The sequence below is a fragment of the Carassius auratus genome, chromosome 11 (genome assembly GCF_003368295.1).
Source record: "Carassius auratus strain Wakin chromosome 11, ASM336829v1, whole genome shotgun sequence".
NCBI lineage: Eukaryota > Metazoa > Chordata > Actinopteri > Cypriniformes > Cyprinidae > Carassius > Carassius auratus.
Genome location: NC_039253.1, coordinates 3,736,324 through 4,024,681, shown reverse-complemented (window position 1 = coordinate 4,024,681; position 288,358 = coordinate 3,736,324). Strand labels below are relative to the sequence as shown.

Here is a 288,358-nt window from a genome sequence, read left to right as displayed (position 1 = left end):
ATGGTATAATGAGTGATTTCTAAGCTATTTTTTATAGGCCGGTCATTTTTGACCGGGAACACCACAAGTGTGACTTTGTGCATTATTTTTTACAAAACAAAAGTTTCAAAACAAAATTCCTGGTGAAACATTAGAGTAGACTAGTGTGATCAACAGTAGCCATTTTTTCATAATTTTTTTTCATATTTCCAAATTTACTCATAAATTATTTGTTTTTTACTCAAAAAATGAGATGCCTACTCTCAGATAAATGAGGCCCACGATTAATCAGATGCAAACAGAAATATAAAACCAGTCCTAATTGAAAGAGAACAAGTTGACAAAAAGATTGAATCCAAGATTGGGTGAAAATATGGTATAATGAGTGATTTATAAGCTTTTTTTTATGGGCCGGTCATTTTTGACCGGGAACACCACAGGTGTTATTGGGTTTTGAACACCACATGAGGGTTAAACTTTTTTGGAATGTGTAGCTCTCATGAAATCCAAACTGAGACAATATTTGGCATAACATTTCAAAATGTCTCACTTTCAAAATGTTGTATTTTATCTATATTCTATTGTGAATAAAATGTAAGTTTATGAGATTTGTTAATTATTACATTCCTTTTTTGGAATCGGGTTTGTAGAAAAAAAATATTGTGATAAAATATAATAAAATATCATTAAAATGTATTTTTAAAGTATCAGATGATTCTGATGCCAATGAGGAACATTCTGAAGAAAATGGGGTGAGTGTAAAGATCTGTGACAGAGACCTTCCAATGCATACAACTACCACCTTATTTATTTATTTATTTAATTCTCTTTTATTTTTTTCACATATTGTATATTTATCTACTTTCTTTCCTCTACAGATGAAACTGTACCACGTGTACTGCACTATTCCTGATGTCGCTGCAAACTCTCATGTGTTATACAGTCTGGCACAAATGCCAAACCGTCCTCTGCCAGTTTAAGTTTTCTATCATTATATTATAATAATTGAATTAACATTAAAAGAGAATTTGGATGTTTCGCTTTCAATCAAACTATTTGTTTTTTCTAATAATCAGAAAAAAAGCAATGCCAGAAAATATCAGATATTATTGGTCTAATGGCTTTTAACTTGATCACTGCTGTGCAATACGCACACACACAAAAACAAACGAACAAAAAAACTAAAACACTTGTTTTGTGAGATTTCCATTGGTTTCACTGTATATTTGTGGTCAGTATTTAGGACAGACTACTGCACATGCAAACCCAGCCTCTCACTTCTCCTTTAAACCAAGAGTATCTCAGTCCAGTGAGAATCTGATTCAAATCTAACATTTTAGCCCCATGGTTTTAGTCATTTTACATCCTTGTATTTGTGCACTGTTGCTTCTTGTCAAACCAAAGATCATCAAACATTATATAATTACTCAAACATTACAAAGAAGCCAAAAAAGGGCTATTAAAAAAAAACAAAAAAAAAAAAACATAGTTTTTACAAAAGCTTTAACATTTTATACCACATTATTTAAAGACCTAGAAAAAAACTAAATAACTAAGATATAGTATTACATATTCACCCTATGTATCACTCCGCTTCATATTTATATTTATATATTTATAAATATTCAGCTCTGTAAAATGGTTCAGTCTTACTGTAAGTGATCTCTGCTGTTTAATATATTTTGTGAAGTTTTACCATGAAATAAGATAGACCCCTTTTTCTGCTTACTTTCAAATTTCAATAAACTGTTAGTGTACATCTTTCTTTAACCATTATACATAAGGCCTATAATGGCATTTTTAACTTACTATACAGTAACAGCACGGTTGAGTTAACCAGTTAACTATGCAATCTGATTTATAACTCTGACTTAAAACTAATGGAAACTAACTGGACAATTAGCGCTGTTTTAAAGCAGCTGAGTTACTAACTTGTTTGCTGTGTGTAGTGTGGACTAGACACTGTTTTATTCTGCAGAGTGCAGACCCACAGCTTGTAAGAATAAAAAGTAAGAATAAAAAGCTAAATGTTGCATGAATTAAAAGCAGAATGCATGACCATTCCACAACATTCCCACTGTGATTATTATTTAGTGTATGTATAATAAAAATAACATAACTGAAATACTGGCACTGACACTGTACAAAAAGGTGACACTTGTAAGAGTAAAAAAATAAGATGAATTTACAATTAAATAAAAATAATACATTTTAAAACTCCATATATAATGGAATTGATCTAAATGTGAACCGATTATGTTGTTGCTGTATTTCCAAACTAGCAGTTGATTTAAAATTCTGATAGCTAGGCCTGGAAATGAGATCATGTATAAATAGTTTAAATTCACCTTGTGATGTTGTCGAAATCTCATTTCAGTTCCAACAGCGACCTCTACTGTTGAAGCTTTGACAACTAAAACTTAATTGAGTTCTGTCGAAAAAGGATCTTGTCAGCATATATTGCTGTTAAAGGATTTAGTGGTTAGACATTTATTTTCCTCATTTCTACTCCTGGTACAACTGCTGTTATAGGAAGCTATTGTTACAAATGATCTTAAATGAATCAGTCCATAATAGCTGAAACCACCAGCAGGGGGATTTTCACTGCAGAAATAAATTCTATAGATGGAGAATGGAGGCCAGAAACAATAGTTTTAAGTTAAAAACCTGGAGTGGTGTGTATTATTGTGATGTTTTTATCAGCTGTTTGTTATATATTTCACATGAAGAAACAAACTCATCTACATTTTGGATAGAGGGAGAGTGAATACATTTTCAGGAAATTTTCATTTTTAAATATTTCTTTAAACTTACTGTAATTTAAAGAGGATCTGATCGTTTTTTACTTGTTTATTTGTTTTTAAATAGTTTATGTATTGTATGAAAGTATTTTCCTTTAGTTTCGTTTTCATATTTTACCACTAGAGGGCGCACATGTTTAATCTTACTGATACCTACACCTTCCCTTCAAGACACTGAGCAATAGGATAGTTTAGGGCAGTGATCCTCAAATCTGGCTAGCGAGATCCACTTTCCTGCGAAGTTTAGCTCTAACCCTAATCAAACACGTGAGTTTGCTAATCAGTGTCTTCAGGATCATTAGAAAATCACAGGCAGGTGTGTTTAATTAGAGTCGGAGCTAAACTCTGCAGGAAACTGGATCTCGCGAGCCAGATTTGAGGATCACTGGTTTAGGGCCTGGTTGCATAAAACACCTTAAGTTTTTCCCTTAAGCATATCAGACGGAATCGAGACGGAAACTCGATTATACACCCAAAACTGAAAACTCAGAAAAAATAATTTACTCACCCTTGTGTCAGTTCAAATACATAATACTTGTATTCATTTCCTTAAGGGGGAACCGTGACCTTAAGGGAAAATTACATTTAAGGTGTTTTAAGCAACCGGGCCTAGGTCCTCAAACCAGGATTCAAACTCAAGACGCCCCGCAACGCACAGCACTGTATGTTGGCGAATATAAAGGTTTAAAAGGTAAGATATTTGCAGTAAAATATCCAAAAACCACTTGGCTAGTGTTATATATTTTGTCCAGCTGTTTACTAACAATATCTCTAATGTTTTTAACTACTTGTAAATCATGAGAAAATTCCCATTCTAAACCGTGATATGGGACAGTGCACTCACCTGTCAATGACGTTGGTTACCCTTTGTTACGGGCTTTACTGATGTAGAAACCACATGACAACAGTCTCGTGGACAAATGCGGAAGTAGCTTCGCGACAAACTATTAAGAGATGCCGATCTCGCTCGTGTTTTATTCGACAGGTGAGTTGTTTTGATTCGTATCTTTACAGAAAACGTAAGCTATTATAAAGATCAACAAGATTTGTAGTATGGGCATAAACGGCAAATGCGGGGCATCACATCTCTAGACCCGCGTGAAGACGCGTCTGATTCATAGCAAAGTCCTTTAAGGCAAGTCATGTCACTCGGCCGCCATCTTGGCAACGCCTAAAATATGATAAAAATCAATGTACAATTTTGATGGCTTTGCCTCGAAATAAGGTTTAAAACGCATTTTCCCCCACAGGTTATACTTTTGCTATGGATGCGCAAGGGTTACTCAACTGTGCGCATATGTCAGTGGAACCAGACGATAGTTTAAAATGTTTCCTGGCTTGTCTGTTAAAAGCAGATGATTGGCTTTCCAGCGGGAGGGGCGGGACATGTGCATACAAACCGCCATCTTTGCTGTTACAGGTTTTCCTAGTTGTATTGAGGATTGAGGAAGTGACATATCTCTTATAAATTGTCTCTGTCCATAGTCTGATCGCATCTTTGCATTGACTTTGTATGTAATTTACTCGCGCAAATCGTTGAACTCGTGTTAAATCCATGATTTATCTTTCCATCTGATTTATGGCCGTCAGTGGTTGGGTAGAAGACAACACATCCCATCATTCCACATTCCTTCTTGGAGTCATCAAACCACGTGATTGATATTGTTTTGATAGCGTGCCCTCTCGTGGCAGGTCCTACAACCTGTACCTTTAATAAGAGCATTTCTCAAGGTATTAACGAACGGGTCCGCAAACTTCGGCTATGTGTCTTGCGTCATCACCCTGGAACTTGATTACTTTCTATGATTGAACAGGCTTAAAAAAAACAATTAGTTCAGGGATCGAACATCACTATAGTGATTTATATATGTGTCAGAGCCTTTCGACCGTGGAATTGCTGTTCTGTTCTGGTGCAATGATGAGTGGTTTCTTTTTCACATATACTGATATGACATTATAATGTCAATATGCACTGTGGCCTAGGAAATTAGCCAGGTACACGTGTTAGCCAGGTAAAATTACATGTGAACCACTCATCTTGCCAGCTCAGCCAGGAACACACTACGACTGTAAGACTGATTATGAATAAAATTTGATACTTACAAGACCACCCAAACACATCAGGGCCAGCCTACATTCAGTCTGTGTTTACAGTCAGCATTTAAAATCATAAGTGTATTCAGTTCAGTCTTACAGTGTTTAGTTGTTAAGTGTGTCCTTAGCTTAAGGTTGCATATCAGTATTTATGATTTGTTAAACTTCCCAAATCAGATCATTACTACACTACATTACTAACTCTGGATCATATTTCAGTAACAATACAAGCATGTTTTGTTGAAGCATGGATTCATGATTTGTTTCATATGTTAACTAATAGTTATATTCATGTGTAGGGATGTTAGCAACTGATTGCAATGACTATTGTTCTCTGTGTTTCAGGATGTCAAGTCTTTCAAAGGGGACAAAAATATAAAGTTAAGAACAGAGTGTATCTGCTAAATTGAAATGTTTGTCAAATGTCAACACCAAACTCAAAATAAACTAAGAATCTGAATTGTAGAAATATTTTGAAGGAAATAAAAGATGAAATTCTACATGTTTGTGATATTACTGACAAATATCAGATAACTTTTAGATCACAGTTAACACCATGTGTCAGGGATTTAGATTTTTGGGCAGCTGTGTTTTTCTTTTTTGTGTGTCTGTGCTTGTCTGTTTGTGAGTTGGTGTATCCATGTATGGCGTGGCTTTGCACTCAACTCTGTGGCTGATTGCTGAATGTGAATCACCTGCTGTCAATCAACTCATCTTCCTCCAGTATTTAAACTCTGGGTCTTCAATCATTTTCTGCCAGATCTCTCAGTCTGCTGATGTGGTTTTGTGTTAAAGCCTCCCAATGTCTTTGGACCAGTTTTTGGGTGATATGTTTTGTTGGATAATTATGTTTCTCCTGTGCTTTAGCTATACCTCATTCCACCTGCATTCACCCTGCATTCTGCCTCTTGTGCCCGTTCAACAAACTCTTCTCTCTTCTCTGCCAACATATCTCTTGCCTGTTTGGTTTCCAGATCACTTCATCCAACAATCTTCAGCAGCAAAGGAGAGATTAATTGTGCTGCTTGACTCTTGGCAACAAATTAATTTTATTTGCATTATTTTTAGTCTGTGTTCTGACTTTGGGTCCAAAGCTGTGTTTGGCTATGACAGAATGAGTTCAACATAATAATTATGACAGTGGTTTCACAATGATATGGTGAGATCACATTATGAACAAATAGTTGAGTGTGCAGCAACCTCACGTTGTGACCACAGGATGAGCACACATTGAGCGTGCAGTGACCTCACCTTGTGACCACAGTGTGAGCACACATTGAGGGGGCAGTGACCTCACCTTGTGAGCACACATTGAGCGTGCAGTGACCTCACCTTGTGACCACAGTGTGAGCACACATTGAGCGTGCAGTGACCTCATGTTGTGACCACAGTATGAGCACACATTGAGCGTGCAGTGACCTCACCTTGTGACCACAGTATGAGCACACATTGAGCGTGCAGTGACCTCATGTTGTGACCACAGTATGAGCACACATTGAGCGTGCAGTGACCTCACCTTGTGACCACAGTGTGAGCACACATTGAGCGTGCAGTGACCTCACCTTGTGACCACAGTGTGAGCACACATTGAGTGTGCAGTGACCTCACGTTGTGACCACAGTATGAGAACACATTGAGGGTGCAGTGACCTCACCTTGTGACCACAGTATGAGCACACATTGAGCGTGCAGTGACCTCATGTTGTGACCACAGTATGAGCACACATTGAGCGTGCAGTGACCTCACCTTGTGACCACAGTGTGAGCACACATTGAGGGTGCAGTGACCTCACCTTGTGAGCACACATTGAGCGTGCAGTGACCACAGTGTGAGCACACATTGAGCGTGCAGTGACCTCATGTTGTGACCACAGTATGAGCACACATTGAGCGTGCAGTGACCTCACCTTGTGACCACAGTGTGAGCACACATTGAGTGTGCAGTGACCTCACGTTGTGACCACAGTATGAGAACACATTGAGGGTGCAGTGACCTCACCTTGTGACCACAGTATGAGCACACATTGAGCGTGCAGTGACCTCATGTTGTGACCACAGTATGAGCACACATTGAGCGTGCAGTGACCTCACCTTGTGACCACAGTGTGAGCACACATTGAGGGTGCAGTGACCTCACCTTGTGAGCACACATTGAGCGTGCAGTGACCACAGTGTGAGCACACATTGAGCGTGCAGTGACCTCATGTTGTGACCACAGTATGAGCACACATTGAGCGTGCAGTGACCTCACCTTGTGAACACAGTGTGAACACACATTGAGCGTGCAGTGACCTCACCTTGTGACCACAGTGTGAGCACACATTGAACGTGCAGTGACCTCACCTTGTGACCACAGTATGAGCACACATTGAGCGTGCAGTGACCTAATGTTGTGACCACAGTATGAGCACACATAGAGCGTGCAGTGACCTCACCTTGTGACCACAGTGTGAGCACACATTGAGGGTGCAGTGACCTCACCTTGTGAGCACACATTGAGCGTGCAGTGACCTCACCTTGTGACCACAGTGTGAGCACACATTGAGCGTCCAGTGACCTCACCTTGTGACCACAGTGTGAGCACACATTGAGCGTGCAGTGACCTCACCTTGTGACCACAGTATGAGCACACATTGAGCGTGCAGTGACCTCATGTTGTGACCACAGTATGAGCACACATTGAGCGTGCAGTGACCTCACCTTGTGACCACAGTGTGAGCACACATTGAGGGTGCAGTGACCTCACCTTGTGAGCACACATTGAGCGTGCAGTGACCTCACCTTGTGACCACAGTGTGAGCACACATTGAACGTGCAGTGACCTCACCTTGTGACCACAGTATGAGCACACATTGAGCGTCCAGTGACCTCACCTTGTGACCACAGCGTGAGCACACATTGAACGTGCAGTGACCTCACCTTGTGACCACAGTATGAGCACACATTGAGCGTGCAGTGACCTAATGTTGTGACCACAGTATGAGCACACATAGAGCGTGCAGTGACCTCACCTTGTGACCACAGTGTGAGCACACATTGAGGGTGCAGTGACCTCACCTTGTGAGCACACATTGAGCGTGCAGTGACCTCACCTTGTGACCACAGTGTGAGCACACATTGAGCGTCCAGTGACCTCACCTTGTGACCACAGTGTGAGCACACATTGAGCGTGCAGTGACCTCACCTTGTGACCACAGTATGAGCACACATTGAGCGTGCAGTGACCTCATGTTGTGACCACAGTATGAGCACACATTGAGCGTGCAGTGACCTCACCTTGTGACCACAGTGTGAGCACACATTGAGGGTGCAGTGACCTCACCTTGTGAGCACACATTGAGCGTGCAGTGACCTCACCTTGTGACCACAGTGTGAGCACACATTGAACGTGCAGTGACCTCACCTTGTGACCACAGTATGAGCACACATTGAGCGTCCAGTGACCTCACCTTGTGACCACAGCGTGAGCACACATTGAACGTGCAGTGACCTCACCTTGTGACCACAGTATGAGCACACATTGAGCGTGCAGTGACCTCACCTTGTGACCACAGTATGAGCACACATTGAGCGTGCAGTGACCTCACATTGCGAGGACACTGTGTGGTTACACTTTTTGCTCACTGTAACTAACACATTATGACCACACCATGATAATCATGTGAGCTCATGGTGACAGGATAAAACATCCTAGATTAATCCGTTTTGCTCCTATGGTGTGTGGTGTGCCGTGATGTGACAAAGACAGCACACCACACATAAACAAAGTCTCGACTGTGAACACAGGAAATTTAGCAAAATCTTGCGAGACTTTAGAATAAGCATGGTGGACGATATGCAGGAAGAAAATGCAATGATAGTAGATAATGTATAAACATTTGTGCTGTTGCCATAAATCAACAAGCTGATCTTCCATCTCTGCTCTCCACATCAATTTCACTTTATGCTGCGCCATGACTGCTTCAGTCTTCCTATCATCTCACTTTCTGATTGTATATTGTTTAATTTCACATGATAATCTCCAGAGCATGTGTGCGTTTGTCCTCAGGGTTCCCCCCACACATCAGGATATCTTATGATAAATATTACACATGTTGAATATTTACGATTCGCGATCAGTGGCTCCGACATTCTTCCGATCAGGTTCGGACACTCTTAACACTCACACCTCACACCAAATCTGATAAAATAATCTGTAGAACCATCAAGAAAACTGGGACCTAGCTAGGATTGTTGAAAGGCAGAAATCGGCCCCAAATCAGTCCAATTATCTTTTGGTGTGTACCCAGCATTAGAGAGAATCATGCCAAAATAGTAAGCCAGAGAAAAGAAAGATGGAGCTGTACATATCAGTTTATTTCAGGATTTTTTTGCCCCATGTGCACAACAAGTCATTTAGACATTTGCAACAGTACGTTTTTTCACACACAGAGACTGGTTTATGCAGTTGATCCGTTTTGCAGTTCTTTAAACTGTTGTTTTCGCTTGCAAATCAGTGTTCACAGGCTTGCAGTACGTTTGTCCGTATTTTAGCGAAAACAATGTAACAAAAGCGCAGAAAAATGGAAGTCAGAAGAATGCAGATCATATTTATTTTGCTTTAGCATGAAGCTGCAGTTTCACAAAACTTGAATTACACTTATGAGTAACAGTAAAATTCTGCAAATCATTCTTTTCTTATGCTTAAAACTTGATTTACTCCTTTAGAAAGCTTATCTTGAGCATGCAAGTTTAATTTATACTTGCAGTTTTATCTATGCTTTCACAACTCCTACCCTGCATATGCAAATCAATTTGGCATTAAATTACCTTCATAGCAGACCCAAATTCAAATAGGCTACACGCAATAGGCTTAAGCTTGCCTGTAACAGAGACACTGTGACATTGCCGCAAAGCACTGGCAAAAGTAATAACCATATATGTGACAGGGGGAAATAGTAATGAGATATTTTAATTATTCTCTTATAAACTAGTGTTTTCTGAGTCTGTGTCACAAAGATGAAGTTGCCGATCCTGACTCGTCAGTAGTGCATATATAGGCTACGGATTATGATTATAATGAAAGAGTTTTTTGTTTTTGACTGGTTTTATTTTGTTAAGTAGTAATTTAAAGCTTTTTTATAGATATATTTATCACATCTATGAGGCATGTAGACTATTCACTGAGCTTTGGTTCATTTTCATACTCGTGTTAAAGATGAGATGGCAGAAAGCGCATCATGTTTGTTTTCTGTATTTAATAAAACTTTTTATAGCTATAGATTGTATTTTAGGCAAGTCATGATGATTTGAGAAGGCTAAATTGACTAAACATACAGTAGGCACACTGTCTGCCACTGGCCACTTGGTCGTTACTTTAATAAAAAAAACAAACAAACAAAAAAACAAACAAAAAAAAAAAACTATATATTTATATATATTACGGTACATTCGTTTTTTTTAAAAAATTGATTAATTGTTCATTTTTCGTAAAAAAAAAAAAGTATATCCATGAGCTGTAATTGATTAGCTTCTTATCTGATATAAACATAGGGTGAATACTGGTAAAGTGGGACACTTTCTGATAATTTATATTCTGCATACTTTTTTATTATGATCCAAATGTCTTAGCCGCTCATATGATACTATTCTAAATAGCTTAGGAGCTCTACTATACTATAGACAACAAAAAAGAAAGAAATATTAAACACAGGATGGATGACTCTTCCTCAAACACACAATGACCCCAAACCACATTTTTCAAGGCGCTACTGTCAAACTGGGACGCCTTCATTGGAAAACTGGGACACTTAAAACACATTAAGTTGTTATTCAAGTGTAGGCCTTATAAATTAAATACACACTAACAATATAAACAACAACAACAATAACATAAACATCACTTTTTTTAAGAAGGGGTGTAGGTACAGCAAATTCAACCCACCCCCTCTCTCGCCTGCCAACAAAATTTTATATTGGGTTAAATTTATTTCATACAAAAAAAAAAAATAAAAAAATAAAAATAACCTTCATTAACATCTCTTCTTGTAGGAATTAACTGATTGCACACAGGCTTAATTTAATTTTTGTATGGTAGGTTAATCTACACATCAATACAGCCAGTGCAAGTGAACGCCTCCCAGTCTTCAATGAGGCCATTCTCCTCGCTACACGTCTCATGGAATCAGTCCTCGCAAACAATGCACATGATCCCGTCCTCTGTCTTCTTTGGATCATTTGCATCACCAAATTTGGCTTTAGAAATATTGCAAATGTCCTGGCCATCCGAGCTTGTACCCTCCATCTTTCTTGTTTTTTGTTTTTTTTTGGTAGGCTTTGTTTGTTTTTTAAAAAGTGTTAATTGTGTGTGTCTCATGGTGAATGTGTGCGAGCTGGCGTAGTTTAAGTCAGTCTTTGTTGAAATATCTAGCTAATGAACTAAATGTATGAGGGACATATAAAAAGGTAACTCTATTCCTCCATTAGAATGACTTGAATTGCTGTCCCAGTTTGCCAGTAATACCCTGTCCCAATTTAACAATATGCTATTGGCAAACTGGGACAATGTCAAAATCGCATAAAAAAAACCCCCAAGAAGATTAATATGAATGATTTTTCAAAATTCAGATTCACCATTACATCCTATAACAAAATATGTAACAATTACAAATGATCCATGAGTAGTTTTATTTTTATAACCGTAACATTATTTACCTCAGAATGCTATGTCATTTTACTTACCATCACAGTTCACTGCAAGGTTGATAAATATGATGTGCCACACCCCGGAAGTGATGTCATAGCTACATATTTTTTTTTATTTTTATCACATACTTGCTACTGATGAGCTCAGTGTTGATTTTTAGTAAAAGAAACATATCCATGTAAAGATATAAATTATTAAGCTTAACTGTCCCACTTTACCCATTGTCCCACTTTACCAGTATTCACCCTATATCAATCATACATACAGTACGCTATATAAATGTTGATTCTTAGAAATAAATCAAGATTGTAAATAAATAAAAACTGATGTGAACACTGATGCTGAGTTTCACTATAATATTAACATTTTTATTTTAAACCATAATTAATAAGAACTGCCTTAATAATAAGGGACTTAACTAGAACTTCATTGTTGTTTATATCATTTAGTGTTGTTCTAGAAATGCAGAGACACATTCTCTGATCACTTCTGCACCAGAAACATCTCAGCCTATATCTGCAGGTAAGAGAACACAATTCTCAGGAAATGATTTGACAGGAAACTTAAAAGCAACAGATGTCACCATGTGAGCCTAAAGTTAGAAACACAGTTCAGTGACCACCAGTGATGGGAATAACGGCGTTATAAATAACGGCGTTACTAACGGCATTACTTTTTCCAGTAACGAGTAATCTAATTGATTACTCTTCTCATCTTAATAACGCCGTTACCTTTACTGCCAAAAAATGCGGCGCGTTACTATAACTGATGATGAAGCTGTTCTTTTTTTTCATCAGACCAACTAGATCTCTGAGCGAGAGGCAAATACTTTTTTACTGTTCTTCCTTGGTTAGTGGGCAGAGCACGAGACAAGCGCATAAATGCTGACGATTGGCTGAGGTAGAGTAAAATTTCATTGTAAGCCAATCAGAGGTAGAGTTGGGCGGGTGTTCGAAAGCACGCATAGTAGTGATGGGAATTCGGCTCTTTTGACTCAGCTCACTGAAAAGAGCCGGCTCTTTGGCTCACAAACGGCTCTTTAAATGACTTTGACTATAATATTTCAATTTTTATTACATAATTATTTAATTTCTATAGGCTAAATTTGAAAAAAAAAAAAAAATAGAGTCGGCTCTACAGATATGCGAGCCAGCTCCCGAAGTTCAACTAAAAGAGGAGGCTCTTAGAGTCGGCTCATTCGCGAATCGCGAACGACTCATCAAAAGCTCATTCGCGAACGAGTCGATCCATCATCACTAACGCTCATTCGCGAACGACCCATCATCAACGCTCATGAATTACGAACAACCCATCATAACGCATAGTCGGACAGGACAGGACACACAAGGAACAACACAGGCCAGTCAGTCAACGAGAGACAGGTATGGCGACGAGCCCAAATAATCCAAAAGTAGCCTTCTCTAAATAGAAGTATATACATTACTTTTTCCTTCAAGAAATTAAAGAAACAATAAAAGGAAATATCAAAAGTTCCCAAAAATCTATCGTGTTATTTGTGTGACGGACTGAAAATATTACAGTGAAAGATAAAAGTACTGAGTAATAATAGGTAACCCAAAACTATTCTTTTTTTTCTTTTTCTTCAGTTCAAGTATTTAAAAGAGTCTAAAAAGTTATTCTAATGCTACACAGAATTAAGTGTATTCTGATTGAGGCCTGTAGGTGGCGCATTGCACTAGAGTGATGAGGAATGACGTTAGGGTCAAAAGGTCAAAGTCATTAAAAGAAAGCGCCAAAACGCTGCAGACACTAATGTGTGTTCTCTCATCATTTTATACAGGTATGTAAAATGTTTGTATGGATCAATATCGATCAATTGTGACACTTGAGACATTCATAAATGCTTTAAGACTCTGTTTGTTCAGTTTAATTGATTGTGAGTGTTCAAATGATTATTTTATTTGTAATTCCGTCGATGCAATCTCCAGATGAGTAAACAGTCTAAATTCATGAAGCTTATAGATGATGGTATGTGTAAGTAAGAGGTTTAAAACAATTATACAACAACAACTATATTTCAGGTGTAATCTTGATAGATTTTCCAGGTTGAGCTGTATAATGGGTTGTATTGTGTTTACTCACACCATTTTGTTATGTGTAAAAGTGAAATTCAAAATGATGTTTTTCTCTAAAAATATACACTAGTAAGTGTTTAAAAACATATCTACATTAGTGGAGACTGTTAATCATTATTGATTGGTTATTTCATCGGAGTTATTCTGTCTGTTTCATAGAAAGTATTCTGATTTCTCTTTGTTTAGAACTTTAATATATATATAAAATGGATAAAGTGAAACGTTAAAGTGTTGAGTGAAAACGGTGTGATGTTACAAGACAAGACACATGACAAAGTTGTATCCAGATGTTATTAAAGTTGCTCAAAAGTGTAAAATAGAAGAGAAATGGTCAAATGTATTACACTAGCTGACTTAATGGACATACATTTAAATGCTGTGAGTTAAATTGTATGCATGACCTGTTATGAATGAGTTACACTTACCTGTTACCTGAAAAGGTTTTAAAAAAAAGGGCAAAGTCATTAAAAGAAAGCGCCAAAACGCTGCAGACACTAATGTGTGTTCTCTCATCATTTTATACAGTTACTATATCTCATCCTTCTTTGTTGAGACCGGTAACATTTTGGGGGCTCGTCCAACCATTAGGATCTTGGTATCAGCTTCGAGACTGATGACGTGGGAGACCAGTGTGACCCTCTGGATTGAGCTACAAGGAATGCTGTGAGTTTGTTCACCTTGTGAGTGCAAGTCTTCGGGGTTCCAGTCAAGATGGCGTCTTCAGCTCCTCTTCGTGCGTTGCAATGGGATATCCAAAAACAGCTTCATCTGCTGAGTGAAGAACAGCTGTATAGTCTTGCTTCATCACTGGAAGATGAAAGGGGCTTGGAGGTTCCTAAAGTGACGGGTACCAATGAACCTGAACTTTTTGAATTCATCGTGGACTACATGAAAAGCGATCAGCTTAGAACGCTTGAAGATGAAGGTATGTCTCGTTTGCTGATCATCAAAGACAAGATTGATGAACTAAAATCCAGCAAGGGGAGTGAATCAGACATGGACACTGCAAACAATGGTAAAGATGTTAGTGGTGGGTCATCAATGACAGAACAGGTATCTGGGCTGGTTAGATTGACTGATGTTACTGCTTTGTTGCCCCGCAGAGATTTCAAAATGCATGGTGGTGTAATTTCAGATGCTAGTTCAGATATGAGTTACAACAGTGTATGCAAACAAATTGATGAGGGTTTGAAAGAAAAATTCTCTGAATCTGAAATCATACGCACAGTGTTAAGAATGATCAAACCAGGTAACTTTAAAGATATGTTGACCAACAAAGATGATCTCACTGTTGCAGAACTGAAACGGTTCTTAAAGTCGCATATGAGAGAACGAAGTAGCACTGAATTGTTTCAGGAGCTTAGCAATGCTAAGCAGCATGATAAAGAAACTCCACAGCAGTTTGTCTATAGACTAATGGGGTTGAAACAAAAAATTATCTCTGCATCACAACATGGATCAGAGTTTAACTATGACAAACGACTGGTGCAGGGAGTGTTCCTTCATACACTGTATCAGGGGCTAAATGAGAAAAATGGTAATATCAGATCGGACATTAAGCCTCACATCTCTGACTTGACAGTGACTGATGACTTCATCTTAGAGCTGGTTACTAAATCAGCTAATGAGGAAGCAGAGAGACAGAAGCGTCTTAGCACTGTATATAAACACAAACTTCTGACTGTTAGTTCCTCCCAGTCCCAAGAGGATAGTGAGAAAAGCTATGACACATTGCATAAGAGAATGGAAGGAGAAGCTCGAGCAAATCGCACTGCCTTAATGGAACTGACAGCTCAGGTTGCTGCTCTCACTGAAAACCTTGAAAAGATGATGAGACACCCTGCTGCAATTGAAAGCCAAACTGCCACACCATTAATGAATGTTGAAGTTTCAGACAAACCTGTAAGCAAGCGTAGATGTGACGACTGCATCCAGCGAGGAAATCAGGACTGCTGCCATTGCTTCCGCTGCGGCCAGGCAGGACACAGAGCAGTTGGTTGCCTAAAGAAGGGAACGAAGGTGGGAAACGGGAGGCGGTCACTGGTACGGGACAACCAGTGACCACATCATGCTGTCCGTCCCATGTCAAGGTAAACTATGTGCCTACACACCGTTCTGAAAATTTAAGTTGGAAAAATCGTCAGTCACCAAAAAAACAAGCAGCACAACTGATTGGCAGAAAATGTATGCTGTCGTGTTGGTTAAATGGGGTTCTTACTGAAATGCTGTTGGACACAGGGGCTCAAGTAAGCATGGTAGGAAAGACGTGGGTAGAAAAGTTCCTTCCAAATGTGCCTATCAAGCCTATAGAAGACTTATTTTCTGACCATCAGCTTCTAATTACTGCTGCCAATGGCTGTGTGATTCCATTTGTTGGATGGATTGAAGTACTCTTTGAACTCAAAAGTGATGGATCTGGAACCTTTTCCATTCAGGTACCAATGCTAGTAAGCGACTGCTGTAATGACAATCCACTTCTGGGTTTTAATGTCATTGAAGAATTGATCAGAGGAAGCAGTGACCAGCCAAATAGCACTGAAAATCTAACCATTTTGCTGAGTAAAGCTATGAATGTAAGACAGGGCATAGCTAACAATATCGTCAATGATGTTGTGCAATTAGCAGATTCAGAGGAAATGTGGGACAGTTGTGTGGTAAAAGTAGGGAAGACAGGACTCACAGTTAGAAGAGGCGAACTCTGCGAAGTCAAATGCAGAATTAGAGGTGGGCCTGAAGGGGGAGTCATGCCATTCGAACCACTTCCAGAATGGCCAGTCCAAGATGGCCTTGAACTATTTCCGGCTGTGGTTGATGTGCCCAATGGTGCATCTAAAGTAGTGAAGATACCTGTCCTGAATTCCACTCAACATGACATTTACCTCCCTGCAAGGACAGTGTTGGGTAATATCACTCCAGTATCTGAAGTCCTACCCCTCATTCCAAGTGGTGGTGCTAGAAAAGAAAACAACAAGGAGGGAAGGGAGGTTCATGTAAATCAGTTGAGCCAGGTAGATAAGGGAAGTCAGTTACCCGTCAACAAAGCAATTAAGTGGCACCCACCTGTCGATTTGGAACACCTTTCAAAACCAGAGCAGGAGATAGTTAGACGAATGCTTTACGGCGAATCTGATGTCTTTGCTCATGATGATGGAGATATAGGATGCATCCCAAATCTGAAGTTGAAGATTAATTTAAAAGATGACACCCCAGTTCAGAAATGCTACAATTCCATTCCAAAACCCCTATACAAGGAAGTTAAAGAGTATGTACAAAACCTCCTCGACCGTGGCTGGATTAAGAAATCTTCCTCGGCGTACTCCTCACCAGTAGTCTGTGTCCGGAAGAAGGACAGTAGCTTACGGCTATGTGTTGACTTTCGAGAGTTGAACCGGAAGACGATTCCAGATAGACACCCACTACCGAGGATACAAGATTTGCTGGACAGTCTAGGAGGATTCACATGGTTCTCCATTCTTGACCAGGGTAGTGCATATCATCAGGGATTTGTGGATGAGGAGTCAAGGCAGATGACGGCATTTAGCACCCCCTGGGGGCTCTATGAGTGGAAGCGGATCCCTTTTGGATTAACTAATGCTCCAGCAGCCTTCCAGAGGTGTATGGAGAGTGTTCTAGAGGGAATAAGAGATAAATGCTGTTCTCCTTACCTGGATGATGTGCTTTGCTATTCAAAAACCTTTCACGAGCATGTCGAAGACCTGAGGCAAGTGCTCTGCCGAATGCGTGAGTATGGTATCAAACTCCGACCAAAGAAATGTGAACTTTTCAAGACGCAGGTCAGATACCTTGGTCGGATGGTGTCAGGAGAAGGCATTGAGATTGACCCGAAGGATCTTGAGGCTGTATTGCAATTGAAAAAGAAAGAACCAAAAACAGTGGGGGAAGTTAGAACTTTATTAGGGTTTCTAAGTTACTACAGATCCTTCATCCAGGATTTCTCAAGAATAGCGAAGCCACTGTATGAGCTCCTGCAGAACCCCAAGGAAAAGTCGGTTGTGAAAGTAGCAAAGACCAGCCAAAGTAAACAGAAGGTGAGGAATGAGACCAAAGCACAAATGCCATCGAGAACTCCTATTCAGTGGACATCTGAACATCGGGCCATTGTGTCAAAATTCATAGAGATGCTTACCAATCCACCAATTCTGGCATACCCTGATTTTGACTTGCCTTTCGTGCTGCACACCGATGCATCAAATGAGGGTTTAGGTGCTGTACTTTACCAGCGACAAGCCGGTAAACTTCGTGTTATCGGATTTGGCTCAAGAACATTGACTCCAGCAGAGCGCAGTTACCATTTACATTCAGGTAAACTTGAGTTTTTAGCTCTCAAGTGGGCGATCTGTGACAAATTCAGGGATTACTTGTACTATGCCCCAACATTTACAGTGTACACGGACAATAATCCATTGACTTATGTCTTGAGTACCGCCAGATTAAATGCTGTGGGTCATCGCTGGGTCGGTGAATTGTCAGATTTCCATTTCGATATAAAGTACAGACCAGGTAAACAGAATGCAGACGCAGATACACTTTCGCGATATCCAGTAGACATCACAGACCACCTGAGTGATTACACGGAGACTGTGCCATCTGAGGTTGTGTCAGCCCTTTGGCAAGGGAGCAAGGCTGTCATTGAAGAGGAGGTACCGTGGGTGGCTTCACTGACTCTTTACTCAGCAATTGATGGGGAAGAGGAAATGTTGAAAGGGCAGATAGTATCCCCAATAGCCCAAGAGGATATCAGAGCTTCACAACAGGATGACATAAGTATTAGGGAAGCAATCAAGCTTAAGGAAAGCAGCTGGATCCCAAATAGCAAAGAGAAAGACGTCATGACCAAAGGAACCAGACGTTTGGTTCAGGAGTGGAACAAACTAGTAGTGGAGGAAGGAATTCTATACCGACACTCTGGTAATCGGAAACAGCTAGTCCTACCTGAAAAACTGAAGCCATTGGTCTTGAAGAACCTCCACGACAACATGGGTCACATTGGTGCTGACAAGGTAACCCATTTAGCACGGGATAGATATTACTGGCCTTTCATGCAGAAGGAAATTGATGATTATGTGATCAAAAAGTGCAACTGTATCAAACGGAAGCGTCCAAATATTCCTGAGAGAGCGCCCATGGGTTCGATTACCACCAGTTCACCCTTCGAATTGGTCTCCATTGATTATCTGCACTTGGAGCCAAGCCGAGGAGGGCATGAATACATACTCGTCCTGGTGGATCATTTCACGCGCTTTGCACAGGCATATCCAACAAAGAATAAATCAGGGAAAACGGCAGCAGAGAAGATCTTTCAGGATTTCATACCACGCTTCGGATATCCAGAGAGACTCCACCATGATCAAGGACGGGAGTTCGAAAATAATTTGTTCCAGACACTGCAACAACTGGCAGGGATTTCTCATTCAAGGACTACCCCTTACCACCCACAGGGTAACCCAGTTGAAAGGCTAAACCGTACCTTGTTGCAAATGCTTCGCACTCTGGAGGAAGAGAAAAAGGCTGATTGGAAAGAACACCTTCCACATCTGGTTCATGTGTATAATTGTACCAGACACGAAGCCACTGGATACTCGCCGTTCTTTTTACTGTATGGGAGGTCCCCCAGGTTGCCAATTGACCTGATGTTTAACCTAAAACCGGAAAAAGAGACCCAAAGCCACCTGACGTTTGCTGAGAAGTGGGCATCCAGAATGCAAGAAGCTTACAAGATTGCATCCGAAAATAGCCAAAAGTCATCGGCGAAAGGAAAGAAGTACTATGACAGGAAAGTGAAAGGAGTACCTCTACAGCCAGGTGATCGGGTTTTAGTAAGGAACCTTTCTGAGAGAGGAGGGCCAGGCAAGCTTCGTCCCTACTGGGAGGAGGAAGTGCACAAAGTATTGGAGAGGATCAAAGAGGGCCCTGTGTACAAGATCCAACCTGAAACTGGTAAAAAGACAATTCGAGTATTACACAGAAACCTTTTACTCCCAGTGAATGATTTACCTGTTGAAGATCACACTCTAAAAGTACCGGTAAAGAAGAGACAACTGAATAAGAGGAAAGTCACAGAGTCGAGTGTGGATCAGGAAGAGGAAGGCTCGGAGGACGAACAATGGTACTATCCTTACTTGCCAGTGACTGCAGGAAATCATGACCACGTTGAACTACTACAGAGGTCCCAGACTGAAAAGAGATCTCAGTTAAGACCGATTGCGAGAGAGTTTTACCCTTCGGCAACACCATTGTCAGAACCAGTGACCAGACAGGATGATCAAGCAGAAGGCGAGGAGCAAGTTCTAGAAGAAGAGGATATTGTCGAGTACGGCCCAGAAAAGCTGCTGCCGTCAAGTCGAGAATTACCTGTAAGGCAAAATGAACAATGTGAGAGTGCTGATGAAGGGGACCAAGAGACTTTACGAAGATCAAACAGACAAGCAAAGCCAAAAGGAATACTGACTTATGACATATTAGGTCAACCGACTTACAGACAAAGTCATTTAAATGCAGTACAGCCTTACATGATTCCGAGAAGTCCAATGACTTACCAGGTATTTAATGCAGTTCCTTGGTGGCAACCGATACCTATCTGGACTTGTTAGATGAATGACTGAGAGGAAATAGACTGACCTAGTTTTGATGTCAGGAGTCATATAAAAAAAATGAGGGAGAGTGTGACGGACTGAAAATATTACAGTGAAAGATAAAAGTACTGAGTAATAATAGGTAACCCAAAACTATTCTTTTTTTTCTCTTTCTTCAGTTCAAGTATTTAAAAGAGTCTAAAAAGTTATTCTAATGCTACACAGAATTAAGTGTATTCTGATTGAGGCCTGTAGGTGGCGCATTGCACTAGAGTGATGAGGAATGACGTTAGGGTCAAAAGGGCAAAGTCATTAAAAGAAAGCGCCAAAACGCTGCAGACACTAATGTGTGTTCTCTCATCATTTTATACAGGTATGTAAAATGTTTGTATGGATCAATATCGATCAATTGTGACACTTGAGACATTCATAAATGCTTTAAGACTCTGTTTGTTCAGTTTAATTGATTGTGAGTGTTCAAATGATTATTTTATTTGTAATTCCGTCGATGCAATCTCCAGATGAGTAAACAGTCTAAATTCATGAAGCTTATAGATGATGGTATGTGTAAGTAAGAGGTTTAAAACAATTATACAACAACAACTATATTTCAGGTGTAATCTTGATAGATTTTCCAGGTTGAGCTGTATAATGGGTTGTATTGTGTTTACTCACACCATTTTGTTATGTGTAAAAGTGAAATTCAAAATGATGTTTTTCTCTAAAAATATACACTAGTAAGTGTTTAAAAACATATCTACATTAGTGGAGACTGTTAATCATTATTGATTGGTTATTTCATCGGAGTTATTCTGTCTGTTTCATAGAAAGTATTCTGATTTCTCTTTGTTTAGAACTTTAATATATATATAAAATGGATAAAGTGAAACGTTAAAGTGTTGAGTGAAAACGGTGTGATGTTACAAGACAAGACACATGACAAAGTTGTATCCAGATGTTATTAAAGTTGCTCAAAAGTGTAAAATAGAAGAGAAATGGTCAAATGTATTACACTAGCTGACTTAATGGACATACATTTAAATGCTGTGAGTTAAATTGTATGCATGACCTGTTATGAATGAGTTACACTTACCTGTTACCTGAAAAGGTTTTAAAAAAAAGGGCAAAGTCATTAAAAGAAAGCGCCAAAACGCTGCAGACACTAATGTGTGTTCTCTCATCATTTTATACAGTTACTATATCTCATCCTTCTTTGTTGAGACCGGTAACATTTGCATTGATCCACTATATAAACATAATATCTACATACATGGCATTTGATTGGAGGCTAGTCTCACTTCAGATGTGTGTACAATGTTTCATGTTTCTGTTAATAATGTATTGTATTAAGTGTCCATTTCATTATACTATTCAGATTTATCATAAATAATTGAACATGCACATGTATTTTAAGTTCCTTTAAAGAGGGGTAGAGGTGGGGTCACATTTGAGCATTTAAAATTTAATTTTACTTGAAAGTAACGCAATAGTTACTTTCTTAAGTAACTAGTTACTTTTAAAATGTGTAACTGAGTAACTAATTTAGTTACTTTTTGGAAGAAGTAACTAGTAACTGTAACTAATTACTTTTTAAAAGTAACTTGCCCAACACTGGTGACCACAGCTTCTCAGAAACTGAAACTGGTCTTCAGTGGACTATAGCATTTACCACATCTCTTAAAGCAACATTTCACACTAAATTCAAAACAATTGACCATAAACATCTCATAAAAGACAACAACCAACTTAATATTCTTCTGAAGTCATATGAAGATCTTTTCCCTCCATCGTGTATTGCTGCAGTGATAACATATTTTTGTATGTCAACCCAGAAGTAAATATCACCATTGATTTGATTATAATTTAATAATTAGTATTTTAGTTGTCTTTATGATAAGCATTGAAATTATCCTCCATCTGTAGATTTTTTCACCCATTCATACTGCAGTCACCTGTGCATATTGGTCATCAACAATACTAATTCTCAGTGGTTGAGCAAATCTAAGTAATTTAGCAGTGAACATTTTGAAGAAATAAAATGCACATAATCCAAACGTAAAACATTATTATTGAGTTAATCTCTATAGAATGTTACTAGTTACCCAATCACTAATAGAATAAAAGATTCTCTCCATTTTAAGCACATGCACTTAGGGACCGCTCCACTGTAAAATGACATTAAATTGTAAAATGTTGCCAATATCTAGAGATATATGTATTAAATGAACAATAAATGAACAAATACTTATATAAAGAAAAAAACAAGTCAGAGCATATATTACATTATTTTGTTTACTTTCTATGTAAATTTGATCAATTACACAACACAAACATCACATGCACAAATATGAATTTAACCTTGCCCAATAATTCTGTGAACAAAACAGGCTTTAATGACTTTCCCAGTATGTTTTAAACCTTTATATAGTTAAGACTATATAATACAGATAAGATGGTGATTCATCCATTTTATCATCCATATTAGCATAATTTGATTGTTTAAAAATGTGCTAATTATATTTCTATTACAAACCTTTAGATTTTCAATCTGGGGGGATTGGGGTAGACCACACCTGTTTTGTATTGATTATTTTTGCCTGTGTATTTAAAGGGATGGTTCACGCAAAAATTAAAATGTTATGTTTATCTGCTTAGCCCCAGGGCATCCAAGATGTAGGTGATTTTATTTCTTCAGTAGAACACAGATTTTTGCAGTCTGTTAGTCATATAATGCATATGGATGGGAATCACAGCTAAAACATACAATAAAACTACAAAGAAAAAATATATATATACACAAACAAAACTAAATTAAACCTTGTTACTTGTGACAATAAATTGATGTGTAATGACACAAAACGATTGGTCTGTGCAAGAAACTGAACAGTAATGCAAAATACATATATTGCCTATTAGCGCCACCCAACTCTTCCACGACTGGTCCAACAACCCACGGCGGCCGGCCCGTGTGCAAGTCACTGACCTCTCAAGCCTCGCCCAACATTGGCTACTGGCCGGGGGTCCCACCGTGCACCAGGTAGAAGAGCGTGTAGCAGTGGACCACCTTCTATGGGCCCTTCCCCGCCCTCTCCAGCAGGCAGCCAGCATGCGGAACCCCACCAATGAGCTAATGGAAGCCATCGAGTTGGCGGAGACCACCCAACACCGGGAGGCTGGGGAGCAAGCGCCACCCTTTCCCTGAAGGGCTGTCCAGGAGCAACGCACGCCGGAGGGCACCTGGTGACCAGTGAGCAGGCCGGCAGTTCCCGGGTCACAGGATGAGCCTATGCCCACCAAAGCTCCCCACTCCCCTGGACAGGCTTGGCTGGCAGGCTGTGCTGTACACGTGGAAAGCTGACCGGTCCTCGCCCTCCTCGATTCTGGCAGTGTGATCACCCTCGTCCGGCCGACTGTCCTTCCTCCACGGCCTGAACCCAAAGCCAGACTGCCCATCACCTGCATCCATGGTGATACCAGGGAAGTACCAGCACAGCACGTCACTATCACCGCACCCCCTGGCGCCTGGTAGGTAGAAGTCGGGATTGTCAAGGATCTGCCAGTTCTGGTCCTTCTTGGCAGGGATTGGCCAGGATTTGACCAACTGTTTGTCTCCGCTAGCCAGCCTGTCAGCCCAGCCTGGAACCACCCACAGCGTTGGACGACCAAGAAGCTCCGAGGGTGCCCCATGCTGCTGGCCTCGTACAGCCCCAGAGAGGGTGAGTCGTCCAATCATAACTCTGACCTCTTCCAGCAGATAACTGGGGCTGGGTCCTTTGCAAGGGAGCAGCACGAGGATGACACATTGGACACTCCTCCAAATTAAACAGCTCCACACCACCGTGCATCACCCAGAAACAGATGGCCTGGTCAAGCGCTTCGCCTAAACGCTCAAGCAGATGCTGCATCGAGTGGCTGCTGAGGACAAGCGCGACTTGGACAAGATGCTGCCCTATGTCCTGCTCGGCATCCGGGAGGGATCCCAGGCATCCACCGGCTTTACCCCCTTTGAGCTCCTCTTCTGCTGACAGCCCTGCGGCCTGCTTGACGTCGCCAGAGAAACCTGGGAACAACAGCCAGCCGTCCACCACTCTACGATAGAGCATGCTCGGGAGATGCGGGAGAGGATCGAAAGGGTCATGTCCATCGTCTGGAAACACCTTGCCAAGGACCAACAAGCCAAGCAACAGCATTACAACAGGGCGGCACAGCCACAGGAGTTTCAGCAAGGAGACCACGGCATGGTCCAAGTCCCCACCGCCGCCTGCAATTTTTTGGCCAGCTGGCAAGGTCCCTAAACCGTCACGGAAAGGATTAGCACTGTCACCTACCTAGTTCGGCAGCCCGGAAGTTGGAGAGAAGACCAAATATACCATGTGAATCTCCTGAAGCGCTGGGTCGGGACTGGGCCCCAGCTGGCGGCCCTCACTCATCTATCTCCCATGGCTGTTGACATGGACCCCTACCTCTCGGCCACCCAAAAGTCGGAGCTGCAACACCTGGTCTGTCAGTTCACCGATGTGTTCTCTCCCCAGCCTGGTCGGACCCACGTACTTGAGCACGATATCCACACAGCACCCGGAGTGATCATCCGGCAGCAGCTCTAACAAGTTCCGGAGGCTCGGCGACACACCATCGAGGAAGAGGTACAGGAGATGCTGAGGTTAGGGACCATTGAGCCATCACACAGTCCCTGGTCCAGCCCCATCGTCATAGTTCCGAAGTCCGATGGCACCTTTCGCTTCTGTAATGACTTCCGCCATTTGAACGAAGTCTCGGAGTTTGACAGCTACCCGATGCCGCGGGTTGATGAGCTGTTGGACCGCTGGGAAGGGCCCAGTTCATTTCGACCCTCGACCTCACAAAAGGGCTACTGGCAGGTCCCCTTAACTGAGCAGGCCAAGCCGAAGACGGCGAGCTTGACCCCTAGTGGCCACTGCTGGTACTGTACTGGTTACCACCACCAAAACACAGGTTAAGGGCCTTTTTGGGGTTGGCGGGATTTTACCGCTGTTTTATCCTTAACTTCTCCTCCATAGCCTCTTCCCTAACAGACCTGACCAGAAAGAGGCAATCAGAGAAGGTCCCGTGGAACCCAGAGATGGAGAGTGCGTTCCAGCAGGTGAAGGCCGCCCTCTCATCCAAGCCCGTGCTCAGAACCCCCGACTTCAATCGCCCCTTCCTGTTGCAAGCGGATGCATCTGAGACCAGGTTGGGAGCCGTCCTCTCCCAGGTCCTCGACGGTAAGGAACACTCGGTAATCTATATCAGCCGAAAGCTGACCTCAGCGGAACGACGGTATGCGACTGTTGAGAAGGCACTGGCTGTCAAGTGGGCAGTCCTGGAGCTCCACTATTACCTCCTCGGCCACCAGTTCACCCTGATTACGGCCACGTCCCTCTACAGTGGATGGCCCGGGCGAAGGACACCAACACCAGGGTGACTCGGTGGTTGGGGGGTGTGACACGTGTCCTGAGCTCTCATCAGAGTCGCCCTGGAAACTGAGCAGGCACACCTGCTCGTTACGGGCTGAGCGGTCACACCTGCAGCCCACCAACGAACAGAGAGGTGAGAGATGTCTCCAAACACTCGGCTAATGTTTCTGTATTGTTCTCCTCAAGAAAGCAGCGTGTGACAGCCAGCCCTCGACAGACACGGACTACACGGACCCACACAGCACTGCGCACCGAGAGAGAGCGAGAAAGGGAGAGAAGGAAGAGCACAGAGCACCGGAAACCCCTCATGTTGGCTATTTTCCCCTCACGTTGGTCAATAAAATCCACCCTTCGGGGAACTCACCTTGATCCTTGTGTTGTGTGCTTCTTCACTCCATCACAATATATATATATATATATATATATATATATATATATATATATATATATATATATATATATAATATATGGATACTATATATCCAAATTTCATGAGCGAAGTGTCAAACAAATAACACTTGGTAACACTTGGTAACACTAATCAATGCATAAATTAAAGGCAGGGTAGGTAAGAAATTTATAAACAACTTTCTTCCAAATTTGTTTAAACTTTCTATATATATCAATGCATAATTAAAATGTAAATACTCTGATAAAAAAGAGTATAAAAATCGAGTGACTCTAGACCGTTTAATCTGTATTAAACACAGCTCATTATTTCCATTCGGGACAAAACATAGGATTGGCTTAGGCGACTGTCACTCTCTCGCAACCATGGCAACCACCCTTTTGCCACACATGACCTGCCCACTTGCGCACGCACGTTTGATTTGAGGAAATTTAAGAGGCACGGATCCTAGGAATACCAAAACAATGGCAGAGAAACAGCAAGCAAAATTCACAGTACCAGCCTATGCAGTTAGTGAAGGCAAACCAGGCAAAAAAAAAAGGAAGACAGTAACAGTACAAGAAAAGGCAATGAACAAAAAGTATTTGGATAAACAAAGAAATAAAACGCGAGTTAATATCGGCGTGGCTTTCCAGCGATGGCGAGAACTGAGGGAACTCAAGTGCTCCTTGCCCTGCACTTCGACCACCCCGTCCTCGGCGTCTACTTCCTTGGACCCTAGTTGCACGGCCTCTTGCACGACCTCCTCTGCTTCGCCCTCGACCCCGGACCTGTCCTCGAGCTGACGATGCGGTACTTGTCTCTGGAGTGTAGTCCTCATCGGAGTCGACAATGCTTTCATCATGGAAACTCTTACATGCAGAACAACGTTATGAATCTTACACGAAATTCATCTTCATCACAGTGTAAATGATGATAATGGAAAAACGTGTATCATGCAACCTGTTTTTAGCTTGGCCTTATAGACAACTAGCTCGTTAGCGAATCAAAAAATATATATTTTAAACTTTACCGATATCAATATGCTAGCTTGATAGGGAGTACTAAAATACATCTTGTTTGTTTATCTTCATAATTATAAAGTTATTTTTATTACATGTGATTCTGACACGATGTCACTACATGCACTGTGCTCCTCCGCTCGTCTCAGGTAAATAATGCGTCTTCCAGCTCAGTGGTCGGAGTCGTGCATTCATGTGTTTTGGGGCTTGGCTTTGGAAGGAGCCCAGAAGGGAGGGGGTGGAGTGAATGGAAATAATGAGCTGTCTTTAAAACAGTCGTGAGAGGTCTACAAACACTCGATTTTTATACTTTCTTTTTCAGAGTACATACATTTTAATTATGTATTGATATATAAATAAAGTTTAAACAAATATGGAAAAAAAGTTTTTTTATACATTTTTTACCTACCCTGCCTTTAATGTGTGAATTATTCATTACTTCATGCATTAATATCTCATGAATTATAAGGAAATAATCTGAGTTCATAGTCTTTTATTCATGACTTCATGGATTGACCGCACATTAATTAAGACATTAAGTAAGGTGAGTACATCATCGTGATTTATGATTTATTATACATGATCATGATTTTTTCTTTGTTAAAAAAAAAGGTCTTTACTATACATTGTGCTCTAGCTGAAGTGATGGTAGCTACCACCTGTGGTGGCAAGGTACCTAAACCTTCCGTGACCCGTCCAGAACCCACACATTTAGGTTCCACTGATCGGGACGTGGGTTCCAGAGGGTGCCCCGTCTCTGAGAAAGAAGGTATTTCCAGCGAAAGAAGGACAGCCTCACGTTTTTCAATAATTGACTCCAGGTCAGGCAATGGTGAGATAATAGTTCCTCTTCCAGACAGTTCAGGGAAAGCAAGGGAGAGATAACTCACGTCATTAACAGGGCAGCTCCAGGCTGGACAAGGCAAGGAATGCAAGAGCGTCTCACTGCAGTGCTCCTCCGGGAGAGTTGTTATTTCCAACACTGACCTCGGCATGCTAGTAGAGGGAGCTGAAAGAAGATAAGATTCCAATTCTTTGGTCTTGGGGCAAGTAGCCGCATTCCAATTTCAGGGTCACTCTCTTAGTCCATTCTGGTCTCCAAATCCCTCCATGTTCTCCAATTTCCTTTCCAAAGCCATGAGCTTCTTCGTGATGTTATCCATATTGTGGTTAATAGTCTCAGTCTCAGTGCTGACCCCTCTGCCCACTGCTTCAATCATGACGGGCAGCCTTAGTGAGGCTTTGGACAGCTGTTCCCGTTTTTTTAATTTTTCGATAACCCAGGGCAAAGCCTAGTCCAATCAGCAGAAGACCTGTTATCATGGTTCTGAATAGGTAGATATCTTCAGTGTCCTCAACGGAAAGAGCCGCCAGACACACAACCCGCCACCTCTCCCATTCGTCCATCGTGTAGCCAGCTGCTAACGTTCCGGAAGAGCAGTCAGGTTCCCCCGAACCCAAGCTATTCATTGAGAAGATGGTGTCAATTGCTTTGAGAGACCAGTCGATCAAATCTATGATTTTGGAGAGCAGTGCAGAGAGAGTCTCTCAGAGACAATAGACGAGACGAGAGAGCATACAGGGAAGGCAAGGGGAGGAGAGGGAGAGAAATGCGTCCGCCTCTGTAGAGAGCCAAAAATAAAATAAAAGATTTCCCATTTTCAGAGGTTTCTAAATATTCTAAGAAAAATTATGAACCAATTATTGAAGATTGCTTTGATGTATGGAAAAAATGTTGAGAAAATTATGGGAGGCCCAATTTTAAACACCGAGACAACACCATTATGGCATAATAATTGTTTGTGCACTAGTAATAATCTCTTTGTTTTTAGAGCTTGGTCTGATTGTATGGAATTACATTTGGTTCAATAAAAATGTCTTCAGTGATGCTGAATCAGTCTCAAACTAGCAACTGGTATAGATTTAAGAAATATTAAATCTAATTCATGTAGCTTTTAAATACTTTTTAAATCTTACATTGTAATATTTTCATGTACACAAATTTGCAGAATGTTATAAACAATTTCACAAATTTAGCATAGCGACTTACTTCTTTAAGTTGTATTATTTTCTTTGTCAATTGTCTGATCAATGAGCAACTAAACTGCTTTACTTTTTTAATGTATTCCACAGTCTTAATTTTTATACTATGATCTAGTCTTTTTCAAGTATATTAATGGTGCAGTTGTTTTTGCACATTTATGTTACTTTTACAAGACGACTTTTGCTTCTTTGCTCTTTGCTCCAGATCTGTTGTCTGTTAAAGTGAAGACAGCTGTACATGTCTCATGATCAATGTTCATCTTCAAAGAAATGACCACACAATCCATTAATAGTTTGTGGTCTGATTCTCCATTTCCTAATTCACTCTTTGTAAGAGTCTCATTCAGTCTCTTTTCACTCGCTGTAATGGAGTTGTTAATCTTCATAGTTTTTCAGCTCCTGATGGAGGTTCTGTCTTACCGTAAGTATTGTCTATTGTTTAATTTTGATTAAATACTGTATGTCCATACATTTTAGTAATACTGCACATACTTGAACATAAAACTTATTTTATTAGTTTAACTCAATCTATGTAATGAAAATTCATTACCTGACTGCATTAACCTGATTAAACAATTTGAGTTCCTAGGCATAAGAAGCATGTCTCCTTTTTCTGACACATTCATTTTATAAAACTTAAGACATTTAAGCAATGAAACATTATGTTTTACAAAGACTTTGTATCTGTAAAAGGATCAAGGCACATTTGATTTCTCATGCCATGACACCTTTAAAGTAATAATAATAATAATAAAAAAAAATATATATATATATATATATATATATATATATATATATATATATATATATATATATATATATATATATATATATATGGCTGATTGATCTGTTTTGTTGCAGGATTTCCTAGAGTAAAAGTATCTCCAGATGTCATAAGAGAGTCCAGCTCAGTGAAGATCAGCTGTGAGACAGATCCACGTGTTACAGTGAATAAATGTTAATTCTTCATAAACAGAGAAGAGAAGAAAATGAAAACCAGTTTATCATGTGAGCTGGATTTCACTGGTGCTGAAGTGCTCAGATGGGCAGCTGTAAAATCACCTGAATCACTCAACATTATCTGTTACTCCACAACGATAACTGGTCCAAGCTCATCCATACCATCATCTAATTCTGATCCTGTCATAGTGACGGTTCGAGGTGAGATATTTCACTGCTGTTCTTCTGTATTAGAAACTTTTATTCCAGTGTTTTTACTGATCATGTATTATTTATAGTTATAGAGATTCACTTCTAAAACTCATTATTAGTTAGTGATGATGATGTTACTCCTGTAGGGCACTTCTGGATAGATTGGATAATATTTGTAAAGACCCTAAAAAGTACATATTACTACCTTAAGGTTACACATTACTACTCTAAGGTACTAATATGCATATAATATACTTTAGGAGTGAAGAAGGGACAAAGGTGTCCCTTTGAGATACTGTCCCAGTGACACGCTGTTGTTCCCTTATATATATAATAGCTTTGTATATTGAATCTTCTTTATTTATTCAAGTATGTAAAAAAATATTTCAGGTTTTCATTTTAACAAATGAAATTAAACAATTTTAAAATTACTCCAGGACAGGGTTGAGTCCTTGGGGGTTTTCTGGTACATGGGCCTGAACTAATAATTGTAAAAACAACAAACAAACAAAAAAAAAAAATCTCTTACATTTTTAGTAATGTTAGTTCATCAGCATTTATCATTTAATAAGTAATTGCCTCTGATAATTATGATTTCCACACATTAATTCTACAAATTCATTATTTTTACTTCAAACTAAATATATAAATGTGGCTGTGTCATATTCATAGCTATGAATGATCAGAAGTTTATATTTTTGAGCAAATTGTACATTCTGACTACAGATATGGATGATCTGAAAATATTATCATAGCTTTTCTATGCTTACCATAAAGTGACAAATCAACCGGTTGGTTAAGCATGTTTTGAAAAATTATTAAAATCATACTAAAGGCATGGCACCAAGTAATATAATTTTGTAAAGTTAGGGCTCTTACAGTGTATTATGTAAAAAAGAAATGTTGCTTAAGCTTGCAAAATTTCACCAAGAAGGGCTCACATGGCAGGGGTGATTTCTCCATATTAGAAAAAGGATTGTGATAAGTGCTGTTGATTTACACTGACATCTAATGGATTTTTTTGGCATAACATACATCAGGGATCCTTAAATCTGGCCCAATCTAGTGTCTCAAAATGTGCTCAATCAGTTGGTCGATCAGGCATTTATTAACTCACTCTTTGTGCTCCTCAAAACATGGATGACCTGTTTACTTTCTTCTCTTTTTGCATCTGAAGAAAGAAATATGTATAGAAAGATAATACAGCATTAAGCAACTGAATATTCTGATCAGCATGCCAGACAGAATCTGTGAATTAAGATTTTGGTAGAAATGACATTTTATATTGGTGAAATGTGTTAAATGTAATTGAAAGCACCTGCAAGTCATTTGTGGAGTTCAGTGATGTTGAATTAGTCTGAGACTAGCGAATGGTAAAAAAAAGAAAAAAAAAAAAGAAGTATAATTCATGTACAAAGTAGTTTTTTAAATACTTTTAAAATCATATATTGTAATATATACATGTACCCAAAGTTGCAAAATGCTATAAACAATTTAACAAAATTGGCATAGTGCCTTCAAGTATATATATATATATATATATATATATATATATATATATATATATATATATATATATATATATATATATATATTAGTGCTGTCAAAATTAGCGCGTTAACGCATTCAATTAATTTGAAATATTTAACGCGTTAAAAAAAAATAACGCAATTAACGCGGTTGCAGCTTTTTTTTATTTCCAGTTGTGGCCTATGTGTGTTCAACGTGCAAAGAAATATGGATAAGACCAAGGAAGGACTTTTAGACGGAAAGTTTCAGTATAAAACTCTGCCGGATTACTCTTCAGTCTGCCAGAAACATTACTCTTCATTTAGTCTGCCACAAGAAACATTAAAATCATGAACTCAAATGTCATTGTTTAAAAAAAAAAACAATGACTGTAACAGTGCGTAAATCAGACCTTTCTGTAACGCTAACGTTAATAAGCTTAAACGAAAATAAAGAAATAATTGTGTAGCGGAGTATTTTTTGTACACAGTGCCGCGAACTGTCAATCACTCCTGTGCGCGTGCATCACTGTCCTCCTCGCAGCTGCAGCAACTTGCGCTCTCTCTCTTCATCAAGCTTTAAAACAAAAAGGGGACAAAAAGATCATATTGTCTTTGTGCATATGCTATAGATTAATTAGATAAATGAATATCTAAATTTGTGCCTTGCCGTCTACGGTATTTTTTTAGAACTTAGAAAAAAGATGCTGCAGCCAATGAACAGCCAGCGGGGGCTGCAGGAAGACTCAACCTCCGCAGACAGTTTTTAATGTTTATCAGACAATAAATACTCAAGATTTTGCTTTAGTATAACTCACAACGAGTTTCACACACCTTCTCCGGCCACGTTGAGTTGTTGACACTTAACAGTGGGAAAAGCGACACATGCGCTATTCACTTGTATAACTTAAGGGTGAATGGGTAATGTAGTTTCTGCTCTGGGTGGGATGAATTAGGAAGCTTGCATTGTGAAGGGCGCTCTGAAAAGCGGCAGCGCAGTCAAAAGATTAAAACCTCTATTAAAACAGATGTCCAAATGAGCATACCGGTACGCTAAAAGCACGTTCTGGGCGCACGGAGAGGTGGCGGTACGCTCAAGAGCTATATTTGGAAGTGGCTTTACTGAGTACTGGTGCGTACAGGCCCACTTAAAGCACTGGCAATGACTATACTTTGGAATTTTTTTGCAGTCCACTTAGAATTCAACATGGAAATCATTTTTGTTTTTTATTGGCATTGATTGTTTTGAAATTCAAATGGTACTTACATGCCTGTGTTTTTATTTCTGTAATAAATATGGCTTTCAAGCCAACAGTTAATTTGGAGGATATTGATGGTTTATTGCAGGTATGTTGTTTACATGAGAAAATCTGTGTTACAAGTTAAACAAAAATTCCAATAAACAATCATATTTTGAATTTAAATAGTTTCTTTGTCTTGAGTTTACATTGATTATTTACATTTTACATTTACATATCCAAAAAGTTTCAGTCTTTTAATTGCGATTAATCGCGATTAATCGCGATTAATTTTAAAAAATTGTGCGATTAATTAGTTAATTTTTTTTAATCGATTGACAGCACTAATATATATATATATATATATATATATATATATATATATAAATCTCTGTCAATTGTCTGATCAATGAGCAACTAAACTGCTTTACATTTGTTAGCATGTTATATTCAATTTTGTGCAAATATGTACACAATAAAATGACTTTAAAGTGATTAATATATTCCACAGTCTTAATTTGATACTATGATCTAGACTTTTTCAAGTGTATTATGGTACAGGTGCTTTGGCACATTTATATGTTACTTTTACAAAACTACCTTCCCTTCTTTTAGTTTTTGCTCCAGATCTGTCATCTGTTAAAGTGAATATACTGTAGCTGTACATGTCTCATGATCTGTGTTTACCTTCACCTTCAAGACTGAAGACACAATCCATTAATAGTTTGCAGTCTGATCTTCCATTTCCTTATTCATCCATTGTAAGAGTCTCATTCAGTCTTTTTTCTCACACTCGCTGTAATGGAGTTGTTCATCTTCATAGTTTTTCTGCTCCTGATGGAGGTTCTGTCTTACTGTAAGTGATGTCTATTGTTTAATTTTGATTAAATACTGTATTTCCAAATTTGTCTATTTCAGCATTTGTGTTCAGTATGTTTTAGTAATATTGCACACACTTAATCCTACAACTTATTTTCTTTTTATAAGTGTATTAGTTCTACATTAGCCATGTCATGAAAATTAGTTCCTAGAAATAAGAAGCTTATATTAATTGGACTTGGTTTTATAAACATCCTTTTAATGTCCACTGTAGTAATTATGGGTGTTACTTGAATGAGAAATTGAGAAAATAGCAGAAAATGAAAATTTAAATTTTTAGTTGTTGAGACACTGGATTTAAAAAAAAATATTTTAATGCTCCATCTAGGCTCACTTATAATGTTAATGATGTGCTGTTTTTATAGCATTAAATAACTAAATCCAAACTTCTTAGAAAAATGACTTAAACATACACAGATGTAAAAAGAGCTACCTAAATGACAGAAACCTGGAAAATGTTACTTTTAATTTGTACATGTAAGTAGATTTTCATTCACATTATTTAATGCTATGTTTTTTTTCTTCTGTTCTCATGTCAAATGTATATGTACCTGTATGTATGTACCAAAAGCACCTTGTGAATTTGCGCACACCTGGCAAATAAAGCTAATTCTGATTCTGATTCTGATTCTTTGTTGTTGTCTCAAACTAAAATGTCCCATTCGTTTACATGCATCATGATACCTGTTTATGATTCTTGAGTCTCTGTTCATGGACATTGCTCCTGCTCTTGTTCAGTTTTCTTTTGTTATTTACCTATGTTTGTTTTCTTGTTTTGCCAATAAAATACATGCATTTGGATCCACCTCACTTTGTCTGTGTCCCAGCATGACAGAATGAAACAAACAAGGGTAAATAACAAAGGAACACTGAGCAGGAGCAAGACCAGAAATCTAAGACAGGAGCATCAACAACAAAACATGAGGGGAACAAGGTCACAAACAAGACAGAGCTACAAACTAAGAGTCCATAAACAGAGAAAATAAGAAACACAATAGGAATCATGACTAGATGGTGAGGGCATGGTTTATAATCTATACTAGTAGTACTCAAGCAGATGTCTAGAGCCTCAAACACTGCACATTTTGCATGTCTTCTTTTTCTGACACACCCATTTTATAAAATGTAGGACAAGTAAGCAGTGAAAATGATGTTTTACAAAAACTTTGTATATGTAAAAGGATCAAGGCAAATTTGATTTCTCATGTAGTAGTAGTAGCCCTTTATTGTCAAAACTGACAACAACATCAGTTATAACTGACCCCAGCATGTCATTACGCCTTTAAAGGGTTAGTTCGCCCAAAAATGAAAATTATGTCATTAATAACTCACCCTTATGCTGTTCCAAACATTTAAGGCCTCCTTTTATCTTCGGAACACAGTTTAACCCTTAAGGGACTAAGCCCTTTTTGGTCCGTTTTCTCTATTTTTACATTTCGGCTTATAAACCATATGTAATGAGGATGGACCACTATCTATTTGGTATCAATGGATTCAGAAGACCCTAAGCTACCATAAGCATATTTTTCAAACTCTTTGCTTGACAGAAATGGGTTAATGTTCAATCAAATGTGTAAAGAACAATTAAATAATTAACTTTATTTACAAACAGTCCTAGGCGTTTTTTTTTATTTTTGGGACTAAGCCCTTTTTGGTCTGTTTTCTCTATTTTTATATTTGGGCTTATAAATCATATGTAAAGGAGATGGAACACCCTGTGTTTGGTATCTATGGATTCAGAAGACCCTAAGCTACCATAAGCATGCATGCAATATGTTTATATAAAGGAAGTATGAGTGAAACATTTTACAATAAACTAGAGAATTTCAAAAACGAAAATTAGATTTTTGTCATTTATTACTGAAAAACACAATATAAAACAGTTTTTGAACAAAGAAAATATATTTTTTCAAACTCTTTGCTTGACAGAAATGTGTTTTTGTTTAATCAAATGTGTAAAGAACAATTAAATAATTAACTTTTTTTAAAAACTGTCCTAGGCATGCCAGTGAGCAAAGAAAGGCCTCTCCGGTCTTTCCAGTAATTGTTCCAGAGCTTGTTCTGCCGTAAATCTTTTACTGCTTGCCATTTTGATAAAACAATTCTGTAATAATGCTGTATCTCTCTCGAATTTATCTATTTGTGCTCGCTAACACTCCAATCGCTTTCTGCTTTCTCCACGTGATGCTGATTCTCCGATCGCTCGAATTTAACTCTTTGTGCTCGCTAATACTCCGATCGCTCTCTGTAACACTCCGATCGCTTTCTGCTTTCTCCACCCTGATGCTGATTCTCTGAACGCTTATTGATTACATGTCTTTTACTATAGTCCAGACAGCTTTTACAAGGCTACAGCAGAGCTACAGAGTCCTCTGAATGGCTAGAAGAACCTTATAGATAAGATAACCTTCCTCTGATTGGGTTAGAAAAAGACTCCTCCCAGCGGCAATTTTTCCATTGGCTGTTGTGTGTTGATTCTGCCTAACACAATCGTTTTCATTGGCCTGTTTACGCAGTGGTATTGCGCAATAAGGGAAGTGTTTAATATACAAACTGGACACCGCTGTTTTCAGAAAAAAACCGCATCTCTCTAGCATTAATAGTTTTTGAGATAACTACACATTTGTAAAAGTATGCCATTTTGGGCGGTACCGCCCAATCCGTCCCCAGAGGGTTAAGATATTTTAGATTTAGTCCGAGAGCTCTCAGTCCCTCCATTGAAGCTGTGTGTACGGTATACTGTCCATGTCCAGAAAGGTAAGAAAAACATAATCAAAGTAGTCCATGTGACATCAGAGGGTCGGTTGGAATTTTTTGAAGCATCGAAAATACATTTTGGTCCAAAAATAGCAAAAACGATGACTTTATTCAGCATTGTCTTCTTTTCCGTGTCTGTGTGAGAGAGAGTTCAAATCAAAGCAGCTGGATTTCCGGTTCGCGACCGAATCATTCAGTTCACCAAATCGAACTGAATCGTTTTAAACGGTTCGCATCTCTAATACGCATTAATCCACAAATGACTTAAGCTGTTAACTTTTTTAATGTGGCTGACACTCCCTCTGAGTTCAAACAAACCAATATCCCGGAGTAATTCATGTACTCAAACAGTATATTGACTGAACAGCTGTGAAGAACACCGAGCCGAGCCAGATAATGAACAATAGACTGACTCGTTCACGAGTGAAGAACCGGTTGCATCGGTGTTCGGATCACCAGTAGTTCTTTCGGACAGTTCGATTCAATAAACCAGTTGAAGAAAACGGTTCACCAGTTCTTTTGCGCTCGACGTGATGGTGTTATTGGCGATGATTGCCCTTGATTCAAGCCTTCGGTTTACCCGCACCCATAACAATAGCACAGAATCAGTTCAGAATCAATCACCAAAAGAATCAGTTCAGTTCAGACGCTCTGTGTGTCGGTCTGCTTCACGCTGAATCACACATGCGCAGTATCATCAGCTCCTCGGTTCACGAATCAGACACGTCTGACAGAAACTGTTCTTGACTCGAGAACGAGTCAGTCTGTTGTTCGTTATCTGGCTCGGCTCGGTGTTCATCTTGAGTTCTCTCTTCACAGCAGTTCAGTCAATGTACTGTTTGAGTATGTACTGGTTTGTTTGAACTCAGAGGGAGTGTCAGTCACATTAAAAAAGTTAACAGCTTAAGTCATTTGTGGATTAATGTGCATTAGAGATGCGAACCGTTTAAAATGATTCAGTTCGATTTGGTGAACTGAATGATTCGTTCGCAAACCGGAAATCCAGCTGCTTTGATTTGAACTCTCTCTCACATAGACACTGAAGAGAAGACAATGCTTAATAAAGTCGTCGTTTTTGCTATTTTTGGACCAAAATGTATTTTCGATGCTTCAAAAAATTCCAACGGACCCTCTGATGTCACATGGACTACTTTGATGATGTTTTTCTTACCTTTCTGGACATGGACAGTATACCGTACATACAGCTTCAATGGAGGGACTGAGAGCTCTCGGACTAAATCTAAAATATCTTAAACTGTGTTCCGAAGATAAAAGGAGGCCTTACATGTTTGGAACAGCATAAGGGTGAGTTATTGATGACATAATTTACATTTTTGGGCGAACTAACCCTTTAAAGAAATTGGGATTCTTCACGAAATTGGAGTTTCGTGAAGTTTTATTCGCAATTTCAGCCAACTAGCCGCACCTCTGACCGCCTTGACCTCCCCAGAACTATGTTCAGGTGGTCAGGCACAGCCAAGGCTGTATTTGCCAAACTGAAAGGTTGCTTTGTTTCAGCCCACATTTTAATTGCCCCTGATCCATCATGTCAGTTTGTGGTGGAGTTCGACGTGTCTGAGGTGGGGGTAGGTGTAGTGATATCCCAATTGTTCCAATGTGGCTTGTCATCCAGGAGTTAATCATACTAAGTTTTTGTTCAAGCAACAATTCTGGTGGCCACTTATGGCTCGTGAAATTCACAGTTTTGTTTTGGCTTGCTCAGTTTGTGCCACTGGTAAGACTTCCAAACAACCCCCAGATGGGTTACTTCAACCGGTGCCAGTCCCTTCGAGATCCTGGTCCCATATTGCACTAGATTTTATTACCGCCCTCCTTGGTGGAACGGTTCTCGAAGGTGGCCCACTTTATTCCCTTGCTCTAATTACCTTCAGCCAAGGAGACATCATTGACCATCGTAGATGATGTCTTTAACTTACATGGCCTCCTGACAGATGTGATTTCTGACACCAGTTTGTGTCCAAATTTTGGCAAGAATTTTGTAGATTGCTGGGAGCGACTGTCAGTCTGTACTCAGGGTTTCATCCACAGAGCAATGGTCAAACCGAGAGAGCCAAAATAGATTATGAAAGGGTGTTACGATGTTTGGTCTCCAAAAATCCTTCCTCATGGAGCCAGCAACTGTCAATGTTGGAGTACGGCCACAATACACTACCAGTGTCATCGCCGGGCCTATCTCCGTTCGAGTGTAGTTTAGGGTACCAGCCATCAATTTTTCCCTGTCTGGAATCCCAAGTCATGGTCCTTCCATCCACAGCTTTGTCCAGAGGTGTCACCACACATGGACTAGACCCCGCAAGACTCTACTCCAAGTGGGGGCACGCACCAAGGCTAAAGCTAATCGCCACCAATCTAAGCGTCCCGTATATGTCATTGGTCAAAAAGTGTGGCTTTCTACCAAGAACATTCCTCTCTGCTCCGTATCTGATAAGCTTGCTCCCAAATTCATTGGCCAGTTCACTGCCACCAAGATCATTAGTCCTAGGCAGTCTGCCTCACTCTTCCTCCAGCGTACAGGATAATTCATCCCACCTTTCATTTATCAAAGATAAAGCCCATGTTTCATTCTCTTATTAATCCCCCTGCCCCAGTTTCCCCCCTGCGCGACTCATAGATGGGTAACCTACATATTTGTATTCTGGACTCAAGATGGAGGAGACGCGGATTTCAGTACTTGGTGGACTGGTAAGGTTACAGTCCGGATGAGAGAAGTTTGGTGTCTGCTAGAGACATCCTGTATCAATCCCTTATAGATGATTACAGTCGACAGGTAAGGGAATCTGGGGATGCCATGAGGCATTACTAGGAGGAGGGGTACTGTCATTGTTCATGAATGCATTGTTTCCTGCTTGTCTCATGTTTTTGTTGTCACATGTGTGTGGGTGTGTGTGTGTGAGTGGGCGTGACCGGCCATCATTATGGCCGGTCACCATTATGTTATTGGAGGAGCGGCGGTGCTGATCAAGTGCTTCAGGACGCACAGACAGGGGAAGCAAGTGGGAGCGCTCGTCAGACTCAGGAAGCGCGGATTTCTAACGCCGTTGCCTAGCATCCATCTCACAAATCTCCGCTCTCTACTCAACAAAACAGACGAACTCCTCCTGCTCTCTTGGACAAATAAGGATTTCTCTCACTCTTCTGCTCTGTGTTTCACGGAAACCTGGCTGAATGACGCCATACCGGACAGCGCGTCTCGTAATTTGTTAATTTAGCCACTGTGCTAAATAAAAACCTTGGATTGTTTTGGTTTTGGTATTTTCTATGAGTTTGTGTATATGCTCTGCCCTAGTAGTTTTTAGAGCCTGTCTATAGCTGGACATACTGTTTTTCCATGCAATTCTAAAAACTTCCAAGTTAGTTTTTCTCCATTTGCGTTCAAGACTACGAGTTTCTTTCTTGGGAGAGTGAGTATTACTGTTATACCATGGCACCAGGGCTGGATTAACCATACGGGCAACTGGGCAATTGCCCAGGGGCCCAAGACCTCTAAAGGGCCCAGGGCAGCAAGGGCACGAGCAAAATACTGTATCTTGTAATCTCCCGCTTTATATTAAACGAACTGTCAACACGGGCTTTTGCGCTGCACAGAGCACTGCCTATGACTTTGAACATGAGTTAAGAGCGGTTGAGAGTCAGTCTCATGCGGACTGACCAATGAAGAGAGGGCTTCAAGTTAAGACCCTCTACTCATTGGTCAGTCCGCATGAGGTGGGTCAAATGTTACGCCGGAGTGGGTTACGTCATGGAGAAGCCAAGTGGGAGCGCGAAGCGGAAATTAAAAAAGGAAAGGACATCAGAAACATAGAAAATTTTAAGTATATACCTAAAATAGGTAATTTCTTCACACCTGTTAATGTTGCCGACAGATCTGTTAAGTCAGCTTCCGTCAACGACGAGGACAACTCAGGTAGCCAGGACTTTTCTACACCGCCAGTTTATGTTTACAGCCCCTAGAGCGAAGAGCATTTCAAATTCAAACATGCACTTCGTCATTATTTAGGACTAAAAATTTGTGTTTTGCCAGATTATGTAGCATTTATTTCTGTCTTGTCTTCAGAGAAATTGAGAGATTTTTAAATGTTAATGTAGCAAAAATGTTTAACTGGTTAATTGTGCTGTGATAGGTTGTTGTTCTATTTTAAAACAAGTTAAAATGAGCTTAGGATAAAAATGTTTATAAGCAGATAATCGTGATACTGCATTTTATTTATTGATTTTTTCCTTGAGGTGCCAGCTTCATTAAAATGCTGTAAATTGTTGTGGAGGGATAACTGGCAGATTTCAAATTGTTTGTTGGACTAATAACTTGATTGCCTTGTTGAATTCTGGGGAAACAGGGTCACCCTGTCAGTGTGATTTCTGCTTAAAATGAGCTGAGAACCAAATTGTTTCTTGATGTGTTGTCTGTGGTCTTCTGTTATAGCTCTATCAATTCAATACATTTCTATTGGGAATAAATGTTGTTTAATAAACAATGATTCGAAAGTGGTTGCTTATTTATTCATTTTTGTGAAAATGGAGGATATTTCCCTCCCTCTCAATGTAGTGGGTCAATTTTACCGGATTATACAGATGCTGATGTGTTTTGTTTTCATAGCATCATATGTGAGTGAATGTCTTTGATAGGGGACATAGTAGTGCATTTAAATATTTGTAAATCAAAATACACCTGATGACAGTAAGAATTTGAAGTATTGAGTATATTTATTGTTTATTACAGTAATACATTCTGTATATGACCATATTATGGTGATCCTGGGGTCATGATGATGGGGCCCTTGAATATTGTTGCCCAGGGTACAACAAAGTGTTAATCTGGCCCTGCATGGCACAGTACGTTTTTCTCTAACCTTTTTCAATTTGATGGTGGCAACAGTTCCTAATGTATTAGAGAAAATAGTGCCCATGTTGTCAGTCATTTAGTCTAATTCATGTGCATTTTTGGGTACAAATAGCAGTTGAGATTGATCAGGCAGGTTATTTGCAAATCTTTCTTTGGTGGCTGGAACAATAGTTCTGCCCAGACGATAACGCTGAGAGGAAATCTGCAAATATTTTTAGGAATTCTGTATATGGCCCTGGTGGTCTATACAAAGTAGCCAGAGCAAGAGATACATTAGATTTCTTTTGCATGTCTGACAGTGTAATATTTAGCAGAAGTATTTCAAAAGAGTTAAACCTGTATCCTGTTTTCTGGGTAACATTGAGAATATCACTATATATTGTTGCAACACCTCCACCACGACCAGTCTGACGGGGCTCATGCTTATAACAGTAGTTTGGTGGAGTAGACTCATTTAGACCAAAATAATCATTTGGTTTTAGCCAGGTTTCAGTCAAGCAGAGTACATCAAAACTATTATCTGTGATCATTTCATTTACAATAACTGCTTTGGGTGTTAGTGATCTAATATTTATGAGCCCAAACTTTAAAAATTGTTTTTGTTCATTTACTTTACATTTTTCTGGTTTAATTACGATAAGATTTTTTCTAGATCCTATATTATATTTATATTTTGACCTCACTATTCGGGGGAACAGACTTTTATCATTTAAGCGGGTGGATTCATCATCATGGTTATTTGAGAATTGACTTACTAGTCACATGGAGCGAAGTGTCCTGGAGATGTTGTCAGAAAGCAGTTCCGCTCCGATTCTGCTGGGGTGTAATCCATCAGCGCGAAACAGTCTAGGACGCTCCCAGAAAAGATTCCAGTTATTAACAAATAGCAGTTTCTGTTCTTTACACCATGACAACAACCATTAATTTAAAGCAAAAAGTCTACTGAACCTTTCGTGTCCTCGTCGATACGTGGGCAGTGGTCCTGACACGATGATCATCGCCGCGGGCGTCGTGCTGCGAACCGTCTTGATCAGGCTCCTGAAGTCCCTCTTCAGCGTCTCCGTCTGCCGCAGCATGGTGTCGTTAACCCCGGCGTGAAGCACGACCACTCTGGGGCTCTCGTCGGCCTTCAGGATCGCGGGTATCTGTGCAGAAACATAGAGAAGACTAGCACCAGGCAAACAATGAGTGTGCACTTTACCTTCGGCTAACGTAGCACGGACGTGTCGGACGATGGAAATCTCCGATGATCACAGCGTCGCGTCCTGTCTCGTGGAGGGGAGCGAAGCTGTTCCGGATGAAGATCCGGAGATCATGTGAGCTGGATCTCACTGGTGCTGAAATGTTCAGATGGGCAGCTGTAAAATCACCTGAATCACTCAACGTTATCTGTTATTACACAACGATAAATGATCTATAGGCTAATTTATATCATCATGTAATTCTGATGAGGGAGCTCTGAATTGGTATGAATTGGGCCCTCTCAGGGGCCACACCCACAGTTTCCACAACTCCAGGTGAGGGTGAATTATCGTGCCCTGCACCTGAAAGAATTTATCTGTCTTGATTGCAATCTTCCATGGAGAGCCGTCGAGGAGAGAAATCAAATCTGAAAATCATACTTGGCCCGGCCAGAACAAGGCTACTGATAGAAGACAGACCCCGTCCCAGCGTACTCTCACCAGAACTCCCGGGAGCAGAGCAATAGGGGGAAAGGCGTACAGACGAAGCCTCAGCCAGGTCTGTACAATAGCGTCCAGTCCCAGAGGAGCTGGATGAGCTAGAGAGAACTAGAGGGGACCTTGCGATGTCTCTTGAGTCACAAAGAGGTTAAAAAATTCTCCATATCTGCTTCACCACCTCGGGGTGAAGCCTCCATTCCCGTACCTCTGCCCCGATCACGACAGTATGTTAGCTCCCACATTCAATCTCCCAGGAATATATGCTGCTATGAGGAAGAGGAGTTTGTCCTGAGACCACAGAAGGTTCTGGTGCGCCAGTTTGTACAAGGGGTGCGAAGGCAGACCTCCCTGGTGATTGATAAAAGAGACCACTGATGTGTTGTCGGTGCACACCAACACATGGTGACCTCTCAGGTCAGGGAGGAAATATTTCAATGCTTGATACACAGCTATCATCTCTAGACAATTGATATGCCATGTCAGATGGCGACCACTCCACAGATCGCAGGCAAGGTGGCACCCCAACCGGTGAGGGACGCGTCTGTCAGCACGTCCTGATTTTGCCAAGTCCAATGTGTTCCTAGGTCAACATATTTTGTTGACCCTGGAACAACATTTTACTCCAAAAATATATTCTTAACCATATCCCTACACCTAAACCTAACCTTAACCATGGGTAATCCCTAAAATCAGAGGAAATGATAGATGAATGACACTGATGTGCAAGCACCAAACACTGATTTTAAGCATAAACTTCACAAAATCTATAAACTCGTTCTTCAAATCTGATTGGTTAATCACAATGTTGTTCCAGGGTCAACAACGATGTTGTCCCAGGAACATCTCTCACTTGGTAAAATCAGGTTAGGCCGTCTGTCACTAGCAATACACGGCAACAAAGAGCTCCCAGCACCGGGCCCTGATTCAAGAACCAAGGTTTCTTCCACATGTCTAAGGCACGAAGGTATCACCTTTTGACTTTGATCGTTTGAAGTGGATTCTCCCTCGGGGGAAATTCCATGGTCTTGAGCCACCACTGTAATGGTCTCTAACGTTCAGCAGGACAAAAGATATCACGTTGGACACAGCTGTCCAACTGCCATCTCTGTAGTAAATCTGCAGTAGGCTCTTATTTGCACATATTCTGGAAATTTGTAGGTTTTTTGTAAGTACTGCTATTTCAGAGATTTTACACCTGGATATACCTCAAGAACCTCTGCTTTTTCTACTTTTAGATGACTCTGCTCTCAAGTTGAACTCTCATCAAAACTATATTAGCAGTGAGCACTGCTGCCCAAAACACTATTTTAGAACCATCCAACCCTGCAAACTTAATTTGGTTATCCTATTTTACATGCATTGTTTTACTGGAAAGTACAACTACAAAGCTCAATGGTGCAAATGACAAGACTATTCAGAGCTGGACGATAATTGCACAGATATTATTCAATAATCTAAAATGTTGGCAATGTAACTATGTAGACCTGATAAATTTCCCCCCTTATATAATTGCATTGTATCTGTTTGTATATATAGTTCAGCATAGTTTTGTATAGTTCAGCAAAGTTATGTTCTTGATAGTTCTTAAAATTCAAATAAAAATGTTGATAAAAAACAAAAACAAATTTACATATAATGTCATGTTAATGTTTGGGGTCATGTGGAACCAATTTACGTTAAGTCGTGACCCCCCCCAACCCTGCCCATTTTTTTATTTTTTATTACATCAAATAATTCATTTTTAATTCATTTTTTCTTTTGACAGGCTCATGGCTTTCAGTAGTGCTGGTTTTCACTGGTATTGGTTTATTTCTGTCTGGACTCATACGATTCATCTGTCTGTGCCACATTACCAGTAAGTACAATGTACATGTTTATTTGTGCATAAACTGAACTCCATGATAAAGTAACATATGATAATAAAGTCTGTATCTCTGCAGGTTCTGTTGATGTTCTCACGGAGGTGAAATACATCTCCTTACAGATGAAAACAACATCTCTTTTAACTTAATCTGTGTGCTCCTCAAAACATTAATGACCTGTTTACTTTCTTCACATGTTGCCTCTGAAGAAACAAATATGTACAGAAATATAATACAGCATAAACTGAATTCATATTCTGATCAGCAGGCCAGACAGAATCTGTGAATGTTGATTTTGGGAGAAAATACATTTTATATTGGTGAAATGTGTGGAGTTCAGTGATACTGAATCAGCGATTGGTACAGATTTAAGAAATATTAAATCTAATTCATGTAGTTTTTTTTTAGTTTTTTAAATCACATATTGTAATATATACACTGCATACCAAGAAGGTGGACCAAGAAGATGGACAAGCCAACTAGTGCTCAGGATTTCTTTGCCACAAGGAGGTACAACGACAACTCCCCAGAGCAACGGACCAAAGAGGAGGGGATTGCACAGTGGATAGGCCGCACAGGACTCCCAGCAAGAATTGTTGAAGATGAGGAGTTCATCGCCATGATGGCAAAAATGGACAAAAAGTTCAAAGTGCCAAAAAGACATACAATTTTAAACTTGATTGACAAAATGTACAAAGAGGAGAAAGAAAAGATCAAACAAAACTTGGCCACAGCACGCAGAATAACTACAAACTCCTGAACCTGAAGGAGATGGTTCACCCTCACACCGCAGTTTCGATTAGTACACTTGTGGAGGAGTCAATGGAAGAATGGGGGATCCCCAGAGAGAAGGTCCTCACAACGATTACTGACATGGCAGCAATATGGTGGCTTCGTTCCACACACATGCAGAAGTTGCCACAACTTCTGAAGAGGAATCAGAGGCAGAGCACGGCGATGACTATGAGCAACAGGAAGGGGACGATGACAGGTAACGTAAGTCTGTGTATAAAAATATGCTATTAATTCAGAATCAGAATCCGCTTTATTGGCCAGGTTTACAAGGAATTTGACTCCGGTTAGTCTTTGCTCTCAAAGTGCACAACACTTTACATATAAAGAGTAAAAACACAAGGGGACAGCAAGAAACATAAATAATACTATATACAATATAATTAATTCAACATTTATGTAACTTGTTATTTAAAAAATCAAAAAATAATTCCATAGAAAGTTAAAAGATTAAAAATTATGCTATTAATTCATTCAGCATTTATGAAACTGGTCATAATTTCATTTCATATACATAGACTAAATATGTTCATAAGAAGTTAACTACTAAAACTATTTCATTTGGTTCAATAATGTAAGGGCTAAAATGGTTAAATATGTGCATTTGTTTTTTTCATGTAGATACGACTACGGAGCCATAGAGAAGACCCCATGCGTGGTTCACACTTTACAGCTTGTAGTGAATATGGTCCAGAAGGAACCCCCAATCCAAAGGCTGTTGGATAAAGTGAGGCACTTGGTGAACAAATTTAGGAAATCATCTGTCGCCACAGAGCGGCTGCTGCAGAAGTGTGCTCTAGTTCTGGTAAAAGACTGTCCCATCAGGTGGTCAGGTTGCTTTGCTATGATCCACTCCTGGATCTCAAAAATCACCTGTCGGAGTTCTCGCTTGCACATGGGAGAACCTACAGAGATGCAGCTACTCTGGCTCAGAAGATGCTGTCCAGCATGGATAGGCGCTTGCAAAACGGTGTAGATTTAAATTCTTCAGTGCTAATCGTCCATCGAGGCCCAAGACAGCCAAGACAACAAACATTAGGCAGGAGATTTTAAAATATAAAGAAGGGCTGTCCGAGTCGCACAAGACTGCTGCTACCAGTGCTGAGGTTGAGGAATCTGGCATTGAGTATTGGTTAACTCGGTATTGTTCCACTGCATTTCCAACACTGAAACCTCTGGCCTTGGACCTCCTGGCGATGCCAGCCTCTCAGGCATTTACAGAGAGGGTTTTCAGTGTAACTTGTTACCTCTCTTGTGGTCGCAGGAACAGGGCTAGGACCATTTTGGAAAGAAGCACTTTCCTCAAAGTAAACAAGCCTAAGTAGTAGTTAATGTCTGTCCTGAACAGACATGCAAGAAGCATGCATACTGTACACATGCACACACACACGCACACACACACAGTTTCTGTTGAGACTGCTGGTTATTTGTTTCTTGTTTGTTCTTTTCTGTTCTGTTCTTTTCTATGCAGCCAGTGCTTCCTATCCATCTCTAAGGTCCAAACCATTTGTAGTGTTATAGTAGATTTTCGTAGTGCAAAATCTGACTTCAATTTACAATACAAGTAACAGACACACACATTTTTTAGTTTTTTACATTTTTTTACACATTTGCACTTTCTGGTATGTTATTGTAGCTCGAGCATTCAAGCACCTTGTTTCTCTTTATGTTAAACTTGAATGTATTCTTTTTTTCAGGCATTGTCATGTGATGCTATTTTATTTACATTTTATGTGTGTGTACTTCTAACATGTTTGTTGGTAAAATAAATATGTTGTAAATTCAAATCAGAGCATCTGGAATGGATGTATTCTTGAGTCTAAAAGGTAACAATAATATAATAAGAAAACCTTGTTTGAAATGGGTTTAGCTAAAATAAAATTTTGGTTTATATTTTGGTCTATACTACTAGGTACTTACACTATATTGACTGGGTTAAATAGAATTGCATTACCAAAAAAAGGCTAAAATACAATTTTCATTGACTAAAACTTGACTAAAGATGTCATCCGTTTTCGTCGACTAAAACTAGATGAAAATAGTCATGGATAATTCTGACTAAAATAAGACTAAAATGCTCAGACTTTTAGTCGACTAAAACTAGACTAGACTAAAAAGAGTATGAACGTGACTAAAACTAATAAAAACTAAAATGACAGCTTGACACAAAGACTAGACTAAAACTAAAATTAAAACAGGCCGCCAAAAACAACACTAATATACAGGAGCTTCTCAAAAATTAGAATGACGAGGAAAAGTTAACTTATTTCAGTAATTCACAACTCAAATTGTGAAACTTGTGTATTAAATAAATTGAATGCACACAATCTGAAGTAGTTTAAATCTTTGGTTCTTTTAATTGTGTATCATTTATACAATCTCAACAAATTAGAATACTTCATAAGACCAATAAAAAAAATAAGTGTAGAGTGGATTGTTGGCCTACTGGAAAGTATGTTAATTTACTGTATGTGTACTCAATAATTGATAAGGGCTCATTTTGCTTTAATTACTGCCTCAGTTCAGCGTGGCATGTAGATGATCAGTTTGTGGCACTACTGAGGTGGTACAGAGCCCAGGTTTCTTTGATAGTGGCCTTCAGCTCACCTGCATTGTTTGGTCTCTTGTTTCTCATTGTCCTCTTGAAAATAACCCATATAGATTCTCTCCGGGGGTTCAGGTCTGGTGAGTTTGCTGGCCTGTCAAGCACACCAACACCAGGGTTATTTAACCAACTTTTGGTGCTTTTGGCAGTGTGGGCAGAAGCCAAATCCAGCTTGAAAATGAAATATGCATCTTCAAAAAGCTGGTCAGCAGTAGGAAGCATGAAGTGCTCCAAAATTTTATGGTAAACGGGGGGGACCGCTCATGGGGGCCTGCAGGAACCGGGGGGTAGGACAGACGAGACGAGAGAAGGGAGAGAGAAAAAAAAATTGTTTCCCAGACGCACTGCTGCTCTGCCCTCCATCAGCTGGGTGATCTCCTCCGCGATGCCTGGCGGTGTTACTGGACGGCCCTCGGCGGACGGCATGACACTCCTCTGCCGCCCGGTGGACGGCGACGGCTCCTCCGGTTTTGGGCAGCCAGCAGGAGTCCCCTGTTCCCTGCTCCTCCGGATACCTTCACGGAGGCAGCAGGCTCTGGCCCCCTGGCGAACGGCGCCGACTCCTCCGCTCCCTCACGGACGGCAGCCGCCCCTCCACATCGCGGGCAGCCAGCAGCGAGCTCGCCCATCCCCGGCAACTCACTCCAGCACACTGCCTCGAGCGTCCATGGCGGCACACTCCTCGCCTGCTCGATGGCACCGCGGATTCACCACAGCGGCGAGGGATCTTCAGCAGCGTGTCCCTCCTTCTCCCGGGTTTCGGCACCACTGTAATAATAAAACCTCCATAATCATCGGGAAGAAGGAGGCGGGAACCGGCGGACAATCAAAATGAAACTAATAATTCAAAATAAACACAAAACAGCTCATCAGCCCCTCACGGACAACTGATGCGCACCAATAAAAAGCGAAACATAAAATAAAGCCCAGGCCTGGTCCTCTCTCGTCCTTCACTGTCGTCGCTCCAGTTTTATATCCTTCCATCTCCTCTGTGGGACTCGAGACCGGTAGTGGGTCGCAGGTGCAGCTCATTTCTCAATCACTCCACCGGCCTTGCTCGTTCCCACATCTCTCGGCCCGCCCCACTCGTCACAGTGAGCCGAAATCATCACAATTAAAAGAACCAAAGACTTATACTACTTCAGTCTGCGTCCATTTAATTTATTAAATACATGAGTTTCACAAGTTGTATTATTTTCTATGACAATTGTCTGATCAATGAGCAACTAAACCGTTTTAATTTTGTAAGCATTTTTTTATGCATTATTGAGCAAACCTGTACCTAATAAAGTGACTTTAAAGTGAATAATGTATTCCACATTCTTAGTCTTTTCCATCCTTATACATTGTACAGCTGTTTTGGCATATTTATGTTACTTTTACAAAACTACCTTGCCTTCTTTTAGTGTGAGTCTTTGCTCCAGATCTGTCATCTGTTAAAATGAAGACAGCTGTACATATGGTCTCATGATCAACATTCATCTTCATAGAAATGGCCACACAATGCATTAAATGGTTTGTGGCTACTATAGTTTAGTTACACCGTTTTTCAGCTTCTGATGGAGGTTCAGTTTTACAGTGATGTCAATTTGCTTAATGTAGAGATTATGAGGTGAATAATGCATTCTTTATTATTCATTTTTATATTGTGGTCTAGAGTTTTTCAGTGGTATTAATTGTACAGGTATTTTGGCACATTTATATGATACTTTTACAAAACTACCATCCTTCTTTTAGTCTTTGCTCCAGATCTATCATCTGTTATAGTGAAAACAGCTATGGTCTCACGGTCTGTGTTCATCTTCATAACTGATTGTACAATGCTTTAATAGTTTGTGGTCTGATGTTCCACTTCCTTATTCACTCTTTGTGATAGTCTCATTCAGTCTCTTTTCTTACACTTACTACATTACGCTGTAATGGAGTTGTTCATCTTCATAGTTTTTCAGCTCCTGATGGAGGTTCAGTCTTACAGTAAGTGATGTCTATTGTTTAATTTTGTTTAAATACTGTATGTGGGTGCTGTTTTTATAGCATCAAATATCTAAAACCAAACTTCTTAGAAAAATCACTTAAACATACACAAATGTGAACTGATCAAATGACAGAAACCAGGAAAAATTTACTTTTAAGTTGTACATGTAAGTAGATCATTTTATTTTGGCTCAAACTAAATGTCCCATTCATTTACATGTATCATGATCCCTGTCTATGATTCTTGTGTCTCTGTTCATGGACATGGCTCCTGTTCTTGCTCAGTGTCCCTTTGTTATTAGGGGTTCAAGCACGCAGTGCTGAAACCCTATTGTATTTGTTAGGATTTTTATTATTATTATTATTATTATTATTAGGGGTTCAAGCACGCAGTGCTGAAACCCTATTGTAATTGTTAAGATTTTTATTATTATTATTATTTTTCCGCCTTAAAACTGAACGTGCAGCCCAAACCGTAAGGCCTAGAGAGCTGAAACTTGGTCAGATGGTAGTAGTCTTGCTCGCTACTCAGATACAAAGAACCGGCCCAATCGGCCTAACGGGGGCGCTACAGCGCAAAAAACTAAAATTTTTGACATTTTTGGCCGCAGGTCGTAAACCGTTAGCCGTAGACTCAAAAACAAGGCATCGTTGCAATCCTTGGGTTAGCCTGAACAAAAGTGCACAGCTGCATTTTTTGCTCTACGACGCACCGTTTTCTCGCAAAATCGAGCTATATCCGAAACCTACTTTTGCGAACTAGTCCTAGGATTTTCAACCAATCGGAACGAAACCACTGCAGAAATATTCCCTGGACACTCAATATAAATAATTATCAAAAAAAAGTTGAAATTTCGATTCTTACGCGAAACAGTACGCCAAAAAGCGTCTATGCTAACGTTAGCCAAATGTTATTTTGACTATAACTCTTGAACGGAATGAGATATCTTGACCAAACTTGGTACACACATGTATGAGCTCAATCTTTGGTCAAATAAAAAAAATTGCGCATCTCTGCCACTTGGGGGCGCAATAAGATTTAAAAAACACATAAATGGCTATAACTAGGCAACCGTTGGCTCGATCGACTTGAAAATTGGTATGCAGTGTCTTGGTCTGAAGGGGCACAAGTACCTATGAGGACATTTGCATATCTCAAAAAACATGGCTGCCATTGGCCAAACAATTTTAAGCACCTATTTGAAAGGGTTAACGGATGTTGTTCGGAACGAAACTCGCTGGGTACGTTCGACTCATGAACCTTAAGGTCTGTAAGAATTTTGAAAGAAATCGGCCACTAGTTGGCGCTAACGAGTTTTATGGCTCTGTAATCACGTGGTGTTTCACATATCAACACAATATGCATATCATTTGATAGATCTCCTCATAATGCACAACTTTGCCTCAAGAACCATTGCTGTCAATCAAATCGTTCAATTGTTATTCACAAATATGTTAAAAAACTACTTTTGCGAACTAGTCCTAGGTTTTTTGTCCGATCGGAACCAAACCACTGCAGTAATATTCTGTGGACTGTCTAGATCAATAATTATCAAAAAAATGTTCAATTTTGTACTTTGGTTAGCGTTAAATGGGTAATTAAGAAAAGGGGTGTGGCCAAACATACCCCAAAGCCTATAAAACCTAAACGAAAACTCAAAACTTTATGAAACGTGGTGAGAACATGTAACAGGTAACTCTTAACAAGCATGCAAAGTTTCATGGAGATCGCACCATAGGTGGCGCTATAACAGTAGAAAAGGTCTCAAAACACAAGATTTATATGGTAAATGGCCTCAAATTGTTTGAAAATGCTCATATATTCACTCAAAAACACTAAATCTTCATATCATATGATAGATCTCCTCATTCTGAACAACTTTGCCTCTGGGACCAATGTTGTCAATAAAGCTGTTAATTAAATATTCAAGATTATTTCAAAAAGTTACTTTGGCAAACTAGTGATAGGGTATAAGCTGAAAATCAATAAAACCACTGAAGTACAATTCTCTAGACTCTGAAGGTCAATAATTATCAAAAACATGTTGAACAGTTGCATTTGGACAACTATAAACCAGTAATTTTATAATATGTTATTTGCATAGTGTACACTAAGGCCTATTAATACAAACAGAAAGCCCACAAATTATCAAAACTGTGTAAAATAATGCATAATTGCATTCTAAACAAGCATGCAAAATTTAAGAGAGATTGGTCAAAAAAAATAACAACACTATAACAGTTATATTTAAAAACACAGTGTTGCTTGAGTAAATGCAATTTAGAACCACTAGATGGCAGCGGGAGACCACTAATGGGCTCATTCAGCAAAGTTGAACAGTACTGTTGAAAGGATTCATTAATTCATGCCAAAACATAAAAAAATTAACTGTTATAACATTTTAAATCTCATTGAGTCAATGTTTTCCATTTTGTTCATACAGATATATCAGTTTTTACAATTTTGCCACATTGTGATTACAGTTTAACCTGAAAATGACATCTAAACTGTTAAAAACTAGTTTAATCATTTAATTTCAGTGTTTGTGTCTGTCTGCCAGCCTATTCTTCATTTTGGATGTCTTTAACTGTCATCCATGCATCCAGGTTAGCCAAGACCACCTCAGAGGCCTTAAATGCTTGAACCCCGTAAAATGCTGCTTGCAGCTTTAATTAGGGGTTCAAGCACGCAGTGCTGAAACCCTATTGTAATTGTTAGGATTTTTATTATTATTATTATTATTATTATTATTCTTCCGCCCTAGAACTGAACGTGCAGCCCAAACCGTAAGTCCTAGAGAGCTGAAATTTGGACAGATCGTAGAGCTCATTTTGGGGAGAACTTATCAAAGTCTCAGCCCAATCGGCCAAACGGGGGCGCTACAGCGCAAAAAACAAAAATTTTGGACATTTTTGGCCGTGAATCGTAAACCGTTAGCCATAAACTCAAAAACATGGCATCGTAGCACTCCTTGGGTTAGCCCGAACAAAAGTGCACGGCGCCTTTTTGGGGTCTACGACGCACCGTTTTCTCGCAAAATCGAGCTATATCCGAAACCTACTTTTGCGAACTAGTCCTAGGATTTTCAACCAATCAGAACCAAACCACTTCATAAATATTCCCTGGACACTCAATATCAATAATTATCAAAAAAAAGTTGAAATTTCAATTTTTACGCGAAACAGTACGCCAAAAACCATCTATAGTAACTTTGGCCAAATGCTATTTTAACTATAACTCTTGAACGGAATGAGATAACTTCACCAAACTTGGTACACATATGTACGAGCTCAATTTTGGGTAAAATCAAAAAAATTGCGCATCTCTGCCACTTGGGGGCGCTATAAGATAGAAAAAACACATAAATGGCTATAACTAGGCAACCGTTGGCTCGATCGACTTGAAAATTGGTATGCAGTGTCTTGGTCTGAAGGGGCACAAGTACCTAGGAGGACATTTGCATATCTCAAAAAACATGGCCGCCATTGGCCAAAAAATTTTAAGCACCTATTTGAAAGGGTTAACGGATGTTGATCAGAACAAAACTCGCTGGGTACGTTCGACTCATGAACATTAAGGTCTGTAAGAATTTTGAAAGAAATCGGCCACTAGTTGGCGCTAACGAGTTTTATGGCTCTGTAATCACGTGGTGTTTCACGTATCAACACAATATGCATATCATTTGATAGATCTCCTCATAATGCACAACTTTGCCTCAAGAACCATTGCTGTCAATCAAATCGTTCAATTGTTATTCACAAATATGTTAAAAACCTACTTTTGCGAACTAGTCCTAGATTTTTTGCCCGATCGGAACCAAACCACTGCAGTAATATTCTGTGGACTCTCTAGATCAATAATTATCAAAAAAATGTTGAATTTTGTCCTTTGGTTAGCTGTAAAGGGGTAATTTAGAAAAAGGGGTGTGGCCAAACATACCCCAAAGCCTATAAAACCTAAACGAAAACTCAAAACTTTATGAAACTTCGTGAAATCATGTGACAGGTGACTCTTAACAAGCATGCAAAGTTTTATGGAGATCAGACCATAGGTGGCGCTATAACAGTAGAAAAGGTCTCAAAACATAAGATTTATATGGTAAATGGCCACAAATTGTTTGAAAATGCTCATATATTCACTCAAAAACACTAGATCTTCAAATCATATGATAGAGCTCCTCATTCTGAACAACTTTGCCTCTGGGACCAATGTTGTCAATAAAGCTGTTAATTAAATATTCAATATTATTTGAAAAAGTTACTTTGACAAACTAGTGATAAGGTATAAGCTGAAAATCAATAAAACCACTGAAGTACAATTCTCTAGACTCTGAAGGTCAATAATTATCAAAAACATGTTGAACAATTGCATTTGGACAACTATAAACCAGTAATTTTATAATATGTTATTTGCATAGTGTACACAAAGGCCTATTAATACAAACAGAAAGCCCACAAATTATCAAAACTGTGTAAAATAATGCCTAATTTCATTCTAAACGAGCATGCCATATTTAAGAGATATTGGGCAAAAAAACACTAAGAGTTATAAAGGATTAACACATTGATGTATGAGAAATTGCCATTTATAACCACTAGATGGCAGCGGAAAACCACTAATGGGCTCATTCAGCTAACTTAAACAGTACAGTTGAAAGGATGTATGAATTAATGCTTAAACAATAAATAAAAAAAACACTCTTACAACATTTCAAATCTCATTGAGTTAAAGTTTTCCATTTTGTTCATTCAGACATATCAGTTTTTAAAATTTTGCCACATTATGATTACAGTGAAACCTGAAAATGACATCTAAAATCTTAAAAACGAGTTTAATCATTTAATTTCAGTGTGTGTGTCTGTCTGTTAGCCTATTCTCCATTTTGGATGTGTTTAACGGCCATCCATATACGTCCAGGTTGGCTCTGACCACCTAAGATGCCTTAAGTGCTTGAACCCCGTAAATGCTGCTTGCAGCTTTAATTATTATTATTATTATTATTATTCTCCACTCAAACTGATCGTGCAGCCCAAACCGTAAGGCCTAGAGAGCTGAAACTTGGTCAGATGGTAGAAGTCCGGCCTTCTTGTCAGATCCAAAGGCTCGCCCCAATCGGCCTAAAGGGGGCGCTACAGTGATCAAAAATGCGTTAGTGCTAATAACTCCTAAACCGCTTATCATAGAGCCAAAAATTTAACATTTCCGGAATCCGTGGGTCATGCGAAATTAAAAACGGTCACTCTGATTTTGGGTCTAGGAGGCCTCGTTTTTTCGCAAATTTGACGTATGTCCAAAACCTACTTTTGCGAACTAGTCCTAGGTTTTTCGCCCAATCTGAACCAAACCACTGCAGAAATGTTCTCTGGCCAGGGAATATCAATAATTATCAAAAAAAAGTTGAAATTTCGACTCGCTGTCGTAATGGGATGCCAAAACGTTTGAAAGTCGAGGAGCAATTTTACGCAACAGGCTATAACTCGTGAAAGAAATAAGATATCTTAACCAAACTTGCTACACATTTGTAAGACCTAAAACTTTGGTCAAATAAAAAAAATTGCACACCTCTGCCACTTGGGGGCGCTATAAAAAGAAAAAACACATAAATGGCTATAACTAGGCTACTGTTGGCTCGATCGACCTAAAAATTGGTATGCAGTGTCTTGGTCTGAAGGGGCACAAGTACCTATGAGGACATTTGCATATCTCAAAAAACATGGCCGCCATTGGCCAAACAATTTTAAGCACCTATTTGAAAGGGTTAACGGATGTTGATCGGAACGAAACTCGCTGGGTGCGTTCGACTCATGAACCTTAAGGTCTGTAAAAATTTTGAAAGAAATCGGCCACTAGTTGGCGCTAACGAGTTTATTGGCTCTGTAATCACGTGGTGTTTCACTTATCAACACAATATGCATATCATTTGATAGATCTCCTCATTATGCACAACTTTGCCTCAAGAACCATTGCTGTCAATCAAATCGTTCAAATGTTATTCACAAATATGTTAAAAACCTACTTTTACGAACTAGTCCTAGGTTTTTTGTCCGATCGGAACCAAACCACTGCAGTAATATTCTGTGGACTCTCTAGATCAATAATTATCAAAAAAATGTTGAATTTTGTCCTTTGGTTAGCTGTAAAGGGGTAATTTAGTAAAAGGGGTGTGGCCAAACAAACCCCAAAGCCTATAAAACCTAAACGAAAACTCAAAACTTTATGAAACTTCGTGGAATCATGTATCAGGTGACTCTTAACAAGCATGCAAAGTTTCATGGAGATCGGATCATAGGTGGCGCTATAACAGTTGAAAAAGCCTCAAAACACACACATTTTCAATAGAAAATGATCACAATTTGTAGGACATGTTCATACATTCACACAAACACTAGATATTCATATCATATGATAGATCTCCTCTTTGTGAACAACTTTGCCTCAAGGAGCGAAGATGTCAATCAAATCGTTCAATTGTTATTCACAAATATGTTAAAAACTTACTTTTGCGAACTAGTCCCAGATTTTTTACCCGATCGAAACCAAACCACTGCAGTAATTTTCTCTGGACTCTCTAGATCAATAATTATCAAAAAAATGTTGAATTTTGTCCTTTGGTTAGCTTTACCTGGCTAAATTTGAAAAGGGGCGTGACCAAAATACCCAAAAGCATATAAAACCTAAACGAAAACTCAAAACTTTATGAAACTTGGTGAAAACATGTAACAGGTGACTCTTAACAAGCATGCAAATTTTCATGGAGATCGGACCACAGGTGGCGCTATGACAGTAGAAAAGGTCTCAAAACATAAGATTGATATGGTAAATGGCCTCAAATTGTCTGAAAATGCTCATTTATTCACATAAACACTAGATCTTCATATCATATGATAGATCTCATTCTGAACAACTTTTGGGACCAATGTTGTCAATAAAGCTGTTAATTAAATATTGAAGATTATTTAAAAAAGTTACTTTGGCAAAGTAGTCCAAGGCTTTAAGCTGAAAATCAATAAAACCACTGAAGTACAATTCTCTAGACTCTGAAGGTCAATAATAATCAAAAACATGTTGAAAAATTGCATTTGGACAACTATAAACCAGTGATTGTATAATATGTTCTTTTCACAGTGTACACAAAGGCCTATTTATACAAACAGAAAGCCCACAAACTATCAAAACTGTGTAAAATAAAGCCTAATTTCATTCTAAACAAGCATGCAAAATTTAAGAGAGATTGGGCAAAAAACTTTACACTATAACAGTTATGTTTAAAAACAGTGTTGTTTGAGTAAATGCAACCACTAGATGGCAGCGGAAGACCACTAATGGGCTCATTCAGCAAATTGAAACAGTACTTTTGAGAAGATTTATGAATTCATGCCTAAACAATAAATAAAAAAAAACACTGTTACAACATTTTAAATCTCACTGAGTTAAAGTTTTCCATTTTGTTCATACAGACTTATCAGTTTTTAAAAATTTGCCACATTATGTTTACAGTGAAACCTGAAAATGACATCCAAACTCTTAAAAACTAGTTTAATCATTTAATTTCAGTGTGTGTGTCTGTCTGTCAGCCTATTCTCCGTTTTGGATGTGTTTAAATGTCATCCATACGTCCAGGTTAGCTCAGACCACCTCAGAGGCCTTAATGTGCTTGAACCCCGTAAATGCTGCTTGCAGCTTTAATTAGGGGTTCAAGCACGCAGTGCTGAAACCCTATTGTAATTGTTAGGATTTTTATTAGGGGTTCAAGCACGCAGTGCTGAAACCCTATTGTATCTGTTAGGATTTTTAGGGGTTCAAGCACGCAGTGCTGAAACCCTATTGTAATTGTTAAGATTTTTATTATTATTATTATTTTTCCGCCTTAAAACTGAACGTGCAGCCCAAACCGTAAGGCCTAGAGAGCTGAAACTTGGTCAGATGGTAGTAGTCCTGCTCGCTACTCAGATACAAAAAACCGGCCCAATCGGCCTAATGGGGGCGCTACTGCGCAAAAAACTAAAATTTTTGACATTTTTGGCCGCAGATCGTAAACCGTTAGCCGTAGACTCAAAAACATGGCATCGTTGCAATCCTTGGCTTAGTCCGAACAAAAGTGCACAGCTGCATTTTTTGCTCTACGAGGCACCGTTTTCGCGCAAAATCGAGCTATATACGAAACCTACTTTTGCGAACTAGTCCTAGGATTTTCAACCAATCAGAACCAAACCACTTCAGAAATATTCCCTGGACACTCAACATCAATAATTATCAAAAAAAAGTTGAAATTTCAATTCTTACGCGAAACAGTATGCCAAAAAGCGTCTATGTTGACGTTAGCCAAATGCTATTTTAACTATAACTCTTGAACGGAATGAGATATCTTCACCAAACTCGGTACACATATGTATGAGCTCAATCTTTGGTCAAATCAAAAAAATTGCTCATCTCTGCCACTTGGGGGCGCAATAAGATAGAAAAAACACATAAATGGCTATAACTAGGCAACCGTTGGCTCGATCGACTTGAAAATTGGTATGCAGTGTCTTGGTCTGAAGGGGCACAAGTACCTATGAGGACATTTGCATATCTCAAAAAACATGGCCGCCATTGGCCAAACAATTTTAAGCACCTATTTGAAAGGGTTAACGGATGTTGATCGGAACGAAACTCGCTGGGTACGTTCGACTCATGAACCTTAAGGTCTGTAAAAATTTTGAAAGAAATCGGCCACTAGTTGGCGCTAACGAGTTTTATGGCTCTGTAATCACGTGGTGTTTCACATATCAACACAATATGCATATCATTTGATAGATCTCCTCATAATGCACAACTTTGCCTCAAGAACCATTGCTGTCAATCAAATCGTTCAATTGTTATTCACAAATATGTTAAAAACCTACTTTTGCGAACTAGTCCTAGGTTTTTTGTCCGATCGGAACCAAACCACTGCAGTGATAATCTGTGGACTCTCTAGATCAATTATTATCAAAAAAATGTAGAATTTTGTCCTTTGGTTAGCGTTAAAGGGGTAATTAAGAAAAGGGGTGTGGCCAAACATACCCCAAAGCCTATAAAACCTAAAAGAAAACTCTAAACTTTATGAAACTTCGTGGAATCATGTATCAGGTGACTCTTAACAAGCATGCAAAGTTTCATGGAGATCGGATCATAGGTGGCGCTATAACAGTTGAAAAAGCCTCAAAAACACACATTTTCAATAGAAAATGATCACAATTTGTAGGACATGTTCATACATTCACACAAACACTAGATCTTCATATCATATTATAGATCTCCTCTTTGTGAACAACTTTGCCTCAAGGAGCGAAGATGTCAATCAAATTGTTCAATTGTTATTCACAAATATGTTAAAAACTTACTTTTGCGAACTAGTCCCAGATTTTTTACCCGATTGAAACCAAACCACTGCAGTAATTTTCTCTGGACTCTCTAGATCAATAATTATCAAAAAAATGTTGAATTTTGTCCTTTGGTTAGCTTTAACTGGCTAAATTAGAAAAGGGGCGTGACCAAAATACCCAAAAGCATATAAAACCTAAACGAAAACTCAAAACTTTATGAAACTTGGTGAAAACATGTAACAGGTGACTCTTAACAAGCATGCAAATTTTCATGGAGATCGGACCACAGGTGGCGCAATGACAGTAGAAAAGGTCTCAAAACATAAGATTGATATGGTAAATGGCCTCAAATTGTCTGAAAATGCTCATATATTCACATAAACACTAGATCTTCATATCATATGATAGATCTCCTCATTCTGAACAACTTTTGGGACCAATGTTGTCAATAAAGCTGTTAATTAAATATTGAAGATTAATTAAAAAGTTACTTTGGCAAAGTAGTCCAAGGCTTTAAGCTGAAAATCAATAAAACCACTGAAGTACAATTCTCTAGACTCTGAAGGTCAATAATAATCAAAAACATGTTGAAAAATTGCATTTGGACAACTATAAACCAGTGATTGTATAATATGTTCTTTTCACAGTGTACACAAAGGCCTATTTATAAAAACAGAAAGCCCACAAACTATCAAAACTGTGTAAAATAAAGCCTGATTTCATTCTAAACAAGCATGCAAAATTTATGAGAGATTGGGCAAAAAACATTACACTATAACAGTTATGTTTAAAAACAGTGTTGTTTGAGTAAATGCAACCATTAGATGGCAGCGGAAGACCACTAAAGGGCTCATTCAGCAAATTGAAACAGTACTTTTGAGAAGATTTATGAATTCATGCCTAAACAATAAAAAAAACACTGTTACAACATTTTAAATCTCACTGAGTTAAAGTTTTCCATTTTGTTCATACAGACTTACCAGTTTTTAAAATTTTGCCACATTATGATTACAGTGAAACCTGAAAATGACATCCAAACTCTTAAAACTAGTTTAATCATTTAATTTCAGTGCGTGTGTCTGTCTGTCAGCCTATTCTCTGTTTTGGATGTGTTTAACTGTCATCCGTACGTCCAGGTTGGCTCAGACCACCTCAGAGGCCTTAATGTGCTTGAACCCCGTAAATGCTGCTTGCAGCTTTAATTATTATTATTATTATTATTCTTCTGCCCTAGAACTGAACGTGCAGCCCAAACCGTAAGGCCTAGAGAGCTGAAATTTGGACAGATCGTAGAGCTCAATTTGGGGAGAACTTATCAAAGTCTCAGCCCAATCGGCCAAACGGGGGCGCTACAGCGCAAAAAGCAAAAATTTTGGACATTTTTGGCCGTAAATCGTATACCGTTAGCCGTAGACTCAAAAACATGGCATTGTTGCAATCCTTGGGTTAGCCCGAACAAAAGTGCACGGCGCCTTTTTGGGGTCTACGACGCACCGTTTTCTCGCAAAATCGAGCTATATCCGAAACCTACTTTTGCGAACTAGTCCAAGGATTTTCAACCAATCAGAACCAAACCACTTCATAAATATTCCCTGGACACTCAATATCAATAATTATCAAAAAAAAGTTGAAATTTCAATTCTTACGCGAAACAGTACGCCAAAAAGCGTCTATGCTAACGTTAGCCAAATGCTATTTTGACTATAACTCTTGAACGGAATGAGATATCTTCACCAAACTCGGTACACATATGTACGAGCTCAATCTTTGGTCAAATAAAAAAAATTGCGCATCTCTGCCACTTGGGGGCGCTATAAGATAGAAAAAACACATAAGTTGCTATAACTAGGCAACCGTTGGCTCGATCGACTTGAAAATCGGTATGCAGTGTCTTGGTCTGAAGGGGCACAAGTACCTATGAGGACATTAGCATATCTCAAAAAACATGGCCGCCATTGGCCAAACAAATTTAAGCACCTATTTGAAAGGGTTAACGGATGTTGATCGGAACGAAACTCGCTGGGTACGTTCGACTCATGAACCTTAAGGTCTGTAAGAATTTTGAAAGAAATCGGCCACTAGTTGGCGCTAACGAGTTTTATGGCTCTGTAATCACGTGGTGTTTCACATATCAACACAATATGCATATCATTTGATAGATCTCCTCGTAATGCACAACTTTGCCTCAAGAACCATTGCTGTCAATCAAATTGTTCAATTGTTATTCACAAATATGTTAAAAACCTACTTTTGCGAACTAGTCCTAGGTTTTTTGCCCGATCGGAACCAAACCACTGCAGTAATATTCTGTGGACTCTCTAGATCAATAATTATTAAAAAAATTTTGAATTTTGTCCTTTGGTTAGCTGTAACGGGGTAATTTAGAAAAAGGGGTGTGGCCAAACATACCCCAAAGCCTATAAAACCTAAAGGAAAACTCAAAACTTTATGAAAATCAGTGAAATCATGTAACAGGTGACTCTTAACAAGCATGCAAAGTTTCATGGAGATCAGACCATAGGTGGCGCTATAACAGTAGAAAATGTCTCAAAACACAAGATTTATATGGTAAATGGCCTCAAATTGTTTGAAAATGTTCATATATTCACTCAAAAACACTAAATCTTCATATCATATGATAAATCTCCTCATTCTGAACAACTTTGCCTCTGGGACCAATGTTGTCAATAAAGCTGTTAATTAAATATTCAAGCTTATTTAAAAAAGTTACTTTGGCATACTTGTGATACGGTTTAAGATGAAAATCAATAAAACCACTGAAGTACAATTCTCTAGACTCTGAAGGTCAATAATTATCAAAAACATGTTGAACAATTGCATTTGGGCCACTATAAACCAATAATTTTATAATATGTTATTTGCATAGTGTACAAAAGGCCTATTAATACAAACAGAAATCCCACAAATTATCAAAACTATGTAAAATAATGCATGATTTCATTCTAAACAAGCATGCAAAATTTAAGAGAGATTGGGCAAAAAAAAAAATACAACACTATAACAGTTATGTTTTAAAACACAGTGTTGTTTGAGTAAATGCAATTTATAACCACTAGATGGCAGCGGAAGACCACTAATGGGCTCATTCAGCTAGTTAAACAGTACTGTTTTCATGAATTCATGCCAAAACATTAATAAATTAACTGTTATAACATTTAAAATCTCATTGAATTGATGTTTTCCATTTTGTTCAAACAGATGTATCAGTTTTTACAATTTTGCCACATTATGATTACAGTTTAACCTGAAAATGACATCTAATCTCTGAAAAAGAGAAGACTTGCAATAAGTTTATGTCACCTATCACTTATTTCAAATACCTATATCTGCAACAAATTATTTGTACATGTATATGTGTGTCTTTGTGTGTGTGTGTGTGCATATGCTTATAGAGTATACATATATTAGTCTAATCATTTACTTTCAGTGTGTGTGTCTGTCTGTTAGCCTGTTCTCCATTTTGGATGTGTTTAACTGTCATCCGTACATCCAGGTTGGCTCAGACCACCTCAGAGGCCTTAATGTGCTTGAACCCCGGTAAATGCTGCTTGCAGCTTTAATTTACCTTTGTTTTTCCCCCCCTGTTTTGGCAATAAACTATGTGCAAACTATGTGTCCACCTCACTTTGTCTGTGTCCCAGCATGACAGAATGAAGCAAACAAGGGTAAATAACAAAGGAACAAGACCAGAGTAGCAAGACCAGAAATCTAAGACAGGAACATCAACAACGAAACATGAGGGGAACAAGATCACAAACAAGACAGAGCTACAAACTAAAAGAGTCCATGAACAGAGACATAAGAAACACAGACAGGGATCAAGACAACATGGTGAGGGCAGGGTTTATAATCTATACTAGTAGTTCTCAAGCAGATGTCTAGAGCCTCAAACATGCACATTTTATGTAACATCACTGTATGTTTTACAAAGACTTTGCATATGTAAATGGATCAAGGCAAATGTGATTTCTCATGCCATGACACCTTTACAGTAATAAATAAATAAATATGAGAATGGCTGATTGATCTGTTTTGTTGCAGAATTTCCTAGAGTAAAAGTATCTCCAGATGTCATAAGAGAGTCCAGCTCAGTGAAGATCAGCTGTGAGACAGATCCACGTGTTACAGTGATTGAATGTCACTTCTTCATAAACAGAGAAGAGAAGAAAAAGAAAAGCAGTTCATCATGTGAGCTGGATCTCACTGGTGCTGAAGTGTTCAGATGGGCAGCTGTAAAATCACCTGAATCACTCAACATTATCTGTTTCCACACAATGACAACTGGTCCAAACTCAATCATATCATCTCCTGAATCTGATCCTGTCATAGTGACGGTTCGAGGTGAGATATTTCACTGCTGTTCTTCTTTATTAGAAACTTTTCCAGTGTTTTTACTGATCATGGATTATTTAACGTCATACAGATTCACTTGATCAGTTAGTGATGATGATGTTACACCTGTAGGGCACTTCTGGATAGATTGGATAATATTTGTAAAGACCCTTTTAATAGACTGTAATTACTGCCTTAAGGTTACACATTACTACTCTAAGGTACTAATATGCATATAATATACTTTAGGGGAGAAGAAGGGACAAAGGTGTCCCTTTAAGATATTGTCCCAGTGACACGCTGTTGTTCCCTTAAAGCCACATCACTAAATTCATCAAATCAATTGTTAATAATTTTGTGTTGTTGTTTTTTCTCCAAAACGACACATTACTAAATATTTATTACAATTACTTAAGGATCTGTATCTCCAACTAGCTAGCTTTGCTTTAAAGTTTGATAATAATGTAAAATGACTCTCTATAATGCTGATAAATTGTCTCTGCAGTTTCAACATCAACAACCACTGAACAAACTACTACAACAGCCATGAAAACCTGTGAGTGATTGAGTTTATAAATCAGTTATTCTTACTCCATTCTCCATTCTGAATGTCTTTAAATTGAGAATCATTCTTTTAAGCTCATTATTTGTTGAACATTTTATATATTGTACATCATCAAACATTTCACAATGTCTTTTCATCAGCATTAACTGTAATAACCACTTCTGAAACTACAACATACAGTAAAACAGTAAAAAAGTTGCTAATAATAGCTTTTATGAAATAATTTCCTTCTAAAAACTGATTGCCCTTGCAATGTTATTTTTATATTAGCAGATCTCCAAACCAAGATAAACCTGCCAACCAGTACAGGAAAGGAAAAAAGTAGAGTTCAGCCACTTTTTCTTGATGGTAAAAGTTGTCTGTGTATGAATAATATGTTGGATTCAAAAGCTCAAATATAGCTGGTAATTATTTTCAAAGTTTATTGGTACATCATCATCTCGTAGTGGTAGATTCTGAATATAAACATGAAAAAAAAACAACAAAGAGAATTCACCAACAGTCTCATGATTATGCTGCTTAACAGTAGAATGTCAGAAAATAGTGAAGGTCAGAATGCACTACATGATTTTTGCCCAGATTTACTGGGTACATTGATGCTAGTTTGCTTTGATTTAATTGGAAATCATGTAGTGTGATGGTCACTTCATTTTTTTATTTTTTTCATGTTTCAGTCTGAGGATATCAAACATGTTTGATATTTTTAACTGATTTTAGAGCACATAAGCTGTGTCCCAATTCAGAGGCTACATCTTTCGAAGGACACAGAATTTAAAGTCATGTCTTCAAAGGCTCTGAAGGTCAGGCCGAGCATTTGTTAAATGGGACTGTCTATCCTATGAAGTTAATACAGGTGTGAGTGTCTGAAATGTTTTGATCCACTTACATATGTAGTTGATAATGTATTTGACCTGACTGCTTTCATAGTGTAAACGCTTAAATGGTCGAATGCAAACAACCACTAAAGACTGCCTCCTCTCTTCCAACTTATCATCAAAGTCTTAAAGGGGTCATATTATGGGATTTACATTTTTTCTTTCTCTTTGGAGTGTTACAAGCTCTTGGTGTATAAAGAAGATCTGTAAAGTTGCAAAGACTAAAGTCTCATATCTAGAGTCAACCATAACCCCTAAAACGGATTGTTCAAACACACCCCCACATGTCTATGTCACAACGTGGGAAGATTTGCACAACGCCGCCCAAATGATCACGCAAAGAAAGAAGGCGTAACTTTTATTCTCGCTGTTGCCGCTGGTGCCATGTTGTGGAGTCGCTGTGTGTTTCATTGTGAAAGCGAAACTACTTGTTTGGCCTTCCAAAAGAGGACATGACTATAAATCAGTGGTTAAGTCGTATTTCAACACTGTTCCAGAACAGTTCAACCCAAATACACAGATTCGTGCAGCTCATTTTATGGAGGATGAGGACTGTTTCCTGCAATGCATCTGTGGCACAACTGCTGTTTCTATAAAGTGGGGCAGTTCAAACTTTGCAAGGACAGTCTGGCGCTTATGACTCACAGTCTGTAAGTAAGTTTTTTTATATTTAAATAATTTGCCAGTGACGATTCAAACGTGTAACTTAGTGCTTGTTGTTTGCTGTTCTCAGATCACAAATGCAGACATGGTTTTATGTTTACGCAGCACAACACACAACACAATGCCTAAAAAGGCAGTAATATCATCATAAGTCATTATAATCAGTAATTATGTCCCCACTGGATGCAACATGCCCCGTTTGTAATGGGTTTTATTGTTTTTGTCTCGTCTAGTGATGTCTGGATCGTGAACAAATCATTCTATTTAACCGGATCGATGAACTGAATGGAACTGAATCGATTTAAACAGTTCGCATCTCCAGTACACACTAATCCACAAATTACTTAAATTAATTATTCGGTTAAATGTGCCAAACACTCCCTCTGACGTGAAATAAACCAATACCCCAAGTTATTCAGTGACTCCTAACAGTACACTGACTGAACTGCTAAAAGAGAACCGATGATGGAAAGTGCACGAGCAGAGCAGCTGGACTGAGTCTCGTGCTGCTGGCCAGGGAGACGGCATAGTATGTAAAGGGGCATAACATTTCCGTCACACGCTTGAGGCATTCAGCCAATCACAACGCAATGGATAGTTTGCCGATCAGAGCACATCTTGCTTTTTCAGAACAATGAACTTTGTAAAAATCTATGGGTTTCAGAAGGCGGGGCATAGAGGAGAAACAATAATGTGCATTTTTTATGGAAAATAATTAACCTTAAACACATTGCATTACACCAAATGCGCAAAATTATGTTCTTTTTAACAGCATCATATGACCCCTTTAAACATTAGAGGACGTGTTTTTGAAGCACAATACCAGATGGGATTTAAACAGACTGAATTCATAAGTCTGGTTTGAAGGTGAAAAGGGGTAAAAAGTACAATGTTCTCTTACCAGTCCTGATTCTAATACAAACAACATCCTTTGTTCACAATAAAAATAAAACAAAATCACTTCAATAATCAGGTGGACTGATGTATCTACAGTGTCCATGATAAACCATTAAACATGATAATACACATAAACATGTATTAAAGTGTTTGTTTTGTTTTGACACAGATATATTGCTGATAGTGCTGATTTCTATTGGTGTTACTGTAATTTTGTCTGGACTCATGGGACTCATCTGTCTGTGCTGGTTTGCATGTAAGTATTTTAATGTTAGTTTATATATAACACACAACAGAAATTCAACCAAGGTCATACACAGCAATATAACGGAGCTCAATGATTTCTAGGTACAAAAAGAAGAAAACAGTAAGTTTTATTTTCATGCATTCGATTCAGTAGTCTGTGATATTTTTTATTTTACTTTTAGCAAAAAATATTTTTGTTTAGCTTCCTATCTGATATATGCATGCAGGAAAATGTGTCATAAATATCAATATTTGATTCTTAGCAATAAAATGAGATCAATAAAACCAGATGCGCCCATTCAAGAAACTGGAATAGTGAGTATCCATATATTTAAAATCTTTAAAATCACGAATTAACAAATATATTTACATCAAACATATTAGATCTATTATATCACAGTGAATAATAATGGCTGAAAGGAGCTTGACCTTTGTTACTGGTTGTGTTATTTGGACCTCCAGATTTGTTCTGGACCTCCAGAGACACATTCTCTGATCACTTCTGTACCAGAAACATCTCAGCCCATATCTGCAGGTAAGAGAACACCATTCTCAGGAAATTATCTCAGATCAATTAAAAACATAGTAGCTCACCAGTAACAGATACTTATAGTTAGGAACATTGTTCAGAGACCACAGCTTCTCACAGCCATTTCTACAGCAGATCAGTATTATTAGCCACATCTTCTCTTAAAGGAACAGTGCACACAAAATCATTTACCATAGACGTCTCATAAAAGTACTGACTACTTAAGTTTTATATTTCAAGTCTTCAGTCATTCAAGTCAAATGGAAATATTTTGCCTTTATCGTGTAGATTGCTGCAGTGATGATGTATTTTTGCAGGCCAATCCAGAAGTCAGCATTTTTTATTTTATTTTTATTATTTTTTTAAAGCGTATAATCCCCAGAAGTAAAAAGCTTTAAATGTATAGGCTATAAATAAGATATACCATGTTTGGATGACTTAAAGGTCACCATTAAGCTTCTGACAGTGCTTTCAGTTTTTATGTAAAAACATTTTCCCTTTTAAAATGAGTCAATAAAATAAGGCAGTTAAAGCTAATTATTGAGTAGATGAGTTTTTTGCCACTTTTTTAGCAACCATCTTTTTCAAGACAAATGAAAGCTTTGACAAAAGGTTCACAACAGCTTATTTTATGTTGTAGACTAAAACATGGAAACATCTTGAGCTTGCGTTAACCACAGGCCTTATTTATGGATTTTAACCAAAAAACCCCTTCAAAAAACCCAACGACTTCTGGACAGTGCTAAAATGCTAACTCATTTCTGGGTTTTTGACCTACAAAAATATGTCATCACTGCAGCTCTCTATAGCTCTTGCATCTAACTTACAAATGCACTCATCCAATCATTGTGCAATTTAACATTTGTATTCTTGTTTTGTGTAGTTTCTATTGACTCTGTTTGATCCTCTTCATCATGCTGTTCTTTCAAAGGCCTCGAATACCCAGAGTCACATCAGGACAGCACAGCAGATCCCACAAAACACATTACTTCTGTAAATGTTCTTTACCAGTCCTCGGGTAAGGAAATATTTCTTTGTCATATCATGATGAGGATTTGAATCTCTCTCTTTCTTTTCACTTAAGAGTTGTTGTTTTTTTAATATATAGGACTTCTATAAAAACCACTGTGGTTGCGCAAATCGAAACTTCCTCACTAGCACAAAAGCTACAAGCCCACATTTAGGTTCTAAAAGGTTGCTCTGGAGGAAGTGGTGCAAATATTAAATTAATCACAACAATGTTGCACAGAATGAGTCTGAGAAGAGATGATTCTGCTGTGCAATGTGTCAAAGTTTAAAATATATGTGATAAAGTAAATGACAGAGACCTTGTTCATCCAGGCCAACACATATTTGTTAAATTGATATGACTGGTTTAAAGGGCTCTGCATTGCATTACAGATGTTTTGATCAACAAACAACAGAAACAGGGAAATCCAGAAGAAAATGAGGTATGTTTGAACACTTTCACACACCAAACACACATAAACACATATCTGTTCATCTTAAATAACACATTTACCTAATTTCTTTTATTCTGTCTTTCTTCCCTCATAAGAATGTTTATCACCTGTACAGCACGATCCCTGAAAACCAGTTCACTCAAATGCAGACGATCAATCCGACAGTTTGGTGAAGATGTCTTGTTTCATTATGTACTCGCAATGAAGTATCTTTACTTGCAGACAAACAGATTTTAATTGCCAGTAGTTATGTAAGCTTTAATGAGAGGATCTTCTGTGGCAAGGCCCACATAATACTGCCTTGTAAAAGTACTTAATATACAGTAAAGGCTGAACTAAAAATCTAATGATCTTTTTTTTTTTTTTGCTCAAACATAAACAAAGGTTTTTTTTTTTTTGGTGTTTTCAAAATACAAAAATACAGTAGTTTATTTTGATACATGGTGTGGCTGGTGTATTTTTTCAGTTTATTTTTACACACTTTATATTATTGTATTTGGTATTTTATATTAAAATACATTCTGAAGTATCTTTGCCCAACCCTGTGTATAGAAACAAAGCATATTCACAGTATAGAAAATGAAGAAATTGATTTTATATTAGTAAAATGTATTACATGGAGCTAAAGTGCCTTCAGATTAGCCAAAATATTAGATAAATATGCAATTTATCAAACAAATTGTCATAATGTCCAACTCATTTAATCTGTATTATTTTCTTTGTCAAACTACAGTCCACTTAATGAACAGTGACTGATCAATACTGCACAAATATATGATTTGCTGATATGATTTTTGCATGAAGCCCTTATATCTTAGAAAATGACCAGTGACTGCAGAGCTGCTAATTATTTGCATATTATTACCTTTTAAATGTAATAAAAATATTATTGAATTCAATAATATTATTTTTTCTTTATTACAATAATGTTAACTTTATTAAATTATTATCGGTACAGTTATTTTCACTATAATAAAATGAAGATTAAAAGTAGATTTGTGGCTTACTGGCATTCTACTATTACTCTTTCCATATTCTATCTTTATATGGCAGAGATAGCATGTGTAGTATGCTAATATGCCATTTCAAATTCAACCTGTGAGTACAAAAGATGTTACATCTATCTAACATATGACACAGTGCACATGGCTATAAGTAGACTTTCATCTTCATAAACTAACTGCACCATTTATTAAAAGATTTCCCGTGGTCTAATGTGTTTTCTCTTTTCTCACACTCGCTGTAATGAAGTTGTTCATCTTTATTGTTTTTCAGCTAGAGCTTCAGTCCCACAATAAGTGATAAATGCTGTTTAATATTTCTTGAAATACTGTATGTCCACGTTGTAGTGAAAAAAATATCACTGTAAAATATACATCGCTGCAGAAGTTCCTACCCAGTGTTTACAAAGTGAACATGCAAATAAGATCAAATGTCCTTTAAAAAAAAATTAAAACAGTGATGTAGGAAGATTTTAAAGTTGGAGGAGAGAATTAGATAGGAGTTTTTAGACGATCTAACTGTAATGAACTAAAAAAAAAAACACAGCTAGACAAGATGAGTATTTGAGGTTAAAAAGTATATAAATTGCAAAGATGTTTTTAGAAAATAACAATAAAATCGTTTTGCCAGATAAGACCTGTATTCCTCGGGTGGGATCATTTAGAGCCCTATGAAGCTGTATTTAAACTGCATTTTGGAAGTTCATACATTGGGGGCACCATAGAAGTCCATTATATGTAGAAAAATCCTAAAATGTTTTGCTAAAAATATATATATATATATATATATATATATATATATATATATATATATATATATATATATATATATGTATATATTTCATATTGTGTACATTATCTGTAAATGTATGTTCTGGAAGTGAACTACTCCTTTAAGTGAACATCTAGCTAAAGGCTCATGAGCTTCACAGACAATGCTCAGAGGATCTTCTTTTTGTCAGGGTCCAAAAAAAATCTTGGCCATTTAAGGCTGAACCAGTAAATTTAATTATGTTTTACTCCTTTTCTGAAGTAGATTTTAAACCATCCAACTTTTGAAAGTTGTTTACTTATGGTTTGCAGCACTCTCAGATCCAATACAGTTGTTTGCTTCATCTTTAAAAAGAAGTTTCTTTGCAGACTTCCATATTTACACTGTGTCTCATTTACAAAACCCAGTCAAATGCTCCGAAGAAGCATATAATCTCCAAAACGGTAAAAGGGCATTCCCTTAAGTCCCAGCGTGATTTCACTTGTAATTATATTTTATTTTAATAGCTTTGTTTATGTTTTATTTGCAAATCAAAACTAGTCCAAAACTAGCCTAATTGTGATTTTTTTTCCGGGAAGATCACTTTAAAGAAACCTGCTGCAAATGTGTAAAAGTAGCCGATTTAGAGGTATTTGTTGTCAAATAATGTACATTCTCTTACACACACACACCAAATACAATATTTTTCACTGGTAATTTCTGGCAACCACAGCAGCGGTGTTGTATTTTTAACCATAACTTTAACAGGATTAATTTACAGTGAAGTGCCATTTGCACTGAAAAAGCAATTGTAAGTCACTTTGGATAAAATCATCTGCTAAATGAATAAATATAAAACATTTTAACGTAAGAAGATAAATTTATTGTACAAATGTTGTCAGATTTTTTTATTCGTGACTTGTGTCTATATAGGCAAAAAATAAAGTTACATGTCAATTGATATTAGAGATCTTTGCCTTATTATAACCCAACGTTTATAAATAGCATACTCAGTGAATCGAATGTCCGAAAAATCATGGAAAATATGTTTTTATTTACATAACATGGCTTTCCTTTGATGTAAAGGGATTAGGCAATTAAATGTTATTTTCCAAATACTTTTTAAGCAGGCAAAACTTATAAAGTTTGTGAAGAATCCACATCACATCTTTTGATGACAATGTATGCTATGTATTCTCACAAACAGCTCTGTGAAATTTTCCTATTTTGTCATGCATCTTTAGACTCCAAATTAAAAGCTGAATCAGTCTGAAAGGCAGGCAAATAATAATGACAAAAGACATTTATGCTCAGCATTGTCTGCGCTTCACACAGTACAGATTAAGACTAAAGTTGAGGTTTCTGAATCTTGAAGAAAAGCTACATGGACTGTGTTTAGCTGTGACGGCTCATGGCAGCCATTGATATCCAGCACTGGTCCACATGTAAGAAGATAACACTCAGCACATTCTAACACAGTCTTTGATAGTAATAAATATCATCTCTCTTCAGTAATCCAGACATCACATCACAAAGACATCACAAAGATGATTTTGTCTCTGTGAACTCATGTTTGGCGGAAGCAAGGCTCTCTGATTTGAGTGTATATTAAGCCTAATGGGTCAAGGCAGGGGTCAGAGGTCACCTGCTGATCAGGAACGACAACACTGGGAATAAAATGGCTACAAGTGGAAAATTCAAAGCATTTGCTGAGCCGCATTCCATAGCGTTCTCCTGTTAAAAAGATATATAAATAGGGTTAGCAAGACCATAGAGAAAACTTTAAATAAAATCACTGAAAACTGCATATTCAAAAACTTCATAGTTTGAACTTTCATCTACAGAATGATGTCTGGTAAGTTTTAATAATACAACATCATGCATTATGTACCTCTGGATGGAAAGGATGACAGGACTTTGGCCGTCTGCGATCCTTTTGAAACTTCAGTCTGTCACACTTCAGAGACTCATTATGTGCTCAGAGGTCAAGGCTAAGAATTATACACATACTCATGCTATAACTTCATATCCTAGCAGATGTTTATTTGGTTTATAAAAAGGATATAAATAATCTCAATGGGCTCCATGGTAACCGGCGGGGCGGAGCTACAGTCACATTTATTCTCAACAACCACCATAAACAGGTTACTGCTGGGAATCTGCTGAATTACAAAGGTCCTGAGTGAAAAAAAAAATAAAGATGTGTGATTCTTGTTGACTAAACCTATAGAAGTGGTCGTCACTCACCACACATTTAAGTGAACTATCCCTTTAAATATCTTTATTTAATCTATACATTTTAAAATCTGCATTTAAAACAGAATCTAAAGATCTTCTTATTACTAATATATTTTAAAAATACATGTTTTGTGATATATGTAAACAAGTGTAATATAATACCAGAATACTGAGGAACAATTATTATTGTCTACATGACATTTAGCAACATAGTATTACAAATCAAGATGTAAGAGACAGAGAAGCATATATAGATCATGCTATGTTTGCTCTCTCAGATGCACGCATGCATTAAGGGCCAAATAACCACATGGGTTAAAACATCTTCCCGCAGAAGAGTGTCAGTTAAATGCGACATGGGTTTGGCTTTTTATATAGTTCTATTTGGATGATTTTCAATTAGAAGCGTGAGAATGGTTATATGTGTAAATCTAAGGCCTTTTATTTTAAATATTTTTACTTTCTGTTTTCTACTTTACATTAAGACAGTGAAAAATATGAATAATTGGCATAACAGTTAATACAAGACTGGAACTTACAAATCTATAACTACTATAGTAACTTATGTTTCAAATGTAATAAAGGAAAGTAATATAAATTTATTCTAGTATAAATTATTTAAAAATCATATATTACCAAGACACTTGAAATGCATTTTTTATGTCGGTATGGCAACACACAAGTGCATTAGAATCATTTTAAAGTAATTTGTTTTAAAATGCAAATTTACACCAATTTCTTTCTGCTGTGTATAATAAACAAGCATGCACTCATATAGACATAAACAGATGTTCTCACCGTATACAGCCACCACAGTCAATGTTCCCTGTGGTCTCTTTGATGGTGCGCTCAGAGACGAAAGCTGGGTATTCAGTGTCACACGGCACCATCATTGTCCTCTGAGCTCTCTGGGCTGCACACATGAACACTACATTCAGCTACTATATGCTAAAACTTTTTTTATAAACTAAAATAGAATATAATATATATATATATATATATAATATAATATGTATATACAGTATTGTTCAAAATAATAGCAGTACAATGTGACTAACCAGAATAATCAAGGTTTTTAGTATATTTTTTATTGCTACGTGGCAAACAAGTTACCAGTAGGTTCAGTAGATTGTCAGAAAACAAACAAGACCCAGCATTCATGATATGCACGCTCTTAAGGCTGTGCAATTGGGCAATTAGTTGAAAGGGGTGTGTTCAAAAAAATAGCAGTGTCTACCTTTGACTGTACAAACTCAAAACTATTTTGTACAAACATTTTTTTTTTCTGGGATTTAGCAATCCTGTGAATCACTAAACTAATATTCAGTTGTATGACCACAGTTTTTTAAAACTGCTTGACATCTGTGTGGCATGGAGTCAACCAACTTGTGGCACCTCTCAGCTGTTATTCCACTCCATGATTCTTTAACAACATTCCACAATTCATTCACATTTCTTGGTTTTGCTTCAGAAACAGCATTTTTGATATCACCCCACAAGTTCTCAATTGGATTAAGGTCTGGAGATTGGGCTGGCCACTCCATAACATTAATTTTGTTGGTTTGGAACCAAGACTTTGCCCGTTTACTAGTGTGTTTTGGGTCATTGTCTTGTTGAAACAACCATTTCAAGGGCATGTCCTCTTCAGCATAGGGCAACATGACCTCTTCAAGTATTTTAACATATGCAAACTGATCCATGATCCCTGGTATGCGATAAATAGGCCCAACACCATAGTAGGAGAAACATGCCCATATCATGATGCTTGCACCTCCATGCTTCACTGTCTTCACTGTGTACTGTGGCTTGAATTCAGAGTTTGGGGGTCGTCTCACAAACTGCCTGTGGCCCTTGGACCCAAAAAGAACAATTTTACTCTCATCAGTCCACAAAATGTTCCTCCATTTCTCTTTAGGCCAGTTGATGTGTTCTTTGGCAAATTGTAACCTCTTCTGCACATGCCTTTTTTTTAACAGAGGGACTTTGCGGGGGATTCTTGAAAATAGATTAGCTTCACACAGACGTCTTCTAACTGTCACAGTACTTACAGGTAACTCCAGACTGTCTTTGATCATCCTGGAGGTGATCATTGGCTGAGCCTTTGCCATTCTGGTTATTCTTCTATCCATTTTGATGGTTGTCTTCCGTTTTCTTCCACGTCTCTCTGGTTTTGCTCTCCATTTTAAGGCATTGGAGATCATTTTAGCTGAACAGCCTATCATTTTTTGCACCTCTTTATAGGTTTTCCCCTCTCTAATCAACTTTTTAATCAAAGTACGCTGTTCTTCTGAACAATGTCTTGAACGACCCATTTTCCTCAGCTTTCAAATGCATGTTCAACAAGTGTTGGCTTCATCCTTAAATAGGGGCCACCTGTTTCACACCTGTTTCTTCACAAAATTGATGACCTCAGTGATTGAATGCCACACTGCTATTTTTTTGAACACACCCCTTTCAACTAATTCAACTAATTGCCCAATTGCACAGCCTTAAGAGCGTGCATATCATGAATGCTGGGTCTCATTTGTTTTCTGAGAATCTACTGAACCTACTGGTAACTTGTTTGCCACGTAGCAATAAAAAAAATATACGAAAAACCTTGATTATTCTGGTTAGTCACATTGTACTGCTATTATTTTGAACAATACTGTATATATATATAAAATTTTTGTTTGCAATATGGTCATGATAGCCAACATGACAGTACAGTTTTTTTTTCTATGTGAGATTCATGTCATCACCTTAGAGTTGAATTGAGATTTATAGTCTTTTTAGTCCTTTATTAGATGAAAATCTAATATCTATCATATATCATATGGAAGAAATGAAACATAACAAGGGCAAGCTCACATGTAACCTCATTAACATTTTCCCAAAAGAGTTCCTGTCATATACGTAATGATACCTTTGACTGTCGAGTCACAGTTCCACCAGCTGTACAGGTTAAACTCCAGCAGAAATCTGTGAAAAAGACACATTCCCACTCAGAAACACAGACTGAAAATCCCAAGCTGACAATAATGATTATAAGGAAAAAGGCTTTTTATCTCACAAGACAAGTTCTGTCAAGAGCCATTTCACAGTGGTGAAGGGCTGAAAGGAAGAGCAGAGCGAGTCAGTGAAAAAGAATCCCGATGCACTGAAGTCAAACACTACAGCACTGATGACAGCGTACTCACATCCAGCAGAGAGCGTGCGCTGTCACTGCTACCTGCGTACTCTTTACAGAGGGCCTGATAGTCATACAAATTAATCCTAGCAGAAACAAAAGCAGAAACAGATTCACTAATAAACACAACCCGGGTTGATGTCTTATTTAACCCCAGTGAAATGCCACTTTGAACCCTGGTAAAGAAACGTTTTAAAAATTAATTTAGCACTGCTTTCGAGCCTGCTTTAGGAGTCATATTTCAGTGCAGGTTGTGCTAGAACATTTCAATATTCCAAAAAAAATAATTAATATTAATATGTTTTTTAATGCTATAATGTTATTTATGTTTTTGGTAACATCATAAATATGCAAAATAGAGCATGTACATTGGGTTTACAGATGTACATTTACATTAAGGCTGGTTCACACGGCAGGATAATTAGGCCGATTTTAGCCCCGATTCACCCCTTCCGACAATCTTAGGATGCTCCGATTATCGTAAAATAATCTGATCAAATATTCCTGCAATGTGTGGTGTGTTAAGACCGCTCTCCTCTGCTCGGAAGAACGTCGGGACCGCTCCGATCTCAAATCAGGGATATCCAACATGTTGGATTTATTTGGCCCGATTTCTTCTCGTGAGTGGTGTCCCCCGAGGACAAACAATCACGCAGCCTGTGGACTGTGGCGTGTAGCCAATCAGAAAGCGAGGTGACGAGGCAGTGATAGTACCGGGAAACAAAATCAAAACAGCCGGCGTATATAATAAAACAAATATAACAAATACAAATAAAGTCGATGGGCATAACTACATCCACAACTGCAGTCCACCAGAGTACATGGAAACGAATATATGAACGTTTATTTCAACGGTTATTAATCTGTGTAGTACGTAACAACATTTCTATGAGATAAAACAACAACTTAACTCCATATCATGATGTAGCAAGTATAGTCCATGCTCGCGTTGTCTCCACCTCTTTGACCATCGCCTTTTCTTGTTTTTCTTATGTTTTTTTTACCGTTAAAAACAAAGCACAAACTATGACCACTGCATCCTCTTCGTCCGCCATGATTGTTTACTCTGAAGTCACGTTTGATCTCGAGGGATTTTGCGAGATTTCCCGTCTGACCTGGGAATGCTCGGGAGTCAAATCGGTTCGTGTGTGATGTGTTGATATTGCCGTGTGGCTGCACACCACACACTGAACGACCAAAACTGTTAGACCCGTGATTTTTTATCGCCGTGTGTGGGGTCTCTCAGGTTTGGAAAATCGGCCGACAATTTTAAAATCGTCCCGTGTGACCCAGGCCTTAGGGGTGCTCCGATCACGATCGGCCGATCGTTAATGCGCATCTCGTCAGTAAAGCCGGTTCTCTAATCAGCGGTTAATTCCATCAGGTGCCTGATTTCACAAAGTGCAGCTGTTTCTACACAGAGCTGTTGTTAACTGAGAAGATGCGCCAAAAAACTCTGAAAATGAAGTGGATTTGCGCATCTTCTCTATTAACAACGGCTCTGTGTAGTAACAGATGCTCTATGTGAAATCAAGCACCTGATGGAAATAACCGCTGATTAGAGAACCGGCTTTACTGACGAGATGCGCATAACGATCGGATCGGAGCACCCCTAATTTACATTTATGCATTTAGCGGACACTTTTATCTGAAGCATTCTGGCTATATTTCCAAATCTATTTGTGTGCGTGTGTATTCTCTCACTTTTTAAATGAGCCCATCAGAAGCAGTTTGTTCATTACGGCTCCCTCCACTTCTCCAAAGAAGAGGTTCGTCTGTGCAAAACACATTATGTAAAGTTATAATTATAGTCATTATAGAAATGCATCCATTTCATTTCATATTGCAGCAGGATGGATTTATGCTACCTGCTCTTCTTGTACAACTCTTGTACTGTAATTCTCTATATGTCATACCTGAGAAGTGTCTTCAGAGACCAGGATGAAGCCATTGTTGTCTATGAGATAACATTTAATGTCCTAATGGGACCAGAAGCATAGAATATTAATTTAAATAAAAGATTCAACCTGCTTTGATCTGTTGTGATCTTCTTAAATCATTACAAACTTCAAGACAGTAAAATAATAATATGCATTTTCATAGCTTTTTATACCAAAGCCATTAATAAAAGACACAGAATTTAAAATGAGAAATGCTACGAGGCATATGTCATACATCATAGAAGTGCAGACTGATCTAGTAAGCCTGTCATTTCCTAGAAATATCCATTGTATAATGAGCATGTGGTGAATACAAGCTCCATCACTGAAAATATGGCCAAAGGGAGAGAAAGAGAGACACATTTACCTCATTATCACAGCTGATGGTACATTTCCCATCCAGAGCATTGCACTGTGTGAACACATGCAGAGGGAAAACATGAAACAAATGTGTACATTAATGCCATTTCTATATTGATCCTTGCTTATAAAGAGTTAGATTAGTATTAAACAATATCTATGAGAATATAGCATGGTCTCTTACACATTTTTCCTAATATTCACATCAAACAGAGCAGTTATGCAGCATAAAATACTAAACAATTCAACACATCAGTCTTAAAAGGTCTGGTTTGATAAATACATATATTTATATTTTCATGAGCAGGAATTACCTGTCGACTGGCCGTCCAAAATTTTCTCTGAAAGAATTCCAGCTTCATTTGAATTCCCACAGCTTAAAAACACATTTAATAAAATGATGTTTAGCTGTGTTTAGTGTGATTCAACAATACATGTAAAAAATATTTTTTTTTTTACATTTACAATACATTAATTTTGCTTTCAAATGAGAAGACAAGTACCTGCCACTATAGGAGACTTCCTGTCATCGAGTAGTTGGATAGCAGTGCTCGCCAAAACCACACTCTTATTTTCACCCCCTTAAATCAAATATCACAAATGAACACGAATGCCCTCTTAGAGTACTTACAACAACATCATAAATGAACCTGAGAACTGAAATATTAAAAACATGCTAAAACTGCTGGTTTACGATACAAAAATGGCTTGCAGTTGTAGATCTGTTCTAAGGGGATATACAATGCAAAATACAAATGATCAAATGTAACTAAGCATATAATTGTGCATAATTAGTAAAAAACAAAAACAAAAACAGACCATTTAGAAAGAGATGCAAAAATAGTGTGCATATCTATTATCGTTGACGTCAAAGGTTGCATGTCAAATAAAAATCTACTTAGTAGAAAAACCATTACTGTAAATGGCATTTCATAACCACCAGGGGTCGACATTTATTTACATAAATACTTATAAGCATAAACCTATTAAGAGGGACTCCTTAGTTTGCATATTCAGATCAAAAGCGGCATCAGTTGAAACAAACACTCAGTTACATGATGAAACAGAGCTCATTTATAGCGATACAGGCAGATGAGGGAGAGTGTTTGATCTGAGAGGAGTTCAGCGCTGTCTGCGTGATAAGGAGCCCAAGAGCTGTTGAGTGGGATGTAATGATCCTGATCTGTCTCATACACACACACACACACAGACATACACATTGCGTGAAAGTAAAAGTAGGGCACATTAATTACAGGCGAAGGAAAGAGAGATAAGCAGACAGTCTGCGTTAGGAAAGAAGTACAATGCAGCTAGAGTAACGAACCACACAGTAGTATGCTATAAAACTATAATTTGGAAGATCCACCTGAAATATGAATCAGATGATGATCTATAAAAAGCTTACCAACTGTGTGATAAGCTAAAGATGTGTGGTGGAGCAATAGAGGAGTATAAGTGACCTTTTTTATGTTCATTGCAGATTAGTGTTGATAATTATTAATATGAACAATCTCTAAACCTCAAGCAGTACACTTCAATGCATGGTAATTGCTAGAGACCCAAAAATAATATATACAGAATTAAAAGTTCACACATTTACATTAACAGTTTTTTCTACATGACATCATCGTTAAATATTGAAGTATTTTGCATGACATGTGTGTGTGTTTATCTGCTTGAACATCATACCTGAACTGAAAGGAATGGAGTACACAAAAGTGCCGGGCACCTGCTCTGCGGCTCTTTTATACCACAGAGGAAAGTGATCTGCATTAAAGACGCCCTCCTTGTCTTCAGCAGTGAGGAAATCTCTGCGAACACATGCAGATAATTTAATCATTTACACTTTGAGGCCTTTTATTGGCTATTGTATTGAGATGATTATCTGTCATTGGCCCGTCATTTGGACTCACTGATTGGTCAGCTGCTCGGGAACCACAAACAGGTTAGTTCTGGAAAGACCAGTGCGAGTGCCGAGAAAAGCGATCTCAACCCCTTTATCAGAGTTCCTGATGATAAAAGCAAACAAAAAACTGTTTTAGCCAAGATTCTGTATATGTGGCAAGATGGTGTATGAATGGTCTCACAGTTTTCCTACAGAGTCAACCAACAATATTTACTAAAAACTAACTTGCAAAACAGCCTGTATAAATTTAAAGGGATAGTTCACCAAAAATCTCATTAATTATTCACCTTCATGTCATTCCAAACCTGTTAGACCTTCATTCATCTTCACAACACAAATGTAGATATTTTTTATCAAATCTGAGTTTTCTGATCCTGCATAGATAGCAATGTAACTACCATGTTCAAAGTCCAGAAAGGTAGTAAGAACATCATCAAAATAGCCTATGGTAGTTGAATTGCTGTTTATGGTGGATCAGAAAAAACAGGATTTCATCAAAAATAAATATCTTAATTTGTGTTCCAAAGATGAACAAAGGTCTTACGGGTTTGGAACAACATGAGGGTGTGTAATTAATGATAGAATTTTCATTTTTGGGTGAACTATCCCTTTAAGAAACAGAAGGTGGAAAATAGTTATCTAAGACAAAGTGTATTAAATTAAGATGATTTTTAAAGCTAATTGAGTAAATGCAACCAAGTAAATGCTCACTCAGACTTATTAAGGGCCAGTCCAGTCCAGTACGCTTCTAAGGGAGCCGTTACTACAGCGTCAAACAAAACCTGCTGAATCAGCTCTCTGTCACCTACAACACACGCACGGGAGGACATTTACACACTCCATAATACTCATCCGACACAAGCTTTCATGGGGACAGTTTTTAAACAACTGAGTTAATTTTGTAAGAAAGATTTAAGATAGATGAAGGACAATGTGGCAAAACTTTGTAGGAGCGACTGCTACTGTGTTGTATTCTGCAGTATGAAATTGAGCTCATTCAACAACAACAACAACAAAAAAAATTATTGAAATGAAAAGATGAGAAGTGGAACAGCTTATTATTTGATGAAAGATTATGAAGACAAACATTTCTCCTTAGAATAATGTGCACTGATGAACTGATTATAATAAGACCAGAAACCTGTAATAAAAAGCAAACATGGTTGAATTTATTTGAAATGCAGCTCACATTTGAGATGTGGTTTACGGCTTGTCATGAACAGTTTGATGGCCTGAACTTGAGTCAGGTGACGATGCTCATGGTGCTCATCTGTGTTACAGTATGTCCTGAAACAACAACAGAAAATGGCACAATATATTACTTGAACAACACTAATAAAACATGTTATAATGCAGCCTATGTTGAGTCTAAATAAAGGTCTTTACCATTCATCAGCAAGAGCAACATCGGGTTGCTCCAGATCATGCAGACCTATAAAAAAAAAGAGTTTAGATAAGAGTTTAGAGAGAATTGCAGATGAAATGGGGGCACTGGGAATATTTCTAGACATTTATGGATAGACCTGAGAAATAGGAAGGGACAAAATGAATAAAGAGCACTGATATATGAAATATCAGCGCTGTTAAAAAGAGCACTGACATTCATCTGTCAGAATGTAATTTTTTTTATTACAAAAAAAAACTGATTTGTTGACCAACAAAGGACAGATCTTTATAATAATGATAATAATAATAATAATTTAGTTTTAACCCTCGAAGGAACGAGACGCTGCGTCGAAGATGATTGGGGAACGCCCCCAGAGTGACGTCTCTGAATCATGTGTGCAATCAGTCCAATGGATGGGCGAGACGTCATAGGCAGGTGACGTCAGAGACCAGTAAAGCATAAAAGCATGAGAGGCACAGCCGGCATCAGCCTCAAAGGATGAAGCAAGCACCGACCAGAGATGCTGGAAGTGTGGCACTGCGATGCAGCGTCTCGTTCCTTCGAGGAACCAGGGTTACATACGTAACCTTAGACGTTCTTCTTCAGGAACTCGAGCTGCGTTGAGGACGGTTGGGGAACGAGAATCCCCGTGCCGCCAGACTTACAAATCTCTGCCAGTGTGGGAAACTGCACAGCTAGGACGAGAGAACAGAGGGGCCTGGAGCGGCTCGTAAATCTAGACCGTGAAATCGTACCAAGGTCAAAGGCATGGACCACCCCACAGCCTCACAGATGTCACCCATAGAGACACCCGCTAGGAAGGCCTTGGAGGCCGCCACACTTCTAGTGGAGTGAGCCTTAACCCCCAGGGGAGAGGGGAGGTCAGAGGACTCATATGCAAGAGAAATAGCATCTACTATCCACAGGCTGAGGGTCTGTTTAGTAGCAGGAAGACCTCTCTTAGGGGGACCATAAAAGACAAACAACTGGTCCGCCCTTCTCCACAGGGCAGCTCTGTGGACTTATGTGTCCAATGCTCGCACTGGACACATACAATTAAGCTTCTTCTGGTCTGGCTCCCTGAAGGGAGGAGGAATGAAGGCCTGGAGTATGACAGGCCGTGGTGTAGAGTAGAGCTGAAGATCTTAATTTATATAATCTTACGCGGGCTCAGGTCGGACTCGGGCTTGCGCTACGGCCATGTGATGTGTTTTGGTTAGCGCGAGAAAGATACGAAAATAAAGAAAGATATGAAAATGGATGCTGAGTAGGTGTTACGGAGGCTTGCCTTGGCGATTACGTTTTGGTTGCACCAGCAACTAAAGCAAAGTCTGAGTTTTGGAAAAGTTTTGACCATATTTATAATAAGAAGTGAATAATGACGCACCATCAGTGAGCGCAGGAACGCGCTGAAGACATCTACAGTGGATTCAATCATTTTCCTCCACAAAAACATGTAGGCTTAGCCTAATCGCTGTGAGTAAAGGTTTTTCAAATAATAACTAAATTGTCATTAATTCACTGTTGATTCTTAAATGCATAATGTAGACAGAGTACATACGCTAATGTTGGCATTATTCTTTTATTAAATGTCAGCTGCTAGTGGCGAGGCAAATCCAGCGGAGCCTTTATCTCAACGTCGTTATTGCCAAATATAATACCCATCTTAATTTAAAATTTATCTTAATATAATTTCTTAAAAAAAGATTTTTTTAATTGGTGCGTTGGTGTATTTATAGGCTAAATGAGCCTATGCCTATTTAGAGTGCTGAGATGTTACAGAGGACTCATTTTAATTATTTATTCCAACTTCCAATTGGCCTAATCTATGTTAGTTATGAATAAATTATGTTAAAACATGTATAAATGACTCATTCTTGACAAAAGGCAAAATAGCTGTGTGCGTGCGCACATTTGAATAATGTCGGGCTGTAAATGGGTTCGGGCTTTTAAAAAGCTTTCAATCAAAATGTACTTGTCGGGCTCGGGTCAAAACCTAACTTTTAAGGCCCGATTACAGCTCTAGTGTCAAGGAGGGAACCTTAGGGACATACCCCGCACGAGGGTAAAGGAAAGCTTTAGCCAGACCGGGCGCAAAGTCTATATAAGAAGGGGCCAAAGAGAGGGCCTGAGAGAAGATATCACCAACAGGAAGATGGTCTTAACAGAGAGAAGGCGATCGGCGATCTCCTCAATAGGCTCGAAGGGCGGCCTACAGAGAGCTTCTAACACCACAGCCAGGTCCCATGTGGGGAAACGAGAACGTACTGGAGGCCTCAGCCTCAGTGCACCGTGGAGGAAACGTGTAACAAGGGGGTGTCTGCCCACTGACTGGCCACCGAGAGGGGCATGGTAGGCCGCAATGGCCACCATGTAGACCTTCAGGGTGGAGTGGGTCAACCCTGCGGAGAAACGGGCCTGCATGAACTCCAGCACTGTACCAATCGGGCAGTTAACTGGGTCAAGCTGGCGGTCTCCGCACCAAGAAGTGAAAAGTTTCCACCTCAGGGCACAAAGTTTCCTTGTAGAGGGAGCTCTGGATTGGAGGGCTCCAACAACCTCGGTTGAGAGACCGGAAGTTACGAGTTGTGCCCCCTCAGGGGCCAAACCCATAACTTCCACAGCTCCGGGCGGGGATGGACTATGGTGCCCTCCGCCGGTGAGAGGAGATCCCTCCTGACGGGAATCTCCCAGGGAGAGCCGTCTAGGAGGGAAATCAGGTCCGAGATCCATACTCGACCCGGCCAGAACGGGGCTACTAACAGCAGCCGGACTCCATCCCAGCACATTCTCTCCAGAACTCCCAGGAGTCCTCGGACCTGATCTGAGACATGACCTGTTTGAGTGTGAGCATCCTGAATTTCATTCGCTTGACTGAGTGGTTTACTAGACGAAGATTTAAAATGGGACGCAAACCCCATCCTTCTTTGATGGCCTCCTTCCTCAGGAGAGCGTGATCTTCCTGTTCCATAACCAGAGCCTGCTCGGGACCCACCATTGTGGGTGAAACCCTGTTAAATGAGGCGGAGGAGAACCAAACTGAATTGTGTATGAGGAGCTGGTACTCAGTGGAGGCTGCCCCCGCCCGGCAGCCAAATTTAGAGAGTGACCCGGGAGGAACCACTGGAATGCCACCGCCTGCTTGCGAGCCTCCTGGTACCTGTCGACGACAGAATTAACAGTGTCGCCGGACAGGCCCGAGGACACAAGTGGGGCATCCATGAAACAAACCCTGTCCTTTTCTTTCATGTCGGACAGGGTGAGCCACAAATTTCTCTCTGCTGCTACCATTGCTGCCATAGACCGCGCATTAGCACGAGTGGTCTCTTTGGTAGCGAGGAGAGATCAATCAGCGGTCCCCCTGAGCTCTCTGATATCCTCAGATCTCACGTGCTCTTGCTCATCTAAATCTTTCAGCAGATCGGCTTGGTACGCCTGCAGACACGCACCAGCCTGACCCACTGCCGAGTACCCCTTGCCCAACAGGGCTGATGTTGTGGGCAGCAGCTTGAAGGGCAACGCCGGAACTTTTAATGAAGATAGTTCTGTTCAGCCCGGCGCATCACCTTATAACCACGCTCATTCATCCCCACTACGTTGCCGTAGTGAGCAGAAACGGGGATGAAGATGCGGGCCGAGAAGGGTTTTTCCCATGATTTACACACCTCGGCGTGCAAATTGGGAAAAAAAGGAAAGCTTCGGCATGGAGGTGGCAGCTTAGTTCGCAGAAAACGCTCATCAAGTTTGCTTTTCTGTGGTTCAGCCTTTTTCTCGGCGGGCCATTCGATGTTTAATTGGCCACAGCACGAGTTACCACCTCCAAAAGCTCCTCATAATGGGGTGATTGAGGGGGCGAATCCTCAACGACGTTCACCACATCAACCTCCTCAGAGGAAGATAGATGAAACGCCGAGCCCACTCCCCGGGCAGAAGTAGGGCCGGATCGCGCTTCCGATCCCTGAGAGCGGGCGCTGGATCTGACAGGTGAGAAAGAAGATAGGGACTCGCCCGTCTCCATTCCCTCTGCCAAATCCAACTGCGAACCCCACGAGCGAGATCACCGCTCTTCCTCGGCGGAAGCGGGACCAGCGCTACAGGGAACGCTAGCAAAGGCTCCCTCGGTGAAGAGAGCCCTCCGGGAACGGAGAACATGCAGGGCAAGCCGCTCGCAATGTGGGCAGTCGGCCCCCTCGCAAGCCGACTCTGCATGCTCCCAGGCAAACAACTCACAAACTGTGTGTATCCCCACCTGAGATGTAGCGAGGACGACACTGAGAACAACACTGAATAAGACTCACAAACATAAAAGTTCTTTGAACAGTACAAACACACAGAGAGCGCTTGCTGAAGACAGAAGGCTGATGCCGGCTGTGCATCTCGTGCTTTTATGCTTCCTGGTCTCTGACGTCATCCGCCTATGACGTCTCGCCCATCCATTGGAATGATTCAGCCCATACACACATGATTCAGAGGCATCATGCTGGGGGCGTTCCCCAATCGTCCTCGACGCAGCTCGAGTTCCTGAAGAGGAATCCTACAGCATCATATTTATTTTTGCAAATAGGCCTCTACATTATCAATATTATCAATTATTATGCTTTCTGTTTATACTGTTTATAATTTGTAAAAGTAAAAGGCTTTTTAGCCCAAATGTAAAAATGTTCACCTTCAGCTTGTGGTACACTTTTTGCAGTGAAAAATTTTATGATTTTTATTAAATAAATATAAGAACAACTTTTATATAAACAACTGCACCAAAATGCATTTTTTTAATCTATTTTTGGCATAAATAAGGATAATTATGTTTTTTTCATCGTTGAGTAGCCTATGAGTCTGAACATTATTACTAGTTTTTTTATATATTTTTTTTCTAAAGGTCAGTAAACTGTTTATAATATTTAAAACACTTTTTGACTATTTATTTAATATGGCAGGCTTCAGAGGGATTTCTGGTTATGAATATACTACAGTAAAAAAAATCATTAGAAACTCATGATGCAGCAATATAAACAGCCCAATAAAATCTGAAATATTTGAAATGTTTATTAACTTTTTCATTTCTTGCTAATATAGTAATCCTCACCAGCTTCTAGTGAAACATTTCCCTTGAAGAAGTATTTCCCATGTCCTCGAGAGAGTGCCACACCTACACTAAAAATCACACAAAAAATATAATTTCAAACGTCAGCCACATACTTTCAATCAATGTTTGTTCAAATGAATAATATTTACACATACAAGACATCACCTACCTAAATGGAGTTCCTTTAATATCAGTAAAGTAATAATCATTGTGCATCGTCAAGACACGTTTCTGATGGGGAACAAATTTACAGATAAAAGATTATGAAGTTAAGCTGTCCAGTGTGTATTTCTGATACTTTGCTATTATTCTAATAGCTTTATGATGCTAATATCTTTTATTCTGGTTCTTGCATGCAAAGATAAAATCATTACCCCTTTGTCCACTGTTCTTTTTACTTCCATGGAGAAAGTGCCAGTTCGTCTCTTCACCATTGCTGTGCGTAACTACAAATAAACACATTTATGAAGCAGCACTTATTCACTTTAATACTATATCTCGACACTTCTAAAATACTTTATTCAAGTATGTGAACCTAATGCATATCAGTACTGGGAACCTGTAAAGCATCTGCATAGTTGCATAAAGTATGTTTCTGGTCTAAATGTACAGCAGTGAGTGCACTCATTAAAAATGTCCATACAACATCCTCTGTGTCCTCCCATTCCACCTCGGACAGGTCCACGCTGCTGTAACTGGGTTTCTTCCTCTTCTGGCCCTCCTGGTACTGCAGGAAGAGACACAAAGAGGACAAGAAGTGCTTTAGAGGACAGCAGTGCAGTTACAATCAGGAACTGGGATCATACGGGTAACACAATGGAGACAGAAACATACAGTACATGGTGATAGAAGCTGTTAGTCTAGCATTTTTCACTCCTGCTCCTTGGGTTTCCATCTAGCACTGCGCATTTATGGTGTCTAATCAGATGATGAGGGCTGTTAAAGGTGCTGTTAAACAGTGTGCTCAGTTTCACCCTTTTTGTAACTTTCTCCAAAACAATCAAAGCAATCCCAAACATAGAGTATGATTGACAGGCACATAGCAATTCTGATTGGCTGGTTTTCTGATTGGCTTAAAGGCATGGACCACTTCCCTGACTCTTACTGTTTACACAATATAGTGCTGTCACTAAGGACAGCTCTTTTTCTGGTATCTGTCAGTAGTTGGGACATTTCATGTTGTATTCCAAAAAGAGAAACATTTAATGTGTGCAGTGCTAAGGGACTCCAGGAGCAGGATCCACAAACGGTGTAAATGAGTTTTGTTTACACACTATCAGCGCAGCCAGTATTCGGCTTATGGGGATCTGTGTCAGAATAATCTGTCTAATCTTTTTTGCTCAGATTGGCTTTGGAAATTCAGTTAGTCAGTGGCTCTGTTCCAATCCCTAATGAGTTGTCTTGCCGTCTGCTATCTACACAGGCAGCATTCTAAACTAAATGGAACATCATAAACGTTAAATTCACATAAATACAAACACTTCAATTCAGAATTCAAACACTATGTAGATAGCAACTCAACATTAATATGTAATTATTTGTCACTTTCTGACTTCATCCTAAAATATAAATAAATATATATATATTTCAACTTTCTCTGTCTAGCTTACACTTTATTTGAACAATGCTTGAAACTTGGTATGATGAGCACTTCCTGTATCTATTTGCCTCTTTAAGGTGATTCGCTTGATGTATTCCCCAACTGTAAGTTGCTTTTGACAAAAGCATCTGCTAAATGAGTAAATGTAAAATGTAAACGTAACGGTTACTCACATGTGCCATGCTAATAAGTGTTCTTCATATGGAGCACACGAGAAGCCACTGAAAAACAACTTATTTTATTCCAATTACTTGGCAAGGCAACATTTCTAATTTTTTTTTTTATTCAATGGGAAAAGTGCATTGTAATGAAAAATGCAAGGGTTTGTGACCATATATATATATCTTATATATAATAATCTTATATCTTATAGGTAAATAAATATACATTTTCAGATTTCATTTTAATTTTAGGTAATAATTATTATTTGTTTGTTTATTTATGTATTTTGCATTTTTTCATTTCTTTTTAACTTTATTATTATTTTGTATCATTTTATTTAAATGACTTTTTTATTCATTTTAGTTTAGTTAAGTTTAACTAACAAAACTTTTACAAATATTATAGTTAATGATAACAATATTGCAAAGAACAAAAATATTAGTTAATATTTAATAATTAGACTGACCTATTTTCTTTATATACAGTTCAGTGAATAAAATATACTTTAAATACATTTCTGTAAAAACTTCCCTTGTTGCACTGCATTCTGGGATATCCATGCAGGATACATACCACATATGATGTCCAATACTGTTAAAATCCAGCATAATGCTCTCTACTGTTCGAAACAATTTTATATCTATATCTACTTAGAATTTGCCTATAATGCCTTGAAAATTCATCTAGATGTTCAGCTCACTAAGGTTTGGAACACAGCCTAAAAATATCTAAAAAAGTTGAATAATAATGTTACTTTGTGTCAAAATTGAATCCAGTCCAGTTCAATGCTACTTACACTAATAATACACATTTTAGCATAAAGCACATCCAACGACATTGTGCCCGTTGAGCAACACAGAGTCAGTGTGGTCTGTAAATACACACACTCAGAAGCCTTGACTGATGCACACCACCGCTACGCAAACACAAACTAAAACACAGCAGCACTGGAGCCACATTACAACGAGAACACCAACACGTTCATGACACACAGAGACGCACGCACACGCAGTCACGCATGGTGACTGAGAGCGAGGTGAGGGGTGTCCCTGTGAAGGGTGAGTTACCTCAGTGCTCTGATCAGCCCTGGCAGGCACATGAATGGGCTTTTATTCCTGCATGCAATATATCAGAGGAAAAGGGTTGGGATTACAAAAACTACATCTCCCATGATGCACTTCAGCGTCCCACCAGCGCTTTCACAAGCACACACTGCATGTGTGGGTAGATTTTACCTGAGCCAGCTTGTCGGGGTGTGGATTTAGCTGACTATATCATATTTGAGCTATTTATATTTATTCTATTTGAAATCATAATCCTAATATAAGGCTGGAAACGGGCCCAAATGGCATCAGTCCTTACCAGGGGCCTCAGGTCGGGATGTGTCAGGATATATCCGTTATTGGTAATGGCAAATGCATATCCATGTATTCCTAGCTGGAGAAAAGAAGATAAAGATTTAAAAAATGATAGCCTCAATACACTCCTGCCCGCTTTAAGATACAGAGAGCATAAAATCGAACAGATTAAAATGGATTTTGAAATCCTGGCTGTTTATTTGGTAACAGCCTACCTTGTGTTTCGGGATGGTTTTCATTAACTCCTGAATGGGGATGTCAGTGCCTACGACTCCTAGCAGGATGCCTTGGTTTTTCTGTGGAGGGACACTTGCGGTGAAATCACAGTATTTTCACACATATGCGTATTCATACATGAGTGTGCACATTCATTTTTGGATCGACACTGGTACAAATAACAGACTCACAGATTTGAAAACAGATGGGGAGATTAAAAAGTCATTTGAAGTTTTTATTTGGTGGATATTAACTATCATTGAAACTCATTTAGTATATGAAACACTATTCATATTATAGTGTACTATTAATGAGAGTGTTCAGATGAGTTTGATTAAGAAATTAAACAGAAATTAATGGAAAAAAGAGATAAAAAAAACTTTTTTATTGCAGTTATAAAACAATCATCCTTCAAAAGCCCTCTAAAAGTGTGACTTTAAATCCTGAAATCTAAAAAGCCTTTAATGACAGAAGTACAGATTTGTGAATAAAGAATTATTTTGAGTCAAACCTTTTTAATTAATCATTTCACAGAGATCTCAGTTCAACAGGTTTAAATGATTAGTCTATATATACTATATTCCATATGGAAAATATAACTATTCATGTCATATATATAAATATATATACACACACACACAAACACATTCATATTGACAGTTGTTTAATTATTAATTAATATCAGTATTAATATTGTTATTATAGTTCCATATGGAATCTTTGTAGAATATACATATAAGAAAATACATTAATATTGATAGTCATATTTACTTGATATTAATTATTAATACTATCAACGTCAAAATTAAAATGTGTATTAATACTGATATTAATCACAATTATTATTGTTATTATAGTTTTATTATAATAACACTAATATTGTTATTATAGTCGAATATACTATTACAGTAGTTCAACATGGAAACTAAAAACGCATTTTAGAATCTACATTAATATTAATAATTATTAATTAAGATGAATTATTAAAATGTAAAAATGAAACTAGTGTTAATATTGATATTAATAGTTTTATAAGGAAACCTAACTATATATATGCTTTAGAATATACTTTTTACAGTATTAATATTAATACTTTATCTATGTGCTTTTCCATTTATGTGTTTAGTTCTGACACACACACACACACACACACACACACACACACACACACACACTCCTCACCGTTTCATTCTTGGTGCTAAACACAGGCATGGCGACTGTGGTTATTGGGTTTGGGCCTTTATTCTCTCCAAGCTGCTGACAGATCAACAGAAGACTTTCAGATTTAAATTTCCATGAACATCTGAGAAAAAAACACATTCAATAAAGACTTTTGATGGACATTAATCGCCAGGGCCGGTTCATACGCTTGCATTGTGTTGTCCTACCAGCCTTCAGATCAAGGAAGTATGCGACATGAAATATTCAAACCAACGTTTTGATTAATGGCTGTGGTCGAGGTGTAGACAAGTGAAGGGTGATCTGGTGAAGATGGTTCATCTCTGTAGCTGATCTGTAAGCTCAGCTGTGGGCATGATGAGGGCTGACATGATTTAACACATGAGCTCGCTGAAACTAGGTCTGCTATTCCCTCACCTCACCCTTATGTGTGTGTGTCCATTATGCATGTTTTACAGTGGCCCTTGAGAGGATTTTTGAATGCAGCTGTTTGTGTTTGAGGAAAAGAGAAAGAAAACAAAAAGGAATGTTGTAAAAATACCATTCCAGTAAATAAATACCAAACCAGAACGACTATCTTAAAATTTTAAAGAGATAGTTCGCACAAAAAATCTAATTCTGTCATCATTTACTCACCCTCATGTCATTCCAAACCTGTGAGACTCATTTATTTATTTGTTTGTTTATAACAATATAGTCTTTTAAGACTATCAGATAGGCAGCAACAATATCCCACTGAAGAGGGGTTTAAATTCTCTCTTATTCAGTCTCAGACTTGAGAGCTCCAAAAAAAAAAAAAAAAAACCCTCACTTTGAGTTCGATCCAACATTTGTTCAGTCTGGTTGGCTTCGTGCAGAACACTAGAGGTGTATCCTGCAGGAGCCAATTTGAAATCTGTGAATTAACCTTCCTCGTTCCTCTCCTTCCCCCTCTTCACTTCTCTCTTTCTCCCAGTCTCTGCCTCTTTCACCCCCTCTGCTCCAATGTCAGTTTTATTACGGCTTTAGGAGATAAATGATCCACAAAATGATGAATGGAGTGTCTCAGTGGCCAAGATACAGCAACACACACTCCGGAGAACAATTCCCAACACCCTACGCCTATGCCTGTGTGTGTGTGTGTGTGTGTGTGTGAGAGAGAGAGAGAGAGAGAGGAGGGCGTCAAAGACATCGGGTGGGTGTAAACACTTGCATTTGTGTGTGTATGTGTGTATGAGTCACTCTTATCAGGAATAGAATGGCACAGCGGTCGGTGTTGCAGTTCTCGACATACCCAGCAGAGTGAAGCCAAACCCTATCTCTGACCACATCTCGCCCTCTCTGGCTCTAATCTATCAATCTCACTGCCTGCTTTCTGTACTTCCCTGTAGCACTTTGCACCACATCCACGTTCAAGAACTAATAAAACGTTTCAGATTCCAGAAACGGAATGCTGAAAGCAAATTACAATGAGGAAATGCTGCAAGACACCAGTGACAGAATGGACACAAACAGGCTCTGTTCCAAAACCTAATCAGCTGCCTTGCTGACTACAGTCTACATAGGCAGCATTCTAACTAGTTGAATGATTTAGAACATTCTGTTTCATATGTCATGCAAGTAGTGCTTAAAAGTTCAAGAACAAACCTCTAATAAGAATAAATATACAACAATTATTGGATAAAATAATCAAATTTTAATTACCGAACTATTTTTGTTAAATTTTTCAGTAGTGAATTAACTATATACGTACATACAGTCTTTATACACTCAGAAGAAAGGTACAAAGCTGTCACCGAGTCGGTACTCTTTCAAAGCTAATTGAACATCTTTGTAATAATATTGATTATGATTGATTATGGATGTTTAAATGTTTTGAAATAAGTCTCTTATGCTTTTATGCATGGTTAAAACAGTAATATTGTTCGAAATATTATTACAGTTTTATGTAACTGTTTTATATATATATAATTTTTGTCAGTTTTTTTATCACCTAAAGTGAACTTGTTGAATAAAAGCTTTTTTTATTTTATATATATATATTAACCGCTGATAATAATAATAATGAAAAAAATTTTCTTGAGCAGCAAATTAGCATATTAAAATGAAAATTTTGCTTTGAATCACACAAATAAATAACATTTTAAACTATATTAAAACAGTTGCTATAAATTGTAATAATACTGACAGGTTTAAGGTAATATGCACCTTCTAGGCGTAAATAAGGCAAAAAGCTGTACCTTATAAAAGAGTACTGCCCCAGTGCCAACTTTATAACTTTTTTCTTAAAGTCTATCTATAATAAGTTTTTTCCCCCTTTAAACTTGTTGCAGTGAATCCTGGGATTGCCTGGTTCACTACGTGCTGCCATCGAAATTTGGCTGTTATTAGCTATCTTAGGAGGAACAGCCTACAGGTACATGTTGTGTGCGCCCTTAAAATGCTGCCTCCATAGGCAGCTTGCTAGATTTAGGAACAGAGCCACAGAGACACCGGTTACGACTGTTACCTTGTGTGCCTGTGCGAGCTATAGGGACACAGGGAGAAAAATAATACGTGTCATTGACATGTGCTCATGTCTACACACATACAAGAGACACACTGCACGGTGTGTGACCTGATCTGCTTCTCGTGGTGCTCACTGAATGGAAGAGTGTCTTGATGAGACCTTCAGGGAGTTAACGGAGCTACTAATGAGGACTGAGTTGCATTTTATGAAGGTGAATGATTGTAGAAAACACATAGACTTAGAGAAAATACTTAGGATGTTTTAGACAAACCCCTTACAAAAATGTACCATAGTGACATTGATTTCTGCTAAAATACCATAGTTACTACAGCTGTTGGTGCTGTAAAGAAATAATAAAATAATATAACATTGTAAGAAGTTTCTTTAGTGTTATTTTGTTTATTTATTTTTGATTCATGTGGTGATTTGTTACTAAAAGTATGGTATCTTATTTAAGTAACAACCATATTTTTTGCAGAAACTATGGCTCACATTGTACGTTTCTGTAAAGGATAAGGATGCTACACACACAATACAATGTGATTATTTATACTTACTGCGCTGTCCACATAGGCTTCAGTCCACACTGTGTCATGTTCATGGTCGATAACTTTAGGTCTGCTCATCACATGCAAATACCGCATCACGTTCTCCTGAACGTCAGCCAGCGTGGAGATCTGACTAAAGTAACCTTCACAACACACAACACAGCAACACTGCAGATTGACCTTATATATATACAGTGCCCTAAAAAGGTTTTTGCCCCCTTCCCATTTTTTTAAATATATATAAATATATATATATATATATATATATATATATATATATATATATATATATATATATATATATATATATATATATATATATATATATATATATATATATTTGTGCATATTTAAATTTCACTAGACACACCCAGGCCTGATTACTGCCAGACCCGCTGAATCAAGAAATCACTTAAATAGAAACTGTATGATAAAGTGAAGTAAGCTTAAAGAGCAACACCTCATGCCGCGATCTAAAGAAATTCAAGAACAGATGAGAAACAAAATAGTTGACATGTATCAGTCTGGAAGGGGTTATAAAGCCATTTCTAAGGCTTTGGGACTCCAGCGAACCATGGTCAGAGCCATTATCCACAAATGGAGAAAACTTGTAAACACTGGTGTCCCTTCCCAGGAGTGTCCGGCCTACCAAAATTACTCCAAGAGCGACAACTCATCCAGGAGGTCATAAAAGAGCCCAAAACAACATCTAAAGAACTGCAGGCCTCACTTGCCTCAGTTAAGGTCAGTGATCATGATTCAACAATAAGAAAGAGACTGGGCAAAAACAGCATCCATGGGAGAGTTACAAGGCAAAAGCCATTGCTGACCAAAAAGAACACAAAGGTCCATCTCACAGTTGCCAAAAAAATATCCCTAAGACTTTTAGGCAAATATTCTGTGGACTGATGACACAAAATTTGAACTATATAAAGATGATATATAGCCTATATATACATATATATATATATATATATATATATATATATATATATATATATATATATATATATATATATATATATATATATATATATATAATCAACTTTAAATTATTTCAGTTATAATGATAATATACTGGCTGATTATCAGATGCAGTGTTGAAAATGTTTGTGTACTACTGCAGAGGCTCCAGGTGCACAGCTAGAAACTCTCAGCATGGTGTGTGTGTGTGCGTGTGTGTGCGTTCCTCATCCCGCAGCCAGTCATCCGTGGCCTGGGCACATGGGAGTGATCAACGCTGTGCAGCCATGGGAGCCAAGCTGACAGGAAGAGTGATTTAGGCTCAGTTGACCCTTGACCTCTGCATGTCAGCTCTGAGAGTTGAGCCAGTTTCCGTCACACTCCTATCAAGCTCTCAACACCTGCGTGATTTCCTCCAGCCTTCACATCAATAAAGCCACAGCGCTGGGTTTAACTTCCATGACCAACAAAAGCCAGTCAGGATAATTCATCAACTAATCAGCAAAAAATTGTTAATGGAATGTAAATCAAATTCAGCTTGTCATTTGGAAGATCATTGGCATCCTAAAAAAAATCACAAACCTTTATTGGCACATGCCATCCATTTTAGGTTATCAGCGAAGGCAGATTCACGGCCAATCAAGTAGGGGAATATACGAACCTGGGAAAAAGAAAAGAGTATCTTAACTCTTACAGTGTAAACTCTTTTACACATGAGAAGCTTTTATCTTGGCATGCTACAGTTTCAAATATGTTGAATTCGTACACACAAATATTAATGCAATAATGTTGGTCTGTTACTTTTCATTCCTCTGTTTGTCTTTGTTTTTCCATGTGGAAAACAGCAGCAGAGAATGCTGTTGGAAATGCAAATGGAAATTTATACAAAAGAATCTTCTTGTTTCCCACAATGCAATTTCCCAACGTCAGGGTAAATCCGGATTACTTGATTATTCATTGGAAAACAACTGCCTTGGCACATTTTCTTAATTACACAACTGGCGTAACAAACTAGCTAGGAAAATTGTTTACCATATGTTTTAAGATTCAGTTTTAAATATCTACTAGAGACCCTGCATTCAAATTCAACAACCAAAGATCTGAGTACAGAAAACAAAAACTATTCTTATTTAATAGATGTTTAATAGATCTTGTCCATAATGTACATCCTTGAATGTTTCTACATTTTATTTATTAATTGGTGCACATGAAGGTGCTCTCAAGATAAGGCTGTGAAAACACAACCATTCCTCTTGATGTTTGTTCTCTGTGCTATCATTTCATTTTTCTCCCTTCCTCTTTTCATTCTCCATACCTCCATTTCTCAGTACATTGCTCCTGTCTCCCATGTATAAATGGTTTTTTATTCAAACCAATACTGAGCTGTTACACCACAGTGGGCCAGTAACAATTCTCTCTCACACACACACACACACACACACACACACACACAAACAAACCTTCTGCAGGTGTAAAAATGCATTTATTCCCTACCGATTAGGACATGAGACTCTTACACACACAACCAATACAGGCCAGAAATGTTTGCTTGTTCACCTGAATGCCGAATGCTTTATGAACACGTCTGGTAGCGCAAACTGTGCCGTAGTCGGCAAACACTGGTTCACAGGGTCAATCGGGTGACTGATTCAGCAACGCCAAGGGCAGATATATGAACAAACCCTCCAAATCAGTTTATTCAACACTTTCTCTCATGTTTGGAGAGCGTCTCAACTAAGCTGGTGCTGTAAGCAATTTAATATACATTAACACAGTTTTTCAGACAAACACCGCAGGAGCCAAACACAATTCTTCAAAACGTCAAAACGCTCTCAAAAGGGAATTTTACACTTGAGCCGGGGTTAAAAAGCAATCAAAACTAATTCCATAACGTAAAAGAAAACATGTTGCACTTAGGTAGGAAATGAACCCATATTCTTGAAAGAAATAATGCTGTAGTTTATAATGTATCTCAAGTAAGAATTAATGATACATATATGTGGCCCTTGTAAGTGTAAATTTCTAGAAATTGAGATGTATACATCATATGAAAACTAAATAACTAATATTTCCATTGATGTATGGTTTATTAGGATATGACAATATTTGGCCAAGATACAACTATTTGAAAATCTGGAATCTGAGGGTGCAAAAAAATCTAAATACTGAGAAAATCACCTTTGAATTTGTCCATATGAATTCTTAGCTATGCATATTACTAACAAAAAACAAAACAAAACATGTTTTAATATATTTACGGTAGGAAATTTACTAAATATCTTCATGGAACCTGATCTTTACTTATTATCCTAATGATTTTTGGAATATAAGGAAAATCTATATTTTTTTGGCTATTGCTAAAAATACACCCCAGCAACTTAAGACTGGTTTTGTGGTCCAGGGTCACATTTATGATTTTGATGCTTTTAAACTGAAAATGTGTTTGTTATGTGCCGAAAACCTCCTTTTTTATCATTTTCTTAATCTTACCTTGCGCTCGGGCCAGTTATATTTGGCGAAAACATCATCATACATTTCAGTGGCTCCATCTGTTATCAGCATGATCGCCTGACTACATGAACTTCCACGGCCGGTCTGATTAATCTGCACAGTGAGATGCAGCGATAAGGAGACATGAGAGAGAGAGGCTTTTCATTATGAGAATGAGAATTCAGCTCGACAGAGTAAGCTAAAACGATCAGCCTTAGAGAGATCCACTAACACATAAAGCTAAAACTTAACAACACAACCAAACAGGAAATTGTCTTCAAAATGGTTTCTGCATCTACATTACCATATGAAAAGATATTTATATATACGATACTGTGTATATGCTGTATGATACATCCTGGATGCTGATTGGTCAATATGAAAAGTGACTAGCTACAATACTGTAGCAATGCCCGAAAATTTTATTACTGTCCTTTTTTCAGTATCAGTAGCTTAACTTTGGACACAAAACAGCACAACCTTCTAATACTTGATTGTTTAGTTATGTTATGATTAATTGCATACAGTATGTGTGTGATTTCTGTACAGGCAACAAAGCATCAACATTATTTGCAAATTACTGCATGTTTTGATGGAATCTTTGTAATTTGCAGACAACAAACAAGATAATGTACAAAAAGATAATATTTGATTATAAGTACAGTCAGGTTCAAAAGTCATCTGGTAGAAATTTGTAATAATAAGAAAAAAAAGTGTATTTGGTAATATTTTTACATATATTTTTGTTTTGTTAATATGTTCTTGAAAGGCAGCACTTATGAAAAACAATGCATAAATACTTTATATATATATATATATATATATATATATATATATATATATATATATATATATATATATATATATATATATATATATATATATATATACATACATACATACATACATACATACATACATACATATATATATATATATATATATATATTAGCTGTTTTCTATTTGAATATATTTCTTTGATGGCAAAGCTGAATTCTCAGCATCATTACTCAAGTCTTTAGTGTCACATGATGATAATCAGGCTTTGGGTTCTCTACTATTGTCTTTTCCACCAAATAACTTTACTGCGGTGCAGTGCATGATGTCATTCGAAAAGCCAAACACCGCTGCGTCTACTTCATTCTTTTTTTATAAACTTTCAACCAATCAGACACAAACACAGTATGCGGTCCTTTAAAGGGGCCGGACTCTGGTGATTACCATATTAATGGACTGGGTCTAATGAATGTGACAAATACAGATATAACCCTATCCTCCTTTCTGTCTCTGCGTTTCTCCCCTCCTCGCTCTTTTTTGCGAGACTAGTGGTCTGAGAAAAGAGAGATAAAGGGTGCAACCGTACCGACTTTGAGCACTATCTCGTCTGCAATTGCTTTCTCTTTCATCGGCGTATTAATCAGTGCTGCCAATTACCACAATTAATCACAGGGAAAGATAGAGGTGTCTCGAGGAGGGGCTGAAACAGTGAGACAACACACACACACTTTTGCGGAAGCAGAAAGGAGACCTGTCATGATACCGGACCTCTGAAATCTCACGCTTTTGGTAATCTTTGCCCACCTCATTTAAGATAGTGAAAGCCTCAGCCAGTGCATTGCCCAGGAGCCCGATTCCTTTGGCGAATAACTTGTCCAGGTGCTCTTTAAAATGCTGATGAATAAGAACAAGTGGAATGGCTTAAGAGTCCTAATTTCACTGAAAATTAGGTAATTATAGCCAGAAAGTGTGTGCTATTGTTTAATAAGAGAAATACATACATCCTTATTAGTACTGTCAGCTTGAACGAGAGTGCCGTTTAGACAGGGCTCCACATAATGGACCTCTTGGTTGTACTGGAAACACAAGAAATATTAGACAGAGTGAGGGTTATTTGAAAATTGGGTTTCAAATTAAATGAAATATTAAAAGGGTACTAACTATTTCACTTATGGATATTAAACAAATTCCATTGCATCTGAACAGCCACTGTTCTAGAGTCATTTTTACTTTATTTATTGTTAATAATTCAGGTTTGGTTTGAGGTTTAGCTGCACTGGGAATGATGTTTACATTCATGAAAACAAATGGAGAAGAAGAAGGCTAAGCTTGAGAGAGCGTTCTCTGTTGAACTCACTGCAATGATGTTGAAGAAGTCATCATCCCCGAGCGTGTCCAGTATTGAAGCGACCGTCTGTCTGGCTATAGTCAGTCTTAAACCCTTCATACTGCCACTGACATCCACTAGAATCACAACATCTTTAGGAGAAGTGGCCGCCTGGATATACCTGAGACATCAAGCAGCGGGACAGGATTGCTAATAGATGAATTCACACGTAAAGTATTAGCAAACAAACTAAAAGGTTTGGTTTTAATGGACTCTATTCTTTCAAATGAAACAAAGACTTACTGCTCATACTCACCACCAGAAAACAAAATAAAAAGCAAAAAAAAAAAAAACATTTCAATCATTCAAAGCAGGAAAGTTGTACATACCATTTTCTGTTCCTGCAGTCAAAAGCAATTACACCATGTTCATCTGGATGCCATTTCACACCTGAGAACACACATAATGTAAAGAATATACACACACACACACACACACACACACACACACACACACACACACAAATCCATATCGCAGAACTGTTCTTAATAAGTTCATTCAATTCATTGCTTTATAGTCTGCAGACTCTTTAGTTAGAAATCAAAGTGATGGCACATCTCTGCCGGTTCAGCTCTTTAACCACATCTGTTTAGCACAAATAACGAATATATGTAAATTTGGCATAATGCTATAAGATGTAGGATGTGATTTAGCCCGCCACAGGCTTTGATTAATGGAATGAATTTTCTCTCATGTCCTCTCTGATGGTCTGTAAAATTAAAACATTAGTGAAATCAGCCAGTTTGATCTTCATCAATTCTTGCGCTGACATAATGCAACATTACGCACCTGGGTATTGTCTGAAAAACCCTTTAGCGCTTCCAAAGTACTGCCAAATAAGAGTCGGGTCCCTTTTGAAGTTATCCACGAAAACTTTATTCAAGGCTTCCGACCAATAGACTCCATTAACTATGTCAGGGTCTAAAAGGATGGAGAGAGAAAGAGTGAGATAAAAGTTTAATTGAAGCATCATTTGCAATCGTAGTAAAATCGTAGTTCTAATTTGACTTTTAACCCTATTTTCATTCATCGTACAAGGCAAAAACGGAGCGGTTAAATCACCTCATCCAGTCCCACCCCTCCTTCTGCTCCGAGTCCAACTTGACTCCATAAAAAACCCTTTTCCTTTGTCCTCCAGCACACAAAGCGCAGCCATTGAAAGGCCATTACGGGCGCACACAAAGGGACGAGGCGCATCCACCATGCGTGAGCGGCCACTGCGGCATCCACAGATCACAAAGCGAACAGCTACTTTAAGAGTGATTACTCTGTTCTCACCGCACTCTTCACTGGGGCATCGAGCCCTTGGCTTTGTTCATTGCGTCGTCCCCAGGTAGTTATTGACCCGTAGTGCTGCAATGACACTGAGGAGTTCGTTCTTGGATCAGTAACTTCAGAATGACCTGAGGTGCTCGGCAATTATCACTGCTCTATGACATACTAACTTCACTCTCTCTATCTTTCATTCTGCAACGTGGGACAGTTTCTGTTAGGACACCCAGGAGCTTTTTATTGAGAAATATAATGGCACGTTTAAAGCTTTTGAACTGTTAATCATGTTACACTCTCTGTTTCTCAGTTAATCTGCATACAGGACCCTTAAATGGCCACATTAGTCCCCTTACTTGTACAGCATGGACTTTTTTGGAAACATTTTTTGCTGATTAATATTTTTATGATACAGGAACATTGATACACCTCCAAAAAGTATGGGGTAAAAAAAAAGCAAAAAAAGCAAGGACATTAAATTGATCAAAAGTGACTTTTAATGTAGATGTTTTTAATGTAACACATTTTTTGTTTTGTTTTTTAATTCACCAAAGAATCTTGAAAAAAAGCATCACAGTTTTCACAAGATATTAAGCAGAAAAAAAATGTTTTCAATACTGATGAGTAATAATAACTATTATTAAAAACTGAGCACCAGTAATAATTAATTTTGTATAAAAATATTACTTAAAATAACAATAAACACAGAGTTTAAATTATAATATTATTTCATAATATTTTTTTCTAATTTTATTTAAAAAATCTTTTGACTAATAGTGCACATTTTCTTTTCATGAAAACATATTTTTTAAATGCATGTTATTGATTTTACTGTGAACAATTCATTCATGTATGTGTTTTTATTTTATTATTTTAATTTATTAAATGTGTTGCTTAGATAATCTATTTCACTTGGATATATGTCATAATATGGAAGAAAAGATTTCTCACTACATCTTTTATCACAACTCTAAGCAGTTTGGAACGGCTCCATTTTGTTGCACAAAGCATCTTCCTCCACTTATAACCATTCTGATGGCAAAATACACTTCTTGCAGGCAACATATAAATCAAAAACATTTCATTACATTGTATCAGATGTTTTACCAATTCTCAGTTTTCAGAGGGCTCTTAAAAGCATGAAAGGACTGATGTATTTCTCATCCTGCTACTAAGGCTAGTAACCAGTTTTGGGACTGTGCGTGTTCTACCTCCATCAACCAATTAACGTGTCATGTTGGTTGAATCACACCTCATATCCTGTACGTCCAGGTAAAAACAGGATGCATTACCTTTATTGTACATGTTGGTTGGCACCTGCACCACGCTGAGGCTGAGGTTGACAGATAGGTTATTAAAATGATCGTTGGGTTCCAGGAGAAACTCTCCTCCCAGCTCCACACTGTTCCCGTCTTCATCCACCTCATTTATGAGCACTGCGTTGAAATACTCGTACTGTTGGAAAAAAATGATCAAAACAAATATATATAGAGGTGTCAGGCTGGAAAAAAGAAAATGCAAATGAAAAAAAGAAAAATGCTTGCAATATTATTTATATTCATTTTATTGTATTACAGTACACTTTTACATTTAAAAGTTTGTAGTCACTAAGATATTTTTTTAAATGCAACAAAAGTTTTCTATTTCATATACTGTATATGCTGTTCTTTTGAATTTTTAGTAATAAATCCAGAAAAAAAAATACAAAATTTCAGAGCAGCACAACTGTTTTCAGCATTAATAATAATAATGAATGTTTACTGAACAGCAAAGCAGCATATGAGAATGATTCTGAAGGATCATGTGACGCTCAAGACTGAAGTAATTATGATAAAAATTCAGCTTTGCATCGTAGAAAAAAAAAAAAATCTTTACAAGTGTAATAATATTACTGTTTTTACTATATTTTTGATGACATAAATGGTAAGTAAACAAACATCAATACATATAATCTATCAGGGACTTCACATAAATCGGTAATGAGTAAGTATCAACTTTGGCTCTGATGATTCACCAAAAATGTTCATATAGAAATTTCTGACTTTTTGAATGCAGACTTTGTAAAATATGAGCACAGATTCAAACACTTCTGTGAGATAAAAATAAATAAAAATAAACCATAAAAAATTTCAGTTTACAGATAGACACACAAACATTTCTCACTGTTGCCCCAGTCGAACTATAAAGGATAACGGGCGAAGAACATTTAGATTGTGTCCAGAGGCCCTGTGTGATTAAACTACCTCTCACTTTACTGAACCAGAGGTCATTCTGTGAAAAGAGGCTATCTGTCTGTTAGGTGAGTGTACTTGGTAACACCTTTTACCATTAAGCGGTGTGTGTATGTGTGTATGCACTTGACTATAGCTCCTGTTGGGGAGGGGGGCATCAGTACAAAGCCCAGCAATGACAGCTCATACCACGGCTGGGCGCTCCGGTGATACACCCCTGGAGGGGCGGAGTGGGAGCGGAGTCGAGAGGAGAAACGCTCCACACTCAGCATTTCTGACAGCACTGCGACAAGCTTTTGAGGGTTATCAACAAACAGCAGGAGCAGGTGCTGCACACCCGACTGAATCCTGGTCTCAGTGGGTTCTGAGTCAGAACTCCTCATTCAGAGAGTCACGGTCAGAACCGTTTCATCCAGACCTTTAGAAACTTTGTTATTACAGGTACGTATTTGCAGTTGATTTATTTCTTTTTTTAATCTTTTATTTATTCCTGTTATTATATATATATATATATATATATATATATATTTTTTTATTTTTTTAGGTCTACTGACTGAAGAGCTATTAGGACTATTAGGATATATATATATATATATATATATATATATATATATATATATATATATATATATATAGATAGATAGATAGATAGATAGATAGATAGATAGATATATAGATAGATAGATAGATAGATAGATAGATAGATAGATAGATAGATAGATAGATAGATAGATAGATAGACAGAGGCCTAGACATAATTAAAAAAAAGGAGAGAAAGTGTATTAAATTAATGAGTGTATAAATATAACTGAATGTGTTACAATTAGTACTGTCAAATGTTTTTGTTTACAAGATATATGTGTGTATACTGCGTATATTTATTATGTATATATAAATACAAACACCTGCATCTATATATTTAAGAAAAATATGTTATGTTTATATATTAAATATATTTATATATATCATCAAATATAAGAATAGAAATATATACATGTATATATTTTCAATATATATACTGTGGGTGAGTGTTTATATTTACATAATATACACACATACATATATTATGTAAAAACAAAACTTTTATTTTAAGAGTTTGAAGAGTTTGAAGCTCTAAAAGAAGCATCTTTCTGTTTAGCAAAAAGATTTCTGTTTCAAAAACCACATACTGAAATATAGAGGCTGCAATCTGACTCTTTCACTATAATTAGTTATGTGAATAAAAAAACATGTATGAATCACTGGAAATGTATTCCTACTTATAACAGAGTGAGCCCATGAATTCATTACTGAGGGGGGATACCATTATTTTAAACGTATTTTGCTTCAGTGAATTTTCCATTTGTCCCTGAGTAGCGCAGCCAATGTGGAGTCATTTATCTTAGTCGGAGTGCAGAGACGACCGGAGAGGGGAGGGCTTTCCAACACACACATACACACACGCACACACACACACACACACACACACACACACACACACACACACACACACACACACACACACATATATATATATATATAATTCCCTTCAAGAACTTATCTGGAGGTCATGTACAGGAAATCTGCATAAAGCAGGGCAACAAGATTACGGCAAGAAATGTGAGGGGCTTTACCGTTAAAACATCCCCTAAGAGTCTATTCTAAAGAACACAATACAATTTCCTATTATGCCCTATGAAACATCCGTTACAACAGGAGCATTTAAAAAAATGAATATGCATGTAATTTTAGATGGGTTTGGATATTTCTGACAAAGTGGCATCAGAGCACTAGAATGACTGGGTTTTTCTTTGTTTCTGAACAAAGAACTGTCCATGGTTCTGAAATCATCATGTATAATACTGCGAAGCATACTGTACAAGTGTACAAACTCTCCCACCTGTAGGTCAGGGTTCTCCTCGTGCTGGAGATGAGCTTCTTCTGCCGCTTCTACAAGCCTCTACAGATAACAGAGAAAACACACAATGATTCATCTTTCTGGGCTATGAGTGCTTTTAAAGATGCAGACATTTGTGATGAGCCTCTAACTACTTTCATATATTTCATCAATAAGTCATTAACAAATATAATATATATTACAATTCTTATCTGATCATAAGTTAACATGCTTTCATATTATATATGAACTCATATATTGACTTTCAATAATAATCTGACCCTGAGAAACATTCACCAGAGAATAAAAGTGACAACCCCAGTCATAGAGTTATGAATTACATTTATAAATAGTCATACTAAATTCTTTATGAAAGTAATTGTATAAGGCGACCTCTTTAAAGTTAAAACCAAACAGTTTAGTTTACCTGCTGCTTGCAGACAGGTTGTTTATCATGTGGTACCTTGTTGCCTTGCGGCAAACACAATGTTGTGAGTGTGTAAAGACAGTGTATGTGTTGTTGTCATTGAAAACTGCTGGCATGCATTTTTAGTTACATGCCGGTATAATTGCTTCCAATCCACAAAGCGCTTTAGGAAAAATTATTAATACTTGTCTCATTTCGAGGAAATTATAGCAACATAACCAAAAAATAGGCTTTGTGCCAGTTTATAAACACCCACTAGAAATATAAGCCAAGCTGCTCTGTAAAACATAATAAAGAAATGAGTTTATGCTCCTGAAAAAAAGGGTCAGCAATATGTTAAGTTCCTAATGTTTTAAATGCAAACAGAATGTGAATAGACTGTCTTTTTGTTTTGACCCCAAAACAAAGGCTGGGAATGGCTTCTTTTTACACACAAATACATTTCAAACGTGTTTTAATCGCCTCATTAACCATAAAAGCTAAATCACGAGCTCGTTAGAAGATGAAAAGATGCGCGCGCTTGAGTAACGTTAGGTCGGCATAAAAAAAAGACATCACTTGTCAGTTTATTATAGATTTAACCTATCACAAATAGGTTATATAACAAAAAAACATTAGTGGTTTGTTAAAAATATATATATAAATATATATAAATTGACAGCAGGAAATCATTCACAAATAAAACCACTCTGGATGTAAACATGAAACAAAAAAAGTTTAAATTATGTTTTCCCGTAGGGCTGTTTGTATTATTATTTTCAAATGAAATAAAATGTGTTGCAATGCACTTGGATTTCTGTGGTATAAATTGCATCAACTCCCTTAAAATCCGACAACGTGTAAATTTATTTCGCATAAATACGCGCATGCATTTTATAAAATCAGTATGCAGTTGAAAGCTACATGAGGTGTATTTCATGGGTTTTACCTTTCATGGCAAACCGTCTCCATTGCATCATAAAGTGACAGTGTGTATCTGCAGGAGCTAGATAAGGCTATCTCCTCCACACACTCCACACACACAGGCAATTAAAACCTGGCCCGCGTGTGTGCCTCTGAAGAATAACGGCATGAGCTGGTTTTAACGGTAAAATCTATATGTTCTTCCATATAGAAGAGAGAAGCTTTAATCGAGAGGCTTTTTATACGTTAGTAATAAATAAAACTGTTGCGGCTGCAGCATCCAAGACAAAAGACGAGTAATGAAAAATGCTGCCTGAAACAATAGGAATTCATGCAAAAATCGTAAAATAACTCGAAAAATAGCTTATAATAATACAAATCATTCCAAATTATATGAACAAAAACTAGCTATTAAGCGTACGCCAAGGTTAAAATTTTAAAATAAAACGGAAGTCGCAAGCAGAACATATTCAAATTTTGTTCCACTTAAGTTACTTACTCGTGTGGCCTCCGCTTTTTTCCGAAATATTTCCTCCATATTCTGCGCCACATTTTTCACCAATTTTGCGCCGTCGATCTCTTCTATTCGCACCGACTTCTCATATTCCTTGTATTTCTAAAGAGAAATAAATGGTTCAGATTACGCAATGAATTTACGCACGACAGACATTTTACTACATTTTGTGACAGAGTGTTCAAGACTGGACGACATTTTGTGGATAAAAAAAATATATATATTTGAACAGTACAAACAGCTTTAAATACTTTAAATATAACGCACCTGTCATTTAACATCAAATAAATCAATACTAAAAATACTTATTTTATTTTATACCTATTTTCCTACTTTTTAATGCAGCTTGTCTGGTAACAGTAAGAGTGTTGCATGTATCAGAACAATTAATAATAATAATTATCTCAGACAAGCATATTGAAATCATTAGACTGTAACAAAAAAAGTAGCAAATAGAAATTAAATAACTAATCTAAATGCATTCATATTTGCACTATTTAATGCAGTAGATCATTTTATTATTTACTTCTATTGATGCTATGTGTGTGTGTGTGTGTGTGTGTGTGTGTGTGTGTGTGTGTGTGTGTGTGTGTGTGTGTGTGTGGAGAGAGAGGTTTCTTCCCCATTGTGGGGGCATAAAGACTGAAGGAAAAAAAATACTAAATGATCCCTTTTTAAAATGTAAAAATGCAGAAAGGGTTCTGTAAGAGGGAGTGGATAGACAATATCATCAGGTCAGTAAAAAAAAACAATTGAAGTCTATGGCAAGTTCCCACAAAGATCTACAAGTGTGTGTGTGTGTGTGTGTGTGTGTTTCACACTGAAGCATTTTAAATAATCTCATTGGACACTTTATAAGTCTTTGCTTCATCAATCTGGAAACCCTAAAACAAATGTCTCCTTCAAAGATCTTAAAAATGTAGACATACAACTTAAACTAAACTTCTCCGAATCAAACATTTAGCACAAGTAGTGCTAACCATGATGGTGGGGGACCAATAATTATCTATTCCTTTGGTCGGATGGACAGTGGGAAACCTCCAAACATGAGTTCAACAGATCAATGTCCAGCATGACAAGTTCATTTGTCTGTAAATAATCAGTATATAATGAAACAGTGATGAACTGAGACATTTAGACGTATGCAAATCTAAAGGAGGCAGTCATATGTGGCTGTGGAAGAGGGACGAGTGAAACAGAGATAAAATAAAATGATGAGAGACAGTGATGGAGAGACAGGGGGCGGTGAGAAGAGGCATCTACAAGTCTCCATGACCTATGGTTTGCATTGTCTCTGCGTTAATACAGCTGTCGGTCTCATTCGAGTTAGTGCCACAAGTCTTCAGATAAGCGCGCTGTTGTGCGTCTCTCTCTGACAGCGGCTGCTCTGATTGGCTGATAAGACAAATCCTCTCTAGATAACGAGCTCAATCTTGTCGCCATAATTGGTGGAGCTGCTGCTGCTGCAGTGTGTATTATTGGTGGAGGCAGAGCGCTGTGGGTGGGCTGCTTTTGGGAGGGAGGGCGGGTCTTGTTGAAAGGGCCACGCATTGTTGGAGGGTAATTGAAATGGAGTCAGAATTCAGAAGAAAGATAATAAGTTGTCAAGCCTGGGCGAGTCTGGATAATGAACTCCACTTCAGACAACGCTGAGTCTGCAGTACAAGCGACACCTGAAGCAACAGCAGCACTCAACGGGCATTGTGATATTAGACTATTCAAACACACTCAGGCATTGACTCCTGCAGGCTTACACCACTCCACCCGAAAAAAGCATTTCTGATAAAATGTGGTATTTATAGTGGCCTAAAACAGATACTGTATATCCTTTATGTCTAGTTTTATCAAGACAACAGAAAATATTTCCAATTAAGATGATACAAAAAAGTTTCCAGTAAGAAAAATGAGCAAGCATTTATATCTATTAGATAACAGGACATCAATTGCTCGAAAACACACTTTCATGTCAAATACCAATGCCTGTTCTTTATGGTGTTCTTTATTTAGTTTAAATTGAAAATTGAAAAAGTTCTTTCTTATACAATTTTTTTTTTTTTTGTAATCAGTTTTTGTGCACACACTTGTCCCAGACACTATATTAAGGAAAATGGATAAAGACACATATTTCTCTCATGTCTCATTACACAACACCCACACAACCGCACACAAATAAATAAATAAATCCTAAAACGATTCACAATCCTTTCTACTGAAAAAAAAAAATGTTTTCAGACAAAACATATTATTTCCTCTATGGGCACAACATATATATCATTTTTATCTACTTTCTTCAAGACATCAGGAAACAAATTCTCTGAAAACACACAGACTTGCACATCTCAGATCGAAAAATGTGTCTCGGACAGCCCTTTTAACTTCAAAAAGGACTATTTCATAAAAATAAATGTCCAGTAAGAAAAATCAACAAGCATACATATTTCTCTCGTGTCTTTTTTTACAGACACAGGACATTAATCCCATGAAAACACATACTCTTGCACATCTCAGATCCAAAAACTTAAAAAAGAAAGAAAGAAAGAAAGAAAAAGAAACAAAACAAAACATGAATACATCTCTCTGTTTTATTGTAAAAACAACAAGATGTAAATAAAAAAATCACTGTAAGGGAAACAATCTCACCCCTGCCCCCCTTTAAAAAAAAAAAAAAGACAACATTACATTGCATGAAAACACACTCTGGCACATCTCAGATCCCACGACATGTTTCTAACAGCGACACCCCCCTCCACACACACAGATCGCAGCACCATGCAGCAAATTACCCCTTTAAGAGAGAGACCATGGAGGGTTATTGAGGCGGAACAGTTCATTTCACGCCTGTCCTGCCTCCCCACCCCTCACCCTCCGTCCCGGCACCAAAAAAGCCATAATCAAAGCCAGTAATGCTGCGTTCATCAATAGAGATGATCACCCCACTGATTCAAAACACTGTAGTGAAACAGTCCCGGGGAGTGACTGGAACAAAAGCATTAAACTAAACATTAACAAGTTTTTTTTCCATCATATTCTCAAGATGCCACAGAATTATTGACTGTAAAGATGCTTAATGGTAATGTTTTTGTACAATCTGGAATGTGGAAATTTGCGTGATTGAAGGCAACAAAGGGTGACATCTGTATGGCTTTGTGTAAAAATCAGGTAATTTCGCATAACAAGCTTAATGATCACTCTTAACGATCCTCCTTAATGAACCGGCCTGCTGCCTCATCCCTCCCTTTCTGCTTCCAGCTCTTCAGACGGACAGTTTATTGGCACTGAGCCCCACCCATCGGTCACGCCCACTGAGCAGGATGATGGGAAAAAGTGCAAACATACACAGAAATGGCAATGAAGAGAGGCCACAACTGGCTGGGACATTTTACAACATGTTAATGTGTGTGTGCGTGTTTAGGTTGATGAAGATTATTTTGGGTGGGATGGTATACCAATTGCTTTATTGAAGTTTATGTCTGAATTAAGAACAGATTTCTGTATTAAACACTCACTTTAAAGGGAAAGTTCATGCAAAATAGAAAATGTACTCATCCTTGCATCATTCTAAATCCATATGCTGTGGTTTTGGTGAGAAACTGAAGAATATATAAACAGTGTTACTGTAACTGATTACATGTAATTTGGATTACATAATCAGATTCCAGAAATTACTTGTAAGCACTTGTAATTCAATTAAAAACTTTTTTAAATACTCATAATTAGATTACTTAATTGATTAAATCTTATTCACACAATGGCAATTTGGCGATTTGTAATTTATCTTTTTTTTTTCTTTTCTTTTTTTGTAAGCATTCTAAAGCTTAAATCCATGTCACAAATGAATTAGGTCAAAATAATTCTAAAAGTCATTAATAAACAGTCTTACCTAAAATGTTTAATCTAAGACATTATTATTGACTACACTTTATGTGATGTAATTTGAAATCTGTAACAGTGTGTGTGTGTGTGTGTGTGTGTAATGGACATGATGTACTAGTTTATCAAAAAAGTTGTAAGATATTTTGAAGAATGTTGGGAACCAAACAATATTGAAGCCAACTGATTTCCATTGTAGGGCTTTTTTTTTTTTAAATGAGACCTTTCTGAAAAAAATCTTCTTTTATTTTCCACACAAGACAGTCAAAAAAAAAAAAGGGGGGGGGGGGGCATGCATATAAGTAAATGAATCTTCATTTTTGGGTACCACTTTAAATTTTTCTCATATTATATTCTCATATTACTCAGCGTTTAGCACATGGGTAATATGGACTAGTTAATATTTTCCTTTTTTGAGCTTGACAGACATGGTTACTGTGAACTGAATAGTAAAAAAATAAAAGCAAATGGATTTGGATCAACATGAGGGCGAGTAAACAAAGAGAACTTTCATTTTTGGGTGAATAATTCAGTTAACAATTATGCAAGGTAAATCAGCCACATTGGTCTCAGATCAGTGGATAAATGCAACACCGATAATGGCTCTGACTATACTATCGATTTTTTCTGTAAGTGAGGGCCCTATAGCTAAAGATAGACCCCAAATCTCAGCTTCAGTTAAACATTTAGCATACTGTAGCTAGACAAAAAGATCTCTTTCTTATTATATCCCTCACAAACACACACAGAGACAGACACCTTTACAGACGCTTATAATTCATAACATACATTTAGCTGTAATTCTCAAAGCCTAAGTTTCATTCATGTCCACTGTTTTATAAAAAGACCCGGGCTAGTTCAGTTAAAGAGTCACGTACACTGTGAAGAGGTAATTACGACGATAATATGTGCACTGATGGTGAGTGCTGTGCTCTTATCTCACACCAACACTGAGAGACTTATTAATACTTCAGAGAGAGAGAGAGAGAGAGAGAGAGGGTTATCTCAAAACATCCATCACTGTTTTTCCTTCAATAGAAACCGAGAGGAAATGAAGTGTGTTCTGTAGTATATAACGGCACCGCATAGTGCATTCAAACAGCTGTAATGCCTACAACACGGTATGGTGGAACAAAGAAACCAGGTGGAGACCTTTATCTGCAGAGATATGAACTTTAATAATAAAATATTAATATTGCAATGTGTGTCCGTGCCTTTTTTCTTCTTTTGACATTGTTATCAATATTGAATTGTGCATATGTAAATATAAACCATCTACAGTACCAAAAAGACTCCATAATATGGATGGCTATGAATTGACAAATAATAAACTTTTTTTTTTTAAGGTTGTTTTTAATGTCTGCTTCATTGTCCTTTGTCTAATTTCAGTTTTCACGTCTTGTCATTTTTGAAAGAACATTATGATTCATTTAATAATTTAAAAACAGACAAAATGTATCTCATAATGCCTTAAATATCAGAAAGGTCAGAAAGGATTTGAAGCACTCAGTTCACAATATTAGCTGCCATCATGTGGCTAAAGTGTGTAGTGCATCATCAGATGCTCTGTCATTTATAAAGAGACACACATTTATTCAATTATTCTGTTTGTCTATTCCAGCCAGTCCTACACAGGTGTTTAGATGCAAAAGACAGATCGGGGGGAAAGAAACCGAGTGTAATGGGCCTTATCCAAAAACTCTCTCTCCTGCTTTCTCTCTCACACATCTCAGATTATACACCTGGATGTTGTAAGCCAAAGCCATCTGTATTCTTATGAGGGGTGTGTGCCAGTGTAAGTGTGTGTGTGAGAGAGTGAGAGAGGGGGAAATACCTTCTGTAAGAGCTGAGATCCTGAGTATTTTGAAGCTATTGATTTTATTTCACCACCAAACGCTGAAGCCCAGAGTTTCACACTGTTGGGGGAAGAAGCCATTCAATCACTGAAATTACTACCCATTTAGTCACCATTATTAGCACTACTATAACATTAGATTTGGAATAAAACCATTAAAGTTAAGGACTGTTTGTAATCATTGTACTGGACTGTATATGACCATGTAAGAGCATGTAGGTTTGTAGGTTAAATCTACATGTTTCTCATTTACTGTATGACCAAAAAAGTTAAGCCTTAAATGCTTATACTGTATTTTCTTTCTACACTGTAAAAAAAGTGTAAACATGCATCAAATTAATTGTATACATGATCTGATTCTTAAAATGAGTAGCATTAGCATAATGTAATGTAATGAGGTTCATTATATCATATTACTGTAAATTATATTTGTGGCTCAAATCAAATCAGTTGATTTATCACATGAAGCACATCACCTGAGACCTGTGCTGTATACATATAACAGCAATTATTAGGGCCTTTTTATGTTTAAATACAATAAAATGTACATATATAATAAAAGCCTATCATATGTACACTCTAGAATATATAATAACGCAAAAATATCACAAAGCATAGCTATAACTTCTCTCTACACTAATGATTATAGATTAAATGCAGTAATTATGTACACATCAATTATAAAAAAATAATAATAATAATTTTGATATAACTTATCCATTTAAATATGACCAAAGTAATCATAAATGATAGTTGTAGCCACTCTCTACAAATGTGTATAGATTAAATAGCCAACGGTTTATAAAGGCTTCTCCATATTTTGCATCCGTTTATTGCAATTTGCTTACATTAGAAATGCATCTGTTATTTGTACTAAAATAAACTAATGGACGGTTTTATCCTATCTTTTTCTATAGGCTTACAGGTTAAGGATAATTATTGTGGCTTGTTCTCAATATTGTGCATGCATGCTCTTTTACTCACACTGATAAGGGGATCTCCGGCTGGGACCCCCGTACCTCCAGCGCCGTCCAGCACGCGCTCATCACACACAAGAGGAGGTGCATCAGAGAAATTCTCCGGTTCCGCTGCATCCTTCGCCCAAAATTTCTTGCGCTGCAACGGAGCCGGCGGCTCGGGTACCCTTTAGAACTCCCCCTCTTCGAGCTCTCCCCCTTGGTTACAAAAAACAGCAGCGAGTGCCGATTCAGCCGCACATCTGCCGCCCCAGCGCGCGTGCTGCCTCCGGAGTTTCAGTCTCTCCACCCAGCTGTCAGACACCCTACGACCTCTATGACATCGATCCTTGATTTTATTCCTGCATTAGGGGTATACAGAACAAAACCAGGTTTAAATGCTTATTTTGCGCACGCAGCCTTTTTCTCAGCGCTGATTATGAGCAAATCAACGCGCGCGCTCTCACTACTTGCTCTGCTGATATTATGATGAACGACACTTTCGGGTCAATGCATGAACTAAAGGCAGAAGTTTTAGGGAGGGGAAAAACGATTGGAAAGTCATCAGTGAGGCTCGTGTGTAAACCTAGTGCGGTTTCCCCATGAGAGCGCGCACACGAGAGAAGCTGATGCGAAACTTTCCCTCGGCCACGCGCATTCCTCCGTTTGGGGATGCTTTTGCTCTGATTTCAAGCAATGATGGGGCACATGCTTCGAGATTACGTATTTCACTTCAACATTAATAATTTATTTAGTAGTCATTTAAAAATATTATTATAGTTTCATATATTAACATTATTGTTCATCTTGATGTAAGACTCATTTTCATAACCTATCTAACAGCGGTGCATGATTTTGCATATTTGAGGTTATAACCGTTTAGGTCACACTTTGCAGTTTATTTAACAAGGTCTGGTTGTCACAAACTGTTATATATGTAAGATTTCAAGTCAGATGCACAGTTGTTTCAAATTTCAGAGTTTTTGTAAAATACAGTAAAAGTAGTTTGGAACACGTACTTCAAAACTGACAAAATTAAAAAAATATATACATGATCTATGCCCTCCAAGAGGTCTTATCCAAGTTGTCATATTGTACATGTAAAATATGATTTTGCATATTTCAGATATAATATATTTTTGTTGAAATGCACATTTTAAGGAATAGTTAACCCAAAAATTAAAATTTGTTGACTCAGGTCATCTAAAATGTACAGCAGATTAGCTTGTTTCTTTATGGGGACAGATATGGAGAAATGTAAAATTACATCACTTGTTCACCAGTGGATCCTCTGCAGTGAATGGGTGCCATCAGAATGAGAGTCTATTTATACTCCACAAGTAAAAGACATAACTGAAGGCCGTCAATTAATATACTACATGACACATAGTTGCCTCACATATTATTGTTAAGGTTTTTTTTTTTGTTGTTTTGTTTTTTTTATCATGCAGCTGTTTGGACTCTAAGTCTGACGACACCCATTCACTGCAGAGGATCCATTGGTAAGCAAGTGATGTAATGCTACATTTCTCCAAATCGGTTCTGATGAAGAAACAAACTTATTTACGTCTTAAATGGCCTTAGGGTGAGTACATTTTCAGAAAAATCTCATTTTCTCAAATTTTCATGCACACTGTTATACAGAATAAATCAGTAGCATAGCTGCTCCTCATCAACAGATGCCATTAAAGAGCAGATAGTGCTCAAAGAAAGCAAGTGAATAAGATTTATGACCAGCCACTGCTACAGCACTGACCTCTTGAGCATGATGCTTAACAATTGCATCCAGGAGTTAATTGCTATTCTCTAATTCTCTCTTTTTTTTTTGTTCCTCTAATTACCATGAGCACAGAAATTATGAGGTGCATCTGCGTGAATGTGTGGTAAGGGGTCTGATGGATCTGTCTGAACACAGCCTGTGTCTCTGTGCAGTCATGATTAGCTGGTAAATGCATCATACATCACAGACTCAGCTAGAAACAGCAGTGACTGGAGCTGAAGAACACTTGCTATACTGTACTATTGCAATGCTCTATATCTATCTATCTATCTATCTATCTATCTATCTATCTATCTATCTATCTATCTATCTATCTATCTATCTATCTATCTATCTATCTATCTACACAGACATTATCTGTGTATCTTCAATTTGTCCTATAATGTTTAACAATGTAAATTAAAATGGTTAAAATGAAGCTTGGATAGCTTTTGTCTAAAATTCTAAAAGCACATCTATTTTACCTTAACTTAACTTACAGTATATATCCAGTGGAGCTATAGATGCACCTCCAGAAATAGAAGTCTTTATTCACTGGTGACCTGGTGGTCCCTCTTAAATCAGAATGACAAAGACTACAATAAGATTAAGAAATTGTGGGTCTTTCGGGGACAGATGCAATAGTTTTAACAACTCTTGAAGCAAATCCGGTTAGTCTGTGCTGGAGTTCACGCTCGTCTATTTTAATGCAGGGCGCCAAACACACAGTAATCTCTGTCTTGTCTTAATGGAAGTTAAAACTCTTAGTGGGTCAAATATAGTACTGGACATATGTGACATCTGGCACTGAAGGTGTTGAGAGTTACTCTGTACAGCTAATCACAGAACCTTATACAAAATCTGTCATAATACACACTGGCACTCATACGCCTTCCTGGGAGCATCTTTTAAACAACAATATAATATTATTTAATGCATTGATGCTAAAATAAAACTTTTAGAGGTGAGAGAAAGTAGCAATATTTGGGCAATGTGGCGTGCACTTTCATTGTATAAAAATGTACAAAAGTGTACAGCCTCTGGCAAAAAAACGTAAAAATGTAAACATTTAAAGTAAGTGAAGTCAAAAATGCAAGTTATTGTATTGCTGTTACTATATACTGTATGATCATTAGCAATGAAAATAATAATAAAATAGACTAAACAGATAGCTGTTGTTTTATTCATTAAATTAAACCAATCAGTCAATCAATACAGGGTCAAACGTTTTGAATAATCATGTTTTCTAATATTTTTAAGTCCTTAAAGTTCACAGAGGCTTCATTTATTTGAACAAATATTTAGTAAAAACAGTAATATTGTGAAATGTCATTCAAATGTTAAATAACTGTCTACCATTTTAATATATTTTGATTTTATTCCTGTGATTACTGCTCCAGTCTTCAGGGTCACTTGATCCTTTAAAATCATTAGAATGTGCTAATTTGCTGCCTAAGAAAAATATATATAAAAAAGATATTTTTAGGCAAGGAACAGTTATTTTATATTGTAACAAAATTGCATGGTTGCTGTTTTACTGTATTTTCTTATTACATAAGTTTTGGTGAGCATATTAAGAGGGTTCTTCGTAATTATGCTAAACTTGACTTCAAGTCATTCTTCTGCAATCAAGGGAAGAGCTGGATCAGAGATCACACCCAGGAGGACTTATTGCTTCTTAAGTCTGGATCTTTGGGACTTTTCTTCTTACAGCACCTAATCTGAATAAGAACCCTTTTTGTGTGTCGCTGACTTGAAGGTGCAGCGGAAGGTGCATGTCTGATATACTACTCGAGTGACAGCAGACAAGAATATAGCTTGAAACTGACTGGAAAACTACCAAAAGAACAGAACGCAAGGAACAGTTTAGAGGAACAGATTTTTTTATACATCTTTTTTTTTTTTTTTTTTTTTTTGAGGGTATGGCCTCTTTCCCAGAATTCCTGAATGACTCGTCTGTCCACGATGGCTCTGGTGCAAAGGTGCCCCTGCCTTGGGCAGGATTCATCATGCTGTCCCTCCTCATGGCCGTGTTCTCCATCACAGCTGTCGTGTTGAACGCTACAGTGATAGTCATCACCCTACGGCACAAACAGCTGCGGCAACCACTGAATTTTGCCCTGGTCAACCTCGCTGTGGCCGACCTGGGCATCACATTAACAGGAAGTGTGCCCTCTGTGGTGACCAATGCTTTGGGCTACTACATTTTGGGACGGGTCGGCTGTGTACTGGAGGGATTTTGCGTTGCATTATTTGGTAAGTCTATTATGATTTAGGACTGTACCCAGATAGCACACATAAGTCAAGCTGTCTGTTAAAGATCACTGGATCTGGAAAGCCTCTGCTGTGTGCAAACATCCGACTGTATGTTAGATGTCAGTATCACATACATTCTAAACCATTAACATCTTAAAGACATCTAATATATGTCTCTTTGACATCTGATAGGAAACATCCTGATGTATTTCAGATGAGCAAACACTCTAAAAAATACGTCTTGCAGATATAAATGCAGAAGTCATATAGACGTCTCTGTGATGTACATGTGCTATCAGGGTATTATTTAGAACTGTATTCTTATGCAAATCACATTTAAAAGTACAGTAACTGTGGTGGGACCACTGTGTAAATCATTTCAAAGGCATCTGTTCAAAAAACATGGAAACATCATAATAATTCTTTGTACTGTGTAGCTACTGTTGTACAAAAAACCTGCTGGTTCACAAGCTGCTCCTACAGGCGATCCTAAAACGAGCTTCTTCGTATAGACTGACAAATGAGACATTTGCAGGGTTTTGAAATTCTTTTCATCCAGACCTCTTTTAATTTTCTGTGTTCTAAAATAGATAATTTATTCTTTCTTTCTTCCTTTCTCATATTTGATTATGAATAGGACTGCACTGCACTTTATTTTTTATTCACTAAAAAGACTGTTTTCTGTTTATTTGTGTAACCTTGTCAGATCTTGCAACCTCCCATTAAAACAAATTTGACAACGAAGAATGCTACATGTCAAATTAAGGTTTATTAACGTCTCCACCTACCCCAATCCTTAGACCTACCCTTACAATAATGCTAATACAGTTATTATGTGTTAATTGCGGATGTAGCTAGAAGGGATACAGGTAGGCCCATTGCCAGAAACCAACAATAAATATTCCTATACTGTTTTTTATTAACATCTAAACCTACCCAACCCTAAACCTACCCCTTACAGTACACCAAATGCAGTAATTGTTGTTCAGCCTGAGAAAAAGGATGAAATGTTGATGTGTGTATGCGCAGTATACCCTGGTAGGACAATCTTATGGACAGGATAAAATGTATCTGTTTCTCCAGCAAACATTTCTGTCATGACGACTCTCAGAGGGATTGGCATGGTAATGTACATGATAATTTTAATGTATTTGGTCTTGGGGGAATAGATCTGCTTCACTGCTGCTACAGCAGCAGAGCAAGTACCGAGACTTACTACTGCCAATACATCCACAACATACTGCTGTTAGCATGTAGCAATATTGCTGCTGCAAATATAACACATGAAATAACCCCATAACATACACCAATCACCTCGTAGCAGATCTATACAGGTGGAGCTGGGGAAGGTCGAGGGTTTCTGAAGCAAACTGCAACTCTAACGACAAGCTTTAGTCATATATCTGAATGTTGAGCAGCGAGCTCATTGGCTACAAATACAGGAGAGAACCAATCAGCTGTGCCATGTGATAATGATGTCAGATTGATTTTGTCAGAACTCTGTATTTTATATATTGTACAAGCTAATAATCTTACTATGTCATTATTGTGTATGACTGTGAATAAATATTAGTTATTTGATCTAAAGCTTAAAATATGAGTGTGTATTCTTCTGTTTCCTCTGTTGACTGCACAGGTATAACAGCGCTGTGCACAGTGGCCCTGATTGCTGTGGAGCGGCTGTTTGTAGTGTGCAAGCCTCTGGGCACCATCAAATTCCAGACCAAGCACGCCGCAGGAGGGCTGTTGTTATCCTGGCTCTGGTCTCTGGTCTGGAATAGCCCGCCTCTCTTTGGCTGGGGGAGCTACCAGCTGGAGGGAGCCGGCACATCCTGTGGACCTGACTGGCAGAGTCGAGATCTCAAGAATGTGTCTTACATCATCTGTTACTTCTCACTCTGTTTCGCTGTGCCATTCTTCATCATTGTGGTGTCATATTCATGGCTGCTCTACACGCTAAGACAAGTAGGACAGTTGTCCCGGCTATTTATGTTTTTGATGTTATTTTGTGAGCTTGTGAAATTTAGTTGCACTGCAGTTAATTATTTTTATTTTACTTGATTACATAACTTCAGACTCTCAGCTCTTCCAAGATATAAGTGAGTACTTGATTTGTGTACTTAGTCCACCACTGGTTGTTTGAAGGAATACTTTCATTGACAGGTGGCTAAGGTCGGTGGATGTGTGGCTGCGAGGGCAGAGTCCAAGGTGACGTGGATGGTGGTGATGATGGTGTTTGCGTTCCTCGTGAGCTGGCTGCCATATGCCACTCTGGCTCTAACGGTCGTCTTCAACCCTGATGTTCAGTTGCCCGTTCTGGTGAAGGTGGTGCCCATATACATGGCCAAAAGCAGCACTATTTACAACCCACTGATCTACATATACATGAACAAACAGGTGAGTGAAACAAACAGATAAATCATGTGGATCAGTATATTTTGCATAGTTTAACACAATAAAGACATTCGCACCCAACCTGAATTAACAGCACAAAAACATGCAAAAGAGTTTTATATCTAACCATGTCCATTTGGGATCTAATGTAGTGTAAATGAATATAATGTAGTAAAGTTTTTTTTTTTTCTAGTTCCAGAAGTATGCAATACCTCTTCTGATGTGTGGAAGAGATCCCTGGCCTTCAGAGGACGATTTATCTGATGTTCAGACCGTCGTTTCACCATTGAACAACAAAATCAGCCCGGAGTGACTTACTGTACGTTTCACTAGAGTCATGTTAAAGCATGAAGAATGTGTTTTTCCTGCTAAAACTGAGATGGTTTGATGAATGCAGTTTTCTTTGCTGTATGCGTTTCCTATTGAAGCTGAGATGGGACATATAGCATGGCCTTTTTAAGGCCAACAGCCTTTCATTGACATCACATCTGTGTTTCACTGATTGCTAAAGCTGATCAGAACTAGCTGGTTTTGGGAAAGGGACATTCTGATTCTAGACAGCATTTGAATAGAAAAATATGTATACCTTTCTGAATGAAAGACAAGCAAGGAAAAACAGTGCATTTTATGCTTGTGTCAAATTTTAAATTGTATTCTAACTTATACTGTACTATTCATATACTGAAGATACTGTACATGTAAAGCCACAAAACTTTGCTAATACCTTTATTTGATCAGTTTAATTAACTGTTTACATTGTACTTATTTTTTTATGTAAGTACATAGTAGTTAAGGCCACCTAATATAAAGTGGGACCGAATAAATAATTGAAAATAGATTTAAACAAGAGTTTTTATATTGTAATAATATTTCACAATATCACAGTTTTTACTGTATTCTTCATGAAATAAATGCAGTTTTGGTGAGCATGGAAACTAAAAAACAGTCAAGAATCTTGATTCTAAAACTCTTAAATGCTTCATCATCTACTCACAGAGACCCATAAACAAAGTGGCAAAACAATCAGATTCATTTTTCACATTTCTTTCCAATTAAAGACACCTTGACCCAAAGATCTACTAAGGAACTCTTTTTCAAGTCAAGTCTTTCTGTAGTACTTGTAATGTAATAAACTGCAGTTCCATGTTCTTGTACAAATAAGTGACACAGCCATTAGTTTATTCATTAAGTTTATTCTGTATTAATCATTAGAAAATTAAATTTCAATATTGATTAAAATCAAGTCCAGGCCAAAATAAATAGGAAAATTACAAAAAATGTATCGATACAAAACCTAGAGGGATAAGTCATCTGCTACGAAGAGAAATCCTTTTTTCTCTTCTTCATCGAATAAAAACCATAACAGAGCAAAGATAAAGACTTTCAAATGGAGAACATCACCACGCATCTTTCCATTACTTCTGTACATATGTTACACTATAATCGTATGTTTCCTTACAGCATTAATAAGAAAAAGTATATAATAGTTGTAGCAACAACTCTAGATGAAAATGTGATAATCAACAGATGTGGCTCTGAAAATTGTAAAATACTTTTCTCCATTTTTCTTTGTTAACATATCAATGTTAACAATACAGAGGAATGCACTTTTCCCCCTCCCTTCTGTTTGACTTACTTCAGCACTGAAAGGTGAAATGTAAATGACAAATATAGATTTCACTAAACCGTACACACAGGCACAGAAAATGTTACAAAATTTGCCTACCTTGACACACAAAATATGAACGGAAAACAGAGAAATCAAATAGCAAGTTACAGCAATGTGCTAATAATTATAATCCCATTGGTATATTAAGAAACCAAATTTTTTCTTTCTTTTCAGGAGTCCCTGACACGAGGTAAAAGATAAATCTTTAGTTTAACAAGTTTTTCTTTGTTTATTAAAAATAATGCATATTTTATTGTCCTTACCAGTAATTGCTACGAATAGTACAATGTGCCAAGAATGTGCATTGGTCCGTTTACAAGATACAGTTTAACTGACATGAAGACCAGAATACAACGTCAAAGTTTTTTTTTTTTTTTTTTTTTTCACACGGATCATTTCAGAGAGCCCTTTCAGATGTGCACACGCAGTTTTTCATGACAGTATTCGGTTGACTGAAAACCACAGTACTCTTCCAAAACACGAGGTCAATAACACTCAAGAACAAGAATTTCAACAAACCCCACATTCCCCTTTATTTAAGCTGTACTGAAGCTTTACACTTCAAGGCAGTGGCCTTTGCAGTCAAACTTTTTTTTTTTTTGCCCTTTTTTGCTCATAATGCATTAATTCAGCATTAATTTGCCTGTTAGAAAAGACAAAAGGTCAATTGAATTGATGTATCCTAAATTGAGACCTAAGGACAGATTTATAACACCTTAAAGGCAAAAACGCTCACAAAAAAGTACGCTTCAAATGCTGATATGTTTCCCCTGCATTAAAAGAGGTATTTCCAGAAGCTAGAGCTTAAAGGAGAGGTGGAAAGAATCAAAGAAAGAGTCAAATAAAACAAATAAGGGGGAAAGTATTGCTCAATCAGTTTCTTGTCCTGCTTAAAGGAACAGTGCACCCAAAAAAGAAAATTCTGTCATTCGCCCCACTTTAACTTTACTAATTAAATTTCCTAACTTTCTAATTCAAACTAATAACACATAAAAGCCAGTGTAAAGTATACCTGCTCTGACCCACCTCAGCCCCTAGTATCATAGTATAGTTGTTTCTGTGTAAATGCATTTATTCCACCTATAAGCTGCATTAAACACCTAAATTCCTCTTCATACGTGCTTCTGTGCCATCTTTGCAGTGTAAATTTGGCTTATCATTATATTTACATTACATCAATTCAACTGGCAGATACTTAATTCAAAGCATTTTTAAGGTGTGCATTTTATATTTTATTTCCTATACTGTTTTAATTAGAGGAACGCTATACAATAGCCATTGAGCAGTAAAATTCTTCAAAAATTCTCTATGTATAGAGTGCATTAGTGGCCACCCACGTTTTCAGTGGCATTGGTTGTGGAAGCATTTTTTTTTTCCTATGATTCTTTTTTTTTTTTTTTTTTTTGTAGAAATTCCTTCATTAAAGCATTATAAGCCATGAATCAAACCAACCAGCTACAATGTGTATCACATTACAACATTTTATTTAAAGAAAAAGTAACTGAAAATCAGAGAAAAGGATTTAAAACTTAAATGAGAGAAAGAACTACAATCCCAAATGACAGTCGAATTAAAAACGATGGAAAAATATAAAACTATTAAGTTTTGGATAATATGTGTAGAAACTGGAATTTTAAGGTTTGGGTTATTGCTTAAAAATGTATATATAAGAATATTTAATGGGAGATGTGTTGAATTTTCTGTATAGAATCATGGGTAATGTAGTTTTTCAGCACAAATTCAGCTGTCAAGCACAAAATTGAAAATAATATGAATGGATGGCTTTAACAAAATATTAACAAACACTTATAATTTAAAAATGTATTTCCCCTTATGGAGAAAATTAATTGAGTTTTTACTTCCAAAACCCAACTTTTTCCACTGAGGAAGAAACATTGTGACAGTCAGTGAATAAAGACAGAATTTTCATTTTTGCCTAAACTGTTCCGTTTAGGATTCATGATGCGATCATGCACTTTAAGCAACCTAAAACTCCCCCGTCCTCACATTTTGTCATGGTAATCAACATCATTATAAAACTAAAAGTGTTCAGCATACAAAGCACACCTAAATACATTAGTGCTAGAAATAATTTGCTAATCCGAAATCCTTGCTGTAGTGCGCTATTCCTAGATCAGCTATTCCTATATCAGCCAGTAGGAGCAGGCTTTTCCAAGTGAGGGTCATACAGTTTAACTGCAGACTAATTAAGCAGCATTGTTAATGCACAAAGCATTTACCATTGCACCTCCCTGTGCACCTCCCTGGCACAAAATATGCAACGAAACACGAATGCCTTAAAACGTGAAGTCCTATTCGACAACTCGTTCAATCTAATCAAACAAAAGCACGATTAAGACATGATTCTGTAAGCCCTACTAAAGTCCTCATAAAGGGGGTCGACGCTCATGCCCCATTCTGCATGCCATGGATTTTAAAGGAACACTGCGTCGGCTACACTTATGAAACGGACACTGAGAAAACAACTTGCATATCTTGTGCGGGAGTGTCACAGGCGTAACCTCATATAAAATTGGCTTTTTGTTCTATACTTTTTACAAACGAGTAAGAATGCATATGAGCAAATAATAAAGGCAAAGAATGTAATAATAAAGTACAGTACCTATTAAAATAACACCAAATTTAGTCTTTTCTGTAATGCAGTAACATCAATTAGGATTAATATTGCTGAATTTCTTTTTTGTACAGTACATAATTACAAAATATATAATGTCTCTTTACAAAGTTTTCAACTGCTTTATATATTACAAGTCATTTACAGCATAATTATGAAATATCAAACAGGCTATCCTAAATTAAAAAAATAACCTGTCTGCTAGTGCATTCAACACAAATGCTGAAATCCTCTCCAAATCCACAAACCTGCATGATATCCTTATTGTACACCAGAGCTGTAGAATTAGCACTTGTTCTCTAAAATATGCACTTGACCTTAAACGGTACTAAAATACTCGTACAGGGTAAGTTGAAACTAAAGCCTTTGTTGAGATATATGCCGTACTTAGCTTGCATTGAGCTTGCAACGTGCTTGATATGCAAAACCATTAATAAAGTGACTTTGGTAATGACATTTGTTTTGATTGTCATCACCATGGAAACAGCCTAAATCCCACCCCCCCACACCCCTCGCTGCTCAATGGTCCATTTCCTGAAGTGATGGTAAAAGCAGCCAATTAAAGTTCACCCCCAGAGTTTGAATAAGCTCCTCCCCGGCCCCGTGACTACCAACTTCCTGTGCGAACAGGAAGTGAGCGAGCGGCACCGATGCGTCCGTACTTGTGGTGCCTTTCTGCTCTGCTGTGAAGGCACTTCTTAAGGTAGTAAGCCAGTGAATCTATTTTAAATTTGTTTGTTTCACTCATCAGTTTCTGAGGAACAGCATCAGCCGCTAACCAGGTGCTATAAAGTGGTAATGCATATCATTTCGTCTGCCAGGTCCTCCTCGTACTGCGTTCTGGGTTCGAGTTCTGGGTCCTCGTCACTGTAGCTAGCCGAGACATCCTGCATCTCGTAGTCTCTGGGGCCCATTATGGGAAAGACGTTGACGCCGTTGACTCCTGGTGTAATGCCGCCATTCAGGAGATGGCTGGCGGCGCTCTCCATTTCGTCAATGGTCATCTCGCACGCATCCGCGATCTCGTGCTTTGTGGCAGCCACAAACTTCGGATCCTTGGCATAGCGACCCAGTCCTTCGGATATCAAGACCTGCTCAAAGATGAGGAGGAGAACATGATGCTTTGTTTTTGTTAGCATAGATTCGGTCTTCACTGACACACAGTATGACATACCATCACTGTCTGAAGAAAACCTCTGGTCCCTAAACTAGAAACTATTCAAAAGTGGGAATGGAAACACAGTGCTTTACATGCTTCTGCCCTGGTTAGCATGAAACCACATACTGCCACATAAACCACATCATTTTAATTAGGCCTTTATATAATAGTGTCTCTGACTTAAAACTGTTTACAGTATTGTAGTGAAACATGCCTGTTGTTATATTATATTATATTATATTATATTATATTATATATATATATATATATATATATATATATATATATATATATATATATATATATATATATATAAAACTATAAATAAATACGCTTTTTATTATTATTGTACATTTAATGTTGGTAAATATACATAAAAATATACATAATTATTTGTTTGAAAGCATTTGATAGTAAATATATAAATATTCATACTTCTCCTGAAAGTCATCACAAACTAAAAAAAAACAAATGCTAAAAAGATAATGATTTTCATTATGTTTCTCAGCCTACATCTCATAAATAACAAAAGAGGTCTGAGACTCACCGCCTCAACCAGGCTGGTAGCGCTGCCTCTCTTCTGGTGGTACTGGTTTCTGTACTCGGGTGGCACCTGCAGGTGAACGGGCGAGTAGTTCCTCTCAGGGTCATCTGTATACCATGAGCTCTTCCTGATGGATGAGTGGCTGCTGTGGGCGCTGTCCCTCAGAGGACGGTCCACACGGATAAGTGGCGTGTAGTACGGTGTTCGATCTTTACTTGCAGGAGTTGGAGGAGATGACGCCCACGATCTGGTAGATCGAGTAGGTGAAAGCCTGTGAGCCCTGCTGGAGTCTAGACCCGCTACTGCCATCACCTGGACCAACAAGTACAGTTGTCAATAGAAATGTATTGTTTTAACATACAGTGCAATATAAATACAGAAATTTCTGTACATAATACTATGATGGCATGTAGGGTTTTAATGGAATAATAAATGAAATAATACATTTAAATGGAATAATATTTCTCGAGTAACAGCGAAATCAATTTTTTCAGGCTAATTTATACTCTTTAAATCACATTTTAATTATTAAATTAAAATAATGACAAATATATATATATTTATATATATATATTAGGGCTGGGCAAGTTATCGCGTTATCACAAACGCAGTTTTTTATTATTATGAAAGTCCGTTGCTCACTGGCTCTGAATACACATACAGACAAATCATGGGTCACAATATACTGCTTTACAGATCTATTGCTTTTGCCACTGAGAAATATTCACGCAATCCTGCAGCACGTATCAGAAGATCTGTACTACGGTGCGGTTAGCGCTCATACTCACTGATCTATATATAACTGAACCACGCTCTTGCCCACCTCTTCCAACTGAGTCAGGCACGGCTAAACGAAACATGCCCAAGCACGGCACAGAGTGATCACACAAGTCAAACAAAATGGCTTTGGGGGTCAAATGTGCTAGGGCACAGTTAAGATTGCCTAGTTTGAGCACACCTTAATTATTCTCCCGCATCCCGCAGACACAAGTCTCTACTCGCCCATCAAATATTGTCCCGCACAGCACTTTGTCTTCTCAGGAAGGAAGGAATTCATTTTTAAAACTATTTGAATAAATATGGTTTATTATTATTTAAAATATTACCATATTCAGCCTTAATATGTCATATACTCCATGTCACAGAACAATAGTGTCATATTTAATGTTACCTGGTGTTGCATGAGATGTAACGGAAGAGCCGTGCGGTGGTGAGGAAGATCGTCTTGACTGCTCTGTCTGCGCAGACACTCAAAATTAAACGACGGTCTCCGATTACCTGTAAACGAAAGCGATTCATATTTTCCGACACTGATGCTGAACAAAGCTGAACCATTCAGCAGAGGGCCAAGTAAGGAACCCCAAGACTTGCCTTGCGGTGTTGGAGGAAGCAGTCTTCTCTTTGGTGACCTACGTGAATCACGATAAAGGGGCTGCTCGTCATCCTCATAGTAACTGTCAGGATGATGGTAACCCCGTGGCGTCTCGTATTCTTGGTCACTGTTGGGGTACCTGCACAAGGACATATAACCCCCCCCTGGATAAACTTCTGTAAATGTGATTTATTTGAAATGCGAAATGGGCCGTGCAGCTGTTCCAACAGTTTCACCTGTCACCCGACAGCATGCTGTCATCTTCGTAAAACTCCTCGCCGCTGTAGTACTCTCCAGAGTAACGATCTTCTTCATACTCCTCTTCGCGCCGTATAGTGGGTAGTTTTCTGTCGCTGCCCTGCGACCTGCGTGAGGTTCAAGAGGTCAGTGAGAGGCCGGTTAGACTGTGGTCACCGGGTCAGCGAATAACCATGCAGACTTACGGCTCTAGAGTGCAGTGAAGGGGTTAGTCCTCATTTCAAAACAAGCTAAATCTTATCAAGTCAGCTGTCAGCAGTGTCATATTACTTCCAGCTTCTGCATATAGTCTTTAGTAAAGAGCTGTACAGTCTTAAGAAATATAGTCTCAGCTCAGAGATATTCCACTTGAAGATGTCTTCAGTGACTGTGAAGCATAGACCTTAGAGTGAGTACTATTAACTTCACTTTATTTTTTAAACTATAAATAAACATTGTGTTAAATTGTTATTTGTGTTTCTATGAAGCATTTATCTGATAAGTCATCCTTTAAGGCAAGCATTTAATTTTGTAAGCACCAGTTATCCAGCAGACACATGCAACAAGCCCCACCTCTTTCCCTTCATCACCCAATCACAACACACAGAGACTCAAAGATGCATCCTGATTTGTTAATGCTTTACTAGATGTTCCGATCAACTTGTTAGTTTTGTAGAAAGTCTGTGCGTAAAAGACCCTGCCCCAAATAGCACTCTCAGTCCTTCAAGAGCACCAGTCTCGCAGACATGTCAAGTCAACTTAAAGCACCATATGGGACAGGGCCGAGGTGGAAGTCCCAAAGCCATTATTCACTGAACATAGTTCTGCTTATCATTCACCGTCTGTTTCTCTACAAGCATTACTACCTGCAATGGGAACATATAACACCTAATGTGACATACCTAATATACGTCTCATAGTAGCGCCTTCTGTTCCAGAAAGCAGAGAGATGGTTAAGAGAGAGCATTTCGGTTAGGAAGGAAAGAGAGAAAGGTGGAGAAAAGCAGAGGAATAGGAAAAAGGAATGGATGGACACATATATTATACAGTATATACATGATATATACAGCATTTTCATATATGTGAGGCCGTTTTCACACTTTGTTTGATTGCTTTGTCCAAACTCGAGTTAAAAAACATGTCCTCCGTCCTTCACATATGAATTTACTTGAATGATGTGTTTTGACTAGCTAAATAAGCACCAAAAAGATGGAAATTTCGGCTTCTCTTTTTGAAGTTGGTAGAAACTGATTATGGAAGGTCTGGACATTTTATTCTTTTTAAATCTTTTTTCTCTAAAAATCATATATTTCCATTTAAAACACTGCGTATGAATTCAAACGAAGTCAGCACCTCGTAAAATAGTTAGGTTCACTCATAAGATTTGTGAAAACACCTTGAAGAAAACTTGTTTATCATCATGGTCAGAAAATAAGATAAGACATTTTGATTCAAAATAAAAATAATTTAAATTTAATGATCTAAAGATACGGTCACATAAGGAAAATTTCGGCCAAATTTTGAGGACAAAAAGATCTGTTGTCTATTTATAATAATATAGCGATGAATGAAGCCAAGCTCACATAGAAGTCACTTTTAAACAAAGTTGATTTCTGTTGTGAATTTGTGGGACCAACTTGAACCTTTGCAAAAACAGCATGGGGAAATTTCACTAACACCCATTCCAATTGAAATGACAGGATTTCGCCTGTGAAAAATCTGCAAACAATGGTAAATCTGACCGGACCTTAAAGCTGATGATAATGCAGATGAATACTCATCTAAAAGCATAAATGTAAATGAATGCAGAATTTTAAAAGTCACTTTCTTAATAAGTCTACTAAAGAAATCAATTACAAAAACTCACGTACTAAAGCAATTCCAGTCAATCCGAATAGATTGAAGGAATTGGTTTAAGAAGTCAGTGACACGAGATTACAATATAATCTGCTAGCACTGACAAATCATTGAATACGTAGAAATAAATATTTAAAAATAGTCAAATCAAGATGATGGATGAACAAAATAAGCATTTACCTTTGTCCATGTGGGGTCCTGGGCTTGTCGTATTCTCCGTAGTACAATCCAGGGTAACCATTAGCATGCATGTGCTCATAGTAACGATTGTGTCCTCCATTGGGTAAGCTGGACATATTGGCATTGTTGAGGTTGATGTTGGTAGACTTGGGTGACTTGCTGTAGGAGTTGTTATGATGATGATGGTGATGATGGTGGTGATGGTGGCGATGGTGGTTTTGCTGCGCCATGGCATTGGCACGGCCCAGGCGCCCCACGGGGTGTTCCATTTGGGCATAATGTGGAGGCGGCTGCACCTGCAGGGGGCGCTGTGTGGCATTTGTCTGGTGGTCGGAGCTCCTCTGGGGGTCTCCATTTATGTGGTTAATGTGGTTGCCAAAAAGTCCTCCATTTCGCTGTGAAAATATACTTTTGTTTTTAAGTTTAAAGAAATACGCAATGGACTTTAGTCAGGGTTGACGCCATATTTATGTTTTCACAAATAAAAAGAAAACGTAACAACAATAACTAAAAAATATAACTATAACTATAAAGAACTATATCCAAACCAAAGGATGATAATGTTCTGTTTATTTTACTTGTGTGCTGCAATTTTGTCTCCTGCCGCCTGAATGCGGATTTGGAGTGGATTCTGATTGGCTGTCAATGTTTAGTTTTTCATCAGCTGGAAAAAAAAAATGTTCTAAATGTGATCCCAACAATATCATCCCTCAGTGTTGTTAACGTAATAGCCATGATGTGGACTTCACCATTCTCACTGAATTTGAACAATTGTTATCATTATAGTTATCGTCCTTGGTGTGAAAAGCCCTTAACGAATAGATGTACAGGCTGTAATTGTAATATTGTCTTTTCGCTGATACAATAAACAAAAGAAATGTATTTTTGTTGTAAAAAAAAATTCTCACACAACCTTTGCAAAAAAATTTTTATATGGCGTCACTGACCGTTGATCCAATGCCAAGTCATTTGATTGCCATTTTTAATGATCTCATGGGAAAAAGAAGTTGGAAAGGAGGTAAAATGGCGTATGGTGTGAGTGAATTTCATGAACTGATTAAATCTGAACTGAACTTGAAATCAAGAGAAATGCAGATACACTGAATTAGATATGCTACACTAAGGCTAATGTTATTACAAAAAACCTGTCATATAAATGTACCTATAGCACAATCTTCAATAAAGACAATCTTTTAGATTGTCAACTTGGCAACTTTTTCATTATTCAAGGTTTTAATCTAAGTGTGTATGACCTCCAGGGATGGCGAACAATTCATCGCATCTCCCTTAAGGAATCGTTATAATTATTTCATTTGTACCAGGCAGTTAAAGTGACACAATAACATACAGATCGATTTTATAAAAAGAAAGTGGTCATAAAAGGTAATTTACCCTATAAATTTCTTCGTCCTCCTCTGGTATAAAGTCTACTAGCTCATCATCCTGCAGGTCACATGATATCGCACGGCGGATTTCTGGCCCAATGTCATGCAGCGTACGAAGGCCAGCCTGAAACCGTGACGACAAGATAGCTAAGGACCTGCTCTTAAATGGAAAGCCCTTGAATAGCAGGGACAGTTTGAAAACGGAGACCCTCACACACACATGCCACCAGGGGGCAGTTTACCAGACACATTGACATACAAGTTTGACGAAGACAGTTCCAGACAGGACAAATTCATGAGAAATGACAACAATCACAGTAAACAGAGAAAAAACACACAAAAACACCTCCGCAATTTTACACAACAACTAATACACTTTACCTAAGATGCTAGCCTTTACTGTGACTTTCTAAAAAATACTTTAATAGCCTCATATGCTATTTAGAAACATTACCTTTCTGTGTATATACTATTTCTAACATCTCAAAAGTGTAAAACATTTCAATGGTTAACTAAATCACACTAAAATCCTCTAAACAAGGATTATGTTCGAAGAGAAATCAAACACATTGGTAGTGTTTGATTTATGAGGATGGAGACCAACAAAACATTTTAAACCAATAATACATGAATTATAACTCTGAAGTGATGGTAAACAAATACAAACACTCCAAACGACATTTAAAACAGACAAAAATACATTTACAGATCACCATTATCACATTGAGGGATCCATATTCACGCTAAAACAGCATTAGCGCATCCAGAAACAGAGAGATACAGTTGAGGTAAAGAAGGTCTCATGCAAAGGATATACAGTTTGAAATAAATATATATATATATATTTTTATTATTATTATTATTCATGGTGTTTACACTGACATGGATTTTCTTTTGATTAACACATAAAACATTGGAACTTATTCTAGCATAAAAAACACTTTCTTGATCAAAATTTTAAGTGAACAATTTCAGCTATTTAGGAGCAAGTATAATGTATAATACTTTAAAAACAAATAAAATAATACTAAAGAAAGACCCTTTTATATTTGTTTTACTTATATGTCATGACTTTAGAGAGTAGTAAACATTTCAATGTGTTAATAATTGAAATATTGAAAGTTCTTTAACTCAATATTTTAAGGATTCGACTGATAAGAAATCTCTTGGGGTACTTAAAATTACATTTGTGCTACCAATACAATAATTCAGCAATGAAAAATCTAAATGGCTTTCTGACCGATTTTGAGAATGACCTTTAGTGAAATTTCTGTAATTGTCGATGCACAAAGTCCAAAAACAACAACATTATGATCATAAAAGAACAAAGACCTTATTAACTCTAAATAATCAACACAATTCTATCTCCAAGCACATTCTGCTTACCTGCAGGGCGATGGCAGTGTTGTTCTGTGCTGGGTGAACGCCCACCAGGCCTTCCTCTTTGCGTTTCTTGAATTTCCTAAAGTAGTCCTGTATCAGGAAAGTGGCATAGAACTTCCCCACCGTTACCTCATCATCTGAGTGAACAGACCACACACACGGCTTCGCTGTCAGCAAGTAGTTTCAACGCAAGCATACACACCTCTGCGGTGACGTACGGTTAGAGACAGAAACTGACTCAATATGTACTACTAAAACAGCAACGTTAAAGGGTCACTCCACCCCAAAATGAAAATGTTTCATTATTCAATTACCCCCATGTCGTTCCAAAACCGTAAAAGCTCAGTTCGACTTTGGAACATAATTGAAGATATTTTGTATGAAAACCTGGAGGCTTGAGACTGTCCCATAGACTGGCAAGTAAATAGCAGTGTCAAGGTCCATAAAAAGTATCAAAAGTTGTCATCAGAATACTCCATCTGCCATCAGACGTTCAGAACAAAGCGCATCCTTGTGGTGTGGATGACACATGAGAGCATATGCAGCACGGTGATATGGAGTGACACAGAGGAGACCGTTGACAAAGGAATTATTGAAAAAAGTTATTTTTTGTTTTCTTCGCTTACAAAAAGTGTTCCTGTCACTTCGTATAACCCAGATTGTACATCTGATGGCAGATGGACTATTCTGACAATGCTTTTCATACTTTTCTGGACCTTGACAAGTTACTTGGCAGTCTATAGAAAGTCTCAAGCCTCCAGGTTTTCATCCAAAATAACTTAAATTGTGTTCCGAAGACGAACAGAGCTTTTACGGGTTAGGAACAATATGGGGGTAAGTGATTAATGGTTACATTTATTATCAATGTTGCATCATTTGAATGCATCTATGCTATATAAAAGTAGCAATAAAAATATTTTTTAAAGATTTGTATATACAAAATGGAAAAGTATAAAATGCAAAACTTGTGCTCTTTTTCTACGTAGCCATTCATGCTAGAAATAGAGATAATTACAATTAATAGTTGTTAGGTTTGCAAATTTTATTTAAAATGTTATTTTAAAAGTAATTCAATTCAACTAGATCTAAGACAAATTACAATAATATGTGGAAAATTCAGCTTAAGCTGCTAGTTGTGTTTGGGAACACAGTAGCTGGATTCTAGCTGGTTTAAAATAGTAATTTGTTGGTTATTAGGTGGTAAACCACCTTGGACCAGCAACAAACCAGCTACCAGGAAATTAAACCGCTAATAACCAGCAAGAAATTAGCTTTCTTGTTCCAAAATATAATTACCGGCTTAATAAAAAAATGTTAGTTGTAGAATATTTCATATTCACGGTTATCTAATTTGAGTCACCAGATGTGTAAACATATACATATTAGTATATTAGCATGTTAGCATTAGCATAGAAACTGTGAGATAACTGAAAGTTTGAGGTGAGGGATTGAAAAAAATGCATCAGCTAAGCCATCTAACTTCATTAAAATCTAGACCTAAATGTGTTTAAGTTCTACTGGGAACATGCAAGCAAGCAGCACTGAGCAATGTGTATTAGCACATTAGCGTTGCATTGCTGTGGGTGTATTTGTGCATGTCTAATATGCTGTTTTTGGATATGTATTTCAATCATCTCTATGTATACAGTATAAACTGTTCATTTGCATGTTGTGCTCATGTACTGTATGTGTAAGTGTGTGTGAGAGAATCATTCTGAAGCAGGGGTCTGTCTCACTTTTTTTAAACAAGCACATTGGGGACAGATCAGGAAAAAAGAGGCAACATTAGTTCCATGCCACCATCCTAAAACAGAATTGCTTCAGAATATTCTGAAGATTTGAACTTTTACATGAACAGAAAGACAGTTAATGAGGAACGGAAGCTGCGGAAAAGCTCAAGCAGATACAGGAGAGAGCGACAGCGTAGAAAAGAGAGAGAAACAGAGAGAACACATTTTTAGAAGGACACGGCATGCCTGAGTTGCCATGCAAGCCCAAAGCTCAACACACACCTTCTCCAAATCCTCCAACCATATACTCTCTCTCGCTCAAACACACACACACACACACAAAAACATACATCAGTGAGGTTCCAGTGTGGACGTAGTGTGGTACTGAGCAGGAGAGGAGAGCAATCGCGACACAAACGGAACAGAACAAACATTGCAGAGACCCGACCAGGAGAAACTAAGAGAACAACAGCAGGAAAAAACTAGTGCAACAGCTGGTGTGTGTGTGTGTGTGTGTGTGTGTGTGTGTGCGTGTGCCCAAGACACAAATGTATAGTATGTGTGTATACATGCTACATTAGGGAAACTGAAGTGTGTTCAAAAATATATTTTGATCTTTATCTAAATGGATGATTTAGGTGTGAGTTGACACAGAAGTATTAAACATCTATATTGTGAATGCGTATTCTCATTAGCGGGGACAATCTCTGAGCTTTACAACTGACCACCAGCAGGGGGCACCACTTGATCCAGAAGTTTCATGCTTGTTCTCTTCCAGATCTTCTTAATCACAGCTCGGAGCTCTTCATTCGCCTGCTCTAGGTTACCTGGGTCAGAACACACACCACGTTATTAACACAATGTAGTTTCGATTCACTACAGTCAACTAGGACTGAAAAAAGGCAAATTTTCTATATTTTGATGACTATAGTTATGTATTTAATCTGAACAGTCTAAAAATTGTGATTTATGGGTGATTTCAGAGGAACCACAATTTTAATATAATGTTTAATTCACAAAGTATAGTAAACTCTTTTCCACTGTCCATTTTTCACTTAATGAATAAAAAAAGCAATAACATTAAATTATATTATACATAAATATACTCATATAGTCTACTGTTCAAAAGGGGTCAATAAGATTTTTTTTTTCAAAGGAATTGATACCTTTATTTAGCAAAGATGCATTTAATTGATCAAAAGTGACAGTGAATACATTTATACTTAATACTAGAATATTTAGTTATTCTTAAAATCCTGTATATGGTACTAAACTAGAAAACCTTTATTTGATATTGTAATAATATGTCAAAATATTGAAGTATTTTAGATAAATAAATGCAGCCTTGGTAACCAGAAGAGATTTTTTTTTACATCGTATTTACTCAAAACCCCATAGAGTTACTAAATAGATTAAATGTTTACCTATATTAATATTTCACTACAACATTTTAAGACATATTTTGTGACTGATGCAAATGAGTTGTTTTGAATTAATTCATTGAAATAAAATGTTTAAAGTAATTTGCAAACTAATACCTTCCGTTTTGATCTTTAGTGCGGTTCTCACAAGAGCAAAAAGTGTAGCATTAAACATGACAGTGCCATCACTGTTCAGAGGCATGTTCATAGCCACCAGCCTCTGGAATAGAGAAACAACAACAGATAGAAAGAAAGAGCATGAGAAGGTGGCTCGAGTGTGTTTGCTAATGTTCAAATGCATTGTTTATAAATGTGTCTTACTTTGCAGGCGACTCTATGAGGACAGAGCTTCCCAAAGCCAAGAGGAGGCTGAATACGGCGCAACAACGTCACAACATCAAGATGTTTTATTCTGCCTCTGCAATAAAATAAGACAGAAACACAGACTGAAAAAAAACTTCATTTACTCTTCATCTTATTGCTATACTGGACAAGCAACTGCTTTATTGAGAACTGAGGCGAATTGAATTTGTTTCATAATTGACAAATTTTGCAATATTGAAAGTTATTGAACTGAACTGAATCAACATTTTACTGATTCAAACTGAACAATAACGCTATTGTTTTCTACTTATACCTTATATGAACTTTAGACAGTTATTGAACTAAACTGAACCAAAGATGAACTAACTTGAACTGAATGATGGCACAAATGTTGTTTTTTAGAGCTGCCTTACAGCAGCATTTTAATATGTCTCAAAGGTGTGCATCACTGATTCTCTTATTTTCCTGTTTATATGCTGCTTTGAAACAATCTTTATTGTATAATGCACAATAGAAATAAAGGTGACTTGACAAACACATTTTCAAATCCTTACTTGGCCTCTGGATCATACTCTGACCAAATCCTCTTAAATTCATCAAGATGATGTGGCCCCAGAATCGACCAATCACGGGTCAGATAGTCAAAGTTGTCCATGATGACAGCCACAAACAGGTTAATGATCTAAAGCAAGACAAAGTTTAATTTGATTCACATGTGAGGAGTTCAAATGCAAGTGCCATCTATAATCCTCATCTAAAATGAGCATTTTTATCAGGCTGCTATGTTTAGGTTTAGTAATTTGGCAATGTTTAGGTCCCTTTCTATGCAATTCAAGTGAAATATCTGAACATAAAATATAGGAGCCTGATAAAAATGCTCATCTTGCATCTGAACTCTTGTACAACTTTTAAGAACAACATTGTTGATCATTTAAAAAAGAAAAAGAAAATTCAAAAAATCCTTTTGGGATTCCAAAATGACAAACCATTTAATAAACAGACCAAATAATGTCTTTAATAAATTCTTAAAATGCTAAATTATTTTTGGAGGTTTAAAGTAATATTCTAAATAATAATATTATAATAGGTAATTATAAAAATAAGAATAAATGAAAAAAGGAAGTCTTTAAGTAGTTGGTGTGTTTGTACAAGGAAGGCGCAGAGCATGTAGAAGGTGATGAAGTAGATGATGGCAAAGTTGCTCCCACAGGTCATCTCTTCTCCAGGATTATAATCTGATTCTGGGTCACACAGTTTCCCTGGCATGCATGCCAACATGATCTCCTGCCAGGCTTCACCGGTTGCACATCTACACCCAAGAAATAATTCATCTGATATGTAATCCTATAAAGCAGACTGTATCTTACATTAAACTCTTTTAAACACAGATGAGGTGGTAGCATATAATAGGGAAAATAATACATCTTTGTAAAGATTTAAAACTCTGTCACTTGCAGCTTTAACATCCTCCCTCTGCATTCACAGCACTGACCTGAAGAGCAGAAGCACAGCCTGAGGGAATGTCTGAAAGTTGTTGTTCCTGTTGATTTGTGTGTGGTCCACCATGGCAATTTTCCCAAACACCTGAAAGATGGCAAACTAAGTTGCACTGTGCTGTTTTGATAGGTCAAGTGTGTAATGTTTGTATGGAATGTGGGTGATTTGCATTTTAGTAAAGATATCAGCTACAATTACAGTACTTAAATACTATTTAGCAAAACTGTTTTTAATTACAGACAAGACAACCATAAAAACAAAGCATCAAAATGTCAATACAATAATTAAAGTTAATTAATTAAAGTGAAGTGAAGTGACATTCAGCCAAGTATGGTGACCCATACTCAGAATTTGTGCTCTGCATTTAACCCATCCGAAATGCACACACACAGAGCAGTGAACACACACACACACACTGTGAGCACACACCCGGAGCAGTGGGCAGCCATTTATGCTGCGGCGCCCGGGGAGCAGTTGGGGGTTCGATGCCTTGCTCAAGGGCACCTAAGTCGTGGTATTGAAGGTGGAGAGAGAACTGTTCATGAACTACCCCCACCCACAATTCCGTCCGGCCCGAGACTAGAACTCACAACCCTTCGATTGGGAGTCCAACCCTCTAACCATTAGGCCACGACTTCCCCACAATACAATCAATAACCCAAATAGATTTGCTATGCATATAATTTTTGAATCAGATTTGAGAAATATTTGGTGGCTGTGGTTGCCCATGATACTTTAACAATTTGAAAAGTGAAGTTTTTAATGCTTTTATTATTTTTCATAACTGCTGTTTGTTCATGGGGAAGAAAAAAAGATATTATTAAAATACATTTTCTGGAATAAATCTGTTAATAAATTTGCTGTAGTTTGAAAACTCAATTTTAATTTGTCTCAATAAAATAAAAAAGTAAAATAGCACTCCTAAAAATCAGTTGCATGATAGATTATGAATGTTTCTGACAATTCATGTGGTATTCAAAAAAATTAAACTAACCTGCATGCCAATGACAGCATAGATGAAGAACAGCATGGCTATCAGCAAAGCGACATATGGCAGGGCCTAAGAAAAGAGCAGAAAATATATATTACTATGATATAATATTTTTATAAACCAGGGGTTTATATATTTTTTTTCTTCTTTTGTAAACAACTGTTAATTGAAATTTTCTTCTGGGAACAGTAATATTAAAAAAAGCAACTGTGCAAATTTAGAACCCATCCCAACCCGTCCCACCCCCTGGTAGACTTAAAAAAAGAAAAAGAAAAAAGAACAAATAAATAAAATAAACAATAATAATAAAATAATTAATTAAGTAATATTAATTCATAAATAACAATCAAATTATTTTTTTACAAAGATTTTAGAAAAGATGACACAACAATAAAATCTGAAAGCCATAAATTTACAGTTTTCACATTCGATCCATGTATACGAGTTGAGAGTTCCATAGAGATAATGTCCAACAAATACACAGTCCAGGTTCGTTGTTACATTGTGTGAGAAGGATTCCATTGGCTGTCTCCCAAAAGAAATTCATAAAAAAATGGTGACAAGTTAAAGATATCTCAGTATCCAGCCAATAAAATAGGTCGGTGTTCCCTGGTTCAGCAGGAAAGTGGAGAACGTCTTGGTTACTTGTGTAACCCTCGTTCCCTGAAGGCGGGAACGGAGACATCAGGTCGGTGACTGACGAATTTGGGGATCTTACCAGAGAGACCAATTCACTTTGAGGGTAACTTAACAAGCCAATGGACATTGGCATGAGGAATTTGCTTCTGGCTGTCACAACCCACAGCATGGTTACAAGAGACGGCAGGTACACCAAATTAATTCATGTTTTCAATGAAGGGCCGAGCTCAGCGGTGGTATAGCAATCGTGGCGACAGGACATGACGTCTCCGTTTTCTCCTTCAGGGAATGAGGGTTACACAAGTAACTGAGACATTCCCTTTCAGTCCGTCACTCTCAGTGTCACGTCAGTGACTGACAAATTTGAGAATCCATATCAATGTGCCACAGGTGCTGCCCCCTACAGTGCCCTGTGTAGGCCTACTGACCCTTTCTATAAAGCAGATGATAGGACCGGGCTCTACACAGAGAAGGTAAACTACTGCTGTTCCTCGAGCCACCCAAACAGTAGGACTTGGATAACTCTGGGAAAGTATGCCCTTCCACTTGGAAAAGGCACGCTGTGGAGTCACCTCCTCACAGAGGGGGTTGAATGATATTTACTCATGTTGAATAACCCCGTAGGGCCCTACTGCACATGGAAGTGTCTGAGATGGCCAAGGGCTGTATTATTTAGAGACGGCAGAACGTAGTCTGCCAGGGGAATCATGGCCCTAGTAACTCCGTGGAATACACATATGGGATCCCAACAAGGTCATTCATATGGGCACTAGCCCCACACCAGAATTCAGGAATTCATTGGGTGACAGGCATGACACCAGAGGCTCCACCACATCTGGCTGCCGTAGTGCTGAAGGACTCGACAGGGTTAGCCTGGTTAGGGGACTCTTTGGAGAACTAGGCGTCAAGGACACCACAAGCTGACTCTGAACCAGGCCACTCAGTGCCACTACCCGTTTGAGGTGAGAACACCAAAGGAAACTGGTTCGACACATAGGCTATAGAACGTAGCGAACATGTTAGGAGTAGCCCAGCTCACAGCCATACGAATATCTGCTAGTTAGGCACCATGCGCTGCACATATGTGTGGTGTCATCTGTCGGAACGGCTTCTGCACATAACAGATAAGGGAAGTGAAAAGTATTTATTATGTTTCAAATATATTTATTTTGACAAAAATGCATGGATTCACTACAGGAGGCATTTATTCACCCCCCAGAGCCATGTGAGGCACATTTTATTACGAATGCACACTTTATTTGACGACTTGTCATTGTTCAACTGCAACTACCGCCGACTGCAATGTTAGAGCTAGGAATAAATAGCCAGGACAATTTTTTTTATATAACATCCGACTAGATTCTGTCAGGGTTTTGCCCTGACACTGTCAGCACATAGCCTAGTTGATTGTTTTTCTCAGCCAGGTGCTTCTCTAGCCACTCCTAATTGTTTCCTCTTTACCACGCCCTCTTGTTAGCCTTGATCTAATTGTGCTCACCTGTTCCTTGTGTGTTTTCCTCTCTATTTATAGTGCCCCTTGCCCTATTTTCTTGGTCGGTTTGTGGTCATTCTCACCCCTTCTGTCACTGTCTTTGTCTCGGTCTGTGGATGTGGCTGAGTATGTGTCCATGTCGTGGTGTTAGAGTTCCTGTCCTGACCGGTTCCTGTCCAATGGTTCCCTTGTCTGGCATCTGGGGTGCTTCAGAGTTAATGGTCAACAATCATCTGAGCCAAGCTCTCTGGTGCCTTGCTCTGGTCTCTCCACCAGCCTGGTCTTGCCGCCCCCTCTGTTACTATAGTATTCTGCCAGTTGATGTCTGAGGCTTTTCCAGTGACCTTCCCTAGTTTTCTCTATTTAATGTGTTCTTGTTCTTGTTGTGGTATCACCTTTACACCTCACAACCCTTTTGTATCAGACTGTTTTGTCAATAAACCCTTGTTACGCACACTGCAATTGGGTTCTCCTTCCAGATCCCTGAGAGGATTTGTCTATAAGAATAAAGTCATATACACCTAGGATTCCTCAAGGGTGAACTAACCAAAGTCCTTTCAGGCAAGTCGTGCCACACGGCCGCCATCTTGGCAACGCCCCCGGGCAGCTATTTCAGAATAACAAGACCAGCTCCTATCTAATTGAATAGGCAGAGAGTAAGAACTGCACTTTCACTGGTCACCGGGACATAAAAACAGCATGTATAGAAACAGCAGTGAAATATGATAAAAATCGCTGAAAAAAATTGTTGACTTTGCCCCAAAATAAGGTTTAAAACCCCTTTTTCCCCCACAGGTTATACCTTTACTACGCATGCACAAGGGTTCCTCAACTGTGCGCATACGTCAGTGGAGCCAGACGATAGGCTTAAATGTTTCCCAGCTTGACTGTTAGAAGCAGATGATTGGCTTTCCAGCGGGAGGGTGCACACAACCGCCATCTTTGCTGTTACGGGTTTTCCTTATATAGTTGTATTGAGGATTGAGGAAGTGACATGTCTCTTATAAACTGTCTCTGAATAACCCTTTAAGGGTGGAAGGGGATAGCCTACGCTCCAACCCTTGTTCTAAGAAGGAAAGCACAGCTCTGATCGAACATTTGAACTTGGGGCGATTCTGATGGTCTGCAGGATGCACAGAGAAAAACTGGGGAGCATTAACCGGGCTCAGAGAGACCATGCAAGTGGAACCAAATGAGTCACTGATGTATTTGTGTTGAATGAAACTTTAAATTAAATAAACACAAAACAGACCCAAAAAAACTAAACCAAAACACAAAATAAAATCCAGGCCTGGTCCTCTCTTGTGCTACACTGTCGTAACTCCTCCTTTATCCTTCCGGATCTCCTCCGTGGGACTCGAGACCGGTGAGTGGCGTAGATGTTGCTCATTTCCAATCACTCCACCGGCCTCACTCCATTCCCATGGCTCTCGACCCCGCCCCACTCATCACAAACATGTTTACAGCCTGGTTAAAAAAAATATTTTGGTCTATATGGCCAATTTTGCCCTTCATGACAACTGTGAGGGGGGTGACATTTTTTATAACTCATCCGTTTAAATTATATTAAGCCTTAAAGTTTAGCATAATTAAGGGCGTGGCCACTTGAGTGACAGGTGGATTGCCGCTGCTGACACTGCCATCGAGCTAGGCGGGCATGGCCTCATCAACCAGCTCCCACCTTTTTGCCCATTTTCGATTGTCCAGGAGAGTCGTGCAGTGACATCCTGCCAAGATAGCTACGGCCCGCTCTGCACACTTTGAGCTTCAAAAATGCTCTTCAGGAGTCTACGGGTGATGTCACGGACACTACGTCCATGTCTTTATACAGTCTATGGGCCTAACACAGCAAGAGATGGCGCTCCTGGACCACCAAGGTGGACATCGCATTACCCAGTGACTGTGCGGTTACCATTAGTGCTCGAAGAGCGAGGTCCTATGCAGTATGGAGTGCATGTAGAACAGCCAGGTCATGACCACACGAGGACACAGTTGCATGGCCACCGACCACTCCACCAAGAGAATGCCTATGTACCCCAAAGTGGCCCTGCCATCGAGGGTGGTGAGGGAGGAGGAGCTGCACAATCTGTTTCTGGCAGTAAAAGGTGCGTTCCACGATCTCATGAGCTCCTCATGCACTTCAGGGAAGAATGGCAACGGAGGGGGGTGCTGATACCCCCACCGACTAACCACTCATTTAGCCATGAAGGACCAGGGTGTGGTGGAGGAATCCACATGAGCTGACATTCTTGGCGGCCCAGGAAAGCATAGCTGTCATCTCTGGGTCTGACTTGGGCAACACAACTCTCCCTTTAAGCTCCATTATAAAAAAAAAATAAATAAATAAATAAATAAATAATATACAATTTCTTGTGCTGGGTTAAATTAACCCCTAAATGAAACACTGTAGCTAAATGATAACAGAAAACGTATAAAATGCATACAATAACTGCTTGTGATAAAAAAAAGTACTCTGCTTTAATAATATCTGGCTTTTCATTAGGTTAGAATAACATCTGACCTGAAAGGACTTGATGAAGGTCCAGAGAAGGGTTCGAATGCCCTCCCCCCTGCTCAGCAGCTTGACCAATCGCATCACTCGAAAAAGACGGAAGAAGGTGATTGAAATGCGAGCACTGTCTTCAGTGTTCTGTGGGGGCGGAATCAGCATTAGTGAACCACTCAGGAGAAAGATATAACACAGGGCATCAGGCTGTATTAAGGCAGTCTGACCAGCAGAGGGAACCACAATGTAGTTTCAAAGCATGTGGTGAGTTGATTTATTTTCAGCCAAATGTTAAAAATAAATGTAAATTGTAAATGAAAAAAAGAAAAACGCTAGTTTTGAATTTGGAAAAACTAGTAGAGTATTATAAAACTATAAAAGAGTATTTAGACTGGTTTGACTGATCCATAAACACTACCAGAGACCCTGCGTCCATGCTTATCCTAGAGAGAAAAGGAAGTAGATAGAGGGTTGCATGCTAGGTAAAAAACAAAAATAAAATCTTGCCATATTTGACTGCACGCATCAGCCCAAGCATGGCACTCTTGACCTAGAATTACTTCATGCCAACTCACAGGTTAAAGGTCAGTTTGAGGTCACAACCTTAGCTGACCCGATCTGACCTAATCTGACCTAACTTCAGGGGCCACTTAACCATGCAGCAGTGTCAGTGCTACAAACGTGAGAGGCCGACGACCCCACACACACACACTCAAACAGTTCGTCACGTTTGGGTGACACTCCCCTTATTGATAATATAGTCAAAGGATGTAAAAACCAAAGCAAAATCTTGACAAACAAAGCAAACGAAGAGAAACCAAATGTAAATCTAAAGCCAAAACTCAACAAATTAAAGTCGGGGTGGATTAAGATGAAACATAACAATGTTTAATCAAGATTTCAGAACTAAAAAGGAAACCTGAAAAAGAATGCAGACTGTAAAACTGGGCAAAAATCCCAAGAGGGGCAGAATTTCTTACCCCCGACTCATCCACCTGAGGTGCCTCTGTGGGCTTTAAAAATCAAAGACCTGAATTAATCACTCACACATAACATTTGCACAGCGACTTACTCTTTAAAACACATTCACAACATACACAGGCACTGTCTCACAAACTCTATTATAGCATTTCTAACTGACGATATCAGGACAGCAAACCTGCTCAAACAACCTGAAGATTAGACAATCTTCCATTCAAAACTGCTTATGAGGGTGAAAAATGACCAGTGACAAACAGGACTAGACTCAAATAAGGGGCTTATATAACATGAAGATCCATCATGTGACCTTATTTCTATCTCATGGATTACGTACATAAGCATCCGATGTAAAGTACAGCACGCGCGCGCACACACACACACACACACATTAACAGGACAGTTTGGGACTAGTGCACACTTAAACAACGAGTACAACTTTGTAAAAAACAACAACAGCAACAACAAAAACGCTAGGCAACAGCAAAAGACACAAGAACAACAAACCTACAATGCCATATTATGAAATTTACATTTTTCTACACGTGCATTGGCAAACAGTGTCAACCCTGTGATTCACATGACATGCGTATTATAAACAGATGAATGCTTATAATGTTTTTGTATATATATATATATATATATATATATATATATATATATATATATATATATATATATATGATTTAGTGAATTAATCAGTTAACTAGCAACCAATAACAAACATTAAAAACATGACTTGTTTTATAATATTTCATATAATTGAATTAATGCAAAAATAATTTATGCACAGAACATGCTTATGAAATGTCCTGTCATTTCACTAGGTAAATGTGTCCACCAAAGTCCACTACTGATATAGTTTAGTTTGTGAAGTCAAACAGTTTTAGATTTAGCATTATGCTTTCACATGCACACAAAATAAACCCCATCCACACATTTGGTTTGGAGAACAGATCAGTTCTCAACTCTGAAAAAACAAAAAACAAAAACCACATTCATCAACATTAAAGCACTAGCACAGTAGGATGAAAATTCAGCATGTTATCAGAAAAAAAGATGAATCCTTCAACTGTGCAGAAAGACTCCAGATATATGGCTTCAGTCACACAGCCTGACATCCCTCATCTATAGCTACAGTATTGTTCAAAATAATAGCAGTACAATGTGACTAACCAGAATAATCAAGGTTTTTAGTATATTTTTTATTAATACGTGGCAAACAAGTTACCAGTAGGTTCAGTAGATTGTCAGAAAACAAACAAGACCCAGCATTCATGATATGCACGCTCTTAAGGCTGTGCAATTGGGCAATTAGTTGAAAGGGGTGTGTTCAAAAAAATAGCAGTGTCTACCTTTGACTGTACAAACTCAAAACTATTTTGTACAAACATTTTTTTTTCTGGGATTTAGCAATCCTGTGAATCACTAAACTAATATTTAGTTGTATGACCACAGTTTTTTTAAAACTGCTTGACATCTGTGTGGCATGGAGTCAACCAACTTGTGGCACCTCTCAGCTGTTATTCCACTCCATGATTCTTTAACAACATTCCACAATTCATTCACATTTCTTGGTTTTGCTTCAGAAACAGCATTTTTGATATCACCCCACAAGTTCTCAATTGGATTAAGGTCTGGAGATTGGGCTGGCCACTCCATAACATTAATTTTGTTGGTTTGGAACCAAGACTTTGCCCGTTTACTAGTGTGTTTTGGGTCATTGTCTTGTTGAAACAACCATTTCAAGGGCATGTCCTCTTCAGCATAGGGCAACATGACCTCTTCAAGTATTTTAACATATGCAAACTGATCCATGATCCCTGGTATGCGATAAATAGGCCCAACACCATAGTAGGAGAAACATGCCCATATCATGATGCTTGCACCTCCATGCTTCACTGTCTTCACTGTGTACTGTGGCTTGAATTCAGAGTTTGGGGGTCGTCTCACAAACTGCCTGTGGCCCTTGGACCCAAAAAGAACAATTTTACTCTCATCAGTCCACAAAATGTTCCTCCATTTCTCTTTAGGCCAGTTGATGTGTTCTTTGGCAAATTGTAACCTCTTCTGCACATGCCTTTTTTTTAACAGAGGGACTTTGCGGGGGATTCTTGAAAATAGATTAGCTTCACACAGACGTCTTCTAACTGTCACAGTACTTACAGGTAACTCCAGACTGTCTTTGATCATCCTGGAGGTGATCATTGGCTGAGCCTTTGCCATTCTGGTTATTCTTCTATCCATTTTGATGGTTGTCTTCCGTTTTCTTCCACGTCTCTCTGGTTTTGCTCTCCATTTTAAGGCATTGGAGATCATTTTAGCTGAACAGCCTATAATTTTTTGCACCTCTTTATAGGTTTTCCCCTCTCTAATCAACTTTTTAATCAAAGTACGCTGTTCTTCTGAACAATGTCTTGAACGACCCATTTTCCTCAGCTTTCAAATGCATGTTCAACAAGTGTTGGCTTCATCCTTAAATAGGGGCCACCGGATTCACACCTGTTTCTTCACAAAATTGATGACCTCAGTGATTGAATGCCACACTGCTATTTTTTTGAACACACCCCTTTCAACTAATTCAACTAATTGCCCAATTGCACAGCCTTAAGAGCGTGCATATCATGAATGCTGGGTCTCATTTGTTTTCTGAGAATCTACTGAACCTACTAGTAACTTGTTTGCCACGTAGCAATAAAAAATATACTAAAAACCTTGATTATTCTGGTTAGTCACATTGTACTGCTATTATTTTGAACAATACTGTATATGTATTAGCATTAGAAGCTGAAATTATAGAATTCAGTTTCTGGCTGTGGCATTTATGGTGCATGCGTTAAGCAATCAGGCATATGTGCACACGTTTACAAACATACAATGTCTTTCTCGAACGCACTTTCGCCATAACAGCAGCATGTCCATGCTTGTTCCCTGCAAAAGAGACACCACCCGAGGGTGCTCTAACAGCCCAATTCAAGACAGGACAAAAATAATGAAAGAAAGAAAGAATCAAAGGATGGAAGCAAGGGGGACAGATGGCAGAAAAGGCGAATGAAGAAAAGTAAAAAAAAAAAAAAAAAAAAAACTCAAAAATTCAGAGTAGGAGGGATGAAAAAGGAATGAAGGAAAGAAAAAAAGGAAATCATAAATGAGAAAGAAAAGAAGCAAGGAAGGAAGGCAAAATGAGGGACAATTAAGAGATCAAAGAAAGAATGGGAGGAAAAAGAAGTGACAGAAAGAAAGAAAGAAATGCAGAAAGAAAGAAATAAAGAAAAATGTAAAACAGTAGGAAACAATGAAATGGCAAAAAGAGAAAAAAAAATAAATGATGAAGGAATGATGGAAGGAAATAAAAAAATGCAGAAAGAAAGGAAAAATTAATAAAGGAAGGAAGGAGAGATTGAGAAATGAATAAAAGTAAAAGGAAGGAAAGAATTCAGAGAAGGATGAAGGAGATTGAGAAAGAAAGGAAGAAGGAAAGAATGAAGTCAGAAAGAAGGAAAAGAAAAAAGAAAGAAAGGAATGGAGGGTTGAAAAAGAAAGAAGGAAGGGAGGAAGGAGAAAGAAAGCAGAAATTAAATAAGGAAAATATAATAAATAAATAGGGAAGGAAGGAAGGTATGAAAAAGAAAGCAGGAAACAACAAATGAATACAGAAATTAAATAAGTAAAAAAGAAGGAATGAGAGAAAGAAAGTAGAAATTAAAGAAAAATCTAAGGATGGAGAGAAGAAAGAAAGAAAAGAAAGGAAAACAGAAGGAAGGCAGAAATTAAATTTCTAAATATAACAGAAATAAGGAAAATATAAGAAAAAATAAAGAGGGAGGGAGGAAAGGAAAAATAAAAAAAGGAAAAGCAGAAGCAGAAGAAAGGAAGGTATGTGAGAAAAGGAAAACGAGAAGGAAATAATAAAGACAGAAATTAAAAAAAAAGTTAAAAAGCAATGAAGGAAGTGAGCAATAAGGAGTAATGGAGGTCATGCAGCCTGTCTGACGTCTACACACCTGCTCTAAAGCTCTCTCCTCTGAGGAAAACAGAACAGAGAGACAGTCACTCAGCAGACACACAGACCATTCTTAGTCTAATGTGCTGCCTTCACATCTATCTAGATCTACATTCTTTCTTTGTTAAACTGTTTTAATAATAATAATAATAATAATATAATAATGTATATTAGAAATATATTCCCAGGACCCAGACTACTGACAATGTGGGGGATCACTGCTGAGCTGTGTGATTCTACACGTTTTGCTGCTTTCTTTGTGAACACCTCTGTATACTAGAATGATAGTGTTTCGTTTGCTAGTGATTGGACGTTAGCTTTGATATCTTGATTTCTCGCAATTTAAATCAGCTCTGAGCTCCAGGGCCATTCTGTCTGGAGGAGAACAGGAGGAACTGAAAGAGAGGATGTTTAAACTTCAAACTGACTACACCACTTGGGTACTGACCGAAGGAGAATGGAGCAGGTGGCCAAGTGCCATCTGCAGAAAATGAAGCTAAAGTTAGCAGCTACATATCCCAGCATGCAACAGGGTATGGGCAAACCAGTCACTCAAACCACTGCAAGATTTGGATGAAAGTCACACATTCCTGAGTGCGGAGTGATATGTATAGATATAAGCATGATCGATCCGACAGCAAGACATATACATTGATCAAAATTATAAACACAACACTTTTGTTTTTGCCCCCATTTTTCATGAGTTGAACTCAAAGATCTAATACTTTTCAATGTGCACAAAATGGCTACTGTATTTCTCTCAAATATTGTTCACAAATCTGTCTAAATTTGTGTTAGTGAGTACTAGAGCTGCAACTAACGATTATTTTTTTCTGTCGACTAATCTAACGATTATTTTTTTCAATTAGTCGACTACTCTAACAATTATTTTTATTACAATAAAAAATTAATCTAATGTTCTTTTTTGATTAGCTAATGAATCCTTTGGATAACTTTACAAAAAAATATAAGTACAACTTATAATATAATATTTCAACCTTTATTCATTTTAAACCAATGTGGTTGGAGTTTTTTTTTACAGTCTACAAAAATAAAGAGGGAAAGAAAATTATTTTACTATGGTAAATATGAGTTTTCGATAGCGTTTATAATTAAACCACAGTAGCCAAAAATTTACAGTTGTCTGAGACGTCATGAAATGTTCTTTAGCATTACGAACCATAAAATGTAGTCAGGGTTCTGCTATGGTTTAGCATGGTTTCCAGAGATCTGGAGCTGATTCAGGGTAGCTCGGTGGTTTGTGACTGTTGTCTCGCGGCGCGCTGTCTTTTAAGAGGCCCAATGTAGGCGCGCGGAATGCGCGCTCATAATGGAAATGACGCGGTCGCGACCATCCGCACCGCATCGAGTTAAGAACATCTCAACTTTTCAGAATGCCGCAAGCGCACCGCAGATCTTGTGACAAGAACTAACTAATCAGTTTCATCCTTTCCCGTAACAACGTTGGAAAGCTCAGCTAAGATGAGGGAACGTCATGGTTGCTTAGCAACGGCAGACGCCCCAGGGGTGCAACTGCCCGGTTTAACCAGTTAAACCGTAACACCGGAGAGCGCCAGGATGTTTTCCTCAGTGGTGCTCGTGCATCGCATTTGTGCTGGGAAATTGTGATTGGGAAATGAGCGACACCTGCTCCACTCACCGGTCTCGAGTCCTACAGAGGAAATTGGAAGGATACAAAAGAGGAGCACTGACTGTGAAGGACAAGAGAGGACCAGGCCTGGGCTTTATTTTGTGTTTGGTTTTGTTTGTGCGTGACAGTCGTCCACGAGGGGCTGTCGCGCTGTTTTGTGTTTATTTGATTATTCAAGTTTTGATTTGAATGTTTGCCAGTTCCCGCCTCCTTATTCCCGTGATTATGAAGTTTGTACTCCATTACACTGGTGCCGAAACCCAGGAGGAAGGAGGGATCTTCGGCAGCGTGTCCTTTGCCGCTGGGGTGAATCTGAGGTGCCATCGAGCCATTTGCATCTGCTGTCCTTGATCTAATGCTTTGTATCTATAATTGCAGAATTTAACAAGCCTGAAAGCCACTTAAAACAATGTCATACAATGAGTTTCACAAGGCTTTTAAAATGATAGAATAATTATTTGACAAATAGAGTAACATTTTAAGGGATCATTACAATTCTGTCATTATTTGTTCACCTTCATGTTTAAAATTCATTGTTTCGTATATTTTCCTGTCCATCCTTTGCAAAATCATGTAACTGAACGACAACTAGGACTTTGAAACTCCAAAATGACTAAAAAAAGCACCATAAATATGTCCTAAAAGTGGTCCACAGCCCTTCTTAACCATATATTAACTTGTATAATGAACAGTGAATTTCAAGCTGTGTTATTCACTGAATTCTTGGATTCATGTGAATTTAATATTTTCAATGAATCTAGTTCAAAAAACCAGTCTGAATGATTCATTCCCAAATCAGAGTGATCCAGTTCTCAACTCACTGATTACAAGATCTAGTTGCCATTTTTAAGGAATAATTACCTACATTTAAATAAGTTTATAACACAAAGCTATTATAATATGTCCAGAAAAAAAAAAAAAAAAAAAAAAAAAATAATATATATATATATATATATATATATATATATATATATATATATATATATATTTTTTTTTTTTTTTTTTTTTTTTTTTTTTTCATGAGTTTTTTTGAAAAATATGGACTGATAAATGATTCAAAATCTCAGCAGAAAAAAAGGTTAGGACAACATGAAGATGAGTAAATCATGACACTTTTCATTTTTGGATGACGATCACTTTAAAATTCTTCTAAAACAGCTAGCTGATGGCAAAAATCTAGTTTAATAAACTTGACTGAAGAACTTGTGAAACCTCTTGATGATTTTATCACCACTGAAAAGCACAAAGACAGCCTGAAAATAAAGATATAGAGGAATACAAAGACAAAAAAGAAACAATATACACTCTCTCTCTCTCTCACACACACACACACACACACACACACACACAAACATCCACAATCTCTCATTAATTCATATCACATGTCCACACTCAAACAATACAAGGATACCAAAGACTCCACAAACACAAATACAATACAACACCTACAGGGACATATAAATGACACACATACATACATTTACTGTATATATGGACGCTGGGACATGAGACACACCAGAAAAATAGCACTGTAGCTCAGACAGCAGAGTGACTGCCGTGTGAGATAATATACATGTGTGCATATTCCGTTATATGTCTGAAACTGGACAGTATTTGTGAGATACAGGATTTTAAGTAGCAACACCCAAGACATCACACACTGAAACGCAACCATTGCTCTTAAAAGTACACCATCACTTCCCAGCACCACTCTCTTCATGCCCAACATTAAATGTATTAAAAACATATTAAAAAAAACAAATGTGTAGCATATATATATATATATATATATATATATATATATATATATATATATATATATATATACACACACATACACACACGCACACACACAGTATATATATAAAATAAAATAAATGATAAATTAAAAAACAATGAAAAATTATTAATAATAACATGATAGCACATAACAAAAAAAAATCTTAATTTAAAATCAGAACATTTTAAGTGTGATGCCAAAAACGGATGGTCTGTTCCTTTAACAAGTCCTCAACCTTCCTGCACACCAAAACTAATTTAATTTAAAAATTACTACTGATTTGGCTTGTAATCAGTAAAGCCAAGGCGGTAGGAGCTTTACTTCATTACACAAAATCAGCAAGGCACAAATATGCTTTTTTTTTCCAAACTGATCTTGATGAAAACTCTTCAAACAGCACAATATTGTCAAATCCTTTCCTCACAGCACTTCAAGGAATCAAGTCATTATGAAGCAGAACACAAGCAAACAGGAGATCAGATCTTGCTATACTTTCCTCTACAAGCTTCTATGGAGACAGAATGGAAGAACAAGCATTAAGATAAACCAGCTGATGGATTTCTGCAGTTCTGACTGCATTTACACACATTTGGATGTAAGGCCACAGATTGATGGTCAACACAAACACACAACATAAAGGTTGTTTTCTCAGCAGCAGAGTCCTCAGGGTTTTGTTTCAGATAAAGCCGGGGAAACAGAAAATGTTAGATGTTTGACCTCAATTCACATTTAAGACAACTTATAGTGAAACCTTGCAAAAAAACCAGAAGTGCCCTTACAAGAAATTAAACTGACTGGAAAAATATGGTCTCAGCTGTTAAGGCTTTCACAAAATGTTCCTGTCATGCGATGAATCAATGATGCATTGAATTGATCAAATTTGACAGTAAAGATATTTATAATGCAACAAAAAAAAAATACAGGTTTCTGATCATCAAGTAATCCTGAAAAAAATATGAATCACAACAGATAATCAGATTTTTTGAGCAGCAAATCAGAATATTAGAATAACTTCAAGGATCATGTGACAATTGAAGGCTGAAGTAATGATGTTGAAAACATCTAGTTTCTAGACAGATATCTAGAAACACACTAGCTCATAGATAATCTTAAGCCTAACATACTCATACCAAAAGCCAAAACAATTACATTTTGATTTCATAGGGACTTCAAAAATATAGGTAAATAATAATATGAGGTCCTTAATTAACATATTTATATATCATCAAATAAAATTACACAATGAGCATACGGAGTGTCTGAATATATATATATATATATATATATATATATATATATATATATATATATATATATATATATATATATATATATATATATATATTATTATTATTTGTTTTTTACTTTTGTACAATGCAATGAACAATTGTATTACTGTTGAAGTCCAATGTAAATTCTGGGCTCTGAAGCAAACCGATTAGAGATCCACTGATTAAATCATAAAGTGTTACTTAAATTCATTCATTATTCTAGTTAACATATACTCTTCTGGATATAATTTGTGTTGGGCACCAGACATGGTTTTCTTGCAAGGCTTCTAAACTTGGAAAGGAGAATACGGTTTTACTTACGTTAACTTCAGTGATAGCAATGTCTACGACGCTACCGACAACAATTAAGGCGTCAAACGTGTTCCATGCATCAGTGAAATAATGCTGTTAATAAAAGACACACCACACAAAAGGAGGAGGGGGAAAGAAATGATTGGAGAAAGAATGAGGGTGAAAAGAAAGAAATACAGATGTTAGATCTCAGCAGACAAATAAATCAGCTGTCAGTTGAAAAGTAGCTCATCCTGAGCTGAAAGCGAGTCTGAGACGGGTGAGCAGATATTAGAGGGGACAGGGCCTACAACTGTGCTGTACTTGCATCAGTCTCACTCAGCACTATGTCCACAATGCTGCCGATCACAACCAAAGCATCAAAGATGTTCCAGGCATCCCCAAAAATACCCCTGCGAAACGCAAAGGGGCGGACGGCCGGAAAATATATGTGATGATTAGCAATAAATTGCTGTACATATCCAATTATGCAGAAATTCTTACAAAAAAAAAAAAAAAAAAACACTAGATAATAGCTCCCCAGCTACTTAAAAAAAATGCATTCTAAGAATAAAATTATGAAAATGTTATTTCTGAATATTCTCAGAAATGTTCTTTTTTCTAAAAACATTATTTATTGGGTGTTTGAATCATGGTTAACTAGAACAAAGTTGAACCATGCAAAAATTTGTCATTTTTGAAAAATAAAATAAGAAATAACAATAATAACAATCATGATAATAAACTAATGGAAATACAACATTTCAAATTTTGATTTATTTTAACAATTTATTTAAATAAATAAAAAAATTAACTAGAACATCTTTCTATCCGTCTGTCTGTCTGTCTGTCTGTCTGCCTGCCTGCCTGCCTATCTAGAGATATATATATATATATATATATATATATATATATATATATATATATATATATATATATATATACAATTTTTGCCTCCTTCCTGGTTTTCCTCATTCTAAATATTAATAAACTGAATAGTATCTCGATACAAAAATTTCTTTGAATGTAAAAAACAACAACTAGGGAATGTTAAATTGTCATTTTGCTAATTAAATGAAAAAAATAAAATAAAAATAAAAAATAAATAAAATAGACAAAACATCTAATATGTTTCAGCGTGTATAAATAATTTTTGTGCCAATAATTTTATTAATGCCCAGAATATTTTGAACAAACTTTCATATTTTATAATGGGAGAAGTTTGCCAGAATGTTAGTCTGTTAGTTCTGAGAACATTCTGAGAACATTTCTTGTTAACTGGGTTATTACAGCATCAATCAACACAAAGTATTAATATTAAATAGAAAGTTTACTATATTATAAAGTAAGAACTTCATGCATTTGTCTTCTACTGATGTCAGTCTAAAGTGTGAATGTGGTAAAGAAACACTGCTAGTCACGCCACACAGAAAAGCTGAAAACGACAGCACTGCAAATCACACTGAGCTGCTTACTAGCATTCTGTTCTTCTCAACACAAATCTGCATGTGTCAAAGCAGAGAGTGGGGCAGAGGGATGTTAACATGATAAAACTGGCATGATATAAGTGGAACACTATGACATATTGAGAAGGGAAGCGTATTTATACGGTGCTTTTACGAATGTCCAAATGGTAAACTATGTGATTATGTGTGAAGGCTGTATCTGTGTGTTTGAATTACTCACCCGGGGTTTGAAGGCGATCAGTTTGAGTAACATCTCCACAGTAAAGACGGCAGTGAAGACCATATTCAGGATGTCCATAACATAATTGAAAAGCTCGGACTGACCGTAGTGCTGGACAGAGAAATGTGTGATATGAAATTGTAGAAATGTTAATTAAATGTACAATAGAAAAACTGTAGAAATTGCAATTTATTGGAGAAGGGTCTGGCTGCAGACTTGCACTTTCAGACTTACACCCTCAGACACTTGTGCTTCCGCTAGCAACATCCCTTGCAGTCTTAATTTTTTATTTTTTTTTGTTCTATTTATTGATAACTTTTTGTTTTTACAAAAGTAGCCAGGTGGTGAAGACAAGAAAAAAGAAATTAAATTACAATGTCACTTGCAATTGCTATTTGCACTCTCCGCTACCTGTGACGTCACTTGCTATCAACACAAATCGTGCATGTTGCCAATGGAAACAAGACGCTGTGGTGGTGATTAAACCTAATTTAGTACTATAACGTATAGGGTCCTGCAAGAAAAAGACAAAACCGGCAAATCCGTGGCCACAGAATAGCAGAATATGAACGCAATGCACAAAGTCTTTCGTTAAGCATTTTCCTCCTGTAGAAATAAGAAACACTTAATATGACATAATGCATTAAGATACATTAAGTTCAATTAAAAGACCATATTCAATATATAGTTATTATTTAATGTACTTCAAGACAAGCAGACGGCTATGAACACAATGCGCAAACTTTGTCCTCCCATACAACAAAACGCTCAATGTGGTCCAATAACAGACTAAGATGATAAAGACAATTCAGTAGGCCTAGCCTATATGTCTTGTTGATGACTCAACGTAAATACAGACCAGCAAATATGAACGTGCATTATGAAATGCATTAAGTGATTTTAAAAGGATCAACTCTGTACAGGCAAGCAGACGAGTACAGAACGCAGTGCGTTATATTGTACATTAAACGTTTTCCTCCTATAGAAAATCATTATAAATAAAACACAATGTAGCTTAATTTACAAAGAAGGTGATATAAATGAGTTGTAGACAGTTTATTCTATATGGGAAAAAAGCTTAATTTGTATTGATTGCAAGTGACGTCACAGGTAGCGGAGAGTGCAAGTGGCGATTGCAAGTAACATTGTAATTTAGTTTCTTTTTTCTTGTCTTCACCACCTGGCTACTGTTATAAAATGTTGGGAAAATGAAAAAGAAAAGAAAATGAAACCCCATTCGACACGTTTTCATATTCACGATGTATTTGAATGCCAAAATATTATGTACTTCACTCGCGTTCCAATATCCACATAAAACGAAATGTTTTGCATAACATCATGGCGGTACAGTAATAACACCTAACACCACATATTAAAATTTTATTCCATTCATGTATTTTTGGCTATTGCTACAAATATACCCCAGCGACTTAAGACTGGTATTGTGGTCCAGGGTCACATATGATATGAATCCTCATGTTCTGTGGTTTACTTCTTTTTGTGCATGGAAAATTTAGATTAATTCAAATGAATATTATGAGTTGCTACAAACATCCCTAATTTAAACCCAAACTCTACTTGTAAATACCTAAGAATAAAGAAAGTTACCTGAATGGCGAGACAGATGGTGTTGAGTAAGATCAGGACAAACATGATGTACTCAAAGCCGGTGGAGTTCACCACATACCAGAACTTATACTGATAGGGGTTCTTTGGGATGTATCTCCTGAGAGGACGTGCTTTTAATGCATACTCCACACACTGACGCTGAGGAACACACAGATAAAACCATGCTTTTCATTCTGTCAATTAACATACAGGCTTTTGGATTTTATCTTCAAATGTAAATTAAGTGGACATCAACTCATATGCAATATAATGTATACTGCAGAAATAAATAGAATACAGTACAAGCAGAAACTACATGGCTTGGTTCTCAACCTTATAGAGATCACTAATGTATCGTCATCATGACGTATTCCCAGTGGTGAACGCAAAGCATTTTGGGAATCCGCGGCACAAACATTAGGCACAAGACTTCTTTGCATGGAGGGAAGAACGCAGTGTTCAAGATGCCATTTACCTGCTGTGTTATAAAATGCAAAGTGGCATGAAGCTAACGGAATATATTTTTATCGTTTTCCAGCGGGGATAAATAATAGTACAAGCCTTGTTTGAGAGGTGACAAAAAGGCGACGAATGGCAAGGATAGCAGCGGTAAGGAGGCCAAGATTACCTTCGATAACACTCCACCACACATGATGGTGTGTTCAAAGCATTTTCACAAAGGTAAGTTACAATTACTCTCTGTAAATGTTAACTGTTAACTAGCATTAAATGGCTAGAAAATGAGCTTAAGTTACCAATGTACTAAAGCGATACGTTAATCAGTTTTAAATGTTGTACATCTACGCTACATTGCAATTTATTTGGTGACTGTTTGCAGGCAAACCTGCCTATGAAATGTTGGAGTGTGTTCCTGCTTTAATTACAGGAATAAATTAGTTTAAAATATATTAAAATAGAAAAGTCATAATATTTCACAATATTACTGTTTTTAATATTTATTTATTTATTTATTTATATCAAATAAATGCAGCCTTGGTGAGCAGAAGATGCTTCTTTTAACATTCTAAAATATCTCGCTGACCCCAAACTTTGGAACGGTAGTGTATGTTGTGTGTATCCTATGTATATCTAATCTGGATTCCTTAGGAATAGAGGTTGTGATATGACACAATTTCTTTATATTGTTACTGTCAGACACTACACCTGCACCTGAGATGGATGGTCCTGTGAATCCACCCCCATCACCGGGCACTGTCCACACCGGTCATGAGACTGAGCTGAAGACTTTGCTGGATACAATCGTGGTTGTGTGCTGTGCTTGGACCAATATGTGTCCAAATATTGTTGTGAAGGCGCCATGTTAGAAAAATACACCACGCTCACATCTAATATATAAATGTTTTTATGTTTTCCAAAAGATTTTGTTATGTCTCCTCACATGTAATGTTTTTTAGCTTTGTCTGTAAATAAAATACACAAAGATTGAATGAAATTCTGTCTCCTTTATCTGTATTAAGGAAGAATTGTGCAAAATCAGTGTTTTTTGGTTGCAAACACAATTACATAACTTAAATAGTAGTAACAACCAACTTAATTTCGGTTTCTTTACATATTTAACATGTAAATACATTTTGATGAATACATTAACTTGTAAATACATTTAAATGAATACATTAACATTATAGAGAGTCCATAGAAATGATGAGGAACTGGAAAATGATAAGCCAGCATCATTTTGTTGCCTAAAAATACTTTCTAGATAAGCAGCACACTGGTTTGTGACACATCCCATGTTCCACTTACTCTTGTTGTGTCTTCTCTTACCTGGTTCTTGTCCAGCTCACAGTTCTTGTACTCCTTCTCTCCCTGTTCCTGAAAAGTCACGATGACGAAACCCACGAAGATATTCATCATGAAGAAGGCGATGATGATAATGTAGATGATGAAGAAGATGGAAATCTCCACACGGTAGTTGTAGATCGGACCCAAGTTCTCCCGGTTGGAGTCTATGGCCTTGTACAACAACCTTAGGAAAGACAAAATGTAGAAGTAAACTAAAAAGAAATGAGAGCCAAGGAAAAAGTGTTCTTCATCACCCACAGTTACAGAACAGCTATATCGTGTTATTCTGTCACAGTGTGTGTGAAACTAAGTGCGTGTTAAACTAACAGAACATTTGAAGCAGTGTGGTGTTGTAATTACAGGGACAGCGTGCTACTGTTGGCATCAAGTTCACAGTGGCACTTCCCAACAGCGCCAATACAAACACCAAAAACACAATAACACACTCGCTCATTTCCCCTGTGGTTTTGAAAATGGAAACTCGACTGTCTGAGTAACAATGCGCAATAAAAGAACCAATATTAGCTATCTCACAATATCCAATTATATAGAGCCATTTTCAACATCACTGATATTACAGAGTAATGCTGATTTAAAAAATACCCAAAACTATAGGTTGGAAAAAAATAAGCATCTGATTATCGCTTAAATTTTTGTTCCTGGATGCATAAAGAGCAATAAATGTAAAAAAAAAGAAAAAAGATTTGATATATGCGCTTAGTATTTATTGTCTACAAAATAAAAATTAGATAAAGCTGTTATTCTATATCTGACCTATAATAAGGAGCATAATATAACAATAAAATAACAAACTAAAATAAAAGTCAATAAAGTAAAAATAAAAAAAATAAGCCAATCTACATCTGACACATAAATATTGAAGTGCATAAAAAAATATAATAAAATTTTCTATTGTATACCGATCTATAAAATTTAATAAAAATAATAATAATAATAATAATATAAAGAAATATAAAATAGAATAAATATATATAGTTCTATTCTATATCTGATTTATATTACGAATCATAAAAAAAAGTTTGATTTATAAGTTGCATAAAAATAAAATAAACAGTGCTGTTTTACATCTGAAGGTGAAGAGAAATAATTAATATAATTAAATAAAATCCTAATATATACTAAAATAAAGATGCTATTCTGTATCTGATGTATATTAAGGTGCACAAAACAAAACATCATAAAATAGCAAAATAAGATAAAAAAATCTAATCAATTAAAGGTGCTGTTCTATATCTGATGTACATTATGCTGTATTGTTGAATGCTTACGATGGCCAGCCTTCAAACGTGGACACTGTGAATAGAGCCATCATGGCCATGAGCACATTATCGAAGTTGAAATCGCTGTTGTGCCAATAGCGCTTCTGAATGATTGGCTGGTTCACGTCACCTTCCTTATACAGGATATATGTTCCCCTGAGAGAGAGAAAACAGTATTTTCACCTCTTTTACAGCTGTTTCCTTTAGTGAATGTTATTACAATAATTGTAAATGTTGTGAAAGCAACTGGTCTTCTTAGAAAGGCTTATTTAAAAAAGTGCATGATGTTAAGTAGTTAATATCAGCAATGATTAAAATGTTCAGACTTTAGTTTCGACTCACTTGCACTCCTCTGGGCTGGATTTGGTTTCATCATTACAACGATAAAACTTGCCCTGAAGAAAATAAATGCAGCCTGGGTGATTACTTATTTCATAAATACACAAAAAAAAAAAAAAAAAAAAAAAAAAAAACGTAAAAACCCATGCCATATACGAAATATTTTACCTTGAAGAGCTGTACACCAATGCAGGCGAACATGAACTGTAACAGTGTGGTGACAATCATGATGTTTCCAATAGTTCTGATGGCCACAAACACACACTGGACCACATGCTGCAGAAAGCAAAGGATAAAGCACAGAGGCTGTCAGACAAACGTTACATTTATAGTTGATTAAAGAGCTGGCAGGGAACAGTGAAAGCCCTATTCCAATTAATCATATTAACATTCATATTCACTGTAGACAATTCATATCTAAGCAAGCAGTGAGCAGAACCTTCAGTCCTTTAGCTCTGTTTATGGCCCTGAGTGGACGCAGCACCCTCAGAACCCTCAGAATCTTCACCACTGAGATAGCTGACGATCTGCAGGAGACAGACACGTACACATGTAAAAAAACAAAAAAAAAAACAACAGAGACCAAGAAAAGATATTCATGCATTAAAGTCCTTATGATGCTGGTGTCTCTGACAGGTTTCTGAACTAGCAAACATAGCTAACTTCCTTCGTCATCTAGCTTCATGGAATCATGGAAAGTTTTGTCTGTGAACACCAAGTCTGACAGCAAGACCAGCACCAAACCAGGCCAACTTGGCCTATCTCAGCTAGGTCAATTACACATTCATTTTAGAACTTTTACTGGATTTTGTCAAAAAAGTTCTAATGGTAAAACTGATATTTACATTTTATATAATTGAGAAATCAGCAAAGAAAAAAGGCAACCTTTGACCAAAGTCGTGCTGCTTTCTTTCAATCAGGGAATATAATAGCGCTGTAAAATCTAACTGTGATTTTTTTTCTTAATAAAATTAAAATTGTAATTTAAAATGTAATTAAAAAAAAGATTGACTGTATTGTGGCATTATTTAGACATTTTTTATTTTTATTTATAAAATGACTATAAAATAAATATAAAAATAAAAAATAAGAAGAAATATTAATATTGTAATACTTTGCTATTAGGTGGAAATTAGAGCCCTCTAGAATATAATTACTAATAAATACAAATACAATATAAAAAAGAATAATATATATATATTAAGTAATTGTATAAAGTAATTTCACAGTAAAAAAAAAGTATTTAAGAAAAGTATTTAAGAAAATATGAACAAATATTAATATTATTGTAAATCTACATAATGAAACAAGAAATCTTACCTTGTAATATTTGATTGTAAATAATAGTAATTTATAATTTATTATAATGACAATAATAATAAATATTTATTTAAGGTTATTTCAACCTTTGGGATTTAATTATCACACAATATGATTCTGGTTTTATATTAATTAACCACGAAGCTCTAAAATAAAACGATCACTCACTGAATTCCGAAGGACACCAGTGACACGCCGACCACCAGCAGATCGAGAAGATTAAAGTAGTTCCTGCAGAAAGCCCCCTTGTGGAGAAACGCGCCATACGTGGTCATCTGACAAAACAATCATAGATGGTCAAAACTTGATCCACCGTAATGAAAGACACAGACATAAGAAACAACAAATCACACTCTCAGACTCTCAGACGGAGAAGATACTCTCTCTCTCACACACACACACACTCACACACACACCTGTATAGACAGAAACACACATAAACACTCCATAATATCACTCTGTTTTTAAGGGTGGCGTGCTCGGAGTTGGACTAAAGGCGAGATCCTAGCACTAACTCCGCCAAACCCTCACGGCCTGAGTCTACATGAATGCAGTAGTAAGCTCTGTTTCACAATCGGCCACTAGGGGGCCCAGCAATAACACATGCTGTTTGTTGCCGAGCTTTGAAGGGGCCTAAATTAAGACAGAAGAAATAAGGATTGACAGAAAGAATATAGGAGAAGACAAAAGAGAAAGAAAAGACAGAAAGAGTCAGAAAGAAAACGAAACTTATCTATTAGGCGATCTGAAATGAGAACGTCCCTTACTGTCACATTCATGTGAGCCGTTTTTTTTTTTTTTTTTTTCTTGAGAACATTGCGCCCTGTTCCCTTCGACAAAGTAAAAAAAAATAGGGAAAAAAGCTCCTACTGTAACTTCATTTTCAGCAGGCAGAGAAAAGACGAGCCAAAACCAAAGCAAGTCGTTCCAAAATCATGAATGCAAAGGAGTTATTCGCTGAATGTATATGAATACAGATGCAACCACACACTAGAAGGGCAAGCACTGAGTTACGTTAACATTACACCGCTAATCAGAGACCAATCAAATTTAGGTAACTACATAAAAATGTTTCATGAAAACTGTAAATCTTTTACCTAAAATGTTTTTAGTAGTTGCTGGTCCAAGCTCAGCACTTCTTACCTCTCCACAAAACTATAGGGCCAGTGACGGCGCTACAACAGGGCTAGGGGGCGCTATAGACCCGCCAAAATTTTTTATATCTGACGTCATCAATATAATTTATTTTCTAAGCATCCCCACATATTGGTCTAGCCCCCACTTAGCACCAGTAGAGAAAGAATTCTGCCACTGTGCCTGAATAGGGCCAGGTTCAGAATATAAAAAAATCGAAATAGTAATAAAACATTTCAAAATAGTTTCAAACAGTAGCATGCTAATAGTGTTGTAATGCACTGCATGTGAGTTGCATCAATAAGCATCTTGAAAATATATTTAAATTTTTTTAATGTACATTTTGTATAAAAATGTGTTACATTTTGGCAAGCTGATTAAAAATATATATTTTCTGGTTCATTCACTACACAAGAAATGCACACTGAATTGTGGGTACTGTTTTCTGTGTTTCTTGTGTTTTTTCTAAGTTATTAAATTATTAAAAGTAGTTGCCTAGTGACTAGTGAATAATTAGAAACAATTTATAGATTTAATAAAATGCAGGAAAGTCTATATATGATATAAATACTATAATGGCAGATACCTTAAATCTTTTTAAATTACTGAAACGGAAAAATAAATTAAAAGTAAATATAAAATTATATATACTACAAATAGAAATAATACGGATGGTACTGTAGTATGATTTTCTGAACACAACCAGAGAGAAATAACTGTGCTGCCCCGTTCAGCGCTGGAGGTCACATTGCATTGATATGCACTCAGTCAAGGGGTTTGAACCATGTTCTGTCCAAGCATGGTTGTATTTGCCCCCTCTTTTATGGACTGGACACATGCCAATCGGTTATGAAGGCATGAGAGAGGCAGTGTTGTTCTCATATCACAAAGAGTTGCATAGTTTCGTCTTTTTCAAATTAGATTCTTTCCTCAACAAAAAGGATTTTAGTTTCACAGACACATCCTGTGTGATTTCTCCCAACTTCCTTAACCCCACTTTGACCAATCAGGGTTCAGGTTCAAGCCCTGTCGTTTCTCCCCAAAAGAAAGCTGAAAACCTGACAACTCTTGTGCTTTGTTTGATGAAGACGTGCTTTCATGTTCTAAGACATTTCTTTTCTTTTAGTCTTTTAGTAAAAGAGGAGCCGTGGTTTAAAAAAAGAGAAAGAAAAGAGATTGATCAAGCCAGGTAGTACTGAAGTAGCAGGTGACACACATGGAGATAATGCAGCCAGGCCTGTGTGCCGAAAGGTTACCTTTAACACGATCTCAAATGTAAACATACTAGTGAAGACATAATCTGCATAGCCTAGGACCTGGAATAAACCAGACGGTTACAGCGTTACTGCACATACACCACACACAACACCAGCACAGGGCAGGACATTTACCTTTAACACGATCTCTACAGTAAAGATAGCCGTGAAAGCATAGTCAAAGTAACCAAGTATCTGCAAAGAGCAACGTACATGTTTAACAAAACATTCATCAATCATAATTTGTCATCAGAAAAGAAATAGTTTATTTAATCATTCCAGGGGCCCATTTCAGTAGGGAGATTCAACCAACTCTGGGTTAAAACTTGAACTATGAGTGACTTACTCTGAGATGGGAAACTCTGAGTTTTTGACTTTGAGTTTAGAGCATGCACTAAGACTATGAAAAGCCATGATCAATTCTGCCATGCAAAGGCAAAAGACCTTAACTCAGATTTTTGTCGAAAATTAGTTATTTATATTTTTGGGACATTCAAGACATTCTTTATCATGTGTATAATGCTGTGTTCACACCAAACGCGAATAGAGCGTCTGGCGCGAATGATTTCAATGTTAAGTCAATGCAAAGGCGCATTTACGTGCGTCTGGAGGTCTCGTGGCGCGAATGGGTTGTTAAGAGGGGCACGAATGACGCGCGAATGGTGCTTTTTGTGCATTTAGCGTTTGACGCGAATTCGCGTCTACCACCCGAGTTGAAAAATTTGAACTTTGGCGTCAATTCGCACCGCGTTAACCAATCAGGGGCCTGCTAGGTGTCACTCATTCAACAGTATGTTCCTGCAGCCTCCGGTTGTGCAGGAATACCTTTCTCTACTCATTCAACAAGGAGGAACGACTGATGTTGTCAGTGAGCAGTCAACCGGAGCTTTATGACAAAAGTTAATATTTCTATAGAGACAGGAATAAAAATGACCTATATATATATATATATATATATATATATATATATATATATATATATATATATATAAAAACATATTAATAGATAAATTGAATAAAGGCCAAAGATACGAAACGTTTCATTTTACCCCAAACGAATTATATTTTATCTTGAACCACTAAAGAGACATCAGAGCCAGCGGCTAATGTCAGAAGATCTATCCGAGGTGAGGCTGTTCTCGGCGGATACATGATGACGGAGCTCCCGCTGATCGCATGGAGCTCATCTCCGAGATCGGCAAAACACATTTTTTAAATAGACGCTGTCTTTATTATGAATAAACCGCATATTTGAGTTTAAAACAACTACATTTTCGCCTGAAATAATTTTAAAACTACATTTCATGACACAATAACAGTAATATTTAGAAAATTATCCGAATAAAAATGGAAATCACTTCTAGTTGGATGCTTGTGGATTCGAATACAATTAGTAGCCTGCTAACAGTTCGCAATTAAATCTATATCCTACATTTTCTTGTAACCTGATAAAATCAATCCATGGCGATGTCATCGGACTGATCGGAGACATTTAATCCACAACACTTCTGAGCATTATTCCCATTTGCTGGTGTTCACATAAATCCACAAGTCGTTCTTTTAGTTTAGGCTATTTCATACAAACCAATATAAAAGCAATTATGTTATGTCTTACATTCTTTTACGATACTGAGCATATAAAAAAAATTGGTATCCACTCATGTTTCACTTTAAATCTGCTTGTTACGATCAAAATATATATATTTTTAATAAAGTCTATATGCAATAGCCTATATGAGACAACCCATGAACACTTTTTATACAGTTGTTTCTATAACGATTTTGTTAATGGTGATCAATCAAATATTGATGATGTGGAATTTATTGCCTTTTTTCTTGGTGTGACTTCTCATGTTTTGCAGACAATGAAAAGGCAGAGTACATTAACTTCCAAATAGGGGTAACATTTTTTAATGTAGACAGTTTTCATTACTAAAACATCTAATAGTTACATTTCCATTGTCCTACCTATAATTAATTTGGCTGGACGAGTAAAAAATTTTAAAGTCGTTTTTCTCAGTTTCACACTCTAACGAGTTATGGTCTTTTGCCTTTGTAGGGCAGAACAGAGCTCCGGTATAACGTTTCACCATGGCAACAGCTCCCGCCAAAAAGACGTCTGCATAGTTTAGACTCAATACAATTTTAATTCTTATCGCTGTTATAATATAACAGGTGAAAACTGGCTGAACGGTAGGTTATTTAAATAAGACTATTCACTTTCATGGTAATTTTTTCACGCCCAACGTGTTACTGCCTACACCACTGAAGCCATTCGTATGAAAAGCATTTTTGTAGCATGCATGAATGAATGAATTATTTAAATAGTATTTAAGAGATCCTGATCAGGTTAGGTTCATAGAGTAAGTTACCATGGTGTAGTACAAGTTACCTCTCTTTCAGAAATGGGGCTTGACTTTGCTTTCTCAGGTTTGACAAACCTCCCATTCTGAAATGGAAAACCCAGAGTTTCCCTCATTTCATGATTAATATACTAAGAGTTTTCACTCCTTTCTGAAATGGCCACCAGGTTTACCAGTGTGTCTGTAACGGTAACACCCCAAAAACATTGCGCTTTCAGTGAGGTAGCTTCCTTAGTTTGAAGGAAAAGAGTTAGCAAACATGAAGAGATGAAGGAATAACAGATGCACAAAGCAACTAGTCAACTAGTCATATATATATAAAATCTTCACAATCTGAGTACACTGAGTTGTTCTTAACCAATAAAAAGAAATGTAGTATTTTTACAATATTCATATGTGAAAATAAAAGTTTTACTTAATAAATATCACTTACCATGATGTTTTAGTTGAATTGGCGGAACGTGTGACTCATTAATGTCCATTGATTTGGACATTAATAAGTAACCAAACCAAATTGTTTGTGTGTACATCTGTCTGTGTGCAATTAGTACTCACAATATTCCGTGCAGAGAAGTTTCTGATTGGGTCCTCAGCTGCCAAGGAGGCGGAGCTTAACATAATGAAAACGAGGATGAGATTGGTGAAGATGTGGTGGTTTATCAGCTTGTGGCATGCGACACGAATTCTACAGAGAGAGAGAGAGAAAAATACATACTGAAACTTTGAACTTTGCAGGTTTTTTTTTTTTTTTTTAAATGGCTATTATATTCTGTTAAGTATTTAAAACCACAAATTCAGTTGCCTTGTGACACTAGAAACTAGAATTAGAAAATAGTAATTAGAAACATGTGGATTTAATGTAAATACAAGTAATTATAAAAAGTTATTGAAAAATCTGTGAATATTGATATTAGATTAAAAACGTAAACTTATAGAAATAGTTGCAACTGAAATATAAATAAAGCTAAATGTGCTGTAAAATAATTAATCGTGATTAATTCGCATTCAAAATATTTTTTTTTACAAAATATACGTGTGTATACTGTGTATACTTATTATGTATATATAAATACACACATACAGCATATATTTTACAAATATTTCAATGTATATATTTATATAATTTATATTATATACAAATATTTTAAATGTGTAAACATATTATTCTTATATATACATGCATGTGTGTACCTAGAATGCAAAGCAAGGCAAGTTTATTTATTCAGCACATTTCGTACAAAATGGTAATTCAAAGTGCTTTACATAAAAGAAAGTAAAATAATAATGAAAAAAAATAATAACAAGAATAAAACAAGCAATTTTAAAACTTTTAAAATTATTAAAAAAAAACAGTGAAAATTGCACAGTGCTCGTTCAATAAATGCACAGCTAAACAGATGAGTTTTAAGTCTAGATTTAAATGTGACTATTGTTTTAGCACATCTGATCTCTTCTGGAAGCTGATTCCAACTGCGGGCAGCATAGTAACTAAAGGCAAACCCTTGGTTTTGTGTGAACCCTTGGTACTGTATTTCTAACTGACTCGATCCTAATGATTGAATGCAGATAAATGTAATTCAATATAAAATGAGAGTGACTAATTTTATATATATTTATAGTATATATGTAAATGTCTACGTCTACACATCTCTTTGCTCCTGTCTTGTTCTGTGTAAGTTTGAGCAGACTTAAATGTGACACATACGGGTTTGTGTTGCTGAAGATGAAGAACGCACTGCCCTCTGGGATTGGCGTGATTTTCTCCTTCTTAACAAGCTCTGAGATCATTGGGCGGGGCCCCGCAGGAACGTCCGGCAAGTCTTCATCCTCCTCTGTTACATGGACATGATGATCAGGACACATTTAAAAAATAGTTTTCAATGTGGAAATACATGGAGATGTAGTTTTTTACCTGCATTGTCCTTCTCATCCTCGTCTCCAGCCTGAAGGAGAAAAGCCAACATTATTATATGCTACTACTAACATATAAAATACAAACACAAAAAACAATTACTTACCTTGGCATCTTCTTCATTTTCCTCGTTTTCATCACTTGGAAAAAAAGAAAAAGAAACTGAAAAATGCAGCACACAAGCACAGGAAACTCAATCCAGGCCCTCAACTTCAGATAAGATGACCTCTACAAGCTATTATCATTTACCCTTTCTTCTTATCGTCGCTGTCTGTGTTCAGAGACTCTGCGTCTGCAAGGTTGTCCACAGCGATAGCCAAGAACACGTTCAGAAGAATGTCTAGGTGTCAATGTGTTAAGCAAACCAACAATATTTTGATGCTCATAAGCAAGCAACTAACAGTCTATCTGGAATAAAATGCAATGGAATAATTGCAATTCTGAATGCAAAATGTAATTTTTTATATATTCTGTATATCTTGATATTTATGTATTTGCTCTGAAATAGGAACACACTCATATATAAATACGTGTGTGTGTATGCGTGTGTATAATATATATAATGCATTTTTTGGGGGGGATCTTGTCAACTTATGTCACTGCAAGTGTGAACTGTGGGAAAATGCTTTTAGTTTGTTTGTGGAGCAAATAACAGAATAGCTGTGTGCAGATTATATCAAAACAATTTCCCAAATTAATTTAAATTGCACATTCTCAACGGATACATGGAGATATTAAAGATATTTAAAGAAATGTCTTAAGAACGCCCAGGCTACATTTATTTGATTAAAAAATACAGTAAAAACAGTAATTTTGTGAAATATTATTACAATTAAATATATATATATATATATATATATATATATATATATATATATATATATATATATATATGAATATATTTTCAAATAAAACGGATTCCTTTGATGGAAAAGCTGCTTATTATTTGTGGGGAAACTAAAAAGTTATATGCAATAACATTAAAATAAAAAGAACACCATTTATTTGAAAGACTACAAAAGGTAAAAAAAAAAGAAAAAAAAAAGAATTTGGTCACTTCTGATCAATTTAATGCATGTTTGCTGAATAAAATGTGTTAATTTCGTCCAAAATAAATAGAAAAAAAATAGTTAACATCTAACCCACAACTAGACTTTGCTCAGCAAATCAGCAGTAAAAGGATACAGTTTCCACAGATGAAGAGAATGATAAAGTAGATGCACACAATCATTCCCGACGATGATGGGCCGCCATACGCCATAATTCCATCGTACATGACGGCATTCCAGTCTTCACCAGTCAGAATCTGAAAACAAGACATCACATATCAGAGTAAACACATGTCCAATCAAATCTAAAGACTTAACAGCTGCACACAGACAGACCTGAAACACAGTGAGCAAGGCCTGAGGGAAGTTGTCAAAGGTGCTCCTCTTCGTTTGTGTCTCGTCGAAGTTAAACTTGCCGCCGAACACCTGCATACCGAGGAGGCTGAAGATGAGGATGAAGAGGAAGAGCAGCAGCAGTAGAGAAGCGATGGACTTCATGGAGTTCAGCAGAGATGCCACCAAGTTACTGAGAGACGCCCAGTGACTAAAGGCAAAAACAAACCATATAAAAGTGTCCTGTGCTCTACACAAAATTTGTCATATTCATTCTTTACCGTGTGACTTTAAAGATCCTGAGAAGTCGCACACATCGAAACACTGAGATGCCTAGAGGTGACATGATCTCTAACTCGACTAGGATGGTCTCTGTGATGCCTCCACACACCACAAAGCAGTCAAAGCGATTAAACAGAGACACAAAATAGGCCTGCAGACCCAGACTGTACATCTTCACCAACATCTCACACGTGAACAGGGCCAGCAGCACTTTATTGGCTACATCTACAGGAGAAAACCAATCAAGTTGAAAGAAGAAAGAACACAGTGTGAATGTGAAGAAGTCTTGATCTTGTACATTTATAGCGAGAGCACAAACACATGTAGGGCTCACCCTGGACTTGCGTGAGCCACAAGGGCTGGTTGTCATGTTCTGAAGAGATGGTCAAAGTGTTGAGGAACACTAGGATGATCACCAGCCAATAGAATGGCACGGATTTCACAGCCAAACGACAATTCCTCCGACACAACCGGTTCCAGCGACGCCAGCGCCGACTGAAAGAGACAGCAGTCAAGTCAGACAACACAGACACACGGAGAAAAAATGACAACTAAATTATACATTGAAAGAAGGAGATAAAAAAAGAGATACAAATGGAATGCTGGACAGAACACAAGAAGATTAAGCAGAACTCTTAACAGAAAAGTAGAATAATACAGTACATAGACAGCAGACTAGACAGAACAATTCACACTCAATAGATAGGATAGTACAATGTTAAGACATTAGCTTAGCATGATAGCATGCTAGATAGAAAAGTAGCTAACTTTACAGACTGAATGCTAGATGTTTTTGATTCATATGCTTTTTGAACAACAGAAAAGCATTCATCCCTGCTAAGAAAAAAACAACAGAAACCATTAGAAATATTAATGGTTTCCACTACAAATACCATTACGAACCCTCAACTTCCTATAGTGTGTTTTGGGACATAGTACATTAGGGTTTACTGTATTAGGAGTGACTGTACATACAGATTCGACAAGAAATCTGAGATATATTTTTACAGACTGCCGAAAGCTACAGAAAAGAAAAGCAAATGTGCAGTTAAGAGAAACAAATGGACTCCAGGCAGCGAAACACAGATTTGCAGTTATCATTTTATGTTAATATGTTGAAATTTGGGGTAAAATCATACCCTATATATTGTATATATACATATCTCATGATGCCAACATAGTTTGTATTTACAAAATGTGTTCACTGGCAAATTTACATTTACATTTAATCATTTAGCAGACGCTTTTATCCAAAGCGACTTACAATTGAGAACAATAAAAGCAGTCAGGTCAACAAGAGAACAACAACAGTATACAAGTGCCATGAAAAGTCTCAGTTAGTCTAGTATAGAACACATAGCCAGTTTTTTTTTTTTTTTTTTTTTTTTATAAATGAAAAGACAAGAAAAGGAAAAGTGCTGGTATTAGTTGGTTAAGTGCAGGTGAAAAAGATGAGTCTTTTGATGTTTCTTGAAAATGAGTAAAGACTCAAGCTGTACGAATTAAGCTGTTCGAAATTTAATGAAACATGATTCCTGGCTGCATATCGATATCCATGGACCACTGGATCTTTGCTAAGTTGTAAAGAACACTATATCGAGTCCAATGACCTTTAGTGTAAACTGATTATGGTTTGTTTTGCTTAGGTTTTCGCAGCTTTCCCTATTAAATCTAGTCATGCAGCAGGCTCTTTTGCCACTCAGTCAAGCTGAGGGAGTGTATTCCGGCTGGAAAGTGACGTCAATGCTTACCCTCTATAGAAGGTAACCAATTAACAGTAGAAACCCACAGGGTTCATTACAGTTTCTGTTATCACCAATACAAGTCCCATTATAACAAGTAAAACCATCACAAATTTGTGATGGTGTCTATTGTTTTTTTCAGCAGGGTGAAAGGTTTACAAATAAAGATTGAGATGACAGAATGCTAGCTAGGATTTTCTCTAGCAAGCTAAACAGACAAAATGCTCAACACATAGAACAGACAGACAAAAGACTAGCTAGCGAGATGCTAGAATGCTATCAAGCGAGCTAAAATTTTTCTGTCTAGCATTATATCCCAGTGTTGCGAGCTAGTTAGCTAGATAATAAAAGCTCACAGTAATACATGCAATAACGTGCAGCTGTAAATAAACTGTAAATGAACATTAGTGTGAGCTAATCTCAAAATTACTGACCTGAATTTTGATTTTGAAATTTTTTGACTGTAATGAAAACAAATTGTAAAGTTAAAGCAGAAACCAGAGTATTCACAGATACAGCATATTACAATTGGTATTCATTACTGATCAAATATCCATTCATGTGTATTTGTGAGTTTTCTCACCATGTCGGGCCACAACATGTTGCCTTATCTTCTCCTTTCTCATTTTCTGTGTTCATGGATTCTGTCTCACTTGCCGGTATACTCGCTATTGTGTCACAAACAAAAGGTTTATCATACACACATTAAAACATAAGCTTCAAACATACTCTGCCAAGAAAGATTTAGTAAACTTGAAAAAAACATTCAACAGGATAATGAGATTGAGACACATTCTTGGTGAAACCCAATTCCAGTCGAAAGCTCAAATTATAAATGTGGAAAAAAATAATGCATGAATATAACTCAGTATAACTGTAATTTATAAGCTCTGATATAATGCAATTTGATCTTGAACTTGCCAACAGTTCTTGGTATGTGTGGTAACACTTTACAAAATGTGTATTAAAATATTGTATTTGTAAAAATATAATACATGCTAACATGCATTATGTAAAAATATGAAATAAATATTTATGTTATAAATCTCCACATACGCACATTGCAAATTCATTGAAATTAGTGCAATTCACCATGCTCTTTCTGTTTTTTAGAATATATTTGTCATTCGTCTCCACAGCTCCATTTATTAATTCAAAGAATCATTATGTAAAGTGTTTTTTTATATATATCTCAACTATAGTCAACTTGCATCACTGTACTGAGAAGAAATTGACAGAAATTAAATTAAAGACCAAAAGTTTTATCATGAGCTCAGTAATGGTAAAACAAAGGCATAAAATTAAAACTATCTGTTCTTCTTAGCCCTCACATTCCCGCAGGATATATGGATGAATTCTGACACATCCAAAGACAGTAATAAGCAAGTGTGATCAGACTTTTTGTGACTGCTCTATAAACTGCTGACCATGAGCCTGGTGATCTGGGTTTAACCTCATTTCTATATTAGAAACTCGCTGTCACGGTTTTAAATTGGGATTTTTAAGTTGGAGAGACGCTGCACTCTCACTGCTGCCAGATCTGATCTCTGACTCACTCTGATTTTGAGAAAATGAGAATGAGAGGACTAAATTAGTACAGGAAGGAGGAAACGGGCAAGCAAAGAGTTTGATAACACTAATGTTGTAGAAAAACTGATGGGGTCAAAGAGCATAAGGACTGACGGGCATAAAGAAAAAAAAACTCACACTTGTAAAGCACAAGTAGCACAATTAGGAATTAGCACACTACAGCATCCACATAAACATCACACACATGGACATTACTAACTTAAATACATATTTCCTTACAGGCCAAAATGGGCAATTTGTGCATAAGTCAATGATTAATACAAATTTGTATTCACTAACATTCAAAATGATGGGGTCACTATGATTTTTATTGTCTTATGAAGAAATGTATACTTTTATTCAACAAAGAATGCATCAAAGTAATACAAATTTACAGTAAAGGCATTTTAGAATGTTACAAAGAATCTGTTAATAAAATGTTTTTTTTACTTTATATTCATCGAAAATAATTCTGATAAAATGTATCACTTTTTCCACAAAACTATTTAGCAAAATATTAGTGTTCAACATAATATTCCTCAAAAGAATAGGATAATTTTACATTGAAGACTGGACTAAAGATGCTGAAATTTCAGCTTTGCATCACAAAAATAAATTATGTTTTAACATATATTAAAATAGAAAAATAGTTATTTTATATGGTAATATTATTTCAGAATTGTACTGTATTTATTTGCCGCAGTAAAATACAACATTGGTTAAATCTTCTTTCTAAAACATAGAAAAATATTTGTGATCCAGACCTTTGAACAGTAGTGAAAAGTGATTATATTACAGTTAGAAACCAAGTTTGTAGCTTTATGCACATTTCTGTCAGCTTTGAGATCAACTATATATGCCTAACAGTAGACATTTAACAGATAAATGCAATAAAAATGCATTTCCAGTCTGGAAAAACTGACCAAAAATACTGAAAAATTGCTGTGATATGCCCCATACCAACTTCCTGTTTGAATACAAGGAAGAATGTCAACATTTATTTTATTTTTTTACCTTGAAAACAGTGTTAATTTCGTTGACTAAATATTTTCATCATTATTTTCGTCACGAATATATTTTTGCAGACGAAAACGAAACGAAAACTAAAATAGAAGGCACTGATGGAGAATAAAACTATGAATAAATTGATTGACATTATCGTCAACGAATAAAGGACGAGACGAAAATAGACTGTGACGAAAATCAAATCAGCAGAGGGAGAGATGCGAGGAATGAGCAAAAGAACCGGCAAAATGGAACAGGCGAGACTGCATGAGAGAAGAGAACCAATCCGAGCCTGACTTATTGAGACGTGAAGCGAAGGTTTTCAGTTTTTAAATGAGCTCCCGGGAAGACGGCATTCGAAGAGGTGATGTCTAAAAGAGCGACAAAATGTCCATAGCTCACTTCACGTTTGACAACGAACAAAACAAAACAAAGCGTAAAGCACGCGGAGTGCTCATTCGTGGCAAGAACACAACCAATTTGAAAAGACATTTACAGACGAGCCACCCGGACATTTTCTCAAATGTAATTTCACAACGATGTTCTTTTGTTTATTGAGCTAAGCAAAATTGGAAGACTGCAGTGCGTAGATGTTGTAGCATTAAATATTACGAACTGGAAAGTACTGTAAAACAGCCCCTTCTTCAAGTTAGAAGAGAGCACAATACTAATACGTAATATCATGATAAATACATTTGATTAATAGTAATGTTTAGTATATTTTATAATGTTCTACTTGTTGACAATATCACAAATATTTCTAGATTAGTCATGTGAAACATGAATGTTCACATCCTATCATTATACATACAAATCTAGCAATATTGTAGTATTTAAAACATACAATATTGCTAGACAAATGAATACCTTATAAAATCTTGTTACTTTTTTTTATCCACCTAGCTGCCAACTTATTAAATATTTACTTTAAATGTATGCACTTATTGTTCAGCTCAGCTGTAAGCTTTAAGGTCCTGGACCTAACTTTATTTTTCTTTTATTGATGGTCAGTTGGCAGCTAGTTATTGTATACATTATCATGACAGTGTTTGTTGCTGCATAAAAGCTTTTGAATCGAAATAAAGACACAGTTGTGTTGAAATAAAGTTGAATTTGTGTTTTATATATTTTGGTTAAGTTTGTTTCCTATACCAGCTGTAAAAAATTGTCTAGTAAATCTGTTATTGATTTTAGTCTTATTTTAGTCGACTAAAATACCAAGCAATTTTAGTCGACTAAAATACCAAGCAATTTTAGTCGACTAAAATACCAAGCAATTTTAGTCGACTAAAATACCAAGCAATTTTAGTCGACTAAAATAAGACTAAAATTAAAACAAATCAGATGACTAAAACTTGACTAAAACTAAAAAGAATTATAGTCAAAAGACTAAGACTAAAACTAAATTAAAATTTCGTGTCAAAATTAACACTGCTTGAAAACCTTTGTCTTTATAATAGGGAAATTAGTTTGGCTGTAATGCTTAGACAACTTGAAAAATAGTGGAACAAATATGACATAGAATTGTGATAAAATCGTGGATCGTGATATTAAGAAAAAGAAAAAAAGTGATATGATATTTTTTTTCCATATCGCCCACCCCTACTGGGATGCTTGTGACTGTCCGATTGACTGCCAAGTAACTTACACAGTCAAGGTCCAGAAAAGTATGAAAGACATCGTCAGAATATTCTCCAAAATAGCACTACGGCGATGCGAGGAGACACAGAGGAGACAAATTGTCGAATAAAGTCGTTATTTTTGTTTTCTTCGCATACAAAATGTATTCTCGTCGCTTCATAACATTACATCTGAAGCACTGATGGCAGATGGACTGTTCTGATGATGTCTTTCATACTTTTCTGGACCTCGTCAGAGTATTTTACTTGGCAGTCTATGGGACAGTCACAAGACTCCCGGTTTTCATCACAAATATCTTAAATTGTGTTCTGAAGACGAATTAAGCTTTTACGGGTGTGCAATGACATAGGGGTAATGATTAATGACAACATTTTCTTTTTGGGGTGGAGTAACCCTTTAAAGATCAATATTATTTAAATATCATACAAACTTCATCAATGGTGACATTAAAACACATTTTAGGCTTAAAATCAATAAGTGTGCATTGTGCACAAGAAGTATTCCAAATAGATTTTAATTATCATTTTTATATAAGTCTCAAGCTATACTGTATGTCAGAAAATATGTTAATAGATTTGAACTATACTTAGTATAAATAATTGTATTTTAAATGAATTACTTTTTTACTAGGGCCCCCTTAACTGCAGTAAAATCACTAAATCGTCATCGTTCATTACTTTCATACTGTAAATTGGTAGAAACAGGAATATGATTAAACTAATGTAATAAATAACAAAATCGATGAATAATAATAATAATCCCCCAAAAAACATCAGTGAATTAATTAATTATCCCACTAGAAATAGTCAATTTTGAAACCTGGAATTTTATAATAGTTTCCAATCAGATTTTAATAACAGAATCAATCACTTTAAAATGTCTGTAAACAAACACTACACAAGGCTTCTAACAGGTAATAATCATGAATATCATCAAGTTATCACACATATGAAAGGGACAGATGGGTGGGAAGGAGATTTACCATGGGTGTCAGAGGACTGGCTGAACAAGCTAAACCCTTTCTTCTTCTTCTCCATCAGGCTGGCCAGTGTAACCCCTTCATTTCCCATGCACCCAAAGCCCATGCATGATTTACACAGCACAGCACAGCCGTGGCACAGTCATGGGGGCGAGATTGAGTAGCCACATCAACACAGGTTAAAGCACGGGAACAAGAACAGCACCGACACATCAATTAACAACAATAAACAACAACAACAACAAACAACAACAACACTGAGGCAGTTCGTCAGCTGGATGGGAGCAAAGGATGATGGGCAGTTAGTTAACAGTGAGTGAGAGCAGGTTATTAGGATCACAGTGCAAAGAATTCAGTGAAAACATTGGTGCAGATGATAGAGATCTGTGTGGATGTGCATATGATATGAAGCTGATCTTTGACCCTGATGCCCCCCCATATACATTCATAGTAATTTAACCTGGAAATGCAAGCCATTATTTGCACTTTGTTGACTTATTAAATTGACTTATATAATTATATAATATAGATATATAATGTGTACACAGCAGGCTAATCAAATGAAATACAGTAAAATAAATGATTTTTAATGTGATTTTATGGCATTTCCAGATGTCTGAGTGACAGCAATAAGATTAAAACTATAAAATGCTCCTTGAAATAAAATTAGCCTTGCCTGAAATAAAATGAAATAAGAAAACGTTTATTTTATTTTAGCTAGTACTGTACATTGGTTTTATTTAGTTTACAGTAACTTGATGTACTAAAATTAACTAAAACTGAAATAAAAATAATAATTACAGACATGCTAAGAAAAATAACAAAATGAACACAGCAAAAGTACTACAACTTCAGTATGAATTTTTTTTATATTAAATTCTTAATAAAAACTAATAGTAAATCTAATAGTGATACTAATTGAACACTAAGTTAAAATCATGCCGAATCTTATTCAGTATCAGTATTGTTTTTCAGTAAAAATACTGTAACAATGTTGAAACAATTTTCCCAAAAGATTGTTTCAGCTTTGAATTGTGTTGTAAACTTAACAGATAATATCCTGGCAGAAAATTGCCAGTATAATGGATATTTTTTTCTTATGGTGAAGATAAATTAAAATAAGAAACAAAACCGCATAGAACATCACAATCTATGTATAAAACATATAAAAGTGAATTAAATTTTTTCACATTTATTCTTTCAAGTTTGTGCTTAAAATAAGTTGTAAATCAATTGCTTCTACAGTATCTGGTTTCCAACAGCTTTTTAAGAATGGAAAAATATTCTCTTCTAATATTGTGTGAACTTGTGCGAGCGGAAACAGAATTCAGCTTCCTTTTCCATTTGCAGAATGAGTTCTGCGTAAATGCTAAGCCTTCCAGACAAGTGACTTTTGTGGGTCTGTATCAATCAAAGCAAACATGCCTGCTAATCTAACCCGACTCTCCTCTCACAGAACCGAGATCAGTCAAAGAGCTCTGGTGACAGTGGAAGCTGAAGCAGCGACTCTAACCGCTCAGAATCATGTGTGCTGCTTATATAAAAGGGATTAGGATTAGTCCTTATTTTGCTCAGTTTCTCCACTTCATGCTCTTCTGAGCAAACTCCTCTCTCTCAGCAGATATGATGAAGTACAGATGAACCCTAGTCTCTAGTTTCCAGAATCAGCCTCTGCTGTCAGTCGCGTATCGAACCCTCTGACCTGGAGACGTCTGACTTTGACAAATCTGTGCTTCGGCAGGAGAGACAGCACTCATGGCGTCAGCGCATGTTGACTGCTGCTCCTCAACCATTTCCTCAAAAGTACACCAGAGGCAGCTGTTTTGGGCTAGCTGACGTCTGTTCTGTGTCATTCTGCACTTTGATGGGCATGACGGGTCAATTAAAGACTGCTCTGTGGCTGCTACAAAATGTTGCAAAGCTTTGGTTGTAATGTCATTCATAGCTATTACAGAAGTCAGAAAACTGTGATGCTCACTGAACAAATTTCCTTAGTTCAACACAAAATACAAATAATACATTTTGACTAATTAGAGGCCTATTGATTCCTTAATATTATTTTTTTTAACTAAACAAATACTGCACAAATAATGAACACAGCTATTAAGCACCACTGTTATTAGATCATTTTTTAATACTGCATTCTGCGAAATGGAAAGTTAAATAAAAGTAAGTTATTAAACGTAAAAAATTAAATACACTACCTTTCAAAAGTTTGGGGACGGTATGCATTTTTTAAAGAATAGTATACTTTATTCAGCAAAGATGCAGAAATGAATGAAAACTGACAGTGAAGACATTTATAAAATAAGAAAAATAATTCTATTTCCAATAAATTGTAAATTTAAAGTTTTTATTTATCAAAGAATCCTAAAAAAATACACCAAATATCACAGTTTCCACAAAAAATTAAACAGCATAATGATTTTCGATATTGATAAACGATCATTTTTGAAGCATCATGTGACAATGAATACTGAAGAAATATTCAAATAAATATTTAAACCGAATAGTTATTTCAAACTGTAATAATATTCAAAAATATTTTAGTTATATTGTATTTTTAATCAAATAAATGCAGCTCAGGAATCTGATAATAAAAAAATATATTAATTAATAGTAAAATTAATTAGTATAAAAAAATTGTAAAAAAATATATTAATTAATAAGCAGTGTACCATACCTAGAGCAATAATGTGATTTGTTATTATACTTTCCTAAATTTTCATTCAAATTTACCAATTTAATCCTGTTTGCTGCTCAGTTCAAATTTAATTGAAATTCATGAACTAATCTGGAATTTAAGAAGCATTCTCAGTTTAATTCTAAATACTTGCATTCAATAACCTTCTGTTTTTGCCTTAATATGTACTAAATAAGCGCTCCGTAATTGTCAAGTTACTAGTATGCATTTAAATGACATTCTAAGTTAGATGAGAGGAATATGCCTGTTGCACGTCACTTATTTCCTGTTATGTAGAAATGTACCAATAAACAGTCGCATGCCAGCATGAAGTGAGATCAGATGGTTTCTATATAAATCCCACAGCGCTATGAGAGCAGCACTCAGGTACTCACGGTTGTGTTTGCTTTCCTCATCTTCCTCCTCATTCTCAGGGTCGATGTCTTCGGCTTGCGTGATCCAGTCCAGATAACCTTTCAGATCTTCCTCCAGCTGCTGTTTCTCCCGTAGCTTCTGGAAATCTCCACGAGCCTTCGCCTTCTCTCGCTCTTTAGAGAACTCCCTGGGATCAGGAAAACCCAGTTTTACTCTCAGTACACGAACAGTCTTCAAAATTTACAACGGCCCACTAAATTTATTTAGCATTAAACCTAAACCACACTTTTTTGAATGTTATTATAAAGTAAAATATCAAACCGAGCAACACTGAATTTCAGAAAGATTACACTTTTCCAGCATAAAATAAAAAAAGACGTCTGTTAGGTTTAAATAAAGTAATATATATATATATATAGGGGTGTAACGATACGCGTATTCGTATTGAACCGTTCGGTACGAGGCTTTCGGTTCGGTACGCGGTACGCATTATAATATAACATTTTCATTTTTTTTAATAAGGAGCTGTTTTTGTTTTATACAGTATGCTGCTAAGAAAACACCATAGAAGATGGGTAAAGAATAGCTCCATCAGTTCAATGTAAAAAAAAAAAACAAAACAAAAAAAAAACATTGTTAGTTTTAATAAATAAAACATTGTAAAAACAATCAAGGAAATTTATCTGCCGATTTTTTTTCTTTTGCTGTATCTAAAACATACCGAACCGTACTGAACCGAACTGTGACACCAGTGTATCGTATTGAACCGAACCGTGAATTTTGTGAACCCTTACACCCCTAATATATAAAAAAACAGGCATCACTATTTTTCAGAACCAAATTTATTTTAGTTTATTTGCTATATTTAGAATAGAAATAAAGCATACTTTTTTGTCCCAGGAAAATCATTTTCTGATTGTGATTCTAAACATGAACAGAGTTAAACAGAGTTCAGATTATAAAGTTATACTCAACACCTTATGACCCGGTTAATGTTCAGAATGGATTTTTTCAACCTGCTAAAAACAGTTCAAACTAGTTTTGACCATCATAAAATACAAGATAGTTGTTAATATTAAAGCTTAAAAAGATGACAATGCTGATCAGTTTTAGGCATAATTATTAACATTAAATAAGAATTCTAAATTAAAATAGATATTCTAAAATAATATAATGCAGAATAATGCAGAATAAAAAACAAAAAAGTATTAATTAATATTAAATTATTTGTCATTAATTTGAATAAATAATTATACATTAACATAAATTGATTTAATATTCATTTAAATTGAACTGGTTAATTATAAATCATTATTAATTAAGTATAATTTAATAATTATACATTAACATATTTATTTTATTACTCTGCATTATTTCAGAAGATTTCTTAATATTTATATTAACATATCAAAATATATGCATATTTTATATGTACATGATTTTAATAAAATAATAATAATGAAAATATAAAAAGTCATTTAAAAATGTATTACATGTACACTAAAAGTAGGAGGGGGGCAATGGTTTGATTCAGGGCTTTGCTAGGAGGTTGTGGAGAGGTCACTTGCTTTGTTAAAATCAATGAGATTTTTTCACAAGTTTTTATGCCATACTGTTTAATATTCACTCAAAGTTTATAACACTCCTTTCCCAAACATTGTGCAAAAAGGACGTATTATTCAAGTGTGTAACACAAACTGTTAGAAATATAATACCAGAGGTTAGGGGTTTGATCAAATTACAAACTAATGCACGTTCACCTATTGACACACAGCTAAACCTAAATGTAAACGCTTCAGTGTCCTGCCAGCAGGGTGCATGCTTGTCCACAAAGGTCCTGAAGAAACATCACACACAAGCGTGCTCTGAAAGGTCACACGACGTGTGTGTGGCGTTCTTAATAAAATGGCAGAAGCACAAAATGTAACCCAAACCTAATTTCGAAAGATTGCTCGATCTGCAAATTGTATATGTTGCACCACGAGCACAGCGTCTGAGTCTCTCGTGGTGGAATAATAATAACCCTGCAGCTCTAAGAAATGGCTTTAGGATTTACGGACACAAGAAGGAGATTAATTTCACCCTTCTGGAGGGGGATACAACATTTGGGATTTGAGGGAAATGAAGAAGAGGAAGACTATGAGTCATGAGTTATCTTTCTGCTGTAAAAACAAAACAAAAACAAATTGAATTGAGTCACCTCTCTGGCTCAAGTCTCCTTCCTCTCCTCCATCTGCCCTTCCTTTCATTAGCTTTCCGTCTCTTTCTGTCTTAACTAATCTCAATATTCTGTTTAAAATTCATGCAAAAAATAAAAATAAAAAAAGCGAATGTCCAACAAAACCTATGATAAACCTGTGCATGTTTCCTAACCTATACTGAAGTTTGAGGTCAGTAAAATGAATACTTTTATTCAGCAAGGTTGATCAAATCAGGATTGAAAAAAAAATGGGCAGCTGTGGCCTAATGGTTATAGAGTTGTACTTGTAACTGGAAGGTCGCAGGTTTGAGTCTTGGTGCTGGCAGGAGTTGTAGGTGAGAGGAAGTTAATGAACTCTCTTCCACCCTCAACACCCATGACTGAAGTGTCCTTGAGCAAGGCACCAAACCCCCAGTTTCTCCCTGGGCGCTGGATCTATAGCTGTCCACTGCTCCGGGTGTGTGTTCACACTACTCACTGCTGTGTATGTGTGCACTCGCATGGGTTAAATGCAGAGGACCAATTCTGAGTATGGGTTACTATACTTGATACATGTCATGACTTTCACTTCAAATGTGACAGTAAAGATGTTATAAAAGATTTATATTTCAAATAAATGCTGTTCTTTTTTAAAACCTTCTATTCATCAGTGAATAGAGATATTTTAAACCTCACAACTGTTTTCAACGCTGAAAATGTAAAATGTTTCTTGAGCATCAACTCAGTATATTAGAATGATTTCTAAAGGATCTTGTGACACTGAAGAATTTAGTAATGATGCTAAAAACTCAGCTTTACATAAATGGAATACAAATATAAATTGGAAAATATAGTAAAACAGTTATTTTAAATAATAATAATATTTCATAATATATTTTGATCAAATAAATGCTGAGAATAAGAAACTTCTTTCAAAATATTACCTTACAATATCTTAATGACCTCAAACTTTTAAACAGTGTATTTAAGTGCTGAATTGCTAAAACATCTTAATGACAGATGTTTTTTTTTGTTCTGCTGAATTAGCATAATTCACCTGCTTGCCCATGTGCAGAATAAAAATAAATCAACAGTTAATAAAATTGTAAATGTAAAATAAAAAATAATACATATATATTAAATGGTAAATATTATCAATAATGTATGCATCATTTTTTTTATTAAACTATGTACTACCTGATTAATTTAATACTCAGTTTATACTGTATTATTATTCAGACAAAAGTTGCCCAGTATTCAGTACAGTAGTACAACAAGTTATTTAATAATTTGTTTATTAAAATTAAGTAAAGTATAACGTTTTAAATTTATTTAAAACAATAACTGAATATAAAGCACATTTTGCACATTTGTATATTATTTATTATTAATACATATTCATATAAATATTACAAATATATATTTTGTATGGGCACCTGTCTAACATTACACAGAATAAATAATAATACAAATTATATTCAATTATATTATTATAAATAACTATATATAATTCTAAAATACATATAAATTAAAATAATTTATAGTTACATTAAATTATTTATTTCAATAATCACTCATGCATATTATTAATATTACTAATATTAAACTGATACTTCATAATTCATTTAAACTCTTGCTGTACTTCCAATTGTTTCTAATTATTATAAAAACTCAGAACATTACATGATAAAAAGTTCAAATTCACTCTAGTTTTATGAAAAATAACCAGATACCAGAACCAGTTTTTGAGTTGGCCATGACTGTAGTATTGATTCATAAGGAAAAACTTCAGATAAGATTCTGAGAGAAATGACCAGCAGACAGAAGAAAAGCACAGCAGTCTTCACAGCACACAATCTCTTACCCGCTGAGTACACCCAGCACAAGATTCAACACAAAAAACTAGCCCGGAATGATCAAACTAACAAAGTAGATCCATGACATCTACAGGGGCCCAAACAGGACGGTCAACCCACAGAGAGAGGCTCCATTTAGCTGTGAGAAACTCCTGGGATGGAGTTCAGTCTCAGGAGAGAAAGAGAAACTGGAGATCAGGGACAGCAGTGTAGAGAAAAGAGGAGCTGCTCACCCGCTCAACACACCCAGAACCAGGTTCAAGACGAAGAAAGAGCCGAAGATGACCAAGCTCACAAAGTACACCCAGGGCAGCTCCAACCCCATAGCATCATTCATCTGAGAGAGGAGAGGAATGAGGAAGAGAAAACGAGGTGGAGATAAAGAGAGAGACGGATGGAAGTTTAAGTATGGAACAGAAACTGTAAGCTTAAAAATGGGTCTAGAGAAGACGTTCTGCTCAAAATCAAACAGGATTTGAGTTTTAACACATTTTGATGTTTTGAATAAATAACAGAAGGCTTTCACAAGTATAACTTCTAATAAAAAATGTGCGTGTAGGATGAAGTCGATATAAAGGAATGATAAAGGAAAGGTCCCACACACTGGCCATAAGCTTGCAAAAAGAATAGTATTGGACAAGTTAGGTTTCAAACCTTAAGAAAAAGTTTTTATAAAGTTTTTATTTTTTATTTTTTATAATAAATCAATCAATCAATACATAATTCATTTAAACACAAACTGTCTCCTGTCTACTAAATAAATCAATTAAAAAAAAAATCAGGAGGCAAGTTGCACTACCTTGCTTGCTACATTATGCACACTGTATTTACTTGTTAAATTTGTGCATGTGAAATAAGCAGTTACTACGAATTTTGGGGGTGATTCACAGAAAATCTATGCGGAAAATGTAAAGTTAATGCCACTGTAAATGAACAGTGTGCCGTGATGAAATGGAGGAACGATTTTCCGGCGGATGATGTGTAAGGTGGGTGGATCTCATCAGAGCACACTGGCCAGTCACAGACCCTTGAGTTCCTGCTTCAGTGTGTGGGCTGCTAGTTTGAGCTTCTCACACGCTCCTCAAAGCAGTAATGACTCTACGAGCCCTTCATCCTCTCTACACAAATATAATTATTGGCTAACATTCATTATACAGTACACCAACAAGAAGACGTGCTAGTTAGGATGCGATAGGACGTAGCAAGCTAATACTAACCCAGTAGAGTACATCCGTCCAGCCCTCCATGGTGATGCACTGGAACACAGTAAGCATGGCAAACATGAAGTTGTCAAAGTTCGTGATGCCTCCGTTGGGGCCGTGCCAGCCCTCCTTACAAACGGTGCCATTAACGGCGCATGTGCGGCCATGACCGTTAACGGCACACGGCGTGGGCTCATCCTCTATTATATCTGCAGAAAGAGGAGAGAATGTCAAACCTAAACACGCATAATAGCAATAAACCCTAGTGAAAATAAATGTACTAAAATTTATTTAAAATAGATTTATTTCATGCTAGGTATATTACAAATACATATATGTACTTATAAAAATACCCTGCAACTGTACTTTTAGTATACTAAACTGGTATACTTACTGTCTGCTAATTTGGAACAACTAATTTTGTACTAAATGCATTTTAATTGTGTGGAAGCAGTGCTGAAGTCCAACTAAAGATAAACTGAAGTATATTTGATTGTGCTAAAGTAGAACTATTGCAAGTATACTTCATGTACACTTTAAATATCTCACATATAAAGACTGATATTATTCACAGAATGACAATCCTCCTCCTCAATAATCACATTAAAACACATTTTAGGATTAATATTAAGAAATGTGCACTTTTTTGCACAAGTAGTACTCCAAATAAAGTTAAATTAACATTTTTATATCACTTCCAGCAATATATCAGTTAATATGTTAATAGATTTTAATTATACTTAGTATGAAATAAATGTATTTTAAATATATCTTTACTAGGGAACACTTTCCAACAGTTCATATGAATCTCAATGTGTTGAAAATATGAATCTATATAATATCTACACTGAAAAAAAAAATGTTTGTAGATAATTTTGAGTGAAAATCATTTCTACACCATTTTTTTTTGTGAATGTATCCTACATCAAGATAATTAGCTCTGAAAATACAGAAAATATTACACAGAAATAAAAAACCTCAACCACATTATGAAGTGTCCATATGATGTACACACTTGTGTACAAACACTAATGCTATGCCATCTTATTTTATTTTCAGAGCCTGCTGTTTAGGGAACGCAGTTCTGGGAGTTAATTATAATGAAGCACTTTGACGAAACTTTGCTCAAGCATTTAAGAATGACAAAACTAGCATTTCAGATGCTGTGCAATGAGATTGGTCTGTTGATTAGTCCAGAGTTATGTGGTCCCATTACAAAATCACGTCTTTTTTGATGTGCATTAAAAAATGATGTGCACGCTCTTTAAATAACAAAGAAAAAACATTGCACCAGAATTTAGACCAGGTTTGAGTTGGTCTATGGTGCAGTCTATTGTCAGCTCCTTAAAATAGCATTGCGCCAGCATGCGCCAGAACACACCTCTTTTTTAGACCAGCACACCCATGTGCGCAAAAATGAGAGCAAATGCATTTGCTAATTAAACGATGTGGAGCTGGATGGGAAAATGCGAACTGCGTCGGACTGAAACTAGCAAACACACTTGCGCTGCGCCTTGCGTCGCATTGCACCGGGTTTATTATAGGGCCCTGTATGTTTATTTCTGTGCATTTACAATTACAACAAAACTAGCTTTTATAAAATGATGAAAGCAAACAGGATGCACTTTCTGTCGTCTCAGTCTCTGTGAACTTGAGTGCTCCAAAACTGTGGAAATTTGCCATACAGATACGAAAACATATCTCAGAGAGCGAAATGTCTAGTTTCAAATCTATTTTCACAATATTCTCAGATTATGTAATCCGTGTCAAACATGCAAATAGCCGCATCACTACTGCGGGAATTACGAGTCAGATTACCACTTCATCTCTTAATCTAAAAGCAAAGAAAGCACTAATGTATCAATACATTACTAAAATGTTAATACAGTGTGCTCACTGGTTTTCCCTGACACATTCATATTCATTACTTCAGCCAGTGTCCTGTGGCAAGCTTTATGCGTGTGCTAGAGCGCTTATTAGGCTATGTAGGAAATTAAAGGATTATTATAATGATTTAAATGGTTTATTGATAAATGTGCAATTAGTCAACTAATGCTTCAAATGAATGACAACTAGTCGACCAAGAAAATCTAGGGCATCCCTAGTTTTTACTGCATTTTTGATCAAATAAATGCAGCATTTGTGAGTAAAAGAGCCTTCTTCCAAATATATATATATATATATTTATCTCACTGACCCCAAACATTTAAACTGTAATGTAACATAATTTTGCAATAGAGGATAAACACACCTGTCCCTTGAAAGTAACAGGTAGCGTGCATTTTTCCAATGAAAAGCTCCAAACCGATGATGGCGTAGATGATGATGACGAACAGAACCAGCAGGGCGATGTGAAGGAGAGGAACCATGGCTTTAATGATGGAGTTCAGCACCACCTGTAAACCTAGGGGTATGCAAAACTACATAAAAACGCATGTACACACACACACACACAAAAAATTGACACATCAACGAGTGTTCACTTGGGTGCATTTAAGTCCAATCTTTCACATCTAACTCAGAGTGCATACACACAGACACACACTAGTGTCTTTGGGGCATTGAGTTTGACAGCTTGTTCTCAGAGAACGCTCCTGAGGGGTTGCAGTAAGGAATGCTGCACTTTTCCTGCCATATGGCCACATCATGCGCCATCATTTTTCAAACAACATCCACCCATCAGCGGGGGTCTGGCACACTGGGGACTCAGAAGGGGATGATGGTCAAAGTGCCTCATGATTAAGTGTTGTGCAAAACTACTATACATATTTCTAGAAATATTATAGTCGTGGGCTGTCTGAATTACTAGTCGACCAATCAGTCTTAATTAGAAGCCTTGAATATGTAATCAGCTTCACCTGATCTTTATTGGACTTCTTTTTTTCCTAGAAAATGTTTTTAACCTTCCTAAACCTATAACACTAAATTTAGGCCTACATCACTCAAAACGTTTATCATTAACTACAACTAAAACCATGAAAACATTTTTGTCACTTGAAACTAAATAAATGTTAACGAAAACAAATAATTGTAATAATCCAGTGAGATTTTTGTATGCACAAGGGTCAGTTTATCTTTTTTAGTTTGACTTAAAGTAATAATAAAAATAGTTAATTATTAAAAATGATTTATAAAAACTATAGACAAATGTAAAAAAAATAAAAATAAATGTAATGATGAAAACACAGAACAAATAACTAAAGGAAAAATAAAATACAAAATTTAATTAAATAAAAAATAGTTATCAATGATACTAAAATAATGTCACAATATAAGCGAAATTACAGTATATATACTGTAAAAAGTGGCAACCTTCAACTGTTACCTTAAATAGTCATTTCCACCTGATAAATTATGTTTGTTTGTGTAGATTATTGTATATTGGTAGGTTCAGTGAAGTTAAATAATAATTTTGACTTCTAGAAAACCAGTTAAATAAAATGTTCAGTGTACTCACTATAATTGAAGACTGTAAGAAACAGGGACTACCATCATGTATTATAAGTAGCAGGTAATGATGATTTTTAACTCACTGGGCACTCCTGAGACCAGGCGAAGGGGTCGCAGCACTCGAAAGGCTCTGAGGGCTTTAACATCGAAACCTCCTGGTTTCCCTCCATGGCCGGGAACGGATGGGTGGCTTCCAACAGATTCCTTCTCCCCATCTTTGGTCAGAACTTCCAAGACAACACTAAACAATCTGGATGACAAAAGAACAATTTACCTGACAAATAACTCATCGACACCACAAAATATCAATAAAATATAAATAAAGAAATATATATGGGTTGGTATCTGTAACTACACATTTCAATAAATATATTTACTGATTGTTTCTATCTTACAAAACTCAAGCAAACCAAACCAAACGCTTTGTTTAAGACTGATTCAAACATAAATTCAAAGATTTCAGGCTACATTTACACCATCCTAAAAGTAAAGTATGCTGGTAGCATCCTGGTATTTATGCTGTGGAGCTGTTTTTCAGTGTTTTACCAAAATAAAAGTTGTGAATTCAGTGAATTCATGTCAATTTCAGCTAAAGATCATGAGCGACAGCCCCGTGAAATGAGAGACGGGTAGATGAAGAGAGAGATTGAGACAGCTCTTCTGCATGAGGCAAACTGATGGAAATGTGACCTAGCTACCCAGTGGACTGTGCGTGTATGAGTGAGATAGAGATGTTGATGAGCAAATACAGAGGAAGAAGATGAGAATGTACACAGTTTGAGGTGATCTACAGAGAAGCCAACAGTGGGTTAAAAAATACAGAGGCGAGACACAGATGTAAAAGTGGAGAGAACAGTTACAGCTTTTTATATATTCCACACATAAGGAATTTACAGACTCACAAACACTTTCTATTCAGTAAAATGATAGACCGAGTCTAGATGATTTAAGTAGTTTATGGCTAAAGTGTGGTGTTTTGTTTAGATTAAAATGAACTATGAACTATAATGAATTTTTTTTTTAGATTTCTTAAAAGAATGATATTACTATATATCTATATTACTTACCAAGATGCAATGTAAAAAATATAGTAGAAATAGTAATACTTTGAAATATTTAAAACAACTATTTCCTATTTGAATATATTTTAAAATGTAATTTATTCCTGTGATGCAAAGCTACATTTTCAGCATCACTACTCCAGTCTTCAGTGTCACATGATCTTTCAGAAATCATTCTAATATGCTGATTTGCTGCTCAAGAAACATTTCTTATTATAAGCATTGCTGAAAATGGTTGTTCTGCTTAATATTTTTGTGGAAACTGTATTTTTTTGATGATGTTATGATGAATAGAAAGTGTGTAAAAACAGCATTTATTTGAAATAAAATATTTTATTAGATTATAAATGTGGCCTTGTGGAATAAAAGTAATAATAATAATAAAAAAAAAGGATTTTGAAATCCTTAAAAATATATATTAATTCACTTTCAACAAGTGCCTCACCATAACCTTGATTTTGGGTCTTTTTTAAATTAAGGATGATTCTAAATAATGATTTATTTATTTATTTTTGTACTAATCAACATTAAGCTACAGATGCTACTGTTCAAGCTTTTAACTTCTAATGAACACAGAATATTCCTTTAATAATCATTTGAATGTAAATGTTGTCTCATTCCTCAGTTGCTTTTATATTATTAGTAATAGAAAGGCAAACATTATAATCTTTGAATGACTAATGTACATTTATTTTCACAAACCTTGCCAACTTAATTGAATCCAGCTGTGAAATCTTGTAAAGTGTGCATTTTTATCCAGCATGTTCGCATGTTCTCTGTGTGGCGGTCGGTCCGTGTGAACTGTATGATTTAAACTTTAAACTCGTGATTTCAAATTATGCTGCTCTTTATGCATTTTCCCACTGTCATATTCATGTAATTTTCTCTGCGTGCTATATGTATTAATAGTGTTACCCTGGCTATTTTTTTTAAAAATGATTCCCAATGCACACAAACTTCCCAGAATACTGAGTGCCGTGTTGGTTACAGTGTTTACTTCCTTTTTAAATTACATTTTTATTAAATATTTATTTATTTGTGGAAAAAGTACATTGTCATCTAAAGTATAAGTGTTTATTTTACATATTTATTTTTCAATCCATTGACAAATTATTTAAAATTTCTTAAATATAAGAATAATGTTCTATGTTCTATGCATTCCTGTCTCTGCTGAATTACTTTTATCCACAGTGGGGATAAAAACATCCCACAAATCTACTCTGACGTCCCGTATAATTTGTTGTTTGAATAACAGTGGACATTAAATCATTACAATTAATCTATCGGCTTTATACTGGCTATCGGCCTGATATCGGCATCGGCTGTCAAAAAAACAATATTGGTTGACCACTAAACTAAAGCACGACCGATATATAGTTTTGCCGATATTATCAGCCAATATGAGCCTGTCACCGATATATCGTATCAGTGAATATGCAGCCGATATGCCACCTATATGAAAATTGGTTTATTTTACAAAACACAAAGCATATAAAATGCTTGAAATGGTATATTTACTTTGTTTGTCCAGCAGAGCATGCTCCATTGTTTGCTACTGGTGATCTGGATGAAACGTTTTAAAGCTTAAGTCTAAGAAAATCTTTGGAAATTTAAAAACGCCATTTCTCCATAATGGCAACACAAATCGGCACCACATTTGGGGGATCCCTTCAGGTAGTTTGAAAGATACCCCGTCGATAGCACCTGGGGTTCAGGAGTTATGGGTGGTGAAATTTGCAGTCAGGCGCAGACTGATCTAGCAATCCTGGGGAATATATATATTTTGTCATAAAAAAAATTTAAGAATAAAAAATAATCAGATTTTTTCAAGTTTGTCAATGAACGCATTGCAACCATGCTTGGGACGGCCCACATAAACGAGCAAAAGTGCTTTACATGTCTTGAAATAATAATTTTTAAACATTAAACATTAACTGTCAGTCTTTATTCACCTGTTTCTCGTTGTTTCTCATTGAAATGAATTAAAGTAAATAATGTAAATGACATCGCTAATGTCATATTATGGCACATTGTAATGCAGTGTTACAAATAATAAATAACAGATTGGAGATCAAAATAATAGCAGATTTGTCTCATTTTAAATTAATAATAAAAACTAAGATGAAAAATATACTTAAGCAAGAATTGAAATTTTATTATGGTAAAATAAAAATTTTGTGTTACAACTAACCCCGCATTACTTCCCCTATATTATCTCATACTTCACACTTCTCTAGTAAGTTTCGTCTGTTTGTGAAGACGGAAGCACAAATCTGTGTGAAATGTTCCGAAGTGAAATAAACTTCAATGCAATAAAGTTGAAAGGAACTGAATTGAATTAAAGTTGAATAAACTTCAACTTTACTGTTCAGTGCACTGATGTCAGACTCATTTTGGATGGTAAAGTTTATTGCCTCCATTACATATCTCTGTCATGTCATTATAAGTGTTTGATCACCACATTTGTGTGATCATTGCAAAAATAAATGTTCATGTTTATATATTCTGTTTATGTATATACTGTCTTCTATATATAGTACCAGTCAAATGGTGACATGTCCAAACTTTTGACTGGTACTGTACTATAATATAAACAAAGAATATTGGCCGATATATCTGTATCTGCATTTTTTTACTCCCTAATATCGGTATCGGCCCCAAAATACCTATATCGGTTGGGCTCTTGATAAAACATACCCTATGACGACAATGACGAAATCCAGCATGTTCCATCCATTTCGGACATACGCGTTCTGATGCATCACCAAGCCATATGCTATTATCTTCAGGAAGGTTTCGATAGTGAAAATGATAAGGAAGGCATATTCAACTGTTTCCTGTGGGAGACAGAAGAGGGAGAGAGAGAAACCAATCAATAAGATGAACGACTGCTGAGAGTGTACAATATATTCAAAGACACATTACAGCTCACTACCAAAGCTATGCAATCCTCCATCAAACACATACACACATTAACTTTTTGGGATTTGTTTGATTACACAATCAGAACCATAAGACAGCTGAATGACTTTGCGCAGCCAGTTTTTTCAGTGTGGGTCTTTACAACCCAGGTGAACACAGTCAGAGGTGACAACAAAATTAATAATTTGAGAGTGAAAAATAAGTGATTAAACATTAATTAATTAATTAGATGAAATTATCACTTTAAGTTTAAAGTGGTAATGAAATAGAAAAAAAAATTGTAAAGTCCTTGACATGTAAATATATTTAAGGAAGCTTATAATATAAAAGGTGATAATGAATTTTTACTTCACAATTCTAAATTTTTTCCTATCAATTCTGTTTATATCAAATTAATATTATGAGTTATGAATAAATTATTAATTATTAAATGGCAGGGAAAAACTCTGAATTGTGATATATAAAGGATTAATAAATTAATAAATAAGAGTTGATTTCTTGCAAATTTTATACAATTTATCAAATCTGAAAATGTGAGATAAAAAGTCACTATTCAGTTTTTTGGAGGGGTGGGTTTACATGGTGGAAACATAAGATAGAATAGCCATATGTGAATAAAAACTTACAATAAAAAAGTGAGATATAAAATCTGAGAAAAAAAAATCTGAACTGTGAAATACTGTCACAATTATCTCACCATTACTCAAGAATAAAATACTATGGAGCCCCGCACATGACATTCAAGAAAAAATAAATAAATTGTGCGTACGATTTACAAATTCATTTTCTCGAGGTCTTAAAACGTGCTCATGATTTACGAATTTGTACCCTCGATTTGCTAAATCATGCGCACAATTTACTGATAATAAAAAAAGTGTTCATCACATAATATAAAGATTATATATTATAAATATATAATATATGATATATAAAATTATATATTTTTTGTGCTAAAATTAACTTTTTCTGATACTAAAAACTTCATAACCTAGAATCTCCATAGCACATCCAGAAACATAATATAAATTATCCAATATATAATCACCCTTTTAAGCCTGTGTCTTAGAAACTGTACGAGCATAAACAGATCAGTGACAACTGAAATTGTCATGGAATATGTGTTATGAGGGAAAATATCATTCCATGTGATTTGCCTCTTAGTTACTCCACAACACCTTAACAATAGTGCTAAAGTATGTTACTAAAACTGAAAGCGTAGTGTTTTTGAAGCATTAAAGCATGCGGTTCAGTCGTGGCAGTGGCTAGTGGGTTGTTTTCTGTGCATTGATGGTGTTAGACACAGCTATTTAACTTGTCAAATAGCATCTCTTTATAAACACACACACAGAGACTCAAGCTTTCTGCTTTATATGTGTGTGACAGCTGTGCAAAGGTTGCACAATGAAAGAGGTTAGTTGGTGTGTGTGCGTTTAAGTGTAAGGACATTTGGGAAGCTTTTATACGCTGTGGGCCTCGTTTTGCCAACATTTTACAGACGACTGAATGAAGCACTTAGCCTTGTATCAGAGAAAAGAGCCTTTTATTACAACGGGAAAATAGTAACCCGGGCTCACTGATCCTGCTACTACAGAGATAGAGAGAGAGAGAGTTATATGAGTGACAGCAGCGGAGAGAAGAAGTTGCAGCACTGAAAATGAAATATATACATATACAGATTGTCAAAGAGGCCATCAAAAACAAATGACACAGAAAAAACAAATGACAGACACAAACAAATGCACTTTGCTAATACATAGCTGTTGTTTTTTTATTGCTTTTGATTACTTTCTTCATGTCAGTGTTGATTTTTTTATCAACGAAGAAGAGGATGAAAATTATTCATCCTAAAACATTTTTTTTCTGTGACTAAAACGGATGTTGATGAGCTAATATACTAACATACTATATACTAATATATAATGATAAAAACTATGACAAAATTTATGCTGCATCTTCGTTAACAACAATCTTCAAAGTATGCGTCCCTGTCATTGGATTGCAATTGGATAAGGGGTATTTGCATATAGTTTCAGTATGGCAGCCGCAGTGGATGGATAGACTACCCAAACATGACCTAGTAATCTTAAACAATGGCTTCTTGAAGAGGCAGGGATAAGGTGAACTGACACCCCGTTTTTCCCAGGAGTCACAATTTGTTGTCAATTAACTTAAAGGATAGGTGGAATCGCACTGATAGAAGTGCTCTCTCTCTTGCGCATGCTCCACTTCTTCAGTTCTCATATACAGCACGCAATCAGTTCTCAGTGATCAAATACACACACAGCAGTTCAAATGCATGTAGATCATGTAGAGTATCTTAACGTAAATACAATCGGTTCTGGATTAAGTGAAGTAATCAGCTATTTAAAAAAATGTCAGTATTACATGCATGCCTTCCGTCTAAAAGAGACAGCATTAACTAAGTACCTATCCGTGTCATTAATGTTAACCAACAAAATATGTTAAATAAATGTACACATTAAGTAAACCTACTGTATGCTACTGTATAATTATTTTATCACACGTTAACGCAGTTTTTATTATTATGAAAGTCCGTTGCTCACTGGCTCTGAATACACATACAGACAAATCATGGGTCACAGGAGGGGATGCTCCCAATCAAATTATTTAGGCTAAACATCACCATTCACAAACCACTGTCCACTCTTATTTTTAACAGAAAAGAATGCAATGAGCTCATAAATCACGACTTCATAAATGGGTAATAGTAAGTTTACAATAGAATGTGAACACAGCTTGCTCAGTACAGTGAAGAGCATTCTTTTGTTTACTTTGTGGTTTAATATTTTGAGTCGTGTGGGACGTGCTAACACACGGTCATCTCACAATAAATTGCTTTACAAATCTATCGCTTTTGCCGCTCAGAAATATTCATGCAATCATGCACCACGTATCACGTAGGGTTTAAGATTGCCTAGTGTGAGCACACCCTAATTTCTGGCAATTGTTTTTCATGGCTGATATAGATTGTTTTTGATAATTTACAAAATGTACAACGGAACAATTATTAAAGATTGGAGATCGATATGAAATTGTAATTTACTATAAGAGGCTCAAAGAGAATATTAAAGTAATCTTAAGGACAAACTTCTTTGAAAAAGGCATTTAAAAAATGAAGTAGTCTGTTAATTTGAACAACAAAAAGAACTACTGCTTTAACAGAAAAGTTTACATGAGAAATCGAAACACCGTTCTGAACAAGGTAAGGTCGATTTGAAAAACTAAAGTTGTAATTAGTAGCTCTCTAATTAAATTTGATGAGGGAAGATATATTTTCTAACTGCATGGACGAGCGAAGTACAGGTTTTTCACTAATTTCAAGTTTTCCTGTACGAGCCCCCAAGCTGTTACAATCCATGACTTAAAGGAAGCAACAAACAGAGGACAAACGCAAACCAAATTGTTGACTCAAAATATAATTTTATTTAAGAATTAGAGTCACATGAAGAAAGTAAAGAAAACAATAAAGAAAACAACTATGTATTGGAAAACATCAGTAATGTGTAATGTAAGATGCATGGATGCAGGGAGATGCAGTGTATTGCGGTGTTGAAGTGTAAAGGCAAATGTAAATCAAAACAAGCCACATAACCACCTGTCCAAAACCAAAGCCCTGCTCTGACTCTAGCAGAAGCCTCCTTTAAAAGGAGCATCTGATAGAGAACAGGTGTTTCAAGTGTAAGTAAATAGATGTATATATATTATATATACACCGTATTTTTCGGACTATAAGTCGCACCTGAGTATAAGTCGCATCAGTCCAAAAATACGTCATGATGAGGAAAAAAACATATATGAATCGCACTGGACTATAAGACGGTAATGTTTTCTCTTGGTTCATTTCTCTCAGTTCATGTCAAATTAATTTTGATAAATAAGTCACACCTGACTATAAGTCGCAGGACCAGCCATACTATGAAAAAAAGTGTGACTTATAGTCCGGAAAAAACGGAACTTACACTTGAAACACCTGTTCTATTTACTGTATATATACACACATATATATATATATATATATATATATATATATATATATATATATATATATATATATATATATATATATATATATATATATATATATACATACTTTACTTTATACAAGGTTAACGATGCAACTTTTTTACATAAAATGTTTAAGATGCATCATATTAATGAACATTTGGAGGAAAATGTTGCAATGGTGCTAAAAAATTTCTTTATTTCCAATATGCAAAAAAAATATATATATATTTCCTTTCGACTTTAAGGCAAAACATGACCTTGGCATTTTTCTGTGAGATTCAGTCGAAGAGCAAGGAAACACTGATTCAATTTCATATTTTAAATATGGCCACTTAAAACGACAAAACAGCCTTTAACTTGTCATATTGTGCAAATAAACAACACTGAAACTAATTTAAATATCAAATAAACAAACAGGAGCAGAAGAGCTGCATTAAGCGATATGCGGTTGAGGGCATTGTGATACAGTATTCCCAATCCATTACCCCTCTACTTTATTCATCCATCAGCAGAGTGTGAGAATACAGAGAAAGAGAGAGAGAGAGGAAAACAGAGGCCCGTGGGGAAATCCATAAATATCTCTGACTCATCTCTGCTTATTTATGCTCTAAAGACTAACTGTACATACTCCCTCTCTCTCATACACACACAAACCATCATTAGCTAGTTTACTAAAACAAAAACATCTCGCAAACACATGCCCTAGTGTTCCACACATGCAAATTTCACCTTCAACATCAAAAGCTCAACATCCCTTTTATGTTAATGAAGTCTGTTTTAATTGTTTGGTTAGTGTTGTGGTATATTTTCTGTCTGGATATTTGTTGAGAGTAAAATAAAATCTAAAATGTTTCTTAATTCATAACAGCCATACAGTGATTTGGTTTCAAATTAAAATGCCTCAATGATGGATTTGTTTCTCACAGCTTTTTGCTTCACAAGACGTTAATTGATTAACTGGAGTTGTGTGAATTACTTGTGTATTACTGAATTTATTTTATCAGCTGTTTGGATTCTGACGGCACCCATTCACTTCAGAAGATCCATTGATGTGCAAGAGATCTAATGCTACATTTCTTTGCTACAATTATTCCTACATAGAAATAAACGCATCTAGCTCTTAAATGGCCTGAGAGTAATTAAATGTTAATTTGGTAACACTTTAGAATAAGGTTCCATTAGTTAATGTTAGTAAATGTATTAATTAACATGAACAAACAATGAATAATACATTTATTACTGTATTTATTCATCTTCGTTAATGTTAGTTAATGAAAATACAGTTATTCATTGTTAGTTCATGGTAATTCACAGTGCATTAACTAATGTTAACAAGCACAACTTTTGATTTAAATAATGCATTAGTAAATGTTGAAATTAACATGAACTAAGACTTATAAATGCTGAAGAAGGATTGTTCTTGCTTAGTTCATGTTAACGAAAGTAGTTTAACTAATATTAACTAATGGAACCTTATTCTAAAGTGTTACCGTTAATTTTATAGATAAACTAGTCCTTTAACACAAAAATAAACTTAACCTCCTTACAAACATGAATTTGTTCCTTCCATGAAACACAAAATAAGATGTTTTGAGAAATCAACCTTAGCACAAATTATGAGCAAACCAAGTATACCAAATTTAGTTTAAATTAGGGCTTTGAATGGATTAGACATTTTAATATTTCATACTAACTACCTGTTATGTCTTTAATTAATTATTCAGAATAATTGCATATAACAATATCGGGGTGGGCAATATACTGGTAGACATGATTAACTGGTAGAAATTTGTCATTGTGGTTACACGCTCTCATGATATTACATTATTATTAGCATTGCAGTTTAAAAACAAGTTATTTTAAGCTGTTGAAACACAATCAGCAGTGAAAAAGAACTCAGTTTTTATGTGTCAAAAGGGCCATCTTTGCAAGTGAAAGCAAACAGCTGTGGAAAAAAAACAGATGTGCAACAGTATGTTGGATCCAGGCAGCTCTTAAAGTGACAGCAGTCTAATATTCCTGCTGTCTGTCATTATTGTTAATCAACCAACAAAAGAGAGAAAATCTTTATTTGATCTTGACTACATCATATTTGTAACTTTAATAAGAGGAAATATATATCTAATTTACACAGTGAAGAATATGCAGTGTTTTTATTCATTCCATTACTTGTAAAATTTCTTATTTTATTTGTTCTAGTGTTCTACTGTATAAGTTGTTTTCTTGTCTACACTGAGCTTGAGTTTTTTTTTTTTTGGCTAGTATTAGTTTTTTGTGATATTGGTAAAAGGTAATTGACAAGAATTTCTATGGTATCAAAAAATATATATCATAAAGACATTATTTAAAGCAAAAATAACTATATTGTGATATAATGTTACCATGAAATAAAACGACTCATAAGGTCATATAAGATTTTGGTTATATCACTCACCCCTATAACAACTTTAGATAGAGGTCTCCAAATAAAGAAAAATCAAAGACAATATTTGCTAATGAATATATATATATATATATATATATATATATATATATATATATATATATATTTTTTTTTTTTTTTTTTTTTTTGAAGTCAATATATTGATTGCTTATTGATTCCACTGAACAGAAGCTTATCAATGACTTACAGTCCACAGCAATACATTTTATAAATTTAGTTTGAAGCAGATACATTTGTATTAAGGAATGTGCATGAGAATGACAGCTTATCAAATACAAGGGGGGACCAATTAAATATTAATAACTGCTAGTATTTTAGTCAAGGTATACATTTTCCTGTGAGCTTTTTGTTTTTCTATGCATTTTTTATTGAATTTGAAATAAATCCAATATTCCACCATAAGCTGTATATTGCTTTTTTTTTTTTTTGCAGTTATTTAAGCAGTTAAAAAGCACCCCCCCCCCCCCCAAATATAACACGTTTTTCATGATATGAATGTCAAATTAAACAAACTGAACAAAATATTTTGCACTTTTGGCCACCATTATTGCGTGTGCAACTGAAAAAAAAGATATTATATAAATATACCATCTATTATTCAATAATTTATTTATTATAATAAATAGAATGAATCACTCTAAATAAAGTTAAAGTGTTAAGAGCACCGAGAGTGCCTAGTTTTAATACATACATTTACATACAAGGTCTTGATGTCATTTGACTAGGGATGTTAAGGTTTCAAAGCAGTAGAAGTGTTGTGACAGCTGAAACTTTCTGAGAGACCGGAAAAATGCATCTCTCTACCTCCTCTACTTCTATCTTTATTGCTCTCTTGTCTGTATATACCGTTCAGTACACACCAGGAAAGCTGGAGGGAGTGGAGACCACTTCATAGAGTTGCCCCTCTACCTCCTACGGTGTGTTTGTGTGTGTGGGCTTTTTGAACAAGAGTGACAAACAACCGCATACCAGCACAGGAAGTACTTTTCTCCAGAAAGAAAGGAACACAAAGAGAAAAGATCCTGATCACAAAACACGCTATAGAAATATGACAGTATTTCCAATGACCTTGCAGTGATAAACTCTGAATGCATGAAGACAGGCAGCTGAATGCAGCATCTATTTTACCTCCTCTTTCTCTCTCTCTCAGCCATGCTCAGTTACCCAGCAACAAACCGCATCCTTTCACATGATGCAGCGACGCTCAGAATCTGGCGGTCTTTGGAGTGCTGTTCCACCCCTAACCACTAAGGGGCAGTGTGAGGGGGCGGCAGCGAAGAGCAGGCACATGCAAAAAATGACTGAATACTAACAAGAAGATAAATCTCCTGCACCAAAGATCTCCCTAAAAACTTAATCTGTCTCATACTGCAATTCAACACTCCATCTCGGATTCAATTCAGATATTCATCTATCTCACAATGACCTATGGAGCAAAAAATTTCTCGTAAAAAATTGGCATCTGATTGAACAGAGGGGACTATCAAAAGCAGAAACATTTAAAATAGAGCGTTAAAGGGATGGCTCAGCCGAAGAAAAAAAAATTTGTCATTATTTAAACATCCTCAGGTCAAATCCATATACTGTAACTGTCATTCTTTGAAGATAACTAAGCAGCTCTTTTCTATACAATGAAAAGTGGAAAAACCAGGAATTTTTTAATTTTAATAGTAAATCTGTTGTGCAGCAATTGCTAAAAATAATAATACAAGAATATTGTCAAATTGTAATTTGATTGCATTTTAAAAGCTTAATTAAAATGTTAATGTTTTATTCCATCATTTGGTAAACCACTGATTATCATTTCTGAAAACACAAATCTAATGTATCTACATAATCAAATGATTAATTGCAATAAATCGCATCCAACATAAAAGTTTTTGTTTACATAATATATGTGTGTGTTGTGTATATTTATTATGTATATTTAAATACATACACATGCATGTATTAAAGAATGTTATATTTTGTGTATTAAATATATTACATATATTTATATATAATATAAATTAAACAAATATAAATACATGCATGTTAATATATGTAAATATTTTCTAAATATATTCTAACTATTCTGTACTATAATATAGCCTACACATGAAGAATATCAGCCGATATATCTGTATCTGTATTTGTTTACTCCTCTAATATCAGTATCAGCACTCAAAAAACCATATTGGTATGGATCTATACAGTAGACTGTAGATAACATCAATTCCCAGGTAATAGTTTTTCCTCACTAAAATTACTTGCTCAGAAATGTTTAAGATTATGAATGCTACTGGCATTTCATGCTGTCTCTACATTAGAGTATGACATTTTCATTTATTCATTTAACTGATGCTTTTATCTAAAATGACTTAATGGTAAATGTGGAAAATGTGGCTTCAGAAATGGAATTGCTGTAACTATACCTGACAGTATTAAAGATACAATTTGAAATGTTAGTAAATGAACTGAGAGCATGTAAAGTTGTTCAAAATCCACGACTCTCTCTCTCTCCTCTCATACACACCATTACACAGAATCACACTAATTGAAATACATAAAACGAAGTATAATGAAATACACAGTGTGGCGCACAAAATCAAACATTCCCATCAATATAACACATGCATATACACATGAACGGACAGTGGCTTTCCAAAGCCGTCAAACCCATATGTTAAGATTAAGAGCACTGGGAAGTCAGCGCATCTGGTGAAAATAAGCAGTTAGCTAAGTGATTAAACATACACTTCAGCCTTCATCACTGCTGGGGTCCGGAGACACAGCCAGACACACAAACACACACACACTTGTGTGAAATAAAAATCTTCTGCTTTCAGTTTTATATTAACAATATCTTACATATTAAATAAAATTATATTATAAGCCAGTTTATTCATTATATTTATTCAGTTGTAAAACTTATTTAAAATTAATTGAGTTTAAATATTAGACATAAATGGGGCACGCAAAGAGTGTTGGTTAAAAAAGTTAGATGGTTAGGGGAAAAAAGGTATATGAATAAAATATGCAACTTCCCATGAAATTCAGTGGAAATAAAAACAAAATAATAATAAAAAAATAAAATAAAAAATTTAATTAAATTAATTTCACGACTATTATGAAATAAACCTAAATTATTACATAAATTATGAAAATGGAAATTGTTAAGTTAAAATGTTCCAATGTTTTTATAGTTGTATAAATTTAAGTGCTGTAAAAAGACAAACATCCCTTTTTTCCCACCTGGCTTTTTTGCAGTTCACTAAAACAGCCTGTGGTGTGACAAACACATTTATAATTGTCTACATGTAGTCAATATGAAATAAAAAAAAGCAGCATGCATAGTTATGAACGAATTAGAAAAGTGCATTTTTGTCACAGTGTCTGGTTCCCTGGGGTTCCACTAGATGTCCTCCTTTCTCACGGTGTCTGTCACCTTATCACTTCCTGTTCCCTTATTTGGTCACCTTCCTCCTTGTTGTGTAATTGATTGTTCCCCACCTGTCTCCTGTTCCCTCATTATCCTTCTGTTTATTTATACCCTGTCTGTCTTAGTCTGTGTTACGGAGTCCTTGTTTAATGTCTGAGTATTATTCATGTCCTTCAATTCTTGCCTTGCCTTGCCTCGCCTTGTCTTTGTGTCTTGTTTTCATGTTTATTTGGATTCTCTGGTTTTGACCTTGCCTGGACTGTTTACCCCTTTGGATTATGCCTTAATAAATGACTTACCTGCAATTGGTTCCCTCTCCCGTGTTTTCTATAACACTGATCGTGACAATTTTAAAACAGTCAAACTGCAGGACAACACTGTCACCGCTTGAAATGTCATGTCACCCATTCATTACAATCACTGTACCATGTTATTTTACACATAGTAATTCCCCAAATATGCAAGAGGTAACGTGCTGGTGTAGTAATAATAATTAGAGAAACGAATGTAAGGTTTCCATTGTGATGTACAACATGACGTGTGTGTATGTGTGTGTGTGTGTGTGTATGGGCAAGCTTGGAGAATGTGAATATTATTGGCCATGAAAAGGGCATGCTTGAACACAGCAGGAGCTGCCTGGAGCCTTCAATCTACTGCAAGAAACAGTCAGGAATAACCTTATACCAGACTCTGAGTCAGTGCTTGTGTCTGATAAAGAAATGTGAGTGTCTAAAGAGTCTGTGTGTCACCTTGTGCACCTTAAAGGTACCAAATTATGTTTTTATACTGATACCTGCTGCAAGCCACATTTCTGAGCAGCATTTTGTATATAAAGAAGGGTAACCGTTAACCTCAAGTATTGTAGAGAATACTTGACTAAGGAATGTTTGACTCCGTCAGGTACGTCATTAGTGGACCAAGAGCTTGGGGCTTTAGCATGTGTTGACTGCTTTTCATATACTCGACTGAAGATGTTCCTTTTTTGGCAAACTGACGCATGATCTATTTAAAGCAAAAATCTTATGGTTAGTGATATATAAGTTTTAATATACAGTAATGAAGGCTACTTGCATTCCAGTATATGACATTTTAATATATAAACGTAAGTCTCTTGAAGCAACTCCTAAATAACTGAAACTAAAAGTCTTAAAAGAATGTTTCGGGTTCAAAACGTCAAGTTAAATAAGTTAGGTATGCTGTCAGTGAAATTATGCAGTATAAAAATACATTTTATTTTTGAGAGTTGCTAAATATATTACATTTAAAGGATTAAACATTTCCCTAGAATAAAAAGTAGCTGTAATTTATTCATCCTCAGGCCATCCAATATTGTTCATCTGAACAGAATAGGAGAAATCACCATTGGATCCTCTTCAGTGAATGGGTGCCGTCAGAATAATAAAAACATCACAATAATCCACATGACTCCCGCCCATCAATTAACATCTCGTGAAGAGATAAGCCGTGTTTGTAAGAAACAAATCACTAATTAAGGCATTACTGTTCCTTCAGGCCAAAATATGAGTCCATAATCCATAATAATGTATGAATCTTCTAACAGTTGGCGCCGATTTCTTTGTACAGGCAGTGCTTCGAGATGTAGTGCTGTTGTGCTTCGAGCAACATGAGTTCGAGTCCCAGCTTGGGGACCTTTCATGATCCAATAAATAGATATTTAAATATCTAAATTAAAACAGTAAGGGTTCCTACGCAATTAAGAAAAATGGAAATTGATTTAAGTCATTTCCAGGAAATGCATGAAAAAAGGCAAATGCAACTCTGCTATTTTATTTGTGCTTATTTCATTCATAAACTAATTTAGCTACTTTGCACACTATTTACAGTGTAGTAATTTTAGAGGATTGTGAAAAACAACATGAATTCCTTTAGCTCACCGGTTCCCGCAGAGTTAAAAAAGAATTACACTTAAGTAATTTTCATGTCTGGAAAAACTATGGGGGAAAAAAGAGAACAGAGTGTCGGAAAACTATTTCGACTATTTGCCCTATTCAGTGTTCTAAAACATAAAATTAATAATTTATAAAACACTGAGGACATTTGAGGGACTCAAACACAAATATTAAAAAAGATTCAAACATTCACTGATGCTCCAGAAGGAAACGAGATGCATTAAGAGCTGGGGGGTGAAAACTTTTGGAATTTGAAGATCAAGGTAAATTGTACTTAATTTGTGTACCGGGAAACATACAAGTATCTTCTGTTGCTTACGAAGGGCAGAACTAAATAGAAAAAAATTATATTTCAACAAAATAAGACAAATTTGGCCATCTTCATTGTGTTCAAAAGTTTTCACCCCCCAGCTCTTAATGCATCTCGTTTCCTTCTGGAGCATCAGTGAATGTTTGAATCTTTTTTAATAGTTGTGTTTGAGTCCCTCAAATGTCCTCAGTCTGAGAAGATGCATCTCAAAATCATAAAGTCACTGCTGGAAAGGGTTCAAATATGCAAAGATGCTGGAAAACTAAAGAATCTGCAGGACCTTAAAGATTTTTCTGAAGAACGCTGCTCAGTTTAACTGTTCAGAACAAACAAGGGACTCATGCACAACCATCACAAAACAGAAAGACAGTCGAGGATCATCAGGTAACAGAACACAGTATTAAGAACCAAGGGTTCCCAAACTTTTGAGTGGGGTTATTTTAATAATTTCAGCAATTTTTTGTCTTGTGGACTAAATGTTAATATCTTTTATGTACAATATCTTACTCAGGACAGTACTAAATAAAATATAACATGCATTTAGTATGATCTCTCTTATTTTTTGAAAATTACTCATATTTTCACAGATTCTGCAAGGGGTGCCCAAACTTTCGAGCCCCACTGTATATATAAATATACACTGTATACACACACACACGCGTGTTTGTTTTTGTGAAAAGTGTGGACATACCATAGGTGTAATGGTTTTTATACTGTACAAACTGTATATTGTATGGCCCTACACCAACCCTACACCTAACCCTAACCCTCACAGGAAACTTTGTGCATTTTTACTTTCTCAAAAAGACAAAAAACAACAACTCTGTATTAATGTATAATTAATACTATGTATAATTATTCTGTATTATTTCTATGCATTTTGAAAATGGGGACATGGGTTATGTCCTCATAAGTCACCCTCTCCTTGTAATAACTGTGTCATACCCATGTCATTATACAAAGTTGTGTCCTGATATGTCACAAAATGCGCACACACACACACACACACACACACATAAACACTCACACACACATAATACTTATTTCTAGCCTTGAAATCTGATTTGCAGAGAGAAGTGCAGTATTCTACTGATAACAGAACTCCAACTGTTAATAAATAAAACTGTTTTTGTGACACAGTAGTTTTAGTCAACTTCAAATATGCAGTTCATCCACCTTTAAAAAATTAATATTAATTTGAACTTCACATCACTGTTTTTAACCTTCCTGAATATCGTATCCTATTGACTTTCATTCCAAGTACATTAGTGTAAAGTAAGAGAAGGTCAAAGTCATTGTCTGTGCATTGTGCATCACAGACGCTGTCGTTGCTTGACTTCTTTTGAACCCAGAACACTCCTTTGAGAGTTTTCACTTTCAATACTCCAATACTCAACCCTTTATCACCTAGAAAGGCCAAATGAAAGCTGATACCTTTGGGTAATGAAGACCCTTAGAAATAGGACACCTAATACACAAGGAACTCACGCATAAGAGGCACAAAATAACACCTCTTAACACATTACCTCATAATACTGTTGTTCTGTAGTGGCAGAATGACAAATAAAAAGGTCCTGTAATATACACAGAAAAGGCATTGCATTATTCATAACTGCGTGGCGTTAAACAGGTGGTTACTACTAAATCACTGGAGGACTGTCCTATTTCTCATACTGTACTGCTGCAGTATTCAATGTCATTTTATGACACTATGAACATTTGTGGTTAGTAAGATTTTCAAATGTTTGCGCTCACCAAGGCTGCATTTATGTGCTCAAAATCTAGTGGAAACATTAATACTGTGAAATATTATTATAATTTGTAAAATGTCATTTATTCCTGTGATGCAAAGCTGAATTTTCAACATCATTATTCCAGTCTTTAGTGTCAAATGTCCTTCGGAAATTTTTCTAATATGATGATATGATGCTAAATTATTAAAAATATAATTGATTATATGTTTGGCTAAACACGATCCATCTTTTTTCCAAAGTTCTTTGAAGAACAGAAAGCTCAAAAGAACAGGAAATATTTCAAACAGAAAACGTTTGAAACATTCTTAATATCTTTATGATCTCTTTTTAGCATGATGATGAGTTCTTGTTAAATAAAAGTACTAATTAAGAAAAAACGGACCGACTTTTGAATGAGAGTGTTGCATATAGTCTAACGATACATTACAGAATGCATTAAAAGTGGGATATTATCTGCTGGGAATTGTGTTCACATGAGGCAGAGTGGGGTCTGTGTGCGCTCTGTAATAAAGTTTTGCTTTGAAAAAAATTCTAATTTTTTTTGGATCTAAGAGATGTTTGATCCTGAACCAGACCCCCTAATTGGAGTCTGTGATCTAAACAAAACTCCCATGAGCTGCATCTATAACCACAACTAAAACTGAAGCCCAGCTGAAGAAATGGAGAATTACCAACCTGCTTTCTAGTCAGTAATGATGCTTGATCTGTGCCACAGATGCTATTTCTGAGCTCTCCGTGCTCTGAAAGCAGCACAACCTCATGCAGTCCTGTGTGAGGTGTTCTCTGTGGTGCTAAAACCAGCGATAGACAGTCTCTGTATTCAATAGTATAGTATTATATGAGGAAGGAATGTGCTGCTAGCTTGCACCAATCTATTTCTATTCCTCGCTTTCTATTAGAAATCACAGCTTTCAAAACCACATTATAAAATGAGATACTGGCCTAAGAAAAACACCCACAATAAAGTCTCCATTCTGGGACCAGATTCACCAAAAAAATTAAGTAACACTTTATTTTAAGGACCAGTTCTCACTATTAACTACTTGCTGATTAGCATGCATATTCCTAGCATATTGGCTGTTTATTTTATTTTCTGCTAGATCCCTTAATCCTATCCCATACCTAAATGTAACAACTACCTTACTAGCTACTAATAAGCAAAACTTGTAGTTAATAGTTAATGGAGAGAGTTGGTCCCCAAACTAAAATGTGACCAAACTGTCTTAAAAAAAATACAAAATACAAAAAGATTGAACATTCCTACGTGTAGTTCTTGAAAGATTCTTCTTTCAGAGTCTTTAATATACTCGGAAAGACACTGTTGGTTTTTTTTTTTTCTTAAAAAAAAAGTTACTGTATGCTTTAATGCTTCATATTTGAAACAATCCAATAAATTCCTTAGTTATCTTACCCATGGGGAAAAATCTAGAAAAAGAGAAGAACGATAAGATGATATAAACCAAAGAATTGTAGAATCTTTCATGAATCTGTCCCTCTGTGTCTTTGTCTATATGCTGTATGACTCAAGTCCATTTATCAGCTTATATTTTTCAATCATTTTTATCACCAGCCAGGTGAAAATCATCAAAATTTGTAAACTACATGACTTAATGTAATGGGTTTGTTCAGAATGAGCAAAACCAATGGTGATTCTTTACAGAGCAACATTACAAACGATTCATCTAATAAAATATATAAAATATAAAAACCTCATCGAACCTTTATATGGCTGCTGGAACATCTCTGACCCTCTAATGTATCTATAGGGTCTCCGGCATGACCTCTGCTCATCCGTGTGAGACAGCCTGGGATCTATGTTATCATACCTGCTGGGATTCTGATGAAATTTTGTTGTGCGATTACCTCCTGCTGTTTAACACACACATGGGAGCGCAGATGGATGAGATAGCACAGCCAGCACATGAAAAAATAATCAAGCAAGAGGAAAACAACCGACAAGGTTGTTTGTTTGATGTGTATTGCTTTTGCACGTGTGCATTAAAAGAACAATGCCCTGCTTGTGAGGTTTACTGTAATCTGAACAGATCGCATTCATAAGACTACAAACGAAGTCCAGCAGAAATAGGCTATAACCTATAACATTTAAAGAAACTTTCAATACTTTTACAGAAAAAAAATGCAAAACACTTTGTCAAATGTAGCCCCAAAATGCTTCAGGGGGGAAAAAACCCAGGAAGCATCATCTCCGCCTCCCGTTTCTCTTTCCTGTCTGAGATGCTGAAATGATTAAATTCAACTGTGCCAGTAGCCATGAGAGCTATTCACAAATCACAAAGCCCTCGTGCTGAGCCGCACTCCGCCACAAGATCGAACAGCTGTCTTATCTCAACTTACAATCACACTCTCTGTCCAAAACACAGAGAAGAACATCCGTCCCCTCCGAACCCGATCCAAATGCTTCGCTTATCTAAATATAAATCACTTATCTAAAGAGTTCAAAATCAGATCAATTGAGCTGTACAAGCAAAGCAGTTCGTCGAAAGGAAGCCAAGCAAGTTTGAAAAGAAAACGTCTGAGCTGAGCGTGCATCTGTTCTCAGAAAAGATCATCGAGATTACAATGTGACAGATTTTCTTCTATGTCCTTCCAGGGATATACACTTATAATCACAATGCTCATATTACACCCATCAAAATTATATATTCAAAGTGTTTTCCTCAGTGAAAAATATTTCTTCATGCCTCAAAATGGCTTTAAATGTACACTTTATACCTTAAAGGGATCGTTTACCCACAAATGAAAATTACCCCATGATTTACTCACCCTCAAGACATCCTGGGTGTAAATTACTTTCTTCCTTCAGATGAATACAACTGGAGTTATATTAAAATAGCTCTTCCAAGCTTTATAATGGCAGTGAAAAGGGGGTTGAGATTTTGAAGCCAATAAAATGCATCAATCCATCATAAAAAAGGGGGAGGAGCTTGCTAAGATTATAAAGTACAATTTCTACGGTAAAGCAATGACCGATTTCAACGGTTTTCAAGGATGAATTTTGAGATTTTAAGCTTTCAAATGATATATGTGACCCTGGACCACAAAACAAGTCTTATGTCACTGGGTTATATTTTTAGCAATGGCCAAAAAACATTACATGGGTCGAAAGTATACATTTTTATTTTATGCCAAAAATCGTTATGATATTAAATAAATATCATATACCATGAACATATTTTGTAAATTTCCTACCGTACATAAAAAAAAAAAAAAAAAAAAAATCAGTTTTGATATTTGTATTACGCATTACTAAGAATTGATTCGGACAACTTTAAAGGTGACTTTCTCAGTACTTTGATATTTTTGTACCCTCAGATTCCATATGTTCAAAGAGTTGTATCTCAGCTAGGGATATTCCAGTATCAAATTTTCCTGTTACGATTAATTGCTCATGCTTTTATCACGGTAAAAGGTATTATCACGGTATTGAAATTTTGTTTAAAAAATATAGTATAAAAGGTTAAACAACAAATAACCTTTAAATAAAGTAATACGGAAAAAATATAAAGTTAAAAGTTTTGCACAGATTAAAGTGCAAAAGAACTATAAAGACCCATAGGTATCACTTTACAATCTCATTAGTTAACCATTAACATTCAGAATGAGCAATAGCTACATTTGCTACAGAAGTTATTAATCTTTGTTTAAAAAGAAAATACAAGTCTTAGTTCATGTTAGCTTATTAAATAATACGGTTGCAACTTTACATTTTAACAATGTGTTATTAAATATTGGAATACCTAAGATAAATGAATGTTCAGATGAATTTTTCATTGGCAGTTTGTTAACCAATGAATTAACTAATGTTAAAAATGAAGCCCTGATGTAAAGTGTAATGATCAAAACGCTTTCAAACTATATCTATGGCATGTTATAGTCCAGATTAAAATAGCCTATTAAGTCTTAATACTGAAGTACTTGATACTGTGATGAACATCCCGTGAATACACAAATCTGAATGGCTATTTAAAATTATTATTAAGTATTGCAGCTGCTTATTTATGGGGTTTCCAAAGTGCTTTTTTCTGCAGTTTAGCGCCATCTGCTGTCAGAGAGTGAATGTGCTTTCATTCAGCAGGTCTCTCAGGTGTTCCCCATGTGCTTCTCATGCCTGCTTGTTTACATCAGAGTGAGTGACATGCATTCAGCCAAGTATGGTGACCCATACTCAGAATTAGTGCTATGAACTTATCCCATCCTATGTGCACACACACACACACACACACACACTGTGAACACACACCCTGCGCAGTGGGCAGAAGTAGAGGAATAGTGAATTATACTGGATCATATACAGGTCAATGAATCAGAACTGCAATATATTTTTATGTATAGCTCTCTACAACGTCACACACGTAATGGTAATTGATATCATTAGCTTTTGGCTTGACTGCATTATCAAACAGCTTATACTGTGTTACAAATGTTACACAAACCATGTTCCTGTTGGACATCTCAGAGAACCACCTTCTAAAACTCAACATCCATATGTCCTACAGGTTAACTAGATTGGTTACATGTTTGTGACATAAGAAACGAGTGATTTCAAACCATGTCTTTGCTACACTGGAATTCAAAGAGAAAATACTCAGCAATGGTGTTCACTGATGAATTTGCACATGGTTTGTCTTTAAGAATAATAAAAACAGCAGACCAACATGTAAAATCATTTTAAAACTTGATTTCCACCACAGGGGGTCTTTAAGCCACAAGAATTCAATATGAAATTCTCTAAAATGACACCATTAAAATGTAAATGGGCGGAGCTTAGTCTCCATTAAACAAGGAAATACCCATCTTCAGATGCGAAACAACAGTTAATGTGAGTGTGGGGTTTTAGGTCATCGCAGGGGTCAGACTGGAACATGCTAAAAGGTCAAAAGGTTGCATTTATTTACTCACCAGGTCATGGTTGATTGAGTTGGAATCATCCTCAGGAAAGGGGATGTATACAGCTAAGGCCATGCAGTTGGCGAAAATCGCTATTAATATAAAGACATCAAATGGCCTGAGATGAGAGTTAAGGAGTAGAACAACCAGTGTCCCTGTGGCTCAGTGGTAGAGCATTATGTTAGCTGTGCAAAAGATTGTGGGTTCAAGTCCCAAGGAACACCCATATTGGTTAAAAAAATAGTGTATAGCCTGTATGTGCTGTAAGTCGCCTTGGATGAAAATGCATCAATGTAAGAAAGAAAATTAATCATTATTAATAACTAGGGTCATAGGCTATATATGTATATCCAGTCATTCTTGTGAAGGTTTACAAGTTAAATTTGCTAGCATTTTCATTTAATTTCCAAGGGTCTGAAAAACTAATTTCTGTTCTTTATAAGCCCTATGTATTATTACAATTATGGCATAAGACTGCTGATTTGTTTTTTATTTCTCGCAATTTCAACAAAATTTCACCTTGGCTTACAAGTTAAGTATCTAAATTTCCTTGGTGATATTTAATTTGCAAATAATATTTAAAATATGACAGAAAACAAGACGGTCACACCGACCCTGTTGATCTGTAAATCTTTATTATTCAACTGAGCTATATTTCAGCTTGTGATTGCTCAAAAGGGTCAGAAGTAAGTAAATAGCAGTGAGTAGCTACTTGCATGCGGTTTAACAGTAAAAAGTCCATCACAACAGCACTGACTCATCTGCTCTGCTTTCCTGCTAGTGAGACGTACAAAATGTAAATAAAACTGCTGTGAGTCAGAGGACCTGAAAATGCTGCAGTCTACATTAAATATTTGACAGTCATTCATATAAATCCATCATCTGCTTTCACAAAAATGCCTAATTTTGTGTGACAAGGATGCATTTTATGCTACATTCTGGGTTGCGTCTCACATTACACTTAATGCGTTTTTTTTTTTTTTTTTATCCAGTGCAATGCTCTAATTTCACGCTGCTAAATACTCTTATTAGGCCATGAGCTAGGACACTAAAATGTTATATCATGCACCATTCAGGGATGGTCAAGTTCTCTCTGACTTTCCCATGATTCCCTTGAGGAAAGACGAGCCTGGTGATGCTAGGTTAACATATCTACACAAATGTTAACACTTACAATGCTTGTTTCACTGTACATTATATTGTATAACACCAATATGCAGCTTTAAAAAAATTTGACATTCTGAGCTATACAGTACATCCTCTCTCAAAGAGAAATCTAGAGCCTGGAAGCCATAGCTCCTTTATCTTCCTGTAGGGCCGGGGAACAGATGTTCTTTTCAAAGCTCAGCTACACATGCTGACTTGCGTTTGAGATTAAGGTGTTTCTCACTGCAGGGTACACAGCCTCTCTCTAAGAAAGACCACTGGACAAGCTTCTACCAGAGATCACGTGCTAGGATGTCTGCTCTAGATGCAAAGATGGACTACTTTCATTGGTTTACCTGTTCTCTTGATGATTCACTCAATTACTGTACTTCATCCCGCCTTCACCTATTTTCAGCACAGGCCACGAGAAAACCACACCATATTTTAGTTTTCCAGAGAAATAATGCCAGAAGAAACTCCAAACTGTATTTACAAACAACTAACTCGGATTTAAAAGCCAAAGGTCTAAACAGCTTTGACCTCCACTGTGTGAAAAAAAGGGGTAAAAGTAGTAGTCATACAGGTTTGGAACGACACAAAGGCGAGTAAATGGTTACAAAATTGTCATTTGGGGGGAAAAAACACTTGGATATGAGAACATTTAACAGCCCAATGGCCTTGATATTAATCAATCCCAATGTTGTACACACAGTAAAGGATACTTCCATTCCACGAGGCTGATACAGGCCCGGCGGATGGGGTTGTTGAGGTTGAGGCAGAAGAGAGCTCTCTGCGGCCGCGTATTGGCCGAACTGCCCTGTTTTTTGCTCTTGGCATACTGCTGCCGCTTCTTCTGGGCCAGCGAGCCGACCGGTATCACTGACGGTACAGGCACGGAGGCTGCGGGGGGTGCGGCAGGAGTCGCAGCAGGGCCGTTGGCGCTCATGGTGCGGGCGTGGGCCGGAGCGGGGCATCCACCAGCATGGGCCTGCCAGGGGAGAGGGCGCTGGAGCGGAGGGTCTCACCAACAGGCTGGCACGTCACCAGAGACAGGGACTCTGGTTCTGCTGGCATAATTTGCCTCTGTGAAAGACAGAGAGGAGAGTTAGAGAGAAAACGAGAAAGCACAGAGAATACAGTGGGAGGCTGTGCAGTGACTTCCTTCCCTGCTACATTATATTATGCAACAATGTGGGCGTAGGACTAAAAGATGCATACAGTATGTCTTTGGGTCTAAAAGGCAAGTGTCTCAACCAAGGTTTGTGAGCAATCCAACATGTAAAAGACGTGGGCACCAAAACAACCTCTATATTTAAAGGAATAGTTAATAAGAACATTAAAATTCAGCCTTTATTTACTTACTTTCGCGTCAAAAACACTATAAATGCAGCCTATATGACTCATGCGCTATATTTAGGTTTTTATGAAGAGATATGATAGCTTTTTGTGAGGATGGACCCTTCTAGTGTTGTAAAGATGATTATATTTAAATTTATATTACGTGGTTAACACTGCTTTGTGTGTGTGTTTCTTATATAAATTCTAAGGGAGTGATGGCAAATTTAACACATTTCTCTCTTCTGACCAACATAATCTTTTGATATATATTTTTACCATTTTATGAAAGTCATAGAAGCACAAAGCATGCTTTTATTTTCCTTTGCTGATGGAGCAAACGTGAACACAAAAATGTATTTGTTTCAATTTATAGAGGTTATAATCTATAGCGCTTTACCCAGCAATGACAGACTCTGCTTTTGAGAAGCCAGGAAATGTAAAAAGCATTCATTAGGCAAACATTTAAGCCGTTATTTTTTACTTAAAGGCACTTTCTTTAATCTCTTTCTTTAATTTGTAACACTTTAAAATAAGATTTCTCAACAAACCAGGGCAGCAAAAAGAAAAAGCATAACATGCTGCTATTATTAGGATAATGCCACAAAAAAAAAAAAAAGTTACAGCCTGTGGAAAAATCAATGTGTGTAGCGTGACCCAATGAAAACCAGCCTGCAAACAGATGCATTGTGGCAGAGAATCACACTATACCATCATCCCCACATAAAAACAGACATTATCAGCAAACAACGGCAAGAAAAACACCCTCTGTATTGAAATACTAGCAAAAAGCACACATCTGGGCTCACGGGATCCACAAATGTCACTCAAATACATCCGAGTCCTTGAACCACTAGGCCCTTCAGAGGAAATGAAGACATGCATGGAAAGGTCATATTGCCTGTATACATTTCCCTTCAAGCATTTGTCAGCCATCGGATTGTGAAAAGACATGTCATCCAAATATGTCACAAATTCAAGCCTATGCTCTGCTGTGATTGGATATGCTATACAATAAATGTTTATCTTCACACTTATGATATAGGACATAATAGTGCACTATATCCTTGTCAAATACTGGCTCTTATATTAGATATATTTATCACTCTAACGTCATGGATGATGCTCACTGATAAAGAAATATAGCTCCTTAATGATTTCATTCGAATAGTGCTTGCATAGATACTAAACGTTGACGTTTAAACTATTTTGCAGGACAATGACACATATTGTCATTGTAACATCCCACAGCAATGATGAATTTAGAGCCATAACGCATATTTTTGATGACATATATGAATGCTTAATGCGTATAGATACAGAGGCTCGTGACTCTAAGACAATAACTGTAGCGTCTCTGCTCAAGAATGAAATATTGCATGTATACTGCAGCCGAATCCGTGTCTTTCTTTAGATGATGCCAATGATGCTCAGTTGCAACAGCTGTGATGCGTCTTTATAGTCACCGACTGTTCAGTTCTTTAAAAAAAACGTCTGATTATGACAAGCAGTGGAAACATCAAAGTGTCTAACAGGACCCAAACGAGCGCAAAAGCCTCTGCATCAGCATCATCAGCATCTTTCCAGCTCTGACTCGGACTCAAAACAAGTGCACTCCATCATTTCAAAAGATCCGTTTTAACTCGACACGCGCCAGGCCGCTGCGTGACTATCGTACCTTTGATGAGGTCTTTCCTTTCAGCTGAAGAGGATGGTGATTCGGTTTATATCCAGAGATAAAACTCCGACATCGATTAAAACGCTCAGGTCCGATCTGACACGGTAAATTCAAAGTCATCAGTATGCATTCTTTATTTTGCGCGTGAGAGAGCGCGAGAGCTTCCTCGCGTTCGGCGCGCGCTGCCCGTATTTAAGCGTCACGCGGCGTCGGTGAACGGTGAAATGAGCTGAACTCCCCCTCTGGCTGTGCATGCACAAACCGAGCACACTTTAATGAGGAGCGCTGTGATTCGAATCATTTATGGAATCGGTTCGTTTAAATGGATAGTTTCTTAAGACCACTTGAGCTACTTGCTATCACTCAGTTCCCGATGTTGGATTTTACTGTTCTTGTTTGTTATATTTATCGCTTCAGTATTGGTAGAAAAAAATGCTGTTGACAAAAGTTGCTGTTCACATTATGTTAACATTAGCTAATATTAACAGTCTACTACGTCTGCAAGATGTCTAAAGATAGTTTGACCTGGAAAGCATACACACATCTGACATACGTTTGTAAGATGTCAGTTTTACATAGGCTACATTCTAAATCATACTTAAAAAAAAAAAAAAAAAAAAAAACATGTAATCATATGCGTATGGTTTTCAGATCAAGTGATCATTCACAGACACCAACAAACTGATGCAACCCTGTTTCTGGTGAAGAGGGAAAACAGACAAAAATAAACTTTCAAATTTAGCCAGAATATCGATTAAAAACTAATTACTGAATTACAGGTTCTTTCAATAAGGAGTGGAGGATGAATGTGAACAGGTGAGACGGTTTTTTAACTATTATTTATAGCTATTTACATATTAGCATCTAATTAAAACTATAGATATCGTAAAATATTGTGTTTCTTTTTACAACAATACAAACAATTATGATAATTAATTAATATATTAGTGTCCGTTTCTCGATTTTGTTAACACGTGAGCTTACTCAAAGTCAGTCCTTACGAATCGATTCGACCGAGTCTTCGATAAGAATTGGTTGAAAAAAAGAATCATTCGTTCGAGAATTGCGACTCGGTTAACTGACAGCAAGAATGAACAAACTGCTGGCAGGTGTTTGCTAATAATAATAATAATAATAATAATAATAATAATAATAATATGCTAATATCAGTAACTGTGACATGTTTATATCCATGCAACTTTATTCTTATATATATATATATATATATATATATATATATATATATATATATTATATACACATTGCTGTTTATATGTATCTTTTTATGATTAATCCCCTTAAATTCAATAATCCATAAACTTTGAGCAATAAATTCTATATAAATATTATCGATTACAGCAGGGACCAAAGATTCACATGATAAGGTTGCTTTTATGAATCTGATCAAATGTCATCATAAAACCCATGATGAAGCTGTAGTAAAGTCCATGTGTTTCTCTGATGTGACCGGTGAAAGGGTCAGACAAGCCTCAGGCTCGCTGTGGGACCGGGTTAGATCTACTTCTAGTGTCCACTTACCTGTCAAACAGATATAATGGGTATTTCAGCCAATCAGCATTCACAATCTTTCCTGTCATTGTTACATGACATGAGCCTATACTGTTCAGCGAAGAACACAGAAATGTAAAAAAAAAGAAAAACATCTCAGGGGTGATTTTTATAGAAACTAACAGATTGTATTTATGTTAATAAATTCTTAATTGTTTATGTGTGTACTTTTCAAATAAGTTTTGGGTATAGATTGTTTCCTCAGACCCTCAACTTCAACTACACTGAGGATTTTTTGAAGCTGTAAATAAAACAAAGATTACTGAAATCTTTTTTTATACTTATTTCAGTCTTTCTAAATTCCACATTTAATTCAAAGTGTCACTTTCACTCTATTTTAGCTGTTTCTTTGTTATTATTTCTTACAAAGTTTGTGTCAAAGGATATCCAACATCTGTCCCTTTGTCTCTTCCTCTCACTCTCTCTCTACTTCTCTTTCTACCTGCATTTCATCCCTGCATGCTTTGCTGACTGGAAGAGTGTAGCTCTATAGCATCAGAGGTACAGTATCTGTTGTTGGCAGCAGTAAGAGCCACGCTTGTCTCATGGTGTTCATTACCACTGTCACGACCAGCAGCATGCTGTGTTTCTCTTCAAGCAATTAACACTTGTTTTGTGAGAGTCAGCGATGTTACAATTGTACCTTCAATTGTGTGGTTTTTGGAGGAGAGGTGTGATTAAACTTACAATACCATTCAATAGTTTGGGGATTTTTAATGTTTTTGAAAGAAGTCTCTTATGTTCATCAAGGCATGCAAACTCTGGATTTTCAGCATCATTACTTCAGTCTTCAGTGTCACGTGATCCTTCAGAAATCAGTCTTATATGCTGATTTGATGCTCAAGAAACATTTCTCAATGTTGAAAACATAAATGGATGTTTTCTTATATTTTTGTCTGCTGGTTCACTAATGCATAATTTGATGAGGTTGACATGACTATTTACATGGTTTTGCACAGATGTTGCCCTTAAAACCTTTTATTTCTCATTTGATTTTGTCACCCTGTATAGTGTGTGTGTGTGTGTGTGTGTGTGTGTGTGTTGAAGTGAGAACAGAAGTGAAGAGCCCTTAGGTTCAGTTGATGTATGTTGTCAGCTTCATTCCTAGAATCCTTACAAAAACATTCTTTTTTTCTCTTTTTCATGCATCTGTTTTGCTTCTTTATGAGATTTACGTGCCTTTTATTTCCCATTAGTTTAATCGCTTCCTCTCATTTCTCTGTACTTTCCTGTTAATGACATTTTGCGCAGAATAACACTCCTAAATGTTTCTGTCCCATCGGGTTGTTGCACGCAATCCTTCCACCTAGTTGCCTGCAGTCTGAGTGATTGACAGCTGTAGATGATTGACAGCTGACCACCCCTCCCCCTTGGGTGCTGGGGCTAAGTGCTATGTCGTGTAGCAACCACACAGGGTTTTATGGGTAATCGAGTGAGCACCAAGGAACAGAATCGTCCCTCAAGGAGCATCTGGCATTACAATCAAGTTAGTCTCAGTAGCATTGGCTGCTTGTGTTATAAAGCTCACAATACTTCTCAAAAACATGGGTAATATATTAAATATGAGTATGAGTCTGCTTATTTGCTTTCGGTCTGTTTGCACTCTATAAAGTGCTGAGCCACTTTTGTATGTGTTGGAGCATCTGTGTCACCAGAGTGTTGTTTTTTAGTATATCTCTAGGACTTCGCTCACGTTGATTCAGTGCAGCCAACACCTAGGTCTCCCGGATCACATTGTGTGGCACTGTTATGTTGTGATTTTAACTGTTGTTGTAAGTCTGCACCATTTGCTGCCAAAGAAAGTAAAAATAGAAACAGCCATGCACCCATAATGTACATTCCCTTCAGGAGGTAAGGGACCATGGGCATCCCTGATTGGCTGACGTGTGTCACATGGGCATGGGTTCTCAGGCTAGGATTGGGTCACACATTTTGGAGCAGTTTGATGACAAGTGTTTCTGACTGGGATCGAAAGCCCAGAGGAGATACTGCTTACTCAGAGATAGAGCGAGAGAGAATGAAAGAGGGAGAAAAGGACAGCGGAGTGGGCGGAGACTGGCCTTATGACATCAGAACAGCTTTCTGAGAATTCATATTACACACTCCAAGATTTAAGCTGTGCATTTCACACACCTGGGAATTTTGTAGACTGGAAAAAGACACTGTTTTGCATTTGTTTTGTCATCGTATATATCCAAGATTATTTTTTAAGGATTTAAAAACCTTAATTAATAATAATAATAATAATAATAATAATAATAATAATAATAATAATAATAATAGAATAATAATAGAAAATTCTATAGTTGTTTTTGTTGTTGTTATTTAGTTTTTTGTTTAGTTTAGTTTTTTTTTTTTTTCATAGAATGGCATTTTGGAAAATAAAGTACCATATATTATACAATCATTTATGTTTTTATGAGAATAACATATAGCCTACATCAAAAGAAGTAGGCCTTGCAAAAAAAAATAAAAAAAAAATAAAAAAAAATAGTAATAATAATAATAATAATATCAAATAATAATACTAATAATCATGACATATTTTTTTTTTCATCTGTTTTGAAACTTCTGAAACTCAAGTCAGTATTCATTATAGTTATTAAATATGATAACAAATAATAAAAATAAATAAATAAAAGAAAAAAAAACTATGAAATAATAATTGTTGGGTGGGTCTGAGATTAAATCATCTAGATAATTACTGTATTTAAGGATGCTAATGCTGGATTTTATTTTTCAACACCTTCCCTGAAGAAATTTATTATTTTTTCATCCTTTATTAAACTTAAAAACTCCAGTCCCCATATGTTGCTATTATTGCCTGAAATAAAATTGTTTATTAAATTGAAAAAATTAATGATAACAATAATAAAAGGAGAATAAGAAGACAAAGCATTTAAAAAAATAAAGCAAATTGTAAAATTAAATAAATTAAAATAAATAAATAAATAATTCTGAGATGGTTCTGATATTATTAAATTATAGGTAATACTCAAATACTTTGATACATTCCCTCTAGATATTAATTCATATATTTTTTTCCATCATTTGTAACTTGAAAACTCCAATCCACATTCCTTCATAAATAAATAAATTCAGAGAAGGTTCTGAGATGATATAGTGATAATAACAGTATTTATGGATGCCAAGTCTGGATTTCATTCTTCCACACCTTCCCTCAAGACATTCTAGTCCTTGTCTCATTGTGAGTGAAGGGATGCAGTAAAATGACATCACAGCATTCAAAATCCAACACGTGGCATGGGACGGCAGAATCCAACATGTGACATAACTGGACAACCTAAGCATGACATAGCAGAGGGCAGCGAGTCATGTGGGCATTGTGCAAACACTGCCAGCTGTGTTGATTCATGCAGCAGACAGGATATCGACACAGCTCATTTCAGATTCACTTCACTTATATAGTTTATTATTGTATTACTATGACTTTAATTGTATTACTACAAACATTTCATGCACCGGCAATTTTGAGGGAAAGTTCCTCAAAAACCTATCTGGGCTTTTAGCTTCTAAAATTTGACTCTGAAATAATAAGAGTATGACAAATAACTTTTTTTAAGATTCAAACATAGATCATTTAAGTTAAAACGTGTATAAATATATAAATTAATGTATATTTATAAAGTGTATAAAACACATTTAAAAAATGACTTTTTAACCTTTAAAAAAGTCCTTATTATTATTATTTTTTTTAAATACACATACTATACATAAAAACCAAATGAATGATAATTATAAAAGAATGTGAGAATTGGTTTTAAACAATAAGAGCTTGTCACACTGCTTGGTATGTCAACTCAATATTCTTTATCTAATTCATTTTATTGCAAGTTTCAATCGAACAGAAAATGAAAAAGCTCAATTATGTGATCACAGTGTTTATTCCAAAAGAATCGCAGTTGTTTTTAAGAAAGCGGTTCCATATGTAGACGTCGATGGTCCCGCTTTTCTCTCTCTGGTGCAGTGGCGTCCTCTCGTGGTGATGTTTAGAAATAGCAGGAGTTTGTGCTTAAGCAGGATAAAATATAAAATGTTGGCAGGTAGGAACAGTGTTTTCTAACTGATGGACACTAGACTGGACGGATAATTCACAATATAGACATTCAGTATCAAAAATTACCTTTTGCTAAGGTTGTTGCACTATGCACTGTGTTATTTGATAAACAATGGGGTGTATTCGTGGTACTGGAATATAATAATCATTCCGTACCAAAATAGTTATGTATATTAAAGCACCATGCATGTGATGTTTAATTAAATCGATGCATCATTGCTTAAAACAGCTTTATGTAGTTTTGTGCCTTTAAAGCAGTTCCTCAGCAGTATTGCCAAGTAAACATGGAAAAAGTCAAATTTGAAAAATGTCACCTTAAAAGGGGTCATATGATGCTTTTTTAAAATATCATTATTTTGTGTATTTGGTGTAAAAGAATATGAGGACATGCTTTAATGTTCAAAAAAAAAAAAACACATTATTTTTCAAATACTTATAGTAGATCCTCTAAGTCCCGCCTCTTTCAAACACTTCCCTCCTTACGGCAAGCGCTGTCTGCTCTGATTGGCCAACTGACCCAGTGCATTGCGATTGGCCAAATACTGCAAGCAAATAATATCCTTAGTTTTACCATCAGTTCAACCCCAAAAGGGGAACAGAGTCACATGACAGACACAGTGATGAAGCTTGTATGTGTTTACAGTACACAAGTCACGGACGGTCAAGACAGCTGACTCCACTGTGTGACCCTGTCTCTCTCTCTCTCTCTCTCTCTATCACACACATACACACGCACACACACATACACAACATGCAAAACTCTGCATTTGAACAGTCAATAGCAAATACTTAAACTAATAACTAAACATACTTACAGTAGTGATTCAGAAGTAGGGATGTGTACCGAACCCGGTATTAAAATGGCCCTGGGGCTAAATTATGAAAGACGTAGTATCAGTAAGATTTGACGCTATCAGTTCAGCTTTCGATACTGAAGGGGAAAAAAATTTATGTACTATGTATTTTTGCTTAATAATGTTATCGTGTACATTTTAGCTCACCAAACATTTCTAATGTGCGATGCGATCATATTAAGACATTTGTCTGTGAGATGTCTGTCAGTCACACACACACACACACACACACACAACAAGAACGAGCGCGGTGCACATACATGGGGCCGTTCACAAATCGTGTCTTTTGCGCGCTCAAGTTCGTTATTTCAAATGTAGGCGCACGGTATGCTCTACTGTCTTTGGTTTTTTTACATTTATTACATAAACCTGATTCATGTTTCCCAAGTCCACTGACCACTGATTTATAGTCGTGTCCTCTTTTGGAAGACTAAACAAAGTATTTTAGCTTTCACAATGAAAAAGTGCCTCCACAACATGGGAGCGGCGGCAACAGCAATAATCAAAGTTACAACTTCTTTCTTTGCGTGAACATTTGGGCAGCGTTATGCAAATCTCCCCACACAGTGATGTAGACATGTGGGGGCGTGTTTAAACATGCCATTTTAGGAGGGGTTCGGACAAGTCTAAACTTTTATAAAGAATATCTCTTTGGGTTTGATACTTTAATCTTTGCAACTTTAGGGATCTTATCTATTCACGAACAGCTTGTAACACTCCTAAAAGAAAGGAAAACTTGAAATTGCATCATATGACCCCTTTAAGATATAATTTACATTACCTATCTTCTGTGCATAAGTCCAATATGTTGTAATACTATTTATTATTTATGTCATATAGGCCTATTTTATGTATTTTTTTTATTTATTCAGATTCCTGTGCTCTTTATTTATTGGTTATTTATTGTAATCATTTGAGTTATTTTTGTGAATTTATTTTTAAAGCTGGTGCTGGACTGAGCTAGAAAATCTCTTTTCTCTCTATCTCTCACTCTCTCTCTCTCTCTCTCTAAAAAAAAAAAATCCCCAAATGAAATGAACATTTTGTCCTCCTTGTCTACAGGTGAGTTAGTGGATTATTACGAATTGTACCATGTAATTGATGCAGATGAAACCGTCTCCAATCCCTGGGCAGAGACGCAATGGCCATTTGACGGCCATTAATCATGCTGCATCAAACACAAAGAGTGGTAGATTTTCGTCTCTCTTCCCAACCCTTAGTCTTTTTTTTTTTTTTTTTTTTTTTTTTGCAGTGTAAAAAAATTCCACAAGATGGCAACAAAATTCTTCAACATTAAGATTATTTCTTTTTAAAACATGAATCAGTTTTTTTTTTTCTTATTTTATATTCTTTTCTTTTTTTTGTGTCGTTTTTATTTTTACATCAACTAAAACAAAATTCAAATGAGGCATTTTTGGCAGCTGTTACAAACGAAAGCTAGCTGAAATAAGACATTTATTTTATATCATAATGAGTATTTTAATTTAAGTAATGAAAAAGTTTTTAGTGGTTTTAGGGTTAGTTTCAATTTTAGTTTTAATTAACTATACTAATAATAGCATATATTTTGCCTGCTTTTAGCTTCCAGGACCTTAAACAGATACATTAATTTAACCATTAGAAAACCAAATTTAACTGTGCTCACATTTCTTTGTTCAACTGTATTTCATTAAACTGAACATACAAGTGGTTAACATTTGAAGTGGATCAAAAAAGTTAATCGAAGTTGTCCTAAGACAAGAAGGCATTTTGGTTTTAGGTTTAATATATATATAGCAACACTGCACACTGTAAAAAATAAAAACCCTTCCAACTCAAAAATATCTAGTGACCGGTTACATCTAAATGTTTAAATTGAAAATAAAAGGATAAAATTAAATTCACACTCATTCAGTTTGGCCAACTGAAAAATTTAGTTGTGATCAGTCAAAAGAAAAAGTTGATTTGGAGAAGTCTGAATAATTTTTTTATTTTTTTACAGTGTGTGTGTGTGTGTGTGTGTGTGTGTATAAATAAAATGAAATAGAAACATTGACATAAATTGGATTATAAAGACTTTTCAAGTTTCTGCAAGTTTCACAATGCAGAATGAAAAATAATAATAAAATCTTTCAATAAACCACATGAACACATTTTATAGAAGTAAAATAAAAATATGACATAAAACCAATCTGCATGTATTTCCTTTAGTCCTATAAGAGGATGTACCATCTTATATTGTTTTTGCAGAAAATTAATTATATTTACTAAATAAAATTACTACTCCGTCCCCTAAAAGAAAGCTTTTTGTATTTAAATAAAAAAAATATTTTAAAAATAAAATAAATAAATAAATACATAAAAAATATTGCCATAATATTTGAAAATTTTTCCAGTAGAGGAATGTGCCCCAAAGGGAGGTTTTGTCAGATTTGACTATCTTCTGGGCACAGTTTTATCTCTCAAGTAAACCCACACACGTCCTCTAGCGTCTCAAAGGGCGGACTGAGGCGCATCTTTAATCTGCTAATGAGTTTAGATCCAGCAGCCAAAGGTCATAATGAGCGATTCCTCCACTTTACTCTCTGTCTCTGTCTGTCTCAGTCTCTCTCTCTCCTTGGCACACACCCACTTCCTCTGCCACAGCCAATGCACACTGTCTCTCGACCTGTGCTGCACAGTGCACACTATAAACCCTGTGTATGTGTGCCTGCATAAAACAGCCTCCCTCTCCTCTCCTTCTCCTCTTCTGTCTCTCGCAATCACGCAACCAGTGCTCTCCTCAACCTCATTCTCTCCTCTCATTCTGTGGTGCTATTAGGCTGAACCTATGGAGGACTACCACAAACCAGACCAGCAGACCGTGCAGGCGCTGAGGAACATTGCCAACCGCCTCCGAATCAACTCTATCAAAGCCACCACTGCGGTGGGCAACGGGTAAGAGGTGGTCCACTTTCTACAAATACCTGCTGCTTGGTGTGAGATAGATAGATAGATAGATAGATAGATAGATAGATAGATAGATAGATAGATAGATAGATAGATAGATAGATAGATAGATAGATAGATAGATAGATAGATAGATAGATAGATAGATAGATAGATAGATATGCACTAATGCTCATGCCAGTGTCGTGCGAGCAAACCCTCTCTTGCATGCACGCCTTGCAATAATCTTTGTCCTCAAAACCTTTGCAGATGGTGAAGTGATGCAGCTAGGTAAAGAACAAAAGTGATTTTTATTTAGGATTTTCTTTTTCTTAATTAATTTAGTATATAATTAAATATTTTTTCTCAGACTTTTTTTTTCATGCACTGTGAATCTTATCTCATATCTCATAAAATTATCTCATAATTTTATTTAAAAATATTGCAATTTAGTTTATCTGTACTTTTAGTTATAACATTGACATCTGCTTTTTCATTCTTCAGAAGAGAAGAAAATATGAAAAAAATATATTTGTAATTATATATATATATATAAAAAAACTAATGTGTGTTTTGAAACAGAAAAAAAAAAATATATATATATATATATATATATATATAAATAACATATAAAAATGTGTCTGTGTATCTAGATTTGAAAGTTTAATACTAATATAAAAATAGGGGGATAATGGGAACTAATTAAGTTTATGAAGTGTGTGCATAAAGATGATTGTTGTTTTATAATCATTGTTTAATACACATAACTGCATGTTCTTTCCTCTGAACAATGTGTGTTTTCTAATGAGCTGTTATGTAAACTGTCGCATGAATCTAAATGGCAAAGCTATTCACATCTGATATCTGAAGATGATTGAGCATAACGTTAAATTGCATGTGAACGCACTGATCTGTTGGGTGACAGACTGATAGTGAGCCGGTCTCACAGCATGTGGTTTTTAGTCCTGTCTGTGATCTAATCTGGAAACAGGTGGATGTTAGTGGGTGGTATGTTTGCTCAAAGCTTAGATTATGCCACAAGTGAGGTGCTGGTGGGGCATCCTGGATTAAACAACACCTTTGAATAGACAGTCACTAATTGTCTTACTCTGTCCTGACAAACTCAATTATATGTCTTTTATATGTGTGATAATTCTTTCAGTTAAAGTTGCATTATAAACTGTAGTTAAAATAAAGGGTTAAATATGAAACTACCTTCTCTTCACCTATCCATCAGACTCTTCACACTTCATTTTTTTATTTATTTGGCAGGCATCCAACATCATGTTGCAGTGTGGCAGAGATCATGTCTGTGCTTTTCTTCCATTCTATGAAGTACAGGCCGGATGACCCCAAGAACCCCAACAATGACCGCTTCATCCTGTCCAAGGTGAGGTTACCAGACTCCGCTAACTGGGATTATTCAAGTGTCAGCTTTAATATTTCAAGTGTAAATCAAGACGGCGCTAAGTCAGGAGAATGGCATTATTTGGTGCCAGTACCATGGTACAGTGACTTTTATACTTTGAAATATACAATGATACTGAATCTATACACCAATGTTGAATATGAATAATACCAAGGTAATGTAAATGCTGAAAAAATATGATAAAAAAAAAAAAATCCCATTAACATGGTGTCATATCCAAAAGCTTAATATCCTAATCCTCCTTAAGGTATACAAATATATACATATATTTTTTTTATTTATTGAGATGATGGTCAAATTATGAGGGTCATTCTTATCTTATCTTATTAATCATTAATACACAAAATTAAACTAATAAATATGAAACCAAATGTACCTTGAGTTCTATGAAAAAGACATATATAAAATATAATATTAAATAAAAAATGATTTATTATAATTTATTATATATATATATATATATATATATATATATATATATATATATATATATATATATATATATATATATATATATATATAATAAAATACAGGGCTATATAGTTGCATAATTTTAATAATATAAAATAAGTAAAATATAATATAATAGAGGGCTATGTGAAATATGTTTGTTAGTTGTCAAACTAAACTTTAATTACATAATGGTGGTAATAGAAAAATAAATAATAGAAAAGTTATATTAAATAGAAATTAATAAATATGCAGGGTTATGCAAAATATGTAAGTATATGTTAAAATTAATAGTAATAATACCCTAAAAAATAATATTATATAATAAATCAGTGCTCATTAAATGTTAAAGTGTTAAAAAGCTGTTAAGTAATTTTTGGATAGTTGCGTAACGGTGGCATTGTGGTTGACCCATAGAGTCTGTGTTTGGTGTTCCCAGGGTCACGCGGCCCCTGTCCTCTACTCTGTGTGGGTCGAGATCGGCTTCCTGAAAGAGTCTGAGCTCATGAGCATGTGTCAGCTCGACTCCACGCTGGAGGGACACCCCACACCTGTGAGTAACACTGCTCCAAAATCAGCGTCTCTTCTTCAACACATTCAGTCACAGCGATATGAAAGGGACCTGCTCTCAGATCAGAACATATTTAGCAGCACCGTGAGAAATCTCGCAGTTTATTGGGTCAGAAATAATTGTTCGGGTTAAACTGGCTGCAAATGCATGAGCCGTTAACCAATGACAGCCGTTATTTTATGTAACATCCACGTGAGTGTGTGTGTGTGTGTTTGACAGAAGCAGCAGTTTGTGGATGTGGCCACAGGCTCTCTGGGACAGGGGCTGGGCGTAGCCTGTGGAATGGCCTATACAGCTAAATACTTTGACAAATCCAGGTGAGAACGCCACCCAAAAACCCATATATTCACGACAGAAGGGTCAACAGTAACTCAAACAGCTGTATTGTTTGTGCTTCTTTCTATTTAAAAAAAGACTCTATTTCTCATATGCTTATAATGTGAATATGTATCTAAAAATGTATATATAAAGTTCAATTATAAATGTGAAGTGTGTTTTCTTTTCTTTTTCTTCAGTTTTGCATTTACATGAGTGCTCACTATAATCTCATGATTGTACGTCCGTGCTGTGGATTTGAAGGGTGTGGAGTTTTCATGTCAAGCTGTGCATTTGCGATTCTTCTGCTCTAATAATCAAAGCCCCTGCAGCCATCACTCGGTTTTTATTTTTTGGATAGAATTCAATTTAGGCATAAGCACAAACATTATTCACAAATTGAAGCCTAATTTTTGGGCGATCCTTTCAAAACATGACTAACTCTGTTTATAGTGCATTGTAAAAGCCCATAAATATGTAATCTGTGCGAGTGCTGCTGTGCAGAGAAAGAGGAATCATGCCTGCTGTGTTGTGTAACGGCACTTTTTCTCAAACCTTAGGTGATTTCTGATCAGTTGAATCTGTCTCTTCTCATTCGTGAAAGACAGTGGATCTGATGTGACAGGAAAGTGTCAGGTGGTGTTAAGGAGGGCGGAGGTGATGAGGCTTTACACATCAGCTAGCAGGCTGAAAAAAAAAACACATGTAGTGATAAAATAAACTAAATAAAAATATATTTGCTAGTGTTCAAAAGTTTGGGACTCTTATGCTTGCCAAATCTGCATTAATTTTTTTCAAAGTATTGTAAAAATAGTAATGTTGTGAATTATTGCTACCAGTTAATATAACTATTTTCTATCGTTATGGATTATAAAATGTAATTTATTCTTCTGATGCAAAACATCAGCATTCAACATCATTACTCCCATCTTCAGTGTCACATGATCCTTCAGAAATAATTTTAATATGCTGATTTGATGCTCAAGAAACATCTTTTATTATTATCAATGTTAAAAATAGTTGTGATGCTTTATACTTTTGTGGAAATTGTACTTTTTTTCAGGATTCTTTGATGAATAGAAAGCTCAAAAGAACAATATTTATTTACACTTTGGTTAATTTAATGCATCATTGTTGTATGATAACAATGGTAGTAATAATAATAAATAAAAAAATACTTTAAAAATAAAATTACAGACCCCATAATTTTTAAAATGGTAGTTGATACACAAAAATGAATGAAACTAAGAAACAAAAAAAAACTAAGAAAATATTTAGCTTATTTTTTGAGAAAATTATTTGATTTTGAAATGTTTTATATTACCGGTATGTAAAAACTTTTTTTTTTATAATTTTTTAACAATTTTTTAAATACAATTATTAAAGGAACAGTTCACCCAAAAAAGTCACCATTTACTCACCATCATGTCGTTCCAAACTTGTACAAGTTTCTTTTCTCAATTATTTTGAAGAAGCAGTTGTTTGTCCCCATTGACTTCTGAGTAGAGAAAGAAATACAATGGATGTCAATGGAAAACATCACTTATGTTGGTTTGATTACCAACATTCTTCAGAATATCTCCTTTTATGTTCAACATAAGAAAGAAACTCATACAGGCTTGGAAAGACATGAGGGTGAACTACATTTTAGAATGATATTTTTGGGTTAAGTTGAAAACTTGTTGGTAGAGGTCGGAGACCAAAATACTGACATACATGAATCAAGCAGTCCAGAAACTAAAAGAAACAAACCCACCAAGAAAAAATAAATAGTCCCCCAGCACTCAGAAACCACTCATATCGTCCTAGCAGCCGCATAACTATGTGCTAAAAATACAGTACACTCTGAACAGCTTAGTTATACAGCTTGACAAACACCAACAACACTCAAATTTGCACAAGCAAGCACCATTGTCTTTAGAAATTGCAAAAATGTCTTTTCACTATTTCCGCAGTTACCATGTGTACTGTCTGCTGGGGGATGGAGAGATGTCTGAGGGGGCCGTGTGGGAGGCCATGGCCTTCGCTTCCTACTACCAGCTGGACAATCTGCTGGCCATACTGGACATCAACCGGCTGGGCCAGAGTGAGCCAGCACCTCTGCAGCACCATGTGGAGAAGTACCAGAGACGCTGTGAGGCCTTTGGGTGGGTTGGGTGCAGGTCGATGAAGGCGTGTGCTGGGAACGTCAAACCCCAGAATCCTATGAAGTGTCACTCAGATTGCTCCAGGAGGGCTGGGATAAGAATATCTGTAAATGACATATGGGGGAATTTCTAAAACATGTCATATTTCAGAATTCCATAAGCATATCAAATAAAAGTAAAACAGCTGCATGCATTAAAGTAACAATGGGTAAAAAGATTCCTAATGAGATTAAAATAATTGCACAATTTGATATTATTATTAATGGTTGAAAATAATCTAAATGATCTTATTATATGATTTATTGTATTAAATTAGATAGCTTATTTATTGATTGATTGATTTAGGGATTAAGAAATAATTCCTTGATATGTTTTCTTGGGATTTACGCAGAAAAAATATTCATGTTTATTTAATATATGTCTATTTTAGGATTATTTTAATTTCTTTTTTATAATATTTTAGGATTATTTATACAGTAATATAATATTAATTGAGTTCATTTCAATATTTGCTCTTGAACTTACTTTTATAGTATTTTTTTACGTTTTGCAATTTTGTCAATTTATTAGTTTTTGCATTTTAAGAAATATTTTATATCGTGAATGTATTGTTTTTATTTCAGTTTTATTTTTAATTTGAGTAACTGTAGTACTTCAACTTTATTTCAAAAACAAAATAAATACTTTAAAGATTTATTTTTTTGTTTTTTTCCCATATATTATTTTATTTTAGTTTTAGTTAACAGTAATAACTCTGGAATCTGCATGTTTATGTGTGTATTTATTTGTGTGCACAGTGAAAAGCCATCAGTCAGTTTATTATTTCTTGGGTTTTTTAGATGGCATGCTATCATTGTGGATGGCCACAGTGTGGAAGAGCTGTGTAAAGCCATGAGCCAGCCACGCCACCAACCCACTGCCATCATCGCCAAAACCATCAAGGGCAAAGGCATTCCTGGTATATTTCTTCCCATTACTTCCAAATCTATAAATACTGATATAGCTCAATATATTCTGATCAGAAAAACTCTGTTATGCTCAGTGGCAGAAGACAAGATGGGATGGCATGGCAAGGTGCTGTCGAAGGACATGGCAGAGAGTGTCCTGCGAGACCTCCAGAGCCGCATCCTCAACAGTAACAAGCGCATGTACCCTGCTTCACCCATTGAAGACGCTCCACCCGTGAGTCTGCGTAATGTCCGCATGCCCAGTGCTCCCAACTACAAACCTGGAGAGAAGGTGAGAGTTCAAGTCAAAGAATGGAAGGATGATATATTGGTTTAATTTCATGGTCTATAGCTCTTTACACCATGTTCCTTTCCGACAGATTGCCACCTGCAAGGGGTACGGGATGGCTGTAGCCAAACTGGGACGTTACAATGAGCGAGTGGTGGCTATGGATGTCGACACCAAAAATTTCACCTGCTCTGAAATCTTTAAAAATGAGCATCCCAACCGCTTTATTGAGTGCTACAGTGCAGAGCAGAACATGGTAGGACACTATGAAGTACAGTTCCATCATGATGATATTTTAAAGAACCAAAAATGACAAGTACTTCCTTTTAGTAAAAAAAATAAAATAAAATAAAAAATAAAATAAAATAATAATATATATATATTTATGTTTTAAATTAAGGCAATTATCTTTAGTTAAAAAAAAAATCCTAATAAAATAAATATATAAAAACATTTACATTACATTTAAATGATACATGAACCCATTTGGTAACCAACATTATTCAAAACATCATCTTTTATTCTCCACAGAATGACTGAAATTTCATATTCGTGTGGACTTTTATAGATACATTTTAGTATTCTTGACATTTTTGAGAATCAAATCAAAGGTCTGCTCATTTGGGAGACAAGCTTAGTGATTGAAACGTCCTTGAATGCTCCCTAGATTGGTCTGAAAAAGTATAGCTTTGGGATTGGCCATGTAGAATGACCCTCAAAGCACCAAAATGCTGATTTGTTGAATAATACATGGCATTCTATCCATAATGCAGCGGCGAAGATGTGACCCACTTATGCTCCATTGTGCACCACGCCCTGCTGCAGTACCTTTCCATGCAGCCGTGAAGCCATGCAGAAAACCAGCGGCGCCTCCTTTTCATCTCATAAGCACATTCTTTATGATCTGTGTAACTGCTGCACGGCAAAATAAATTCTGCTTTGTCTCCACATAGTCATTGTTCACTTGGTACATGTGGCAGGTAGAATGTAGGCCACTCATTTGTCACTTTGTGTTTTGGGAAGCAATCGTGATGGATAGATCTGAATACTAATTCAATTGTCAGAGTTGAGATCTGTTCAAAACTTTGCAAGAGTCCCACATTTTAGTGTTAAGATTTACTGTTGCTGAGGCTTGGTTATATGCTAGATTATGACTTGCATGGAGAGGATTTCAGACAGGAAACAGGAAATGATATCGAGTGTGTGAGCTGCACACTCGTAATTCCTCTCATATGAAGGATAAAACGGAGTTTCTTTTGAGCAGATTCCATGTGTTTCTTCCCTAGTATATTGCAAAGATATATGAGCTATTCATGTCCGAATTATCTACCTATATATTACCAAAGTCATGTCATTTGGCTTGCTTATGTGTATCATTTAGTTTTAATTTTTTGGGGGAAAAGTATGTATTTAACAGGAATGTTGTGGGATCAGGATTCAAACAAAAGCCATTAACAATATCCATCTTTCGTAGGTCAGCGTTGCCACAGGCTGTGCCGCACGTGACCGAAACATCGTGTTTGCCAGTGGCCTGGCCACCTTCTTTACCCGTGCATATGACCAGCTCCGCATGGCCGCCATCTCAGACAGCAACATAAACCTCTGCGGGTCCCACTGCGGCCTGTCTGACGGTGAGAAGTGCTTCCCTTTTTTAAAGCCGCTAACTAAGCTCCACCTATTTTCGAATAGACAGGTGCACTCGCCAATCAGATTTCTTCCTTTTAAGCCACGCCAATTTCCAGCACCACCCATTCTCCTCTTTCACATGTTGCAGCTGTGACTCTAACAATGATGTTTTTGAATAGATTTGTGAGCGATTCACCCCTTGCTTTTCCTGAAGCTGTCTTTCTAATGTGTGCTTTGTTCTCCTGGTCGTCTGGCGGTGGTGCGACTCTTAGCACAACCCCTTCTCCCTCTCTCCCTCCCCCTGTGTATCTCGGAGGCTGTCTGACCCGGCATCCCCTCCGTTAGCACAGGTACACTGCATGCCAGTCGGACTGTCTGTACACCTGCCTGACTTCCAGCCTGTCTGCTCAACTGTCGCATGCGTGTGCATCTGCCTCACATATCTAATATACAAATTCTGTTCGGTCTAAATAGCGGTATGTGACTATGTGGCTGGTGTGTGTGTTTCAGGAGAGGACGGACCGGCCCACATGGGGCTGGAGGACATGGCTATTTTTAGAGCCATCCCCACTGCCACCATTTTCTACCCCAGTGATGCTGTGTCTACTGAAAAGGCTGTGGAGCTTGCAGCCAACACAAAGGTTGGCATGATTTATCTACTGTTATCAGTGCTTGAACAGTAGAAATTATTTGAAACCTATGGCAATATAAAATGTCATCAAAATATTAGAACACATCTATTGGGCATTATATTTATATATGATGCTGATATATTCATATCCATTCAAATATTGCAGATTTTTTAATGCCTCGTGTTTACTCCATGAGTAAGCTGTAAAATTTTACACCTTTTCAGTGGCCAAAAACCAAATGTAGGTTACTTTGCGTTTAGCTGATACTTATTGTATTTGAAGAGAAATGTCTGAAGAACAAATAACGTTGAAATTAGAAATGTGTCTCGTTTCCCTCTATCAATCAAATATTTCTGGAGAAACCTAAAAATATGCATCTGCCCCCATCCAACCTGACAGAGTTTGGGAGGTTATTGTGAATATTGAGTTTTTTCGCAGTAGTTCTGTGTTGTTTAAACTTGATTGATGGTCAATTTGCTTTCCATTTTCACCCACTGTTCTCCGCCTCTGATGAAATCTTGCAATGCTTTGTGTAAAGACTGTAAAGACACACACACACACACACACGCACAAAGGATTTTAAGGTTACAGATGCTCCTGCTACACAGACTTCCATAATTTGTTTGGACATTAAGTCTGGACTTTTAAAGTCTTTTATCAGCTATTTAACCAAGTTCTTGTACTAACCTGAACATACCTGATTTTACACATTTGGTTTTTCAAGGTAGCCTACACAGAAGATAATAACCCTTATAATAACAGGTGTTCACATTATCTTGTAAATACGTCATTTCCAAGAATGCATTGCATGTGTTGAATTTTTTATTTTTTTTCAATTGCGATTCAGAACATATCAGTTCAGCTTCTTGTTTGGTAGGGCCAATTCAATTCAAATTCACACTGAAAGCAAGACAATATAACACTATTAACAACTTTTTCTGGACTTAAGGGGATTTGTTACATCAGGACCGCTCGTCCAGAGACTGCAATCATTTACAACAGCAATGAGGACTTCCATGTTGGCCAGGCCAAGGTATAGCTGTCTCTTAATCACCATTTAATACAAATATATTTAAGTCTGAGATGAGGTATTAAATAGATTCAAATCAATATCAGAGATCAATACTGATTTACTTTGTTAAGCGGAGTTATTAATATTATATGAAGATGTATGCTAATGTACCATTAATGTATAAATGACCTGATTAGGTGGTGTACCAGAGTAAGGAAGACCAGGTTACAGTGATTGGAGCTGGAATGACCCTCCATGAAGCTCTGGCTGCAGCTGAGCAACTCAAAAAAGGTATAATGAGACAATGCAGGGACTGTAAAATATATATCTCATTCAAAATATTTGGCCTCTGTAAAAAATGTGTAAAATGTTTTTGAAAGATTTCTCTCTTCTTCACCAAGGCAAAGTAAAACAAACAAAAAAAAGTAATAAAGTGAAATATGATTATTTATTATAATTTAAAAAGGTTACTTTTTAAAATATTTTTTAAAATGTAATTTATTCCTGTGATGCAAAGCTGAATTTTCAGCATCATTACTCCAGTCTTCAGTGTCACATGATCCTTCAGAAATCTTTCTGGTTTTCTGCTCAAGAAACATTTCTTATTTATAGAAAATAGAAATCATATGTAACGTTATATATGTCTTTACTTTGTTTATTGATTGTTTAGTTAAATATATTAGCTTTATATTAGTCATACCTTTATGTTAAATACATATTAGTGTTGTAGTTTTTTAACTGAACTTAGACTGTTTAAACGACATTCTTACTACCTTTCTGTGTCTTGAATGTGGGAGTTGTGTTGCTGTCTATGCAGAGTCAGAAAGCTCTTGGATTTCATCAAAAATATCTTAATTTCTGCCCCAAAGATGAATGAAGGTCTTATGGGTATGGAATGATATAAGGCTGAGTAATTAATAACATAATTTAATTTTTGGGGGGAACTATCCCTAGACAAACTTTCTCCCATACAACATTTGTGATCTGTTAATTTTTGGGATGTGATGTGTGAGCTTAACATAAACTCAGGTATGTGTGCTTTGTGTGTCATTCCCCAGAGAGGATTTACATCAGAGTGATCGATCCTTTCACCATCAAACCCCTGGATGCCAAAACCATCATCGAGCATGTGCGTGCCACCAGGGGCCGTGTCATCACGGTTGAGGATCACTATTATGAAGGTGGGATTCAAGCTTAGAGCACATTATCCCTTGTCTCAAGCACACATTTCAGCCTGGCTGCACATCCAAGTAGCATGAACAGCAAGTCCAGTCGAGGAGTGATGTATCAGTTTGTGAGGCTGTGGCAGAGTGCAATTGGCTGGCTGGAAGAAACATGATGTGTTGGCAAATTGTCATTGGTTTCGGGAAGCAAAAGGCATTGTGTTGTCATAATCGGTCGAGTTTTTGGCCATGTCTCATTCTGTTCAATCAGGGGGAAAAAAGACAGAGAAGCGGAGGGCTGTCAGGTCTCCTTAAGCAAACGTACAGCCGCGGGGCTTATTGTGACCTAGATAACACAGGCGGCCCTGGACGTGACATTACTGCCTGCGTGCCAGAGGAGGAGTGAGGCTGGATGAGACAGAGAGAGAGAGAGAGAGAGAGAGAGTTTAACATCCAAAATCATTCTGAAAGCAAACATCCCCCTCTGCCCCGGGGGAGAGAAAGAGGAACGAGATAGACCAAGAGAAAAAGTGATCGCAGCTAGGTTTATAGCAGGGGCTTGTAGAGATAAAAAGAGATTTGGATAGTCAAAGCATGATGTTTGACATATATGAATTTTAAAAGCAGAACATGGTGCAGAAGGTGAAACAGTGACCTTCATGCACAGGTGAATGGTAATTTAAAAGCAGGAGATTCATTTTAATACGCTTCGTTGCTGATAAAAAAAAAGCTTAAGATGGTCTGTTTTGACAGTTTTGGGCACAAACAACTGCACCAGCTTAAACTAGATAAGACCAGCAAACCACCTTCGACTTCGTTAGCAGTGCTTTTACATTTTAAACCCTTAAAGGTGACGTGAACAATTCTAGCTGTTTTTCTAACATCTGCCAGATGTTAAAACATGTTTGATTATTGAAATATTGAAAAGTTTAACTTTTAAATTAAAGTACTAAAATTACTGGAAGCTAGAACTGGAATAGAATCAATTAAATTAAACTAAATTTGACAACAATTTAAACTAAAAACTAAAATTAAAAAACAAAACTGAAAATATAATAATAATGGCTCATTTAAAGTGTTAATAAAAACGATTATAGTATAAAGTAAATACTAAAATAACCATTTTTTTGGGGATCAGTAGGATTTTTTTTCTTTAAAATTTTATATTTCAATTCTTCAAGGATGCATTAAATTGATCAGAAGTGAATGTAATGAACGCAAAAATACAAAAGATTTTTAATATTCTATTTCACACAAATGCTGTCCTTTTGAATGAAGAATTCTTTAAAAATATATCAAGGATTCCAAAAAAAATGAAGAAGCACAATGTTTTCAACACTGATCATAATAATAAATGTGCAGTAATGGCTGCTAAAATTCAGCTTTGTCATAAACGGAACAAGGTGTAATGTTTTTCTTAGTTCCAAGGTGTAATGTTTTTAGTGGAATATTTCGGACATAATAAAAACAGGTGTGATTTCCCAGGATGCCTATTTCAATGATATCTATCAAAAAGGGTCATTTTGTGTGGCATTCCTGAATGATCGGAACATTACCATGCTCACATGCTGTAATTCCACAGGTGGCCTGGGAGAGGCGGTGTGCTCCGCTATTGTCAATGAGCCCGGCTTTACTTTCCAGCGTCTGGCTGTCACTCACGTTCCTCGCAGCGGCAAAATGTCCGACCTGCTCAAGATCCACGGCATCGACCGCGACTCCATCGCACAGGTGGTCAGGAAGATGCTCAGCAGCTCGGCCAATGCCAAGTGAACCTGTTCGCTTTGCCCCGCCCACTCCACCCAAATCAAATGAAATAACCAGCTCCACAAACGCTGTCACATGACTCCTCCTCTTCAGATAGTGGCCCCTCCCTCCACCTCGTTCACTGTGAATGACCCCACTGTGAGTAAAATAGTAATGTGAGATACTGTATGTGGCATTCATATTCCATTTATCTCCTTACAAATACACTAATATTCAATCGTTTGAGGTAAGAGTTTTATTATTAATACTTTTATTCAGCAAAGATGCATTAAAATTATTGAAAGTGACAGTAAAGCTGTAGTGTTTCAAATAAATGCTGATCTTTTGTACCATATATATATGTAATCTGCAAAAATACTAAGTAGCACAACTATCAGCAACATTGATTCATGTTTCTTGAACATCTAATTAGCATATTAGAATTATTTTTGAATGATCATGTGACACTGAAGACTGGAGTAATGATGCTGAAAATTCAGCTTAACATCACAGGCATAAATTACATTTTTAAATATATTTATAAAGAAAACTTAATCTCTTCAATTGTAATAATATGACAGTTTTACTTTGTTTTGATCAAATAAATGCAGTCTTAGTGAGACTAAGAGATTTCTTATTAAAATATTAAAACAATCCTCAGACTTTTGAATGCTAGTGTACATACAAATATGCATACAGGAGCCTATTTCTAGCTCTTTTTCTGTACTGACAGTTTCAAATCAACATGAAACCGCATTTGTAACCATTTTTACTTGCATAATGTGACACAATGGCATTTCAGCATGAAATATTAAAGACAAGGACTTAGGTTTTGAAAAGAGTTGAAATATCACAAAGACAAATATGATTTCATGTTGATTTGAATCTCAATTTTTGAAAGTTTACCTACGCCAAGACGTATTTTACACTATCACCTCAGAAAACATTGATATGCTGTACAACGTGACACTCGTGTTTTTAACTGTCATTTAATAAGACCCCAAAAATGAAACTGTTCGCGACATTATATTTTAATACTTTTTATATTGTTACTGTGTAGCTGTGACTACAGGGCGGGGCTGGATTTCACAGGAACAGATACGTGTGCGGAAAAAAACGATTTGATGTTATGTTTGTAGAGTTTAGTCTTAAGAAAAGAGAAACGGATAATCAAATGAGAATGTGTGTAGGGTGCTTCAACTCAAAGTGTTCAGTAAAGTAATAAATGGTTGTAGTCTGTGAAACTGTTTGTAGTATGATCTCTGTGTTTACAAAGATGGAGTAGTATTTTGTGGTGTTATGAGCATGAAATATGGCCAGAGAAGATGAGGGATGGATGAAACCATCAGTGTCACTGGAACATGCTGTTATATCTGAACTATGAACCTACAAACAAACACTTCCTCTGTTCATTTTCTGTATCTCAACAAGTGATTGATTAAAGGCCTCTGCATTTGAGTTATAGAGATCATGTGTGTTGCCTGTTTTATTCACAATAATAGGGGAGACCAGGGCTTCAGTGGGTTTAGTTCTTCTTCTTCTTCAAGTCACTTTTTACCATAACTGAACAAAACACACACTGTCCACTATTGGGGCATGTTGTCACACTGCAAGCTGTCAAGAGAACATGTTGTATATTCAAACAAATAAGAAGAATGCATTTGTTTTTTAAGATTAAAAACTATACTAAACTATACTTTTTATTTGAATTAAAAAAACACTAATAGAATACATAGAATGTATTAAACACTGACAAAAATGATATAGAAACAATTTTCACTCAGAAATGTATAGAACAATTCACAATTGTGATTTTTTTAAGTACTATTTTAGACTTAAAAAATATTTGCTTGTAAACCTCTAATAATATTTTTTATGAACAACTTCAAAAAAATCAATTAAATAACTATCAAAACAATTTATGGAAAAGTGAAATGTAGAAAGTAACAAACAGTAAAACAAGATTAAATCAGAAATTAGATGTGTGAAATGTAAATAATTTAGTCAGAACACATTGAATTCACATGACAATTTGCTTTGATTTAAAACATGTATATGAAAAGAGCTACACAAACTTAATAAATGTGCATGAATGAACAAATGGACACCTGAAAAAGACAATGACAATGATTACAGTTGTATTATCAAAATACAAACAACTAAATAACAAATATATATATATATATATATATATATATATATAAATTTCTTACCTCTTAAGTGAGCATTAATTTTGCTTCAACGACAGTAATGCCTTGCTTTCCTGTTTAAAAAACAGGAACAACAGTCTTTCTAGTATGTTCTTAGAAAATAATCTGCTACAATGCCCAGCAGTAACTAATTTGAAACATTCAGACATAATAAAGGAAAAGTTCTCACCATAGAGCATTATATTTGCGCATGGCTCCTCTTATGGAAAACACAACGAGGCCCAAGCCACAAGACAGAGTATAAACTGCAAAAAAAGTGGTAAACATGGATTATAGCATTATATACTCAAACAGGACTCTCACAAAGAGTGTATTTATTAATTAAAAATACATATATAGTAAAAACAGTAATCTTGTGAACTAATATTACAATTTAGAATTTTCTATTTGATTTTTTTTTTTTAAATAGATAAATTGTGAGGTTAACATACCATGATAAGACCTGAGATGAAGGATGGTCACTAACAAAGCCATACAATAACCGCAGACAACATCTATAGCAAAAAAAAAGAAAAAAAAAGAAAAGGTATTTAATAACACACCAGTTTTCATATTACTTAAAAAGGCAAGCTATCTGAACACAGTAAATTACCTTTCCAGTGGTAAGGTCGACCCTTACACCTTACAGTGTGTGCTGGCAAACCTGTTAAAAATGTTAAATGCTCAACAAAACCTGTTCCATCAAATTTTGTAACTGTTATATGTGGCATTTGGGAATTTTTTGATTCATTTTAGTATCATAAGTTTGAATAAAACTGCTTACCGAAGGATGCACCAACACATTCAAAAACTACTGTGAAGAGCACAGCAAGAACTGACGGCACCACGATGGCTGGAAAACATGAAGATATTGATTAATGACTAACTCAAAGATTGACTGATTGATTGATCATGTGTATAGAGGAACTTAAAAACACTTCAAATATACACTTCAAACTAAAATAACTTTTTTGGAAGTGTGCTTTTCTCATGTGTAAGGCTTTATGGATACAATTTAGAAGAATGAACATAAATAATGGTTTCACTTTAGTCTGAAAGACCCTGTTAGGATGAAATAATTATATACTGGAACACTTAAAAATGATTTCTTACAGTAAAATGGCCTGTAGAGTGACAGTCCACAGCCCAGGCCAAAGCAGACAGAGAAAAAATGGTAATATTTATCTGTATGAAAAGTATATAACAATGAATGAATGAATGAATGAATGAATACTGTACAACTTTCGGTTTCGATTTTAAAATCTGATCTGGCAAACTTACAGTGGTTGTAAACATCCAGAGCACCCTGAAGACAGAATTGTACAGTAACTGAACATGCAGAATTAAAGTACATCTTTCTTAGTAACGAGAGAGCGCTAAATAAGAACTTACCATCTGGATGAAAGTGCACCTTGGAGATGTTAAACGCTCATTCTGCTACTTCCTCTTTTGATTCAGCCATGTCAGCCTTCAACCTCGGCAGATAATAATGATGAGCTTGCATGAATAAAGCATATTTTCACCTTCAGATTGATGGGTAAAACCAGTTTTGTGGTTTGAATGTCCTTTAATCAAATGCTTTCTGTTCTATTCCATTCAATTGTGGTGGGGACACAAAAGCAAATCCCAGTTTTTCAGTCAATTGAAAACACAATGATAGACAATTAAGTTTCAAGTGTTGAGCAGGGTTTTTCAGACTGGCTCCATGAGGTATGACGTTGGACTACAGAAAAAGATCAGTTTTATAAAGTATATAAACTGTGGCAACAACTACTATTATCAAAGTACATGTTTTCCATAAAATATTTTAAGATTTTTTTTTTTTCAAAGGCAATAAAAAATATTTAATTTAAAATTACAATAATTATTTACTTTTTCACGTTTTACATTAAATTAAATTAATTATAATTTTTAACACAAAGTATAAATAGGTATTTTTACATAAACGATGTTAATATGCCTATTTTATATATATATTTTTAAAAGAAGTCCCTGATTTTAAAAACATCTAGACCACACAACCTGAAATTTTACCATCAGCAGATGGAAGCATTGAGCAACATTTGAAATTGAATTTGGCATTCAATCTATGGACCATCTGTGCATCTGTGTTGCCTTCGTGTACAGAACGCAAAGCATTATGGGTCTTGTAGTCTAGCACAGCTCTAATTCAACGCATGCATATTTCAATGGAACTACATTACCCTTAAAACAGGAGAGACAAAATCACTTCGTATTCCTGCTAGATGATCTCACCGCAAACCGAGTCCCCCTCCTAATCTCCAGAATGACATCCGAACCAGAGAAAATCATGGAGATCTACACTGAAACACGGGGAATAAGTTTGTAAAATTGAATTTGAACTTTCACATTAAGAATAGCGCCTCCAATAAACTTCAACTTCATGGTTGAGAAAGAGGAATCAACGGGCTCGGTCCGTTATCGCCTGTGTTAGAGTGTGCCGGGTGATGGCAAACATGTCCGGGGAAGAGGACGGGTGTCCCGAGGCGCAGCTGGTCTCTGAAGCCGGGCCCAACTGGCTCCGCGCGGAGAACGAGCGCCTGACGCGGGAACTGAGCGAGACGAGCCGCGAGAAGATCCAGGCGGCGGAGTACGGGCTCGCGGTGCTGGAGGAGAACCAGCAGCTCAAACAGCGCTTCGAGGAGCTGGAGAGCGAGTATGAGAGCGCCAGACATGAGCTGGACCAGCTCAGAGAGGTCAGACCAAATCAGACAACAATGTTACAACGTTGCGGCTTGACTGAAATGTAACGGTGTGTTGTTGGAAAAAGGAAAAGTGTATCAGTCTGCCTGCTCCACCCATCGTTGCTCGTTTTCTGTACTTTCATTGTTCTTCAGCATGTACTTTGCAAAAATAATAAAATAAAAAGAAGATAATAGGAAGAAATATCAGTGAAACTGCGGATATTTTTGCTATTTTGAGGTGCTCGTTATCGGTCGCTTTGTCAGCAGAAATATAGGACCGGTCTAGTGTAAAATTACGCAAAACCTGCGTTATTGTAATCACTTATGGACAGTTAATTTTAAGTTTTTTTTTTTATGTTTTGTTGAAAGTTGAGTTTGCTTAAGTTACTTTTGTTGTTGTTTGCTTGTTTGTTTGTTGAAATCAAGTACAAAAAGCATCGAATATTATTTAATTCTGGTCTCGTTTTACAAATGACGCTTGACAGAATAAAATATTCATTTAAAATCGTCCGCAAAACATAACTTTTTGAATTGATATAGGCTTGACGATACAGAGTAGATTACATCAGCGTTCAAATTACAAAGGTGGAATGCTAATTGTTAGCTATAAAGATATAAAATAGCCATTCAGTTTAAACTGTACCATGTATTATGACTTGTTAAACTCCACCTCAGTTTGTATTATAATTATTGTGCATGTAGGATATATGGTCTTAAATTAATGTGACTAGATGGAATATTTGTACTTTTAATAGTCCATTTGTCACAATTCGTTGTTATTGATAAAATATTGTTGATGCATATAATAGTTTGTTGTTTGCTGTTTTTATTGTGTCAACAGTATATATATATATATATATATATATGGTTTTGCATTATTGGGGATTTGGGAAAAAATCAACATGTAGACATCTAGAATGAGAAATATTCTGTCAGTACCAATTATGTAAATGTCATTGACTCTTTACACAAGCCTATGCTAAAGCCCAGTTCAATAAAGTTACATTTATTGTAGAATTTAAAGTGATGGCTTCATCACAATAACCTAAGAAAAGACCACAGGATATCCTGCCTGCTATCTATGGAAGAGCCGGATATTCATTTTACAATTAGAGGAGATTTATGAATATATTTAAAGTCAATAAACCCTAAATTTATTTAATATCTCATGTTGAATGTTCAGCATTCTAATATATAGACATGTGTGAATATATCATTTGCGTGTTGTTGATCAGAGGCTGAAGGTGAAACAATTATGAGAAGTGAGATGTGGATGTGAGAAAACACGTGGAGTAGATGTTTCTTCCTGATAAAACATTCTGCAATAAACCGAGACTGAAATGTAGGCTGTATATGAATTGTTTTATAGACCTAAATAAACTCAAGTTGTGTTCTCAGCACCCCTGAACAACTCTCTCTCTCTCTCTCTCTCTCTCGCCTACGACTTCCTGTCAACACAAACATGCATCTGAGCTCAGACATTAATCCTGATTGTTCGAATTATAGTTTATTTAGAGCCCGTCTTTGTTCTGTACTTACTTCCTTCTGCTCTAATCTTTTCTGCACCACTAAATAGAGGACGCTGTCTTCGTCATGTAGTAAGAAGATCTGGGAAGAAATCAGGCTAAAAAAAGCACCTCGGTCTTGACTCAAGTCCACTGCCTGGACTGATCTCACACTAATGGTGTCAGCAAGGGGCTTCAGCTGGAAGCAGTTAAACTCTTGTACAAATGCTTTTGTGTGTCATTTCAAGCTGCTAGACTTCTGTAGGTCAGTGCATGAAGTCAGATTACTAGGCAGATTATCTTGCATGAGTCATTTTATTAATAAAAGCCATTCTTCCTTATTAATGCATTTTATATATATAAAATACACTTTCAGATTTTAGGTTACTATTTAGAAACAGTCTAGTCACAATTTATTGGTTTGTTTACATTAATTTTTAAATTTAATTTGAATATAGGTTTATTTAAATTTATGTATTTATTTAATATTTTTTATTAATAATATGTATATTATTTGTATTATTCTAATTATTAATATGTATATTATTACTAGGTTAATATTTTAAAAAAAATTCAGGCCTGTTATTAGTTACCATTTATTTTATTTTATTTTATTTAGTTTTATTTTATTTATTTATTCATTTACCATTTTTATCTTCACTAATTCATTTTAATTTTGGTCCTGCAGTGTGGGAAAATAATTTGTAAAAGTTTTTTCAACACCACAGTAAGGAGGGGATATGAAACCATAAGAGAGTGCATACGCAGACACGTTAAGATAGGTGTGATCAAGACTCAGACACGCTGGATCAGACGGGGTGAGGTGAAAAGAGAAGACCAGCTAATCCTTTCCAAGTAGCCTACATCAGATCTGCTCTCTCACGTTAACTCATTCTCAAAACACTCTGTAAGCATAGTAAGACCCAGTCTTGGTGAGATTAGTGTTCCTTATGTGAAATGCCGATAAGATCTGTTTCTAGGTTAAGTCAATATGACCACAGAAAGAGATCTAAATATTTAGCGCAGTAAAAAATATTTTTGCCTGCCTTCAGTTTAAAAAATAGTGTTTACACTACAGCTCCAGTCTAGAGTTTTATATGCTGTATGCACATAAGCTAATTATGTTATTGACATATAAAAAGTTTATTGTTAGGAAGATGTCGTAATGTTTTTTAAATGTCTCTTATGCTCACCAAGGCTGCAATTATTTGATCAAAAATGCAGTGACTTTATGAAAAATTCTTAAAGTTTATAATAATATTTTTTATAATTTAATTTATGTTTTCTATTGAATATCATTTAAAATGTAATTAATTAATGTAATGCGAAGCTGAATTTGCCGGTCTTCAGTGTCACATGATGATTTGCTGCTCAAGAAACATTTCTTCTTATTATATCAGTGTTGAAAACAGTTGTTCTGCTTAATATTTTTGTGGAAATTGTGATAGATTTTCATACAAATAGCATTTATTTGAAATATCTTTGGTAACATTATCAATGTCTTTACTATTACTTTGGATTAAATTGATTCTGAATAAAATGCCAAGATTGTAGGAATAGCATGCAAATTTTTTTTTTACTTTTAATATGAAATCAAAAGACGAACGAATGAATGGTACACTGATTGTGTATGTTGACGACTTGAAGTCAACTTTTTTTGTTTTGTTGTACAATATAAATTGTACACACACATTCAATGTTGTGTGTTTCAAAAACTTAGTTACAAATCACTTGCCTCAACTTTTTTTTTATCTCTTTATTTACACACTTTGTATGATTCATAAATTGAAACCTGCTCTCCTAGAACCCATTAGAATTGGTAAAACTTTGGATTCCCTCTCTGTAAAATTCTGTGCAGATAAGAAGTCTTGTGTTTGACATCCCTGAAGTCTCAGTGGAAGACTTACACAGCAGTGGCATGGATATATTTAACAAGGCCTTTTCTCAGTTTTAGTTATACAGAGTAAGCTGCGAATGCATCTCTGGTTCAGTTTAAGCAGAGCAGTACTGAGAATTGTAAGTCGATTATGAGATATTCAAGGAATCAGTTTATTCTACACAGGAATGTTGTATCATCTTTCATTAAAGACCTGATCACAAAAATATTCTTTAACCAATAGTTCAGGAATCGAGAGAAACACACAGTGTTGGGAGTCTGTGTGTTGTTGCCGTTGTCTTTATCTATGGAATCTCTGTTCTGGAATCAGAATAAAGGTCTAAAGAAATGTCTTGGCAGCCCAGAGTGACAGGTGGACAGCTGCCAGGTCTTAGCAGCAGCTGCCGTGGCAGGAGGAGGACTTAGTGCTGACACCATTTCCACGTCTCTTTTGGTCTCACACGCATTCAACGTTTGTAAATGACAAAAATCACAATTCTCCTCCGATAAATGTATGTTTACTGTTTCACAATGTAAGTGGATAAATAAACCATTGAGAATATGAATATGTTTATTTTCTGAAAGTCCAGAGGGACTTTGAAGAAACATCCTGATGTATGTTGCATTGTTAGGCCTTGCATCTGTGTGCTTGGTCCATCATACATCAGTGGTCCCTGCATGCTTTCTGCTAGCCACCAGCACTAACGGAGCAGTTAACATTTACAGCTTGTACTGCCATGGTTGCGCATGTGTGTGGTCACTTAGTCAGGCTGTAGCATGCCAATGACATCATTCAGACTGGCACACAACTTTAGTGGGGAACAAAAGAGATTGAGCGTTTGATAAGAAGAGCTTTTGGACCGAATTCAATTAGGGTTTTCTGTAGCCAGTTACATCATCAGTTTGCAGGAAATGCATCTTTGAGCTTTACAAAGTGTCCCACATACAAACTAAACTTCAGTGTCTAGTATAGGCCCAGACAGAATTGACAGACTTCTATAGCCTAGTATAGCCATAGTGCTAGAACTTGATAGACTTTGTACATTATTCTAACCTCAATCTCTCTCTGATCATGTTCTTACAGGCATACGGCCAGGTTCACTCCACACATAGGAAGGTGGCTGCAGATGGGGAAAGCAGGGAGGAGTCCCTCATCCTTGAGTCGGCATCTAAAGAGGCGTACTATGAGCAGAGAATGCAGGAACTGCAGGCTGACCTGCGACAAACAAAGAACACCCTCACCAGCACCCAGGCGGAGAACGAACGTCTGGCCACCCTTGCACTAGAGCTGAGAGAGGTTTGCGGGTTGAGTTTACTAAACATATTTATTAACTTTTTCCACATGAAAATATACTCCACAGCAAACAAACCCAGTGAGTTATGACCCTAGTAATGCTACGTCTATCTTCTATATAGATCTTAGTCTTGTGTCAACTAAATTTGTTGTGTCTTTAAGAATAACGAGATTGTGGAGCTCCAGCGCAGTCGCCTGCGTGACGATATTAGAGAGTACAAGATCCGTGAGTCTCGTCTGCTGCAAGACTACACTGAACTGGAAGAGGAGAACATCAGCCTTCAGAAACAAGTTTCCACCCTTAAACAGGGTCAGGTTAGTAGCACCGACCATTGATCACATCGAATGTGAGTGTGGAAAAGTAGACAGAGTTCCAGTCCCAGCACCATCACCGTGGAGAAACTTTGGATGAAAGTGTTTTCTTAATGATGACTACTATTTTAACATAGTGGGATTTATACAAGTCTGGTGTTACCATACTGTTTGTCTTTGGTTTGTTTCTCATACATCTCTGTTCTCTCCCAAAGGTGGAGTTTGAGGGACTAAAGCATGAGAATCGCCGCTTGGAAGAGGAAGTGCAGTACATGAACAGCCAGCTAGAGGATGCCATTCGGTTACGTGAAATAGCTGAGCGTCAGCTAACAGAGGCTTTAGAAACCGTAAAGACCGAACGGGAGCAGAAAGCAGCTCTCCGAAAAGAATTGACACATCACATGACCCTGGGAGACTCCCTTCTTGCCAGCTCATTGGATGGGCTCAAACTGAGTACAGACGAACCAAATAACGATGAGGCCATTTTGGCATTTGAAAACGGATTAGCTAAAGTCAGTGAGGTTAACGACGAAGATAACCGATTGTCTTCTCCCAAAAGAGATGGAAACATCCGTCCCGCACCAAGTCTGGTTGATGACTTGTTGACAGAGCTGAACATCTCTGAAATCCAGAAGCTTAAACAACAGCTCTTACAGGTATGACTGTTCTTCACATTGAGTTGGCATTCAACTTTTCGGTCAACCTTGTTGACACAGTCACCTTAAATGTAGTATTTGTCCCGTCCATTTCATCCTGCAGGTGGAACGAGAGAAGGTGGCTCTACTCACCACTTTACAGGACTCTCAGAAGCAGTTAGAGCATGCTCGAGGAGCATTAGCTGAACAGCAGGAAGCTATGACGAGACTTAGTGACGATTTGGGTGTAATGAGGAGATTGCAGGCAGGCAAGGAGCGGCAGTCAGCCCTGGACAGTGAGCGAGAGCGGGACAGTCGGGAGGACAATGATGTGGACTATTATGAGCTGGATATCAATGGGCCAGAGATACTTCGGTGCAAGTATGAAGTAGCCATAGCAGAGGCAGGTGAACTGAGGGAGGAGCTTAAGGCACTAAAATCGGAGCATGATGAGGTGAGTGGGACTGAGAAAACTTTAATTTTGTTCAATATTCTTTTTTTATTGATGGGGTGATGATTTAGTGTCAACGTGATTATGCATGATTCTTCTAGATGAAGGCAGAGCATGAGGAGGTACGGGCACGACTGGAGGGACACGTGCGTGACCTCAGTGTTCAAGTGTCTCATTTGGAGAGCAGCAGCCGTGCAGACCGTGATCAAGTCACTCGGTTGGAAAAGGAGCTGAAGGAAGTGAGTGCAGTTGCCGGCGAGACAGAAGGAAGTCTTAGTGTTGCCCAGGATGAGCTTGTCGCCTTCAGTGAAGAGCTTGCAAACCTCTACCACCATGTCTGCATGTGCAACAACGAAACCCCGAATCGTGTCATGCTCGATTTCTACAAAGAGGGTAAAGGAAACAAGACCGAAGGTAAAGATCTTCAGTCTACGTTGACGCAAACCAGTGACAGCACAGCTGAGACACCAAGGTCTAACTCCACCGCCGCTGACAGCTTGACTTCTGGGACACCAGTCAGAGAAGATCCAGGTCCTGAATCAATGGACATCTACAACCTAGTAGCTATAATTCGGGATCAGATACGCCACTTGCAGAAGGCGGTCGATCGTACCACAGAACTGTCCAGGCAAAGAGTTGCTTCTCTAGAGTTGGCCGCAGTGGCGGATAAAGACCAGGCTGCTTGCATGGAGGAGATTTTAAAGCTCAAGTCCCTGCTGAGCACTAAACGAGAACAGATCGCCACGCTGAGGACTGTGCTCAAGGCCAATAAACAGGTGAGAATAAAAAAAGATTAGCTTGGCAAGGGTGTATATGATGCTAGAATATTGATCTTCTTGTAGACCATCCAAACATACTGCTAGTTTTTCAAGAGCTTTTTTTAAACGGTGGTGTGGTTCTGTCCTCTTTCAGACAGCAGAGGTTGCCCTGGCAAACCTAAAGAGCAAATATGATAATGAAAAGGCCATGGTCACCGAAACCATGATGAAGTTGAGGAACGAGCTGAAGGCTCTTAAAGAAGATGCCGCTACATTCTCCTCTCTCAGGGCAATGTTTGCCACCAGGTAGTGCGGGAACACTACTGAAAGTTGTTTCTCTTCCAGCTTTCTTTGTCTGGCTCATCCCAACCAAATAACCAGAAACAGTAGGGTTGCTTAATCCAGGAACTAAATCTCTCCTGTTCTATCCCTCTTTCTCCTTTTATTCATTAGATGTGATGAATACGTAACACAATTGGACGACATGCAGAGGCAGCTGGCTGCAGCAGAGGATGAGAAGAAGACTCTGAACTCTCTCCTGCGTATGGCCATCCAGCAGAAACTGGCCCTTACACAGCGATTGGAGGATCTGGAGTTTGACCATGAGCAATCCCGAAGAGGATCTGGTGCTGGGCCAGGCAGCCGTGGGAAGGCTTCATCTGGCCGTGGGAGGGGACCCTTATCGTTTTCCAGCCCCCATGTAAGTCCTAGACTTCCATGTAAGAACCGACCACAACCACACGGCCTCATTGGAAGTCCTGCGGTTTTCTGCAGTGAGAAGTATAAAATTCTGTGTGACACTGGATCCGATTAACACCTGTGTGTTACTGTTACTCATCAGCGTCCTCATGCTAACTAACATTCATTTTACTGTATGTGTACTTGGGATAAAACAATGCTAGCATGTCACTGTTTGTGCTAACAGTTCTGATGGCTTCTCCTGTAAATCTACCTGGAGATACTGGATGGGTTGGCAATACCATACTATCTATACTGTAAAAAAGAATCTGTAATATAAACGTAAAAAAACGACAGCTCTGGTTGCCGGAATGTACCGTAAAAAAAATATGAGTATTTTAAATATTTTACGGCATTAAATTGACAGTTAAATACCATAATTTCATTAACTGGTATAATGTTAATATACCAGTCTACTGAAGTACTGAAATCTGTTTTGTACTGTACCTTTGTAATACACTGATAACCACCAAATGCATTTGGTGATGAAAAAAGTATGATGAACCAAAGCCCATCACAAGCAGCTTTTAAATAATAACATCTATAGAAGGTGCACAGTGTTATTCACACAAACACTAAACACCATCGTGATAACACACATGAAACTTAAATAATGCAATAAACACTCATTAAACAACATATACCCTAATATACAAAACTGATAAGAAAAAACTAAGAAACATTGTTATATCAAAAAAAAAAAAAAAAAATGAAATAGAAAAGAGTTTTGGGAATGTCAATTTACGGTTATTCACTGTAAATTATCACTACAATGATTCACTTCCAAAAACGTTATACTACTGTAAAATTACATGTAATGTCCAATACAGTTTTCTTTTTACCATATATAGTAGGGGAATTTATCAATAACCATTTAACAGGTTTTTACTGTAGCATTTTTACAGTCTTTTACCGTTAAATTCACGATAATTTTTTACAGTGTACTAAAGTTATCACAGTCACTACAAGTAAAATAAATTACTACAAGATTTTTTTGTAATAGACTAACTCCAATATTTGGATACCAAATTGAGTCTCTTTTGTGACTTTTTTTATTATCGAGGAAGACCTGTACTCTTGACATTTGTACTCGTTTTTTTAAGAAAGCAGGTTGTAGTGCATGCAATTTTCTAGTATGCATTGATTAATTGCATGACCTACCACATTAGACAAATAGTTTAGTATATAGCCAGAGCACACTGTACAAACAGATATATCATATTCAGTTGCAACTAAACTCAATGAAACCTAGATATCCATAAACAAGTATTGAGGAAACAATACTTGGAAAATGGCTAAACATGGTCAAATAAATTTGTGTCAATTTGTCTTTTCTCTCGGAACATCTGAGCCCAATGTTTCTACTTTAACCCAACCAGCAATGAATGTCATTGAGTTAAACCCAGTTTCACAAAGCTAGTCTGTTAATCTCTGTGTCAGTGCAAATAAATCTGTGTAATCCCAAAAGAGACGCACCTTACTGAGCCTGCTGGGAGCTTTGCAATCCAGGTTGCAACCCTAAAGAACATAATTGATGCTACAGATAAAAATATGACTAAATTGAGAGTTGTCATAGATTATGTTTAGAATTTTAGTTTTGTTTGCACACTTAGTCATCCATGTCTTTGTTGGTTTTGTTCATACTATTTCATCTAGCTTCTCAGCATAACACATTGTCCATGTTGTCTTTACAATGTGTCTCTGAACCACTGTGCATGATCTGTTGCTCTCACTTTTAACCATTTATATTAGTTGGCATGTTGTCTGTTGCATGTGAGTCTTCAGCTTCCTGCAGTCCATTGCATCTGTAAAAATGAGTCCTCCATGTTTTGCTGTGTACTAATGAGTCTAACCTGTCTCAATGTTGACGGTAACTTTCACTATCCAGTGTGATCAGCTTGACTTAAGATATATTAATTATTCACAATACATTTGGATCAGTTATGATATAATAATTCTCATGATCGTTTTGTTTCTCAATTTTGCAGTAATGTTATTAGCTCTGGAGATTATCCGCAAACGGTCATTTCCCTCTTCCTTCGGTCGACACATACAGTACGTCCAGAATACACATGCCTGCTCCAATTATGGAAACAAGAAATTTGTCCCTGGATGTGGCTGCAAGAAAACTCACAGGCTCACATGTAAAGCCAACCAATCTATGTAATCATGATTCTGACTTTTACTGTGGTATTTTTTTCTGCTTCATTTTTGTTTAATGTGCACTATTAGTGCATTAGTTATGTAAGAGATGCACATTTCAGTATACTTGGCACATCTTTTGTTTTTGCGAATTTTACGTATTTAACTGAAAAACAAAAATAATATAAGAACTGTGGTGTGTTTATAGTATTTTATGCTTAACTGTCAGGTTTTAAGCATATTCCAGGGAGAACGATTATGTTAATAAGGCCTATATTTGTTTTTTGTTTCATGTGTAACTCAGTTTGAGGAACAATAAGTTTGACTTGCTCCTGAAAAGTTTGGAGTCAATTTCCATAGTGGGTCAAGCATGTTAAATTAACCACATACAAAATATAAATTCCAAATTGGAATACTTTCTACTTTTTTGCCAAATACTGCATTAAGGTCAGCATTTTGTATTTTTACATTGCAATACATACCTGTTTTAAACATCGATTATCTGTTTTGTATAACCCTCTCATAAAACCTCCTGTGCCTTTTATGCAACTATTTGTTTTTGGTTTCATAAATCAATCTAAAGCCATAGAGTTCAGTATTTCTGTCAGTATCCCTCACTTGGCCCACATCTAATTTGGACAATAATTAAACACTCCTTGTGAATGTCGACTCAGATTGCTGGTTTAGGAGATTTTAAATGTTAGTAAGAACTAGGTGTGTTCAAAATCATACATTCCTTTGAGGAAGTAATGATTTCTGATGGCAGTCATCTTGGCTGTCTGTTGATATTGTTGGTCATTATTTTTCTATGTGTAACCTTGCTAATAATTGAGTTATTTGTTTGTATTTCAGCAAGCAGAAAACTTTGCCTCAGAACATTTGTGCCATTTCAAATTTAAGACGTATTAAAGTTTTAAAATAACCTTTCCTTTTCTTTTTCTTTTGACTAAAAAGTGCAATTTTGTGCTGTTTCTGGAGTGTATGCAATAGTTTTCTATTTGCTGAAACTGCTTCATCAGCCATGTCATAGCTTTATATGACATTGAGTGTATTTTTACAAATTTTTATAGAATGACCTCACATATTTGTTATTTATTCATAACCTTGGCTATCGGTTCAGTATTAATGACTAGGTTTGTATGCATTATTACCGGCACACTCTTTGCATTTCTACTTGAAATCTGACAGGTACAATGTATGCTATACTGCCTCGCCTGTGGTTTTTTTTTCCCTTCTTTTTTTTTATCATTATAATTATTATTGTTTTACAGTGCTGATGTCAATGTTCTACTTTTTTCTAATCCTTTGCGCTCTGTAGTTTATCATGAGGAACACATTATAGGCCCTTGTCTTTCTTAACATTTCCCACTGACAAAAAAAGAAGCAAAAAAATTAATAAATAAACTAATATAAAATATCAGTGTTTGCTTCAGGTCCTCAAATTTTGTCAGACATAGTTCCAAGAGTCCAGTAGTGCTGGGATGTTTCACTGTTGGCATCGTTTCATTTGACTATATTCATGAAGTTACAGATTATATGAGCAGTGCTGAGTGAAAGCAGAGTTGGGAAAGAATTTGAAAAGAACAGGCTGAGTGCTTTTCCATATACGTAATATATATATTTTTTTTAAATGATTAAAAATTATGTAATATCAATAAACTTAAAAATATCACAAAATTCTTCAAATTAGGGTTGTAATATTAAGAAAATAATATATCCTGCACAATATTTAAATTTATTAGGAAATATAGCCGAGAGTAAAAGCAATTATTCTTGGGGTAAGGTTTAAGGTTTGGGCTACCAAAAAAAAAAATAAAAAAAAAATCCATATTTCCCGTTATCTATTATTTGAGTTGGTGACACTAGTAGGACATTACTTACGTATTTATTTATATACAGGGTAAAAAAAAATAAAATAATGATATATGGGTTGTTACTAAAGAAAGGAATCTGCCTTTAAAACGTCTATTATAGGCTACGGTCGAACGTGTCCGTAAACATTAATATTATTTATATAATATAAATTATTTTGATTTATTAAAATCGTTTTAGTTAATATTTTCATATTCAGTAACGTTAAGTGTTTAATCTCTGATACAAAGGGAACTGAATCTAGACTTTACACTGCATTTGCGTGAACTTCCGCTTGAGACTTTTCCCTCATTTTGATCGGAACTTCCGGTAATACTCACCATGTTCTCCGCCCCTCCACATTCAATGCGATGGGCGTTTCCAAACAAAAGACAACAGGGCACTTCAAAATGGGAGGTCAGTCAAACTTATATTTGTTACTGCTGATAAGAAGTATAAATATGAACTATAAACATATAGTTTTAACTTCATAATGTGTGCTTCACAGGACCCTTATACACTTTGCTCACAAACTTGAGCTACTTCGACAAGTTTTGCTTCGACAGTTGTCGTTGTGCTCCAATACGGTGCATTAAAGTCTATTCTGCTTAATATGTTACATTTCAGAAGCTCTATAATCCGTTTATATAGCGTTTTCGAAATTATAAGGCGTTTTGTTGGCTAAAATACATTCAATGTACCTCAAAAGTATGTTTGACAGTCTTGCGTCCCCAGTGTCTCTGCCCAATGCAACATTTATGAAGTGGCTCCATCTTCTGGTTGAAATGTGCACAGTATTTATGAACATGTTTGTTACTAGACGGGATTATTGAAAGAACTGGTTTATCTAGAAAATTAAAATTTCATCATTTGCTCACTCTCATGTTGTTCTAAACTGTATGGTTTTATTTCTGTGTGAATGACAGAGAGCTTCCATGAACAGCTGCAAATAGACAGCCGCTTCCTGAAATCAGACCGACGTCTAGATACAGAACTGGTGGATAAACTCATCCTGCAGCTCAACAGAATCTACCCACAGATCCTGACAGACAAGGAGGCCTCCAAGGTAAGCGCTCCACCCTCCACCCAGAAACATCCGACTAATTCACCGCAGGTCACACCAAGATGTTCCTATGGGGTTTTATAATGGGGTTTCTGCGTTAAACAAGCTCTGTGGTAAACACAAATTTACTTTACTTTGACTTACTGAGGGAACCCATGGTGAATTAGTCTTCAAGGGGGGATTTGATATCATATCTCCAGCACTTGATACAGATAAACAGTCCAGTCTTCAAAAGTTGAATGTTATTTCTCTTTCCAATAATGATTTTCTCAAACAATAGTTTAGGGATTTGGATGTGCCCACCTGTATCAGGCTGGCGGAGCTGCTGAATCATCTGCAGGAGAAAGGAGAGGAGGCATGTCGAGAGTTTTACCGTGCACTGCACCTCCACGTGGAGGACGTTTATTTCAGTTTACCCACACGCCTCCGACTCAGAGGTTGGCAGAGTCATCATTTTCCACCCATAACCACTCAAAAATATCATTCTTCTGAGGACGTTTATTTAGTTTTGCCATGCAGCATATCATTTCTGACTCATAGTAGTGATACAAATGTATTTTAGGGAAAAGTTCACCCAAAAATAAAGATTCAGTGAAAATGTACTCACCCTCGACCATCAAAGATGTAGATGAGTTTGATTTGATCAGAACAGATTTGAATCAATTTCATTATTTATTTATTTTTTTTAACCATCTACTTTGGCTAAAATATCTATAATATAGTATAGATATAGTATTGCTATCTCTAGTGAAAAAATATTCTCATCTGAGTCGGGAGAGAAATATGCTGATTAAGCACCATTTACAAGTAAAAAAAGTTCAAAAAAAGTTGTAGACTAATATGTTACATTACCATTTGGATGCATTATTATTTGGCTGGAAGCGACACCTTAAAGTAAAAAATTGTGATAAAAAAAAAAAAAAAAAGATTTTCACTTCACAAGATGATAATTCATTCACTGTAGAGGATCTTTTGATGAGCAAGTGTTGAAACGTTACATTTCTCCAAATGTGTTCCCATGAAGAAACAAACTCATCTACATCTTGGATGGCCTGAGGGCTAATGTGTTTTCAGCTGGGTGAACAGCTCCTTTCAGCCTGTTATTAAGCTGGACTTTAAAGTGTTTTTGGTTAGACCACCAAGTTTTATTTGTTTTTGTAGAGTCTGGGGAACCAGTTGTCCCAATCACGAGTCCCAAGGACAGATATGTAATGAATGACCATAGTAAGTATACCTTTCCAGTGATTTTGCACTAGTAAATGTACACAATTGACATGCTAGAGAATATTTGTAGCAATAGCCAACAATTCATTGTATGGGGCAAAATTGTCGATTTTTCTTTTATGCCAAAAATCATTAGGATATTAAGTAAAAATCATGTTCCACAAAGATATTTAGCAAATTTCCTACCATAAATATATCAAAACTTAATTTCTGATTAGTAATATGCATTGCTAAGGACATTTCTTTTTGACAACTTTAAAGTCGATTTTCTCAATATTTAGATTTTCTTTTTCTTTTTTTTTTTTTGCAACCTCTGATTCCAGATTTTCAGATAGTTGCATCTCGGACAGATATTGTCCTAATAAACCATACATCAGTGGAAAACTTATATATTACATTTTCAGATTATGTATGAATCTCAATATTAAAAAAAGTACCCTTATGACTGGTTTTGTGGTCCAGGGTTATATATATATATATATATATATATATATATATATGGTTTTGTTTTGTCACTGCGCAGGTCCGTTCTTCTTCCTGACCTGTTTCAGTGTGGCTGTAGGAGCAGCTCTGCTCTATTACTATGGTGGTAAGCACACAAACTTGTTAATATCTTAATACCCACATCAAAAATACACATTTCCCAGACATTATAAGCACTCAAAAAAAATTTTCTGCAGAGTCCAAGCAGGTGTCAGGCTCCAGCAGCGCTCTGGGTCTGGCTGCGATGGGTCTCAGTAGAAAAGTGCGGGACGTTCTCATCTGGTACACAGAAGATGGGAAGTGATGGCTTTTTTGCTGCCTTAAAAAATTTTTTAGACACAGCAATTGATTCTGAAATACTCCGTTATCCTTGTCAAATATATACAAAAATATTTTAATTCCGCTTTTAAAAAATATGTACATACTATGTATATAGAGAAATTCATGTTAGAATTCAGAAATAGAATGACAGAATTCCAAAGATAAAATCCTTATAAATCTGGAATCTCTTGTAACAATTTAAAATATAACCCTTTAAATATTTATATAACTGCTAATATCTTTGATCAAACATAACAGCCATTGAAATAATAGCCATTTATATGCAATGCCAAGGGCAGGAACTCATTACTTTTAAGAAAAGTTGGATAGGAACCAAACTTCCTACTTGCACTAAAGTATTTAACAGAGCTGCTCTGTTAATGTTGCTGCAACCCTCATTTTATTTGTGCATTTGTTTTGTTGTACTTTAAAAATAGACATCAAACTCATTTATATATTATTTATAGTCAGTATCTTCCAGTTCTCACAGACTTGGGATTTGCCAAGAGATTATAGAAGTAACATGGACGCAGAGGTTTATAATTCACTACGCCATTTAGCAAATGCAAAACTGGGAAACCTGACAAATCAAATAGATCAAGGCATCGGAATATTTTGAAACAAAAGACAATAAAGACTACAGGCAAACTTAAAGTTCGGTACCTTGGAGTATTAGGAGTTTGTTACTTTATAATACCTTCTTTGTGGGCTAAGATTTCAACAAATATGTTTATATTGTTTGCTTACTTTTATACTAGCAGCATGTTTGTACTGGTTTGTGTACTAATAATTCATCTTGTCAGTTTACTCGTGTGGCCTTGTTTCTGCAGTGCAATTGTAAGTGTTCTGTAAATTTTTGGGCCTGGAAACTTTCAGGTGAATTTGCTAATTTGGCACATTCACAGTAGTTAACTGAGAAACTATATATTTTTTGTTAGGGGTTAAAAAGTTATTTGGCTAAATAAAGTGTGTAACTGTTGCAAATGTACTTGGAGATGAATTTGGTTTCCATGTCTTGATATACCGAAACAAACACTTGACGAGTTGCAAAAAAAAAAAAAAAAAAAAGATTGCTGAAAATTTTTTTTTTTGATGTCAGAATTTCAGCAGCTTTAAGACTGAAGAATACCAGTGTACAATACTGAATATAAAGACAACTCTGTCGGTCTACTATTTATCATTGCACTGAAATAAATCAATGCAATTGTTTTCTTTTATGACTCAATACTGCTGTCTAAAAGTGAAAAACAGAAGGAAATCTTTGCCCATTTATACAAACAATATTGATATAAAATGTACAAAAGTCCAAGAAACATATAAACATATGGATAGTACATCACAACAAACATCAAAACACTAAACAACATTAACATTTAAAATAACAAATATTTCAAAGAAAAAGGCTTTATGCTTGCCTAGTCAGTAGATGGCGCTCTTATATAAATTTAAAAAAAAAAAAAAAAAATCTATTTCTGACGTTTGGGGTTAGTACAAGAAAAATGTGCTGTATTTATGATCTTTAATCTTCACTTACAGAGTTTTGCAAGAAAAAAAATTTTTTTTTGCTAAAGTGCCGATTTAAGCTGCTCACACTTGACTTTGTAAGCAATTTATCCTTCATGCATCAAATATGACCTGCAAGTAAAGACAAATACAAACAGGCTGTGTGCATGGGTTGAACAACACATACAGTACAATAAGCCCATTTTCCCCATATAGGCAGCTGATACAGTGATCAAGTAGGCAGTATGAATGTGAGGTGAGGTGCTACTCTCCATTTCGGTCTGGAAAGGCATTGTCTTTTTAGTTTCTGTCTTGATTATTTTCAATCTCAGTAATGATCCAATTAGAATATCCAATCCAATTTCACGATGCATTTTAACAACGTGAATTACACAAACAAATAGCCATAAAAATAATTACATGAAGTTGCATTTTTAAAATGTAATTTATATTAAGATGTTATTAGCTCATTTTGGGACTAAAAAAGGTTCTGCAAAACAAGGCATATTCGAATATGTCATGTCAACTTGCTTGGTCTTTGATAATAAATGTCCAAATATTTATAATTGTATGAAATCCCAAACTCATGTTGGCTGTTATGATTTCGTGTCCTCTGGTCTTTGGACGCCAAATGCCGTGATGAAAACATTTACTACTACGATGATGAAGACGAGAGCTGTGACGATGTTCTCCAGAAGATTCAGTATGTAGTGTTTACTCGTGTCATTCAGATTCCACTTCACTGTAGAACAAGAGCAATAACAGCAGCTCATTATGAAATTCACAACATTTAACAAGATCTTATTAAGCTGATTTAACAGCTTCTTTAATTAAAATCAAAGGCTAAAATCTGACCAAATGATTATAATTATATGGTGTCCTTTGTTCTATACAACAAGTGTCAACACCACACACTTACTCACAGCTCATGTTCAAAAGAATATGCATGGTGACTCTAAAACCTTCAATATTAATAATAAAGCTCATTTTCTATTAATTAGAGCCTGATTGTGTTCACAGCGGTTTCTGGTGTAAAGTACAGACTTGTGTTTGAGGAATTAGGAATAATTACTAGAAATGGGAAGCTGGGGGCTTTTTGAAGTTGAGCAGAGAATATGAATATTTCTCAAATTGGGACTGAATATCTTGATATGATTCATGCGATCATTCATCTGCTCAACTTTTTTCCTACTATGTGGACAAAATCAAAGTAAAAGCTGTTAAAATCTCTGATGGGAAACACCAAAGTGCTGTAGGATTGACTTTCACCACCTGATATATTAATGTTGAAACTATATTACATACAAAAAGATTTGTGTAGGATCAACCTCTCTGCAACTTTGGCATGCACACAGCATTTATCAGTTCTCCTTCTAGACAGTTATTACTGGATTTAATTGCCAAATGTTAAAATAATTCACCCCAGAATCACGTTCCTGTCATCGTTTACTCACCCTCATGTCTTTCAGAACCTAGTAAAGACGACTTTTCTTCTTTTATAGAAGACAAATTGAATTTTTATTACAGCAAAACATCCATGCTGTTTTTTCTACCTAGTAAAACTGAATGGTGACCACTGCTGTCAAACAGGATCTTCAAGGCAAGATATTGGAAAAAGGGATGACTTGTATTTCAGTCTGTTCCTCAAGCAAATGACCTAAAAGATGACCTAGAATTAAAGTGGTTAACTTGTACTGACTAGTTTTATGTTTATACGTTGCTTTCTCTGCATTGTATGAAGAAGAACAGCATGCATATTCTTCAGAACATAATACAATACAAAGTCATACATCGGGTTGGAAATACATGAGAGTAAAGAGGGTTTTCACTGAACTACTTTTTGAGATGTTTAATATTTGAATACTGCTTTACATATAGGGTTCCCACGGGTCCTTGAAATACTTGAGAGTTTGTGAACCTGAAAAAAAAAAAATGTCATGGCCCTGGAAAGTTTTTGAAAATAAACATACATTGACAAAGGTCTTTGAAAGTGCTTGAATTTATTTTGTGCAAGAAGTTTTCTGGGAAAAAAAGTCCATATTATTGCCTCTGGTCTGCTAATGTGTTATTTTGCCAACACTTCGTGGTCTGTGTGTACTAGCTTGCTTGATTTACATAAGTTACGCTCATTTACATGTCACGTAACGTGTTTCTCACGTGAGGTACTTTGTGTTGTACGCTGTGATGACAGAGTGACCATATTTCCTATTTTTGTCCTCTTTAGACCTAACAAAATGCCTCCAGCCGGGATGTCGCCAATGATTGTGTGTTTTTGTGTTAGAGCGCAGCAAGGGACTGTTTTCTTAATCCTGCTCCCACTGAATTTCTGACCATTATTGCCCGCTCCCATGATTTTTTTTTTTTTTTTTTGTGTGTCCAGTCCCGCCCGCTCCCACAAAAATTCTAATATTGCATAATTTTCTTACATCAGGCAGCATCTATCAATACGCAGAGTATTTAAATCTCTTTTGAACGAGCGCTCGCTGTTCACTTTCACTTCTGTTTACGTGATCATGCACGCTCTGTGTGAAGTAAGAGCAGATATTTGTCAATAAGCTCCGGATCTGTTGAGCAGCAAATCCTCCAGCATAATCTGTCAGCCATCTCTCTGTCCTTCACCCGTGATCAGTCAAATCTGAATCCTGCAGCTCGTTCTGAATGCAGGGTTGCCAAGTCTGCATTTTTTTTCTTCCTATAGCTACTTTTAAACTGTTAATGGGTTGTTTTTCCCCCATGGGTTAAGGGTTTCAAATGTTACTTAAATTACATTTGACTCAATACAAATGCTTGTATTGAAACATTTTGCATTCTGCCTATGATAAAACGTTGTTTGAAGTTTTGTGAAGCAGGGCCACTGGTAGGAAGCTTTTTAGCTGTGTTTATGATCAAGATGCATAACAGTAACTGTAAAATATGTATTTTAGGTATGGAAATTACATTTTCTGTTTTGATATTTGGGATATGATCATTGCACTACTTTTGGCACTACTTTAACCACCAGCCCCCTGCCCCACCCCCACTTCTCTTTTTGGAAAACTGAAATATGGTCACCTTACATGACGTTCATACACGCACAAAACTACTAAAATGGTACCTCAACATTTCACAGACACACGGTGAAATTAATGTTGAACTGATTTGCTTGTTAAGATAATGAGGTAAGAAAAACTTAGCATATCCATATATCTTAAAACTTCTGGTTACATGATCCAAAGCTCTTTACAATAAAAATCCATGCAAAAGTTAATAACAGATCATTTTAGAATACAGTATAGGGTGTAGTGAATATTCTTCAGTTTTATGCAAAACAGAAATACAACAGATAAAATATCAGATCTCTGTCATGGCCAAAAATAAATGCTAAAAAAAGAAGAAGCTTTTTTGCAAAGTTGTGTTTGAGACATGAAAACTGTAACAATGTATCTTACAAGATAACACGATGTAAGCTCTCACTTGAAATGTGTTCCCAGATCAAGTCCTGGATTTTGAGGGTATTGGACCTGGTCCTTTAATTTGAATTTAATCAAGTTGTGGGAACCCTGTACAATACTACACTACCAGTTTTTTTTAAAGGGTATTTATATTATAAAAGGTGACATACATCTTTTGGGCCACTGCAGATGATATATGTTGTTCAAACTTCAATGTGTCATTTTCTGCAATATGAAGTACTTTATGCAATAAGGTATGATGCTGCTAATAACAGTATGTTTTTCTTACAAAAGCAACACTAATCATGTATAAAATCACTGTTGCCTATATATTTTGAAACCTGTAAATGTAGGTTCTCAGTTTGGTTGGTTTCTCTCACCTATGAAGATAAGCAAGACCCCCACGGTGATCTGAAGGATGAGGGAGATGCTGATGAGACAGATGAGAGGAATGTATAAGGAGAACTTGGGTCCCAGCTCCAGGATGATCTTCAGCTGGGAGGCATTGGCCATCAGCAGCGCGATATCCAGCATGCTCTCTGCTGCACTCTTCTTATTGGCGTAATGGTTCATGTTAATTGGGGTGTTCCTTGACCAGTGGCTCTGCCGGGGACGCTAAACATGGAAACACACACACACACATCCATGAGAATATGTACATGAGCATCATACAATGTTTACAGAGAAAGATGGAGGAAACAGGTTTCTGGGTCCTTGTTAGAACAACTTTAGCTATCAACCAGATTTTAGGGTTTGGCTTATCAAACAGTATTATCAAATAATGTTGCTTAAGTCACTTATTTAAAAGGTCTAGGTTGAGGGTTAATACTCTGACGGTTTCATAAAAATGTTGTTGTTGATCCAGTATAACACACTACTTCAATAAATCACAATATGCTTTCAAGTGAGGCTTACAATTTGCAAAGGATTTAACTCATGCACAATGGTTGTTTTCTGACTTGCAATATATCTTTCTGAAACTTGGGTTAAGGGTCTCCTATGGTCATATTTCTTCTCAGTGTTAGAAGGAAATGAAAGTCACTTGTGTTTTTGGGGGGATTTTTTTAGGATGTTTTTAACATGTGAAGGGAAGGGGGTAAGTGGTTAGTTGACCCTGACATAATTTCCTTCCTTCTTTTTAAAACAGAAGTCGTGGCTATAGGGGGTTATAGAAACCTCTGCACAACAGAAAACTCTCGAATGTCAAATTAAATTCCTAAGAGCTTTCATTCAGCATAGCAAGCAATCTTTGAAAAAGCCAATGTTGTTGCCTCAACTCTAACTGGATTGAATAAATCATACAAAGTGGGGTTGGTTCAACATCACTTCTGCACCCGTAATTAAAGTAGAAACAATAGTGAGTATTTAACAAAACATCAATGATAATATCACTGAATCACTGTTATGAAGTGACATTGTTCAACATCACTTTTGCTCTCTTAATTAATGTAGAATCAATAGGGATATTTCAACCACAACAACAAAAGGTAATGTCACGGAATCAACATTATGAAGTGATGATGGATCAACATCACTCATGTATCCTCAGTTCATTTCTAATTATATATATTTAAAAAAAAAAACAACAACAATGGTTGAATCATCATTATGAAGTGATGGTGGTTCATCACTTATTCATACTCAAATCCTGTTGCAACATTCAATAAAACAATAAAAAATATTAATGTCACTGAATCAACATTATGAAGTGATGGTGTTTCATCACTTATTCACCTTGAGTTAATGTTGAATCATTAATATATTTCTATTTTTAAAATACTTCAATGGAACATTGACATATTCCTGACCGCTTTATAGTTTGGGAAAACACTTTTAAAAGGAAATGACACCTTTACCAGCAGTAAAGTCAGTTTATTTTTTATTTTAACAGTTTAACACCATCAGTGAAAAAAAAAAAACAGATACAAAATATCAGTCTTTTAAACACTTTAACTTTTAAAAGGACTAGTTTCAGGAGTCTGATGACAGACTGCAGGTGATCCAGTGGTTCAAGTTTTAGAAGATGGCTTACATCAGACGGCTGCCTTTTTTCCTTTGGGTTCTCCTGAATCTGAAAAGAAAGCATAATGTTGTTTAAGAGCAAGTCATTTGTTCTACACAGTCACATTAAGGAATATGATTCAATTTGTATTTAACACAAAATCATTATAACACATAATAACATTAAATCAACTATGATTATAGCATCATTCAATTATATTTCATCTATTAGCTCAAACCTATTCACGCTTGAATATCAATTCAGTTTCTACAATAAAAATGTATAAATAATGCACAATGGCAGGGATGTCCTACTTCTTGAGCTGAGTTTATTAACAGCTAATGAATGTTTTTATGATCACTGAAAACTTCGAGGCAGGTGTGTTGGATAGGGAACTGGATTCTGAAAAGGTGGCCACCTCGGAGTTATGGCTATTACTCACAGATAGGATAGATTAGTCTGTAAATAATGTAATAAGCTGTACAGTAGATTCACCTTACTTAGATTTTAATCTCCTTAATGTCACAAAATGACCACAAGCAGTCCACTTTCTCAAACAAGTTTTTTTTGTGATTGTGTTTAAGTGTTTCAAAGAAAAGTTTCAAATCAAATCAAATGCTTCGCCTACGATATGATACCTACCAATGATAGGTTCCCTTGTTCAAGACCAGTGAGATTTCGAGGCTTGTTCGGAACCAGGATCTGTGCACCGGCCCAGGATTTTTCTGAGACCACTTTCTGACTTGTGCTGAGTGGCACTCGTTCAGAACTGGCTCGCGTTTCCACTGACAAGGAGCAGAACGCTCTATGTCACCAACATGTGACAGCAATCGCTTGTTATCTCGTGTGGACGGAGAGTGTTGATCTCTTCCGCTGACCATTTCTAAACTGACATATTTAACTGTTCTGTTAGTGTTGTTAATTAACTGAACTCTGGCAGCATGAAAAAAAAAAAAAATAGTGAAAAAGCCCTGGTTGTTTCCCATTTGGGCTCTGGCACCAGTCCCGATGTAAAAATTGGTTTGAGAAGTTCACGTGAAGGACTAGAATGGGTGTTCCTTAATAATTTTCAAGCTACAATGGGTGTTTTCCAGCTGCTTTACAAGAGATTAGAACAAATCAGGTAAAGCAGTTGAAAATGCTGCTCCACTGACTGAGTAACACTCATTAGAATCCTACAAAGATATACTTAACTAGTTAAAATTGCTTATTTCTATGGATTTAAACATTCTTGAAATAATTTTTGATAAAGTACACAAGTCAGCAAAATATATATAACACCGTTTTAGTAGTTTTTGGATATTTTAATTAAAAAAAATAACACTGCATATTGCGCATTTAAATTCAAGCTTAAGAATTCCTATGCTGTTAAATTCTGATTGCCCCTCTGTGACGTTCTGGAAAACAACTGCACTTTGAAACATTAATTAGTACAAAGCATTATTAATAATAATCATAATTAGAGATAGAATGTGTGGCACTCAAAGCGTTCAAACAGAGCTCTACAATCTCATTTGTTTTGAAGTTCAAAAGTTTGTTCTTATTGTTGCTGGAGTAATACATCTTCAGTGTTTAGTACACGAGTCGTCAAACTCGCATTTTAGGGTTTGGTTTAGCGTGAAGGGCCTCTTAAAGATTGGTTAGCTCAAGAAATCCCTCTTTCTTTTTAAACGAGATAATAAAGAGCTGGTCATGCGATCCATGAGATTTCGATTTCTGAGAACAGTGAGAGGAAGAACTGTGTACGCCTCTTGCTAATACAGTTCTGTGAACACAAAAGCATTATTCTTCTCTATTATGGCAGAGGAGAGGTCAGGCTGCAGGTGTGAGCTGGCTCTGATGTCCTTCTGGTGTCACATGATTACATCCACTTTGTTTTATTTTATTCTCACCAGCTGGGTAGCAGACTTTAGTGTTAATCAAAAATCCCCCTTGAATTTCTGAAATTCATTCTCCAGGCTCTTCAGGGGAGTGCTGGACAGGGGTTGACTTTGGGTATGGTTCAGTCCAGCTGCCCAACACAAGAACCCTTGTGCCTTATACTAGGAAGGATGTAAACTCTCTTTCCATGAACCCCAATAACACTCAAATGCTGACACTTATTAAACACCCTTCCTGAAGAAAGCTAAACAGTCATCTAAAAATAACGGCCTGGATTATCTTCCTCTTTCTCTGTCATGCTATGGAGCTCATTAGTTGTTAAAAAAAAAACACTAAATCTTCTATAAGCTTTCCTTTCGAACCAGAAATGACATAAAAGTTATCCTGGCTACACTTACCCAAAGTATTTCATACACATAAAGCATTTAAAAATATTGCAGCCCTGGCAGTTTGTAATGACTTACATGGGCTATACATACATACAAACATATTTTACTGTATAACTATTTAAAATGAATCCACAGCTGCAGTGGTAAAAGCAGAAAAAGTCCATGTTTATCTTGTTTTTCAGACTTGCATCTCTCTCGTCTGTTAGACCATTTGACTGTCACTGATGAAAGATGAAAGAGCACAGCTGCTGTTACTTGTTCAGAAACAATGTGGCATGTGATATCTAACTGAAATAGGCTCAACAAACCTACAGCTACGGTATAACTACAGTTTTTAACCGTTTGCTAATACATGTGAATTTTGCTTATTTTTCCCCTTTGCCACTAGACTATTTATAGACGTGGCACTAGAATTAGAATCAAAGGTACAATTGTCCATAATATTACACATATATTACATCATACCAAAGCCAGGTGGAGGGCAGGCATCATTTCCACTTGGCATAGAAATTAGCCACATAGAAATCACTGCCCTTTCAGTCTGCCTAAACACACAGTGTCTTAAACATTGGTGCTGCCCACAGGAATGATGATATGTTTGATTTTGTGTGTTTCAGGGTTTGTTGGGTGAAAGAAGAAAAATCCACTGGTGGTTAGATGTTCCTCTGGTCTTTCTAACCACTTCACCTCACTTTTCTTCAGTGCAAACATTAATGAAAGTGTACAAAAACATGAAATAAATTAGCTGTTAAGGTTTAAATTAATAAAAAAACAAAAGCAAAGTGAATTGCAAGAGTTGAAAATACTTGTAATAAGAAATGGTGACCTGTCAAACCCCCCCCCCCCCCACCAAAAAACAAACAAACATAACATACTTTACCCTAAACATTCGTATTTTACCCTTAAATAACAAATTACACATTAACTTTAGTATTAGTAGGAACTACTATACTAAATGCTTTAGATGAGTCTTTATTGCTAGAAAAAAAGTGACAATGGGATGTCATTTTTTGTTTACTTTGTACACGTTTTGTTCCCTCTTTGACTAGCGACAGTAAAACTTGGCTAGCTCAATGTAGAAACCATCCATTATGCTTTTTACTGTTAAATTATAATGAAAAAAAGTGAGAGAACTTAAAAATGGTTCTGTAAGATAAATGATTAATTGGTTAAATGCAAGTTCTATACATTCCATTCACATGCAATACTTGTAGCCTATTATATAGCCTAATTTATATTGAGGAAATGTGTATTACTTTATAATTTACAAATAGTATTGATAATTAAGAAACCAATATATGCTTTTATGGTAAAATATTGTTCAAAAGTACCTTTTTTATCAATGTAAATTTTGACGGAATCTCGAAACCATCTGATAGTGATTTTAAAAAAAAGTTTACTTGTGTTACCTACATGTTACGTTATTTAGGCTTAGTTAATGTAGAATTGTGTTTAAATGTGCGTTTTTCATGTGTTGTTGGAACTGAAAGTGTGTATTATTATTGTCTTTCTCAGTTTATTGTTGAGGGTTACGCTGGCCGGTGATCTCATCGTCAGTATGGACGCGGTCGAGCGAAACACCAGGGTAATGAATAAGAGACTTAATTGTTTCCAAACTTCCAAACAAAGCTCTCGGCCAGTCGAAAGCAGCTTCTATCAGCACATGGTGTGCGATTAGTCTATATAAGATTTACCCCGCGGGTCACAACACAGATAGACTCATCCACACAAGTGCATTCTTTACATTACAGTATGGACATGAAGATGTACACGAGCAGCCTTTTTACTTAAAAAAAATCAAGGAACGCATTCAGACTACAAAAACCTTCGTTATGAAATCATGTATGGTTCGGTCAATGTGTTTTTGTCTAACCCGATTGGATTTTATAGACATCAATATAATGGGTTAAACTTCAACACAAACATCCCATTGGCGGATGCGTTTGTGCTCGTTTTAAATGATATTGGTATGTTCAAAATCACTCACCTCTCTTGAATCACTTCTGTTAGCATCTCCATTCAATTCAATCGCTTCTGAAGCCATAATCCTTCCTTTGATTATAACGAACACTCCGTAAATAGCTGGGTTTCAGTGTGTTTGTGGCCCATTATGATCTCATGGATGATGAATGGAAAAGGGGGCTGGACAAAAGAAAAAACTGCCAATCACTGCTGCATGGATGTCCGAATCGCTCTTTTGACTCGGATCTTTTCAATCATTCAGACGAACTGGTTAAGAGTGTACAGGCTGTTGTTAAGACCCTAGTGACTGTTTATACGGCTCTATGAGCACTAAAGAACAGATTCCGATGATGAGATAGACTTCGAATCGCTTCAGTGCATGCTCAACTGACACAGCATCCGTTCTTCCACAATCTAATATCAAAGTTCATGCTCTTATCAGTGTAGATAATATTAATGACCTAAAATAGGACCGTGATCACTCCCAACGATTTTAACTTTTATATCTAAAGGTACAAACAATTTACAGTCAGAGGCGTGCATTTGTGTCTTATCATTGACCATCCCATCTTCGACTCGGCGCCAATATGCTACAACTATAACTTTTTTAATGGTCAGAGACATCTGTGTTTGGTCTGCCATCTAGTGGTAGTTAAACACACCCAGAATCCAGAATTACTGTATAATAATAATAATAATAATAATAATAATAATAATTATTATTATTATTATCATTATTATTATTATTATTATTATTATTATTATCATCATTATTATTATTATTATAATGATTGCATGTTTCTGACTGCATGCAAAAGTTAGCAGATAAAGTATACAGTAATTAGTCGATATAAAAATACAATGGGCTTTTATTAAATATACATTTTCTCTCATGCATATTTTCTTCTGATATACAGTCTAAAAACTGCTGGGTTGAAAACAACCCAATTTGGGTTCTTTTTGGCAACCCAGCGCTGGGTCAAAAAGGGACAAACCCAAAGCTGGGTTATTTTAACCCAACCAGTTGGGTTTTTATGTTTAACCCAGCATGCTGGTTTGCTTTTTTAATAGTTTAAAATAAGTACATTGCTAGGCTAAAATGAACCCAAATTAAACTAGGCATTAAACGTGTTAATCTTTTTCATTTTAAAACCACTTTTACACACAAATAATAACCGTCAAAAGGTAAATGGTAAAATATTTTGGTAAATTTTTTATATTGTATAAAAATATGCAAAAACACCACAATAATTGTACAATTAGTTAAGTTCTTTACCAACTATTCTGGCATGACAGTACACAAATAAATGTTTTTTAGAATCTCTAAACGATAAAGATAAGCCCTTTACTGTGTAAAAATGTGTCCATACATAAATGAAATGAGCACTAAATTTTGTCTGTGGTAGACTTGAATAGTTCTAACACACTTTTCAGTATTTATTTATGTGACTCACTTTGATATAATATGCCCAGATTTGCCTTTAATGTCAAATACAGTTTTTTTTTTCACCAATTCTGTCATTCCACTGTACAGTTTTAATAATCACCTCTGGAAGGTGGTGAACACGTTTATTTCACTTAACTTACTTCTGGTTAAACCATGATGTTAAAACTCACCCTAATCTCCCCTATTAGAATAATAGCCTACTGAAAGTGTTATTGCAGAGGGAATGAAGTGAACACAGCTCTCTTCAGTAGGTGGAACATTTTCTTATAGGAAAATAGCAAGAGGAGGAGAGAAGGGATGCGAGAATAAAAAGCACCGTCATACAACATTAATTCACATGAAATATTCAGCAGTCTTAACCAAGTCACGTGGCGGGCATAGGGATATACAGACAGCGCGCCTTTAGGCCACGCCCACATTGGGTGGGAGCTGGGAGGGGGTGCAATCCAACGCTTTCCATTGACTTTTCTGTTGCGGGAAGCTGCCTCCTTCCCATTTCTGACTTACAATAAAAACCAGAGCAATGCCTAAAAGCTGCTATGTGACAAGGTGTACAGTAAACAAGCTAAAAACAACCCCACAACCCTACGTTTTTATAAGTTGTCGTAAGAGTTTCTTTAAGTTCTCAAGAGTAATAGGACACGTTGCGTTCTACTTTTGTGTCCTAGACGCTCATTTGGGGTCGACAGTTCATAAAAACGTAGTTCTGGGTTTTTTAGTTTGTTTACTGTACACCTTGTCACATAGCAGCTTTTAGGCATGGCTCTGTTTTTGTCATAAGTCAGATATGACAAGGAGGAAGCTTCCCGCAATAAAAGGCAATGGTGAGCGTTGGGCGTGGTTTTCAAATTTTGACGCGAGAATAGTAAAGTGATACAGTATGCGAAGTTGCTGTAAACTACTCAAAACTTAGTTATACTATAATATTAGTTCAATAAGACGATTAGTTATGTCTCTGCAGGACAGTGACGTGCCCCGTGCAAGCTCTGGTCACGTCACATTGGTTTGGGCGGGCCCAACGGCCCGTGGGGTCCATGACGACCTGTGTAGAAGAGGATAAGGGTACCGCCTAAAAACAGACGCTTTTATTGGACACACAGTGTTGCTATGAGCAGCGGGATGTCCGCATCAGCGCATCAGCAGTGGAACCGAAGCTAACTACAAACGCTATAACATAACGAGGGAGGAATCTTTAGGGAGGTGTCGGTGCCGTATTATCCGAGATGAGGAGAGCATTGCCGCAGTGAGCAAATAATCTCATCAGCGGGCTCTGGATTGCATGTCCCTTACAGACGCTGACATTTATAAAAAGCAAGGGTACTCGGGTTTGAAGCTGCTAGTGGTTGCTTGGTCAAAGTAGACGTCCGAAAGACCATTCATTAAAATGATATTTCAAGGGACAGCTGTGCACTTTATAGTTTTATGACGGATTAAACAACGTGACAACCTCTGTCAGCTATTGGTGAGTTAAATTCTGATATTAGTTTCATATTGAAAGTAATTATTTTACAGCTTTTAAAGCAATTTGTGGCATGAATTTTTGATGTAAGGGAGCTTACCAATTACTTGAAAAGGAATGTAATGTAGTAGTTAGTTGTTAGTCAGTAGTTACTATATATATTTTCTGTTTTGCTTTTTTCAATAATTGTAAAAATATTTTATCATAATTAATATTACCCATTATCCTTTATGTATGTAAACGACAAGTCAGTCATCAAATGATGTCAAATGCGTCAGACTATTGCAGGTATGGCAAACCGTTTTCACATTTATTAATTTAATACAAAACTAATGTCTTTTCTATGTATCTAGCACTTTTTTTATTTAGTATTAAGTAATCCAGTATTTACATTGTTTTATGTATTAATTCCAGTAGTGAGTAATATTGTTAATATGTACCTACTTTGTAGAACTTACTTATTTGCTGACAGTCATTATCCCATAACTGTTGTTCTTGGTGACAAATTTCCAGTATTCCAGTTGTTACTAACATTTCAGAATTTAGAATTTAGAATTTTTTACTAAATTATATACTACATCCTATAAAGTATACATTCCTAATGGTCATTATTTAAGATGAAAAAAAAATTCCCCATGTAAATACAGTATGTACTTGTTTCTAATAAATATACACTAGTAAATATGGATTTGTATTATTTGGATAGTCTTCTTGTATCTAGTTAAGTTATAAATACTAGTATGTAAGGAACAAGCACTTAAAATAAATTACTTTTGGGATAAGTACTAGTTTCTAATGAATACTTAGTAGTGAAATAGAAACAGCTAGGGACACAAAAAAGATGAGTTAGTTTCAGGAATAAATGTTAAAAGTGCTTGCCATATTGCAGGTGCATTCATTCAAGGAGGACCATGCAAACGGATGAATGTCACAAATGAGTGTCCAGCGATTCACTGGTCATGGAAAACTGGACTGGATCCAACTCTGAGCAGCAGCCTGTGGGCTTTACAGTTCCTTCTGTCCCCTCAAAAAAGACTGTAATTTATGAAAATGGCAATGAACATCCCACTCACGCAGACCCCACATCTACAGCACACAGAGGGGCCAGCGATCCAACCGCATACCCTCTAGATTACAAAGGTCTGGTCCGACAAAGATTTATACGCCGAAGTTTGTGGTTCTCTGAGTCAGAGGACCAAGATTTGGAGATTTCAGAAAGTGACACCACCAGCAGTCCTGTTAAAAGTAGGCATATTGCTGTCCAGAGGAGCTTTAACGTCGAGTGTCAGGTGGGACAGGGGGAAGGTGTAAAAGAGAACTTCACCAAAGAGGCAGAGACTAGTGACGCTGAGGAAAAAAAGGATGCTGAACCATCTGAAGCATCCACGAGTGCGGGGAAAGCTGGGAGTGATGAGAATGAGGAAGAGGCCGAAATGAAGGCCGTATCCACCTCTCCAGGTGGACGCTTTCTTAAGTTTGATATTGAGCTTGGCAGAGGGTCCTTCAAAACGGTTTATAAAGGCCTGGACACTGAAACGTGGGTGGAGGTGGCCTGGTGTGAACTTCAGGTAAGGAAAATGCACTTACAAAGAGTTTCAAATCTTGCAGTTACTCCTATTGGCATTCTATCACGTCTTTTCCTTTTTCCCATAAAGGCTTTGTCTGTTATTTGTATTTCCAAATTTGTTGACATGATATTTAATATCATTATCCTTGATATGGCAAAAAAAGTGCCAACAGATCTAGTTTATTTGTCGAGCACAATGACTTGATTTGCAGGATATCAATTATCTAGAAGTTAAAACTGTGAACTGGAAGTAAAGATTAAGCTTCTGTGTAGTTTGTTATTAACTAAAAAGTCTGTATTTTTCTGATTGATCCTGTTGCCATTCAAAAAGCCTGCTCCTTTTACAAGTTTGCCGGCTCATCTGATATGGCCTATTTCCTTTTATCAGCACTATTGATTGTAAAATGGAGAGATTGAATCACCATGACCACATCTAGATCAGATTTCCTTTGTTTCCGTGTTGTAGTTTAGAATAATTTGAGGTTCAGCTGAGTTCAACAGAGAATAGCAAGTGTTAAAATTTTGTCATTACTTTCTGGAATATTGAAAGAGACGATTATGTTAAAAGTGATGCATCTGTTCGTAGTTTGTGGTAAAAATAGTTGGCTATTATATTTCAGAACTCACTCAAAAATCGTTGAAGTAGACATTTAGAGTAGGGTGTGGACACAAACAAACTAGAGAAGCAGTGCACATCCCTGGAGAATCAGTCCCCTCTGCATAGAGGTCATGTGCACTTACCTGCTGAAATGATGCAATAGTACAATGCTTTAAAGTAGTTATATTCTGTTATATTCTCCTCTTTTTAAAATAAAACAGTCATGATTTACCCGATCACTTTGTGCTTTGTGATCAGGTAAAACATGACTTAGGGTCATATACAATAACATTTACCCTTTATTATTTTCATATAACATGTTTACTGTATACAATCAGCAGAAAAGTTGAATGAAAAATACCTTGCAGACTACTAAGAAGAAGCTTATTTTCATTTAGGGAAGACAGGATTATTTCTACGTTCACTGTCTATGGAAGGATGACTAGGCAGTTATCTCTGGAATTCTGATGTTAAACATGAGGATGGTCTGGTTTTTGTTTCTGTGTCTGAGCAGTGTTATAAAAAAGGATGCTCTCAGTTAATATTTGTGAGATTTTTGCTTTGTCTCTCTGAATGAGTGACTTACTTCCTTTTTCATTCTATTCTATATTTGAGAGAGTGTTACTGTTTGTATTGCAGCCATTGTATGGGGATGCTGTTGTTTTTTTTTTTTCTCCGTAGGATTTATCCTGCTTTGTGAATCTTAAAAATCACATGGAGGGAATTAGCATATATTGTGACAGCTGAGCATAGCGGTCATAGCAAGGCAAAAATCGCTGAGTCCCCTAAATCTGCTTGGAGGGAGAAGAGAGAGAAAGGAAGATACAGGGGAACAGGTCATATGAGGTGAAGATGGCTGTGTACTCAGGAACATGACTTCCCTCACATCAAGGAGTAGCATTCTCGAGACAATATAAGAGATATTTCTAATGGACCATTTTATGTACAGCTGAACGCCCAAACTGACTTATCCCTCATTTGTCTGACGAGGATGCATCAGCAGCATAATGGACAAATAAAAAAGCTGTTGTCTTCAGCTGTCTGTGATTCTTCATTATCTCAGGAAAAAATATCAGAGCCACGACCCGGCCATATGTAAAAATGAAAAGCCCATTTCCCTGAGAGCTTCTTATTTAACGCACCCCTAAAAATAATCAATGCCACAGTGTTTAATTCATTTGTGTTTAAAATGTATCAGAAATGCAGTGTAGGTTTGGGATTCTTTTTCAGCGTATTAACATATTTAACTTTGCAATTCACTCTTATATAAACCACCTAGGAATCTGGTAGCATGTTTGGTCTGTGCCTATAGACTGTGGAGTAAATTGAGAATGGGGGAGGTCGAATGAAATATAGCCGATAACTGTGTGTGTGTGTGTGTGTCTCTGAGTTTATGAGAGGTATTAGATGGTGCAGTGTGGGGGTGAGTCTCAGAGGTTTTATGGTGTTGCACATCACCTGATTGTGAGGGACAGAGATGTTACAGATACTCCCTGTCAGCGTTTAGTAAATTAAGCAGCAGGAAGAGGGCAGATGCAAAGTTATTGATTTGGTCAGATTCTTGACCATAGCTACACAAGAGAGTGAACCACCAGTGACACTTTAACTGTAGCATTTTCAAGCCTAGCACAACTGCTATTACCAGTAGGTTTAGCCCTACTGCAAACCGGCTTCAGTCAAAGGGATTCAATATGTTAATCAAACATCCCTCTCTTTGAGGGGTATACACATTTTGCCTTTCATGTTGCATCAATATGCTTTCATAACTGTAATTTAGTTTTTCTTATCTGCCTTTGATCTTCTTGACTTTCTTAGTCATATCATGTTCAGAGATATTGTCCTCACCCCCACCCCCACACAAAAAATAAAGAATACAATAAAACAGATATATTGTCTATCCTTAGAAAGATATTACAGCATGTGTGCTTTAAATCAATAAAGACTGACTCAAAGATCTCTTTAGAATGCATGTCTTCCACTGGTCTAGAGTTATTTTATAGAGCTATCTTTTTCCTATAAGGAGGAAAATTGAGTTTTTACAACAACGTTGCAGCTTGGTAAATTCAGTTCATTGCACCTCTTAAATATCTTGTTACCATATGTTTGTTTATCAAGCCATCTCTCTTTCCACCTGTCTTTCTGTCTCTCATTTTTCTCCTGGGAAACCTCAAAAACCAATGCTGTCCCCTTGCCATCCCAGGATCGTAAACTGTCCAAAGCGGAACGTCAGAGGTTTAAAGAGGAAGCAGAAATGCTAAAAGGTCTTCAGCATCCAAACATTGTTCGCTTCTATGACTTTTGGGAATCTCCTCTTAAGGGGAAGAAGTGCATTGTTTTAGTCACTGAACTGATGACTTCTGGAACACTGAAAACGTGAGTCAAATAAAACAAAGTAACAACTGATGCTATCACACCAGGGTTAGCTTCTTAGTTGGTTTGAGTTGCTAGCTGTGGGACACCAAGAAATGTTATCTGCTCTATTACAACTTGCTTAACTTTGCAGAAAACCCAATTTTGTCCACAATATAAAATTTGGGAATTTGTGAAGACAATGATCTCCAATTCTGTTTCTATTATTATGTAGATATCTCAAGCGATTCAAGGTGATGAAACCAAAAGTTTTACGAAGCTGGTGCAGGCAGATCTTAAAAGGTCTTCACTTTCTCCATACGAGGACTCCTCCCATCATCCATCGGGACCTGAAGTGTGACAATATCTTCATCACTGGTCCTACAGGCTCCGTCAAGATTGGAGATCTTGGCCTGGCCACTCTAAAAAGAACTTCCTTTGCCAAAAGTGTAATCGGTAATAGTCCGGAGAGGGTTATGAGATTTATCAGATTAGGCTACATTGAATATAACATTTATATAGCCTGTTTCGATGGCGTGGACTGTAGCTTACATCCATGTAGTTATTGATTTCTTTACCTTCTTGGTTCTTTTTCTATTTTAGGTACTCCAGAGTTTATGGCCCCTGAGATGTATGAGGAGCATTACGATGAATCAGTAGATGTGTATGCATTTGGGATGTGTATGCTAGAAATGGCTACCTCTGAGTATCCATACTCAGAGTGTCAAAATGCAGCACAAATCTATCGCAAAGTTACTAGCGTAAGTTTGAGCCAAATACTCCTCACCAACCGTCATTAATTTTTTTAAGAATGGAATATTACATAAAACATGTTGCATAATGCATTTATTCAGAAATTGTCCCATTCTGTTAAATGGAAGAATGCATTTTACACATGATTTACGTTGATAATAATTCTGTGCCCTGCAGCGTTTTGCTTCAACTAGGGATGCACTGATCCTATACTCAGGATCAGTGTAGCTCTGATACTGGCATATTCTGTGGATCAAGTATTGGTCAGGCGAGACCGATCCAAATCCGATATTGTGCGTATACTATTTTGTGTTATAGTTGAGCCCCACGAAAAGCACAAAAACATTATAAAGCACCAAAATGTTTTTGTGCACTATATTTCAGGTGTTTCAGTTCACTTAAACTCTTCTTTATGCTGCGGCTGTCTGTCATTCTCCATTCAGCAATCAAATTGCATGTTGCGCTCGGTAACAGTCAAAACCATAAAACTCTCTTCAAGAGCGCACAGTAACTGAGGTTTAAAACTGTTCAAAGAAAAGCCTCATTAAACTAATGCACATATTTAATACACTACATATCAATATGTCTTCCCTTTGTACTAGTGATGTACAGTTTGCGAACTAATTGTTTGATTTAACCGGTTCTTTTTAGTGAACCGGTTGAACCAGTTCACCAAATTGGACTGAATCGTTTGAAATGTTACGGGTCTCCATTAAGCATTTATCCATAAGTTACTTAAGTTATTTTCTTTTTTAACATGGCTGACACTCCCTCTGAGTTGAAATAAACCAATATCCCAGAATTATTCATTTACTCAAACAGTAAACTGACTGAACTGCTGTGAAGAGAGAATTTAAGATGAACATGAGCAGAGCTGCTTGTGTGTTGTACTAACTGTTCTATGCAGACTCGGAGGGCTGCACAGCCTGCACACTGTGTCTCTGTGTTGTTTCAAGCTCATCATTCTGCACACAGGATGTGCATAAGTAATCGGTGCCACTTTGTATTGGCACCATTAGTATTATAATACTTTTCTGCACAAAGATTAATAATTGTCTTTCTTGTTCTGTCCTATCTACCACGTTGCAGCCTTCATTACTGTTCTATACATTTAAAAGAAACATATTTTAGATTTCTATATAAATATATATACTTGATTTACAATAATGTAATTTACAATGCAAAGAGCAATGAGCAAACATTTTACAAATTTTTAGACATATTCATTTTTATTTGTAAATACAATTATTCACTATTTTATAACATTTTTGTGCACCATTGATTTTTCTAGAGTATCTTTTGTTGCTGAACTATCCAATAACCTAGTTTATAATAGTATTTTTGTCATAGATTGTGATTATATATTTTTTCATTTGTTATTTTAAATTCAAATGAAGTTGTCTATACGTAGTAGATTGTGTTTAACACACAAAAGAGTGACAATCAAGTCAACACAGAGAAGTATAGCAATTCTACATTGAAAAAAAAAAACTGCTCTGTATCGGATTGGATCAGTATCGGCAGAATTTTTCGGTATCGGATCGGTTCTGAATTTTTTTTATTGTTATTGCATACCAAGCTTCAACCCTAATCAAACACACCTGAACAAGCTTTTCAAGGCGTGAAGGGATAGTAAACTACAGGCAGGGTTTAATAGGGTTGGAGCAGAACTCTGCAGGACTGTGGCTCTCCAGGACCGGAGTTTGCCACCCCAGATCTATGTCATGTTTTGTATTTACAGTCAGATACAAAGGAATTTTATTTATTATTACTATTATTTTTTTTTTGCTGTAAAATGTCCTTTCTCAAGGGGATTCAATGAAAATGTGTGTGTGTGTGTTGAACTCCTTTTTAATTCACTGCACACAGGGTGTGAAGCCAGCCAGTTTCAGTAAGGTGACCGTGCCTGAAATAAAAGAAATCATTGGAGAGTGTATCTGCCATCACTATGAGGAAAGGTGAGTCCATCAGCCGAATAGTCTCCTGTCACATAACCATAAAGGTCAAAAAGCCTATGCTCCTGTCAGATATAGCATGTCATATGATCAGACAACCTTTTCTTGGAATGCTTTATTTATCTAATATGCTTTACAGGAACTTGCTTTTGCAGTAATTTGAACCTTGCTAAGGACATGTATTTTGATTCTGATTGTATACTGCATGCATGGATCATCAATCAGTCAAATAACTTACCATTATTAACAACTTACAATTTGCTACAGCAACTTAATAGCATTGTTCATAGTCCTTCAGATGTCGGACTTGTTTTTTAAAACATCTTCTGCTCATCTTGTCTTGTCCATTTGAATTCATTACATATGGGTTGCTATAGCACAATCAACTTTTACAGGTCTTTACAAACCAAATGTCATCTTCCTCTTCTAAAAGGTTCTCTATAAAGGACTTACTAAATCATGCATTCTTTGCGGAGGACACTGGAGTTAGAGTAGAGCTGGCAGAAGAGGATGACGGCAATAAGTCTTCCATTGCCTTAAGGCTTTGGGTTGAAGACCAGAAGAAACTTAAAGGGAAGTATAAAGACAGTGGTGCTATCGAATTTACCTTTGACCTGGACACAGAAGTCCCTGAAACAGTTGCCCAGGAAATGGTAAACAAGTGTGATTTTTAGAAATGCAACATTTTAAGATACACACAGACATGTATTGAATATTCATATTTGGGAATACTTATTTATTTTCCAAATCTCCTAGAGTTAAACAGCTGAGTTTTACCATTTTCTAATCAATTCAGTCGATCTCCGGGTTTGGTGGTAGCACTTTTAGCTTAGCTTAGCATAGATCATTGAATCTGATTAGACTGCTTGCATCTCACTCAAAAATTATCAAAGAGTTTCTATATTTATCCTATTTAAAACTCGACTCTTCTGTAGTTACATCTTGTACTAAGACTGACAGAAAATGAAATGTTGTGATTTTCTAGGCTGATATGGCTACAAACTATACTCTGATTCCGGCGTATTATTCAAGGAACTTTGCAGACAAGTTTTAATTAGGAAAATATAGAAACTCTTTGGTCATTTTTGAGTGAGATGTTAACGGTAAAGTTAGATGTCAGATTAAATGATCTATGCTAAACTAAGATAAAACTGCTACCACCAGACCTAGAGATTGGCTGAATAGATTAGAAAATGGCAAAACTCAACTGTTTAACTCTAGGGAAGTTGGGAAATGAGCCTATTTTCAAAAAAAGTGTAGTGTTCCTTTAAGACTTGTTCAATTATCTATTCTGGCAGGTGGACTCTGGCTTCTTTTTAGAGACTGATGTTAAGATTGTGGGTAAGTCTATCCGTGACCGTGTGTCTCTAATAAAGTGGAGAAGACAGAGGAGTGCCTCAGCCAGTAATGGAAAGATAGAAGAGAGAAGAATCAAGACTCAGGCACAAAATCTCCTTCAGGTGCCCTCCACAGGGCCACCAGTTGGTGGACCACCCAGTCTTCAATCTGAAACAGAGGAGCTACAGACTGAAGCAGTCAGCCTGATTTGCAGTCCCCAAATAAGTGCTGCTACAGCTACACGTGAGAGACTATAGATCTATAGATATATGTATAGTTGACACTGTGGTACTTAATTCTTCAAAGATATCCATACAAAAGATGAAAAGACCAGTACAATATTGTTTTTCTATTTTAAAGTACATTATAAATCATTATATGAATGGGTCTTAGATTAATAAAGATATCCACAGAACCAGGAATATTTTGTAATATCCACAGAACCAAGAGATTAATTTCACTTGATTATATTTAACTTGATTATATTATGTTTTGTATAACTTACTTAATGCAGGTATGCAACAGTTTCCCTTGCTTGAACAACTTGAATATGTACTTTGTGTTGTTTGTCCCAACCAATGCAGCAGACAGCAGTGCAGACTCAACAGTGGTAACAGGCGCTTCAGGTAACCAAGACCGCACCGCTCAGCAATCCCTATTTGAGTCCATTTCCACTGCCCAAAGGGTCTTAAGCCCTCCAGCACAGTTTCCGGCTCAGTTTCCAGAATGTGCTCAACATCCATCTACTGCACACCTGCCTCTGGGGACTCAACAACAACCTGCTCTACAAATGCCCCATGGTGTCCCACAACAAACCATTGGTCAGTTACTCCATGGGACCCAGCAACAACCTAGTCCTCAGCAACCCCACAGAGCCCAACAACAGCCTAGTGCTCCCATGAACCAGGCTGCACAAGCACCCCAGCAACAACCCACCGTTCAGCTGCACCAGCAATATCAGCAGTCAACTCAACAGCTACAACAAGGGGCTTTTCAGCAATCTTCTGTACACCTACATCATAGCGCCTACCAGCAACCACCTGTAAGTTTGTATTTAAATTCACCATATCATTGCAGTCGAGCTTTACTTTGTTGGAAAACTCCAAGACCACCATCTTCATTCCCATTATTTTTATTCCCTTATAATTGTTTTTATTTTATGTTATGATTACTGTCAACATTTAAAAAATGTGTTTTATTTCCCCCCCCCCAAACTTTGGCTGAATGAGCAGCGACATGGCAGTATTCCTGGTGACTCCCAAAGACCTATGCTATTCTCTGATAACTTCACAGGGACCAGGTGTAGCAGCACCTCATTTCTTGACACATTACGGAGGAGGACTGACCATCAAAATTTGTTAGAACAGCTGCATCATCAGACTTACAGCTGTTACAAACCTGAAGCAAGCTCTAAGGATCAACTGGATCAGTTGTTGTCTAAAAGTGCCTTCATAGGTTCCTCATCATTCACAAATGACGGCCAGGCACCAAATAATGTTTCTGAAGACACCAGAGCTGAATATAGTTCAGAGCAGGTGAAATTTAATTCTCAGGCCCAGCCAATGTTATTCAGTAGGAGGAACTCTGATGTCCAGCCACATTACTGCCAGGCTTGTAAGGCAGTGTTACTGGCTGTAAGGTCAGGGGGTCGAGGGTCTCTCGGTCATGCCTCTTCCTCCCCCATCCACCAAAACATGCCACCTCTTTCCTCATTAAAACCATCGTTCCCACCTGATATAACTCATCCAGACTCCAGTACACCAATCTATATGACCCCACAGTCTCCATATATATCTACGCTGCCTCCAAAGCAAGTTTCTGTTACTAAGAACATACTAAGTTCAATACCAGTTCAAGTCACCCCACCTTCTCCAGTCCATAAAAGCCATTCTCCTTCACAGATTCCTGTGACAGCTCTACCTTACACCATGTCATCATTAAGTCACACCACTGCGTTTACCCCTGTCTGTGTATCTATACCTTCACCGGTTCACACATCTTCCCGGCACATGTCCATATCTTCACCAGTCGATCTACCCTCCCCACTCAGGTCGTCCTCTCCAGTGTCCCCTATCACTGGATCACATTCTCCTAATTTGAGAGACAGCTCAGATTTGTCTCACCTCCATCGCTGTCTAAATCATATCATCAATCGGCGAACCAGTTCCCCAGTGCTGACTGACAGGGCACAGGCTAAAGATGGCTACAGTGATGCTAGTGTTAGGTTCCTTATACCTCAGGTCAAAAGCGTAGGTTCTCTGTACGCACCCCGGTCACATCAGGAAACTGGGTCTTTTTCTGTGCAGGACAGTGAAGCTGGATCAGGTCTTGTGGTAGGTGAAAAATAAAACATTGTAGCTATGATCCCAGCAATGAAGTCTAGAACAAACATTCACTAATACTTTCCAAGCTTTTCCTATATGTATTTAGGTATTGGTCCTAAATTCCAATCTTCTATATAGCATTTAAGAGTAAAATTGTACTTTGTTTTTGGAACTAAATTAAATGTATTTCCTTTAATCGCTGCTATTTTTCAAAAAAGAAAAAAAGAAATCGGACTGTCTTCAGAAGACTAGTATGTCTTTTTATAGGACACAGTCTCTTAGCAGACTGCTAGAAGATGGCACAGCAAGCTGACTGAACAATAAATGACTGCTGTTCCAACACTGCAAATTATCGCTGTCACCCTGTATGCAGTCTCTTTTAGAGCAACATCCCCTGTGTAGAGCAAATCACTGCTCTGTTTGATATCCAACATTTTCTTCTTTTGTCCCTGTCAGTAGCCAATAATTTACCTGTCACATCAAACCATGTGCTGCTAGACTTGCTATTCTACTAATATCTTGAAGAACTGCTTTTGGCTGCGTGCTTAATTGCAAATGTTCCTGTATTAAGATATGCATTTGTGCATGTGTTTCTCAGCCTTCTGCACAATTGGTTCCATCCAAGACCATCTCTGCTCCAGTTACTCCTGTACCGCATGCTCGTCCACATAGCATTCCTGCCTCTGCCCTCTTGGCACAGCAAAACCAGACAACTGTACCACTAGCACAGGAGGTAAGACTGCTATAGGTTTGACCTCCCTTAAATGAGGTCGGATGCATTCCTATGTCTTAGGATAGTGATAATTTAATTTAGTCTTTGTTCTTCCTTGTATTTCTCTCAGTTTCATCTCTATTTCCATCCTGAAGCTTTCCCACCTCAGGTAGACTCAATCTGTATAAACAACATCACAGTCTTTTTTTTAAATGTTCTGGACATTTTTGGATTTCAGTTTCAATAACGCCATAAATCAGTGGTTCCCAATCCTGGTCCTGGAGAACTCCTAACACTACTGCAATACATGGTGTCTCTCTTATCTGACACACACATTTGAGATTTTGGAGTCTTCACCAATGAGCTGATGAGTTGAATCAGGTGTGTTTGAATAGGGAGACATCTAAAATGTGCAGTGTTGGGGGTTCTCCAGGACCAGAAATGGGAACCACTGCCATAAATCTTATCAGTTTATTGAAAGTCCTCTAAACAAGGAATACGTTACATTTCATCACTGAATTTGATAAAGATGTGATAGGCAGCATAATCCATGGGAGCTGTGGATTAAGTATTCTTGAAATGAGTTTTAATTGTAAAATCATTTTTTCTCTCTGTCTTTCCCAGACTTTATCAACATTTCAGCCCCTAGTGCAGCCATCTTCAGATCCTCAGTCCATTCCACAGCATCTATTACAGTCAACATCTTCAATGCTCAGCACCACTAGCCTTCCTTCACAACCACAGCTAAATGTTCAGACACCCCTTCTCCAGCCTCTACAAATCGCCACACAGGTCAGTTCTTGAAACCTGTAACTAAAACTATGTGTGCAACTGCTTTTCTCAGATACCAGAGCAAGTACCCTCTTTAGGCAAGTTTGAAATTTGTTCAACGTTAGATGGCAGAAGTTGAGGGATTTTCTTAATTCTTCATTCAAAAATGTAGCTTTCTAGTTTACCTCTGGCTGTTTACAGTTTTATCTTACTCTTTATTCTTTAGTTTCCTTCGACATTTCCTCTTTTGCCAGAAGGGGGCACATCTGCAGGGATAGAGTCAATACCTTTCTCCTCAGTCTCTTACTCTTTTCCCTACCCCACACATACTCCTCCTGTATCTTCCCCCTACTACTCAGCAAGCCCTATCACTGCTCCACATCCCATACTACCAATGCAGAATATTCCCTGCACGCTAGGAGCAGGAACACCTGTGTCCACCCCTCTGAATGTTCCTAACCCTATACCTCTCCTGGCTATGGCCCTGTCCCCACCCATGCTTCCTCCAGAGGAACATCTGCAGCAGATGTACTCCCCAGTTCCATCACCAGAAGGTGCCCTTTTCCAATCTCAACCCCAACCAACACAGTCCTCCCTTCCCATCCCTAATCCAGCCTCCCTCTTCCAGCGAGACCCATCTATTCCTGAACCTTTTACGGAGGTAAATGATGTGGTTTCTCTCTTGCTTAATGCAAGGATTGTTTTTAATATGGCGAATGTGTATCATAATAATTTCTATGATCACACAAGTGTAAAAGAACAGTAATTACTTTGAGAGGGACAGCAAAATGGCAGTACATCAATCAGGATTGGTAAAGTAGTGCCTTGTCTTAACAAACAGTGATACAAGATAATTATTATTATTCCGTGAGCATTACAATTGAGGTCAAGGCTTCTGTCACACAGTGAAACACAATAACATTTTTCTTCAATAGGAGTTCCCTCGCCATGAGGAAATGCAGACCCTGGCCCCAGCTCACACCATTGTGTCGCAGATCCAGTTCCCTCCACAGGATAGGCAGTCGGAGCCAAATTTTACCACTGCCCAAGCTCCATCTGAGACCATGGAGCCTCCTCTGCAGTCTGCTGGCATACAGACAGGATGTGCTGTTCCTGAGAGTACTGGCAAGCAAATTGCTCCTGCACCAGAGCCCAGCCCATTTCAGCCCAGCACTGAGGCAACAGTAGGCATAAGGCCTCTTTTATATAATTATAATATGTATTCTTAAAATAAAGTACAGCATGGATCACTAAAATAATTATGTTTTCCCTATAGGCACCTGTAGCTATTCCATTCCATAGTTATGTATGTGACAGGTAGGTAGATGTTATTATTCCCTGAAAAATTATGGAAATTGCATATCTCATTGAATGAAACATCATGTGATTCTTTATTTACGATGGGTGTATTTGACCTACTTATAGTGTCAGATACAATCCAATGCATTAAAACAATATAATCATCTCAAATCTCCTAGCAAGTTTTTTTCTTCAGGTTATCTTGTCTTGTTTGTTTAGCCTAAACCAAGATGCAGGTTCTGGTAAAGAAATGAGTGACAGCTATGAGGGACCGACTGGTGGAGGAAAGGGTGATAGCAAACCTAGAAAGCACCACCGCAGATCTACTCGTACGCGCTCACGCCAGGAAAAAATTAACAAGCCAAAGCTAAGCATGCTAAATGTAAGGAGCTAAATGTAACTGTTTTTTTTGTTTTGTTTTTTTTTTGCAGTTACCTCCTAACGTGATATTGTACTTCCAGGTTAGTAAAACAGATGACAAGATGGTGGAATGCCAGCTGGAGACACACAATCATAAAATGGTTACGTTCAAATTTGATCTAGATGGAGACGCACCTGAAGAAATAGCCACTTATATGGTGAGATTAAGGTTATGTGCTGACTTCCAGACCATTACAAAACAATATTGTTCTGCTTAAGATTTGAAATTAAAATGTAAATGTGTATAGTCTGCCATCAGTTTAGTGATTTGGCTGAAACATAAAGCGATTTAATTCTATTACCCTTTTACAAACAGTTTCTTTTCTTTGCAGCTTTGTAGATTTTGTTTCTCTCATTTGTGTATCAGGTGGAAAATGGTTTCATTCTACCAATTGAAAAGGAAATTTTTATAGATCAACTTAAAGACATTGTTGACAAGGCAGAGGACATTCTAAGCGAGGACATGGACGGAGAGAAGACATTAGAACTTGGGACAAATCACTTGCAAGGAAACATTCCTAGGGAACAAGGGGGAGAGGTAATACAGGAAGTCAGAATCTGACACCTCAAATTTGTTATGTGTAATGACTCATCTGAATGATACTAAAAGCCTCCTGTTAATATCTAGGAAATAAAAGGACAGCAACCTGGGGCCCCCCAGCCTGTTTATCAGCAAAATGGTAATCTTTTTGTTTTTGTCCTCCACCTGTATTTGGCAAATGTTAAATTCATGCTCCCCAAATGCTTGCTGAAGAATGGATGCATCAGTCTTCAAACAGTTAGCATGGGTTCTTGTACTTTGTCAGTTCTGCACACAGGTAAGAGGTGGTTCATCATCTGTCCTGTGGAAGAGGCTCCTGTTGCTAGTCAGGATGCATCCTCAGATGGAGGTCCATCTACACAATCTCCATCCACAACAACAGTAACTGATGGGACAGCTCAGCCTAGTGAGAGTGCATCAGCCCAGCCACCAGAACCCAGCACAGGATCTGCCTCTGCATCAATGGGTAATGTCGGGTTACTATATTACTTAGTGTGCATAATAAAGATACAGAAATATTGGAACAAAGAATAAACTGCTTGTCAGGGATTGTATCACAATTGTATAGGCATGTCCCTGTAGCTCAACTGGTAGAGCACTGCGCTAGCAAGCAAGCAAGCGCACGGTTGGGGGTTCGATTCCCCGGGAACACATGATATGTAAAAATTGATAGCCTGAATTCACTGTAAGTGGCTTTGGATAAAAGCATCTGCTAAATGCATAAATTTAATTTAATTTAATTTAATGTCCCCTACTCAAAATAATAAATTGGATGTCTCATAGTCTTTCTTAGAATATGTTTTGTTACATTTAGTCTTTTAGTAAATGCTTTTATCCAAAGCCACTTACAAACGAGGACAATAGAAACAATCAAAACCAACAAAAGAGGAATAATATGTAAGCACTGTGACAAGTCTCAGTTCATCTAACAGTACAATTAGTAAGGGTTTATTTTATAATAAATGAAGAGAAACAATTAGATGGCATAGAAAAAAACAGAGTGCTAGTGTTAGAGGGTTCGTTTTTTTATTAAAAAGAAAATAAGTCAAAAGAATAGAGAACACTAATGTTAGAAATCAAGTACAGTATTGTTCAAAATAATAGCAGTACAATGTGACTAACCAGAATAATCAAGGTTTTTAGTATATTTTTTATTGCTACGTGGCAAACAAGTTACCAGTAGGTTCAGTAGATTGTCAGAAAACAAACAAGACCCAGCATTCATGATATGCACGCTCTTAAGGCTGTGCAATTGGGCAATTAGTTGAAAGGGGTGTGTTCAAAAAAATAGCAGTGTCTACCTTTGACTGTACAAACTCAAAACTATTTTGTACAAAAAAATTTTTTTTCTGGGATTTAGCAATCCTGTGAATCACTAAACTAATATTTAGTTGTATGACCACAGTTTTTTAAAACTGCTTGACATCTGTGTGGCATGGACTCAACCAACTTGTGGCACCTCTCAGCTGTTATTCCACTCCATGATTCTTTAACAACATTCCACAATTCATTCACATTTCTTGGTTTTGCTTCAGAAACAGCATTTTTGATATCACCCCACAAGTTCTCAATTGGATTAAGGTCTGGAGATTGGGCTGGCCACTCCATAACATTAATTTTGTTGGTTTGGAACCAAGACTTTGCCCGTTTACTAGTGTGTTTTGGGTCATTGTCTTGTTGAAACAACCATTTCAAGGGCATGTCCTCTTCAGCATAAGGCAACATGACCTCTTCAAGTATTTTAACATATGCAAACTGATCCATGATCCCTGGTATGCGATAAATAGGCCCAACACCATAGTAGGAGAAACATGCCCATATCATGATGCTTGCACCTCCATGCTTCACTGTCTTCACTGTGTACTGTGGCTTGAATTCAGAGTTTGGGGGTCGTCTCACAAACTGCCTGTGGCCCTTGGACCCAAAAAGAACAATTTTACTCTCATCAGTCCACAAAATGTTCCTCCATTTCTCTTTAGGCCAGTTGATGTGTTCTTTGGCAAATTGTAACCTCTTCTGCACATGCCTTTTTTTTAACAGAGGGACTTTGCGGGGGATTCTTGAAAATAGATTAGCTTCACACAGACGTCTTCTAACTGTCACAGTACTTACAGGTAACTCCAGACTGTCTTTGATCATCCTGGAGGTGATCATTGGCTGAGCCTTTGCCATTCTGGTTATTCTTCTATCCATTTTGATGGTTGTCTTCCGTTTTCTTCCACGTCTCTCTGGTTTTGCTCTCCATTTTAAGGCATTGGAGATCATTTTAGCTGAACAGCCTATCATTTTTTGCACCTCTTTATAGGTTTTCCCCTCTCTAATCAACTTTTTAATCAAAGTACGCTGTTCTTCTGAACAATGTCTTGAACGACCCATTTTCCTCAGCTTTAAAATGCATGTTCAACAAGTGTTGGCTTCATCCTTAAATAGGGACCACCTGATTCACACCTGTTTCTTCACAAAATTGATGACCTCAGTGATTGAATGCCACACTGCAATTTTTTTGAACACACCCCTTTCAACTAATTCAACTAATTGCCCAATTGCACAGCCTTAAGAGCGTGCATATCATGAATGCTGGGTCTCATTTGTTTTCTGAGAATCTACTGAACCTACTGGTAACTTGTTTGCCACGTAGCAATAAAAAAAATATACGAAAAACCTTGATTATTCTGGTTAGTCACATTGTACTGCTATTATTTTGAACAATACTGTAGATAGAACAGAAA

At 36.7% G+C, this 288,358-nt stretch overlaps 9 protein-coding genes across 26 annotated transcripts in view; 6 read left to right on the top strand and 3 right to left on the bottom strand.

Moving 5' to 3' along the window:
- The first annotated feature begins 13,169 nt into the window (after positions 1–13,169).
- LOC113110817 (uncharacterized) lies at positions 13,170–16,762 on the top strand. 2 transcript variants are annotated; one of them, XM_026275018.1, is made up of 2 exons: positions 13,170–13,288; positions 14,109–16,762. In XM_026275018.1, exon 2 carries the CDS (start codon positions 14,366–14,368, stop codon positions 15,713–15,715), a length of 1,350 nt encoding a protein of 449 aa, XP_026130803.1. In that variant the 5' UTR covers positions 13,170–13,288; positions 14,109–14,365; the 3' UTR covers positions 15,716–16,762. The 2 variants fall into 2 exon arrangements, with proteins under 2 accessions (XP_026130803.1, XP_026130804.1); XM_026275019.1 differs by lacking the exon at positions 13,170–13,288 and adding an exon at positions 13,291–13,359 and having other exon boundaries at positions 14,180–16,762.
- A 55,405-nt stretch (positions 16,763–72,167) lies between these two features.
- Positions 72,168–114,803, bottom strand: cacna2d3 (calcium channel, voltage dependent, alpha2/delta subunit 3). 4 transcript variants are annotated; one of them, XM_026275013.1, is made up of 38 exons: positions 114,314–114,803; positions 113,309–113,390; positions 107,590–107,706; positions 105,764–105,823; positions 102,946–103,108; positions 101,174–101,305; positions 100,714–100,774; positions 100,355–100,505; positions 99,999–100,073; positions 99,802–99,891; positions 98,221–98,334; positions 96,313–96,391; positions 94,777–94,910; positions 94,220–94,237; positions 91,735–91,809; positions 90,552–90,632; positions 90,341–90,415; positions 87,860–87,943; positions 87,591–87,662; positions 87,386–87,447; positions 87,217–87,284; positions 82,133–82,178; positions 81,936–82,033; positions 81,458–81,551; positions 80,754–80,849; positions 80,530–80,651; positions 79,344–79,421; positions 79,155–79,216; positions 78,848–78,892; positions 78,457–78,519; positions 78,245–78,315; positions 76,551–76,626; positions 76,424–76,464; positions 76,277–76,332; positions 74,170–74,284; positions 73,199–73,311; positions 73,025–73,107; positions 72,168–72,867 (listed from the first exon to the last, which is right to left on the bottom strand). In XM_026275013.1, exons 1-38 carry the CDS (start codon positions 114,421–114,423, stop codon positions 72,775–72,777), a joined length of 3,255 nt encoding a protein of 1,084 aa, XP_026130798.1. In that variant the 5' UTR covers positions 114,424–114,803; the 3' UTR covers positions 72,168–72,774. The 4 variants fall into 4 exon arrangements, with proteins under 4 accessions (XP_026130798.1, XP_026130799.1, XP_026130802.1 ...); XM_026275014.1 differs by having other exon boundaries at positions 91,735–91,806; XM_026275017.1 differs by lacking the exon at positions 94,220–94,237 and having other exon boundaries at positions 91,735–91,806.
- A 3,035-nt stretch (positions 114,804–117,838) lies between these two features.
- Positions 117,839–121,007, top strand: LOC113110558 (parapinopsin-like). The gene is made up of 4 exons (XM_026274688.1): positions 117,839–118,300; positions 119,937–120,265; positions 120,464–120,697; positions 120,888–121,007. Exons 1-4 carry the CDS (start codon positions 117,967–117,969, stop codon positions 121,005–121,007), a joined length of 1,017 nt encoding a protein of 338 aa, XP_026130473.1. The 5' UTR covers positions 117,839–117,966.
- Positions 121,008–123,722: 2,715 nt separating this feature from the next.
- Positions 123,723–215,905, bottom strand: cacna1da (calcium channel, voltage-dependent, L type, alpha 1D subunit, a). 11 transcript variants are annotated; one of them, XM_026275002.1, is made up of 50 exons: positions 215,650–215,905; positions 213,359–213,719; positions 211,503–211,608; positions 192,494–192,633; positions 188,819–188,985; positions 187,537–187,689; positions 185,301–185,494; positions 184,317–184,420; positions 180,069–180,235; positions 176,994–177,068; positions 172,380–172,464; positions 172,231–172,257; positions 170,389–170,549; positions 170,054–170,279; positions 169,776–169,983; positions 169,576–169,696; positions 168,640–168,730; positions 168,497–168,530; positions 168,391–168,421; positions 168,184–168,310; positions 167,034–167,163; positions 164,251–164,310; positions 164,116–164,175; positions 161,894–162,000; positions 160,845–160,932; positions 160,574–160,681; positions 160,409–160,461; positions 160,076–160,222; positions 158,769–158,970; positions 156,984–157,142; positions 155,376–155,486; positions 153,720–153,803; positions 144,696–144,728; positions 143,731–143,859; positions 139,082–139,147; positions 138,083–138,174; positions 137,740–137,899; positions 137,145–137,272; positions 136,588–136,684; positions 136,384–136,486; positions 135,571–135,672; positions 133,119–133,252; positions 131,740–131,856; positions 130,348–130,742; positions 129,213–129,239; positions 128,310–128,438; positions 128,073–128,212; positions 127,873–127,979; positions 126,705–127,013; positions 123,723–126,089 (listed from the first exon to the last, which is right to left on the bottom strand). In XM_026275002.1, exons 2-50 carry the CDS (start codon positions 213,580–213,582, stop codon positions 125,784–125,786), a joined length of 6,324 nt encoding a protein of 2,107 aa, XP_026130787.1. In that variant the 5' UTR covers positions 213,583–213,719; positions 215,650–215,905; the 3' UTR covers positions 123,723–125,783. The 11 variants fall into 11 exon arrangements, with proteins under 11 accessions (XP_026130787.1, XP_026130788.1, XP_026130789.1 ...); XM_026275003.1 differs by lacking the exon at positions 129,213–129,239; XM_026275004.1 differs by lacking the exon at positions 144,696–144,728.
- An 8,853-nt stretch (positions 215,906–224,758) lies between these two features.
- Positions 224,759–237,882, top strand: tkta (transketolase a). The gene is made up of 14 exons (XM_026275001.1): positions 224,759–225,066; positions 226,330–226,447; positions 227,376–227,489; positions 227,727–227,824; positions 229,778–229,969; positions 230,809–230,927; positions 231,012–231,208; positions 231,297–231,461; positions 232,680–232,836; positions 233,342–233,472; positions 234,413–234,496; positions 234,673–234,766; positions 235,534–235,656; positions 237,221–237,882. The coding sequence occupies exons 1-14, from the start codon at positions 224,960–224,962 to the stop codon at positions 237,406–237,408; spliced, it is 1,887 nt and encodes a 628-aa protein (XP_026130786.1). The 5' UTR covers positions 224,759–224,959; the 3' UTR covers positions 237,409–237,882.
- A 3,939-nt stretch (positions 237,883–241,821) lies between these two features.
- LOC113110809 (bicaudal D homolog 2 (Drosophila)) lies at positions 241,822–253,406 on the top strand. Of its 2 annotated transcripts, XM_026274997.1 has the most exons (9): positions 241,825–242,287; positions 246,741–246,953; positions 247,113–247,265; positions 247,478–247,918; positions 248,022–248,351; positions 248,450–249,124; positions 249,261–249,412; positions 249,560–249,806; positions 251,833–253,406. In XM_026274997.1, exons 1-9 carry the CDS (start codon positions 242,039–242,041, stop codon positions 251,833–251,835), a joined length of 2,463 nt encoding a protein of 820 aa, XP_026130782.1. In that variant the 5' UTR covers positions 241,825–242,038; the 3' UTR covers positions 251,836–253,406. The 2 variants fall into 2 exon arrangements, with proteins under 2 accessions (XP_026130781.1, XP_026130782.1); XM_026274996.1 differs by lacking the exon at positions 251,833–253,406 and having other exon boundaries at positions 241,822–242,287; positions 249,560–250,494.
- A 740-nt stretch (positions 253,407–254,146) lies between these two features.
- On the top strand, positions 254,147–258,145 carry card19 (caspase recruitment domain family, member 19). The gene is made up of 6 exons (XM_026274998.1): positions 254,147–254,254; positions 254,764–254,903; positions 255,181–255,337; positions 256,062–256,124; positions 256,648–256,713; positions 256,805–258,145. Exons 1-6 carry the CDS (start codon positions 254,209–254,211, stop codon positions 256,909–256,911), a joined length of 579 nt encoding a protein of 192 aa, XP_026130783.1. The 5' UTR covers positions 254,147–254,208; the 3' UTR covers positions 256,912–258,145.
- A 283-nt stretch (positions 258,146–258,428) lies between these two features.
- LOC113110811 (ninjurin-1-like) lies at positions 258,429–268,373 on the bottom strand. 2 transcript variants are annotated; one of them, XM_026274999.1, is made up of 4 exons: positions 268,122–268,373; positions 263,895–263,933; positions 262,243–262,477; positions 258,429–259,173 (listed from the first exon to the last, which is right to left on the bottom strand). In XM_026274999.1, the coding sequence occupies exons 1-4, from the start codon at positions 268,176–268,178 to the stop codon at positions 259,028–259,030; spliced, it is 477 nt and encodes a 158-aa protein (XP_026130784.1). In that variant the 5' UTR covers positions 268,179–268,373; the 3' UTR covers positions 258,429–259,027. The 2 variants fall into 2 exon arrangements, with proteins under 2 accessions (XP_026130784.1, XP_026130785.1); XM_026275000.1 differs by lacking the exon at positions 263,895–263,933 and having other exon boundaries at positions 268,122–268,288.
- A 2,029-nt stretch (positions 268,374–270,402) lies between these two features.
- LOC113110808 (serine/threonine-protein kinase WNK2-like) overlaps positions 270,403–288,358 on the top strand; it is a 24,950-nt gene continuing 6,994 nt past the window's right edge. Inside the window, exons 1-22 of one of the 2 annotated variants that reach the window (XM_026274994.1) lie at positions 270,403–271,005; positions 271,251–271,290; positions 271,892–272,570; positions 275,368–275,540; positions 275,752–275,972; positions 276,120–276,277; positions 278,139–278,227; positions 278,658–278,877; positions 279,523–279,805; positions 280,147–280,604; positions 280,795–281,895; positions 282,485–282,619; positions 282,729–282,767; positions 283,223–283,390; positions 283,596–284,030; positions 284,305–284,553; positions 284,646–284,686; positions 284,888–285,050; positions 285,130–285,246; positions 285,456–285,626; positions 285,717–285,768; positions 285,895–286,095. In XM_026274994.1, coding sequence (XP_026130779.1) covers positions 271,962–272,570; positions 275,368–275,540; positions 275,752–275,972; positions 276,120–276,277; positions 278,139–278,227; positions 278,658–278,877; positions 279,523–279,805; positions 280,147–280,604; positions 280,795–281,895; positions 282,485–282,619; positions 282,729–282,767; positions 283,223–283,390; positions 283,596–284,030; positions 284,305–284,553; positions 284,646–284,686; positions 284,888–285,050; positions 285,130–285,246; positions 285,456–285,626; positions 285,717–285,768; positions 285,895–286,095 — 5,083 coding nt within the window. In that variant the 5' untranslated portion in view covers positions 270,403–271,005; positions 271,251–271,290; positions 271,892–271,961. The remainder of the gene's footprint in view (positions 271,006–271,250; positions 271,291–271,891; positions 272,571–275,367; positions 275,541–275,751; positions 275,973–276,119; positions 276,278–278,138; positions 278,228–278,657; positions 278,878–279,522; positions 279,806–280,146; positions 280,605–280,794; positions 281,896–282,484; positions 282,620–282,728; positions 282,768–283,222; positions 283,391–283,595; positions 284,031–284,304; positions 284,554–284,645; positions 284,687–284,887; positions 285,051–285,129; positions 285,247–285,455; positions 285,627–285,716; positions 285,769–285,894; positions 286,096–288,358) is intronic. The other variant, XM_026274995.1, reaches the window with a different exon arrangement.

Excerpts from the sequence above, each read along its gene's own strand:
- LOC113110817 (XM_026275018.1), top strand. The coding sequence starts at position 14,366 with ATGGCGTCTTCAGCTCCTCTTCGTGCGTTGCAATGGGATATCCAAAAA.
- LOC113110558 (XM_026274688.1), top strand. The coding sequence starts at position 117,967 with ATGGCCTCTTTCCCAGAATTCCTGAATGACTCGTCTGTCCACGATGGC. Across the intron at positions 118,301-119,936 it reads ATTTTGCGTTGCATTATTTG|GTATAACAGCGCTGTGCACA; the intron begins GTAAGTCTATTA and ends TTGACTGCACAG. Across the intron at positions 120,698-120,887 it reads ACATATACATGAACAAACAG|TTCCAGAAGTATGCAATACC; the intron begins GTGAGTGAAACA and ends TTTTTTTTCTAG.
- cacna1da (XM_026275002.1), bottom strand. The coding sequence starts at position 213,582 with ATGAGCGCCAACGGCCCTGCTGCGACTCCTGCCGCACCCCCCGCAGCC. Across the intron at positions 136,685-137,144 it reads GAGTATGATCCAGAGGCCAA|AGGCAGAATAAAACATCTTG; the intron begins GTAAGGATTTGA and ends ATTTTATTGCAG. Across the intron at positions 128,213-128,309 it reads AGCATGCTGTCGGGTGACAG|GTACCCCAACAGTGACCAAG; the intron begins GTGAAACTGTTG and ends GTCCTTGTGCAG.
- tkta (XM_026275001.1), top strand. The coding sequence starts at position 224,960 with ATGGAGGACTACCACAAACCAGACCAGCAGACCGTGCAGGCGCTGAGG. Across the intron at positions 231,462-232,679 it reads ACAGTGCAGAGCAGAACATG|GTCAGCGTTGCCACAGGCTG; the intron begins GTAGGACACTAT and ends CATCTTTCGTAG. Across the intron at positions 233,473-234,412 it reads AGCTTGCAGCCAACACAAAG|GGGATTTGTTACATCAGGAC; the intron begins GTTGGCATGATT and ends TCTGGACTTAAG.
- cacna2d3 (XM_026275013.1), bottom strand. The coding sequence starts at position 114,423 with ATGCAGCGGAACCGGAGAATTTCTCTGATGCACCTCCTCTTGTGTGTG. Across the intron at positions 105,824-107,589 it reads AAAAAGCGGAGGCCACACGA|AGGCTTGTAGAAGCGGCAGA; the intron begins GTAAGTAACTTA and ends TGTTATCTGTAG. Across the intron at positions 103,109-105,763 it reads AGGAGAACCCTGACCTACAG|TACGAGTATTTCAACGCAGT; the intron begins GTGGGAGAGTTT and ends TTTTTCCAACAG.
- LOC113110809 (XM_026274996.1), top strand. The coding sequence starts at position 242,039 with ATGGCAAACATGTCCGGGGAAGAGGACGGGTGTCCCGAGGCGCAGCTG. Across the intron at positions 248,352-248,449 it reads TAAAATCGGAGCATGATGAG|ATGAAGGCAGAGCATGAGGA; the intron begins GTGAGTGGGACT and ends TGATTCTTCTAG. Across the intron at positions 249,413-249,559 it reads AGGGCAATGTTTGCCACCAG|ATGTGATGAATACGTAACAC; the intron begins GTAGTGCGGGAA and ends TTTATTCATTAG.
- card19 (XM_026274998.1), top strand. The coding sequence starts at position 254,209 with ATGGGCGTTTCCAAACAAAAGACAACAGGGCACTTCAAAATGGGAG. Across the intron at positions 256,125-256,647 it reads ATATGTAATGAATGACCATA|GTCCGTTCTTCTTCCTGACC; the intron begins GTAAGTATACCT and ends GTCACTGCGCAG. Across the intron at positions 256,714-256,804 it reads TCTGCTCTATTACTATGGTG|AGTCCAAGCAGGTGTCAGGC; the intron begins GTAAGCACACAA and ends AATTTTCTGCAG.
- LOC113110811 (XM_026274999.1), bottom strand. The coding sequence starts at position 268,178 with ATGGCTTCAGAAGCGATTGAATTGAATGGAGATGCTAACAGAAGTGAT. Across the intron at positions 263,934-268,121 it reads ACAGAAGTGATTCAAGAGAG|ATTCAGGAGAACCCAAAGGA; the intron begins GTGAGTGATTTT and ends CTTTCTTTTCAG. Across the intron at positions 262,478-263,894 it reads AAAAAAGGCAGCCGTCTGAT|CGTCCCCGGCAGAGCCACTG; the intron begins GTAAGCCATCTT and ends TTCCATGTTTAG.